The 260,815-nt window shown below is 36.3% G+C and overlaps 4 protein-coding genes across 7 annotated transcripts; 2 read left to right on the forward strand and 2 right to left on the reverse strand.

Moving 5' to 3' along the window:
* Positions 1 to 12,625: 12,625 nt before the first annotated feature.
* Positions 12,626 to 145,196, reverse strand: LOC149795296 (uncharacterized). 2 transcript variants are annotated; one of them, XM_089965021.1, is made up of 10 exons: positions 144,884 to 145,196; positions 79,354 to 81,074; positions 69,061 to 69,147; positions 61,212 to 61,376; positions 56,690 to 56,865; positions 54,461 to 54,613; positions 50,083 to 50,197; positions 45,596 to 45,773; positions 43,407 to 43,612; positions 12,626 to 21,572 (listed from the first exon to the last, which is right to left on the reverse strand). In XM_089965021.1, exons 2-10 carry the CDS (start codon positions 80,972 to 80,974, stop codon positions 21,400 to 21,402), a joined length of 2,874 nt encoding a protein of 957 aa, XP_089821147.1. In that variant the 5' UTR covers positions 80,975 to 81,074; positions 144,884 to 145,196; the 3' UTR covers positions 12,626 to 21,399. The 2 variants fall into 2 exon arrangements, with proteins under 2 accessions (XP_089821147.1, XP_089821148.1); XM_089965022.1 differs by lacking the exon at positions 144,884 to 145,196 and adding an exon at positions 113,662 to 113,777.
* A 1,147-nt stretch (positions 145,197 to 146,343) lies between these two features.
* On the forward strand, positions 146,344 to 232,740 carry LOC149795297 (snaclec jerdonibitin subunit beta-like). 3 transcript variants are annotated; one of them, XM_089965027.1, is made up of 7 exons: positions 146,396 to 146,485; positions 188,603 to 188,746; positions 206,960 to 207,011; positions 208,458 to 208,620; positions 217,001 to 217,215; positions 230,391 to 230,639; positions 232,633 to 232,740. In XM_089965027.1, exons 3-7 carry the CDS (start codon positions 206,960 to 206,962, stop codon positions 232,674 to 232,676), a joined length of 723 nt encoding a protein of 240 aa, XP_089821153.1. In that variant the 5' UTR covers positions 146,396 to 146,485; positions 188,603 to 188,746; the 3' UTR covers positions 232,677 to 232,740. The 3 variants fall into 3 exon arrangements, with proteins under 3 accessions (XP_089821154.1, XP_089821153.1, XP_089821152.1); XM_089965028.1 differs by lacking the exon at positions 188,603 to 188,746 and having other exon boundaries at positions 146,344 to 146,485; XM_089965026.1 differs by lacking the exons at positions 146,396 to 146,485; positions 188,603 to 188,746 and adding an exon at positions 188,287 to 188,572.
* LOC149795298 (uncharacterized) lies at positions 155,238 to 163,646 on the reverse strand. The gene is made up of 3 exons (XM_089965023.1): positions 163,493 to 163,646; positions 161,296 to 162,545; positions 155,238 to 155,737 (listed from the first exon to the last, which is right to left on the reverse strand). Exons 2-3 carry the CDS (start codon positions 162,538 to 162,540, stop codon positions 155,354 to 155,356), a joined length of 1,629 nt encoding a protein of 542 aa, XP_089821149.1. The 5' UTR covers positions 162,541 to 162,545; positions 163,493 to 163,646; the 3' UTR covers positions 155,238 to 155,353.
* A 207-nt stretch (positions 232,741 to 232,947) lies between the features above and the next one.
* On the forward strand, positions 232,948 to 236,693 carry LOC149795299 (uncharacterized). Its single transcript, XM_089965025.1, has 2 exons — positions 232,948 to 233,066; positions 233,813 to 236,693. Exons 1-2 carry the CDS (start codon positions 233,048 to 233,050, stop codon positions 234,820 to 234,822), a joined length of 1,029 nt encoding a protein of 342 aa, XP_089821151.1. The 5' UTR covers positions 232,948 to 233,047; the 3' UTR covers positions 234,823 to 236,693.
* Positions 236,694 to 260,815: the final 24,122 nt, after the last annotated feature.

A 260,815-nucleotide genomic window follows, 5' to 3' on the forward strand; every position in this document is an offset into this window, starting at 1 on the left:
GTCTCCGGCAGCCTCACGTTTGTCCACTTCTCCGTTGATGTCACCAGGAACTGAAGAGTACTTGGAGACGTTGATCACACCAAGAACTTCTCCGTTGATGACCCCCAAAAGAACTTCCCCAGTGGCAGGACCCTCCAATTTAGCAGCAGTGGCTGCTGCTCACAAAGTACCTTCTCCCAAAATCAAAGTCCATGAAAGATCGGGCATGTTACAAAGTTTACTGGATTTGTCCAAGCAAGAACTGGCTCGATTTAGTCCGTTACGTACCCCTGCACGACGTGTCATGCCTGTCCTCAAACTGATAAAACGTAAAGACAATCAGTGGCGACGCGTTCCAGTATAAAAAAGGCCTGTGACCGAGTAGGGTATCAGTGTTTTTAGGTGCTCCTAAAGACTCAAAGATGTCACCCTCCAGAAAACCCCAAGGAAAGAAAAGGAAAGGACTACCACCACGTTTAGCCAAACATGGGGACCTGTTATCTGTCCTGTCCAAAGCTTCTCCACCCCTACGAAAAAAACTCATTCAAACGGCCTCCAAAGAGGTCATCGATACCGTGTGCGAATGTTGTTTGAACGTTTTGAAAGGCACGATCCCTTTGTCCAAACACCAGAAACAATGCTTAGGCAAACATCGTCACGTTCTTCGGAAAATGGTTCAAAAGAAAATTCCCATTCGTCAAAAAAAGAAGATGTTGGTCCAACGTGGAGGCATTTTACCTCTCTTGTTAGGCCCCATACTGAAAGGAGTCTTGGGAACCATGTTGGGAGGACTGATGGGAGCAAGATAAAAAGGCCTTCGGAAGTCCCAAGATCTCAGAATTCACCCCTGACAACCCCATGGAAGGACGAAAACTAGCTTTAGTGCCTTACAAACGATGGATGGAATACCATCGGTGGCAAGAACAACGCACCCCGCATTTACCTCCCAATCCCAATTTGAGCGAGATGTCCCAGTTACAACACGAATTGCAATCCTTGATGGATCGCCAAGATTTGTCCGAAACAGAAAAATCGCAAAAGTACGGTCAACTCTTGCAACGACTGCAACTCTTTCACCAGAAAGCTTTAGACGAAACAGCTTTACCCACTCTGAAAGATTTTAAGACCTTGATGAAAAGTCCAGCACCATCACCAGTACCAGTACCAGTACCACCAGTACCCGTGACCAAGACAGAAAAAGGAAAAGAAGAAGAAGAAGAAGGGTTTCAAACTCCACCAGAAAAAGTACGCAAGTTAACAACACCACCTACCTCCAGAATTGGATGGATTAAAAAGATGATGGCCACCCCTTCTTCCTCACAAGAGAAAAAGAAAGTGAAGACAGAAGTGAAGACAGAAGTGAAACAAGAACCGATATCCCCCGCTCAGACATCCTCCTCCTCTTCAACACCTATTGCCGGTCGCACACGCAAAGCCTTGCAATCCAAGAAAATACCCCAAGAGAAAAAGAGTAGCCTCTTCCAAGAGTGGGTGCCTTATTAACACACCAATCCACACAAAAAAATGGAAAAAGTCTTCGCTAGCATTTACTACGATCCCTCGCATCCTGCAGGTTACGCAGGAGTTCAAAAATTGTATCGTGCTGCCAAAACGCGACTGAAAAGTCTCCGTTTACCTCAAGTGCAACGATGGTTACAAGAACAAGCTACCTACACTTTACACAAACCCATTCGACGCAAGTTTGCCAGAAGTCGCACCCGAGTGGAAGGTATCGATCATCAATGGCAAGCCGATTTAGCCGATGTCTCTCATTTGGCCAGCTACAATCGTGGTTACAAATATTTGTTTTGTGTCATCGACGTCTTTTCCAAATTTGCCTGGGTCGTGCCTTTGACTTCCAAATCCAGCAGCGAGTTAGTGCGAGCCCTGCAACGGGTGTTGAAACAAAGCGGTCGTCGCCCTCTTCGATGGCAAACGGACAAAGGCACCGAATTTCTGAACCAAGCTTTCCAAAAAGAATTAAAGAAACGTGACATTCATTTTTTTACCACCGAGAATCCCGAAACCAAAGCCAGCATCGTGGAACGTTTTCAACGCACTTTGAAAGAACGCATGTGGAAACATTTTACGCATCACCACACTCTGAAGTACATCGACATCTTACCGCACCTGGTGCAAGCGTACAACCAATCTTACCATCGAAGCATCGGACGTGCCCCGCAAGACGTGACTCCCGAGAACGAAGTGCTGGTGTTCGAGCGCCTGTTCGGTACGTCCCCGACGAGGGCTGTCCCCAAGAAAAGTGGAGAGTTGGCCGTAGGAGATTGGGTGCGCATTGGCAAAACCAAACGCACTTTCGACAAAGGTTACTTACCTAACTGGACGACCGAATTGTTTCGCGTCACTGGACGAGTGCATGGCCGTCATCCTGCCGTCTATAAATTGGAAGACATGAACGGAGAAGTACTCAAAGGAACGTTTTATTTGCCCGAGTTACAACGTGTCACCAAAAAAGAAGACGACGTGTACGACATCGAAAGCATTCTCGAACGCAGAACCCGTAAAGTGGGCAAACGACGTGTCAAAGAAGTCAAAGTACGTTGGAAAGGATATCCACCCAGTTTCGATTCTTGGATCGACGCTTCGCAAGTCATCGACTATAAAAAGAAGAAGTGACCATCATGCCCTTTCACACAGCAGCAGACGCAGCTACGTCGACCAGTCCTTCTTCCCCTAGTTCTTCTGTGCAAGATTTACAAAAACAACCCTTGTGGGTGTGGTGTGGAGAACGTGTGCCTAAAACGCAAATCGTCTTTTTCTGCCAAATCTTCGTGGTGTATTGTGTCATCGGGGCAGCCATCGCCAATTTGAGTTTGCAACAAGGAGACAAACAATTGTGGACCATTTTATTGAGCAGTTGCATCGGTTACCTGCTTCCCAATCCGTCCCTGAAATTCTCCTCGAACGGGAACGTTGTGTCCAGTGCCAGTGTCAGTCACCACTCCAACAACCACAACCAGAACCCCATTTTGGGCGGAGACACACCTCTGACATCCACTAACCCCTCGGACAGCCACAGAACTCTGGAATTATGAGTCACCAAAACCAATTTTACTTAACCTTACCCAGTGACAGTTCCATGGAGGTGTTTCCCAACAACACGTTGTGCTGTTACACAGCCAAATTACCTCAAGCCATCCCCTTAGATCACGAAGCCCATTGGGAAGTGGCTTTAGTAGAAATGATTCACCCGACCCAAGTCCTCAATGTCATTGCCCAGCAAAATACTTTTACGGTGGAAGTTCATGACGAGCAATTGCAAGAGTACTTGGATAAGAATGTCAAATATGACAATAAAACCTATGATGAGAAACTTAAAACGTGGACCTACAACTTTGTGATTCCCCCAGGCTATTATTTCAGTGGTCATCATTTGGTCAGCGCCATAGCCTCCAAGTTTAATGGTGTGTTTGGGGAAGTTTTTAAGAAGGATAATTTCAGGAACAAAAGTGTCACCATGGAGTACCACAAAGTAGCTCGTCGCTTCTTGATGAAATTTGAGCGAAGTAAAATCGTGTCCATTATATTTTGTCCCGAATTGTTTGACATGTTGGGCGGGGACATGGAGCTGAGGAAGAACTTAGAACGAAAAACATCACCCGAATTACCAGTCATTTTCGACAACGTGACTTTTGGCCAGTATTTTCGTACCCCGGTAGAACTGAACCAAGGACTGAATTTGATGTTCGTGTACTCCGATGTGGTGGAATACAACGTGGTGGGACACACCTCCGTACCGTTACTGCGTGTCATTCCTTTCAAAGTGGATTCTGCCACAAACGCTGACGAGGAAGGTGGAAACACTTATCACGTCCACCGCGAATTTGTCCATCCTCACTATTTGCCGGTCACTAAGTCGTATTTGGACACGGTCAACATTACTATAAAAGGAGATTTGGGACAAAATATTCCATTCACTAACAAAGGAAAAGTCACGGTGAAACTCCATTTTCGAAAACGGTTCTCTCACGATTCGTAAGTAAGTCATGTATCCAGTGTACCAAGGGGTGGCTCGACAGCGAGGACACGGTTTAGGAGACATGTTAAAATCGGCCTTTCGTTCGGTGGCCCCGGTGTTGAAACCGATGGTGACACGCGGATTGCACGCCTTGAAAGATGCGGCACTGACGCAAGGCAAAGAATTTCTCCAAAATGTCATCATCGACAAACAAAACCCTAAAGAAGCCTTCATGAGGGCAGGCAAAAATGTCTTGCTGCAAACGGGCAAAGACATTTTAGGCCGACGAGACACACCTATAAATGCCCTGCAGGCTACCGAGTCAAGCATTCAGCAAGGACAAGGCAGAAAGAGACGACGAAGAAGAAAACACCCTTTCACCAGACTTCAAGCGAGAAAGGCCAAGAAAAGAAGAACCGTTCGAGACTTAGACGTTTTCGATTATTGAAACACAGCAACAACAAAAAATGATGCACCGAGAGTCTTGCGCTTGTTCCAAGACGGAACTGGATCTGTTTGCCATGCCCCCCACCATGATGACCATGCAAGAATCCCAATGGGTGGAATTTCATCCCGTCTCCTCATTGACAGCCTCAGCTCCCATCGAGTTTGAAATCAAAGGACAGCCCGAAGATTACATCGATCTGAATAGCAGTTACTTGTACCTGAAAGTCCAAGTTCTAGATAAGGAGGATGGTGCAGTAGAAGACACTGAGAATATAGCTCCCGTCAACAATTTCATGCATTCCTTGTTCAGCTCAGTGGACTTGTACTTGAATAACAAACTAGTCAGCAGTAGCATGGATACTTACCCTTACCGTGCCTACCTGGAAAATCTCTTGACGTACGGAATAGATGCCAAGGATACTCATCTCAATGCTTGTGTGCTGTGGGAACCTGACGAAGCGAACGAGTTCAACACATTAAAAAAAGACAATGACGGCTTTGTGGAAAGACAAAAGAAAATCCTAGGTGGAAAGAGTTTAGAACTGATGGATCGTTTGCATTTGGACATGTGGTTGCAAGAGAAATATTTGCTGAACGGTGTCAATGTGCGCCTGAGACTGAATCGCAGCAGTGCCGCTTTCCATTTGTTGGCTGATAGTGATGCTACTAAAGGTGGCAATCCTAAAAGCACAATCCTACAAGCCAGACTCTACGTACGGCGCGTGGAAGTGTTACCCAAAGTGGCAAACGACATCAGTCAGACGTTGAGCAGAACGACAGCCAAGTATCCCATCCGACGTGTGGAAGTGAAAACGTTCACCATTTCTGCTGGACTACAATCCATAACCGAAGATCATCTGTTTCAAGGACAGTTACCCAAGCGTTTAATCCTTGGTATGGTCTCAAATGCAGCCTTCAACGGAACCTTCGGTCAAAATCCTTTTAACTTTCAACACTTCGACGTAAAGAAAATCGAAGTCAGTCGTGATGGCAAGACCTTGTGTACCCGACCTTTCGAACCTGACTTTGCCAAGAACAATTACTTGAGATCGTACTTGTCCCTGTACGAAGCCACCGGACAGTTAGGAACCAACACCACTCACGGCATTACGTACAACGATTATGACGGAGGCTATGCTTTGTGGGCTTTCGATTTCACTCCAGACCAAGGCAGCGACGAGGGACATTTCCACCCTATAAAATCTGGCCAGATTCGTGTGGAACTTCAGTTTGCAAATCCTCTGACAGAGACAGTGAACGTCATCCTGTATGCAGAATTCGATAATACGATAGAAATCAACAGTTTGAGAGAAGTCATTCTAGATTATTAGAAAGCCATGGAAGACTGTTATCCCTCTTTACAAAGTGGAGAAACTTTGGAGACGGAATGTGAGGAGATCGTGGAAGAAGGATCCCAAGACAAAGACGAAGAAGTTGTCATGATGAAGTCAAGATGGCCAGAACAAGAAGCCCATTTAGTCTCCTGTTTTGCCAAACACTTGGTCGACAAAATAACGGAATTGATCAAGAAAAATTGCTATGGATGTCAAAACGATCATCCCAGTCAAATTCAACACGATAAATGCCTGATGTTGAGTCAAGAAGAAAAATTGGACGAGTATCTGGACGAAGCTTGGAGCCTCATCTCGAACGAAGACGTGTTGCACCAGTGGTATAAAGACTTGCGTGAACATTCTTGTCCAGCATTAACCACTCAAGAGATCCATCGTATCGAAGCTCTCCTGAATCAGAGTGAGGAAACAGAACGAATAACCGTTTATTCGTCAGACATTTTCAAGCAAAAAGTCAGGATCGAATTGACGACGTATTATTACCTGTGAAGAAGAAGAAAAACACACACAAATCAATGGATACCTGGGAACTTTATTACCTTTTGAACCACAGTTCGTATACGGCTTCTTGGAATCCTGTCGTCTGTGCTAAAGATGAACTCCCTCATCGCAAACCTAAAGACCATCAAGCTTACGTGATCAACACGGACGATAGTCATCTCCCAGGAACCCACTGGGTAGCCGTCTACTTTCCTCAAGAAGGCTGTGTGGAATATTTCGATTCGTACGGATTGCCCCCTTTGGAAGACGATATCATCGACTTTATGAGAAGAAATGCTCAAACCACCCGATTCAATAACGTGAAATTACAAGGCACAGATTCCTTGGTGTGTGGACAATATTGTGTGTATTTTCTGCATCATCGCAGCCTGGGCTATTCCTTAGAACATTTAGTGACTCATTTCGATCCTCGTTCTTCTGCTAGAAACGATGTGAAAGTAGATCGATGGTTTTGTGATCATTATGCTTATCTTTTGTCTCAAGCTAGGAAACGTAGTGTCCATCAATGGCCTAATGATTTCCAACAGTGGAAATCACAATTTCATTCACAACGTTGTCAGCCTTGTTTAAAGTAGATTGTATTTGAAAAAAAATGTTTGTGATTTGAAAAAAAGTTTGATGTTATAGTGTTGGATTATTGTTAAAAATGTTGTTGTTGTTGTTTAGTGTTAAGTGATTTTTGAATAAAAATTGTTGTGTTTAGAAAAAATGCCTTTGTCTTTTGTTTAGGTAGAAGAATGTTGGATTGATGCTCTTTCATTTCTTACTATCCCTCTCATGAACGTTGCGGCTCGAAAACCGTGTGGGGGATGTTTTCCTTCACGTCCGCGCTTTCACTTTAAGAACCGGGTTGTTCCCAGTCTAGCCATCTATTGTCGACTCATCCTCCTAAGAAGATGTGCTCCAAACTAGCTAAGCTCAACGAAGCCTACGTGAATCTGCATAGGGTCAGACACAGTCTGATACCGAAACCAGAAGAAATAGAGAATGTGAGAATGTTAAAAATCACTGAAGACCTGATAGAAGAGCTCTTCAGAGAAGAAATGAACAGGGAGAAAGAAGAATGGACAGAGAAGTACAGACTTCAGAGACAGCAGCAACAGCAGCAACAACAGCAACAGCAGCAACAGCAGCAACCTGAAGCTGACAGAGGCTTTGTCGATTGTCGTATCGACACCAAAGAATTCTTCTTCTCTTTCCGAAGAAGCAGACCTATTGCCAGAAAGTCTATCCTCAGAGGACATCGCATTCTTAGAAACTAAAAGAATGCCATAGCAAAAAAAAAAAACAACAAAAAAAAACAGCCCTTCTCAGGGCTACCCAATACTCTAGAAAAGAAATAACGATCCATTTGCCAATGTGTGTGTGTGTGTGTGTGTGTGTGTGTGTGTGTGTGTGTAGGTAGAGTAGTGTGAAAATAAACACTAACTCTTTCTTAAAAATTGTGAGGGTATGTGTTTGTGTGTTTGTGTTTGTAAGTGATAAAGTAGGTTGGTGTGGATAGTAGATTAAAATGATGTTTGTTTTTTTTGGGCTGTTTGAGGTGTAGATTTGGGGTTAGATTGGATTGCTTTGGGTATGTGGATAGTCTATTGAAGTGATTTATAAAAATTTTACAATAGTGATGGGTAGCATAAAAAAGTGAGCGAGTGTTTCTTTTAGGTCCGCGCGTTATTGTTTTTTTTGGTCGTGATCTAGGTAAGATGAATTTTATGTTATTAGGGGGATGTTTTCCTTCACGTACGCGCTTTCACTATAAATTGAAACTCGTTCGGCAGTCCAGCTACCCTTGTTGATTGATCAACACCAAAAATGAACACGAGACTGGAGAAACTGTTGGAGCTTCATGTGCATCTGGAATATGCCAGGCGCATATTAAATGAACTGGCCGAGGAAGCCATTGTCGAGGAGGGAAGGATAAGAGAGGAGGAGAGAAGATATAAAGAAGAAGAAGAAAGAAGATATAAAGAGGAAAGAAGAAACAAAGAAGAGGAGGAGGAAAAGGAGAGAAGAAATTTCAAAATCCCAGAGAGCGAAAATTGGGATTCTGAAGCGACATATCCTGCCTCTGCTCTCTCCCCCCAAAAGGTAAAAAGTAACTGGGGGATAAGATGTGTATGTGGCGCCAGGCCTGGAAGGTGCCACCATTAACCAGGTGTCCATGAAGTTCCAAACAAAACAGCCCTTTTCAGGGCTACCCAATACTCTAGAAAAGAAATAACGATCAATTTGCCAATGTATGTAGGTAGAGTAGTGTGAATATAAACACTAACTCTTTTTAATGTGTGAGGGTATGTGTTGGTGTGTTTGTGTTTGTAAGAGTAAAGGTATGTTTGTGCGAATAGTAGATTATGGGTTTCTTAATTGTTTGTTAGCAAATGTGGAGAGTATAGTTTGGGTTATATTATATGAAATGAAAAAGTAGGGGATGTTTTCCTTCACGTCCGCGCGATGTTGGGTCATCATCTAGGTAAGATCCATTTTATGTTTTAGGGGGATGTTTTCCTTCACGTTCGCGCTTTTCGTATAAGAACCCACAGTATTCGTTGTTCAAACCATTCTGCAAAGAATACAAAGAAGATGGCGTCAAACCACCTTAACAAAATGGAAAAATTGCAAAACGTCATGGACAATTTAGGAATGTTTGAGCAAATGTTGGTTAACCTAAACGAGGATCACTACTCATATAGTCCCCATAGAGTGAAGATGGAGATAAACAATTTACGAAAAATGAAGGTAATCATTAGTGATCTGTTGAAAGAAATAAAGGAGGAAAAGGAGGATGAAGAGGAAAGGATAAGGATGAGAGAATGGAATGAAAAAATTGAAAAAGAAGAAGAAAATGAAAAGAGGAAGAAAGAAGAGGAGGAAGAGAAGAAGAAAGAAGAGGAGAAGAAAAAAAAGAAAGAGAAGAAGAGTGTAGGAGATAAAATAAGAACTTGGTGGAGGAAAAGAAGAAATTAGAAGAAGAAGAAAACCCAAAGGCCCTTTTCAGGGCCAGCCATATTTCTCGAAAAGAGATAGTCTTTGAATTGCCTACCCCTTTTTAAAAATTTTTTTAAATTTTTTTAAAAAAGAAATCCCATGTTCAATTCCCCTTGTCCGTAAAGTGACCCACGATTTATTGCCATGTTCAATTCCCCTTGTCCGTAAAGTGACCCACGATTTATTGCCATGTTAAATTCCCTTGTCCGTAAAGTGACCCACGATTTTTCTCCATGTTAAATTTCCATTGTCCGTAAAGTGACCCAAGGGTGTTTTTAATGCTAATTCCCATTGTCCGTAAAGCGCCCCCTTTCACTACTTACCACAGGTTGGTGAGACAAGCATGTATAATCTTAGAAATAGGCATAATTTTATTCAAAATCTTGCTAGACACGAATCAAGATGAAATTCATTGTTACACTCTTATATTTATGTCTGAATTTTACACCCAGATGCAGTAAATGGTGGAAGTAACCATTCTATCTTTAGAAGAAAAACACAAAGACTGCACAAGTTTGCCCATTTGTTAGCTGGTAAAAGGAAACTTATGTTCTTAATATTGAAATTAGGAATTGGCTTACATAATGAATTGTATTCTAGTCATTTGATAGGTAATACATAAGGTACACATGGCATATTTACTTCCATACACTATATTGAACAGCGTATCAAATTGGTTTAAAACCAGTTATCTTTGGTTTAAAATAAGTCATCCTTGGTTTAAAATCAACCATCTTTGGTTTAAAATCAGTCATCTTTGGTTTAAAATCATCAGCCATCTTTGGTTTAAAGTAAGTCATCTTCGATTTAAAATCAGCCAAATTTGGTTTATTATCAGCCAACTTTGGTTTAAAATAAGTCATCCTTGGTTTAAAATCAGTCATCTTTGGTTTAAAATCAGCTAACTTTGATTTAAAATCAGTCATCTTTGGTTTAAAATAAGCCAACTTTGGTTTAAAATAAGTCATCTTTGGTTTAAAGTAAGTCATCTTTTGTTTAAAATCAGCCAACTTTGGTTTAAAGTAAGTCATCTGTGGTTTAAAATCAGTCATCTTTGGTTAAAATCAGCCAACTTTGATTTAAAATCAGCTAACTTTGGTTTAAAATCAGCCATCATTGGTTTAAAATCAGCCATCTTTGGTTTAAAAGCAGTTATCTTTGGTTTAAAATCAGACATCTTTGGTTTAAAATAAGTCATCTTTGGTTTAAAGTAAGTCATCTTTTGTTTAAAATCAGCCAACTTTGGTTAAAATAAGTCATATTTGGTTTAAAATAACTCATCTTTGGTTTAAAATCAGCCAACTTTGGTTTAAAATCAGTCATTCTTGGTTTAAAATCTGTCATCTTTTGTTTAAAATCAGCCAACTTTGGTTTAATATCAGCCAACTTTGGTTTAAAATCAGTTGTTGTTGTTGTTGTATGGTTTAACGCCATTTTCAGCACATGATAGACTATACATGGTAGCCAGTATTAACGGTGGAGGAAGAACCCGGTAAAACACCAGAAAGAACCACCGACCTACGAGAAGCTACTGGCAAGCTTTCTCACATACCCACATTGGCAGAATTCGAGACTCGAACCTACGCAGACAGAGGTGAGATGGCAGTGATCCGTAACGGAGAGCGCTTTAGACCACTCGGCCACTCGGAGCCCCCTTAAAATCAGTCATCTTTGGTTTAAAATCAGCCAACTTTGGTTTAAAATCAGCTAACTTGGTTTAAAATCAGTCATCTTTGGTTTAAAATCAGCCAACTTTGGTTTAAAATCAGCCAACTTTGGTTTAATATTAGCCATTTTTGGTTTAAAATCAGCCAACTTTGGTTTAAAATCAGTCATCTTTGGTTTAAAATAAATCCTCTTTGGTTTAAAATCAGCCAACTTTGGTATAAAATCAGTCATCTTTGGTTTAAGATCAGTCATCTTTGGTTTAAAATCAGCCAACTTTGGTTTAATTGTCATCTGTTTTAAAATCATCTTTGGTTTAAAATCAGTTATCTTTGGTTTTAAAAAAGCCATCTTTGGTTTAAGATCAGTCATCTTTGGTTTAAAATCAGTCATCCTTGGTTTAAAATCAGTCATCTTTGCTTTAAAATCAGCCAACTTTGATTTAAAATCAGCCATCTTTGGTTTAAAATCAGTCATCTTTGATTTAAAATCAATCTTTGGTTTAAAATCAGTCATCTTTGGTTTAAAATCAGTCATCTTTGGTTTGAAATCAGCCAACTTTGATTTAAGGTCAGTCATATATATATACCGTCAATGCAAATATTTTGTTATATGGGATCATCTGAATTTATTGCAGATGTTGATATTTGCTTACTAAACTTTTTGGAAACTTAAAGACAAAAAACATATTATGTATTTGAGGAGTATTCAAAAGTTAATTTCTCTAATCAATTATTATTGTCACATTGATAAAGACAGACATGATGATCATTTTTAGCTGTTGATTTTCTTCTGTATTTATTTTGGTGTATGTAGTCTTGTCCAGTATCAGCTACAGATAATTTATTCATTGCATTCATTTTATGCGGCTATAATGTAATTTTCTTATCCATTGTAAATGGGGGAGGCTTACTCTAAGTTATAAGACTTGTAGAAATATCCTACTGTCATCATTTATGGCAATAAAATGTTTAAGTATAATTTTACTATTTCCTTTAAAACTTGTTAAGACTCATTTGCATAAAATAAATTTTTCATTATTGAAATAAAAGATTTTAAAATTTTAAATCTTTATTTTGTCTTAAAATGAAAGTCAGCTCAGATCTCAATAAAAGCCAAACCGGTCATACTCTGTGATTTTTTTTCTCAAACTCAACATATACAGTTTGTGGATGCATCAGATTCTGGCCCCAACAGCTCCCATGTGTTACATTACAATCACATTAGCATGCAATAGCTTTGACCCTGATATTGGTGATACCTACCAAGATGAAAGTGCCCACGATAGTCGTCTTTAAATTTGCCTTTTAGAAACGGGAAAGTAAAGATGTAGTGGGGACTAAAACTGCTTATGGGTTTATTTTTATATGCTGATTATTTCTGTTATTGAAATAATTTTCAAATGCTTTTGATATGCACGATATGAAAGCATTAAAAAAAATCAGCATAAGCTGCATATAAATTAAAGGGATAGACAGATAGTTGGATGGATAAGCTAGATAGAGATTGACAGACAAATTTGATATACATGAATAGAGACGAACAGGCAAGCACAGACAGATAGATATAGTTGATTGCTCTTAACAGTGAAATCTCAATCAAACAATCGATCAATAGATCGAAAAGTTTTTCAAAGTTACAGTAAGCCACGAAAAGGTTCTTAATTTTTTGGGCTATCAAAAGATATGGAAATAAGATGAATTAAAACCAACAAGAATTGTCTTGTACAATGTTTATTCACTACTGATACAAAATAATTCTGACGAGCAGAGATAACAATCTCACGGTAAAATCAAAGCATATGCAAGACAAACATCATCCGAACCATGCACACTTCTGCTTGACTTGTCAATGGATAATACCGTCCGATCAGTGTCTGACCACCCTTCCTGAGGATAACAGTAAAATGAAAAGTACAGACCCTGAAGCAACAGCACTTCTTAATATGAAGGGTAGAATCTATGTATCTGAGGCAGACATGTCCTTATATTACATATAATCAATATATCTGAGGCAGACATGTCCTTCTGTTATATATAATCAATGTATGAGGCAGACATGTCCTTCTATTACAAAGAATCTATGTATCTGAGGTAGACATATCCTTCTATTACATAGAATCTATGTATCCGAGGCAGACATGTCCTTCTATTATATATAATCAATGTATGAGGCAGACATGTCCTTCTTTTACATAGAATCAATGTATCTGAGGCAGACATGTCCTTCCATTATATATAATCTATGTATCTGAGGCAGACATGTCCTTCTATTATATATAATCAATGTATGAGGCAGACATGTCCTTCTTTTACATAGAATCTATGTATTTGAGGTGGCATGTTCTTCTATTATATAGAAATATGTATTTCTGAAGCAGGCATGTCCTTCCACTATGTGACAGTGAGAAAGGCAGAAGCATAAAATTTTACAATTGAGCAAAATGAAAAATGTCAGTGAACTAGTACAGCTTTGGCAGATATCCAAAATTTCATAATATTAGTTAACCAATCAGAAACAATTGTTTGAGTTGACAAGTGTTATTTGAAAAAAAGTCATTCTCTCATTAATTATTCTTATCGATCCTTACAATTTACCAATCAATTATTTTCTATAATGCTGACTTTTTTAAGATCATACCTTTACATCAAAAAGCATGTTAACATTTATTAGCAAAGTTGATGTAATTATGACAAAGTTCTCAATTATAATAATTTAAACATATGACAATAACACTGAAGAGATAATTTCCATGTAAAATGATGAAATGGATTAAAATAAAGACCAAGAGTTCCATGTGGGTCTGGTATCACTCAAATAGCTTAAATAAAAATACCTCAACAATGTTACCCATAGTCAAGCACATCCATGTTCGTGTAGATATTGGCTTATATAGTAAGTTTGACTAAAATCTGATATAAAAAAGACTTCCTAGATATAACAAGGTCAGCCTATCAGCTTTCAAAATACTAAAAGAACATAAATTATACTAATATCACTCATAACTGAAATATTCTCAGATCTTGATGACATAAGCCTATATACCAAATTAGATCAAAATCCAATCAGAAATACTGCCTCTAGAGTGAAAGTGAGGTCCGCCAATCAAATGCCAAGATGTCTAATTAAAATACACAATGCTCAGGTATTGCTCATGATCAAACTTACCCAAGATCTTGATAACAGAAGCTTATTTACCAAGTATACAGACATACAGACATTTACACAGATGCCAAAAATCATTACTATGTTGAGCTACTGCCAAGTCAGCCTTGACAATAAAAATTAACATATTTAAGAAGTGAATGATATAAACTCTACCAGTGAATAATGAAAATGTTCAACTTTATAGTGAGATTATTACAAGTGGATGTATGACAATTCAAAATGTATAGATATACTGATATGCATATAATGTTAATCTGAACAAAAGTGCTCAAGCTGGATTGAAAACTAAAGCTGTACACTTTGTCCTACATAGTAAATGTTAAAGTATCCATTGTCATACTTAGTAAAATATATCCATTGTCCTACATAGTAAATGTGAAAATATTCATTGTCCTACATATTAAATGTGAAAATATTCATCGTCCTACTTACTAAATGTGAAAGTATCCATTGTCCTACACAGGAAATGTGAAAGTATCCATTGTCCTAATATGAAATGTGAAAATATCCATTGTCCCACATAGTAAATGTGAAAGTACCCGCCACTGTCCTACATAGTAAATGTGAAAGTATATTTTGTCCTACATAGGAAATGTGAAAGAATCCATTGTCCTACATAGGAAATGTGAAAGTATCCATTGTCCTACATAGGAAATGTGAGAGTATATTTTGTCCTACATAGGAAATGTGAAAATACCCATTGTCCTATGTAGTAAATGTAAAAATATCCATTGTCCTACACAGAAAATGTAAAAATACCCACCACTGTTCTACATAGTAAATGTGAAAATATCCATTGTCCTACACAGTAAATGTGAAAGTACACATTGCTGTACATAGTAAATGTGAAAGTACACATTATCCTACATAGTAAATGTGAAAGTACACATTATCCTACATAGTAAATGTGAAAGTTTTCATTGTTCTACATAGTAATGTTAAAATATACATTGTTGTACATTGTAAATGTAAAAGTTTTGCTTACCTGCAGAATTATAAAGCTGCATATTTATTCACATAATATTCAGTAAAGTACAGGTAAAAGAATTTCTACCAACTATACAACAGACATCTTGGCATGTGGGTAAGCATGCATCCAGTATTCAAAGACAACATACAGTTTGAAAGCTTAGCCATATACCTTTAGAAACACTAGACACAAAAGTTACCACAAACTATATCCTTTCATTACAAAGAAAATAATGTATGGAAATACTAATTATGTGCCCATATTATTCACTAAAGCATACACTAAATAATCTGCATACTCATTACACTAATCCATCTGAGTGTACAGATTATCCTAAGCAGAACAGTGTACCACCAGATCTGTCATATAAGAATCTGTGATGTCTACTGGCAGTAATAAGCAGAACATTGTACATCCAGATCTGTCATTATATAAAAAGAATATGTGATGTCTACTGGCAGTAATAGGCAGAATATACAACCAGATCTGTCACCATATAGTTAGAATGTGTGCCATCTATTGGCAGTAATTAGGAGAACTGTATAGACCCACATCTTTTGTCACATAATCAGAACATATGTTGCTTTGCTGGCAATAATAAACTGAATAAAAACAGAGCAGAGCGAGATCTGTCATTCAAAATGCACCAACAGATCAGCTGGATATGTTTTACATGGGTAAACATTACAATCTTTTACATCATTCTGACATTCTCTTCACTAGTGTATATATAAAAAGCAATAAATAAATTAACTGTAATGAGGCTGAAATAAAATTAGAAGTATAAAATAAATAATATCACAGATTTGTTTGACTATTAACAGATCATGCAAACAATAAATACTTGTGAGTAATTATGAGTTTAAATTAATTTATATGCCCATGCTTAAGCCATAAAAAAGATTGAAATTTGAATTTACTACATGTGTATATACCATCATAACTTATCTAAATATCTGGACATTAAGAAAATAATTACCTTTCTCTGTTGAGATAAATACCTTTCTCTGTCCAGATAATTATGTCTGTCCAGATAATTACCTTTCTCTGTCCAAATTGTCTTTCTCTGTTCAATTACCATTCTCTGTTCATATATAATTATCTTTCTCTGTCCAGGTAATTGCCTTTCTGTTCAGATAATTACCTTTCTCTGCCCAAATAATTACCTTTATCGGTCCAGATAATTACACGTACCTTTCTCTTGTCAGATAATTACCTTTCTCTGTCAAAATAATCACCTTTCTAAGACAAGTTAATTTATCTTCTAATGAAATTTTCAATCTTCCAGAATATTTTTTCTGGAAATGTAAACCCCTAATTGTCAGGACTTCACATCAATGGGACACAGCAAAGACAATGCTTGTCAGAAGTGGTCTAGGTAAACAAGGTTTCACTGTATCCTTGATTGCAAAAAAGAACAATTTACTGATAATGTTTCTGTTTTACTTTTGCAAATAAAGAATTTTGATTATATTTCAGGTATTTCTTGGGGTTTTTTCCTTGTAAACCTAGAACAGGTTTTTCACTGTTTACATGTAATGCTGGTGCTAATTGTCACTAGGAATTTTTCTACGAATGAAACCTAGATCCAGTATCAATACTGTCTCATAATGCAAAGATTGTTTTGGACACAAAAAATGTATCATTGAAATGAGATACATTTATTCATATGACCTTACATCTGAAAATCTGAAAAATATTCTAGACTTTCTTTTTAAAAAAATGCCTGAAGCGACCTTTACACCAAAATTTCAAATATGACAATGATTGCCCTAAATATGTAAATGGGCCAAATCATTCAGACTGGTTCTGATATTTAATTGCAGAATATCATTATACTACTGCTAAAGTAGGTGTGAAGACCAAACTGACAATGTCCAAACTAAAGTTATCAATATGAAATATGCCACTGAATGAAACCAACACTACAAGAACATATAAAACTTAAGTGTCAGGCATACTGACCATTTTATCACAAATAAATGTAAACCCAAATTTAGTCTACTGTAAAAGAGAAACTGAAGACAATAATCAACTATATGAATTTCCATTTAAGAAGAGTTGCAATACCAAATATTCATAATGGCTGCCATGGTGGCCATATTGGATATCATAAAAGCACTACTTTCATTTAGGACCAACTATACATTATATGAAGTCTTCTAGTGAAATCCCAATTTCAATATGATGTTTTCCATCAAGGAGGAGCAGCAATACAAAGATCTGCAAGATGGCCACTGGCTGGCCATATTGGATGTCAGACCATGTGAAGTTTCACTGAAGACCAAGTAAATACAATAAGAAGTCTTTGGGCAAAAAGCCCATACTGACATGACTTTCTGCTCTGGAGGAGTAGGAATAACAAACTTTTCAAGATGGCTGCAGTGGTGACCATAATGGACATCTTCCGATAAAATTACATTTAGGATCAAATGGACATCATAACAACTCAAATCAGTATGAACTGCCATGTTGATTTGACCAGTCAATCAAGAGCAGTAGCAATATTAAGATTTACGAGATGGACACTGTGGTGGCCATATTGGTGGTCAAGCAGCACTATTACCATTTAGGAATAACCAGACCTTGGGATGACTGTGTTCATGGGAATCCTTAAAGTAGTTTAGAAGAAGCGATAACAAATTCACTCTAATGGATGGATAACCAATGACTCACACTAGACAGAGGATGAATCACATAAGCTTTTCTGGGATATGATCAGTCGAATTAAGAAAGACAATTACTCTCAAACAGATATGTCCTCAAAGATTACTGCTTTCTTCACAGCAACAATGAACAGTATATGGGTTGTTATGACTGCAAGAAACTTGAAACACAAATATTATTTTTTAAAATTGTAAAGTTCCTTATCAGTTCAATGTTGATCTTTTTACTTGAGCAAAATATATCAGTTATTTCATCTTAAAATTGTACACCAATAACCACGAACAGATTGAAACATATGCAACAATGTCAGTTGCATTTGATATTTACAGACATATTACTCTATTATAATGATGTACATTGAAGCTATAGAGCATAACATTTGATAGTGAGACTGCCTTATAATAAAGTGTGGTACAGTAGTACTTCCTGATGATAACACTGTCCATGGCAGTCATAGACTGTACCATCTTATAGTCAGACTGTATTATAATGAAGTATGATACAGTATTCCCTCACTGTAACATTGTCCATTGAGCCAAAGACTTAACCATTTTATAGCCAGACTGCCTTATAATGAATTAAGATGCATTTTAATTAACATTACCCATGGCAGCCATAGGCTGTACCCTGAATAATGATTTCTTCCACTGTCAGACTCTAACTACATTTATTACTGACAGTAAATATAAAGGTGTAATAACACCTGTATGATTTCTTCCATTGTCAGACTCTAGCTGCATTTATTACTGACAATAAATATAAAGGTGTAATAACAATTGTATGATTTCTTCCACTGTCAGACTCTAACTACATTTATTACTGACAGTAAATATAAAGGTGTAATTGTAACAACACTTGTATGATTTCTTCCATTGTCAGACTCAAGCTGCATTTATTACTGACAGTAAATATAAAGGTGTAATAACACCTGTATGATTTCTTCCATTGTCAGACTCTAGCTGCATTTATTACTGACAGTAAATATAAAGGTGTAATAACACCTGTATGATTTCTTCCATTGTCAGACTCTAACTACATTTATTACTGACAGTAAATATAAAGGTGTAATAAAACCTGTATGATTTCTTCCATTGTCAGACTCTAGCTGCATTTATTACTGACAATAAATATAAAGGTGTAATAACAATTGTATGATTTCTTCCACTGTCAGACTCTAGCTGCATTTATTACTGACAATAAATATAAAGGTGTAATAACAATTGTATGATTTCTTCCACTGTCAGACTCTAACTACATTTATTACTGACAGTAAATATAAAGGCGTAATTGTAACAACACTTGTATGATTTCTTCCATTGTCAGACTCTAGCTGCATTTATTACTGACAGTAAATATAAAGGTGTTAAAACACCTGTAAAGTGTAATACATCATGTAGTTTTGAAATTGTTCCAACCTTACAACAGTTGTATTCACATTATGCTAATATAACAATTAAACCATTTGTATCACAATCTGTAATGACCTGTACTGAATTTTCTTCCTCTGTACTTTCATGGTCAAAGAATTTAATCTAGAGTTAAAGAAATTTATCAAACATTGAAAAAGTATCTCAACTACTGGTGATATAGTTTTCAGAGTTTGCATGCACAACAAAACTGATATGTTCAGATCCTGAGAATGGCTAAGTGTAAAGCACTATTCTATTCTATTCTCTTGGTAAACAGGAAGACTCTAGATCTAATTCTCTAACGTACAAGAATTTTTCTTTTAGACTCAACTGCTTGTTTAAAAAAAGAATGTTCGTTCTATCTTTTTTTTGTCAGCGTCAACTCCAAAGCCATTTTGATGCAATGTCTTAATAAATATTTAATCTACATTATAATTATCTAATACTGAGAAGCATGCTTCCCTCCAAATAGTAAAATTTTGACAAGAAGAAATATTCAGTCTATGTAGAACATATAAAACTATTCAGTATCTGCACCTCTTATCTGCATATATGTGAAGGACTGCAGCCATGAAGAAAAGTATAATAGTGGGAGATGTGGATGTTAACTAATTAACTTTTATTTCTTTAACTTAATGGAAATAAACTTCTAATTTCATAAATGTTTTAATCTAGTGAAACATTTGACATAACATCAATAATCAACATATGCAATTACACGCCAAACTTTATCCAGGATTGTCACACAGATAGGGAATTCCCCTTTCAGGTATTTTCCTAAGGGGGTTATTTTGATATGTAAGATCATAATTTTTATATGCCAACAGTAACTGTGAGTAAACTCCTAGGGCCAAAAACAAGTGTGTTTCAGGTCTGCCAACCATCTCTGTTTTTCGTTGTTGACCTTAGCACTTCTTTCCTCCAGGGTAAAAAAAATCTAACTGAGCTGGTTTATCCCAGTACCTGAGCACATAGTGCATCATATACACTAATCGTTTAATATATATAATGGTTTTTTTTAAAAATTGAAAAAACTACCCACCCTAATTTTAAAACTAGTGCAATAGGAAACACGCATATTCTGGAGGGCCTAATAGTATGTTTCAACAAATGTGTATAAAAGATAAAACTTTTATATCTACATTATCAGTACAGTAGAAGTGATCATTATATGACAATGGTACTACATCACATTCATTAGAATGCAGGTAACTGGAGAGACCGTACCACCAAAATACCAATACAAAATGTCTGCCACTGTACAGTCTTGGCAAGTTCAGTTAGTAAAATGATTTTGATAACAAGATAATCAATGAAAGCATCTCAATGCTCGATTGCAAAATGGCAGTAAGTGCTTGATTGTGGCAGTTGATCCAGAAGTCAAGCACACGCATGAACTGATTGAGATCTGTAAATATTAATGAATATTACAGGTTTAATTGCAGTCAGAACAAAGTGATTGCAATTTTCATGATATCACTCAGTTTCGAAGGTTGGATTCATTGAATTGGGGGTCGGGGTGAACAATCATGTATCCCAGAGAAAATACCACATATATACTCATTTACATTGACAAAATGTGCTTCTTTCAAGGTATCCATTGTTCTATCCAGATTTTCTTAGGAGGTCACCAAGATAACCCTAAACAAGTGAAAGGCTACAAGGACTTTTTCTTCAGTAATCAAGGGGTAAAATGTTGAAGCTTATTTGTAAAAGTCAATGCTAGCTATTAGACAAAAATGCTGAACCATTAAAAGTTGCACCATCGTCATCTTTTTTTAGAAATTTAATTGATAAATCATACAGGATGTAACAAAAAAAATGTCACTCTACAATGACCAAAAAGCCAACAAGAATGCACTTGTGTATGCATGTTTAAAGTATGCAAAATGCAGATTTAAGTCCCTTTCAAATCATGTCCACCTCATTTGTGTGATAAAACATATTAAATCTTTTCCAGTGGACTTTCTTTGCTCCTTTGTGTCAAAAGCTAGATATTTTAGTCTCTCTCACAAGAATGCTGAATGTAAGCTAAACATGAAAATAAAACTGCTGTGTGATTGGCTGTTTTTGGTCCTGGCTGCCTAAAAATCAGACATTTAGGGCTATGTTGTGATTGTCTGTTTTGTCTCCAGATTGTCTAAAACTCCGATATTGATATCTATGCTGATGATTACTTCAGGACTGAATGATCACACCCCTCTTATCTATGGAAGATGTACCCCTCCTATTGTTAGGACTGATGGGAGATGCCTGACACCTGGTTGAGCCATATTTTCATCCTTCTCCTTCCTTTGGGTTGAAACAGAGAGGCAGTCGCCAGGATCGTCCGCCATGCACACGAAGATCGAGCCATTGTTGAATGTTGGAAACCAAATGGATATCATCCTCCAACTGGGAATCGTTGATGCTGATAGAATCTAATGGTTCCTTACTGCCCTTCTCACAAGCTAAATAATAATAATAACATTAATAATAATAATAATAATAATAATAAAAACAATAACAACAATAATAATAATAACAAAGGTGATAATAATGGTGTCTTGACAAAATATGCATTTCTATACTGCTATGAACAACCACAACACAAAAATGAGGATAAACTCCACCAACCTTTATTTACATTTAATCCCTGTAACAATGACCACTTATAACGTTCTAATAAAAGAAGAAGAAAAATAAAAGGCTGGTTACTGATATCTTAATTTTTGAAGGTACAGTAGTCCCCCTCTTGAACGGCCCCCCTGACCAGCGGCCACCCACTCTATACGGCCGGAATTCGTTGGCACCGACGAGTTTGTATTCAAAAGTACCCCTCACAAAAGACCACCTGGCTAACGCGACCAGCGGCCAGCATATTAGTTCAATAATATAAAATTTACCCCTCACAAGCGGCTGCATTTTATTTTAATAGGTATCCAGAACCAGTATTGTATTCATAACGTGTGTTAAGTTGTCCGATTTCTGTTTCCCGATGTCTGGTTTTCGTTTCTGTACCACTATGGTTAATGGTTAATATATCATTTACGCCTCACCAGAAGCCACATTTATTCCATAAAGCCGAGAAAGACTCAAATTTTAATCCATACAAAAGGGGAAGTATATGTCAACCAATTAGCCATAATGCTGTGTTATTATGAGATGTTCGGTTGAATCACTCTGATAATTGTTAAGATTACAATTATTGAACAGTACATGTAGTAACAGTTGACAAGTGGCAGTATCGCTGTACATACACAAGTAAGCAGGAAAATAGTTTGATAGCCTTTATGGCTTCCCTTAGTAAGATGTTGAGCTTGTTCACCTTTGATAATTAGTAATCAAGATCGCAACTCCTAACGGCCGCGAGGTCAAATCTGCGTGATGTTAATTAATGGTACGTATCGAAGCCATTTTGGCTTCTCTCCAGCAGCAGAGGGGGCGAACAGACCAAAAGCTTTTTGCACAATAAGCCCTCCCCACGGAAACTATTCGATAGAAGCGTTATTTCGACGAAATAAACCCTTCTATTCAGAAAACGAGACAAAAAAAAATGTCCCCGATCCCTCGAAGAGTTTTCGCGGGGAAATTAAATCGTGGACAAATAAATAATGGCAAATATTGGAGAAGCATTCACAACTAGATTGGCACGACAACGACTAGCCGCGATTAAAAAATTTATTCCTGTCCGTGATTCCGTCAGAGAAAAATTAAAAGCAAGACAAGAAGCGCAAGTTGAGTTTGCAACATCCGCGGAGGAATTATTTAAGCCTATTACAGCAGCTACTGGTGAAGTTAAAACTGCAATTGTAGGAAAACCTGATCCTGCTGACCCTACCAAATCAAAACGAGGGTTACTTCAAGCAATAGAAGAACTTAAACAGCAACAGGCAGATGAAGGTGCTGTAGTTGATCCAGGTGCCGCCGGAGTAGTGACAGTTGCCAAGGAAACATTTATTAATAAATTTACCGAAGATGGTATTACTGATATAAAAAATATTCCACTTACTAGCGTGGATGAGCTTAGGGAGTTTTCTACTTGGATTGTTTTAAATTATCCTAACCGGCAAAATTTTCTAAAACCAGGAGCTGCCTCAGGTATAACCCTGGCTGAGTGGGGGGATTATGTTTACAAAATAAACCGAAACCTTCCTCGAATATCTAACAAAGATGATACTTATAATTTTATAAAAACTGGCATAATTGGGATTAATAAGGAACTAAGAGACAAACAAATGAAGACAAAGGAAATGGAAAGGCAGGCAAAAATACAGGAAATGGAAATGAAAAAGCAGGAAAGGGAGGAAGAAAAGAAGAAAAAAATACAGGAAAAGGAAATGAAAAAACAGTTGAAACTACAGGAGAAGAAACCACCAGCTCTAAAAATAGACCCTGCAATGACACCGCCTGATCCAGTGCCTGAAATTTTATCGCGTGAACAAATGGGGGATCCCGATGATGATGATTTTACCACTTCTGTTTCGTCGCCCATCCCCCCCGATATATCAGAAGAGGAAATACTGAAAGAGCAAATAAAAGGATTAAAAAATGAATTAAGAGATTTAAGGGATGAAAGAGAAAAATTACAAAAAGGAATACCGAAAAAGAGTACCCACTCTAAGATAGAAAAGATAGAAAAAAGGGAAAGATCTGTATTTGATGAAATTGTTAAAATATCAGCAAAACTAAAGAAAACAGGAAAAGGTTACACTGGTCGCGGATATAACAACCACATCTGTCCTGACAATATCGTCAATGATGTGTCCAGACTAGAAGTTCTCATCGGAGGAAGACGTGCCGGAAACAACTCTCCGGAAATTATAAATGAAGCCGCAAATATCTGTCAGAGACTATTTCAGCGTGGCATTATGGATATCGGCGTTTACCGGGGACTCATTGATGAACTCGCAGACGGTTACCACAGCGACTAGTAAATTTAGTTAGAGAAACAATAATTAAATAAAATGATACTACACGATTCTTTTCGCAGACCAAGAAGTGTCAGAGTAGTAAACTCACGATTACCAGTATACGAGGTTGTTTACGGAGATGGAGTCGGTGATGTTGTTAGGGATTTAGTCACAAGAATCGCTCCGAAAGCTGGACCGTTAGTAAAACAATTCGCGATGAAAGCCGCTGATGTTGTCAAGGATAAAGCCATTGGCACTGTTGGTAGTCTTGCCGGAAAAGCATTTCAATCAATTAAGGATCGACTAGCACAGCTGATACAAAAAAAAACCCCAATTAAGAGGCCCGCGCCAGTAAAACTACCATCCACTGAAGTTATGCCGGCAAATGTTAGTAGCGTAGTAAATAAGGCCGTAAATCAGAAATTAGCTGAGATCGCAACAGCGGGAATTACCTCCAAAGCGTTGCAAGATAGTGTAACTGCTAATTTGATAGCTGGTAGTGGTTTCCGGTGACGATAACATTTTAATTAGATCATCACGAATAATAATAATGTTTGTGCGAAAATCCAATGATGCATTTGATATGTCTAAACCAATACTTAAAGATGATTCTGTACGTGATTTTCAATATTATTCTTATGAAGCACGTAATCCTAACCAACGGGGAAGAATTGAACTACAGGTCCAGGATACAAGCAGATACTTCTTGCCCGCTGAGGCCTTCATCGAAGTTGAAGGTAGGTTTTTAAAGAATGATAACACTAACTACGGAATCGGCGACCGAGTTGGATTTGTTAACAACGGGATTATGGCGTTATTTAAATCCGCTATTTATATGATAGATGGAAAAGAAATTGAAACAATTCATGATAACGTCGACGTTGCCACAACAATTCTCGGGTTGGCGAGATACTCGGATGATTACACCAGATCAGCCGGACCATCAATGATGTTTGCAAAGGATGTAACCGACAGCCCCGAGAACAGGAATGTTATCACGGGTGATGTAAGAGCTGCAGGAGGAGCAGCAGATGCACCCGCAGTGTTATCAATGAACGAAAATTTTAATTTGGGTTTTGCAACACGTAGATCGATGTTAAGTGGAGATGAAGAGTTCTCAGGTGTGATTCCATTGTCTCACATCTTTGGATTCTGCAGAGATGTTCAAAAGGTTATATTCGGTGCCAAACACACAGTTATACTTGTGCGAAAACCTGATGATAATGACGCTATCTGGCGAGATGCTGCTGTTGCCGCTGGTCAGGTAATACTAACTAAACTGTGGTTGTGGATGCCAGTGTTGTCTCCGTCAATCACCGAAGAACAACGACTGTTGTCTTTTATGGACACGGGTGGTAAATCACTGCTATCCTGGAAAACAACAACCACAGACGTTATTCAGGGTGATCACGGCGGGTTGTTTACATGGCATATATCATCGCAACAAGGAGTATCAGCACCACGACATATTTTCATTGCATTTCAATACCGTGCTAGAATAAGTGACCAGACAAGAACTCCAATGGTATTTGATACACTTGGAGTTTCTGAAGTTTCGTTGAGAATAAATGGGCATCAGGAGCCATCTGAGGATATATTAATAGATTTCGAACATCATCGTGTCGCACGCGCGTATCATCGTCTGATGTCATTTATGGGGCGCGACCTTAATGTAGACACTGGCCTGCAAATATCACAGCGAGACTTTATGAGTTTATATCCGATTTATTACTTTTCGCTGGAACATCTTGATCTGGTTAAACAATCTGTTGTCGACCTGCATTTCCGAGCTCGTGTAGGTGCTCCTGCTGGTGGTTATAGAGCGATTGCTGTCATACTCTCCGATAAAGCAATGCTGCTTGAAGGTGTTGGCGGACGAATGAGAGTTATTGACGCTCCAGTAGAAAATATGTAACAATTAGATTAGTTTCTGAAATATAATGTCATACAGTCATGTTAATGTCACCTTGACTTCCGGTCAAACGAAGAAATTGCAATCGAAGAACGCAAGCACATGCGGGACATCAATAACACTAAAACGAGATCAACTTGTTGGTGGTCCAAACAAGCTGTCGTTGACTAATACTCAGATTAAACATTTTAATAAGGCACTAACAGCAAAAACCGGTGTCCGACTTAATTTCTCTGCTGCAGCTATCAAGGACATGACCAAAACCGGTGGAATATTTCCTCTTCTCGCAGCAATACCGGCGTTGATTGCCGCGGCAGCACCAGCCGTAGCAAAGGCAGCAGCACTTGGTGCAGTTGGAACTGCAGCTGGAATGGCACTAAAAAAGGCAACGGGAAAAGGATACAAGAAAAAAAAGGGGAGATCCACTCGCGGATCAGGTCTAAGACTACCGGGAACTCCACCATCATGGTATCCAAAAAAATTCTAACGCCGTTGACGCTTCCAGCTTCTAATTTTGATTTACTCGATGCTGTTAAAAAATTGCGTGTAAAACATTTCAGAGGAGTATTTATGCGAGATCAATTACCGACGCGGCCGAATAATCCAGAAACTGGCATTATCAATCTCGACAACAAAGATGGTCCGGGAACTCACTGGGTTGCTTACGCGATCGATCCACGTGGAATTATCTATTTCGATTCGTACGGTTTAGCACCGCCAGTTGAGTTTCTCAAGTATGTCCGCGGAGTGCCTCGCACTCTCAACAGCAGATTTTATAATGTTCCAGTGTGGCAGTCGACGTTACCAACACAAACATTAATTGATCCGCCCATTTGTGGGAGGGAGGTTTTAAATGTTCTTGATGCAATCTCAAGAAATCCAGCAACTCCTCCGCATCGAGCAGTGTATGAATATACCGCATCGAGAAATGCTAGGCATTTTCATGCTCGCATTTGAAAAACAGCAATAAGAATAATGGTGGATATTTACGGAAGACCTTTCACACGAGGAGGTAAACCAAGCACAGATGTTGATCTCTCAAAATATGCGACCCGAGATGAAGTCGATAATCTTTTGAATATAGCTGGAGTTGACCCAGATGAAGTTGCTATTTTCCAAGACAAGCAAGGAAAACTAAGAACGAGCAACATTAAGTTCAATGACATAATTCGCAGAGTTCTTGGAGCTACCAAGGATAACTTCGTTGCATTTAGTGATGGCGGCCGGATCAAGGACTCGAATATATCAATCGCAAGCATCAAAGACAGTATTGATAAAGGTGTTGATAAATGTGTGAAAAAAGCCGGTGACACGATGACAGGCGAACTCAGCATGAATGGAAACAAAATAACCGTACTCAGAGATCCAGCCTCGAACGACGATGCAGCAAACAAACAATACGTCGACGCGCAGTACAAACTCGTTGTTGACCTAGTCAGCGACAAAGTAACAAAATCCGGCGACGTAATGACCGGCGGACTTGACATGAGCGGCAACAAAATAACCGCGTTAGCAAATCCCGAATCCGACCAGGATGCGTCAAACAAACAATACGTGGACATCGTCAACGGTAAACTAAATACGCTGCGTGCAGAGTATGATGTTCACGTGGGCGCGTTTACAAGACTTCGAAGAAACTTCTCAAAAACTGATGAGGCCGTGGATAAGTTCTTTGGGGATCCTCCAGTCGTCGACACGAAACTTTCTGAAATCATACCAAATCTTACTAATAACGCCAACGATATCAATAAGATTAATACCCGGTTAGGTGTAGTCAGAACGGAAAAAAGTTTTTCAGATCAAGTTCAGATAATAGAAAATAACATTAACACGATCAAACAAACACAGCAGAATATAGTATCGGGTATTCCTGAGATCGTTAACAAAACCAGTCTGATTAAAGTTCCCACTGGAGTTACTCCCGGGCATATCACCAACATCGTATTCACGGTATCATCGGGATTCGCAACATGGTCACGACAAAATAACAACACTATCAAATATACAGCAACAGCCACCGGTGTTTACAGGTTGTCTGTGTTTTCAGCCGCTAAATTTGAAATCTTCACAACATATCCTTGGAGACATTCCACCGATAAGTATTCCGGGGTTTGCACTGTAATACTAAACAGCGGAACCGAGGAAACATTTATGCTTGAAGCCGCCGACGATACTTTAACAGCAACATCTTACTGGTTTTGTTTGGAATTCGTCGCTGCAACGCCTCAATTGGTTACCGCGTAATTGAAAATCGCCGGCGATTTTAAATAATAATGTCAACGTTGAAATCCGAAGGATTTCCAGATGCTCAACAATATCGATATAATCAAGTCCGTGAGTGGCAATCTGAGTTAAAAACTGTCATCGAAGTAACCAGTCAAAAAGTAAAAAAATACCGCAGACGCATAACAGTGTTAGACGTTATGGTTTATTCAGTATCCGCCGTTGTTGCATCCGCGGGAGTAATACTATCAGCGGTCACTCCAGTGACTGCAGTAGTCGCTGCCACGATTTCTGTTTCCGCTGCTACAGCAACAGCAGGAGTTTTCGGCATCATAGCAAAAAAAATATCCTCGTGTGCTAACACAAAATTACACGATTACACGACAAAATTAAATACAGCCACGACCGCATACCAGAAATTATCATCGCTGATATCATCATCGTTAGACGCGCAATCCAGCGACGCCGCGTTGATATCAGATTCTGAATTCAAACTAATGTCAGATGTGTACAATGACTATTTGAAAACTAAACAAATAAATAATGTCACTGATGGCAACGCCACAAGAACTGCTTCAGCAAATAGTCACAAACACAACACCGGTAAGGACCACAATGATCTCAGTGTCCTCGACGACACCAGAATTCAGCATTAATTTTCCAACTCCAATTGCCGTGAACGAAATCGCATTAGCAAAGCTCAGTGCGTATCACAGCTGGCCCAATATCAGGTCGGAATCATTTTCCGGTCAGCAGCCGAATAATTCGTTTGTGTTTTCGTGGAAAACCAAAGCCGACTCTGACGAATTCGACTGGGATACAATTACGCTACCCACTGGGAGTTATCAGATCGAAGAAATCAATAATGAGATACAACACCAAATAAAACGAATCACCGGCAAGGAAGCCAAAATATCTGTGACCGCGCACGAACCAACGCTGTCTGCGGTCATTGAAATCTCAACACCGGGATACGCCGTGGATATTTATAGCAGCTCAATCCGAACAGTATTAGGATGGCCACGAGAACGACCCGAGGTCGGACCGGGTCCACCGCCACCATCGAAGTCGGATTTCGAGACCACGAAGGAAGAACTACACGACCTCGTGCGCGGCGAGTATTTATTATTTTCAGATCAATTACGATCAGGCCAAGCCCGGTTTTCAACATCAGATCAAGTTCCCTTGGATATAATAGGGGCAGCTTTTTTTGAGGGGTATGGAGGCCGGGATTACCGGCCAGAAGATATAGAAGCTCATTTTTTTAATCCGATCAAACAAGCACATAAACAACAGCTAGACCTGTTGCGGGGACATTTCCAAGATTATATCTCTGATATAACAAAACCTGGAACTGGAAACGCTAGCGTTTCTGCAAGCAGTTCTCGGAATGCTTTGCATTCTCGCACGAACATTATCACCACCATAGAAAAACTAAACAAACTCGTATCCACGATGGAATTTATGAATCAAAAAGTAATTCAACATCTACTGGATCTCAAGGGCGATTATGGAAACCGAAAAAGATCGAATTTTGCAACCCTATTTGGTATTCCCGTGAAGGATATTTCAGATTTTAAACTTCCTGGATATAACGTACACACACTGAGAAAATCAGTCCAGGATCTCATCGAGGAATCCTACAAAGATATTTCTGCCACGTACACGCGAACAAAACCACAGCCGGTTATTCTCAAGCACGACAACAGTACAGCATCCGATGGCAGACACATCTCACCCGGGATCGTAAATATCACAGATGTTATTGCGGTCAATCTTGTATGTGACGTCATCGACGGTAGCTACAGCGCATCAGATAATACTACGGCGACGCAGGGGTTTATCCTGTATACGTTCACACCAAAAGACCCCCCTGGTTTTCTGATTGTGCAAGAACCAATCAATGTGGTCTATCTGCGGTGTAATAATCCGTGGTTGTCAACGATAAATTTCAAACTCGTCGACCAACGGGGGGGGTTGTTGGACCTGCGTGGCGAGACTGTCTCCGTGAACTTACTGGTGAAATCCTGAAACTCTTCGAGTTTCCACGCTCACGCATTTAAAAAAAAACAGTTGTATATAATGTGTGAATACATTCACGCACGAGTTCATATTCATGATAAGCAAATTCTTCACGAGGCAATAAAAACCGCATTTGGAAACTCACACGAACAGTATTTCCCCGTTAAAATAATCGTTGACGTGTACGGCGACGAAGACTTCTTGTTAACGTCGTCACAATTAACACAGCTACAGCAAAATCATATGATCACAGCTTGGTGTCAACGAGAACAGATTATGAACTATTCTCATTGTTGTATTGATGTTGAAACGCTTAAGCAAATCCTGGAAGTCTAAGGACTTCTCATGTAAAACTCGAAGAGTTTCCACGCTCGGGCAAAAAAAATAATACACTTTTTTTTTACCGTGGAAATGTGCTTTACACTCGAGAAACTCTTTGAGTTTCCGGGGGGGGGGCTAGCGTTTCTCAGGTTCTACTTTCACTTTGTGCTGTGAGTCACACGCGGCGGTTTATACTTCCTTGTCGGCCTCGTAGTCACAAATACTAGTATTTTCGTCAGAAATGCAAGGCATTTCCGTGTCTAGATTCTTTATATAACCTTTTAACCGTCTCACTCTGGTGCTAATTAATTTTCGAGTCTCATACTCGCTTGACAATACAAGACGAATCTTCTCAACTGCACGGCACAGTGGAATAAATTCAGATACCTGATTTTCAGTTATCCCGGCAAGTGATCTGTAAATGCGATCTTGCAAACCCTTAATGAACCTATAACACGCGGGGAGATTGTTCTTCCCCGATTGTGATAGCTCATTCAAGGATTCAAAATCTGACATAATTGTTTCAGTGTCTAGTAAAATATTAAAACCTCGCTGTTGTAATTCTTTAATTTCAACAAGTATGGTATTTATATTTTCGTGATTCATATTATTATATATTTTTATATTTTTAAATGCATGAGCGATGCTAGCATCACCAAAAACAAAAATAAACAGATAGATGATGAGCGGTTATCACTTACTGGGTACTCTTCACCGGCCTACGGTTCTTTCATGAGTCCTTTGTTAGGATTTTTTTTTCTTGGTCTTATATTAGACCTTCGTGTTGTGATTTTTCCCTTAGGCACCTCATGTTACCGTTTATTTTTGGCCAACACTCTTTCTGAATGTTTCTATTGGTGGGCACCCAGGTGACGTAGAGCTTTATGCATCCATCTATCTGTTTATTTTTGGGGGTCACTCACCCCATGAGGAACTTCTAGATCGTCAAATAACGGTCTAGAAGCTCGGGAGGGACGATACAACACAGAACAACCTTTACCTCTGATTCGAGTATGACAGCAAGTAAAGGCACAATGAACATGTAATCTTATCCTAACTTATCCTAAGACCTTATCCTATGACGACACAAACATGCAGGTGGGTCATTTTCTACGGTCAGCAGCAGAGCAAAACCATCCATTGAATCGACCATTGGATGGTGCACAAAAGACACCCGCCATTGGCGGATTAAATTTATGGTTTTGCTTGCGCGTGCTGACTTTCGATCGACCCAAAGGTCTTAGGGAGCGATTTCGTATATAACCCAACTGTTACTTGCGAGTTGGAAATTCGCTCTAGCAGTGGGCGGGACTTGTTTAAAATATTTTAATTGTATGTTTTCTCGAGCGCGGTCATATAACAAGCACAGAAGAGCAAAACAGTCGGATATATTCAGTAAAACGAGGATATTGTTTGTAAAAAAATATATATTCTACGGTAAATAAATGATTACATGTTATGAACTCGATAAAATATTTTATCAAGGTGGCTTTCTCAGGGGAGCAAATCCTCTGACGACGACAACTCTGCAAAGCGTTACACACTCGTGGAGGAGTTATCGTCGTTTGTGTCAGCGATAAGAGTTATATAACAGAATGAAATCTTCTGTTTGAGCTTCTTTGAAAATGCTGTTTTGCAGATCCCGGTTGCGACATGCTGTACAACAGGTGAACAAATACCGAAATACCTACCGGCGGCGTTTATTGACTGGAATACAATTTCTTCACCTGCGTTTATAGATTTAATAGCTCTTCTTGCAACTGTTTTACAACGCCCTGTGTTACCCAGTAGGCAGTTCTTGCTCTGAGTGACCACGCGAAGATTGTTTATAGAGTTATCAAGTATGTTACCGTTAATGTGATCAATGACAAAACCCTTAGGGATCACTCCGTTAAAAACCTCATAGACGAAACGATGACATAAATACCTCTTTGAGCACGTGGCAGTAAATCTTAAATAACCAGCATTATCAACTGTACCAACTGGTCGTCTTCGCGTGCAGTGTCGCACCGTGCCATCTCGGTTTGCCTCATAATTTGGAATAGTTGGATGTGCAACAAATTCTTGTTCGGGAACAAATTCTTGTTCGGGAACGAATTCTTGATTCATTATACTATAAGCAAATCATTTGTCTAATTCATAATTTGTCTGAAAACTTATTTATGTAATCACGCTCCGAGAACGTGTTCGAGTCTGGATTTTTTTTATCATAATACCGTTTTAGTTCTCGATAGCGTTTCCCCCCACACGCTGAACATAATTGCGTTTTTCCTCGTACTCCAATGCCGCATCTGATACACGGTATCGGTCCTAGACTCCCACCGCGGACCTGTTGAGCATGTTGTCCACAGTATTCGTGTCTGCATGGTTTGCTACACGGCGCTGATGAATTTAGTTTAATCCACTTGCATTGGTGCATATAATATATTTGTCTATTTAAATACTTGTCTTAATTATAATAATGAGTTTTGAAAGACTATCCAGAATAAAACCTGGAAATCTCCAATTTCCCCGAGGTCGATTCGATCTTGACCGGTTAACTTTTGATCGACGACGACGAGAACTCACACTCGTAATTGGTGTTATCAAGAACGCCAAAGAAGAGTTTCGTCGTGATGGTGCCGCACATGTGTGGTCTTCGTATAAAATCATTTCTGAAAATGCCATCATTGATGGTACCATCAACGATACAATCGCGTCGAACATAATTGGGTATCTCGATGATAAAAAATATTTCATTCAGATAAAATTTATCGTTGGCGTCGACGACACGGAAACAGGTGAAACAACGTGGATTATCAGAGACAAACTAGACCCTATTCTTGATGCCCGGCGGGGGAAAACCGTCGTCGTAACCAAAGACTCAAACCCGGGAGTACTTGTTGGGATTGATATACCATATTATGCCAGAGCGTATCCTGTGACCGCAGTCATTTATGGAATTTATCCGATGAAGAAACCACGCGTTGATAAACTCAAACCGATGAAGATGTCAGAGTCATTGATAAAATCCACAGGGTTGAATTGTGTAGCCGAGCGAGTAATGGAACATTTTAAAAATGCAATGCGAGGAAACGGCCTAACACCGCTAAGACAGACTAAAATAGCAGCGTGGGCGGCAAAAGTAGTGGATGAAGGAGCGTCAATAAATGATGTTGCCGAGCTCGAACGATTACTAAAATTTCCTATAACGGTTTCATCGTTGACCGGTGAGGTATTGTACAAGAGTAAATATGATTCCCGTGGAGCACCAATAACTATTATCGATCATAACAGTCACGCCTGGACTGACTCGGTTAGGATATTTCCTCGAGATCGTGTTGTAAAGTATTATCCGGAATTGGAAAATGCTAGTGGTTCCACGAGCGGAAATGCCAGCATTTCTATGTTTGATTTTATTTATCAGATAAGTAAAACCGATCCAGTGTCGGTGTGGTTATTCCGAAGTGACCTCGAGGGAGAGTTTGATCAGTTTGTGAAACCCAACGGGGAGGTATACAGAACGGCGGCATTACATCACGAAATGAAAAAACTCGCAGAAAAATATCATGCGACGAACACTGATACGTTACTGACGCAGTGTTTTACTGTCCCGGGTGTTGTCACGCATATAGCCCGAGAACGAAATTCATGGAGACCAACCCCGAAGAGCTTTCTCGAGGATATTCAACAGAGCTGTATCGAATACGGGCACGGTGGTTTGTGGAATACCCAGTATGATCACCGCGATATGATATCCGTGGATATGACGGCGTGTTATCCAGGAAGTTTTCTTGGGCGGGGAGAATGTAGTGAGTATTTTAAACGGTTTGGTCATATTACAAGCTCGATGACAAGAGTTGCCATAAACGGACCATTGCCTGATTTTGACCTGACCGGGGTTGCTTGTGTGTCGTCGTTTAAACTCGCTACGGGTTTACATCCTGTGTGTTATGCTTGGTTTGGTAAACATTTCGTTGAGAAGCGATGGGCACCGATAGTGTTATTGCGATACATGCTTGACAGTCAAATACTACTGTCGCTGACGGTCAGTGAAGCGATTATATGCTATGATCGTCAAACTGAAGTTTGGTTGCCAACTCCGCAAGTCACCGTAGAAATTGAAAATTTCCGAGAATATCCAGAATCGTTTATCGACACTATCATCGAAAGAGCTCCCCGAACTGATGAAAGCACCGCAAAAGATCTAGGACGAAGAATAATAGGAAAATTTACTCAAGGTGGAGCGTATGATCATAAACTACATCATAGTCGATTAATCATGGACGAGGCCGAATTGGATCTTATTGTCGCTGATGCCGCCACGAATAATACGTTTTGTACCCGCGAAGATGTGTTTCTGTCAAACGGGGAAAAATTAGGAACTGTTTTTAGTTATATCGACGGAGAATCATCTCAGTACACACATTTGAGATCTTCGATGCTCGCTCATGTATCAATAAACCTATTGTCGATGATTAATAGGTTTCCCGTTGACGCAGTGAGAGTTGCAACGGATTCATTCTATATCGATAAAAAACACTTAGCGGCGTTGAATAAGGTTATACCGAATGATCCATCGTGGGGTTCATGGAGAATAAAAAATGAAATGTTGCATGGATATTGTGAATCAGCTGATGTTGAAATCGAGGATGAATATCGCGGCGCAGAAATATCTGGGAAATTTTCAATTTCTACGACAACTTCGCTGCCGCCGGTGCACGATCCTGTTGTGAGACATAGAACAGTTTATCTCAACGGGGCTGGTGGTTCCGGTAAGACAACTCGCGCGATAGAATTATTTAGAAACTCTGACATGATTGTGCTAACACCCACACATAGACTTGCCAGGGAGATGAGACAACGGGATGTTAACGCGTGCACGTATCACAGTTTTTTCAAATACAGCGGCGGCACGTGGACACCTACGCGAATGGGAACGAAGTATATCCCTGGAATAATAATCTGGGATGAGATAGACACTGTCCCGTTGGATATATTAAAACAGTTTCTGGATTGGTTGCTAAAGAAAAATACCGCAGTGGTGATGTGCGGCGATCATGGTCAACCACCGCCATTTACAGGTGAATCTCCACACACGTGGCTGAAAACTTTTGTAGATTATTATGAGGAAATAACTAACGATGTTAGAGCACTCGATGAAACGCTGAAAGAGTTTAAGGCGTTGATCAGGCTACAAACCAATAAAGTCCAGTGTGAGATAATGCGTGAAATAATTCCAGAGACTTCGCTGAGCGACTTTTGGGAAACGTGGAAACCAAGTGATCTCATAGTGGCAAGTAGAAAGATAGTCAGGGACACACTTCAGCAGCGGTTATTTCAGTTACATCAGAAGAAATTTCCAATGCTGGTAGTGCCATTGTGTTATAGACCAGCTGATACGCGATTGCAGAATACCGACGTTGATATACCTGGGAGATCGGAAAAACAGAATTTAGTATTAAATGATATTGTGTTAGTTGACATCGATGCTGTTGAACAGGCACTGAAAATGAGCAAATCCCCGTGGACGCTAGGATACGCTATGACCATCCACAGTTCGCAGGGACTAACTATTTCAGATACAACAGTTTGGATTGTTGATGATCGCATCGAGTGGTCAAATTTAGTTTATTTAGCCGTGTCAAGAGTAAGAAGGATAGGTCAGTTACGAAGAATTGTATTAGATGATGTTATCAACGACAGCATCAACAGATCAATCGCTGATGATACAATAAGAAAGAAATTAGCCGGTTACAAACAGAGCGACAAAAAAAATGGCAACGAGTTTGATCTCGACGAAACATTTATTATACAATTACAACAACAGCAGAATAATCACTGCGCGAGTTGTAATTGTTTATTGCTGTGGCAGTATTCGAAAAATAATCCAAGGCAATTTACCGTAGATAGAATAGATAGTAATCGCGGTCATACGCGTGAAAATGTGATGTTGACCTGTCTTGAGTGTAATCGACGCAGAGGTGCTGCTGCAGTTATTTAAGTGATCGAGGTGGTAATTGTGTATCCGCGGGAATCACCTGAAGTTGCTCGCGTTTAAATCCGCGTTGAGGAGCAGTCGAATCTAATCTGTAGATTGCGTTTCTCCCAGTTGATCTGGTTATGCTGGATATCTTATGTGTAGTAACACTCCATGTGGGATCGGTTGCTCTTTTTTTTCCTCCTTCTAGTTCGCCTGGTTCGTATAAATACCTAACGGTGACATTACCCAGTAGTGGGGACGCTAGCGTCGTTGGCTGCGTTGAAACACGTTCACTGACGCGGGGTATATATTTTTTTGTGATTGCATTTACAGGCCTCATGTTTGTTGTTCTGGTAATTTCATTATTCAGTGCGGCTATCACGTTTGGCAGTCTTGCAACCCATTCACGAGATCTCGTATCGTAAATGAATTCCCTCGCGTACTGGTATCCGAATAATCTCTCAGCGAGTGTTCTATTAAATCGCTCAACAATTGCCTGATCCCGATGAATTTCAGTATGTCCTCGTCGTATGGTAACGTTATGCTGCTTTGTCAGTGATGACACCGCGCCCTGAAATTCTTTACCAGGATCAACTTGTAATAATCGGGGCCAGCTTAGAGGTCCTCGCTGATAAATTCGTTTAAACGCAGAGGCGACTTCGGACGCTGTTTTAGTCGCTAACGGTTCTGCTTCTTTGTATCTACTAGCAACATCAACTACTGTTAGCGCGTATTTGTATATTTTTCTGCGGACAGTATCATGAGGCAGGAATAGTATGTCAGCCTGATGAACTTCATTGGGGGTACTAACATCAAAATGTGCAAAGTTGATTTGTCGAGGTGGTGGTAAGTAGATTTGCCATATTGCTTGTTTTGACAGCCATTTTTTGGCAACCTCGCGTGTTACTGATGCCGCGTTGGCGAGTTTATTAATTGCTGAGTTACCTCTCCAGTATCCGGCCGGGGAATAATAAATCGCTTCCATTGGAAATGCTTGCATTTCTATTAATTATCCAGCGCCTAATGCTAATTTAGATTTCATCGCTGATCTTATTAACCAATTAGCGAGTGACTCCTTAAATGATTTATTTTTTATGGCGCTTAGTGCATGAATTAATTTCACATCCGCGATATGCCTGTCTTGCAGATCTTTACTTCGATAAGCAACATCATGTATGTGACACGCTGCGTCGATAGCGTTTATCGGATACTCTCCCGGTTTTGGTTTAGACTGTTCATCAAGTCTGATATCTAGTCGTGTCCCTGGACCGCAGTAATTGTATCCTGGGAGATGCTTTTCTCCGGGATATTTAGCCCAAGGGGTACCTGGAAGTCGTCCGAGGGTTGCTGCGATGTCACCTCCGCTGACTTTGTCAGGCTTTTTTTTTGAAATCTAAATTTTTTTGTGCCACATTGCGCACACTTACCAGAAAGTGCTTGTCTGTTATTTTTTGTTGTAACCGTTGTTAGATCATTCGTAGGGGTTCGTGCCCGACACTTCACACAATATAGATCCATAATTATTATTCTTTGTATACAAATGGAAATTACAGACTTTTCTGCGACGCGGCGAAGGGAGCCAATCAAGCATAATTCGGTGTTGCCAAATTCTATCAGAATGATTATCATTGGACCGTCAGGATCGGGTAAAACGCAGTTGTTGCTGAACCTGATTATGAAGTGGATGAAGTGGGATAAGCTGTATTTGGTAGCACCATCTGTAGACGATCAGCGATGCTATAATGTTATAAAAGATTTTAATGAGAGTGCAAAAGCGCTGAGTGAAGACGGTGAGGAAGTAGTTGAATTTATCACTGATATCGAAGAAGCTCCCAGCGTTGAAGACCTCGACGGTGAAATAAATAACCTAGTAGTGTACGATGATGTGATGCTGGACAAGCAAAAAAATCCTGCAAGAATATTTTCCCGGGGTCGTCATAAAAACACTGATGTCATTTATGTTACTCAACGTTACACACAAATACCAAAAGTAATCAGGGATAACTGTAATCTTCTTGCGATATTCAATGGAGTTGATGTTCATACGCTGAGAAATATTCATCAAACCTGGTGTGGTGGCGATATGGATTTAAATAAATTTAAAAATTTCTTTAGTCGTGCTCAAAGAAAACCTCACGGATTTGTAACAATAAATTTACACGACCCGCGGACACGATACCGTATTGGACTTGATACACTATTTGCAACATAAAAATGTTTTTCCTTGGAAACTCATTTCGTAGAGCAGCAGAGGGGGGGCTGGACCCGACCCATGGATTTTTCAATAATGACCCCGCGTCGGAAACTGTTTCAGATTTATTTAAAGTAACCCAAGTTGGGCAGTGCAAACTCAACACGGGTTGTCCCTGGAAACTCTTCGAGGGATCGGGGACATTTTTTTTTGTCTCGTTTTCTGAATAAAAGTGTTATTTCGTCGAAATAACGCTTCTATCGAATAGTTTCCGTGGGGAGGGCTTATTGTGCAAAAAGCTTTTGGTCTGTTCGCCCCCTCTGCTGCTTCTCCCTTCGGTAAAGAAATGTATAAAAACAATAGGATACCAGACTGTGACTAACGAATCATGTGACACAATAACTTCTTTAAAAACACATGGCAATTTGTTCAAATGCAGAAAAAAATTTTATCAGTCTTGTGGTTGGCAACATTGGAATAATTTACTGCTAAAAAAAATTCAACATGTCATCGAGGAAAAGAAAAATTCTCAATTTAGAAGAGAAAGTAAAAGTAATTCAACTGACCGAAAAGGAGGAGAGTTCGAGAATCCTGGCAGAAAAATTTGATGTCGGAAAGACTCAGATAAACAATATTGTGAAAGACAGGGACACAATTCTGCAGAAATGGGAATGTGGAATGGATGGAGAAAGGAAAATTGTAAGAGCCAGGAGATGTTTGTATCCTGATTTGAATGACAAGGTTTTTGAATGGTTTTGCACTGCGCGTGCTAAGAAAATTCTGCTCACCGGTCGAATGATCCAAGAAAAGGCAACAATTTTATCAGTTGAAATGGGATATGACGACTTTATAGCAAGTAATGGTTGGTTGCACCGATTTCAAGTCCGACACAATATTAAGTGTTCTGCCCTTAGTGGAGAATCGGCTGATGTCAATATTGAAGTTGTCGAAGATTGGAACAAAAGACTGAACGATATCTGCAGGGGATATGACAGCAAGGATATTTTTAATTGTGATGAGACTGGTTTGTTTTTTAGACTTTTACCAACAAAGTCGCTTGTACAAAAAGGGGATTTATGTAAAGGTGGGAAAAAAGCAAAGGAGAAATTTACAGTTTTGCTCTGCACCAGTTGTTCTGGTGAGAAACTGAAGCCACTGGTGATTGGAAAAGCACAAAATCCAAGGTGCTTTAAGGGATATAGCCAAACACATTTGAGAGTTACATATGAGGCAAACAGAAAAGCATAGATGACAAGACAGATATTTGAGTCCTGGATAAAAAAACTGAATCAGCAGATGAAAGTGCAGAACTGGAAGATCCTGCTTTTCCTCGACAACTGTGCTGCACACCCAAAACTGGATTTGTCAAATGTCAAGGTTTCATACTTTCCTCCAAATACAACTTCAAAGCTTCAGCCCTTGGATGCAGGGATAATCCAGACGGTCAAACTGAATTACAGGAAAAAGCTGCTGAGACATGTTTTGTTCCTGATGGATAATATAACAGCTGCATCAGAGATAGTAGAAAAGGTGAATCTGCTAGAGGCAATCCAATGGCTGACATCAGCATGGGATGTCCTGACAGCTGAGACGATTCAAAAGTGCTTTCAGAAATGTGGGTTTTTCCAAGAGGTATTGGGTGTACCAGAGGCAGAGGAGAAACACTGGGATGAAGAAGACTATCTTCCCCTAATACCAACTGGAACAACCCTTAAGGATTATGTTCAGTGTGATGATGTATTAGCTACAGAGAACACAATTAGTGATGACTGGGAGTCATTAATGACAGAAGGTGCCAGAAATTCCAGTGAAACATGCCAGAATGAGGAAAGTGACTGTGACAGTGACTTGTGTGACAATCCAAACCCAGACAAACAGTGCATTACACTGCATACTGCATGGTTACATTCCACAGAATTAATGGATTATGGCCTCGCAACAAACAATGTTGAACTTGTGGACATAATTATGAAAACACAAGACATTCTTAAAAAAGATAAAAGAAAAGCTGTAGAAAGTATGGGACAAATGACACTGGATAAATTTTTCAAGCCTAAGAATTCTTAGGAACATATGTACATGTATTTAAGTGTCTACTGGAGACAGATGATGTGATCTGTAACATTATAAATGTAATTTTAAATCTATATCAATGATTTGTTTCACATTGATTTTTAAATGAAAATATTAAATGTTTTAGAATTAAATTAGTTGTGACTTTCTTCATATGTATTTACTATTCATGATTGTCATCCCCCTCGAGAAAGGCCACCCTCATTATAAGGCCACTTTCTTGCTGCACTAGGGGTGGCCTTATAAGAGGGGGACTACTGTATGCTTATAGTGTTTTTTAGTTTCTGTTGTAGACCAAACTAATGTACATGTAGATTATTCCTGCACTTAGCCTGGTTCCTGGCCTTATTGTAGCTGGCATCCATATTTATCAGTAAGACCCAGTATCCCTATGAACGACTGTATTGCGAAAACACAAACACCACTTACCTATATGTAATCATTTGTAACAATGACCGCTTGATTAGTAATGATTGTTAAACAAACATAAAAAGAACACACACACAAAAAAAAAAGGATACTGATGTGATAGATGCTATGGTCTGAAAACCAGGCTAATGCACATGTCGTGAATTGCCATTTTAGTGCCAAAATTGATGTAGTGGTTGTGTATATCATTTGTCTTTAGGGTTAATCAGTACTGCCTCGGGGTGAATAAGGTCCTTGTCTGTTAACCAGCAAGAGAGAATCGTTTGTGGGCTTCAAATGATATTGTTAAAGACTTGTGATGTTTGTTGTTTTTCTCCCCGATGTTACAGTGATTACATCCCAATCACCAAGATGTCATCTATTCAAGTTCGTATGACCGGGTTACACACTTTGTTTGTATAGTTAATCCCTGTATGTCTTCTTTGAATAAAGCCTTTCTGTTTCTGAATGAGATAAATGTTTCTTTTTATTTCATTAATTGTTAGATATGCAATGCACATGTATAGATTTTTCCTATTTTTCCCAAAGCCAAGTCAAAACCATCTTTACAGTTGATATTACAACTGACCACTAATAATGTTAACACCTAGAACCTTAATAAAAATGAACAACTAATAAGAGACAAATTTTAACACTGGAGAAAATAATTATTGTTAACTATAAGAAGTGAAAAAAAGCAGACCACTTGCAAAACAGCAGTTCAAAAGTCAGTAAAACATTTAATGTTATAAAGGAAAAGAATTAAATTAGACACAATTTCATATGCTAATACATGTATCTGTGATATTCAAATGTAAATGTGATTCATGTTTAATGACAGAAGTATATCTTTATTGCTATATAATTTTGCTTTCAGATGGTTCCAAACAATATTTTATCAAAAACTATTCATAAAGAGTAGAATATATGTACAGTGATTGTTGTTATTTTTCTTTAAATTGTTGTGAAACTGGAACTGGTCTTTTTGTACAGACCTGTTATGAGAGACCACCTGTCTTGGGAGACTGTTTTATTTCTTGGCAGAAGGGGCAGTAAATCATAACAGGTTTTACATTATTAATTAAATGTTTTTGGTCTTTAATAGAGCTGTACCATATTACTCACAGGATTTTATTATCTTATTCAATGCTTTATCATTTGAGATCAAGATCACATGGAAACCTTCATCCACTTAAACCAAGCTTAACTGATTAAGAAAAACTTCCAAAACTCTAGTACAACTGTCTTTAAGCAGCATGCATTAAATGGTAAATTGACAGAAAATATTACAGTATTAAATATGCCTTCAGAATGCATGTGTTACTAATAGATTCAAATTTATTAGTATTTTTAATACTGAATGACTAATTAAACTAAATAGTAATTACTATTATCTTTTGTATGATGTACATTAGGACAAGGCAAAATAATCCTTGACTAAATTAGTTATCCTTTAATAATATATTTATTATTATTATTATTATTATCATTATTATTATTATTATTATTATTATTAACCATTTCAATTAATCAATGAAATACTTCCTCCCTCCAAGCTAACTTCTACCACCTGTTACTTTATAATTAACTATGTTGCATAATTTATACTTATTCAAGGTTCCCTTTTTCATATGATGCCATCAATACAATGTTTAAATTCCTCTTTATGTTTTTTCCATATTAAACATACTGACGCATCAAGGCATTATTCCATGTATAACGTCAAAAGCAACCAAATTAAACTGAACAATTTTATCACTTTGTTGAAAAATAAATGGCACAAATTCCATCATGTAATAAGCATCATATTAAATGTGTGTTCGTTTCATATAAATGCCACTCTCTGTGAGCTCAGGGACACTGAATATGCCCTTGCACCTTCCAGCATGTAGTAAGACACAACTAAAGGTGGCACCAGCAGCTATTGTTTAGTGGTTAATTACTGGATGTGTAACCGAAAGTGAATGGGTTTGAATCCTACCATCAAATCAGCTTAGGGTGCCTACCATGTTGTGTCCATGGGCAAGACACTTTGCTCCAGTTACCTTGGCACTTCAATAACCTACTGGTGCTGCTGTGCTGTTTAACACCAAACTGAATCATTAATAACTTGATTTATTTGCTCATCAAGGTTCACCCCAATAGTAATCTTGCTCAGACTGTTTCATTAAAATTTCAAAGTGAAATAAGTCTAACAAACAGGAACGATACGTACAACAAAGTGACACGGAAATAAGAATAGTGACGTAATAATGCTCATAAAATAAGGTAATATCTTACTTAGGCTCTCAATAGAACAGGGCTTGCGGAAAAGACTGGAATCTCGTTTTAATGGCTGCCTCTTAAGAAGTGCCACAGCTCCGTTCAGGTATTTAAAAATAGCTAGGTCAAGGACACTCTGTCTCACTGTCTCATTAGTAATGGACTCCTTCAGCCACGTTTTCATGTAGTCGATGTCCAGTTCAAGCTGACAGGCCCCGAGGTAGCTGCAAACAAAGTATGTAAGTTTTAATGATGAATTTTGTTTTGTCATCTCTCAGATAGCATCCATATGGCATTATCTAGTCTTTGTTCTGCTATTTAAGAAAATCAATCTTGGAAAATGGACAAGAAATTTGAACAAGGTTCTTTTTAAGCAGGAAATTCTAACACTAAAGGCAAAAAGCAACTTGTGATATGGCAAGTGCCTCAGCATATCTACCTCTTCAAAGTTTGTTAAGAAAGGGAATACAACAACTAGGATTGATAACTTTAATGTCACATGAATTTAGCTGCATTCAGGAAGAAAAAATACAGTTGCAAAATGGTTTCTGATAGCCTGAAATAAAATTTCTAGCTGAAAAACGTTTGGTAATAAAAGTCATATTTTAATACATATTGATTGTCACTCAGTTTATAAAATATAAGTTGAAATAAAGGTAAACATGGTGCATGCAAACTAACAACTACATTCAAGGACTATATGGGATTAATACAGATATAATTAAGATTATATATTTTAATTAGGATAACTGCAGTAATAATTGATCCAAATAATGTATGTGCTATCGAAAGTCAAGTTCCAGTGATTAAAAAAGTAATGGACCAAGCCAAGTTCTAGTGATGTAAAAAGTAATGGACCAAGTCAAGTTCCAGTGATGTAAAAAGTAATGGACCAAGTCAAGTTCCAGTGATGTAAAAAGTAATGGACCAAGTCAAGTTCCAGTGATTAAAAAAGTAATGGACCAAGTCAAGTTCTAGTGATGTAAAAAGTAATGGACCAAGCCAAGTTCCAGTGATGTAAAAAGTAATGGACCAAGTCAAGTTCCAGTGATGTAAAAAGTAATGGACCAAGTCAAGTTCCAGTGATTAAAAAAGTAATGGACCAAGTCAAGTTCCAGTGATGTGAAAAGTAATGGACCAAGTCAAGTTCTAGTGATGCAAAAAGTAATGGACCAAGCCAAGTTCCAGTGATGTAAAAAGTAATGGACCAAGTCAAGTTCCAGTGACGTAAAAAGTAATGGACCAAGTCAAGTTCCAGTGATTAAAAAAGTAATGGACCAAGTCAAGTTCCAGTGATGTAAAAAGTAATGGACCAAGCCAAGTTCCAGTGATTAAAAAAGTAATGGACCAAGTCAAGTTCCAGTGATGTAAAAAGTAATGGACCAAGCCAAGTTCCAGTGATGTAAAAAGTAAAGGACCAAGTCAAGTTCCAGTGATGTAAAAAGTAATGGACCAAGTCAAGTTCCAGTGATTAAAAAAGTAATGGACCAAGTCAAGTTCCAGTGATTAAAAAAGTAATGGACCAAGCCAAGTTCCAGTGATTAAAAAAGTAATGGACCAAGTCAAGTTCCAGTGATGTAAAAAGTAATGGACCAAGCCAAGTTCCAGTGATTAAAAAAGTAATGGACCAAGTCAAGTTCCAGTGATTAAAAAAGTAATGGACCAAGCCAACTTCTAGTGATTAAAAAGTAATGGACCAAACCAAGTTCTAGTGATGTAAATGGTATTGGACCAAGGCAAGTTCTAGTGACATAAAAAGTAATGGACCAAGGCAAGTTCTAGTGACGTAAAAACTAATGGACCAAATCAAGTTCTAGTGACTTAAAAAGTAATGGACCAAGTCAAGTTCTAGTGACATAAAAAGTAATATGACCAAGTCAAGTTCTATGGATGTAAAAGGTAAACGGTAAGGGGCCAAGACAAGTTCTAGTCATGTGAACAGTAATGGACCAAAATAAGTGCTTATAGAATGGTATACATACTTCATTCTGAATATTCATTATGATACAGAGATTTTAGGTCCTTGCCATTTGCTGCTTTGAAACTTGTACTTGAGATAAATATCTACAAGATGGAATCTCTCATCATTGGCGGTCTATAAGTATTCATTGTTCTTTCTAAATTCTGAAATATGTAACAAGTTCTTCAACTACTCAAACCATGTAAATAAAGTGGTGTTCTTGACTACAGAATGCTGTATACACTACCTAAATTTGATTTTTTCCTTCAAAATGAAATTTGACAGTGCATCAGCAAAAGCCACTGTTGCCATGGTAGTGACACTAAGCTGGGACGTTTGTTTTAATTTACTCACTCCCTCCAGCACAGGTTCCAGAACGGTTTCCAATGCATGTTCCATGTACAGATTGTGCTCTTTAGGCACCTCTGTAACGAGCAAAAAGCATGATTACATGTCAAACAAGTAGACTCTTATGCAATAAGCATGATTACATGATGTCAAACAAGTAGACTCTTATGCAATAAGCATGATTATTATATGCTCATTTTTTTCCCCATTAACTTTACATTGTTGGAATCGTTCAGTATTCCCTGATACTGAACGCGCATGACAATACAAATATAGCATTCACGTGAATAAAGGAACTACTTTCTATTGTAAACAAACAATAACGCAGACACCAGCACTTTTGATTTGTAAACAAATCATATACACTCGCGTAAGAGTCTCTTGTAAGAGGCTCTTTACGTTGTGGTTATTTAAATTTGTTTCTGAATGAACTAAAATATGTTTCGTGGACTGCAAAAAAAAAAAAAAAAGCTGTTTTGGCACATTCTGCATTGATACAATGTTACGATTTAGGCTAGCTACATTATATAAAAGACGGATGATTATGTCCTTACAAATAACATACAAGTGACAAGGAATATACTGTATTCTTAATCTGGTGATAAAAATGGCAAAATAAAATATACTTACAGTTTTACATCCTGAATTTCCTCAAAATGTTTTTTTTTTAATTCTGCAAATCCAAATTACATGAGCCATGTCATAGGTTTTCAATCTGGATTACACATTTCAAAAGTGTGCTGTAACTTCGATGATAAGTGCAATTGCATCCTCCTTACTGCACTCAAAATGAAATACACATTAAATTCCATAGCGTCTTTTTGAAAATTGCAATTGAAAGACTTCATATTTTGCCACGTTATGATTTCAAACATTCAATGACAGAAACAGAAACACATTTGCAGACATAAACACGCTTCTCCCACGCCACTTCAATCCAATATATTTCATGTATAATTTGCACAGATGAATCCAGTCCAAAATCACAAACCTTCGTCGAAACGAAACAAAATACCAAAATAGTCGTTGCAATGCGCATTCATTCACAATATGACTGCAAATTTCAATTTTAACTAGACACACCATTTTCTTTCGAAAGTTATGTCGACTGCGCGACTAAGTTCAAATTTATCTGGGCGGAGCTATGTGTGCATTAATAATGATGTCATTTTGTAACGTAAAATCTGCGCTTGTGTATTTAGTTTGGAATATGGCATTCAGTCATTTACGTTGTTTCTTGTAGTGTATTTTGTTTATATAATTAAACCTTAGGTAGAACAAAAAAAATGAGCATATAATAAAAAGGTTACTGCATTTGTATGGGAAAATATGAACTCGTTTTGTTGGAAGGATATACTGCACTCACAAGTTCGTGCAGTATTCATTCCGAAAACTCGTTCATATTTTCCCATACAAATGCAGTAACCTATAATTACATGATGTCAAACAAGTAGACTCTTATGCAATAAGCATGATTACATGATGTCAAACAAGTAGACTCTTATGCAATAAGCATGATTACATGATGTCAAACAAGTAGACTCTTATGCAATAAGCATGATTACATGATGTCAAACAAGTAAAATCATATTTAAAAAGTATTATTACATAATTTCAAATAAGTCAACTATTATTCCAAAAGTATGATTATATGATGTCAAACAAGTTAACTCTTATTTAATAAACATGATTACACAAAGTCAAACAAGTAAACCTGTCACTGATCAGCAAATAAAGTTATCCATGCAAAATTCCATATTAATCTGAAACTGAAATATCATAAGATAATTAAAGGAAGAATTTTTCAGAAAGGAATATCAAGGAAATAAAATTTCCCACTGAGTAACAGAATGTATACAGCATATCTAGAGAAAAAAATACTGAACCTTGAGGATTGTTATATTAAGAATGACCTACTATATATATATATATATATATATATATATATATATATATATATATATATATATATATATATATTTTTTTTTATGTTGAAATTTGTTGTTGTTGTTGTTGTTGTTGTGGGGTTTAACGCCATTTTTCAGCACACGATAGGCTATACATGGCGGCCAGTATTAATGGTGGAGGAAGAACCCGGGAAAACCCCGGAAAGAACCACTGACCCACGAGAAGCTACTGGCAAGCTTTCTCACATACCCACATTGGCTGAATCTCAGACTCGAACCGCCGCAGACAGAGGTGAGATGGCAGTGATCCGTAACGAAGAGCGCTTTAGACCACTCGGCCACTCGGGGCCCCTGTTGAAATTTGTGTTTAAATTTCTAATTATAGCTCTTATTCAAATATGTTTAGCTGTGCTAAGTATAAAACTGAACTACTTTGTACATTTTACTAAACTGTTCCAGTAGTAGTACCTATTTTTTCCACTATATTATATTTATTCGTCACATAAATATTACAGATGATAAAGCCAGTTGGAACATTTTAAGTGAACACCTGTTGGAACATTTTGAAGTGAACACCTGCTGGAACAACTGAAATGAACACATGTTGGAACATCTGAAGCAAACATATGTTGGAACATCTAAAGTGAACACCAGCTGGAACATCTGAAGTGAACACATGTTGGAACATTTGACATGAAGACCTGATTGGAACATTTAAAATGAACACTTGTTGGAACATTTGAAGTGAACAGCTGCTGAAACTATGTACAGTGTGACCCCACTATAGCACACTCCATTATAACATGAATTCAGATATAACACAGTTGTGGTTTGGATCCTGAAATTTCATATACATGTATTTTTCTCATACACACACACACACAAAATCATTCTTAAAAGTATGAAAAAAATGTAAAAAGTTTATTATCATTTTGGGGAAGAGATCGCGTATGAATAATAACAATTATGGCATGGCTCCTGAAATTTTATATGTATTTGTCTTGTACACTAAAACAAAAAAAGTACGAAAAAACTTGTAAAAAGTTTATTCTGGGATTGCATAGGACTTTGCCAATGTCACAAACTTTGATATTTTTTCCTTACTGGTGGCAAATATACCATCTAGTGATTTTTTTATATTGATGACATTGCTGGCTGTTTAAATATGTATATACAACCATTGGTTTGGAGTGGAGAAATTCAGAGGCTCCATGAAAGGAAGCTGCAAACTTGATATAAAATGCACTGAAATTTGTCTATTTTACATAAACAAATTCTTTGTCCATATTGACAAACAATCTAAACTGTGCATTATTATATCATAATCCACTTATCTTGACATCTTGCATGAGTACTGTATGTTGTGAGATATCTGCTTTTTTTGCTGTTGACATTTCTGGTAATGGAGATCAATGGACAAGACATTACCTTGTAATCTGTCTTTTGTCGGATTTTCAACTGCTTGCTAGTAATTAATATATTTACATAGACTGACACTTGTATATGGATGGTAAGTAAAATTCCTCTTCTTTTCACTCAGAATTAACTTCTTCAGAACACATTTTCTGTAGTAATCCCTGTCATCAGAACACCTGCATCTCTATCTTCCATTAACCCTGTGTTAAATTTCTGACACATGCATGGAATGCAGCATCACTCTGCTACCACAAATGTAAAAACAACAACAACAACAACAACAAACATCTTACTTGTTGGTCTGTTCAATAGGCAGGAAGGAACAGTAACTAGAATAGACCAAATGACAACCAATTCCTTTTTAAAAATGTACCCAGATAAAATAGTTTGCTGAAATTTCAAAGGAAACAGATTACCTTTTAAGCACTGATCATTATGAAAATGTACTTAGCAATGGAAACAAAAATCAGCCTCAATCATGCATTACAATTTTCTGATGTTGCCCCCACAATAAGAAATGGGCATTTGTTTGGTTCTCCAAAGCTGTCCTTTAGCGTTGACTTCAATAATGCATGAACCCTTTTCATCAAAGATGTGATGAGATTCGTGGGTGAGTACATGGTGTTAATACTCTGTTCATGCTGTACATTAGACATGTATCTATAAACAGTATACATGTATATGTACCAATTTGTGGATCTCTAAATAAAGTAAAATATTATATATGCCTTCTCTGTTTTCACTACAGGTCTATTTGTCATTTAATATACATCGATTTAAGATGGGAACTGTGCCGATGAAGCATGTATTTTACCGCCTGCATTTATTACCTACCCATCCACCCCGCACATTTTTTGGGGTACATGCACCATTTTCTTCAGCTAACTGACCTGGTTGCTTATAACACGGTTCGGTATGTAACACAGTCAGGTTCTATGGCTCCAAACTACCATGCCATAGCAGGGTCACACTGCATTATGTTGGTAGACAGAGCTGTTAAAATTCCACAAACACTTATACTGGTAATTAATATTTTACTTTGAGACATAAATCCTGCAATTACCTGTTCCTGCCTTAATTCTCCACACCTTGCCAGTGGGCATGTGAGCCTGGAAATATTCATAAGTTGACTTCGTACAACTACTGCTGAACATCTCCATGGATTTGGCTGACACCGACTGTTGAGAAAAGACCTCGAATTATAAATACTTCAAAATAAAGATTTATCAGATATATTTTGTTTTCATTAACATCATAATATAATATAATATAATATAATATAATATAATATTACAAATCCATTCAAAGTTATTTGCTGGGAAGGAACATGCTAAAGTCCTACTCCAAAAACATGGCATGGATGATGGTTACAAGGTAAACTCATCAGCCTATAAACTCAGAAAATATATACTTTCAAGAAAGATTGGTACAGTAAATAACGGGATATTTATGAAAATTTTATTTGCTTTTATTGATCTCCTGGAATGATGGAAATCTATAACTGAATGTGAACCTGTTTCTAGGTGCATCCAACTAAAGAGTTGCTTCCCCTTATCTATGGAATATATTTCTGCACTTTCCAATCCAAATATCTGCAAGGTGTACAGCTTAGGTTACTAACTGAAGAGCAGAGGTAAAACAATTGTAACCCTTTATAAGTTGAGATTTAATTATTTTTTCATTAGAATAATTATAAGCCTAACTTCTTTCAATCTAACAACCACCAACACCCTTTCCATACAAATTAGTTTCTGCATTAAAATGTTATCCTACAAAATTTATATATTTTGTACCAGCCCTGTGTATCATCCAGAAATCTGAGGCATGATATATGTCACAATACATAGTAAATGATGCATTATATATCCCAATGTTTGGAGACTTTAATACAATACACGCTGTAATACTGAATTTCCAATGTGATATGCATGAGAATCCAGTCAATTTTTGTTTAGTTTGTAAGCAAGATAAATGCCTTGAGTACTGGAAATTTAGTCTGCATGCATTGGCAAATGCCTAGAATACTGGAAATTTAGTATGCATGCATAGGCCAATGCGTAGAATAATGGAAATTTAGTATGCATGCATTGGTGAATGCCTTAAGTACTGGAATTTAGATGTCATACATTGGCAAATGCCTCAAGTACTGGAAATTTGAGTACTTCAAATTTAGTATGCATGCATAGGCTAATGCCCTGAGTACTGGAAATTTAGTCTACATGCATTGGCAAATGCCTAGAATACTGAAAATTTAGTCTGCATGCATTGGCAAATGCCTAGAATACTGAAAATTTAGTATGCATGCATTGGCAAATGCCTAGAATACTGGAAATTTAGTATGCATGCATTGGCAAATGCCTAGAATACTGGAAATTTAGTATGCATGCATTGGCAAATGCCTAGAATACTGGATATTTAGTACACTTGCATAGGCCAATGCTTTGAGTACTGGAAATTTAGTCTGCATGCATTGGCAAATACCTCAAGAACTGGAAATTTGAGTACTGCAAATTAAGTATGCATGCATAGGCCAATGCCTTGAGTACTGCAAATTTAGTGTTAGTGTGCATGCATAGGCAAATGCCCATCTTTGCTAGCCAAGATCCTGATAAAGCTATCTACACCTTGGCAGAGTGAACAGCTGTATTGGTGCTTTGTCCTAGCGACATCTATTAGATTTCATGTATTGCCTCCCTTAGTATATAATGCCAACTAACCAACAGTGTGGTGCATTGTACATCTGTCAAACACGGTGGTTGCAATTGATCTAAACAGGATACTGTGTAAGTTTAACATTGAAAGTATGACTATGTACCAGAAGGAAGCCATTACAGGTGTATTTAAGTGAAACATATTTGTGCAAACAAGGACCAACACTGGAAAATTGCTTATTTATCAGTCCATTCAAGTTGTGTGCTCCCCTTGTTTCGATCACGTAGGAACAACTTAATTTTGATTGGATGCGATGGCCTGTTGGTGCATCCAATGAAATTCACAGATCTGAAGCTCAGAAATATCTGCTTGATATGCCAAGGTGTAGATAGGGTTATTGGAACCTTAGCTAGCAGAGATGGCAAATGCCTAGCGTACTAGAAATTTAGCCTGCATGCATTGGCAAATGCCTTGAGTACTGGAAATTTAGTCGGCATGCACTGGCAAATGACTTAAGTACTGGAAATTTAGTCTGCATGCATGGCAAATAACTCAGCTGTTGAAAATTTAATATGCATGCATGGTAAATCCCATGACTGTTGGAAATTACCAGATGCAAGGCTGATGAATATTAATATTAGGCAAGGTCCATATGACTGCACGATAGCACCAAATAGCATTAGGCAAGGTCCATATGAAGATTGATAGCACCAAATAGCATTAGGTGAGGTCCTTATGAAGATTGCTAGCACCAAATTTCCTTAGGCAAGGTCCATATGAAGATTGATAACACCAGATAGCATTATGCAAGGTCCATATGACTGCATGATAGTACCAAATAGCATTAGGCAAGGTCCATATGAAGATTGATAGCACCAAATAGCATTAGGTGAGGTCCTTATGAAGATTGCTAGCACCAAATGTCCTTAGGCAAGGTCCTTATGACTGCATGATAGCACCAAATAGCATTAGGCAAGGTCCATATGAAGATTGCTAGCACCAAATAGCATTAGGCAAGGTCCATATGACTGCATGATAGCAACAAATAGTATTAGACAAGGTCCATATGAAAATTGATAGCACCAAATAGCATTAGGCAAAGTCCATATGACTGCATGATAGCATCAAATAGCATTAGGCAAGGTCCATATGAAGATTGATAGCACCAAATAGCATTAGGCAAGGTCCATATGACCATTGGTAACACCAAATAGCATTAGGTAAGGTCCATATGAAGATTGATAGCACCAAATAACATTAGGCAAGATCCATATGAAAACTGGTAGCACCAAATAGCATTAGGCAAGGTCCATATGAAGACTGGTAGCACCAAATAGCATTAGGTAAGGTCCATATGAAGATTGATAGCACCAAACAGCATTAGGCAAGGTCCATATGAAGATTGCTAGCACCAAATATCATTAGGCAAGGTCCATATGACTGCATGCTAGCACCAAATAGCATTAGGCAAGGTCCATATGACTGCATGATAGCACCAAATAGCATTAGGCAAGGTCTATATGACTGCATGATAGCACCAAATAGCATTAGGCAAGGTCTATATGACTGCATGATAGCACCAAATAGCATTAGGCAAGGTCTATATGACTGCATGATAGCACCAAATAGCATTATGCAAGGTCTATATGACTGCATGATAGCACCAAATAGCATTAGGCAAGGTTCATATGACTGCATGCATCATGTCAGATTAAAATACACCAACTGCAATAGTTTACAGTGCAATCATCGAGATGTGTGCATTTTTATGCTTGTCAGAGGACAGAAGAAAAAAAGCTGCAAGTACAATTTTCCTCATTATTTTATCCATTTATTTTCCACCATCTCACCATCCAACAGTGAGTGAAAATCTGTACAATAATTTTCAATCCAGGGTAAAAATAAAATCATGACAGAAGAAAAGGCTTATCAAGTAAGACCCAATTATGCAAATAAAAAAAATAATAGAAAAGACAATCATGAATGGACTTTTTTCTTTAAAATTACTAACTGTGAGAAATGCCAAGCTGGTACTTATGCAGAGATAGTCTTAGCTGTACAGACACCAGTGACCTTGAACTTAACCTCAAACCAAAATGGCATAAAAGTCATTCTGCATTAAACTTGAATTCTGCAAGGCTTACCATAGGCAGACAAACATTTATGAGACCTTTGCTAATAATGATGGTGATACTATTGGATATCCATATCAGTTTTATTACAAATTTACCCCATTCCCAATCATATGTAATGTTTTAGTGACACCTATACTGTTTAAACATAGAATGTCACCAATTATCAAATTAATTTATTTGGATTTTCTTACCAGGGTACTGACAACTCACTGTTCACAGGAAACAATTTGCTTGTCTATTTGTTGTTCTTATTTTACTTTGTGGGGGGGGGGTGATTAGATGGGCAAGTAATCTATATTTCTTAATTACAGTGCATGTCTCCTGGGATATTAATGAATTGTATATCATAAGTACATGGCCTCAGTTCTGATGGATTTGATTACAATGAATCAGAAATACTAATTTCTACAGTTAAAACATTAATTGGCAAATTCAATATGATACTGACATTCATTGATGAATCTTTACACCATTTACTGTACAAATAAATATACATTCATTGATGAATCTTTACACCATTTACTGTACAAATAAATATACATTCACTGAAGATATCAAATCTGGAGAGCTGCACAAATATTTTCTGAGTTTCCTTTTCTTCCAGTGATAGAATGCATGTCAGTAGAAAACTGTTATATTCCTCTTTAAGCTTACCTGTAATTTATCTCCAACCTGGTCCAGGTGATCTTTTACCTGATCAAGATAACGTGAAACATGATTGAATGTCCTATTTTCTGGGTGTCCCTGTCTTGCCTTACAATACGTCTGAAGGTGCATAGCAATGTTCTGACTTTCATTTGTGAGTAGCTGAAAAAAAGATGCAACCACCGAATTCAATAAACTTAGATCAAACACTGAATTCAGTAAACTTAGATCAAACAAAATTCATTAAACTTAGCTCAACCACTGAATTCAATAAACTTAAATCAACACTGAATTCAATAAACTTAGATCAAATACTGAATTAAATAAACTTAAATCAACACTGAATTCAATAAACTTAGATCAAACACTGAATTCAATAAACTTAGATCAAACAATGAATTCAATAAACTTAGATCAAACACTGAATTCAATAAACTTAGATCAAACACTGAATTCAATAAACTTAGATCAAACACCAAATTCATTAAACTTTGATCAACCACTGAATTCATTAAACTTAGACCAACCACTGAATTCATTAAACTTTGATCAACCACTGAATTCATTAAACTTAGACCAACCAATGAATTCATTAAACTTTGATCAACCACTGAATTCATTAAACTTAGATCAACCACTGAATTCAATGAACTTAGATCAACCACTGAATTCATTAAACTTAGAGCATTTGAAAAAATAAAAGATGCTGAAATATCTGCTATATATCTAATGTCATCTGCAAATTCGTTTCTTTTTAATGCTCTCCTGGACTGACGGAAAGCTGCAACTGAATGTTTGTCTGTTTTCAGGCGCATTCAACTAAAGCATTGCTTCCCCTTACTTATGGATATTTAGTCACTTACCCAAATATCCATTACCAAAGCACGGCTGTCTTCTATATATTATTGTTGGACAAGCAATTAAAAATTATTGTGCAAATGATTTGTTATGTGTTTAGGCTCGAATAAACAGTAACACAGAAAGAGTGAAAACATCAAGCTTTTTAAAATTTAACAAATAATTTATTTCCCTGGAAATATTCTGTAAAAATGAAAAATGGAGAAGAATCAAATCCAAAAATAATCCAAGAATAATACACGAATTAAATTGCAAAAGTCCAAGCAATGAATGTTCTAATAATTTCAAGTTCGAATCCTGATGGAGAATCCAAAATGGATGACGATGACGTATGCTGTAGTCTGTACTGTGTTGTCTTTTACAGTTGGTTGTAAAAATACAAATAATTACACTCCAGTGTTGGAAACCCAAATTAAATTTGTAAGCAATGTCTATCCAAAACTTCTGTGAGCACTCCTCAAAATATTACCAGAGAAAAAAGAATTAATCCTTTTGAAATCCAAACTGATCTGAAGAAATTCAAAATCTGGCTACAACAAAATAACTTGACATCAGTGTAAAAAGCCCAAAACTGAGAAATCTCTCTCCACGCATCTCTATTAAAACTAACATTTGCGCAGTAATGGAAAAACCGGAATTGCGAAATCACGTGATCGTGTTTATGACACATACACCAAAAATGACCCTGACGAAAACCAATCATTTTAAAATAAAACAGAACTTGTTTCCGAAGGTTGCTACAAATTCTGAAACAAGGTCAGGATTTACATAAACACCTGGTGTTTACAAAAAGAATGATTCAGGTCAACCGATTTTCTGGAAAAATATCATCTCCAGTGAATAAATTTACATTATAATAGCATATCATAGAATAAAAAAATTTAAACTGACAATTAAAATAAATATGAATTAAATTAGATATATGTAACAGATTTATAGGCTCATCTTTGATGATCAAATAAATTAGGTAATTAAATTACAGATTATTAAACAATATTACTAGCTCCAATAACTGCCCAGTCAACAAATAACCTGTTCCACTTGAGTTTATACCTAATCTCTCTCTCTCTCTCCCTCCCTCCCTCTCTCTCTCTCTCTCTCTCTCTCAAATAAAAAAACAAAACAAAACAAACTTACATTCATTTACAAAACCACTTAGTTATTAGAGCCTCCATGGGGATGATCACAAACTGATTGTTTATATATAATATGACACCGCTGGTACCAGAGAGACCTACTTGAGTCAACAGGTGCATTATCTCTCTTTGCATATACAGCACATCCTGTGTATAAATGATACACAAAACCTATCCCTGACGAGTAGCTGTCCTTATACATCGCTTAAATATGATAACGCAATTAAGAAAATATTAGACTCACCTTGAGGTCAGTCTGTGAGACAAGCAGGAAGTTAGCTACAGACCAGCTTGTAAGGAACTGCTTTGCTTTAGAACTACACCAATGAAATGCCAGGGATTCTGTCTGAACAAGGCGACAGGTAAGGGAGACAACTAAGGACACATCTGGACTCTGCCTTGGCAGCAGTAAACCTGGACCTGTAATTAGGCAAAGTATAAATTTATGTTCGGCTTTTGACTGCTTTTGACTGCTTTGGACTGCTTTTGACTGCTTTTGACTGCTTCTGTTCTGCTTCTTATTTAACAAAGAAGGAAATGTTCACCTTTTTACCAAAGTATCATTATTTGCGAAGAAAATGAAAAATAAGCTTTTGTGTGCTAAAATGAATATGTTCAAATGTATTGAGAGTCTAAAACTGGATAACCTTCCAATCCAATAATAGCTTTAACATACAGCAACTAGAACTAGTTCTAACTGTAAACAATGACCATTACAAGTGACCATTACAATTAAACAATATGAAAAAATCAGGGAAATATAAGCTTAGGCAAATTATATAAACAAGAGTACCATGATAGCCACATTACATGTAGACTCTATGTTTAATAGTTCCCCACATAGGTAACTGAAATGTTTGTTTAGTCACAGTGACCATATCTTCTGACCTCAAAAGTAATACCGTTCTTCCTTAATCCATGTGCAAGGCATCCACAGGGTGTGGTTCAAGTATGTGATGCAGAACTAATGTTACTGTGTGAAAACATTCTCTGTCCTTTCATTTATCACACTGACCTTAGGGTTCTTCCTTATCCCACATGCAAGCCATTCAAAAAATGTGATAACTGTAGATGATGGACTATTCAAGTTACTGTGTGGAAATGAAATTGGTAATTGAAAGAGGGATGGAAGGACAAAATAACAACATTAACATATCACAGTAACATCAAAGCTGTCAAGACCATATCACAGTAACATCAAAGCTGTCAAGACCATATCACACTAACATCAAAGATGTCAAGACCATATCACACTAACATCAAAGCTGTCAAGACCATATCACACTAACATCAAAGATGTCAAGACCATATCACACTAACATCAAAGATGTCAAGACCATATCACACTAACATCAAAGCTGTCAAGACCATATCACACACTAACATCAAAGCTGTCAAGACTATACAACACTAACATCAAAGCTATCAAGACCATATCACACTAACATCAAAGCTGTCAAGACCATATCACACTAAGATCAAAGATGTCAATACGATATCACACTAACATCAAAAGATGTCAAGATGATATCACACTAACATCAAAGCTGTCAAGACTATATCATACTAATATCAAAGCTGTCAAGACGATATCACACACTAACATCAAAGATGTCAAGACCATACAACACTAACATCAAAGCTATCAAGACCATATCAGAATAACATCAAAGCCGTCAAGACCATATCATACTAACATCAAAGATGTCAAGACGATATCACACTAACATCAAAAGATGTCAAGATATCACACTAACATCAAAGCTGTCAAGACTATATCATACTAACATCAAAGCTGTCAAGACTATATCACTAATGTCTGACCTGTCAAGTCCATATCACACTAACATCTGAGCTGTCAAGTCCATATCACTAACATCTGAGCTGTCAAGTCCATATCACACTAACATCTGAGCTGTCAAGTCCATATCACACTAACATCTGAGCTAGCAAGTCCATATCACACTAACATCTGAGCTGTCAAGTCCATATCACACTAACATCTGAGACATCAAGTCCAAATCACACAAATAAATGAGTTGTCAAGACCATATCACACAAACATCTAAGCTGTTGAGTTTCATAAGATGACAGATCTTCTTGTAAATAAATACAGCTTAAACATTAACAGTAGTATAATGTAAAACTACATCTGTAGAAAACTGTTTAAATTCAACAGTAAAACCTGTCTATAATTGTAACCTCCATACAGAGAAATCTATAAGTGTCACTGAACATTACTATGCATATATACAGGGCTCGAATTTCACAAATTTCTCTGTAGCCAGAAGGACTAGTATATTGAGAAATTTACTAGTCCTGCCAAATCTTTACTAGTCCTGTTCACAAAACAATGTCACACAGCTTTCATGTACGTTTACCGATTCAATTTTAAAGTTCGAACAACCCGCAACAAAACTGGATGTTTTCTGTGTGTTTGTTTTTGTGAATTGCGTACACCAGTTACACCACATAACGTTCCTTTCCTCGTCATAATTCAGCCATTCCCTGTCTTTTGTCCATTTCTTCTGAAATTTTCCATTACACTTTTCCCTATCATAAGAATTATTCCTCATCATTCTCATTCAACTTTTGCTTTTTTTCCGGTGGCTGAACACCTTCTATCAAATGCCACATTTTGCCTGTCTTATAAGGAGGGAATTGTGCCTTGTTTTGAAATATGAAATGTTATAGTATAGCTGAGGCGAATTATTTAAAGCAAGAAAAGGAACGGCAAATTGTCCTTTATTTAAGAAAGTCAGAACAAGAAACACGTTTCAAAACACATGTCTTTGCCCCCCTCTCACAATTAAACGGCCTCTCCCTAACAAAGACTTAACTTCAGCGGATGTTCTGAACGATTAAAGCAGTGGCTATTGTAAAACGTGTTATACAATATTAGCATCAGAAGATAGTGTTAGTTTCAGCTTGGAAAAGGTATGTTCCCACCAAATGAAGCCATCTAACACTCGGCACATTGTATTTAACAGCTCCAATTACGGTATCATATAATACGGTAATTGTTTCTAATTAATGGAACATCAACGTATTGTTGAAATTAATAATAAGGTGGAAAATCTTCAAATCTTAGATGCCCATGCTCAGTGATTTTAATTCCCAACAAATGTACGGCATTCTGCTTGGATATATCCATGTGTATTCAATTATTTGTTCCTTCTTGTAAGGGAAAAATATAAAAACTATTCTTATCATCACAGAAAAAGTAGTTGTATGGAAATGATGTGTCAGTAATGTAATCATAATAAATTGATCTAATTCTTATAATTATTTCAATGGAAATGTAAAATATGTAGTTTCCTGTTTGTGACTGTTGGAGCGTTTGGGTAGCGAGCAAAAAAAACACAACCTTAAATATAAAAACGTGCAAACTAATTTCTTTGAATAGTTTTTGCCGTGTTCTTTTGTGTGATATACCGCTTTATAGTTTGTTACTGTGGTCGAGTGAATAAAGTGTGATACGTCATTTTTTTCATTTAATTCCTTATCAGATTAATTAGGATCAATTACCAAACTTCCATTGTTAAATACAGGACCATAATTTGCACTGTTAAGTGAAATGCACAAAATCGGATGGATTTTTGTTATAGAAACACACCTTTCTGAGGCAGAAATTGACTTCATCTTCTCATGCTGTGCTTACAATGGCCACTGCTTTGATTCTAAAGAACATCTGCTAAGTCAAGTCTTTATTAGGGAATGGCATAAACAAATGCTGACTATTGATAACTGAAACTTACCAGCCCATCGGACTATTAACATTATGAAAGTTACTAGTCCGACAGGAAATCTGCTAACCTCTGGCTAGCGGACTACCGCTAATTTCGAGCCCTGATATATATATATATATATATATATATGCAATAAACTGACAATGAACAGCGCAAAACTAGTATCTAACTAGCATGAGCGCTTTTGACTCTTTAATGAGTCTTTTTCAAAGGCAAATACAAAACACAGACAAGACAAACGAATAAAACTGAAAAACGTTTATGTTTGCGAAACTTTACATTGCTGTTTCTACATGAATTAAACCATTTAACTTTATTATGTTTTAACTAGTTTATTTCAGCTTCTCGCTAATACTGGAAAACATTTGTATTGACCTAGAAACTGATGAGCCATAGCAACATCTGTTATTTTATGTAAAGTTATGTAGGCACAGATTATATCCCGGATATTTCATTGTGATAGTAGTCATAGGCTATTAATTATATTTAAAGAATTATTTACAAGAAAATGTGTTGGCTGCAAAAGATAATTTTATTTGTGCATGGTTGTCTTTTTCTAGTCTTCTTCATTTAACCTGCTTGGTTTCAATGTTCTAAGGTGGTATATCCAGTAAGATTCCTTTTCTTTCCTGGTTTAGGAACTCCATTTGGGGTTGTGAGCAAATGCAATAAGTGTTATATCACTGAAAGTGTGGCCAGGGAAGGAGAAGTGTTCTGTGTCTGGGCTTCTGTACAGCTTCTTTGTCATCAAATCAGGTTGATCCTTTTGCTCCAACAATGAAATATTCCTAAAAAGATCTGAAGATGTCATTATGGCTCATCAATTTCTAGGTCAATACAAATATTTTCCAGTATCAGCAACAAGCTGAAATAAACTAATTGAAACATATAAAAGTTGAAAGGTTTAATTCCTGTAGAAACAGTCATGTAAAGCTTTGCAAACATAACCATTTTTCTGTTTTATTTGTTTGTCTTCTCTATATATGTGTATTTCAAAAGTCTAAAAGTGCATTGTACCTTTTGCTGACTCGGCAACATCATTTAGAGCTTCACCAAGCACAAAGAGAAGTGGTTGGTACATGTCACGTAATAGCATGCCTGTCCGCGTGCTGTACTCTCCGTTTATCAGTGGGCAAGGGTAGCACTTGTCTGACTGCTGGGAACCCAGGACCTGGCACATGTCTGGAAAGGTAATGATTAATTCAAGCAACTGCATTTCTAAACAAAAAAGTAGTATTAAAAAAAACATGAAAATAAACACACTGTAAATCCTGTTGTGAACCTACAATGTACACACCCATTACGAAATAAAAAACCTGTTGTGTACCTACCAAATAAAAAAACCTGTTGTGTACCTACCAAATAAATAAACCTATTGTGTACCTACCAAATAAAAAAACCTGTTGTCTACCTACCAAATAAAAAAAACCTGATTATATACCTACCAAATAAAAAAACCTGGTGTGTACTACCAAATAAAAAACCTGTTATGCACCTACCAAAGAAAACAACAACTATTGTGTACCAAAAATGTACATATCTATTACCAAACAAAAAATATATTATGTACCTAAAATGTATATATCTATTACTAAATTTTAAAAAAATATGTGTACCTACCTAAAATGTAGATATCTATTACCAAAAACAAAAACATATTGTGTACCTACCTAAAATGTACATATTACCAAATTAAAAAAAACTATTGTGTAGCTACACTCTGAACATTACCAAATAAAAAGAAAATGTTGTGTAGCCACATGTCTATTACCAAATAATATTCTGCTGTGTAGCTACACGTTGCAATTACCAAAAAAAAACATGCTGTGTAGCTACACTGTACACATTGCCAAATAAAAACATGCTGTGTAGCTACACAGTACACATTGCCAAATAAAAACATGCTGTACAGCTAGGCTGTATACATCTGTTACCAAATAAAATCTTGATTTGTAAGGTTGTAGTTATGATGTACACTTTACTAAATAAAATCGTGCTTTGTAGCAACACTGTACACATCTATTACCAAATGAAACAATGTACAGGAATTTACTACATGTACCTCCCTGTCAAAATGGGCAAAAGATACAAAGACCCTTCTGAAGTCTTTGCTTACTACAGATTGAGAAGAAGAAGAAAATAGCCCACTTGTGGAATTATGTAATACACTTGTGGAATTATGTAATACACTTGTGGAATTATGTAATACACTTGTTGCAAAGAGTATGAATTATGTAATACACTTGTGGAATTATGTAGTACACTTGTGGAATTATGTAATACACTTGTTGCAAAGAGTATGAATTATGTAATACAATTGTGGAATTATGTAATACACTTGTGGAATTATGTAATACACTTGTGGAATTATGTAATACACTTGTGGAATTATGTAATACACTTGTTGCAAAGAGTATGAATTATGTAATACACTTGTGGAATTATGTAATACACTTGTGGAATTATGTAATACACTTGTGGAATTATGTAATACACTTGTTGCAAAGAGTATGTATTATGTAATACACTTGTGGAATTATGTAATACACTTGTTGCAAAGAGCATGTATTTAAATATGAAAATTATTGGTGAAATAGCTGTTGTATTATTTTCATTCCTATATTTTCACGTGTGAAACATTTACCTTATATTTTTAAATGTGAAAATATATTTCCCATCATGCTGTGCAACACTTAATTGTGTGTTCCTATAGAAGCTATACCTGCCACAAGAGAAATGCACTTTGTGATCTTGAGCCGAAACTGCATTATCTAACTGGCATGAACCATTACCTAACTGGCATGGACATTATTTTCTGCCAAAGATATCTGACTCACTACCATTTGTGTCTTCACAAAGTTATGTAGCTTTAACAATCTTAACATCAATGTAAAAAAACTCTGGCATGCTGCACTGCTATAATGGACTTGCTTGTGCTGATAAATAGGATTGCAATAGTTTACAAAATGCATTTTTTTATATTTATTACAACAAAATAGGTCATCTCAAACCGAACTTTCTCTCAGATCACTGATTTTTTTGTTTGTTTTCAAGATCAGCCATTGCATATAACTGAAACTGACGTGAACATACAAAAACAGCAGTGGAAGTGATGTGCTAATGAGTGAAATGATTCTGACAAACATTTTAAGGTTTTCTTACAATTTTTATTTCATGCACATTTGATGGCATATCGGCATTATTTGTCCAATACCTAAAAACCTCTATTCAACGATGCTTTCTGCCAAATTTGATAAATTTAAGTTGTGCAGTTTTTGAGAAGTCAATTAAAAGATTTTATATTTTTTTATAAGTGGCCATATCTGATGGTAGATTGGTATCATTGTAGAAAGCCCTTGAACCCTAGATCCTTTTGGTTAAATTTAGTCTATACAATTAACAGGAAATTAAATCACTTTAACAACAGATCCTTTCTGTTAAATTTAGTAAATATGTAGAAAATTCAGTCCCTTTATGACTCACGGTACTAATTCAGTTGCCATAGTAAACCTATGCAAACACTATGATATTAAACATTTAATAACTTTCTGAGTACTCATGATCAAACCTAGATTTATCAGTATAGATGCATCCTGGGTGACAGCTTTTGTATAGAGAAAACCATATGAACAGCTGCATTTTCTGGATCTCTGTGTATTTGAAACATACTTTAAATTCGGCACAAAGAACTAAGGTGCTAATTTCAGTAATGAATGTTCCAAACTCAAATCTGTTAAAGAACTTAAATTCGATCAATTAAACAATGTTGCAATTTTTTTCAGTTACAACTAAAATAAGTTATCAAAGCTTTACTAAAATTTAACTTTCTTTATCAACCAATCCTGGGCAGCCAAACCCATACATATTCTAATTTATCTTCACCCATTTCTAGACTGGTTCCCATTTTTTCATGCCATTAGTACCATGTACCCTTAACCATAGATGATTTTTGCTAAATGCATTTAAGATGAAGAAAATTGAATCCTTTTAACTCTAGATCAATTCTTCTAAATTTAGTCAACATGTAGAAAATTGAAAACCTTTAATCCTAGATCCTTTTTGTTAAATTTACTCAATAAAATTAAGTAGATCCTTTTTGTTAAATTTAGTCAATATGTAGAAAATTAAAGCCCCTAAATCGTAGATCCTTTCTGTTAAATTTACTCCATAAAATTATGCGGAAACTTCAAGCCATTCAACCCTAGATCCTTTCTAAGTTTAGTCTATAAAATTATGAATACACTGAATCGCTTTAGACCCAAGACCCTTTCTGCTAAATATAGTCAGTATGTAGAAAATTACAAGCCCTTTAACTACAGATGCTTTCTGTTAAATTTACTCCATGAAATTATGTAGAAAAATGAATCCCTTTAAACCTTGATTGTTTCTGTTAGATTTATTTAATACGTAGACAATTAAAAGCCCTTTAACCCAAGATCCTTTTTGTTGAATTTAGTCAATATCAGTTAAGCAGCTTTTGAAGAAAATGTCAATTAAACGTTTTTCTAATTTTAGTAATATTTTATGGCAGATTTTTATTGTTAGTAACACCGTTGAAAGCCCCTTTATGCCAGGACATTTCATGCCAGGATGTTTTATGCCAGGATGTTTTATGTCAAGGATGTTTTATACCAGGACGTTTTATACAAGGATGTTTTATACCAGGATGTTTTATACAAGGATGTTTTATACCAGGACGTTTTATACAAGGATGTTTTAAACAAGGATGTTTTATATCAGGATGTTTTATACCAGGATCTTTTATACAAGGATTTTTATGTCAAGGATGTCTCATGCCAGAATGCTTTCTGTCAAATTTCATCAAATTCTGCAGACCAGCTTAAGAAAACAAGTAATTTTTAGTAATGGTAGTCATATTTGATTGCAAATCAGCATTATCTGTCCAAATTTGAAAGTATTTCATGCCAACATGCTCTGAGCTGAATTTAGGTCAAAACTCATCCAGTGATTCTTTCTGGATAAATTTCAGATAGCAAATTTTGCAGAATGCACAATAAACAACTGATGTCAGATACAATGTCATACCAGCTGACCTCATGTGCTAAGACTGTATTAAGTTACTACCACAAAATAGTTATGTCATCTAAATTTTACAGGTCCTCAAAACAAAAGCACTCCTCAATTTTCATGACAACAAAAACAAAAGTGTTTTAGAAGATATAATGCAGAAAGTTAACACAATCACTAAGTGTAAAAGCAGGTAATTGTGACCTACTTTCACAAGTGGTGAGCAGTTCTCATGAAGATAAATGCAACAACATGTTTTACTGTAGAAGTCATTGTGGAACACAGTTAAATGCAAAAACCTGATGTAATCATTGAATGTTGAAACGATGGTGTGAACTTTAGATAACAAATTGGAATTTTATTCATGGGTTTGAGATTAAATGGAATTTTACTCATGGGTTTGAGATTAAATGGAATTTTATTCATGGATTTGAGATTAATTGGAATTTTATTCCTGGTTTGAGATTAAATGGAATTTTATTCATGGGTTTGAGATTAAATGTGTGTTTTAGATTTGATAGGGTATTTTGAGAACAAAAACAGGATACCAGACTGAGTTTTTTAATCACCCACATGTTACTCATGACTTGATAAATACGACCATGACTAACTCAGGGTGTTTGATTATATGGTTCTTTTCAAATGAGTGTTATCAGTGATCAAGTGTATGTTCTATCATTTCAAATATCTGTAACCTATTGCAAAAGCAAATTTATCCAATGCACCATCACTAAATATAGAATGTGTCTAAAGCACAATTCAAATTCATCCAATGCACCATCACTAAATATAGAATGTGTCTAAAGCACAGTTCAAATTTATCCAATGCACCATCACTAAATATAGAATGTGTCTAAAGCACAGTTCAAATTTATCCAATGCACCATCACTAAATATAGAATGTGTCTAAAGCACAGTTCAAATTTATCCAATGCACCATCACTAAATATAGAATGTGTCTAAAGCACAGTTCAAATTTATCCAATGCACCATCACTAAATATAGAATGTGTCTAAAACACAGTTCAAATTTATCCAATGCACCATCACTAAATATAGAATGTGTCTAACACACAGTTCAAATTTATCCAATGCACCATCACTAAATATAGAATGTGTCTAAAACACAGTTCAAATTCATCCAATGCACCATCACTAAATATAGAATGTGTCTAAAGCACAGTTCAAATTTATCCAATGCACCATCACTAAATATAGAATGTGTCTAAAGCACAGTTCAAATTTATCCAATGCACCATCACTAAATATAGAATGTGTCTAAAACATAGTTCAAAATCATCCAATGCACCATCACTAAATATAGAATGTGTCTAAAACACAGTTCAAATTTATCCAATGCACCATCACTAAATATAGAATGTGTCTAAAACACAGTTCAAATTCATCCAATGCACCATCACTAAATATAGAATGTGTCTAAAGCACAGTTCAAATTTATCCAATGCACCATCACTAAATATAGAATGTGTCTAAAACACAGTTCAAATTTATCCAATGCACCATCACTAAATACAGAATGTGTCTCAAACACAGTTCAAATTTATCTAATGCACCATCACTAAATATAAAATGTGTCTAAAGTACAGTTCAAATTCATCCAATGTACCATCATTAAATATAGAATGTGTCTAAAAGCACAGTTCAAATTTATCCAATGCACCATCACTAAATATAGAATGTGTCTAAAAACACAGTTCAAATTTATCCAATGCACCATCACTAAATATAGAATGTGTCTAAAACACAGTTCAAATTTATCCAATGCACCATCACTAAATATAAAATGTGTCTAAAGTACAGCTCAAATTTATCCAATGCACCATCACTAAATATAAAATATGTCTAAAGTACAATTCAAATTCATCCAATGTACCATCACTAAATATAGAATGTGTCTAAAAGCACAGTTCAAATTTATCCAATGCACCATCACTAAATACAGAATGTGTCTAAAACCACAGTTCAAATTTATCCAATGCACCATCACTAAATATAGAATGTGTCTAAAACACAGTTCAAATCTATCCAATGCACCATCACTAAATATAGAATGTGTCTAAAAACACAGTTCAAATTTATCCAATGTACCATCACTAAATATAGAATGTGTCTAAAACACAGTTCAAATTTATCCAATACACCATCACTAAATATAGAATGTGTCTAAAACACAGTTCAAATTTATCCAATGCACCATCACCAAATATAAAATGTGTCTAAAGTACAGTTCAAATTCATCCAATGCACCTTCACTAAATATAGAATGTGTCTAAAACATAGTTCAAAATCATCCAATGCACCATCGCTAAATATAGAATGTGTCTAAAACACAGTTCAAATTTATCCAATGCACCATCACTAAATATAGAATGTGTCTAAAACACAGTTCAAATTTATCCAATGCACCATCACTAAATATAAAATATGTCTAAAGTACACTTCAAATTCATCCAATGTACCATCACTAAATATAGAATGTGTCTAAAAGCACAGTTCAGATTTATCCAATGCACCATCACTAAATATAGAATGTGTCTAAAACACAGTTCAAATTTATCCAATGCACCATCACTAAATATAGAATGTGTCTAAAACACAGTTCAAATTTATCCAATGCACCATCACTAAATATAAAATGTGTCTAAAGTACAGTTCAAATTCATCCAATGCACCATCACTAAATATAGAATGTGTCTAAAACACAGTTCAAATTCATCCAATGCACCATCGCTAAATACAGAATGTGTCTAAAACACAGTTCAAATTTATCCAATGCACCATCACGAAATATAGAATGTGTCTAACACACAGTTCAAATTCATCCAATATACCACCATTAAAAAGAGAATGTGATTATGGCAGGAGGAATACACTAACAACATCTGACAAAATGCTTGCAATTATACTGTTTTAGATAATGTTGCATTACATAATTTCTTTATGTATTTTTCATCAATTTGCACCAAATATGCAAGAATGTTTCTTATCTAGAGTTCTAAAGGTCACTGTGGCATAATTTTTCTGTAACGATTCATACTCCTTATAATGAATCAAGTTTCTTGAGACTAAGTCCATGAAAGAGAGAATAATGTAAACACTGAACACTAAAACCTATGCCAATATCAACAGCAACTGAACACTGACATCTATGCTAATCTCAACAGCAGCTGAACACTGACATCTATGTCGTGTCAACAGCAATTTAACACTGCAACCCATGCTAATGAAAATGGCAATGAACACTGACACCTATGCCAATGTCAACAGCAACTGAACACTGACATATATGCTAATGAAAACAGCAACTGAACACCGACACCTATGCTAATGTCAACAGCAACTGAACACTGACACCTATGCCATGTCAACAGCAATTTAACACTGCAACATATGCTAATAAAAATGGCAATGAACACTGACACATATGCCAATGTCAACAGCAACTGAACACTGACATCTATTGCTAATGAAAACAGCAATTGAACACTGACACCTTTGCCAATGTCAACAGCAATTTAACACTGCAACCTATGCCTCTGTCAAAAGCAACTGAACACTGACACCTATGCCGCTGTCAAAAGCAACTGATCAATGATACCTATGCCAATGTCAAAAGCAACTGACCACTGACACCTATGCCAATACCAACTGCATCTTAAAAAAGACATTATTGTTTTGCCTATTTTGCCCATGTGAGAAAAAAACCATAGGCAAAAGTTTTTTAAACAATTTTAGGTTCCTGGGTACATATCAGACATAGCTGTATTACAATCTTCACCACTATTTTTAAATTCCTGGGTATTCCACTGCATACTTACAGGTATCCCATGCTCTGAAAGCTGCAACAGTTTGACATCTTCTGGCCATCTTCAGTATTGGTTCTACTGATCCTTGGGGAAACATGTCTGAATAAAAAAACATCCAAGGGAAAGTTTTTACTCATTTATTACATTTTTTATTATTTTCAAAACATAGGTAGTGATATATATATATATATATATATATATATATATATATATATATATATATATATATATATATATATATATATATATATATATATATATATATATATATATATATTGCTCCAGCCTAAAAGAAACAAGTACTTCGCCCTTTGCTATCACCTCAACCCTCATAGCCCTTTTTAACAACTCCCTTGTGCCATCAGTGCCTTTCAAGCTCCTCCCCTCTGTCCTTCTAGTTCCATCTGTTTCTCTGCAGACCCTTAACAAACCTTCTCAAAACTGACTTATTTTCTGGCTATTCCACATTTTCTGCATTTATTAAAATGTATGATAGATATATGAATGTATGTTTCCCACTGAAAATTCTCAGCTGGACCATTGATTATGACCATGATACATGTATCATGGCTTCTGCAAATTCTTACAATTCATACAATTGGGACACGGTCAAGTTTAGATCTGTACACAATTGGGTCATAGTCAAGTATAGATCTGTGCACATTCAGGCCATAGAGAAGTTTAAATCTGTACACAATTGGGCCATAGTGAAGTTTGGATCTGTACAAAATTGGGCCATAGTCAAGTACAGATCTGTACACATTCAGGCCATAGTGAAGTTTAGATCTGTACATAATTGGGCCAAAGTCAAGATTAGATCCATACACATTCAGGTCATAGTGAAGTTTAGATCTGTACAAAACCGGGCCATAGTCAAGTATAGATCTGTAACTCTATTATTATATTACTGTAATTTTTTAATTTTGTCAAGGTCTACAACAGTTTCCACATATATCAGTTGAATACATGCATTAAAATATAGGATTCTGACATCAACTTGAAAGTAATTCTAAATTTTGGTGAGCAGTGATAGATGTATTTAGAAGAAAGCAATTTACATACATTAATATCCTGTACACCCCACCGAAGAAAACTGTCAGCATAAACAACAAGAATTTTTTTCTCATTTTAAACATTTCCAATGGTTGTATTCTTTAAAAAAGAATTTAAATCATGATGTTTCTGGTATAATTGAGAGCAATTTCTGAACTGTGGCTTAGTTTATAATTAACATGCACTTATTCTTTATGATTTAGAATCATTCCATTATTCCTATACAATTCTTCAATTTTCTTTTTACTTCAATTGGATGGTATTTAAGCATGTTATGTTGTGTCATCTACAACCAAATCTGTATTGGAGTTCTTAGCAGTAAATCAAAGATCATTAATAAAAATTAAAAATGACAATTGTCCCAATACAGACCCTTGTGGAACACCAACCAAACAACCACTGAAGATGAGTAAGTGCAACCACTACATACATGTTGTATTGAAGTTACCATATTAAGGAAATGTCATCTTCAATTTTGCAATACCTATAATGTCATCTACTCAATCAAATGCCTTTTTATAGTCAAGGTAAACAACTCCTGTCATATATCGGGCATTCAATTATCAAACTAAGTGTGGGTGAGATTTGTGAGAGCTGTTTGATAGGAATGGGGATTCATAAAACCTGACTGCTCACTGTGGAAAAGATTATCATATTTCAGGTACAAGTAAACAAAGGTTAGCAACATGTTTTTCAAGACTTCAGAATGTGTCAGCAAGACTGATATTGGCTATACAGTGCTGGTAAGATTGAAATTGGTCTTTAATTACTGTGATCATCCTTTACTCCATTCTTGTAAATAGCAGTTTAAATGTCACAGGTCTGGGTATTCATTTGTCCCAATACTTGGATAATTATGTACTACAGACTTGGAAATTACCAGTGCTGAAAGCTTCAACAACTCTGCTCCAATACGACTGTAGCTTTATTAACATTTATGCTCATCAATGTTTCATAAACTTCTTTTTCTGATATGAAACAAAGTGATCAATGCGGACGGCCAGATTTATGAATACTAACAGCCAAGTATTCATTTAAATTCTGAGGATTAAAATTGCCATTCTGCTCTAAATGTTTATCGGAAAACTAGCTAAAGTATTTACCAGTAATTAAAATCATCCGTAATTTATTTTACTGATTTTGCAGTATTACCTTGATATTGTATTTGCAAAGGAGGGTTTAATTTTTCTTTGCATTTAACTCATTGAGATGCTTCTGTATTTGACCATTAGTCTGATTCATCTATTTCTTCCACGTAATAGTTAATTTTTGCCCTTCTATATCGTATGTTTTACTTTGTTCCTACACTGTTTATAGTTTTCCCCAATCTTTCCACAAAAACTTGTCCATCAAATGTCTAGCATCATTCTCTAAGGGGTAAGCTGTTATACTGCATTGCCTTATAGTGAAGGCATATTATAAGACTTACACTGCATTGATTTACAGTGAGGCCTATTATAAAACTGTTAAACTGTATTGGCTTACAGTGAGGGCCTATTATAAGACTGTTATACTGCACTGCCTAACAATAAGGAACTATTTATAAGACTGTGTTATACTGCACTGCCTAATAAGACTGTTATACTGCATTGCCTAACAGTAAGGACATATTATAAGACTGTTGTACTGCACTGCTTTACAGTTAGAGCACAGTGAGGGCCTATTTTAAGGCTGTTATACTGCATTATAGTAAGGACTATTATATACTGAGGTACCTTGTAATAATGGCCTATTGTAAAATTGTTGATAGTTGGATTCATGCTGTATATATGGGCAAATAAAATGTGTGAGTATTAATTGTCTGAGAAAACATATTCAGAGGTGCCAACCCCTATAAACTTCAAATAGGAATGTAAGCACTAAGAAAAACAAAATCGGAACATAAAAATAGGAATACTTTGTCTTTATCCATCAGCTTATTTCAAGCATTAAAGTCAACTGATTTGAAGGATTTTTGCTTGAAACCTGCTTCTTATAACCTTCTTCCCCACAATGTGCCATGTTAAATTCCAGCAACAGCAAGTTGTTTTTATCAGCATTCATTCCTGGATTTTTTCAGATAAATAAGAGTGTTAAATTGGTTGAAATTGTACTGATCAATAATCAATTTGCTCTTGTGATTGATTGAATTATATTAAACAATATTCAATTTTGCTTGTGTGATTGACACTTTATTGACCAATATTCTGTTTGCTCTTGTAACTGATTGATATTTTATTGATAATTATTCAATTTGCTCTTGTGATTGATTGATATTTTATTGATCAATATTCAATTTGCTTTTGTGATTGATTTATATTTATTGATCAATATTCAATTTGTCTTTGAGATTGACTGAAATGTACTAATCAATATTCAACTACCTTATGATTGAAATATATATATATATATATATATATATATATATATATATATATATATATATATATATATATATATATATATATATATATATATATATATATATACATATGGAAGTCAACATGCTAGTAGGTGAATTGACATGACTCAGTCTCACATACATCACATGGCAGATGATATGTTAAATGAATTGACTTGACTAAGACTTGCATACAATAAAGTTTATCTGTACACATGGCAGATGGTACATTAGATGAACTGACATGACAGTCTCACATACACTGCATGGCAAATGATATGTTAAATGAACTGACTTGACTCAGACTCACATACCATAAAGCATACCTGTAAACATGGCAGATGATACATTAGACGAATTAACATGACTCCATTCCACATACATCTAATTGCTGATGATATGTCAGTTGATGAATTGACTTGACTCAGCCTCACATATCAGTACAAATGGTAGATGAAATGTTTGTAGATAAACTGACATGAAGATGTTTTTGGATAAACTATGTACCCTCAGACATGATGTATTATTAAAATGCTGAAGAGCTGAACAAGCGAGGCAACTGTTAATACCATTTAGACCTTGATATCACTCAGCCCTCTGCTGGAGTTCAAACCCACAACCCCCCTCATCCAAGACGGACTCTCTAAATACTAAACCACTGGAGAGGTTGTCAGAATGACCACATTTGTTAGGTATTCTTGCTAATTGTGTAGAGTGTAGCCAATGATAGGTCAGTTTTATAGTCCATCTTCAGAGTGAACATGAGGATAAAATCATTAAAAATGCTTACCAAGTAACTTCTCAGTTGTTAGGTACTATTTAGCAAGAGTATAGTCTTTAGGTCAATTATACAGTCCATCTTGAAAGTGTAATGGAAGGTGTAATCATCAAAAACTCTTAATATCCTGAGGTGAAACCATCCTGTTTATAAACAAATTAGATATTCTCTCTGATGTTCCAATGTGATTTATATAATTCCCACATAAATGCTTTATAAAGAATTACAATAATGTTGGACAGCAAATCACTTAAGTCAAATGTTTTCTGTAGACTTGAGGTCTCTACTGATTAATCAGCTGGATGGTTGCTGACAGCTTGCTGATTCCAACTGGACAAATGCCAAAGCCTGTAGAGTTTAGATAATTTGAAGAATATTATTCTTTGATCCCTAAATTAACTTGGAAAAAGTCTGTTCTTTGAATTAAATCTGACAGTGTGATATCACAGAATGGGAAAGAGCAAACATCTGCATGTTACCATTTACACTCATTTATATGTTGAGTCCAACTGCTCAGATCCAGATAAATCCATCACATAATGCACTTGCTGATCTGGGTCAATGGAGTTTGTTAGGAATATTCAGTATAACACACAACACAGACCCAAATCTTCTAAAGCAGACCACTGTCTATGTTGTCTGCACATGGTATTGATTTATAGACCACTCCAGTGGCCTAGCGGTTAGAGCATCTGCCTCAGATGCCAGAGGTTGCAGGTTGGAAACTCAGCTGAATCATATCAAAGACTTATAAAAATGGCACTAACGGCTACCTCGCTTCGCGCTCAGCATTAAGAGGTTAGTGTTAGGAATGGTTGGCCTGGTGTCAGTGTAATGTGACTGGGTGGGACAATATGCTACATTTCTGAGGCATATCATGCCCGAGTGCTAGAATCACTATATACTGCCACACTGCAGACGTTGTAGCAATATGACTGAAAAATTGTTAAAGCTATGTTAAAAATCCAAATCACACATACACACACATTGATTTACAAGTGTGAATATCTAGTATGTTTCATGTTTTAGAAGTACAAAGCCTATATGTAATTATGACCATCTTGCAGGTAACCAAGGCAGTCATGAATAACTTTATGGAGAAAAAAAATGTTTCTTCAGTTACTGCTTTAACTTTTAAGTACATGTTCCTTTTAACTATTAAATTATTGTTAACCATATGTTCTTGTGAGCTGTTAAACTGCCATTAATGTTTAACTATATATTCTTCTTAACTGTTAAACTGTTAATTTTTAACATATGTTCTTGACAAATGTTAAACTGGTGTTAACTTTTAACATATGTTCTTGTCAAATGTTAAAATGTTGTTAACTTTTAACTATAAGTTCTTGTTAGCTGTTATATTTCTGTTAACCTTTAATTATTATGTTCTTCTTAACTATTAAATTGTCAACTTTTAACATATGTTCTTATTAAATGTTAAACTGTTCTTAACCTTAAACCATGTTCTTGTTAACTGTTAAATTTGTGTTAACCTTTACCATATCATCATGTTAACTGTTAAATCTGAGTTAACTTTTAAACATATGTTCATGTAACTGTTAAACTATAGTGTTCACTTTTAACCATACATTCATGTTAACTGTTAAACTGGTGTTAACTTTTAACCATATCTTTTTGGCAACTGTTTAACTGGTGTTAACTTTTAACCATATATTTTTGTTAACTGTTTCACTTAATAATACTAGGTTGTTTACAAGAAGCAGGGATGACTCTGACAGGAGAGCCAGACATAAGGCCAAAGAAACAATGGTTTGAATCCTACCATTTGATCACACCAGGTCTGCAACAGTGTTGTATCCTTGAGCAAAATACTTTATTCCAATTGCATCAGCAATAAACAGCCTCATTTTATATAAAACACCAAACAATTAAGTTTAGTTTGGCATGGAAATTTCAACACGCCACACTGTTATGTACTTGAATATAGCAAAATTTTAAAAAGTGTTTCCGGTCGGCCAACCATCCCTAGTTTTAGTTACTAACCCTAGCACTTCCCCCCTCCACATCCCAGGGTTTTAAAAACATGCAAAAATTGCAAAAAATTGTTTTTAAAAAAAATGCAAAAATGTGTGCATCTGGTTTAACCCAGTACTTGATGTACTTGGTACATTATATACACTAAAAAAAATATAATAAAAAATCCCTACCTCCCCACGCTAATTTGACAACCAGTGCAATAGGAAACACGTATCTTTGCATGGCCTAAGTATAATAATACTGCACTAACATTTACCAAAGTGTCTGATAGATACTGAAGTCAGAACTGAGACACTCTTCTATGTTTGTGCAGTTCAAATATATCTTCATGTAAGTATCAGATAACTACTGTATATACTCTCTTATAAGTTGAGTCAAACTGCAAACAACAAAGATCATGATCTGCAGATCAGAATCAATGTAGTTTGCTCTACTAATTACTCCTAACAAACTGCACAGACCCAGACCTGCTGGCACAGTATGTGATTGCAGATCTGGGTCTGTGCAATTTGCAGTTGGACTCATCTTAGAAGCGAGTATATACAGTAATTATTCTTACAGCCACTGAACCAGTCAGTTGGTGGGGGAATAAAAAACAGAACTAAATAATCTGAGATGCACCCACAGGCTGGTAAATAGATTAATTTTCTGTCATTATTCATTTCATAAACTTCAATCTATATGTACCATTGTAGACAACAAAACATGTACTTTTATTCTGATATCCTATATTTAATTTTCTACCAACTAAATAGCCTATGGACTATTGGTGTGATACTATGTTACTGTCTTAAGCGTCAAGAAAATGCTATTTTTTTTAAGACTGAACACTATTTTTCTAAGTCTGATGAATGGAAACATGAGTGATTTGTATGCCAAACTAATGAAGTGATTATTTTTATTTTGTTAACATTAATTTATATGTGAAATTAATTTTAGTGGTCCAGTCCCATTAAACCTGCTGACTACTAACATAATATGTAACAGTGTGTGTGTGTGTTTGATTAGGATTTTTAACATACCTTTCAAAAACAAATTGTCATAATCTCATTGCTATGATGTCTTCAGTGTGGCAGTTTATAGTGATGTCTAGCACTGAGGCATTATGCCTCAGATATGTAACATGATGTCCCCCACCCAGTCATATTATCCTGACACCAGGTGGACTAGTCCTAAACACTAACCTCTAAATGCTGAGCACCTAGCATATCCATGTGTTCTTACAAGTACCTTAGTAATGCAGTATCAGTACTCTAGGTTCTACCAAAATCATGTACACTGCACAGTAATGCTATTACTGTTTGTCTTGATGCATGTCCAAACCAAATGTTTACCACATTCTCAAGTGAACCTCCTTAGTTACTAGATACTATACTTGTGGGGACTTACTGCACATGTATGTGTAGGGTTTAGAATAACACAACTTTTATAGGCCAGGATTGTAAGAATGTTCTGTTAAAACCCACTTCATTAAATTTCTATTATATATAAAGATCCCCATTTCCTCAAATTAGCCAGGAGGAATTTTCTATATACATTGCAAGTTTCTAAATAGGCCATGCCATTGGTAGTAAAAATGGAAAAGGTGAAAACTTCTATAATGTTTAAGTGCATAAAGTCTTCAGAATAAAAAAAAAACTTGTACTGGGAACTTCTATGAAGTAAAAAAGCAATACAAAATAAATATTTAAAATATTATTTAAAAAGTACAACAGAGCATCATGTTCATGCTTTTTTTTCCATAAACAGACGGTTCGTACGTGATATTCTGTGCATATCGGAATATGTCTTTGATTTTCCATAAATAGATGGTTTGTACATGATATCCTGTATACTCGAAATCATATCATCCTCCAAAACTTTGTTTCAAATTAATCACAGAAATATTTTATGAATTTTAATTTTTTTCCATTACTATAATAATAATAATAATAATAATAATAATAATAAGGACTTTCTTTAGCACCTAATCTTTAGAAGCTCTAAGCGCTATACAACATTAGAAAAACACCTACAACATAAAAAATAATATATAATGATATTATTACAAAAAACAAACACCATGAAATTAAAAAAAAACATAAACAACATGCTGAAAATATTTAAAGTAGGGAAGGGAACATAAGACTTGAGCTTAAAACTTTATTGTTAAAGTGATGATTATGTAAAGAAAATAACTTTTAACATGAGAATTATGGTAAATTTGTCACATGAAAACCTAGTTACATCATTTGTAAATCTGATGACATGAGAACCTTATTTTGCGTCATGGTAACTGCATATTTGACCAAATGAGAACCTTTCTTTACATCATGGTAAATCTGGTCACATGAAAACCTTGTTACATCATTATAAAGCTGATGACATGATAACCTTACGTTACGTCATGGTACTGTATATTTGACCAAATGAGAACCTTGCTTTACATCATGGTAAATCTGGCCACATGAGAACTTTATTTTATATTGTGTTACTGTATATTTTACCACATGAGAACCTTGCTTTACATCATGGTCAACTTTACCACCTATGAACCTTGCTTTACATCAAAGTAAATCTGACATTTTAAAAAAAAAAAGTTAAAATACAATACCAGTCATTTTGCCAATGTCACCCATCTCTAAAATCAGAGTTTTTTCTTCCCTTCTGCCATTATCTATTCCGTATCTTTTGCCACTCTCAATAACCAAACTTTATGATTCTTTCTTTACCTGGATGGTTTCATCAAAGACTAAAATGAATAGTGAATACAGTATGATTTTGTGTAATACTGTCAAGATTTCAGATCAGAAACCAAAATGCACCTGGGTTGTCCGATTTGATGTAAACTGTTATGACTCAAGGATCTTCAATTATGTAATGAGAAAGAGCAAAACCAACAAGTTTTGTATAATTGAAAATATTAATTTATTGCCCTAAAATACAAAGTGCAAGAATTAAAACAACTTAGAGTATAATGAATGAATTTCAAATATCCTGTAAGTTCTATCAAGTTTAATAGTTTCAAGTAATCCAAAGGTATTTTGAATGATGTCACTATTGTACTAATGTGTCAACAGTACAGGAGAAATCACTCATATAATCCCAAAATGTCTTTAAATGAATTCATGGTAATTCCAATAGTTATATATCCAATGTCTTTGAATGAATTTACAGTAATTACAGCTATTAATCCCAACAGTCTTTAACTCATTAACCCCTGGTGCATCATTTACGCATCAGAAGGTAGTAGCCTACTTCCAAGCTCTGTAGCATGAAGGTTATTTAAGATACACTAAAGTGGGTGGTATTATAGAAAGGTAGACAGATGTAGCTCCACAATGATACCAAATAATCTGGATGTTCTAGTTGCACTACAAAATAGAGAAGGAAAAACCTAATTTTTGGACCCAATTTTTTTCCACCAAAAATTTGCCTGTGGTCAGAATCCATTTTTGTGTGTCTGGATTTTAGACCTTTTGGCCTCAGATCTAAGAAAGACTGGTTTCAACTGCACACAAACAGGTGAACCTTTGCAAAAAATAGGATAAGATGGGCATTTGGAAAAAAGAGTCATCTGGATATGAAAATGATGGGTCCGTTAAGCAAAGAAATAAATAAAAGAACTCAAACTTTTACCCTTCTGCCCATGCGCGAGCGAAATAGCCAATTAAAACTGATGTTTCTAACACAACTAGACATTAGGTTAACCGGAAATCTCTTAGAAGTCGATGTATTAGGATGTATTCAGAAACATATGAATGAATGAATCTATGTATTTGATACATGACTCATATTATAGTACAAGCTACAATCATAGGATTTAGCATTAAAAATGTCACTAAGTAATGACCCTCATAAAAACTATTATTATGAAAATAATAAACATAATACAGATATACATAACAAAACAATAGTTTGCCTGGTACACCCAGGTCCTGAAGTAGCAATAAGGTCATAACCTGCATGGTCAGCCCATGCTCAAAAACTGTAATCAAAACTGAAACAAAACAGCTAATTCTGTAATAGCCAGAAAACAGGTGACTTCTCTGGCCTCTATCTCTCATTACTACTGATATTGGCTTCACAAAAAAGGTATGAAAAATGAATTCCTTACCTTTTAAGCAGGCATGTTCCACCATGGACCTAATCATGGCTACCACAGTTGCATCACAGAGAAGAAGGCTGCCCAGCTCTGAGAGGAACAGGGTCCTGCTAGGGCCCCAATATGGTTCCTGGAAAAGGTCCAACAGGTTGTCCCCAAAACAAGACCACATCATGTCCATGTACCGATTCACAAGGTGAGAACGTATTGAGCTATCAGCGCTGTCACCCCATGAGACACTTTTGCGTACCGAATCACTACGTGAAAGAACCAGCGTGTCAGAGTGACCTTTAGGAGGTTTGCCCAAATTTGGACTCTCAGCCTGAATTTTCATGGGCTTTTTAGGATTAGGTTTGGGAGCGTTTTGAAGAAGATTTGTAGAATTGCACACAATCAAAAGAAAACTTTCAGCAAATGAATGTTCCCTTTGTGCCATTTCCAGTAATGGTGACATAAAACTAGAGAGGTCTGGTGCTCGTAAGCTGCCAATTCTTAAGATGGATGCACTAAGACTTGCCGTACTTCCGGTGGCTGTGTGATAGTCTGATGTGTCGTTATTTTGATTTGATTTGTTGCATACTCTGTCCTCATTCCATGCATATGCAGGTAACTTGCTTGAATGTAGCACTCTCATAAAGTCATCATTTCTTGTAAAGAATCTATGTGTCGCTAAAGCTGCATGTTTCGACCTCTCATTTGCTAGGGTTTGAAGCATTTTTGTAAAAGGAAAAACTTTAACATTTTCTCCTATGTCTGCTAGAGAGTTTGTTATTATATGGTCAAACATCAGCCTATAGTTGGCTAACCTCCTGGAATCAAGGCTGAGTTTACTGGACGGAACTGACCCATTCATTTTCACTCCATTTACGATATTATTGAAATCTTCCAAACCACGTGTGATGTTCCAAATCACCTCATGAGTAACCCCTTTTAGGTCACCATGTGCAAATACTTGCAGACCAATCTGTATTAACCTCTCTAACCACCAGATCGCATTATTTCTCAACTGTAACAATCTTGTTCGGACATGGTCCAGCTCAAAAAAGAGTTCACCCAAAATTGGCTGCAGCCACTGATTTGTGTGGAGTTTCTGCTTGAGACAGTTCCAGTGCCCAATCTGAGTTCGCAAGTCCTCGCACAGAGCATTTAAGCACACTAATTTACTTATTGGCACCGACGTAATACAATCATGAGTTATTGCATACAATGTCCTGTTCTCCGCCATTACTAAATTCTCAAGATCGTGCACATAAGTTGCAGCTGCCTTGATTCGAACCATGCAATCCCTAAGAAGATCTATACGGGCATGCTCCATCATTAAGTGACGTAAATTCTGGTATTTCTTCCCGATAGGAACTGCATGATGGCAATGAATGAAACTAATGCTTCCATTTTCTGGATTGCGTTTCGCAACATGACCACCAGGATTAAGCACTTGAAATGTCTTCCTTAACAGTCTCACCACCTCTCCACCATCATTAACATCGAAGCAAGACTCCAAACTTTCAGCCTGCTGTATGAAATCACGTTCTGACAGCAATCCAAAATTAGTGACATCAAACTTGTAACTCGTTGTGTGGGAGCCACCACCATTTGTAGAGGATGAAACCCCATACAGAGGTGGCAGGTCCATTGCTGTATTTGTTCTTCTTCCTTTCACTTCCCTAGCTTGTGCAGATTCTGTCAACACTGGAAAAACAAATCCACTTATGGATTACAGGTATCCATCCATCCTAAAATAAAATGAAAATTCAAAATAATGAGAATAAAGCCATAGATGTGTTCTAAGTCTTCTCAAGGATTGAAATGACTGTTTGCCTTTTAATTCTAACACTTTTAATTTCACATTGTGAAATCAAATTATTAAAATACAGCTGCAATTTAATCTTCACCAAAACAATTCCAAAGTCCTAATTAAATAATATCTAAGTATGTATGGAAACGTTTATCAATTGTGACAAGATTTTTACAAATATGCATTTTTAGACCATACAAATGTGATTATCTGGACCAAACAAATGTGAATATTTGGATCACATAAATGTGAATATTTGGACCAAACAAATGTGAATATCATGATATCTGGACAAAAACAATGTGAATATTTAGAAAATATTCAAAAGATCTAGTTTCTAACTACAGTGCCGATCAACTAATTTCACCAACAGAAACTGCAACAGAATAATTATACATCAGCCGATTGGTGAAGTGCTTCTAAAATGATTTGCCACATACAAATTACTGACACAAAGCCAAACATTTACTTAATTAGATCCCATCCAGTAAATCAAAGCCTGATGAACAGACCTCCAGTACTTGTTTCCATCTGATTGGAAGCTGTGTTTTGCCATAGTGCATCAGGCATATACCATATATAACCTAAAATCAGTCCACAGCTATACTGACTGGATACCTCTATCATGGGTTCCTAATCATGAGCTGATTTAATTACCAAATATATTTGCTTATAGGAAACACCCACCAGCAAAATGGTTTTCCCTTTGTGTGTGTGTGTATATATGTATATATATATATATATATATATATATATATATATATATATATATATATATATATATATATATATATATATATATATATATATATATAACATAAGATAATTACAAATCTAGTAGTACTGTAATTAAGAAAAAGCTGCATATTCACCAGGAATTGGAGACCAGTCTGTACAGCACTGTTATATATGAGACCTGATATTGAATTGTGGAGAAAATAAATCATTTTAAGGACTTGTATGAAGAAGAGTGTTCAATCATATTGATGTTATTAAAGCAACTTGAACTTTTAGATCCTGGAAATTATAAAACTATAAAGCTTGAGATTTTTTTAGCCAATCAAAACATGATATTACTTCTGAAAGCTTTTTGTGACTTTAGCCATTCCAAAATGACATTACTTCTGAAAGCTTGTTTTTGACTTTAACCAATCCAAAATGACATATCTTCTGAACGCTTGTTTGTGATTTTCTTATAGTGAAACTCAGTCTCAAAAAAGTCTTAAGTATTTTGGACCTTATTAACTTTATCTAAAATAAACAACTTCATAATATTAACAAGGTCATCTAAGGTCTTCACACTACAGCATAGCCAGTGTTGTATGTAATAGCAGGCATCTCAAACCATGACAGCATAGCTAGTGTTGTATGTAATAGTAGTCATCTCATTACCCATGACAGCAAAGCCAGTGTTGTATGTAATATCAGTCATCTCAAACCATGACAGCATAGCTAGTGTTGTATGTAATAGTAGTCATCTCAAAACATGACAGCATAGCCAGTGTTGTATGTAATAGCAGGCATCTCAAACCATTACAGCATAGTCAGTGTTGTATGTAATTGCAGTCATCTCAAACCATGACAGCACAGCCAGTGTTGTATGTAAAAGCAGGCATCTCAAACCATTACAGAAAACATGTAGACAGTATTGTATGTGTTAGGTATCACAGACCATTACTGTAGTTGCCAGTGTTGTACTAAACAATCAATATCACAACTGTTACTGCATACCCAGTGGTGTAACAGTGGATATCTCAAACCATTACTGTAGTTGCCAGTATTGTATATGATAACAGGACTCGGACCTGAAAACATTACCACATAGAAAGTGTTTTACATAACAAAAGGCATCTTACACCATTACTGCATACACAGTGTTGTATGTAACAAGCATCTTACACCATTACTGCATACACAGTGTTGTATGCAACAAGCATCTTACACCATTATTGCACCGACAGTGTTGTATGTAACAAGCATCTTACACCATTACTGCATACACAGTGTTGTATGTAACAAGCATCTTACACCATTATTGCACCGACAGTGTTGTATGTAACAAGCACCTTACACCATTACTGCATACACAGTGTTGTATATAACAAGCATCTTACACCATTACTGCACAGACAGTGTTGTATGTAACAAGCATCTTACACCATTACTGCATACACAGTGTTGTATGTAACAAGCATCTTACACCATTACTGCATACACAGTGTTGTATGTAACAAGCATCTTACACCATTACTGCATACACAGTGTTGTATGTAACAAGCATCTTAAACCATTACTGCATAGACAGTGTTTTTATGTAACAACAGGCATTTTAAACCATTATTGCATAGAGTGGTGTATGTAACACAAAGCATCTTACACCATTACTACATAACCAGTTGATAATTTAAACCATTACTGCAAAGCCAGTGTTGTATGCAACAACAAGCATCTGAAACCTTTATTACACAGTGTTGTATGTAACATCAGATATTTTAAACCATTATTACATAGAAGTGTTATAACAGCTAATAATTTAAACCATTACTGCAAAGCCAGTGTTGTATGCAACAGCAAGTATCAGAAACCATTATTGCATAGACAGTGTTATATGCAACAGAAGGCATTTTAAACCATTACTGCATAACCAGTTATGAATGCAATATTAAGCATTTTAAAGTATTAATGCATGGCCAGTTTTGTATGCAACACCAGCAGGTGAGTGCTCAGAAACAGTCCATTAACATCTGAAATTAAGAGACTGACCAATGTCCAGCATAGGTAAACAAATTTTATGCACAGGGTATTTTGATTCAAACAATTATTATGACAACAATTTTGTATTAAAAAAAAACATAACTGTGACAAGCTGATATTTTTTGCCTGAAAATGCTGCACAAATTTGGTATTCATCAACCTGCACCAAATTCTCCAATTATGTGAAACATCTGCAGACAAGTTTGCAGCCTCATTAATGAAAGATGTTATCATTCTCATATTAAGCCATTATCAAAGCTGTAATCAGTAACCTTCGTCTATTTCTTTAATTTCTCACCTGATCTTATCCTTTTATTTTATATTTATCTTTACTGCTCTGGGCTATTTCTGGCTGATGTCATTTAAGCCTTGCAAATTGCACATCTCCTGAATTGCAACTGTTGAAATTTGGCATAATGTGCAAGAAGACTGGGATCAATTAGGCTCATTCTACTGATGACTCCCAACAAACTGCATAGACCCAGATCTGGTACATTATGAATGGCAGATCTTGGTCTATCATTCGACTGATCAGTCCCAACAAACTGCATAGACCCAGATCTGGCACATTATGAATGGCAGATCTTGGTCTATCATTCGACTGATCACTCCCAACAAACTGCATAGACCCAAATCTGGTACATTATGAATGGCAGATCTTGGTCTATCATTCGACTGATCACTCCCAACAAACTGCATAGACCCAAATCTGGTACATTATGAATGGCAGATCTTGGTCTATCATTCGACTGATCACTCCAACAAACTGCATAGACCCAGACCTGGTACATTATGAATGCAGATCTTGGTCTATCATTCTACTGATCACTCCCAACAAACTGCATATACCCAGATCTGGTACATTATGAATGGCAGATCTTGGTCTATCATTCGACTGATCAGTCACGACAAACTGCATAGACCCAGACCTGGTACATTATGAATGGCAGATCTTGGTCTATCATTCGACTGATCAGTCCCAACAAACTGCATAGACCCAGATCTGGTACATTATGAATGGCAGATCTTGGTCTATCATTCGACTGATCAGTCCCAACAAACTGCATAGACCCAGATCTGGTACATTATGAATGGCAGATCTTGGTCTATCATTCGACTGATCAGTCACGACAAACTGCATAGACCCAGATCTGGTACATTATGAATGGCAGATCTTGGTCTATCATTCGACTGATCAGTCCCAACAAACTGCATAGACCCAGATCTGGTACATTATGAATGGCAGATCTTGGTCTATCATTCGACTGATCAGTCACAACAAACTGCATAGACCCAGATCTGGTACATTATGAATGGCAGATCTTGGTCTATCATTCTACTTATCACTCCCAACAAACTGCACAGACCCAGATCTTGGTCTACACATTTTACAGTTGATCTGGATTTATTAGATATTATATGTGTACATGACTGTTAAAGTAATTATTTTTTGCTTATAGTTGATAAAACAGCTTCAATGAGCTAACATTTCTGATTAACATATACACTCATTTATAAGTCAAGTCCAACTACACATTACAAAGACCCTGGTAATGAAAAGAAAATGAAAGTTACTGTTGCTAAGTCATCACATATTTTGGTCTGAAGTAATATGTGCTGACATATCGACACAAATGAACTATGTCTGACACACCTCTACACAAATGAACTATGCCTGAACCAATTTTTAGGCTACAGGTCCTGGGGAAATCTTTCAGTAAGATAAGAGAAATTTCCCAACTCATTTGTTTTGTGTTCTGTTATATAGTCTTTTAATAACTGGCAAAATATATGACAAAGCACAACTCATTTGTGATACAGAACCAATGTAGCAACCATTTTAATCATATTTTGCAACATTTTTATTGACTGTTGTTAGGATTTGGATAAGAGAGGTTGAGTATGTTCGGATCTTAAAAATATGACAATTTTAGATTAATTTCTCATCCAAGGAATGGAATAGAAAGGAACTGTGTACTTACCAAGGTGTTCAGTGTCTGAGTCTGAAAAACTAACCTACATGCAAAATTGTGACAGTTGGATAGACAAGGCCCAGTAACACTATATTCTCTTTCTCATATGTTGTGGGGGTCATAAAAAATAACTACCGGAATATATATATATATATATATATATATATATATATATATATATATATATATATATATATATATATATATATATATATATATCTTAAAGAGTGGTAACTAAAACATTACTTTCATATATCATGCAGTGATTTTATGTTATATTTACTTTCAATATTAACTCTATGGACAGTGATCCCTCACTATAAGAAAACCATATAAGTGTACATTGTTACTGCTAATGTCACTTTATAATGAGGTATGTTGTAGCATAGTGATCCCTTGCTATAACACTGTTCAAGGGAGCCAAGAATGTCCTGTGTTATGTGAGTGCAATATACATAGTACAGTGATCTAACACTATAACACTTTTCAAGGGAGTCATCAAAGTGTACCATGTTGTAAATGAGTGTACCTTATCATGGGGTGCAATATACATAGTACAGTGATCCCTCATTATAACACTTAAAATGAGTCCTCAAAAAGTGTACCATGTTATATATGAGGTTACCTTATCCTGGGGTGGAATATATATAATATAGTGACCCCTCAAGATAAAACCTTTCAAGTGATTCATCAAAGTGTACCATATCATATGTGAGGATACCTTATCCTTGGGTGGAATATACATAATATAGTGACCCCTCAATATAAAAAAGTGATTCATCAAAGTGTACCATATCATATGTGATGTTGCATTATTCTGGAGTACAATATACATCACATAGTGATCCCTCACTGTAACACTTTTCAAGTGATTCATCTAAGTGTACCATATCATATGTGAGGTAACCTTATCCTGGGGTACAATATACATAAAATAGTGATCCCTTATTGTAACATCTTTAAATGAGATAACAAAGTGTACCATGTGATATATGAGGTTACCTAATACTCAGGTACATTATGTATAGTACTGTAATCCCTCACTATAACACTGTTCAATGGAATCATCAATGTCTACAGTGTTATTTGTGAAGTCACCTTAAAATGTACAAACATGGTATTATTTGAAAATACAATGTAATCTATGATCATACCAGCCTTATCAAAGTGATTACATTGTACTGAGGTACATTATAGTGAAGGACAGCTGTACTTTGACACACTCACAAGTATATATGTACTCACTTATAGGTTGGGTCCAATGACAAACTGCAAAAACCCAGATCTGTCAAAGAATAATACATTGAAGATCTGAGTCTTTGCAGTTTGTCAGGAGTAACCATTAGAACAAAAAATACAGACCCTGATCTGCAGGCACATTATGCAATGGCAGAGCATGATCTTAATTTTTTGCAGTTTGACTTGACTTAAAAGCAAGTATATATGGCATAAAATGTGAACCACACCACAGAGGCCACATTAAGAGTACATAATTTGATCTTATAATCATGGAGGACAGAATAATTTGAAGTATGCATGGGAGCCAAGGTATTTCAGCTGGTAGAGCACTAGAATCATAATCCATGGTTACAGGTTCAAGACACCTGTCCAGGCACTTAGCTCCCATTTCCACAGCATGAGATAGTCAATACTGTGTTTGAAGTGCTGTTAAAGCCAAGAAATCTAAAGTGTGTATTATGGATCGCTCTTAAAATCAAACAGCCACAAATTTGAATCACCATAACTGGTGAAATTTTAACACAGTATCATGAATAAATACTGTTCAAAGACTAAAGAGAACAATTAACAGACACAACCCTTACTTCTCATAGACCTGTGTTGCTATAGATATAAAAAAAATATATATGTACCACCCCAAACAAAGAAATGCATCATTTTGACAAATATATTTTATATACCAAAATAAATCTGTTGTAAATATATTAACCTTCTGTAAGTATAAAATATGAATTAAAAGTCTGGATTTTAAAAAATTCATTATTTCGTTTTTGGGTCGATATACATTCTCCCATAGGAGCCAACGTAGCTAAGTTGATTACCTACAGCAAACGTCCTTGGGGAAAGGCATTCCTGAGATTATCACAGCATGATATAGTCACTAATGTGTTAGAAGTAACATATAAACCAACCAACCGTATTTCCTTAGTTAAAATGTGAAAATGACTTACCTGCACCAAACTGAATAATTTGTAATACTGACTGCCTAAACTTTATATCTACTGGAAAAGTGGGCTTTAAATGTATATACATGTGTAAAGATATAAATAACCTCATCTTCAGGCCAGCTCCAATGAAAATGGAAGTCATATAGAAATTAGTCCTCTTCAGTAAATACAGGTATGAGTACCAATCCTAGGTCAAGTGAGATTCATATGTCAGGTATTTCAATATTGATTGGAATTATAAGCACATTGTACAGATTCAATACCCTGGAACACAATCTAAACACACAATCAACCAGAAATATTGAACACACTATACATAAACTCTATATCCTGACAATCTTGAATAAATCATAAGAAGCCTAGCATTACAGTTCATTAAAATTGCAATAATTGATACACTTCTAAAATGAATGCATTAGGATTGTAATGGATGCATCAATTAAACCTTAAAATGTGAATATTAATATATCCAACTATAAAACCACACAAAAATGATATGGGACATTAAGGCTTTAAAAGTTTTTTTTATACAAATACCAGATACACTTATTCAGTGATAATTACTACAGATATCAATACATAAGGGCTACATAAGTGTTCCATTTTTTTCATGTACCGTTACATTCAAATATGCATGATATCTCACAATGGGAAAACAAATTTCACAGCATTTTGGGCTATTTTAGTCCCACATCAAATGAGACTAAAATTAAGACCATTTCAGGTAATAACGGAATTAAAGAGAATTAATAGAACAAAAGTTAATTTAAATAATGTCAAATGTATAAATTCCCATGAAAGTAATCTACTGTATACACTCACTTACCAAGCCCAGTCAAACTGCAAACAACAAAGATCTAAGCGAGTATATACAGTAATAAAAGTTAATTTACAATAATGTCATGTACAATCTCAAACACTATACTCAAAGTGCCAATATTAAATTGGCCCAAGCATAATCCTGGTGGTTAAAAATTGGTACAATTTTATGGTCGACAATTCACGATCTTGCAAGTAGAATAATAAATCTTTTACATAAGCCTTTTAACTTCCCCCTCATTTCACCATTTTTAAACTAAATTATCACTGCAATACAAAACTTGTGACAGAAAAAATTGCAAATATCAACGTTCAGATCATTAACATCACTCAGCACCAGGACCGTGAGGATTTTGAAACCTCTGTCACTATCTTCTATTGCTATTGATCCATGTGAACCAATATACAAAATAAAATCATTCTCCCTAAAATCAATGAGAGTCCATTAACACATTAACCCCTGGTGACAAGTTTACGTGGCAGGAGGTAGTAGCCTAATGCCAAGCTCTGTAGCATCAAGGTCATGTAAGATACACTAAAGTGGGAGGTATTATAGAAAGGTAGACAGATGTAGCTCTACAATAATACCAAATAATCTGGAATTTCTAGTTGCACTACAAAACACAGAGGGAAAAAACTCATTTTTTGGACCCGATTTTTTTCTACCCAAAATTCACCCATGGTCAGAATCTGATTTTGCGTCTGGATTTTAGACTTTTTGGTCTCAGATCTAAGGCAGACCGATATGAACTGCAAACAAACCAATAAACCTTTGCAAAAAGTAGGATAAGATGGGCATTTGGAATAAAGAATGGTCTCGATACGAAAATAATGGGTCCGTTAAGTAAAAAAAAAGAGAACTCCAACTTTTTCCCTTCTGCTCATGCGCGAGCCAAATAGCCAATGAAAAACAATGTTTCTAACACAACTAGGCAGTATGTTATTGGAAGATCACCCGGTAGTTGGTGTTTTAGGATGTATTCAGAAATAGCTTTCAAAATGTGTTTCCTACTCGAATTTCAGACGAAAACGACAAAAAACCTCCAGGGGTTAACAAGTTAACAAGAAGAGGCCCAAGTGGGTCTCATATTATTTAAATACTTACACAACTTAACAGTTAACCATTTCATTAGGCAGGCTTATGTACCAGTGTAAGAACACAACTTAGGTAAAATGTATATCTTGATGATTTTACCTATTTTACTATATCCTGATAAAAAAATTAGTGTCTGGCTCATAATAGACTTGTTATCCATGATCTTGCTATAAATCCATTTAATAAATTATATGGAAATTGGATGAGAAACTGTTATGTATATTTAATCTGCACTGTTTGTTAATTTTATTTATTTTATTTCATTATATGCTATTGATTTGTAACAATGTATGTTGGATTTAACCTTTTCTAAGATCAAGTTTATTTTATACCTGACCTGAATTATTGATTTTTTTTATTAAAAATTTTTTCATTTTATTCTATAAACAACTAATACAGAGCTAAAATATTCTCTATGTGTATAGGTTTATTATCATGACCGTTATTAACAGAAATAAATATGATGATTTGGATTTGGGTCAAGGTTATTAGAATTCCCCTACAATTTACCTGGTGTACCTTACAATGTCCAGGTTATATATTATAATTTTAGCAACAGACTGCTAATTAAAGCTAACATTTTTTTGGTAATCATTAAGAACATTCTAGAAGGTTATTTTCCATTAGGTAATGTTATTTGTTAGAAAATGTTAATTGTGACCTGAAGTCAAGTAGAAGACTATATAAAATTGTTACTGAAAAAAATATTCATTTGTGCTTAAGATCCAACATAACCATTTTATATTATTGTTGTGTTCAGTATTCATTTGGACTGGATTTTATTTCTTAAAATTTTTCAGTTCAAGTGAATTCTCTCTAGAAATAGAGAGTGCTCATTAAAACACAATATTCTTAGACATTCACTGGGATTTATAGTGAATTCAAACCTGGAATTCTATTACTGTGTTTCAACAAAAGACTATTGGCAGTCATCAGCATTATAGAGTCATCACAGACACATCAACACTTCAGCACTGGGCTTAATTTGGATTTGTACTAAAGTTTATTCAGAACTTTAAATTATTAGGACTTATATCTGCAATTCTAGGATTATTTTAGGATTTATTCACAATACCATAAGATCTGTTTTTTCATTTTCACTTTGTATTCGAAGGAAAATAAATTATTTGTTGAATTTTACAAAGCTTGTTGCTTTAAATTCTGTTCTGTAACTTATTTTAAGAATATAACCTCTATATCTAGAGAGGTAACAAGATCAGCCAGTCAGATTGCGATCTGGTTTGTTGTAGAACCAGTCTATCACAATGGTAATATAAGCTCAAGGTCAAGCAACCCTCATTGGAATTTAGTCTCAAGTGGTAACAGGCTCGGCCAAGTAGAAATAAGATTATCTTATCAATATGTGTAGATCTTGCTCCTAGTCAAACTCATCCCTGATAGTATAAGACTACCCAACAAGCTAGATTTTTCATAAACTGAGTCAATTAGATGCAATATCATAGCAAAAAATATGCATGAATTTCACTCATGATCATAATCAAACAAGGCTTTTAATTGAGATATCTGACATAGTAATAAATTTTTTAAAAATGTGTGAATTCCAAAAATATTATTTTATGTCACAAAGTAAAAATATGTTGAACCAACACTTATACTGTATTATTTTCAGCCTTCAGCAAGTACTAATTTGTGTGATTAATGGGCTCCATGAGTTGCATGACTTATGGGCTCAATGAATCATATTATTAATGTACTGAGTCATACAACTAATGGACTTAGAGTCATATGGCTTATGGACTCAGTAAGTCCTGCAACTAATGGACTCAAAGAGTCAAAATGACTTCTGGACTCTGTGAGTTATATGACTTGTGGAATCAAAGAGATATGACTTATGGACTGTGATGCATATAACAAATGGACTTTGTTAGTAGAATGATTTATGGATTCAAATAGTCATGTGACTTATGGACTTGGTGAGTCATATGACTTGTGGACTTGATTAGTCATATGACCAATGGACCTAATGAGTTCTATAACAGACTCAAAAAGTAAAATGACTTATGGACTCAGCAAACCATATGACTTATGGACTCACAGAGACATGATTTATGGTCTCAATGAGTCATATGACTTACGGACTCAAATAGTCTAATGACTTATGGATCTGATGAGTCATACGACTTATGGATCCAAAAATCATGAGGCCTATGGAATCAGTGAGTCATATGACTTATGGTCTTGATGAGTCATATAACTTATGATGGACCTGATGAGTTATATTACTAATAGACTCAATGAGTCATATGACTTGTGGACTTGACGAGTCATATGACTGATGGACTCAAAGAGTCAGCATACTGAAATTATTATTATGTGCTCTGACAGTCACCTGTTTCATCTATTACAAGTATACTTCAGTGCTTAGCATATCTGACTTGTGGCAAAAGGCTGTGGGTTAGAATCCTACAATCAGACCAGCCTATATCAGCAACCCGGCTGTGTCCAAATGCAAGGCACTTAACTCCAGTTACACTGGTGCTATTTAACCGAATTATCTTGCCATAATGTTACCAAGTTATTGTTGTTGTTGTTGTTGTTGTTGTAGGGTTTAACGCCATTTTTCAGCACACGATAGGCTATACATGGCGGCGAGTATTAATGGTGGAGGAAGAACCCGGAAAGAACCACCGACCCACAAGAAGCTACTGGCAAGCTTTCGCACATACCCACATTGGCTGAATCCGAGACTCGAACCCACGCAGACAGAGGTGAGATGGCAGTGATCCGTAACAGAGAGCGCTTTAGACCACTCGGCCACTCGGGGCCCCTCTTACCAAGTAAAATCACTTATAAGTCAAGAAAAACTGCAAACAATAAAGACCCTGATCTGTCATAGCATAATAAGTAAACAGATCAAGGTCTATGTTGTTTTGTTCTACTGATTACTCCCAACAGATCAAGGTCTATGTTGTTTTGTTCTACTGATTACTCCTAACAAACTGCACAGATCCAAATTCACCACTGCTTTATGTGATGGCAAACATCGGTCTGTGAAATTTTGCAGTTAACTACACTTACAATCGTGTATATACTGTACTCTACAACTTACATTTATCATGATGGTATTCCTATGTACCTGTATATATCATATACAAGTATCATTCCATAGACTAGTTACAACCAAGCACAACACATTGTTTCACTTTGTGTTTTCCTAACTGTCAATCATTTGTATAACATACAGATAGGAATCTGGTGTACTGTATAATCCTAAGAATCTGTTTCTAATAAGGTGATCTCTGTAATACTACGATTATGAATTCATGATGCATACATATTACACTGTAATCATCTCCAAATACAACAATAATAGAAATTCCATGTATACAGCAAATCATACATATTGTAATGATACAAGTTTAAGAACATTTTCAATATAAAACAAGTCTTTTCATTTCTAAATTACTAACTACTTTTAATTCTCTATAGCTTTATCCTGCATGACAAACATACTGTAGATAAATACATTCATCCATACACACCCACCCCCCAAAAAGCTCTTAAATTGTCCTTTGATCCCTTGTGATCATCCAAATGGTTGATTTGTGATGAAAACGTAAGAACCAACAAATAATAACTGTTCAAGACAGATTCTGAAAGAGCAGATTAATGAATCAAAATTAACTTAAGCAAACAAAAAGGCCTCTTTCATCATCGTTGATAAGCAGAGGTTTATTTCTACAAAATAATTTGGTTAAGGGAGCCACTGAGGATGGGTGACTGATTAACATTATGGTACCTTTACTGCTTTTTCTACATGTTTTCTACACGTTTTACATGTGTATCTTTGTTCAATATGCTGCCATTAAAGAAACAGAACTTTTTCCACTTGATTTAAATTTTCCTGTGTAATGATTGGAGATGAACTGTGAAGTTAAAACACATTAAAGTTCTTGAAATTCCAATAAACACAGCACTCCCTCACTATAAAGCCCTTCATTATAACACTAGTCATGTAATAAGGTCATTCTTTATAACAGTTTCTGTTATAAGATCCTTCATTATAACACTAGTCATGTTATAAGATCCTTCATTATAACACTAGTCATGTTATAAGGTCCTTCATTATAACACTAGTCATGTTATAAGGCCCTTCATTATAACACTAGTCATGTTATAAGGCCCTTCATTATAACACTAGTCATGTTATAAGGTCCTTCATTATAACACTCCCATCATAAGATCCTTCGTTATAACACTAGTCATGTTACAAGGTCCTTCATTATAACACTAGTCATATTATAAGGCCCTTCATTGTAACACTAGTCATGTTATAAGAAGCTTCATAATAACATTAGTCATGTTATAAGGCCCTTCATTATAACAGTCCCTGTTATAAGATCCTTCATTATAACAGTCCCTGTTATAAGATCCTTCAGTATAATAACATTCCTAGTATAAGGCCCTTCACTATGAAACTGTTCCTGTTATAAGATCATTCATCATAACAGAATTCCTGTTATAAGGCCATTCATTACAAAACCATTCCTGTTATAAGGCCATTCATTGTAACACAGATTCTGTAATAAGACCATTTATCATAATACCAGTCCTGTTATAAAACCATTCATTATAACACAGTTCCTGTTCTAAAGCAGGTATGGTCATAGATCTCACAACATTAAAGTAGTGATATTATATGTATCATGTACTTTATTATAAGACAGTCTAACTATGAGGTAGTATACTCTTTGAGTCATACACTTTGTTATTTTTGTTCATGTATACAAGTATAGGGAAAATATTAATCATGACTTTCTCTGGTATTATAAAATTCCCAAAACTTTAAAAGAAAACAAGTTCTCGGTACAAAATATCAGAGGACCAAAATATTAAATAGTTTTCTGAAATAATGCGGTATCAAAACTTAGAAGGCATGAAAAATTAGATGATGAACTATCATAAGTAAATATTCTCCAACTATTATTACACATCAAGTCCTATTCACACAAACAAGAAGAAAAAAACAGACTATTATTACATATCTGTCTTCTTCAAACCATGTCTTTTTAAAGAAAGAAAAAAAAAAGACCATTATTACACATATAGTCTCATTCAAATCATATCTTTTTAAAGAAAGACAAAAGAAAAGAAAAGCATTGCATAATATCCTGGGTTTAATGCATCTGCATACAACTATATCATGAATCTGGTTTCCACAGTCATCAGACTGCTCTGGTGGCCTAGTGGTTGGAGCACGTGCCTCGGATGCAGGAGGTCATGGGTTCAATCTCCAGCCGAGTCATACCAAAGACTTACAAAAATGGTAATAACAGCTGCCTCGCTTGGCGTTCAGCATTAAGAGGTTAGTGTTAGGACTGGTCTGCCTGGTGTCAGGATAATGTGACTGGGTGGGACATCATGCTACATGTCTGTGGCATGATGCCCCAATGCTAGACATCACTATAAACTGCAATACTGCAGACATTGTAGCAATATGACTGAAAAATTGTTAAAGCTACGTTTAAAGTCCAAGTCACACACACACACACCCTCCACAGTTGTCAGATTTCTGAACCATGACAGTGGACAAGACAAATAAAAATAATTAATAACCTACTAAACTTTTGGTGTTTATTAATACTACTGTAATTAAAACATGAGTGAGTGATAGAACACTACAGTAAACATCAAAGTACACCTTCACCCTTTATTCAGGAAAAATGTTGGAATAAGATTTATATTTTTCTGTGGGAACTAAATTATGATTGGAGACTGTGAGATTCCCAAAACTGTCTGAGATTTGATCTCATTCTTGAGATATTAAGGTACAGTATAATGTTCAGACAGATTAAAGCTCATTTAAGCTGACCTTGCAAAACAGACTATTCTTTCATTTGCACTCTTCCATGTCCATGATGACTTAGAATCTCCTGTTCACAACAGAACATTAGGTATCAGATTTTCATTGCAATTACTGCTGCTTGGACCTCATAATATTTGGACATATTATCCATTGGCATGTTTGATTCAGGATCCTGGCACCTGTCTGAGATTTCCTGATAGCTGCATGCATAAAGAAATTAACTGAAAACTAAAACCTGTACAAACTGATCAATAACTTGAGAGCTGATTGTTCAAGTACATGTATTGGACTTTTAACTCATTAGCCCCTGGTGCCACATTTATGCATCAGGAGGTAGTAGCCTACTGCCGAGCTCTGTAGCATCAAGGTCATGTATGATACACTAAAGTGGGTGGTATTACAGAAAGGTTGACAGATGTAGCTCTACAATGATACCAATTAATCTAGTTGTGTTACAAAATACAGAGGGGATAAACCTAATTTTTCAGATCTGATTTTTTCCCACCCAAAATTTGCCCGTGGTTGGATTCCAATTTTGTGTCCGGATTTTAGACTTTTCGGTCTCAGATCTAAGTATGTATTCAGAAGCAGCCCCCAAAACGTGTTTCCTACTCACATTTCAGGTGAAAACGGCAAAAACCTCCAGGGGTTAATTAGTTAACCAGCATTTAAAAAAACACTTTTGTCCACATAAAATGTAACTACTGTCACAATTGTAACAGCTAATGGCTCATGGGCAGTACTGCTAATACAACTGAAAGCTGTATAAACTTCATAATGTCATGGCAAGCAGTGGGCAGACAAGCCACTATGAAGCTTCAATCATCTTCCTTAAATCACTTTGAACACATACAGTCAAACCTGGTCTAGTGATCGCCTGCATATAATGACCACCTGCTCATAAAAGCCATCATTATTTAGTCCCTTCAAAGCTTCCTATATAGTTTGCCTACATATAACGACCACCTGCCCATAAAAGCCACCAGTATTCAGTCCCCTCAAAAGTTCCTACATAGGCTACCTTCTCCACACAAACAGAAACCACAACTTTTTGGTCCACTATCCTTCATGTACTGCATAAAGCAGCCAGATATAATCAAAGATACATGTATCATCTTTCTCTGTCAAGTTGTCTAGTTCTCAGTCTACCAATAGCAACCTATTTTCTTTATTTTGATTTTCTTTTTTGCCTGTCAATCTACATGTATATGTGCCTCAGCCTTTCCTTCAAATCTGCTTATGAGATGCTTACTGGTACAAAAAGAACACCTATAAAGACTGCTTTTATCTGTGGCCCCCCACAATGTCATTAGATACAGTGGTCCCTTGCACAGTCATTATATGACAGTGGTTCCTTGATTATGTCATGATATACTATGGTTAATGACTCTGTCGTTATATATATATTGGTCCCTCACACTGTCATTATATACAATGGTCACTTGAACTGTCATTATATACAATGGTCTCTTGCACTGTCATCATATATGGTGTGCCCTTGCATTGTCATTATATACAGTGGTCATTTGTACTGTCATTATGTACAGTGGTCCCTTGCAGTGTCATTATATACAGTATGCCCTTGTACTGTCATTATATACAATGGTTTCTTGTACTGTTATTAAATACAGTGGTCCCTTGCACTGTCATTAGATTCAATGGTCCCTTGAACTGTCATTATATATAGTATGCCCTTGCACTGTCATTATTATATACAGTGGTCTTTTGCACTGTCATAATATATACAGTGGCCACTCACCATAAAATCCCTAAGTATGTGTCCCTTTAAAAACACAGGTATGGCTATGGGTCCTTTGTTAAAGTCTCACATTATACAGCTGCCCCTTTTTAACACAGGTATGGTCATGGATATCATTATATTGATCCCTTACTATAAAGTACCTTGTTAATATGATTATACCCCTTTTTAACACTGGTATGATCATGGATCCCATTATATTGATCCCTTACTATGAAGCCCCTCGTTAATATGATTATACCCCTTTATTACCAATGGTATGGTCATGGATCCCATTATACTAGTTCCTTATTAGAAAGTTCCTCAGCATACAGCTGCCCTCTTGTTTAATATTGGTATGGTCATGGATTGCATTATATTGGTCCCTTACTATAAAGTCCCTTGGTATACAGCTGCTCCTTTAATAACACTGATATCATCATGGATCCCAGTATATTGGTCCTTAACTATCAAGTCACTCCATATAAAGCTGCCCCTTTTTTAATACAGGTATGGTCATAGATCCCTTAATATTGGTCCCTCACTATCAAGTCCCTTGGTGTACAGCTTCCTCTTTAATAACACAGGTATGGTCAAGGATCTTGTCAAATTGTCTGAACTATGTTTTATCACTGCTACTTGAATTATTTCACAAAAGGGTTTCTTTCAATGTTTCTACATTACTATCATGGCTGTAGCCTTTCAAATATTCAAAGTGATCAAGTACAAAAAGGTTAATCATCATAACCTTGTTTATTTTCCCAAAAGTGGATAAGAATAACAGACCTCTCTGTATGCATATTTTCCATAACCACTAGGAAACTGAAGGCAAGTAACATCGGAGGTGGGAGTCAATTTTGTTACATAATGTATTACCTAGTTTTACCTAGTGTTAAAGCCAAACATATCTAATAATAACTTTCTCTTGCTATAATATCCATTACCAATCTTCAAAATTGTTGGCAAATTAGAAACATCTTACGTGTAAATACCGTATCAAACAATGATTGTTTGGTACTTAAATCATGTGAGAACTACAATACCTTCATTACTTCTGTAAACACCTGTATGAAGGAGTTAATGTTCATATTCATGCACTGTAAAATACCCATGTATATTTATGTATATATATGCTTAGTATTTCTCCATCCCATATTTGCCACTCGTTTTGTATTTCTTTCAAGTACATTGATATTGGTTTGCACTAACAGCTCTCTTGATTCTAATCTGACAGTAACTGTTGCTGACTCGTTAATGTACAGTACTGGAATGACCAATTTATTGTAATTAAACCCCCAACAACCCCCATGTACTACTGAATGCATTAGTGTACACAGATCCACATTTTTTAGAAACACACAAAGATAAGACAATCATTTAACACGGAGATAACAAGAAAGCTTTCTGATGTTACAGTTTGAAAATGACATAGTGGTGGTCCAAATTGAAACATTAAATTAAAAAAGAAAGGAAAAAATTGCTCAAATACAAGCTTCATTAAGATAAATGTTAACAATTCAACACAAACATTAAACCAAACAAACATGCAGTAGGCTAAAAACATGCATGATGATGATGATGATGACAATGATGATGATGATGACAACAATGATGATGATAATAATAACAATAATAGTAAAGACTTTATTTAGAGAAGGTAGCTCAAATTAAAGAACTGATCTACCCTGAGGCCTTCCAATACATAGAGTATATACAACACAATGTGATAAATTTGGCTTTTCACTTAAGAATTAAGTGATTGTAAAAATCAAAGTATCAAACCTGAAATATCTATACAAGCCTCTGTGAAAAACATAAAAATGTATAAAATATAAAATATCGTCCTGTATTGACATATTCAAAGGTGAAAATGATGCAAAAGTACAGACAAGCAGGTAGTATTTATATTTGAGATATCGATTATGAAAAGTCTCCCTTATTGGGCACAGCCTTGTTAGAACATCCCTCGATATAAAGCTCCCTTAATGGACAGTCTTGTTTTGAACATCCCTCTGTATAAATCTCCCATAATTGACATAGCCCTGTTCGAACATCCCTTTGTATAAAACTCCTTAATGGATAGTCATGTTTGACCATCCTTCTAGATGCTATATCAGGCTCCCATAATGGGCAGTCTTGTTAGAACATCCCTCTATATAAAAGCTCCCTTAATAGACAGTCTTGTTAAAACATCCCTCTATTTACATCTCCCATAATGGACAGTCTTGTTAGAACATCCCTCTATATAAAGCTCCTTTAATGGACAGTCATGTTAGAACATCCCTCTATTACATCTCCCATAATGGACAGAGCCTTGTTAGAACTAGGGCCTAACCGAGTAGATAATTTTCACCGAGTACCGAATCCAAGTATTTGGATGTACTATTTGCCAGATCCAGGCACGAACCGAGTAGTAGGTGCAACTCCGGAGAGTACCATTTCATTATCGTATGCGAAGTTTCAACTTTTCCTGTACCATATATATCGCCTACAAGACGAAAAATTTTAGTCTGAAACCATGTGGAAAGTCTGGGGGTCGCCATTTATATCAATATCTTCAACCAAACAAAACGGTTGCATATCAACTGCTATCATTTCTCCTATTGATTTAGTTATTGCATGCTTGCTTGGATCATTTTGTCCGAATGGTATAATTTTCTCTATAAAGTAATCGAGGTTACCTTGCTTTGAGTGTTTCCTCTTTAAATCTTCTTCATCATCTCTCTTTCTTTTGTGGCTCTCTGTGGATCTGGTGTATTCGTCATACTCAGAGTGATGGAAGGTTCGAAGGTGATTTATTAGAGCTGAATTTCCATATGAACGAGCATTTGAGCCGCCTCGTGTTAGCCTTTCATTGGAGATATCACAATTTGCCTTCGATTCGTCCACAGCATTTATAGCGAAAAAGTTCAAAATCTTGCTACTTAATTTCGGAGTAGACATTTTTCGATGAGTATTTTAATATATATATTTTGAATACGTAACAATTAAATTTTGTTAAGATTTTTTTTACAAATGGCGTCTCTACACTCAAATATTTACCGGAAGCAGAAAAGTTACGCCACCTGGGGAATGCTAGTGAAATTACTAAAGGAAATTGAGTTAAATAAATTATAATCAATCATGATTCATGAAGTCCAATGGAATGTTAACTGTTTGTGTAATTATAATTTATTTTTAACTAAATTATTATGTATTAAAAAAACTTTTTTTAAAAGTTCGATATTTATTGAATTATTTTACTTGTAACCATTTGTGTGCGTATTATTTGCCGAGGCGAATACTTCCGAATAGTACCGAAAAATGGGATATTTGGCCAAGGCGAATGTCTGAGGCGATTTCCGGTTAGGCCCTAGTTAGAACATGCCTCTATATAAAGCTCCTTAATGGACAGTCTTGTTAGAATATCCCTCTGTTTACATCTCCCATAATGGACAGTCTTGTTAGAACATCCCTCTATATAAAGCTCCCTTAACGGACAGTAATGTTAAAACATCCCTCTGTTTAAATATCCCATAATGGACACAGCCTTGTTAGAACATCCCTCTGTGCAAGACTCCCATTATGGACACAGCCTTGTTAGAACATACCTCTGCATAAAGTTCCCTTTAAGGACAATCTTGTTAGAACATTCCTCTGTGTAAGGATCCCTTTATGGACTCAGTCTGGTTAGAACACTGCACTGTTCAAGTCTACCTCAAAGGATACAGCCTTGTTAGAACATCCCCTTGTACAAGGCTCCCTCAATGGACACAGCCTTGTTAGAACATCCTTCTCTATATGGCTTTCATAATGGACACATCCTAATACTAGAACATCCATCTCTATAAGGCCTCCTTACTTGCTCATTTATAATGTGGGTTACATTTAGTGGATCCCATAACTAGCATTATATAGAGAGAACACTGTGCATACACACACACACATATGAAATCTATTCCACATCTTTTATAATCATCTCTAAATTTAAAGTTCACAAAGGCATAACAGACCTTGAGTGCAAGAAACTACAATCTATGTACTATTTTACATATAAAAAATGGGTGGCAGAAGTAGATTCCAAAATATCTCCCTATTGTGGAGATGACCAATGTAGGAGGTTCTATTATTGAACTTGCAGTTAACAGCCACTGTCTTAAGTGGACACCTCAGCCCTGCTACATTTGTGGCTGGTAGAACATTGGACTCGTATTTCAAGAGTCATATGTTTTATACCCACCCAAGACAGCCTTGGTTGGCCACTTAGGTGTGTAATTGGGAAAGGCACTTAGCTCCCATTTCCTTGGTAAAATACAGCTAATGTGTTAAAAGTGACATTGAAACCATGAAAATCAAAAATACATTTGTCGCTACTGAACTGTTATCGACTCAGAGTGTTCATGATAATGATGATTCTGCCATCTGTCAATTATTTTCCATCCATCCTTTCATGTACATTTAATTACATACACAACAGAACATCAATACATGTACCTTGTTACAGTCAAATGGATAATGCTGGCCATAGACTCTTACCTGATCAGTTTTCATTAAACCTGAATATGTGAATGCTAACACGAAGCTTACTTGTTATTAGTAATAGAAAATAAATTAACAGTAACAGAAAATAGCAAAGACCTTAGTATCTAAGAATTCTGGTGTCACAAAAGATCTATGTTAAATGCATAATTACTTCAAGATCAAATACTATGTACCTAACGTCCCACTACTATATTAAACCTCTGTATCTATTCATTGATCCTGGCATTGGAAAATCCCTTTGTTATTAGCCCCCATCAGCAAGCTAATTTCCTATGTCTATGTACAATTTCCTTGCCAGTAGCCCACCACAAGTGAATGTTCACATGGGCAATCTAATAGCCTATGTTAATGTTAAAACCCCATGCCAGTAGCCTACTACAAGTAAATTTTTCCATGGGCAATCTAATGTCCTATGTATGTCTATTTTACCATTCCCTTGCCAGTAGCCTACTGCAAGTTAATTCTTCACATGGGCAAGCTAATATCTATTGTACCATCTCCTTGCCAGTTGCCTACTGCAAGTGAATTTTCTCATGGGCAATATAATCATCATAAACAAATCTCAGAAAAAACTTTTGTAGTTTCTCAAGTTTAGGTGTATTGACTTTATTTAAAGAAGAAGCTCATTTGGTCAACTGACCAATCTTCCCCTAGGCCTTCTACAATGACACAATTTTTACGAGGTGTCTATAGACAACAAATGCTATTAAATGCCAGACTATTTGGGACAGAAATTGAAACTGGAGAGGATACATTTATATAAGACTGTCAGTTTGTTGAGTCAGTTAATTTCTGACCAATATGTTTCAGGACACTGGTACTAATTGTATGGAAAAATCTGAACCAGTATGGGAACCAGTCTGGAAATAGGTGAATATAAAATAGAGCATATATACAGGTTTGGCTTATTATATTATTAGTATATAATAAAAGAAAGATTTTAGCAAACAGAATCTTTTTTGAGAGACATTGTTTTAATGACAGAATTTAAGTCTTTTAACAGTGTTGAGTTTGGAACACTCATTACTGAAATTAGCACCTAGTTCTTCAGTGTGGAATTGAAAGAACATGTTTCAAACACTTGTAGGTCCAGAAAATGCCATGGTTCATATCCTTTCCTCTACAAAGAAGCTGACATCTAGGTTTCATCTATACTGATAAATATGGGTCTGATCATGAGCACTCACAAATTTTAAGTTACTGTATTTTTAATATCATGGTGTTTGCATAGGTTTACTATGGGAACTGAATTAGTACTGGGAGTCCTTCATGAAAGATAGTTACCCCAAGCTGTACTGCAAATGTCAATTAATAGAACACAGTGTTATCATCCTCACAGTTATGTAATGTAGCTTTCCGTGTGTGTGTGTGTGTGTGTGTGTGTGTGTGTGTGTGTGTGTTCTAATGCTACTTGTTAAATCACTTCTCAATTTAAACACAGCGTAAATAAAAGATCTGCATGACACAAGCAGTGACCATTATAATATTGGCTGTTATTAGACAAGGAAGTGTTGATAAAATAAATATTAAACTTGAGAGAACGGTTGTTTTGTCACTTAAGATGTGTACCCTGAGAAAGTAAAAAGCATAATAAGCACACCCTTGGAGACTTGCCCAATGTTTGCTTTTAAACACTGTGCCTGTGAATGACCCCATCAAGGTCAGCTCAGCAGGCCTCCACTATATTCCCAACAGGGGAGAGAACTATCAAAACTGATGATTAATAGGTGCCAACTGCAGGAGCCAAGGCTGGTAAAAGCAAGGTTTATTGTGACTTCTGAATGTTTCTGAACAGAAGATTAAATTATAAATGTCTGTGAAATGATCTATTATTGTAAGTGTATTGTTTTTGTATGTAATTATTATCATTATTAAAACACAAAAATGTAATGCCATCTGTGAGACGACTTTTATGTGCCCTTTTTTAAAGATGCTAGTATGATATAAGCCAGGCAGATAATGAAGATATGCGAGAAAAAGTATGTGAATTTCATTTTTTATCAACATTATTTTTGTTTGGTTCGTGACGTTTTGTAACTGGACAAATGGCATAATGATAGGAATTCTTTAATAATTTCTTTTTTAAGTAATGAACCTGACTTTAATTTACATAAATGTGCAATCGATAATAATTTCACCACAAAATGTTTGGTTCATGACATAAATTGTAACTGGACAAATGGCAAAAGGCCCATATAATTTCAAACATAAATGCAAAATTGTTTACGAAAAGTTTTACATATTGCAGGTGTTTCATATATTTATCCTAAATTTACCTCCATACTTAGCTCATTCTCTTCATATGGCATCTGTTACCAGCCTTAAGTTATTAGATTTGGGGATTTCAGAGAAACGTAAATGCTATCTATTTACATTAATCCGTGCCTTAGTTAATTTTACAATGTGTCAATGGAATTTGTACTCATCGTGGCAATTCTAATCGATTTTTCAGTAACCGGTATTACTGGCATGTTTTGAGGAAATGTTATCTGCATTGTAATGCCTTTCCATTCTGTCTCCAGTGGTGAAAACTAAAACACTTCCAAGCATTATTATAGATGGAAGTTTTAAAATATTTTAAAGCAACACTGACACATATAATGTACATTTTTGAAACTATACATTTATTTGACTTAATGTTGACTAAGTGGTTTCAATGTTCTAAGCCAAAATACACAAAATATAAGAGATAGTTTTCAGGCACTTCCATGAAAAGAAAAGAAACATTTTACCTTGAGAATGGAATATTTCAGTATGAGTAGATGTTTTCAGCAACATGTCAAACACATTTCATCAAAAAATGATTCCACAATCCATTCACTGACGACTGCTAAAAGTTTATGTTTATGTGTAGCAGATAACTACAGTATTACACTGTTTTCAAGGCTGGTAACTAATACAGAATATTTATACTTATACAGCAGTTGTTTAACACTGAATGACAATCTCTTCAAACTGAAAACTTTGTAAAAGGTACTGCCAATATCTTATGCATCACTGACCCTGAAGAATATGATATCAACAAATGACATGGTCTTTCAGCAATTTCAGATACAAGATAAAATATCACAGCATGATGCAAGGTCACCAAGGGTATTTGTTTTAAAGTAATTTACCAAAATTATCCCACTTTATGATTTGTTACATTGACTGATTATGGAACAAATGTGGATACTGATGATGCTAATATTTCTTTTTGTTTCTAATATTCAGCCTGGGTACAAACTATTAAGAAAGTGTAACTTAAAGGCAGAAATATAGAGAATAGTCAACAAAAGAACAATAAAAGGAACAATGAATAGGAATACCCTGAACTGTGTCTCAAACTATCCTTTGTTATGTTCTCTCTCTCTCTCTCTCTCTCTCTCTCTCTCTCTGAAGCACATTTAGTCAAGTAAAATGTTGCTTCCATAAATTAATCATATTTTCATTCATCACATAGTTGCTTGTGCCCACTATTTATCTTTACTCTGTGTGTGTGTGTGTGTGTGTGTCTGTGTGTGTGTTTAGTTGAATCTAAAGTACTGTATGAAACATAAATTTATCATATTTGAAATACATATACAGAAAATTCAAATGAAGTGAAGTAGACATGATGATATATGCTCCCCGAAATTACACATACTTTTGAATCATTGCAGTACTCAGAATTTAATGTTTGAATAGTTTGGTATTTTGGTAATGTAATTTATTTATTTTTCAACTAACTTCAATAGTAAATAACTTGTGTTGAAACTGAAGAACAATTACCACAGAAATTTTATTTCTGTTTTGGTTAGCAGGCATAAGCACATTTCACTGTAGTTGGGTAGTCGGTTTATTAATTTCCTTTGTTAATTATCTATTAAGTTTTATGTTGCAGAACATTAAGCAGCTCAAAACACTGAATAATTATTTTGATTTAAATTATTATTGGATTTTTCAAATAAAAAATAGGTAAAATCATTTTTTTAATTACAAAATAATCATCTTGTTAAAAACATGCCTCCAGTGAGGAAACTCTCAACAGAATGCATGCTGTAAAATGATAAATGTGAATATACTGTAAAATGATAAATGTGATGTAATTTTGATTTTTAATGTAGCTTTAACAATTTTTCAGTCATATCTCTACGATGTCTGCAATGTGGCAGATTATGGTGATGTCTAGCACCGGAACATCATGCTGCAGACATGTAGCATGATGCCCCACCCAGTCACATTATCCTGACACCAGGCCGAACAATCCTAACACTAACCTCTTAATGCTGAACGCCAAGCGAGCTGTTAGTACCATTTTTGCAAGTCTCTGGCATGACTTGGCTGGGGATCGAACCCACGACCTCCCACATTCGAGACAGATGCTCTAACCACTAGGGCACTTGAGCGATGTAAATAACAAATGTGTATATACTGAAAAATGATATATGTGCCTATACTGTAAAATAATAAATGTAAATATACTATAAAATAATAAATGTGTACAAACTGTAAAATGATAAATGTGTACAAACTGTAAAATGATAAATGTATACAAACAGTAAAATGATAAATGTGTACAAAGTGTAAAATGATAAATGTATACAAACAGTAAAATGATAAATGTGTACAAACTGTAAAATGATAAATATGTACAAACTGTAAAATGATAAATGTGTACAAACTGTAAAATAATAAATACATACAAACTGTAAAATGATAAATGTGTACAAACTGTAAAATGATAAATGTGTATATACTGTAAAATGATAAATACGTACAAACTGTAAAATGATAAATGTGTACAAACTGTAAAATGATAAATACATACAAACTGTAAAATGATAAATGTGCATATACTGTAAAATCAAAAATGCTCATTGGGATACAATTCTGAAGTTAGGGAGTAAACATACACTCTATGGGTAGTGATACAATTTTGTGGGGGTGACACTGTTTCCCTCAAAATATAATCAAACTAAATAATTTTTAGAGGTAGAAATAATCTTATGGATATTCTTTACCAACAAAAAAGGAAATGAAATCCTCCACATATAACGTTTCACACACACACACACACACACAAACAGAGCAAAACCCCTCAAAATGAGAAACTCTTGGGGACCAAACTTGGGGGTGTGTGAAAGGATTTTGGTTTGCTGAGTATCAATATAATGTAAAAAATAATATATATATATATATATATATATATATATATATATATATATATATATATATATATATATATATATATATATATATATATATGTATATGTAAGCAGATGTACAGGCACATAATCTTCCCTAGTTTAGGTTTGGCACATATTCATATTTTTTCATCAGACTTACTTCTTCCTGGATGGATAATTCAGTCCTATGATGTTTACCTGGATGTTCTGATATTCTGATATGTGAGTGATGACAGTCATGATTACTTAAATACAGTTAGTTAATGATATGTCTGCTTTGAGAATCAAATAAAGTAAATACAACATTCAAAACACTTTTCCACCATTAATACTGGCCGCCATGTATAGCCTATCGTGTGCTGAAAAATGGCGTTAAACCCTACAACAACAACAACAACAAAACTGTTTTATAAGTTTCCATCAGCAAAGAATCAAAAGTAAGCCCAGGTTTGCAATATTACAAAAATGAAACAAAGTTGCATTGATTATTTATACAAATGAGTAGCATCAATCACAATGAGATAATAGGCAGATAAACATAACCTTACTTAAATGACCTATATCCAGGTGTTTAGTTAATAACAGTTTACATTATAAGCAGGCCTTTCTGTTCCCTGTAAAGACTTCAGATTTACCAACTGTCAGCTCTATGAAATATTGTTTTCACCTCATGTGCCCTTGAGACATTCTGGCTCACTGACAGTATATGTGAATGGTAAATAGCCTGACCCAGTGTGTATCAAGTGTATCACCACCAACTGTCAAATTCTCTTTTACCAAGTATATCACAGTTCACTGATACCATCCATGTTACTGTATCATAATTCATTGCAACCTTTCATGTCTTTAATCTGTTGAGAATCCAAATAATGTCTTTACTCATCAAAATGACCTTGATGGAGTCTAGCCATTTTGTCATTGTTATCATTTTTTAGGTATCTTTTATAATGTTTTTTAAAATAAAAAATTACCACCCTTGTCTTATTACAGTCAAGATCTCACTCGCATACCACGATGTGTCTGTCTTCTGGGTTGAACAACAAACATGGACACAAAGTAGTAATGCCCTTTTCTTATGAAATACTTATATAATTGATGTGCAGACTTTAGATTATGTTCAAATATGTGTGTCTGAATGAAAGATTATAAACTGATTTGATGTTTGGTCCCCCATCATATGAATATATGTCAGGTTCATTTGTTGCTTAGCCCATAAAATATATGTTTCATGTTGTGTCATTTCACATGATTTTTCTCTCTATCGGTATTTTTTTAATGCCTTTATTTTGTTTGCCTTGAATTATGTTTCTTATGTTTTAAAATCAATGAATATTTTAAAGAAATACAAGCAATTCTCAAACTAAAATGTGTAAATAAGATAAATTAATAAAAAATAATTTTTTTACTATGGATTGGGCAAACAAGTTTAAAATTCTCATATATATTAGCAATCAATTAAAATACAATTTTTTACAGTCAAGCAAAATTCTCTGAACAACTGTCTTTATTAGAGCAGTATTACACTCCTCTGTGGATCTAATAGCAATACATGTCTGTACAGTATTACACTCATATCTGATAGCAATAAATGTCTGTGACTGTCTTTATAACAGCAGTATTATACTCTGATAGCAATAAATGTCTGCAGTATTACCCTCATATCTGATAGCAGTAAATGTCTGTGTCTTTATAAGAGCAGTATTACACTCATGTGGATCTGATAGCAATAAATATATGTGACTATCTTTATAGGAGCAGTATTACACTCATATGTGGATCTGATAGCAATAAATGCCTGTACAGTATTACACTCTTGTGGAGCTGATAGCAATAAATGCCTGTACAGTATTACACTCTTGTGGAGCTGACAGCAATAAATGCCTGTACAGTATTACACTCTTGTGGAGCTGATAGCAATAAATGCCTGTACAGTATTACACTCTTGTGGAGCTGATAGCAATAAATGCCTGTGCAGTATTACACTCTTGTGGAGCTGATAGCAATAAATGCCTGTACAGTATTACACTCTTGTGGAGCTGATAGCAATAAATGCCTGTGCAGTATTACACTCTTGTGGAGCTGATAGCAATAAATGCCTGTACAGTATTACACTCTTGTGGAGCTGATAGCAATAAATATATGTGACTATCTTTATAGGAGCAGTATTACACTCATATGTGGATCTGATAGCAATAAATGTCTGACTGAATTTCATATTTGAGCAGAAAGAACAATATTCATCTATGATTGAATTATGGTCTAACAGTTTTGTTCTCATTTGTCAACTGGAATCCGTGTGTTATATTTTAATTCAATCCTTTTGTAATGAAAGATGACAACAGTCAAGATTTTCAAGTAATAACATTAGTAATTTAAGACATTAAATATATGAAATGGCTGAAATGCTATCAAGGCATGTATATGTGTGCATTTGACCATTTAATTTCAGTCCAAAATATAGGTTGATTCTCCATTCAGATCAATTAAAATTCTTAATATCTGAGTTGTAAGTTGGACACTATATTGCTTACAAAAATTTTTACCCATGTAGTCATCCATGAAATCCTACTATGCAGTTTTGCCCATAAATATCCTAGGGTAACCTTTTGTCTCTTTCTGGTCCTATTAAATTCCTACTTAACCCTTTCCTAGTTGCCTATAAATATCCTAGGGTAACCTTTTGTCCCTTTCTGGTCCTATTAAATTCCTACTTAACCCTTTCCTAGCTGCCTCAGAAAATGGAAAATAAGAGGAATATCTTTTCCGAGAAATGTCTTTCTAAAGTTAAAAACATATCTAAAGAAGAACTAAATTCTTTGTGTACCTTACTACAAGACAAAAGTATTATTATTAGAAAAGCTGATAAGTCTAGCACAATAGTAATAATGAATAAGGAGGATTATATTAAAGAAGTAGAAAGACAATTAAATAATGAAGTATATTATACAAAACTTTCCTATAATCCTTCTAAAGAAATTAAAGAAAATGTAAGCAAATGCATTAATGAAATCTCTATACACAATTGCTCCATATATGAAGAACTACATATTTTTCCAAATAAAATAAGCACACCTCAGTTTTATACTTTACCCAAAATATATAAAACGGTTGGTAAGTCATTACCTATAGGATATCCAGGTAGACCCAGCATTATTTCCACATGTAGCTCAATTACAAGTAATATATCGCAATATATTGATCACATTTTACAACCCCTGATGAAATCACTACCTTCATATGTAAAAGATACTTTTGATTTAATTACCAAACTGAACTCTTACCAAAACTAACTGAAAATTCATTCCTAGTTGCACCTGATGTGGTTTCACTCTATACAAATATACCACACAATGTTGGTATCGAAGTGTGTAATATTATCTTGAAGAAAATGAATATATATGTAAACTATCAAAAGAACATGTCTGTGATTTGATAAAAATTGCGCTTAAAAAAACCTATCTCCAAAAGTTGGGAACAGCAATGGGTAGTCCTATGACACCTTCTTATGCATCTTTATTTATAGGGAAATTAGAAAATGACTTTCTAAATGAATGCCTCATAAAACCAGATGTTTGCAGATTTTTAGATGATATCTTTATGATTTCGAGTTATTCATTAGAAATCCTTTATTATTTTATAGACAGTTTAAACAAATTACATCCAACAATAAAATTTACACTCAATGTGTCTGAAACTAAAGTATCATTTTTGGACATAGAGGTTGTGAAAAATGAAAATAATGACATCACTACCATGGTTCATGTTAAAAACATGAATATTTATCAATATGTTGAATATTCTTCATGCCATCCTAAATCATGTAAAAATGGGATACCATATAGTCAAGCAAAAAGATACAGAAGAATTATTTCGGATGATGATGTTTTTAAATCATCTTTGACAGAGTTAGGTCAGCATTTTTTAAATATAAATTACTCTAATGACATTATTAATATTGCATTCCAAAAAAGTATCTTCTCCTACACAAGATGAATTTTTACAATATAAAATCAAAAACAGAAATGAAGATATCATTTCTTTTGTTACAGAATATAATCCAAGTTTGCCTAATATAGGTAAGATTATCAATAAATATTGGGATTTATTAAAATTATCATGTAAAGCAAGTGTTAAAATCGCTACCCAAAAGCAAACCCACACTTGCTTATAACAGGACTAAAAATCTTAATGGTTTCCTAATTAAGTCTAATCATATAAAAAGGGATCATCAACTAAATGTAATAGACCTAGATGTCTGCACTGTTCTTTTATTAATGAAAATACTCCAACACCCTGGGCTACTTTGCCCTTTTTCTACCCCAACATACTGGGTTACTTTGCCCCCCCCCCCAACCTGCCCAGCCCCAACACACTGTGCTACTTGCCCTACCTCAGCCCCAACACCATTGGCAAATTTGCCCTCCCCTGCCCCAATACCACAAGATACTCTGCCCTCCCCCAGCCCCAACACCCAGGCTACTTTCTGGATTCGGAACCTTCCTTGCTGCTTTTAAGTCTTCTGAAACGCCACACCAAAACATGAATACCCTCCATCCAACTGTTAAATTAGAATCATGGTACAGAAAACAGTATTTGTTATTAAAGAAAATATCATCTTTGAAACCACCCCTCATCCCAGGGGGAGGGGGAGCATCCAATATCTGAAACTTGAAACCTTCCTTGTTATCTATGCATCCTCCCAAAAGGTCATACCATATGAGTTTATTCCCCCTCAGTTAGTGCAGACACAGTTCAGATTACTATGGCAACAAAAGTGTCTGATGGCTGAACAGGTGGCTAGAAAGACAGCTGGACAGATGTACCCACAGGTACATGAATGGACAGTCATGATCTATTATAATACATTTACTACAGTGCAGATATAAACAGATAAGAAATTGCTGAAACTGTCTTTTCTATTTTCTCTACAACTTAATGTTTGCATGTAAGACTGTCAAACCTGCAAGTAGAACTATTTCAAAAACAAATACTGTAATAAGCTTTGATGTTTCCTTCATGACACAGGTCTTGGATCAATAACACTGTACTACAATCACTAACAGGCAAACTAAGGGTATAAATATAGGACTGTATAAATGTAGCTAACTTGGCAATTATTGACTGACCTATCATGGTATGGTACAGTGTATTTTTTAATGCATAAATGGCTGAAGATTAATTGATTTTTGTGTTCAAACAATCAAAGGAAATTTGACAATAATTCCTGTAATTATCATCTCTTTAAAAAGCTGCTAAAGGTAAACTGATGGATTGCAATGACTCCCTAGCAATCTGAACTATAATCTTAGCAGTGATCAACAATTCTGATTTGAACCTAAAAGTCTGGTAAGGATGATGCGGGGACATGTCCAACAATGATTATTTTGTTGCCCTGGCTAGTTTAGCTATGCATCTGTCATCCCCTGCATAAGCCTGTATAGTAACTGCCTAAAGGAAACTTGGGGTCCACTCTGGATAATTTTGGCATGGCTCTCCTGGATTTACACGTGGGCCCCATGTGAGCACAGCATTTGGAAATAAACTTTTAAACAAGTTTTATATGATACTGAACAAAAAAAATTCTTCCATTGCTTTAAAATTATTTTATCTCTTTAGATATATTTATAAAAATTACTAACACGCAGGGCCCCTGTGCCCACAGTGCCCAACTGGGTGAAATCAGTCAAATTGGCCAAAGCCCGGGCCCTGAGCCCACACTTGAAAATAGGTCCACTGTGACGTAACATGTAGATAGATTCCTATTTTTGTAAGTCATGTTCAATAAGTACCCAATCCCCCAATGTTTGAATAAATTTACATGATGGACTCCTATGTATTTCATAACAGTGAAATGAACAAACTGGATGTAAAGAATTAACCTGCCATAAAAAAACACAAGACAAAAATTTACGTCTGGTTCTTCACACCTTGCAGCTAAAATAACATATTTCTTGCATGAAAATTGTTAAAAACTAGCATTGTATTCCTAATTTAAATAAGCAGATCAAAAACAAAAAAAGGCACTGTGTCGATAAAGGATCTGCACATCTCTGGAATACCCAATGCACTTATTTTTAATAAGCTATCAGATCAAGCACTGCATATTATGTTGATGAGAGAGATATCTTATGAAATTATATTTTCTGAATGATTTTTTTTCCTTCACTTTCATAAATGCGCAAAATATAATTTGACTGGCAAGTAAAAAGATCAACAGAACATGATTTTGTATTTTGGTGTTCATCAGATCCCCATATCTCCATATAATCTTGGAAAACTCCGTTGAATCCAATCAGTGAATTCAATCAACTCAGTTTTTATGCATCATAAAAGTTCCAAGATTTACTCAATGGCAGTGAACATTTTCTGCAACAATATTTTTTTCAAAAAATCTGGTGAAATTTGTAGCAATCTGATATGGCTGTAAAATTGCTTTTATATTTGTCTATTTAATATTAACTTACCTTGTGTGACACTAATATCAACTTCACACTTATCTCCAAACACTCATTTACATGTATGTACTGGAATGACTACAGTCCTTGCTATCAGCAAAACACATCTATAAACACTCTCTGCATCTGGTCTCTCTATAATCTCTGTCTACATGTACACATAGGATGGTTCTTCATATATCCACCAAAACAGTTTGTTTATCTGGGACCTAACAGAGAACCAAACACTGACAGGGAACAGACCATAATGCCTATAAATTAACTGAAGTAACAGGGCATGTGCTAGACGCTAAGAGAATATGTCAACAAATAAGATTATGGAGTTATGTGCTTGCAGGGATCATACATTGATCAGCATAAGTCTGTCATGAAGAAACTGAACATCTCCAAAGAAATGGAGAATTCATTTCTCCAAGAATACTGATCCTTGGAAATTCTGTTCTCCAAGAATATACAACAACAAATCCTTGGATAATATCCAAGGGAAATATGCATATATTCCAAAACAAACAATATAATGACATACTTTTGAAAAATACTATTATTTTGTTGAAGTACACATCATTGATGTCATAAATAATGTCCCTATTACATGTATATATAATGTGTATTTATAAAGTAAGTTAGAAGAGTCTGCTTCCCTTGCCAATGCTTGAAGTTTTCTTTTTGAGGTAAATTCTAAGGGGAAGATTTAGAGGAAATTGAGGGAACATATGTCAAACTCTTTTTCTTCTAGTACAAGCCACTTACTTTTTCTGGTAAGCTTGGCCCCAAGTACAGCATAAAATTGAAGAAATTTAACCAATTCACTCAACCTACCATATATATTCACTTATAAGTCTAGTCAAATTGTAAACAACAAAGATCTTGACCTGCCATAGCAAAATGCACATGAAGAGCAGGGTGTATGTTGTTTGTTCTACTGATTAATCCTCACAAACTGCACAGACCTAGATCTGCCAGTGCTTTATGTACTGGCAAATCTGGGTCTGTGCAGTTTCCAGTTGGACTCATAAGACAGCATAAACTGCATTTAAAATGCAAGCTACATATATTTTTATTCAGCCCCTGTAACAATGACCTCTGACCTTTTGATATTTCAAAGTTTGCCCCAAATGCAGCTGGTTAAAGTTTGGCAACAGTACATACTATAGTGGAAAGCTCAAAGTTATTGTGCAGAAACAGAACAGAGAAGGGACAGATGGATATATGGATGGACAACATTCTAACAGGATAGAATAGTAAGTGTATAATAAAGTACAACATACAATCAAGTACAACATTCATTTATATAATATCAAAATAGAGGTACTAGAATGAGTTTAGAAAATCAGACATTATTTGAAAAAACAATCATTGTTCATAAAATCTACTGCAGAAACTATAATCTTTCATCTTCAGTGACAGCCCTGAGTATGACCACTTTAGTGAGCATAGTTCATGCATCAGTAATTTACTTTGATTAGCCACTATGGCTCATTAAGAAATGCACAGTCCACTCTTCTAACCCCTACTTCTATACATGTACAAGAAACTGTGACCAATAAAAATATGCAATGTAAAGTCAATATGATGGAAATAACAGAATTATTCCAACTTTGCAATGTACTGTTCAGTCATGGCTTTCTGCATCTTTGCTAGCCAAGGTTCCAAAGTGTTAGCTGTCTACACCTTGGCAGACTGATCAGATAATTCAGTGCTTCAGGTCTGCGAATTTCACTGTATGTGGTGTCAAGCAATGTTTGGCCAATGTACAAAGTAACAATGTACCACTGTTACATACTATTGGTTAGCTGGCATTACATACTATGTGAGACAACTCATGAAATCCAATAGATGTCGCTATGAAAAAGTACTCAAACATGTGATCAATCCACACAAATGTAGACAGGGTTAACAAATCAGAACCTTGGCAATTGAAGATGGGCCTTCAGAAAAGTTTAGGATGTACATATAGCATGAAAAAATAAATGGTTTGGGAACTAAATACAAATACCTAACCTGTATTAGTAAATCAAAAAAGAAGGTAGCAGTGACCTAACTTGGGTGTAAGGGTGTAGTTCTAAAAAAAAAAATTATTCTAAGATAAACAGCACCAACCTTAAACAAAAACTTCAATGTGGGCGTAGTACTCCTCAAGATGCATCAACTCACCAAGTTTCATCATTGTAGGTTGTTGTTGTTGTTGTTGGGTTTAACGCCATTTTTCAGCACACAATAGGCTATACATGGCGGCCACTATTAACAGTGGAGGAAGAACCTGGGAAAACCCCGGAAAGAACCATCGACCCATGAGAAGCTACTGGCAAGCTTTCTCACATACCCACATTGGCTGAATCTGAGACTCAAACCGGCGCAGACAGAGGTGACATGGCAGTGATCCGTAACGGAGAGCGCTTTAGACCACTCGGGGCCCCCATCATTGTTGGTAGGAGAGTATTCATACAGCATGCCAAAAACACTTGTGGTCATCATGATGGCAATGTAAAATCATAACGTGAAAGCAATTAAAATATGTATATACAAAATAATGAGCTGCTTCTGTTGCAAGGTTGAGGTACGACATTTATAAAAAATGTATCTCTTCATCAACTTCACAGTTCAAGCTAGAAATGTGACCAAGAAATTAAATTTATCAAGTGTGACAAATGGACCATACTGAACAGTTCTTGTTATCTAATTTTATGGTACTATATTATATTCATCTCAATGATCTGTTTAAATTTGGCAAGAGCATCTCTGAAGTACACCTATACATTTAAAAAATGTACCAATGAGCTAGAAATTACATCCTAATTTGAATATTTGGCTGCTGGATTGAAAATGATGTACATTTAATATTATCCACTGAGCAAATTCATCTGCTAGACATAATTTTTCACCATTTTCAACTCCTAAAAAGATTTATTTTTCCTCCAATCAACAAATTGCCCTATATAATTTCCCCTTATTAGTTTCCTATTGCACTGTCTGGTGCATGCTTTCCCCATCCCCCCAGCAATTCATCTCCACAATTTGTAGAAATATATTCAAATATCATTACATTGCATGTGCGGTAAGGTGTAGACAATATTACTTTTACTGGAATTGGGGTTTGAAAATATGTGAAACGAAATCAAATGTCCAAATATATATGCTTTATGGAACTGTGATGAGAAATAGTTACTGACCAGTACTGACAGAACGCCAGTAGATTTTAAATTCACCGTACTTATTCCATCCGATTCTGATGTTGTTTTTTCCAAGCACGAGATAGGAGATACATGGCATCAAGTATAACTGGTGGAGGAAGAACCTGGGAAAACCCCTATAAGAATCACTGACCCGTGGAAGCTACTGGCAAGCTTTTCCAGTGATCAGTATAGGTAAATGCTTTAGCTATCCTGGGCCTCTCACATTGTGTAAACTTAAAAGATTGTATGATCCTTTTCATTTCTGAATGGATGGAGAGGGAGACAGACATAAAGTTTGTGTGTGTGTGTGTGTGCAAAGAATAAGAACCATTTGGATGGCAAATTTACAATGATAAATGCAATTTGAAACTTACAACAAAAATATTATGATTTGCTATTAAACCCAAATACAAACCTACCATAGACACTCCAGAAGACCTAGTGTCCCAGTATGCAAAGCTTATGCTGAAACTCTCCAGCTAATGAATCTGGAGATGATCTGGCAATTAGATTTACCAAATATCACCATACAGAAGCTCATCTACTACAACAAAATCTATGGGGTAAATTATACACCCACCCCCAATCATGAATATGACATCAGTTGCAGACTATCAAAGTACAATCTCAAACTTTCAAGAAAGGGTCCGACAGTACTCTGTACTGCATATATTTGATAGTGGTTTAGCAGAAAATATCAATTACGACTACACTGTGGGGTGAATGAAATATATTCAAGTATTTCATTAAATGTGTGTGTGTGATTAGGATTTTTAACGTAGCTTTAACAATTTTTCAGTCATATCGTGATGTCTAGCACTGAGGCATCATGCCGCAGACATGTAGCATGATGTCCCACCCAGTCACATTATTCTGACACCAGGCCGACCAGTCCTAACACTAACCTCTTAATGCTGAGTGCCAAGCGAGGCGGCTGTTAGTACCATTTTTGTAAGTCTTTGGTATGACTCGGTCGGGGATCAAATCCACGACCTCCCACTTCTGAGGCGGACGCTATAACCACTAGGCCACCGGAGTGGTTATATTTCATTAAATAATAGGTGTTGTTCAAGGGCAAGTCCTACACTAGGCCCTCCAAGCCCACCTTAACCATACATATCCTATGATAAGCCCATGGGGAATTTTCAATAATTAATTTGAACTATTATCACATTTACATGATGTTAAGCCCATGCCTGATGTTAAGCCAAACCTAATTTTCACAGAATTGTGGTACTAAATATTCACTGTGGATATCTTGGTATGATAACAAGCTCAAACCATGCTCTCTACCAACTTATCAGGCAAGACAACCAGTCTTATTTATATTCAGAAAAATACTGTATTAAAATGTTGCTATAATTGTCTACCAGACTTGAACGGGCTTATCTTTGTAAGAATGGGTTTGTTATTGAAAAAATAGAGGATCTTTTTTTATTGTTTGAGATGGGTCTATCATTAAAGAAAGTTTTACAATAAATTTCCCCAAATTTTGTAGAAAACTTGGGATTATCATCTGGTATGGGCTTACCATGTCTACTAATATGTTTAGCAAAGCACCAATTTTGGCACCATAGATATATACAACAGTGTGCAGATTAATGCTGCCTATGTTAAACTCAGGCTTCATTCATACACTTATAATCAATATATTCATACAACACAGTGACCCCCACAAATAGGATGCAATTGAAATACAAGATTCTGATTTTAAAATAGGCATCTACAATATTTACTCATCTGTAGGTCAGGTCCAACTGCAAACAAAAGATACCCTGACCTGCTGTCACATAACGTGCTGGCACATCAAGATCTACTTAACTCCTTACAAACTAAACAGACCCAGGTCTGCCAGCACATTATGCAATAACAGATCTGGTTCTGTGCAGTTTACAGTTGAACCTGACTTTTAAGTGAGTATATAAGGTACTGCACACAATTCTATTGGAAATGGTTAAAACTGAACTTTTTCTCTATTTAAAGCCTCAGAGTGACAGAGAAGAGGCCCAAGGTGCTCAACTTCACTCACACATCACACCTCTGTGTTAGTTCCAGTTTCCAACCAACCAACAATGGTATTTTATATGAGAAAGCTTTTCAGTGTCTTCCCATGGATCTGTGAATCTTGGGCTCTTCCTCCACCAAACATATTGGCTGCCAAGTGTAGCCCATTTCATTTGCTGAAAAATGCTTTTAAACCCACACAGGGCACAAAAAACAACCAAAACCAAAGTTGCTTGGAATCCATTAATTCTATTCCAAAATTAACGAGCAATGACTAAACTTATATTCTAAAGCAGTGCTGCCAAACCCAGCTCGCGGCCCGCGGGCTGATTTTAAATGGCCCGCAAGAGCTCGAGCAGCTATATAGTCAATGCTTTTCAGTTTTCTGCTGCGGCCCTCGGCTTCAAGAAAAACATTTTTCAGTGGCCCATGGTGTCAAAATGGTTGGACAGCACTGTTCTAAAGGGCAGGTACAGGTAACAGTACATGTATATACACCCACCAATGACTTTGCAGGACAGGAAACATAAAGAGAAACATAAATTTTTCAATTAAATTCTCTTGACACAATGTGTACTCTGCATGAATAGACAGTTTCTCAATTAAATATACATTCAACATAGTAATGAATTTGGTATTAGAAACTACTGGTTCAACTTGATTAACATGACGCATAATGGCCTTGAAAGATCTAGCATTGTCATGTTTACCCCGACCCAGAGTAGCCCATTTGAAACATGTATAATCAAAGTAATTCTGACAAGCCATTGTTTGATGTTAAACATTGCCGCAGGCTAGCACTAATCCATTATGTAAGATTGCCGTAGCTAGAAGTGGAGAGCTGGACCTCGGAGTTGCGAAGTCACAGATAGCCAATTATCACCTAGGTGTGGAAATGTTTGTCCAAGATCAAAAGAAGTTGCCTGAAGAAGTGGGAGTGTCTTAACTTCTTTTCCCTGCAGACAGACAGACAGGTTGAACTGGCCGCTAAGACGATTGGACAGGGTCACAGCACCACACAATCAGAATCGAGATGGGGAGAGACCTTGATTTGGGTAGAATGATATCTCCGCGTCTTCCGACAAGAATTAGTTCGCTAAGAGAAATTACCCAGAGCAGAGGTTAGCGTAACTCCGAATAGCCATTCGTTATTGGCGGGAAAATCTTACAGCAGGAAATTCTAAGTACAGAGAGCTTCAAATAAGGTCAGTGGGCTATTTGTTCGGTCTTTGTGGAATGCGACTGCATTTTAATTGTAGGTCGTATGTATACTTTATTATTACTAGAATCGTAGTACGAAGAAATACTTTGTTTTGTTAATATGTTTGCATATTTTGAAGAAATGAGTTGATATTTGTAAAGAATTATATAGCTTGCTAGCCATCATAAGAGTTAATATTGTAATTCGCTATGTGGGTATTTTATAGTAGACTAACACGTGTTCATATGATTATAGATTTTGCCATTGTTGAATATTTGTAATGTACAGACATGCGTCTGATTGTTGTCAGATTGTAGTACCATGAGATTAAATATATATGTGTATATACTGATGTGACGCAATGTATTGATGTCTGTATGACAATTCGCTGATACCATGTTATTACGCTATTGTTTACCCTGCAAGAAGTGTGTGGGAATTTCGATGTGTACACATGCGTGACCAAAACTGTGATAGCTTACATGATGATTAATTGTCGATATAGTGTGAGGTGAGATTCGAAAAAACATATGTTAACGCCTTGTGGTTTTTCACAGGAAGCTTTGAGGGACAGACCAGTTACAGTTTAGCCCCGTAGTCTCAGATAGAGAGACGGAGGAAAGGAGAAGAAAGGAGAGAAGTCAGGAGAAGTTGGAGTCTGGGAGCGAAATTGGAGGAGGAGATAGTAGAGAGGGAAACGGAGTCGAAGGAGGAGTTAGAAGAACGGAAAGAAGGAAGGAATTAGCGGGAAAGAAAGAGATGAGTAGATGCAAGTACAGGGGGAAAATCGAACTCACACTGTAAATCACGGGATGAATTAGGCTGTCACTTGGTCGAGGGAAAGACGAGTGATTGGAAGTTATCGTTTTTAAATTATCAAATTTATTAAATTGTTATTGATTGAATCTCATCTTCGTGTTCTCTATAATTTAACCATCGGCATAGCTGACTGGGGGCTCAGAGCTGTAAATCTACCTCATCACTAATTTAACTTTCTAACCTCACGAGCCAGGGTGGAACTTTCATCATAATTTAATTAAATTATATTGGAAGAACCCCACTCCAATGCGTGCAAACGTCACAAGCATTCTTATATCACATGGCTAGGTGCAATATTTCACAACAATCAGTCCAAAGCTTTTATGAATGGAATTTCCATTAAGCTAAAGGACTGGGATGGGGCATATTCAATAAACTAGCACAAAAATGGTTTATTGCGGCCAATACATGTCACTCCCATCTTTCCATTTTTTAAATCTTGAAATAGTACATGATATTTTGTATAACTGATGGTACTAGTCAACACTATGCTCACACAGCAAAAGTAAAAAAATATGTTGGTAGTGACAATATAAAAAGGAAAAAGTAAATTTACATTTGAAACAATTATACAAATCATTACACCTTAACTACTAACTTGTCCGTTAAGTTAACACTAAATGGTAACAAAATACCATCCAACAGTAACCTGACACTATGTTGATAACATACTTGACAATGATTGGAATGGTTGTTATGAAAAGATCATTGATAGTTGTAAACACCTGAAAGGATCAAGAACAATTATGGTGACAACACCTGTATATTTTGTCTGCAATGTTCAACAAGGGAAATGATGATATTACCCTGCATGCAAATGAGAACATGCAATTATTTAATTGTCATTAATTCACTGGTTTCCTAAAAATGTCTGTTTTTTGGTGCTAAGATAATCCATTTTCAAATTATCTGTATTTATTATCAGTATTCATTATCTGTTATAATTATCAGTATTTATTACCTGTATTAATTATCAGTCTTATCAATATTCAGTATTTGTATTCAATACAGGTATTTATTATCTGCATTCATTATCAGTATTCATTATCTGTATTTATGATCTGTATTCATTATTAGTATTTATTATCTGTATTCATTATCTGTGTTTATTATTAGTATTTATTATCTGTATTTATTATTATTATTTATTATCTGTATTTATTATTATTATTTATTATCTGTATTCATTCTCTGCATTGATATGATTATATGTATTAATTATCAGTATTTACTATCTGCATTTAATCTCTATTCATTATCTGTATTTATTATCCATCTTCATTATCAGAATTCATTCTTTATGTTCATTATCAGCATTCTATATCAGTATTCATTATCTGTATTTATTATCTGCATTCATTATCTCCTACATATTGAACACTGCAATATGTATGTATCATCTGATTTCTTGGTATCAAATGATATGCATGTGAGATACTGTAGTTTCAGGAAAATGAAAAGGGTACAAGGTAGAGAAACTAATGGCACTAAACTGTCAGTTTTCTTGCCAACATCATTCGAATCCTCAACCGGACAATCTCACTGGTATTAAACAAGAGACCATTGTTAAACTGATTAAATGTGTGGCTGCAGCTTTTTTTAATTTTTATAGGATCAACTTTTTATATTCAACCATGCCACAAAGTTACCTTTATTCTCAACCTCAGCATCACAATTTTAATTATTTTTTTGAAACACTGCATAATTTACACGCATTAAAGTAAATATTGCCAAATATTTTTAACTGCTTACATGATTGTATTGTTGTCTTGCCACAAGTTGCTATTTGTACATGTACACTGAACAGTGCCATGGTGACAAACAAGATGATTTTATATTATTTTGTCACACATTCTGTGCAAAAAGAGAAGGTATGTTTACTTAAGATCTTATATTGTAAATATAAAATGCATACCATATTTATGGAATATTTGTGGACACATATTGTAAATATAAAATGCATACCATATTTATGGAATATCTGTGGACACTTATATTGTAAATATATAATGCATACCATATTTATGGAATATATGTGGACACATACTGTAAATACAAAATGCATACCATATTTATGGAATATTTGTGGACACTTATATTGTAAATATAAAATGCATACCATATTTATGGAATATTTGTGGACACATATTGTAAATATATAATGCATACCATATTTATGGAATATTTGTGGACACTTATATTGTAAATGTAATTTTTTTTGATAACTTTCCACAGCTGAATTAAAAATGTCAGTATTATTTCTGCTGAAATGATTTGGAAATACAAAACCTTCTAACATTCAATCCTAAATTTACCTGAACAGTGCTTTATTTTCTGGAACATATTCATATCGTGTTTGAATGAGTTTTGTGGATTTTATGCCTTTTCAATTGATATGTATATTTAATTTGCATTATTTGTAAGTATTTTATTTATTTTCTTTTATTTCATTATATGCTATAGAAGACTATGTTGAACTTGACCTTGTCCAAAATCAAGTTCACTTTCTACTTGATATGAATCATTGATTTTATTTATTCTGTAAACAACTAATACTGTACATAGCAAATAGGTTCCCATGAGTATGGGTTACTTATTAGGATTAGTATCTTGGCCTGAGTCAAGGGCATGGTGTTTACCACATGTTATATCCTAATTATAACTAAGATTTTATTCAGTAAACATCATAAACCTTCTGGAAGGTTATTTTCCATTAGGTAATAGTTTTTTTTAATATAGAAAATGCTAATTGTGATCTGAGGTCAAGTAGAGGACTATATAATTTTGTTTTTAAAAAAAAAATCATTTGTGCTTCAAGATCTTAGCTGAATCAATTGTATTATTGTTAAGTCCAGTAGTTCATTTAGGCTGGAATTTCATTTATTCAACTTAGTTTTTTCACTAGAAATACAAAGTGCTCATCAAAAATAACATTCTTGGAAATAGAGACTTGAATTTATAGATGAAATTTCCAATAAGGATTTATTCTTGGATTTTATTAATGTGATTCAACAAAAGAATGTTGGTACATCACCACTACATGAGCCACCACAGGCACATCAACATTTCCTGCATTGGATTTAATTTGGACCTCCACTAAAGTTTATTCAGAACATTAATCAGTGGCACTTGTGTCTGTAATTCAAGGATTATTTGGGATTTAATTCACAATTCTGTGCATTCCTTTTTTTACATTTTCCCTTTTTATTCTAGGGAAATACATTAATTGTTGACTTTTACAAAACTTGTTGCTTCTCGTCCTTTTCTTGATTATGAAAGTTATTAGAATTTTATTTTCCTTATGTTAGTCCATTTTTGTCTTTTCACAACAACATGTTTTCTTTCCTTCTTCATTTCAGGAGAGCACAATAAATACATTCAATTTTTAATGTCCACCATTTCACTGTATTTGACTTGCAAAATCTATTCTCTCTTCTTCTCTCTCTCACTGTAATCTTGATTTTTCCTTGCATTGATTCATTCTTTTTATACCTTTCGCAACATGTTTTCCTTGCTCATGTTCATACAGGATGGCATGACAAATATGAGTCTTTTATTTCACAAGGTGAATAGTTCAAATTTTTAAAGTTCTGTCTCATTGTGATACTGTACACTGTTACATCTGTTCTACTAGAGACAGACTCATTATTCAATATTCAACTTGGCAATGTCCATCTGTGGAATACAAGTTACTGGTACCCCACAACCTAGCTATGTGTTGCCAGAATTAAGAAAATGGAAAACATCTGACAAAAAAGCAGCCATCATACAATAATTCCCACTTCTTTGAGATTAAGTAATCAATGGTTTGGTTTGCTTTGGCATTTTATGGCAGAGATGTATTGTGCCAGGGCATGTAAAGTGCCTTGTGGGAATCCAGCATGCACCCTGCCGGTCATAATTCCAATACCTGAACCAACGAGCCACCATAGCTCCTTTGAACAAGTCAAAGGCCTTAACTGATAAGCCACCATGGCTCCTTTGAACTAGTCAAAGGCCTTAACTGATAAGCCACCATGGCTCCTTTAAATTACTCCAAGGCTTAACCATTTAGCCATCATGGCTCCTTTCATCTAGTTAAAAGACCTTAACCACTTAGCCATCATGGCTCCTTTGAACTAGTCAAAGGCTTAACCACTTAGCCATCATGGCTACTTTCAACTAGTCAAAGGCTTAACCACTAAGCCATCATGGCTACTTTCAACTAGTCAAAGGCTTAACCACTTAGCCATCATGGCTCCTTTCAACTAGTCAAAGGCCTTAACCAATGAACCACCATGGCTCCTTTGAACTAGTCAAAGGCCTTAACTGATAAACCACCATGGCTCCTTTAAATTACTCCAAGGCTTAACCATTTAGCCATCATGGCTCCTTTCATCTAGTTAAAAGACCTTAACCACTTAGCCATCATGGCTCCTTTGAACTAGTCAAAGGCTTAACCACTAAGCCATCATGGCTACTTTCAACTAGTCAAAGGCTTAACCACTAAGCCATCATGGCTACTTTCAACTAGTCAAAGGCTTAACCACTAAGCCATCATGGCTCCTTTCAACTAGTCAAAGGCCTTAACCAATGAACCACCATGGCTCCTTTGAACTAGTCAAAGGCCTTAACTGATAAACCACCATGGCTCCTTTAAATTACTCCAAGGCTTAACCATTTAGCCATCATGGCTCCTTTCATCTAGTTAAAAGACCTTAACCACTAAGCCATCATGGCTCCTTTGAACTAGTCAAAGGCTTAACCACTTAGCTACCATGGCTCCTTTCAACTAGTCAAAGGCCATAACCACTGAACAACCATGGCTCATTTCAACTAGTCCATGGCTGCATATTCTCATCATTAGTGGGCAGTGGTATTCATAAAGCATCCATTTACATGGAGTATCTGTTTGCAAAAGATGAATATAAACATGATACAGACCCAATGAAAAATGTAGGAAGATAATTTGGCCTTTCCCCATCAAATAATGCATATGAAATTACTAAAATCACCAAAAATGTCATTTTTTCCAACAACAAAAAATTACACACGAAACTGAGTGACTCCACATTAGATTTTAATCATAACTATATTCCACTGAATGTTATCTAATAATGTATTAACTGGTCTTTCTGTTTTATACAGTAAGCATCACTCACATATATACACATTGCTCACAGATGCATACATCACTTACAGACACATACATTACTCACAGACACATACATTACTCAAATCTATCACTCAGACACATCACTCAGATACATACATTGCTAATGTATACCACTCACATATATACACATCGCTTACAGACACAAACATCACACAGAGACACATAAATTACTCAAATATATCACTCACAGATACATACATCACTCACAGACACACACATTAGTAAACTGTACCACTCACATACACATACATAACTCACAGAGACATACATTACTCATATCACTCACAGACACATCACTCACTAATACAAACATCACTTAGATGCATAAATCACTCACAGATACATATATCACTCAGAGATACACACATCACTTGCAGATAGGAACATCACACACAGATACATACACAACTCACAGATACATACACCACTCACTGATATATACATCACTCACTGATACATCACTTGCAGATAGGTACATCACAGATGCATACATAACTCACAGATACATACATCACTCATAGATACATACATCACTCATAAATACATACATCACTCACTGATACATACATCACTCAGATGCATACATCACTCACAGATACAAACATGACTTACAGATACATACATCACTCACTGATACATCACTCACAGATACAAACATGACTTACAGATACAGACATCACTCACTGATACATCACTCACAGATACATACATCACTTGCAGATGCATACATCACTCACAGATGCATACATTACTCACAGATACATACATGACTTACAGATACATACATCACTCACAGATACATACATCAGTTCCTGACACATACATCAGTCAGATGTGTACATCACTTGCAGATGCACACATCACTCACAGATGTATACATCACTCACAGATGTATACATCACTTGCAGATACATACATCACTCACATATACATACATTACTCACAGATGCATACATCACTCACAGATGCATACATTACTCACAGATACATACATCACTTGCAGATACATACATCACTCACATATACATACATTACTCACAGATGCATACATTACTCACAGATGCATACATCACTCACAGATGCATAACTCACTCAGATGCATACATTACTCACAGATGCATACATGACTTACAGATGCATACATCACTCAGATACATACTGTAGCACAGAACCATTAGAACTTCAATATACATGTTCATAAACACTTTTATTTCTGTATTATTTCAATCATACATACATCAGATATAGATCTCTATGGGGCATGTCCCTTAAAGATGCACACAGTCCTATATACAAATCAGTAACAACAATATGCCCAGATAATAGTAAAGTCATTGTGTGCATTTATACATGTGAAATAAAATGATGATTCTGATGATCTCACAGATAAATGGGCAATACTAATTGAGATTGCTCATCTCAAGATAATTCTGAAAATAAATTATGTTACCATATTTGCCCAAGTGAGCACCCTGGGTGCTTAAAAAATTCATTTGTAAATCCTCACAAACATTAAACTTTAAGGAGTCATCAGAAACGTGTGTGTGTGTTTTAGATTTTTAACGTAGTTTTAACAGATTTTTAGTCATATCACTACGATGTCTGTGGTGTGGCAGTTTATAGTGACGTCTAGCACTGGGGTATCATGCCACAGACATGTAGAATCATGTCCCACCCAGTCACATTATCCTGACACCAGGCCAACCAGTCCTAACACTAACCTCTTCATGCTGAGCACCTAGCAAGGCAGCTGTTAGTACCATTTTACTCGTATTTGATATCACTTGGCTGGATGCTCTAACCACTAGGCCACCAGGGCGGTTCGAAGTTTCATAGAGAAGTGGATTTATTTCAGTTTATCAGACCCTATCCTACGTACTGTTAATATCACAAAATAGGAAATACAGGTTTCAAACTCTCTTTATTTGCACTAGATGAGGCATTACAATTAGTGCATATGAAGAAATCACAAAACTAATGACCTTATGGTTTTAAACTAAGAGTGAAAACCAACAAATTTTGTAAAATTCAACAAATAATTTATTTCTCATGAATAAACAAAGTGAAAATTTCAAAAAAGAACTTTGCTAATAAAATCCCGAATAGTGCAGTAAGTTCTATAACAATATGCCATATGTCTGTACAGCCCCAATGCTAAACATCACAATAAACTCTCACACTGCAGACATGGTAGCAGTATGACTGAATTTTTCTTTAACGCTACATTAAAAATCCAAATCAAACACACAAAAGTATTTTTAGAATCAGTTATTAACTAATATTATATTAGTGAAAATCTATGGCATACGGACAGCATTTGCAAAAACTTACAAGCGCTTTATGCCAGGATTCTTTTTGATAAATTTGGTAAATTTGATCAAATTCTATTTAAGGGTTTTGAGTAGTTATTTAAATGATTTTCAATTTTACTAATAGCTATATGATTTGATGGTGAAGTGACACCATTTGAACAAACTGAAAAGCCCTTATTGCCATACTATTTTATGTCAAATCTATATGAATTTTGCTAACATTTTCAAACAACTCATTTGTCATTTTTCTACTTTTTTTAGAAATCGTGCCAATCATTGATGTCAGATCAGCATAATTTGTAAAATTCTTAAAGGATTTTATGCCATCATGCTTTCTCTCAAATTTGAATAAATTCTTTTGTTTTTTTAAAGAAATTGTTTACAAATGCGTGTGTGTGTGTGTCAGGTCCAACTGCAAACAAAAGATACCCTGATCTGCTGTCACATAATGTGCTGGCAGATCAAGATCTACTTAACTCCCTACAAACTAAACAGACCCAGGTCTGCCAGCACATTATGCAATGAAAGATCTGGTTCTGTGAAGTTCACAGTTGATCCTGACATTTAAATGAGTATATACAGTACTACACACATTTCTACTGGAAAAGGTTACAACTGAACTTTTTCTCTATTTAAAGCCTCAGAGTGAAGGGCAAGAGGCTCAAGGCACACAATTTCACTCACATATCACACCTCTGTGTTAGTTCCAGTTTCCACCCAATGAACATTGGTATTTAATGTGAGAAAGCTTGTCAGTAGCTTCCCATGGACCTTTGAATCTTGGGCTCTTCCTCCACCAAACATACTGGCTGCCAAGTATAGCCCATTTCATTTGCTGAAAAATGCTTTTAAACCCACACAGGGCACAAAAAACAACCAAAACCAAAGTTGCTTGCAATCCATTAATTCTTTTCAAAAGTTATTGAGCAATAACTAAATTTATATTCTACAAGATGGGGTGGGCAGGTACAGGTAACAGCACATGTATATACACCCACCAATGACTTTGCAAGTCAGGGAACATAAAGAGAAACATACATTTTCAATTAAATTCTTTTGACACAATGTGTACTCTGCATGAATAGACAGTTTCTCAATTAAATATACACTCAACAGAGTAATGAATTCGGTATTAGAAACTATGGTTCAACTTGATTAACATGATGCATAATGGCCTTGAAAGATCTAGCATTCTTATATCACATGGCTAGGTGCAATATTTCACAACAATCAGTCCAAAACTTTTATGAATGGAATTTCCATTAAGCTAAAGGACTGGGATGGGGCATATTCAATAAACTAGCACACAAATGGTTTATTGAGGCCAGTATATGTCACTCCCATCTTTCCATTGTGAAAATCTTGAAATAGTACATGATATTTTGTATAATTGATGGTACTAGTCAACACTATGCTCACACAGCAAAAGTAAAAAAATATGTTGGTAGGACAATATAAAAAGGAAAAAGTAAATTTACATTTGAAACAATTATACAAATCATTACACCTTAACTAGTGACTTGTCCATTAAGTTAATAGTTGTAATGGTAACAAAATACCACCCAACAGTAACCTGACACTATGTTGATAACATACTTGACAATGATTGGAATGGTTGTTATGAAAAGATCATTGATAGTTGTAAACATCTGAAAGGATCAAGGACAAATATGGTTGAAAACACCTGTATATTTTGTCTGCAATGTTCAACATGAGAATGATGATATTACCCTGTATGCAAATGAGAAAATGCAAATCAGAACATGCAATTATTTAATTGCCATTAATTCACTGGTTTCCTAAAAATGTCTGTTTCTGGTGCTAAGATAATCCATTTTCAAATTATCTGTATTTATTATCTATATTCATTATCTGTTATCATTATCAGTAATTATTATCTGTATTATCAATATTCATTATCTGTATTCATTATCAGTGTTTATTATCTGTATTTATTATCAGTATTCATTCTCTGTATTCAATATCAGTATTATCTGTATTTATTATCTGTATTCATTATCAGTATTTATTATCTGTATTCATTATTAGTATTATCAGTATTCATTCTGTGTATTCATTATCAGCATTCATTATCTGTATTTATCTGTATTCATTATCTGTTTTTATTATCTGCATTCATTATCTGTCTTCACTATCAGAATTCATTCTTTATGTTCATTATCAGCATTCATTATTAGTATTCATTATCTGTATGCATTATCTGCTGCATACTGAACACTGCAATATTTATGGATCATCTGATTTCTAGGTATCAAATGATATGCACATGAGATATTGTAGTGTCAGGGAAATGAAAAGGGTATCAGGTAGAGAAACTAATGGCACTAAACTGTCAGTTTTCTTGCCAACATCATTTGAATCCTCGACCAGGCAATCTCACTGGTATTCAACAAGAGAATATTGTCAAACTGATTAATTGTATTGCTGCGGCTTTCTTTTGGATATTTATAGGATCAAATTTTATATTCAACTATGCCACAAGTTATCTTTATTCTCTTCCTCAGCATCACAATTTTAATTATTTTTTAAACATTGCATAATCTACATGCATTAAAGTAAATATTGCCAAATATTTTTAACTGCTTACATGATTGTACACATACAGTGAACAGTGCCATGGTGCTAAACAAGATGATTTTATATTATTTTGTCACACATTTTGTCCAGAACGAGACGATATGTTTACTTCAGAGCTTATATTGTAAATATAAAATGCATACCATATTTATGGAATATTTGTGGACACTTATATTGTAAATATAAAATGCATACCATATTTATGGAATATTTGTGGACACATATTGTAAATATAAAATGCATTTTTGATAACTTTCCACAGCTGAATTAAAAATGTCAGTATTATTTCTGCTGAAATGATTTGGAAATGCAAAACATTCTAACAGTCAATCCTAAATTTACCTGAACAGTGCTTTATTTTCTGGAACATATTCATATCGTGTTTGAATGAGTTTTGTGGATTTTATTCCTTTTCAATTGTTATGTATATTTAATTTGCATTGTTTGTATGCTTTTTTATTTGTTTTCTTTTATTTCATTATATGCTATAGAAGACTATGTTGAACTTGACCTTGTCCAAAATCAAGTTCACTTTCTACTTGATATGAATCATTGATTTTATTTATTCTGTAAACAACTAATACTGTACATAGCAAATAGGTTCCCATGAGTATGGGTTACTTATTAGGATTAGTATCTTGGCCTGAATCAAGGGCATGGTGTTTACCACATGTTATATTCTAATTATAACTAATATTTTATTCAGTATACATCATAAACCTTCTGGAAGGTTATTTTCCATTAGGTAATAGTTTTTTTTTCGAAAATGCTAATTGTGACCTGAGGTCAAGTAGAGGACTATATAAGTTTGTTTTAAAAAAAAAAATCATTTGTGCTTCAAGATCTTAGCTGAATCAATTGTATTACTGTTAAGTCCAGTAGTTCATTTTGGCTGGAATTTCATTTATTCAAATTATTTTTTCACTTGAAATACAAAGTGCTCATAAAAAAATAACATCCTTGTAAATAGAGACTTGAATTTATAGATGAAATTTCCAATAAGGATTTATTCTTGGATTGTATTATTGTTATTCAACAAAAGAATGTTGGTATATCACCACTACATGAGCCACCACAGGCACATCAACATTTCCAGCATTGGATTTAATTTGGACCTCCACTAAAGTTTATTCAGAACATTAATCAGTGGCACTTGTGTCTGTAATTCAAGGATTATTTGGGATTTGATTCACAATTCTGTGCATTCCTTTTTTTACATTTTCCCTTTTTATTCTAGGGAAATACATTAATTGTTGACTTTTACAAAACTTGTTGCTTCTCGTCCTTTTCTTGATTATGAAAGTCATTAGAAATTTTTTCCCTTATGTTGGTCTTATGTCTTTTCACAACAACAGGTTATCTTTCCTTCTTCATTTCAGGAGAGCACAATAAATATATTGAATTTTTAATGTCCACCATTTCACTGTATTTGACTTGCAAAAAAATATTCTCTCTTCTTCTCTCTTTCACTGTAATCTTGATTTTTCCTTACATAGATTTTTTTCTTCATTTTTTTCATAATGACCGCTCCAGTGGCCTTGTGGTTAAAGCATCTGCTTTGGATGCAGGGGGTCATGGGTTCAATCCCCGGCTGAGTCATACCAAGGACTTACAAAAAATGGTATTAGCAGCTGTCTCGCTTGGTGCTCAGCATTAAGAGGTTGGTGTTAGGACTGGTCGGCCTGGTGTCAGGATCATGTGACTGGGTGGGACATCATGCTACATGTCTGCAGCATGATGCCCCAGTGCTAGACATCACTATCAACTGTCACACTGCAGACATCGTAGCGATATGACTGAAAAACTGTTAAAGCTACGTTAAAGATCCAAATCACAAACAAGCACATATTTTTCTGATGATTCCTTATTAGGTAAATAATAGTATGACTGACAGATGGACATATATGCCAACTATAGTGTACCATAAACACTTGCCAATAAGTCGAGTCAAACTGCAAACAACAAAGATCCTGATCTGCAGTACATTAATGCACCTGCAGAGCAGGGTTTATGTTGTTTGTTCTGCTGATTACTCCTAACAAATTGCACAGACTGAACTTGTACATTATACAATGACAGATCTGGGTCTGTGCAGTTTGCAGTTGGACTTGACTTATGAGCAAATACATATGGTACCCCATCCCCAAACTTCATTGGTGGTGGTAGTGAAATTACAGGAAGTTATAAAACACCAACCGAGCAAACAGTCCTCAATACAACTGGTGGTCAAACAGCCAAACAAACAAAATAATAAACACAGCAATGTGTGACTTGGCAGTAGCCAATATAATGGTATGAATATTAAAGTACTGAGAAAACAGCACTTAACTATTTCTTCCTTCTTTAAGGTTCATTACATTATATGAATATTTCTTATACATTTACTATGCTGTGAAGAATAATGTATGTACACTTTCTATGTCCACAATGAAATGAAATCTATACCATCTATACTTGCTTATAAATCTAGTCAAACTACAAAGATCCTGATCTGACAATCATAATGCACAGGCTGACCAGGGTTTATGTTGTTTGTTCTGCTGATTACTCCTAACAAACTGCACAGACCAAGATCTGCAAGTGCATTATGTGATTGCAGATCTGAGTCTGTGCAGTTTGCAGTTGGGTTCCATTTATAAGTGAGTATATATGGTAACTGCCATATTTTTACAATCGTGTACAGTCAGTGTCTTAAGAGAACACTGTTATGAGAGACCACCTGTCTTAAGAGACCAGGTTCTCCATGTACAGGTTTACTGATTATATAGTGTTATGACCTGTTATGAGGGACCACATGTCATGAGAGAATTATGTTTTGGCAGAAGGGGTGATCTTTCAAGACAGGTTCCACTGTACTAGTATTTCCCGAACAATTAAATAAAACTAGAAACCTACTAATTATAATGTCTTCATCATGCATACAGCTTAACTGGTCTGATACAACTGCTTGAGTAAGAAAAATGGCCTTGTAAGATAAGTGATTGCCTAATAGAGGTAATTTTCAGCAAGGAAAAAGTTAGCTGTTTAAGATAGATGACTGCTTAGTAAAGGTGTCCATTAAGATGGGCTTGACTATTATGTACATGTCTGTGGTACTAATTTCTCATTATAAACATACGAAAATATACAAAATATGCAAACACTGCTATCTATCTTTTACAGGCTTAACTTGAACAAGGTTAAACATATAACTATAACCCTGATACGCATATTCTTTCAGATTCAAATTCTTATATTTTCTGAAAACAGGATTGTGTCAAAAAAAAAACATTAAACAAGCACCTCTCATAGTCATATTTTTAATGAAAACATAAATATTACAATACCTTATTATTTTTTTATTGATATAACTGTAAAACATATTTTTAAATTATAAAATAAATTCTGTGGAAAGGTGTTTGCCTGTCAAGTACTAATTTAATGTTTATCTTTTAGTTTTGTGTAACTGATTTCTTTATTTATAACCCTTTGTGATATCCACACTACTTTAAACTTATAACATGAATCAGCAGTTTTCACCACCCGCCCACCCCCATGTCCTTAAGGACACATGTCACTAATGGTATGGAAAAACGGTAACCAGCCTGGAAATGGGTAAACATAAAATTAAGTATATATGGGTTTGACTGACCAGAATTGGTTAATAATTAAGTTATGTTTTAGGAAAAATAATCTTTTGAGAGCTTATCCTAGCTGTAAGTGAAAACAAACTAGAGACATTTCAGTCCTATAACTGTCTTGGATTTGGAACAGTCATTACTAAAATAAGCACCTGACTCTTTAGTGTGGAATTGAAAGCACATGTTTCAAATACATGCAGGTCCAGAAAATGATGCGCCTCATATCATTTCCTCAACACAGAAGCTGACATCCAGGTTTCATCTATACTTATAAATATAGGTTTGATCATGTGCACTCAAAAATTTAAAGTTATTGAATTTGCAATATCATGGTATTTGCATAGGTTTACTATGGGAACTGAATTAGTATCATGAGTCCTATAGACAGCCAGAAGCAATACATAGTGTCATAAGGAGGACACAGTTTACTTCACTCTGGAATGTGTTTTGAAGATAATGAACAACAGTGAAAGACTTTGAAGGGCAAATTATCTTTACTGTGACCAGCTTGATAAACTTCTGAACTGTATGGTATAGAGTAGAAGGACAATGAAAGAGATTCAAAATCACTTTGTGACCCATTATACAACTGATCGGGGGGGGGGGGGGGGGGGGACAGTTACCTTACCTGTAAATAGATTACATAAAAATATAAAGACACTCCCTCAGTCAATTACAGTAAACATTAGATACCTTTACTTGGAGACTCTTCAATGAGGAATTTGGAATAATCAGCAAATTTCACTGGAGTTTTGCCAAGCCTTTCAATGTCATATTTTATTGTACAGGCACACATTTACGAAGGCTTTGCTACATTCTAAAGGTATCCACAAATAGCCAAGCCTGTATTTGTCCAGCCTTGTTTGTCAAATAACTAGGGCTGAATAAATAGGTTCTGGTGTCAAAATTTAGGTTAGGTTCAGGCATCAATACACATGTGAAAAGAATTCTTCTTATATGACCTGAAGCCTAATAAAATGACTGTCCCTCCATCCAGTAATACTTTCTTTCAAATTACAAAAGAAGAAATTAATTTCATTGTATGTATTTTAATATATTTATTGTTTAATATGTGTATGCACATGTGGAATAAAAACTCCTGGCATCTTTTAAAAAATTATATTTAGAGCTCATACTATCATTTTAATATTTAAAAATTTCTGAGACAGGAGGCATCGATGTTAACTGCATATTCCAACCACCCTCCATATCTCTCCAACAAACTCACCCTAACCCTATGACAGTGACATCAGAGGCTGAAGGCAATGATGTTAACCCCTTCCCAGGACCCCAGATGAAGGAAGCAAGGATGTCTTATGATTACTTCAAGGCAATATAACAACAAATTCCAAACTAATAATTAGTAAATGAATGAATGAATGAATGAATGAATGAATTAATGAATGGATAGAGGGACAGAACATTAAAACATGGGGATAATGCATGTATTCATTCTCATTCATTCAACCAATCTATTATCTAATTATGAAACATGAAATATTTAAAGAATTTAAACACTTAAAACCATCCACTTATAATCCATTAGTAAATCACAGCTACATGTAATTTTTAGATAAGATTAATACCATTTTCATACAGAACAAGCAACATGTATTTTTATTCTCGTGGGTCGGTGGTTCTTTCCCGGGTTTTCCTGGGTTCTTGTGGCCGCCATGTATAGCCGATCTTGTGCTGAAAAATGGCATTAACCCCACAACAACATGTATTTTAAGACCAGATGAATACCATTTTCATGCAGAACCAGCTACATGTACAAATGTATTTTAAGACAAGATTAATACCATTTTCATGCAGAACCAGCTACATGTATTTTAAGACAAGATTAATACCATTTTCATGCAGAACCAGCTACATGTATTTTAAGACCATATGAATACCATTTTCATGCAGAACCAGCTACATGTATTTTAAGACAAGATTAATACCATTTTCATGCAGAACCAGCTACATGTATTTTAAGACCATATGAATACCATTTTCATGCAGAACCAGCTACATGTATTTTAAGACAAGATTAATACCATTTTCATGCAGAACCAGCTACATGTATTTTAAGACACTATTAATACCATTTTCATGCAGAACCAGCTACATGTATTTTAAGACAAGATTAATACCATTTTCATGCAGAACCAGCTACATGTATTTTAAGACCATATGAATACCATTTTCATGCAGAACCAGTTACATGTAATTTAAGACACTATTAATACCATTTTCATGCAGAACCAGCTACATGTACAAATGTATTTTAAGACAAGATTAATACCATTTTCATGCAGAACCAGCTACATGTATTTTAAGACAAGATTAATACCATTTTCATGCAGAACCAGCTACATGTATTTTAAGACCATATGAATACCATTTTCATGCAGAACCAGCTACATGTATTTTAAGACAAGATTAATACCATTTTCATGCAGAACCAGCTACATGTATTTTAAGACACTATTAATACCATTTTCATGCAGAACCAGCTACATGTATTTTAAGACAAGATTAATACCATTTTCATACAGAACCAGCTACATGTATTTTAAGACAAGATTAATACCATTTTCATGCAGAACCAGCTACATGTATTTTAAGACCATATGAATACCATTTTCATGCAGAACCAGCTACATGTATTTTAAGACAAGATTAATACCATTTTCATGCAGAACCAGCTACATGTATTTTAAGACCATATGAATACCATTTTCATGCAGAACCAGTTACATGTAATTTAAGACACTATTAATACCATTTTCATGCAGAACCAGCTACATGTATTTTAAGACAAGATTAATACCATTTTCATGCAGAACAAGCTACATGTATTTTAAGACACTATTAATACCATTTTCATGCAGAACCAGCTACATGTATTTTAAGACATGATTCATACCATTTTCATGCAGAACAAGCTACATGTATTTTAAGACAAGATTAATACCATTTTCATGCAGAACCAGCTACATGTATTTTAAGACAAGATTAATACCATTTTCATGCAGAACCAGCTACATGTATTTTAAGACCATATGAATACCATTTTCATGCAGAACCAGCTACATGTATTTTAAGACAAGATTAATACCATTTTCATGCAGAACCAGCTACATGTATTTTAAGACCATATGAATACCATTTTCATGCAGAACCAGTTACATGTAATTTAAGACACTATTAATACCATTTTCATGCAGAACCAGCTACATGTATTTTAAGACAAGATTAATACCATTTTCATGCAGAACAAGCTACATGTATTTTAAGACAAGATTAATACCATTTTCATGCAGAACCAGCTACATGTATTTTAAGACACTATTAATACCATTTTCATGCAGAACCAGCTACATGTATTTTAAGACAAGATTAATACCATTTTCATGCAGAACAAGCTACATGTATTTTAAGACAAGATTAATACCATTTTCATGCAGAACAAGCTACATGTAATTTAAGACACTATTAATACCATTTTCATGCAGAACCAGCTACATGTATTTTAAGACAAGATTAATACCATTTTCATGCAGAACAAGCTACATGTATTTTAAGACACTATTAATACCATTTTCATGCAGAACCAGCTACATGTATTTTAAGACCATATGAATACCATTTTCATGCAGAACCAGCTACATGTATTTTAAGACATGATTAATACCATTTTCATGCAGAACCAGCTACATGTATTTTAAGACACTATTAATACCATTTTCATGCAGAACCAGCTACATGTATTTTAAGACAAGATTAATACCATTTTCATGCAGAACCAGCTACATGTATTTTAAGACAAGATTAATACCATTTTCATGCAGAACCAGCTACATGTATTTTAAGACCATATGAATACCATTTTCATGCAGAACCAGCTACATGTATTTTAAGACACTATTAATACCATTTTCATGCAGAACCAGCTACATGTATTTTAAGACCATATGAATACCATTTTCATGCAGAACCAGCTACATGTATTTTAAGACCATATGAATACCATTTTCATGCAGAACCAGTTACATGTAATTTAAGACACTATTAATACCATTTTCATGCAGAACCAGCTACATGTATTTTAAGACAAGATTAATACCATTTTCATGCAGAACAAGCTACATGTATTTTAAGACACTATTAATACCATTTTCATGCAGAACCAGCTACATGTATTTTAAGACATGATTAATACCATTTTCATGCAGAACCAGCTACATGTATTTTAAGACAAGATTAATACCATTTTCATGCAGAACCAGCTACATGTATTTTAAGACAAGATTAATACCATTTTCATGCAGAACCAGCTACATGTATTTTAAGACCATATGAATACCATTTTCATGCAGAACCAGCTACATGTACAAATGTATTTTAAGACAAGATTAATACCATTTTCATGCAGAACCAGCTACATGTATTTTAAGACACTATTAATACCATTTTCATGCAGAACCAGCTACATGTATTTTAAGACCATATGAATACCATTTTCATGCAGAACCAGCTACATGTATTTTAAGACAAGATTAATACCATTTTCATGCAGAACCAGCTACATGTATTTTAAGACCATATGAATACCATTTTCATGCAGAACCAGCTACATGTACAAATGTATTTTAAGACAAGATTAATACCATTTTCATGCAGAACAAGCTACATGTATTTTAAGACACTATTAATACCATTTTCATGCAGAACCAGCTACATGTATTTTAAGACAAGATTAATACCATTTTCATGCAGAACCAGCTACATGTATTTTAAGACAAGATTCATACCATTTTCATGCAGAACTAGCTACATGTATTTCAAGACCAGATTAATACCATTTTCAATTAGAACCAGATATGTGTACTTTAAGACCAGATGAATACCATTTTCAATTAGAACCAGCTACACATATTGTAAGGCCAGATAAATGTCATTTTACTATAGAACCAGCTACAAACTTCTATAGAGCTTTTCTGACGCTCATTTGAATGACCAGGAAGGCAGCTTTGAAATGACAACATCAGGATCACTTCAATATATATGCTGCAACAAAGACTTTTTTTTCTTTCAAAATGTTGGTTGATTTCCAGATGAAGCTGACAATATTTTTTGGCTCTACATGTGCATTATTTATTACGTACCTTTGAAACATATCTGTAAACACAACCTTCATCAGTAACACTTTAAAAACAAAGGCCACTATTTCAAAAAATTTCAGCAACTGCAATTTCAATATCACTGCTGATCCACAAAAGTATCCCATACATACATCCAGGCAATACAGCCTGGAGTAACAGTACACTGCATTAAGATTTTCAAGATGGCTACAGTGACAGCCATATTGAATAAATAACTAGCGCTATTTTCATTAAGACAAACTAGATCCAGGATGATGTAAAGAGCACTGGCAATACACCCATTTGTTTTGGAGGAGTAGTGATTTAAAAAATGTTTCCTTATGAACAAATGCAAGATTACGGGACATCACATATGCCTTTCTGGTAATAATTGCATGAAGTTAGGAAATCTTGAGAGTATGGAGAGGCGTAGTATAGACTGAAACTCCTGATTTTTTTCTATCCTTCTTCCAGTGCAAGGACATGACCAGAATGTGTGTGTGTGTGTGTGTGTGTGTGTGTGTGATTAGGTTTTTTAACGTAGCTTTAACAATTTTTCAGCCATATTGTTACGACGTCTGCAGTGTGGCAATTTATAGTGATGTCTAGCACTGGGGCATAATGCCGCAGGCATGTAGCATGATGTCCGACCCAGTAACATTATCCTGACACCAGACTGACCAGTCCTAACACTAACTTCTTAATGCTGAGCGCCAAGCGAGGAAGCTGCTAGTACCATTTTTATAAGTCTCTGGTATGACTCGGCCAGGGATCGAACCCACAACCTCCCGCTTCATAGGTGGACGATATAACCAATAGGCCATCGAAGTGGTGTCCTTACCAGAATGTTACATAAAATCAAATCTACTAGAGTCAGTTCACCCTGACAATATTTACCAAAATGTCTAAATGTGTACATGGTATACAATGAACAAAATGATGCCACTTAATCGAACCAATTAGTAACTCAAACATTTTTCTGATCCACAAATAGGCTTATAGCTTTATCCACATTACAATGTAAATACTGTAATTTGCTGAACTTGGGTCCAACAAAAATTTATATTTCTGGTCATCTGACCATCCCCATTTCTCACTAAAAACCCTAAAAGTTTTACCGCCCTTGTTAAAAAAAAAAAATCACAAGAATCACATTCATTATATAATGTTAAAAGAATTACCTGCCCACCCTACTTTTAAATCCAGTGCAATACAAAACACACAGTTTTCTTGTTATGCCTTGTCATAGCTTAATTTGATGCAACTCTTACAACATCTGTAATCTATAATATTCAGTTTTTGATAAATTAGGTACATCTTTAGGATTAATGCTGCTATATACAAGTACCAATGAAAATTTTTTTATTTGATAATGCAACTTGACATGCAGCCTGGGCTAATGCATATACTAACATCAGACATGCATGTCTTTTTTATCCTGAAATCAATAGGCTTCTTCATTACTCCACTTGCAAGTGGTAACTGTAGATGGTGGAGAACATGAGTTATTGTGCTCAAATGACATTGGTAACTGATGGATAAGAGGGCAACATGATAGCATAATATGCTGTTATTTGGTATTTGGTAGACATACAAAAATGGCTAAGGCAAAAAGAAATGTTTGTTTCCTGTTACACAGTTTTTTAAATTATGGTAGGTATGGTTTGTTTATATACATATATATATATATATATATATATATATATATATATATATATATATATATATATATATATATATATATATATATATATATATGATAATTATAAGGATTAATATATATTTAATGTGACTGCTCTGGTGGCCAAGTGGTTAGAGCATCCACCTTGGAAGCAGGAGGTCATGGGTTCAAACCTTGGCCGAGTCATACCAAAGACTTATAAAAATGGTACTAACAGCTGCCTATCTAGGAACTCAACATTAAGAGGTTAGTGTTAGGACTGGTTGGCCTGGTGTCAGGATAATGTGACTGGGTGGGACATCATGCTACATGTCTGTGGCATGAAGCCCCAGTGCTAGACATTGTAGCAATATGACTGAAAAATTGTTAAAAATCCTAATCACACACACACACACATATTTAATGTACTAAGCACTTCAAGTACTGGGCTAAACTAGTCCAATTAGAAGCACAAATCAATTTCAGGATTTTTTTTTAACTAGGAGGAAAAAAGTGCAAGGATCAGCAACAAAAGACAGTAATGGTCAGCCGACCAGAAACAAATTTTTGGGGGCCTCAAGTGAACAAGTATTCAAATATAAGTTGCAGTGTAAGTTTCAATCAGAGACAAAAGGTGCACAGTGATTTACAAAGAGATAAAGTGCCAATTGATGGGCAAAACTCAGAGTTTTCATTTTCACAATTTTTCATTAAAAAGGCACAAAAAGTTTTTAAAAAATAACATCAGCACATTTTCATATCATTTACAGACGTAAATACATATATACAATCTTTGCAAACAAACAAAAATACAAACCATCCCTGTAAGGTAATGTGTCAAGTATCTGGAATCACTTGGTGAGGTATAGGACACATTTTACATCCAGCTATCTTAAAGCAAACACTCATTCAGGTGAAAGGTGAAAACTTGGTCTTGATCGTTTATACAGTTCATGACCTTGACCCTATTTTTATTTAAATTATGTTACCATAGTATTAATGAAGGACCTTTATTCAAAAACGTTAACAAAATTGCAGTACTTGTACCAATAAAGATTAAATCATTTACTGCATTCTGTCCTCAGGAAGAAGATACCAACCAATTCATCAGTATTTCATTCAATTCTAGCCTCATCAAAATAAAACATTTGTTGAATGATGGTTGCTTATTATTTGCAGTTAGCAGAGTCTCTGCAGTAGCAAGTATTTTAAAGTTTACTGTTTTCTGCAGGCAACAAAAATACTGCACAAAAACAGCATAAATAACTATCATGTAGTAAATGGTGCAAACCCTACTAGTACGAAACAGATGTAACATATAAGGTGAAAAACATGGGGATACCAAATGAAGCACATTTCTTGTTTTCATAAGAGGCTTCGCAGGCAGTTGTGCATATAATTGAAATTTAAAAAGAACGTTAATAAATACATCAGCATGGATTGAAATTAATATTAATCTGCTATCCCATGGTTAGTGATCTTGACGGCAGATCAGAAAAATCCAGCAGTCACTTATCCAGTGCAAATTATGGTAATGCAGGTTACCTATCATAACAAGTTACAAACTTAATAAGTGGTTGTGAGTTCTAATTCCTGTTAATGGTTATTGTACTAAGTACCTTCCAACATCCTGCAGTTGCCAAGGTACAATAAATGCTCAAAGGACAAACAGTGTGTGTGTGATTTGGATTTTTAACATAGCTTTAACAATTTTTCAGTCATATCACTACGATGTCTGCAGTGTGGCAGTTTATAGTGATGTCTAGCACTGGGGCATCGTGCCGCAGACATACACCATGATCTCCCAAGCTAAAGTCATGTATAAGCTATAATCTACCTTCTTACGCAAGGTTACCATGACCAAACAGAGACCAGAAACTTGAATTGGCAAAGGCGACTGGTTGCATCACTTAACAAAGGCTTGCCATTATCACACATATATGTTAAAGGCTAGTTCAAGGATCAAAAGGAAAGTCCATGGGGTGAATGGGGCATGTTCTTATCCATCCCCACCTTGACAGACAGCCAGAAGGACATTGTCCGCTAAGTTTGATTGGATCGGTCCACAGTGATTTCCAATAAAAATTGAGATAAAGTGCATGATTACAAATATACCTGAGTGATACCTTTTGAAACTGTAAAATATAATTGAGTATTCACCTGAAGGATTGCAGATCATTACTCTGAGAAAGAAGCCACTCATAATCTGGTGGCAGAACTTAGAAGTAAAACCCTAAAGGCAAGCGGAGAATGGGCCTACCAAAAAACACCTGGCGACATGACCTTGAGGCAGATATCACTAAATGGGTCACACCTGGAGTCAGCTCGAGGGGATGGCACAGGACAGAAGTCTCTGGCAATCTTTTGTGGGTGGCCTATACCCCAGCAGGGGTGATGGGCAAAACTGAACTGAACTGATTACTGAATTGTTATTAAATCATTAGACATTGAATTTCAACCCTTTTTTGTATATTTAACCATCTGTCAGCATTGCTGACTAGGGGCTTGGAGCTTTATATCATCTATTTTTCACTAAATTTAACTACCAACAAAACAGAGCCTGGATGGGACTTCTATAATAGTTTAAATAAAATATTGGGAGCACCCCACCTCAACCATATACTTTGTCACACCCAGCCAGTCACATTATCCTGACACCAGACCAACCAGTCCTAACACTAACTTCTTAATGCTGAACTCCTAGCAAGGCAGCTGTTAGAACCAGTCTTTGGTATTTACTCAGCCATTGTTCAAACCTGTGACCTGCATCCGAGGTGGATTTTCTAACCACTAGGCCACTGGAGCAGTCCCAAAGCACAAACAGTGAGGTTTAAACCTTTTATCCATTCGTCAGGTAAATCTGTGTGATTACTGTCAAAACAGTCTTGGCACACATGGAACTAGCTTGATTGCTAGCTAACCCCCAAGCACTGACCCCAATACTAATGATAAAATGTATAGAATCTCAGGCTAGTATTGACCAATTGGAAATGGTCACGTTTGCCAACTCAAAGAATAATCCTGAATTATACCATGGTGACAATTGTAGACATGTGGAACTATTTGCACAGCGCACTGCCACCATCAAAACTGCCTCTAATCTACGCAGCAGAAATCTTGTATTTAACTGTGGTGATGTAATAAGCAAGAAAATAATAGTCATGAAAATGCATACAGCTCTAAAAAGGCACATTAGTCTGATGTTTTATCAATAAAGTATGATGAAATCTCTGACAACATGAAATCACCTGGTTTCTGCTAGAAAGGGTTTGTGACCATAATGGTGAAAATAAAGGTTAATTCGCCGGATTGGATTCATGCGATGGTTGTCCGGAGTTATGTTTGGTACGTTACTGTCTTTTGAATGGATATGTGTAGCTTTTCAGTCTTCTTGCGATTCTGAAGCGATAAAAGACGCGTGAAAAAAGTCGAATTGAGCGGAGGGTTGTGGTCACGCTATATTGATAAAACGTCTGACACCTGTGATAATGGTAACCATTATTAGAATGTTGATGAAAACACTGAAACTAAGTTTAAAACAACAAAAGTAGTCTCACCTCCATGATAAGATCGGATTTTCTGATCTTTCTATACTGTGCGTTTGCTCTCTTAATCTGTATGTCAAAACAATTGTAAAACTTGCAACATACACTCGGAAACGGGGTGCACTTTGCTGCGTGTGGAACGTTGAAAATACTGAAATCTGTGTTTAAAACAACAAAAGTAGCATCAACTTCAATATAATATCGATTTTTCAGATGTTCTTGCTATACCGTGCTTTTGTTATTAAAATCTGCATGTCAAAACATTCAAAAATACGGCATTCACTCGAAAGCTGGGTGCACTTCGCTGTGTGTTTCCATAATATAGAAAGTCACATGATCAAACAGTCCAGAATGGTCTTCGGGAACCTTTCATATTCTCGATTTCTAATAACATATGTTCTCACAACAGTCTGTTGAAATGTAAATGTTACTACCCAGATTTCTAGCAAAAACATAATTCCGGAATTAGACGAATATATCCCCCTCCCACCATCTCACAGACTAAACGCATTCATATTGGGTTTGTAATTTCAGAAAACAACTGGGTAAAGAAAAGTTATACACACACATATATGTGCGTGTGTGTGTGTGTGTGTGTGTGTGTATATATATATATATATATATATATATATATATATATATATATATATATATATATATATATATATATATATATATATATATATATTGATTTGTTTTAATATTTAATTTCTTCATGTAGTCATATTCTCGAATGTGGTAAGGTGTCAATGGCCTGAGTTGCGATGGTGTGCTAACAGTCTTTTCACAATAATATAATCCAAATATTTTCTTGTCTGGAATCACTATAATTCCAACTTAATGTTCCAGTCAAAGAATATTATTCATGAGCACAGTGTACAATTGTCTGAATAATTCCACCCAAAGAACACGACTCTGCTTCAGGATGTTAAGGCAAGAAAAAATCTTATTTAGATGAACAGGATAATATAGCCCTCAACTTGACCTAGGTCGCAATTAGTATTTTTGTCTTTTTTTTTCTTCTTATTTTCGTTTTTTTTCTTTAAAAATTCTTTATTCAATATGTATATGTTAAAATATGCAATTGACATAGATGCTCCTACCTACCTACCTACATACATACATACATACATACATACTTACATACATACATACATACATGCGTTTATAGCGCGCTTACACACAAGTAAAAATCTACATGATAAAAGGGCGCATCAGCATCAAGGCGAGCAATTATAAAAAATAATGTAGTACATGTCTAGCTTGTAGTTAAAATAAAATATGGCGCAAAGAAAATATGAAATTGTTTTACATTGAAAAGGAAATATATGAAATTATTAATCAGTGATTTAAATTTAAGGATATAGTACAAGCTGAAATACAAAATGTATTAACAGTTATGCAGGTAAACAAACGCCATGTAGAACAGATGGGTTAAGTGCGGAAAAGGCTCATGCAGAGGAGAAAATGCTGTTAGCACGTACGGCTTGGGGCGTTCTGTGACTCAAGTGTAGACCGGTGGTTTGAATTAAAACATGCTGGAAAAAGGGCTGTGTGTTTAGGAATAAATAAATTCGAAAAGGATATGCAGTTGGATATGTTTTCAAACGAAAGGTAAGTTGTGAGTGTTATTCTAAACTTTTATCGATAACTAACTCAAAGTTGAAAAGAGAGAGCAGAATAACCCAGCTATACACCATTTGTCAATAAAGTCAATTTGGTTAAGTCTGGAAAATTTCTTCACACGTGTACAAACTGTCACATTAATTCTTTTGCTTGAATTATCCAATTTTTGTTTTGTTTTGATTCTTTTTAGTTTGTTTTGCTGAAAACAGGTATTAACTAATTTGAAGCAGATATTTTCAAAATCGTTAATCGCTTTTCCCCCCCAATGAAGAACCGAACCCTATATAAGACTTTATCCGAAAGACTTTAGTCGAAATAGAATAGCTGGTGCATTTTTTAAAATAATTTTATACATCCTGCATTAAAAAAAACTCTTACTTTGTATAATGAATGGTACAAATATATTTACTTTTCAATGTACACCATATGCTTGGTAGGTTGGTTCAGATACTTTCGATCAGTTCTGTTAGAAGCTCAGATAAATCTGTGTCATCTGGAACACGTTTTTCTCGTGCAAGATGAGAGTCTTTAAAATAATCATGCAGATGTTTTCAGTGTCCAACTCTAGTTCAAAACTATTACCGATATAATCGATATTATGTATGTCTAATAAATTGCATTCTATCCATATAATTTGTTCTTCACTATCCCAATTAAGTTATTTACTGGCATGTATTGACACAATTCCCAGGCAGAAAGGTCGATTTCACCTAATTATACTATACATGATTTAGGTATTTATTGGTCATACTCACGATCAGCTCTAATTTTCCCAACAATATTGACAGAATTTGTTGTTGACTTCAGCATATGTGTTAAGGATTAGATTATGCTAATACCCCCACGAATTACACGTTCAGTCATTCGCAACATGATGTAAGTTCTAGTTAGGAAATCTACAAGGAGTCCCGGTGCATTGACTAGTAATCTTTAAACCATATATTCCTGAGCTCATGATAAAAATGTCACAAAATATTAAGACATCCTTGTGATGTAGTAAGTGTGAAGGTCACCTAACGTTTTAAAGCTGAAACGTATCACAACGTCGAGCACATTTATACTTATTTGAAATATTCAAACTGAACAGTGCAGACTGTCAAATTGTATGTGTGTAGTATATATATATATATATATATATATATATATATATATATATATATATATATATATATATATATCATGGTATATGGTGAACATAAATGATGATGCATATTTTCAAAAAGTTTATTTATATCTGTACATTTGTGTCATCTAAATTCTTACCTAGCTATTGAAAGGATCATTTCGTTAATCTGAATCTATCGATAATTCTAATCAGCCTTTTTAACAATGATCTCTTTACCTTTTGTGTTCAACATGACAGCTAGAAAATCCTAACTGGAGAGATATGTTCTCATTGGTGCTATATATCATCTTGGTCTCGATATAACGCGGTCTTGTCTAGCCTACTCCTTAGTTTGACCACATTATCACGTGTCAAACCAACTCCTTAATTAAAAGGTGGCCATAATACCCCTGCAGGTTGTGAATGAATGGAGGTTGAACTTTCATATTTTATCATTCAATTTGCACTTTTTATGAGCTGGACCTCGGTGCAGTCTGGTCAACTGGTCATGATCTCGCACCTTGTGGTGATAAATTTTCTCTCACAGATATTATAATAGTTTTTATCTTCCTCTATGCTTTTCATAGATTTTGTATTCTTTGAACTCAGTTCATTATGAATAATTTTGATATCCTGCACAGCAAACAAAGAAACAAAAGCCAACAATTATTCAATCTGTTCCTGTGCAGGTGATCGTTATGTGAGTCGTACATATTGCCTTCAGGTGCAGAACAAAATCTTTAGTTTGTAAAAATTTTAAAAAATTAGGTCGCAATCAGCCACAATTTGAAGCTGTCAATGATAATGTTCATTTAAGTAGAAGCCATCATCAGATATAATAGCAACTGCGTTGTCCTCGTTTTAGTATAATCTTTTGTCTTCAGATTATTTTTCTGGTATTGAGGAAAAAAAATGACATCTCTTCAACATGTGCTATTTCTCCATTTTAAATGTTACCTTGAACTGAGAACTGACTAGATTTTTGTTTTGCTCCTGTGTAAGCAAATGATATTATTGAGTCCATCTAAACTGATACATCAACGTGGTGATTTGTTTTCTTCTATATAACTCAGACCAGTCTAATGTATTAGTCGTGAGCTATTTCACAGACACAAATGGATAAATCAGTTTCGCCCACAAATGTAATGATATCTTCCATTTTCATAGAACGTGCATGATGAACCCAATGGAAAGGTTTGTTCAGGTTGCATTTTGTTTTCCTCTTAGGAGCTTTTGATGGGGTGTTTAGAATTTGAAACGATTACACAATACACATAATTTTGTTATTATTGATTTTACATATGAGCCCATCTTTTTGTTCATTCACCAAAGTCGACATGCAAGCTGCCGTTTAATGTCAGACTCATCAACATTCTTGTACTGGGTTATTATTAACCGGTGTTATGCGAGTCTTTGAAAGCAAGGGAGAAAAATCAAATGTGCACAACCCATACCTCGAGATAGTTGCATGATTTTTACCTCCTCTTTACTGTCAATCTGTCAAGTGACGTTTAGCGACAGCCACAAAACAATGCCAGACCACTTCACCATTCATTATTCATATTGAAGTTGTTGTTCTAGGGTTTAACGCCATTTTTCAGCACAAGATAGGCAATATATGGCGGCCAGTATAACTGGTGGAGGAAGAATCCTGGAAAACCCAGGGAAGAAACTCATATTTAAGTAATTTTATACGAACTTGAAATAGCGACATGTTGTGCGTGCGTGCGTGTGTGCGCGTGTGTGTGTGTGTGTGTGTGTGTAGACGTATTTCTGTCACAGTAATCCCTTACCTGATCGGCTTCATATCTAGAATATATCACTCCTTGGCGTCAACAGTTACAATGGTGACACATTATTTACAAGTCAAAATTTGTATCGTGGTCTCCTCATGTCACTTTATGATTGGAATTATTGCATAATCTCATATTCTCTCAATACGACTCCTGCCCTTGGGTTAAGTCTCCGAGTCGCGCCATAAAGTCAATAGCTATAATGTTGACACACTGTTCGAAAATCATAATCTGTAAGATCCTCTTACCATGTCACTTCATGCCTGGAATTATAACGTTATCATATACTCCCTTTCTGTCAGTACCACTCCTTCCCCAGGTTAGGACCATGTGGTCATACTCCCTTCTGTCAGTACCATTCCTGACCTAGGCGAAGAGTTATAATGGGGACATATTTTTGATTGAAGTTTTGCGTAAATGTTTGTTTGTTTTTTTAAATTCAATTATATTTTCATAACCAGTTCATTATTAGCGCGAAAAGAGGAGCCGTACAACATGCAGTTGAAAATTGACCCCCATGAAAACAATAATTTCTGCTTTGATTCATGGACTGCGCAGATAGAACGGCCACTTGATCATGCAAGCAGTCTCAACGGCATTGAATACATAAATAAGCGTCATTCTCAACGACATGGAAAAATACACGACATTCCGGCTGGGTCAACTGCATTTCATTGACTCTTTGCAGTTTCTCAAATCCAGCCTGTAAAATCTCGTCAATACGACAGCACGAAGTTGAGCTTCACCGCGCACACAGAGTATCCACTGGCCTCGGAAGCATTGTCGGTGTCCCGCAAGTTGTTTCTGTACCAGTGAGTTCTCGTTGATGATTCCGGGAGTATGTTTGCCGGACGCAGCAAACATGCGCGAAACTGCCTCAGAATCACAACTGTGTTGTCCACCTACAAAACATTTGTAGTTTTATCTGCGGATAGGGATGCGTATGTAAAAAAAAGTCATCGGATGCTGAGATTTCAACAGCACGCGTGGAGGACTAATCGCATTCAAATAAATACAGATCGAGAAAGACCTTTCCAAGATCACGAATGATGCCGTATTCGGCAATCCTTTGGAAAATGTGATGATGCGACAGCAAGCAAGACAGCACGTCATAGACACACTACGGACCCGGTGTTCAGAAAACGTAAAATATTTTATAGTAGACTCGTCATCCACAGTATTAAAATAAATTGCAGTTAACGAAATGCTTTGACGTTGATGCATCTGTGTTAGATCTTTCGTAGCTTCTTATATATGAATTTTATTATGACAAGATCAAACCGTAGTACGGTGACAACGTTAATATGCTGTATATGGACAAAGGCTCATCCGCTGTTGAGCAAGGAATAAAAGTCCCGAGAAAATTTAAAGAAATGTGAGCGGGCAAGCCGTTGAGAAATTCGTGGGACTGAGCTCCAAAATATTTTCTCAATAATCGACGGTCAACAAAAAGATTTTAAAAAAAGCCAAAGTAACCCCACACGTTGTTGTGCAAAAGGAACTAAGCCACATCATTCACGTGGAGTATCTTAGACAACGACGTGAATTCGTGCGCACCACAAATCTCGTACGGTCGCGAAACATCGTATGGGTGCGTGTCATTATATTTCAGTGGCGAACGCGCATAAGTAAATGTGTCTGTGACACTTGATGAATCCTTAGGTGTCAATGACTCTTCTTCATTGCATCTGCTGCCGCGTATTTGTATGAATGTCGGCGAACCCTATCATCTGGAAGAAATAAAAGATCAGCCAGTTGTCCATCGTTGTGTATCCTCTTATCAAACCATCCGCAAGAAATCTTTCTCGAGGCAGGTAAAATAATCTGTCAAAACGCCATGCTTGAACAACTCCGTAGTTTGCTTTATTCGCGCTTGGTAACCTTCCGAATGCTGCTCAACCTTCCTGTTCACCGCGCGGACTGTATTATACCGCTGACAGTTTCGACCAAAAGTTCAATTTTTTTGCCTTCATACTATTCTTTTTGATCCATCTGGCGATTCTTCCTCCGAGTGTATGATTTAATTGTGTTCAAAACATGGGTGAGATCCATGTCGGTGCGTTGACGTGCATCAATAGTGTGTGTGTGTGTGTGTGTGTGAACATGTGGCATCAGGGCGGTTTATATGTTTTTCTCCAGGTGCTCCGGTAGGTCATTGGAATCCAGTCGTAGGTATCCCGTTTTATCAGGATATTTACTTCATTGCATCAGATGGACGGGGGGTGGGGGTGGGGGGTGGAGCGATATCACCGCTGATGACATTTTTAAACCTGGAAGCGATACGTATGTGTCCACCGTTGGTTCTGGAAGGTCCGAAACTGGATGTTATGACGAGCGTAAACTTTTTGTTTCACGCCGGATGCACGTTTTCGCTATTGCGACTGGACATGAAATACGTGATTTTGTGCAGCATCGCACACAATATGAAGGCATGATAATAAATATAAAATAATCGACATTCAACATGACGTCATCGGGAATGGGATAACTCAAATAATTCACCGTAATTGACATTTCTGAGTCGACAAAGCCTCAACCGCCCAAACAGAATTCCGATGGGTTCCCGTGCGCCAGTTCCATGTTTCCGAACTCAGTTCGTGCGATAATCATTGTTCCTGGCCTATCCGACAAAAACTCAGCTGTTGTTGAATTTGAATATGCGATGTTTAAAAGTCGGATCGGCTGTACTTAATTGCACCATCTTCAGACGATCATTCTAGTTATGATATAGTCAAAGATTTCGCTGACTTCCTTGGGTCGTCCATTATCCAGTTCTTTTCCACGATCGGTGAAGTCCCCAATGTTGACGACCTTGACACAGACGTAAAGTAATCTTGTGATGCTTCATCACCAAGTCAACCAAGCAATAATATTTTTCGGGGTCGACACAAAAACGCAGACATTATTTATGTTACATAACATACGCAAACATTTATGGAACTGGTACACTGTCGACCATTAGTAGGACAAGTTTTGGAATATGTTGGTGCGGGTGACCCTTGTATCTTCCTCACGATCGACTTGACTGGCTCCACAGTGTTTTTTTTTACACGAACATGTCTCACGCGAATGCGACTCATACAGAGGAATAAGACAAAGCTATTTAGCAGCCACACGATGTATATGATGACGAAACCGGCCAGAGATGCCGACGCAGAGCAGGCGAACGTTGTCTTCGGTGTACCCGTGAACAACTGGAACTGCTCCGCGCAGACAGATGTCCAAGAACGTGTTAAAAATATGTTGTGGTTGCAACAAGCTTCACATAACCGCTGACAAAAATCGGAACAGGTGAAGAAAGTCACAAAATCAATTGCCAAGTTGACAAGAACGGTAAAGGAATCTGGTCTAATCAGACATGAACAGGCACGACAATCGTAAATTCAGAAAAGGTTAGAGGACATACAAGATTTTGGATAGCCATACGTTTGTCTTTGTCAGACAGTAGCGCCACCCCAGACGCTGATGAACTTAATCAATCAATGCCGAGTTTCAATGTTAACGAAACACGATTCTAAACTAGTCAGCAGCCGCGAACACAAATACATACTCCACGCTGTCATTTCGATGTAAAGTGGATGTGTAAATATTCAGCGCCCTCAAATGATATTGAGGGGTTAAAGTGTTACAATGCCTCATAACATTTACAGATGCGAGAGTGCAGAGACCCGACGCGGCGCCAATGTGGATTGGGCCAGGTTTGCCACCAAAGCCGACATGATGGAGTTTACGAGCCAATCTGTTGGCGTCGACCCAAACAAGCCTGTCATTTTCAAGATCGAACTGGAAAGTTGTAAACGTACAATGTGGAAATCATCGACGCTGTCTTAAAGCCGTGAGGTTCCTTCGTGATAAACCTATCTGAAATCAGAGAACCAGGCAATCAGAGACTCTGGTGTGTCGGTTGCTTTCATCAAACACTCTGTTGATGCAGATACGAAATAACTGAAAGTTAAAATGTCCAGCGATGGAATAAGCGGAAATATTATTTAGAACGGAATGCGAATCCAATCAATGCAAGAACCCACCGATGATACTGATACTACAACAAAACAAAACAATATGTAGATAGAAAACCCTTTCTATAACTACCTGACTTACCACAAACAGGCTGGAATAATGTCCTGCTAAATAGTTCAGATACTGTTTGACGCTGAGAGCCTTATATCGAAGTCGTGACTGCCAACGCTAAATTATGAGATATCCTGATGGTTTAATGGACCTTAGTCCGCCACGAGCATCAATAACCTCTGGAGTATATGATGTAGTGTCAGTAACGATTACAAGGTTGTTCATGTAGACTTGGGGCTTACGCCTTAATACTAACAGAACTGGATGTTATTTATTTGTGTACGCGTCCACCAATAACAGGGGTCAGTGAAAGAAACATATTGGTTAGAATTTTATGTGCGTGTTGCGCTAGGCCGCGATGCGTCTAGACCAGGACTGCCTGTCTAGCAATTGTACACGGTGACGTTAATAATAGAAGATGGACATTTAAGGCGGCCTTGATCCTCAAATCATTGCGGTATCGAAAGCTTTGACCCAGATCTGTATGTTATGTATATTTGATTTAATTATCTGATTGTTTGTCAGTTTTTAATTTTATTTATTTTTCATGCTATTGTAATGTAAACCTATTCACGGAGACACTTTTTTTCTCCAGAAAATAGTTTGACCTTGACTGTTCCTTTTAGTAAACACCAGGTTTGACCTAGATCCTGACCTTGATTCAAAATTAGTAACAACCACGTAAATAAGTTCTAATTTTATTTTAAAATGATTGGTTTTTGTCGAGGTCATGATGGGCTACTGATTTAAGATGTAAACAATTTTTTTAATATTTTCGAAGTGCTGGAACATGATCACGTGACCCTTTTGCGTTTTTGAATACGATATAACCTTTATTTTGGAGAAATATTCTCAGTTGGGCTCTTTCTTTACACTGGTAGGTGTATGTTGTGCTGTTTGAAGTTATTTCAAATTACTTGGATTCAGAAGGATTAAATCTTTTTTTCCTGGAAAATACGTGTGCTCATGTAAAATTCTTGAACAAAGACAGCTCGTATAAAAATTCATTCGGATTTCCAAAACCAGAGTGATATTTCTTGTTTCTACAAGGAACTGTAGACTTCAACACTACAGGTTACAGCATATGTCATCATCTTCCATCTTGGATTCTTCGTCAGGACCCGAACTTAAAATCAGTAGAACATTTTGTTTTTAGGACTTCTAAAATTTATTCGTGGATTTTTTTTGGATTTGATTCTATAAGTTCATATTTTTTAAAAATTTTTACAGACCTTTTCCAGGAAAATAAATTATTGTATTTTTTCAAAGCTTATTTCCACTCTTTCTTGTTACTGTTTATTCTAGTCTAAACACGTAACATAAGATGTAACAGAATCTAACATTACAAATTTACCACTACTACTACTACTGCCATCCAAGTATGTGCAAATATTGCAAATTTTGGAGGTTACATGGATCGTGGATGGATGGAAACACGGAATGAGGAACTGAAAGACGTACGAAAAAGATAAATGCGGATGCCTAATAATGGCCAAGGAAACCATATAATTGCATGTGGTGGTGACCCTGAGTTATTATCAAAAATTACAAGAACTGTTTCAACTATTACACTTTTAGGCAGTATGAGCAAACGCCTGTAATATTGTTTTAAAAAGTAAATGAATAACACTGAGTAAAAATTATTTTTAATGAGGACAAATCAGACCAAGATTTACCATCATCTTGCAAATTAAAAAAAAAAACTATCACAACATGGCGTCCTGAGGTTTCACTTGATCGCCAACATGTTAGACACCAAAACCAAAATCACTTTGCACAAACATTTGTTTAATGTCGAAATCGTCAATATTTACAATTGCAAATGTACAAATAGAATCATAAGATGGCAGTTTCTGATTATGACAGACCCTACATCAGCTTAATTGCTTACTCTGCCCCTTCTTCAGTCGTGCTACTCGATCTTGATATTGTCCCTCTTACCAGTGATCTCAAATGCTTGACAAGTCCTTCTGTTTGATAATATTCAGCTTCAATTAAGAGTTCTCTCCACACGTTTTCATCATTTGGCAACGTGCCTTCCTTGATGCATCCATCTCGAAGATAGTTTAGTATGTACCGGAAATGCACGCCATCTCTGTCGATGAAATAACTTCCGTCAGAGTCTGAGCGAAGCTCGTGACGCCCACTAAACATGGCGGCAAGCATGGAGTTAGGATCTTTCGTGAGTGTCAGTAACGAAGTGGTAAACTGGTGGCCCCCTATGTCTAGTTTGATCTTATTCTCCTGAATCTTGTACATTTCTGACATCCGCTGTCAAAACAAAAATAACAAACTACTGTAAATTCCATTAAAATATCAGGAAATTAATATACACTTGTGCGTGCCCCCCCCCCCATATATATATACACACACACACATACTGTTGTCTTCGAAGACAACAAACAATATTGATATTGGGCTGTCATATATATTTGATGTTAACCTTCCATGGAGGCTTTTTTAAGCCAGTTTGGTAAACATTAATCCAGTGTGAGATATAATACAAGCTTGGTTTTAAAATGCAAAAAGTACAAGTTAGGAAAAGGTTACAAGAATTATATATCAGGTTTCCTCTCGGAAGAATCAAATTTAGTTTAGACAAATTGAGACACATTTTACTGCAATACACCAAGAACCATACGTTTACATGACCTATTTTATACGAGTCAAAATCTCAAGTCTTCATGACATATATATGCTTCCTGATCCTGTACGTGCTTGTTCTTTGGGACAGTTGCATTCACTATCAATTTGTTTTTACAGGAAAGAACGGAGAAGTACCTTAGGAAATTAAAAATTAAAACAGTCGTTTACTTTAACTTCGCTAATGGTGACAGTAGGTGTGTGCGCGCGTGTGTATTTGATTTAGATTTTTAACGTAGCTTTAACAATTTTTCAGTCATATCACTACAATGTCTGCAGTGTTGCAGTTTATAGTGATGTTTAGCATTAGGGCATCATGTCGCAGATATGTAGCATGATGTCTCACTCAGTCACATTATCCTGACACCAGGCCGACCAGTCCTAATACAAACCACTTGATGCAAAGCAACAAGCGGGGCAGCTGCTAGTACCATTTTTATAGGTTTTTGGTATTACATAGCCAGGGGTCGAACCCGCAACTTCCTGCATCCAAGGCGGACGATCTAACCACTCAGGCCACCGGAGGACAGAAAAAAGATCGAATGAGTATTAGGTTGCTGATTCAAGCGAACCAAACAGAGTGTACCATTTAATTTCGATATAATTGGGCGTTTGAATATGTCTCTCTCTCTCTCTCTCTCTCTCTCGCTAAAGATGTATGTTGTAAAGACTTTTCTACAACGGCGGAACGGAGCTTTTGATTCGACGATCTGATTAAAATCAGATTTTCACTGTTCTACGTGAAGATATGATGGCGACCACTTAGGGATCATGTTCTGGTGATCTATGTTATTACACTAATTGTTAATTTTATCAACTAATCAACTGAAGTATTTTATATCCGTGTTTGGGAGGTGGGGCAGTATAGCTGAAGAGCATCAGTGTGATTTACTTTCAAATGTCTGAAAGCTGCATTTCCATTGGCTAACTCAAAGGTCACCAGAACATGACCCCTAAGCGGTCGCCGTCAGAACTTCACCCAGGACAGTAGAGATCTGATTATAATGTTGCTGTTATTAACGGAATTTGTCGAATGTATCACATCACTACTTTTGCAGCACTTTTGACAAAGAGCGGAATTACGAGTGGCTTCATACACTGAATTAAGGGGGCGCACCCAAAATCTTGATTATTTAAAAGAATGGTTTCTGTTAGATAGGTATTTTAACAAATCATTTCCTTCCTTCCAAACTTTAGTTCGATTGGAAGAATGGTGAATTTTATGATAAACGGCAGCATTGGGGATATAAATAGACTGTGTCCCGATAGTAGTGAAACATAAAACACAAGTAGAAGAAGGCATATTGTCATAGAAACATTCATGACTACAAAAGAACTGATGATTTATAAATCGTGCAATCAGCTTACAAAGATGTAAGACAACCTCTATATCCAAGTCGTTTATTTACTACAAATCGCACACTTTTCCTTAAAAAATCAATCTGATTAAAATCAGATCTCCACTGTTAGACATGAAGATCTGACAGTGACTGCTTAAGGGTCATGCTCTGGTAATCTGTTATTATCATAATCGCCAACTGCATCAACAAATCAGATGAAGTCGTATATCTTAGCGTTTGGTGAGTGTTGTTGTTGTTCTAGGGTTTAACGCCATTTTTCAGCACAAGATAGGCTATACATGGCGGCCAGTATAACTGGCGGAGAAGCTACCGGCAGGCTTTCCCACGTACCAACGTTAGCCGAGCCTTGGACTCGAACCCACGCAGACAGAGGTTAGATGGCAGTGATCCGTAACGGAGAGCGCTTTAGACCGCTCGGCCACTCGGGGCCCCGTTTGGTGAGTGAGCAGTGTGGATGAAAAGCATGAATGCGTCTTGAACGATTTGATTCACTTTAAGATTTTTGAAAGCTGCATTTCCATTGACTAACTCAAAGGTCACCAGAACATGACCCTTAAGCTGTCGTCGTCAGACCTTCACGTAGGACAACGGGGATCTGATTTTAATCAGATTGTTAAAAAATCAGCTCCATTACGGCAGATTTACTGCTTGCCTCTGATCCTACGCTTTGATACATGTTTTACTTGCACACACACACACCCTTAATTTCACCTCTAAACATGTTTTGGCCTACATCCGTAAAACGTAATAGCTGGCTTCTACATGCTTGCTATATGGGCGCCCCTGTTGATGTCTAAACTCTTGGGGTAAGGTCAATCTTAAACCCTTGGGGTAAGGTCAATCTTAAACTCTTGGGGTAAGGTCAATCTTAAACTCTTGGGGTAAGGTCAATCTTAAACCCTTGGGGTAAGGTCGATCTTAAACTCTTGGGGTAAGGTATATGCATGCTACATTACATACTCGGAACTACAATTACGCTTTGTTTACGATGTGAAAATGCTGAGACTTATATATTTCGTCTGTAAATCTGGCGATAGATAACGGAATTTCTTCATCCAAACAACATCTGCTACATTTCAAACATAGTTGGCAGACATGGCTACAAATTATATGTATCTAGTTTATTTATACTTTTTTTCGTGTTTTTTTTTTTTTTTATTCACTGGTCAACCCTTCACTACCACTGTTTACTGGATTACTGTAGAAAGGGTCAACCAACAGAATCCTTACCAGTCTGGCTCTGATCATGCATCATAGACTGTTTACAATCACGCGCACACTTGCACGTGACCGACCTTCCTCTCGTCAGAAGCAGAAGAAAGAAACTGAGATAACAAAAGAGCAATCATTTACCGCTTCTAATTGATGTATAATTGCACAGCCCAAAAAAAAAATATATATATATACAACAAAAAATAAGGCAGTACGCACACATAATATATTGTTTCTGCCAAGCATTTTACGTCAAACGTATATATTTGGTCATTACCTAGGAATGCTTGATTCAAGGAGTTTGAACCTTTGCGTTATTGTTCTGTATTGAAACAAAATAATGGTTCGAAAAGTTCAAGTTGTAGTAGTAGTTGTTGTTGCTGATGACAATGATGATGACAGACTATACATGGTGACCTGTATAACTGGTAGAAGAATAACCCGGGAAATTCCCGGTAAGAACCACCGACCCATGGAAAGCTACTAGGAAGTTCTCACATACATGCATTGGCCGAGCCCGAAACTCGAACCGAAGCAAACTAAACATGCAAAGTACTCGTGTGTTTTATGTAACTTGTTATATGTAAATATTAATGATTTACACAAACTGTATGTTTTTGTACTGTGAACGTCAATGCATGTTTTTAATCAAGCGTCATTCACAAACCCATTAATTACAAGGCACGTGCACATACATTTGCAATTCGTATGTGTGAAGAGAACAAAATTACGAAGATAACTATTACGCTTACGTTCATTTATATATATATATATATATATATATATATATATATATATATATATATATATATATATATATATATATATTCTCTGAAATCAAAGCTTTATGCTACATTTTCGTGTTTATTTTAACTGAAATAGTGAAGGTTCTAAGTGAAATATCTTTGACTTGAAAATACCTAACATTTTTGTACATTAGGTCGTATTTAAGTTACATTTTTATCTTTGGAAAGTGGGGAGGTATATCTTGAATTCGGAAGTTTGGTATTGTACGTGGTCACTCCAGAGCTGCTAAAGATATCTGCATGAAAATTTAAGATTTGTCTACTTTTCTCCCATAAATCATTACTGGAAATCATTTAATCTTTTATTTAGTCTTAAGAGTAGGGCTGATTTCCTGAGATTGAGAGTTGAGTAAAAACAATTTTTTGGGTTCAACGTTATTGACAGTTAAATAATTGGACGTATGTCAGAGGCAAGCATACAAGGTCGTACCAAATTGTCAGCAATAAATCGTTGTTTTTTATGATAGACAAACTCATACTTATGCACTGAAATGGGTCGTGCTGCATTTTCAGCAAATTTTGCTTAAAATAACTGCTTACAAAAACGATTATCACGCTACATAATAGACACGTTCCCATCATAACAGTGGTCTAATTACTTCACCTCGGACCTATCAACCTGTTTGATAAAACAATTAAGATGGTGTTAATTCGTCCAGCTGTAACCAGCAATTAAACGTTAATATAACTGCCATTTAACAGGGCTTATCTACCTGTGATAAAACAATTAACACTGTATTAATTCGTCCATCTGTAACAAGCGCTTGACTTGTGTGTGTAATAATCCAATCAATGACTTATTTCAATAACATTTGAATTGCTCGGCAATTGGGTGCGGTGTTTAAAAGTTGATTGAAATAACGGTTACATCCCATAAAGATTATATTTAATATGAACGTTTTGTACTGAAAATTGCCACTCAACAGACTTATAGATTTTTCAATGTCATAAAATAATGGGAGAAAAACTGATATCAGTAGCACACTGGTGAAACTTGAATATGTCGGCTACATTCGCAACTTCGAAGTCCATTCTGCGGGCCATGCCCCGAATGCATGCGGATCATGCCTTTACAAGCCAAGGTACAATGTTGTGTATTAAAATATTCGCACACCTTCCCGTTTGTGTGAGAACCCACCTCACCCCGATTTTAAAAACGGAAATCATTAAGGATATATAAAATGAACACAATTTTGTCACTTAATTCATCAATGTATAATTATTTCTAACCTTGTTTTCACCAAGATGTCCCCAAAATTGTCAACTTGTTGGCATTTCGAACCAATCAGAAGCTCTAGATGTAAACACGCTGACAGACTGCTCACTGTCCTTTTCTGGTTTCTAGAACAGCCAATTTCAGTAAAAGCTGTCGTCTTCGTCCAATATTTGCAATGTCTACTTTTAATTTTTCTAAAACAAATTGAACAAATATAAAAGAGGAACTCTTGTATACACGTTTTCAAAAGAGGTGTAACTGTAAAATTTACGGAATTATTGTGGTTATCAAAGACGGTGAAGTATGATATCATCTCTATTTCTTATTTGGATAGAGTCGCCCGTGTAAATATAGCGACCGTGTTAAAAACAAACTCCCGTTTGATTCGACATGCCAACAAATGTATAGTATTTGCCCCCTGCCGCGACAATCAGTTTAAAAATTATAAACTGATGAATGAAATTGGTATGTTTTGTGCATTTTTGATACCCATTTTGCCTTTTGTTTTTAGAAATGGTAGGGGGTACAAACAAGCAGGAGGGTGTGCGAATACGATAATATCCTCGTACATGGCTCCATAGAGAAACCCACCTTCAGCTCTCTCTCGAACCTGTCTCGCTCCTTCTCAAGTGCTTCGCGGTCATGGTCCATTTCAGTTTTCCTCTGCCTCGAAGTCTTCTCCAACTCTGCCCGCTTCTCCTCGTATTCCTTCTCTAACCTCTCTTCTCTCTCCTCGAACAACTTCCTTCGTGTCTCATAGGCCTCGATTTCTGCATCAAGCCGTTGTTCTTTCTCCTCGAGCTCTTCCTTCATACCATCAAAATAGCTCTCTCTGCAGCACAACTTCCGTTCTCGCTCTCGCAAAATGCTGTCCTTTTCTTCAAGATATTCTTTCGCTCTCTGAACAAAAGATCCAAAATTAATATGCAGTCTTTCCAAGAAATCTTTTCCAATATGATCAATCTGTTCATGTATATCGAATTCCCAAGTCCCTGTGACGTCCTCGAAAATGTCATGATCGTACAGAATTCCGATTGGGCAATCTTGTGTGGCTTGCGTGTTATCTGGGTTTTTTCTCCAAATACCGTCTGCACCTAGAACTTCCAGCGCCACGTACGGACGTATGAAATCTGAGTCTATGTCAAGGGCTTTGCCGATAGCTTTGTCACGGACCAGTACAGGTCGCCACTCGCCATCCTGATCTGGTTTCGCCCACATTCTTGTATGGTGAGCCAAGGGAATGTTGTACAGCTGCCGGATTTTCCATTCAATATGTCCAACTTTTTCCATTTTGCTGAATCTGACATTCTGAAAATCCTCGGGAGGGGCATTGGTTAGCATTACTTTGAATGAATTTAAGTGATGCTCAATTTCCGGCGCGCGTGCGTAGTTGTAGACAACCAATTTTATTGGCTTGTGTCCTTCAGCTAGTCCATACCACTGAAGAAGCAACTTCCACGCATCTTCGTGTATGACTTCTACGGTATGAGCATAATCTCTTCTTGTGATAATGGCGCCTGGATGAACACGCTGTTGGAAGTATTTCCTTGTGCTAGGTATTCCAAGATACTTCTTTAACTGTTCTAGCCATTCCGCTACCACCACAAACCAAAACTCTCCCTCCACTAGACGACGTTCGAAATGCTGTTCTATGATGGCCCTTTGTGCAAGAGGGTCGGGTATTGTTGGCCCTTGGGTAATGCTGGTCATTTTGGCTAATTTTTCTTGGCTGGAAAACTTATGCACCGCATTTTCCGACCCAGCAACATGAACGGTATACGGAGTGCTTCCGGGGCTACCGCGATTGCTGCAGCTGCGAGTATTATAGCTCGGCATTATACCTAAAAATAGACGCAAAGAACTATAGCATGTGCGAATGGTTGCAACTTGATATGACTGGAGTTAGGATAATTCACGAGGCGTAGTTTCGCCTGGCTAAGTGCCACGCGACTTTGTTTACATCGTGGAGTCAATACGGATTCTGCATTTCCGAAATAAACATTATCATACAAAAACATTATAATGAAGCATTTTTGTTTCTTTAAAGTAAAATTCAGGAAAACGTCTGCTAGATTGTATCAACACGTTAACGTCTCTGAATGTCATTCTGACTAGCGTTTCAAACAGTTTCTAAACGTACGATTACGCCTGTTTTATTCATGTGCATTGCTTATCAAATTATTAGATAGCAATGGAATTCGCATCAATCTAAACATCTGGAGCTTGACAAATGGAGAGATAAAAGAAAACATGTCATATTTTGAGTTTCGCTCTACAATAATTACGCACGTACAAAAAGCTCAATTTAGAAAGAGCAATTTGATTGAACGATTATTATTCGAAATGGACCAATGTTCTGGCATTTTTATTATTCCCCCGTCTGTCTCCTCGTCTTCTTTTTTTTAATTTAGCGAGCAAGAAAATAACGCAACGTTCTTGAAAACCTGTAGTAAATAGAGTTTTAAGAATTCGAAGAAAGTGTATGTTCCATATTCGTGTATTGTGCTTTTCTCTACCTCTATCATGTTATAGTCTACGTATCTTAAAGAATATCCCTTAAAATAACACTTACATCTTATTACGTTCTTGCTATTGAATAGATAGATAGATAGACAGAGATGGAATCGTAGAACTATGTTCCAAGTACAAAATCTTGAAAGTATAAACTTCTGTAGAACTGAATTTTAGGCAAAAACGTTTATTTGAACTCTGCTTATAACTTCTATACCATGCAAAACATTATAAGCTTACAACATAATACATCATATTCAAAGTATTATATACTTACGTAACTTCTACATGTAATTCTCTGCTCCTGTCTGTACGACTCTGACATATATTCTAAAATAAATCGAAGAAAGAACCGTTTTTAACTCTTTATATACCGCTACATTCCCGAATCCAAAAGCTGGCAAAGTTTCAGTTCGAGTAATAACCCAAATTCACGATGCGCGGAATATGCCATTTTTATTTTTACACATATACAGTACGTAAACATTTGCTGTGGGTGTCGGCTTGTTAGAGATGTTTACTTTAGTTGAAGGTGCAATATAACTTTCATATCCCCAGAGCCAAGATAACAACAGACTGTAATGATTCTGTAATTCCATAATCGAGATACCTTCACTGAGCAGGTGTGGGCACGATGATACAGAATATGTACGACATAAACACTTAAGTAGCTCTTGAGTTTTAGTTTACAAGATGAAATCTTTACATGTTATGTTATGCCAAGCTTTCACTTGAGAATACATTCATTGTGTAGACACATAATTCAAAAGGTAGGCAATACAGTTCAGTGGTAGACGCATACAATTCCATGGTAGACACACACAATTTTATGATAGACATACATTTCAAAGATGGATACAAACATTTCAACGATAGACACATACATTTCAATTATGGACACATTTTAATGGTAGATATATACAATTCAATGATAGACTCCTACAATTAAATTACAGACACATACAATTCAATGATAGATACATACAATTCAATGATAGACACATTTCAATGATGGACACATACATTTCAACGATAGCCACATACAACGTAATTATAGACACGTACATTTTAATGGTAGACACGTACATTTTAATGGCAGACACATACAGTTCAATGACAGGCACATACATTTTAATGGTAGACACACACGATTCAATGATAGACACATACAATGCAATGGTATCTTGATTATAGTTTCATTTTTTTTTAAAAACTAAGTTGTTTGACATGTATTATTGCCATCGTAAAAGACCACAAAAATACCAATTCGCTGATTGTTGGGTTTAAAAAAGGCATTATCAACATAGTACGTTAAGTTGTATACTTTTGAAAATGATTCCGTGTTTCTTTTGAACAAAGAATAGATCAATTCCTTCTTCCAAGCGTGTCCCCTCAGTGACAAGTATACCATTCATACTCGCTTATAATTCGAGTCAGATTGCAAACAACACAGATCCTGATCTGCTATTGCATAATGCGCCTGCACATCAGGGTCAATGATGTATGTTCCCTTGATTAATCTAAGAAAAAGTGCACAGATTAGATCTGCTTTTTTTGGGGGGGGGAGGGGGGCACCAGACAGATGCCCCCCCTCCCGTTCCAAAAAAAAAGGAAAAGTTATGTGGTCTGTATCCCCCGAAGGTGTGTATCTTTGTATTATTTATAATAGAATTTTGATCAAAAATTTGATTTTTTGACATTTTTGATGGGGTATTTATTCCCTAGTGTTATCTAAAGGGTTGTTCATCCGACACTGGGTTAGACCCCGGTGTCGAAATCCCTTCCCTTGTTTGTTTTGTGATCTATGCAAGAGATCTCTAAGTCCCATGTGTGCTATATGTGTATGCTATGTGTTTGTGTGCTATATGTTTCTATGTTGGGACGGCTTCTATAGTCAAATTTCCCCAGTTGTCTTCTCGTATACTATTGGGCTAATAATTTTTTATTTCATTAGTTATTTAGATTGAGTTTTTGAGATTTGATGGAGAAAACGGTGTGATAATTTGATTTTTATAAAGGAAACTTATTGCTTTAAATGAGTGATCATGTGTGTCGTTTTCTGTCTATTTTTTGTTTCCGAAGGAGAGGCTTTGACCGGTGAAGGCTCCACATTTTCTTTAATTTCTTAATGTTTCACCTTCAGCGGATTGTAGCTCTCTCCATTTTTATTTTTGTAGAAAGTGTAATACGAATGTTCCAGAAAGTTTTTATCTTGAGTATTTAGTATAGGTTATGTTAATATTGTTAGTTTTATTTCTTCTCTAAATGTTATTATCCCATGTTTCTGTCCTGTTTGTCCATCTCCTCTGCGTGGGTTTTTCTGTCACTATTTCGCAGGCCTGTCCACTTCGCGTAGCGCCTTGTGACTTAGCCCTGCGACGTCTATGCAACATACTTCTCCCATGCAGAGGTTCCCTGTATCCCTTTACTTATATGTTGAGAACGTTTGGAAAAAAAAAAGAAAAAAATATAATAATATTTCCTTTTCTCAAGGAATAGTTGGAATTAAATTCTTTTTTGAGATTTCAAGAGATATTTGGAGGGAGATGGGGGTTGTGCCCCGGCGCCCTGACCCTTCCCTGTCAATTCTCCCGAAGCCCCCCACCCTCCCTCTCTTCAAACCCAACAGAAACAATCCTAAGAAACTAAGATGAGTATGGTCAGGTTTATTTCATTTTTAGTATTAAGCTTGTTAAATTTATCTAAGCTTCAAGTAAGAATTGGGCGTGTGATGGGGGCAGGGTCGTGGCTCGCATATGCGTTACCGCTGATCGGTACTACCACAGACCCCGCCCCCCTATTCCCTCATAACCGCAGAATTAGTGTTAGAAGGCTGTAGGTTAGTATATTCAGACGTTGCTTTGTTTTGGTAGATCTTTATTGTTTTTCTTATTTGGAAATCGTAATTATTTGTCCACAAGACATCACTGTTGCTATTATATAATTTATTATTTTTAAAACAGTTTTATTATCGTAATCTACATATAAATATAAAATATTGTTTTTATGATAATTATATTTTTTGCTAATTTCCGTTATTAACATAGTCCTAATATTTTTACTTTTGTCGCATTGGGTTATCGTATGTAGTTTGGTGAAATAGGCTTTCTTACATAGAGGGCATTTTGGCATTATACTAATCATACGACGTTTAATTGCTTCTTCGCCTGTAAGCCAGGCGTCGTGTAGATACTTGAAAATTATGCTTTGTATTTTTACAGATCTTATTTTTCCCCAGTTTTTCCAAGTTTTTGCCCAGTTTATCCCCCAATTATTCTGCTCTACTCTACATATTATATATTTCATTTCTTCTTCTCTAATCCATGCATAACTTTGACTTAAATCTAAATTCCATAATTCCGTTTTGTCTCTATATTTTAAAAGTATTTCTTTGATGTATCTAAATTTTCTAGGTACTTCCAGTTTTTTAATCAGCTTATTGTTTTTATATATATCTGGTCTGTTTCTCATTGTGAAACCAAACCAGTATATATATATATATATATATATATATATATATATATATATATATATATATATATATATATATATATATATATATATATATATATATATATATATAGTGCTTCCCATGCTGTGACAGGGTCTGGTTGTATCTTTTTGAATCTGTTGATTATATTTGTTAGTTTTAGTAGTAGGGGGCTTGGCAAACCCAAGCCCCCTCTACTTCTGTCTCGATATAGTGTTTCTTTTTTTACGTAGTGCATTTTAAAATTCCAAACATAGTCAATTATTTTTTTATCTATCCTATTTAAAACTGTGTTATTTATATCTTTAGATTTAATTATGTAATTAATATTGGAGTATAGGTATGTCTTTGCCACTTGGGTCCGCTCCATGATGCATAGTGGCGCCATGGCCCAGATTTCCACATTTTCTCTTATTTTCTTGATTGTTTGTTTGTAGTTTTCTATGGTCTCTTTTTTCCCAAAATGTACCCCTAGAGCTTTTACCGTATCTCTTAGGAGGTGGGGGGTAGCCCGGGGTGGTTGCCCCTCCAGCTTCCTATTTTTAAAATTTCAGTCTTGTGGTTTATTTGTGAACCCGACGCTTTACCAAATTTTTCAAATTCTTCTTTTAAGTGTTTGTAACATTTTCCCTCCCTCATAAAGTTGGTGCAATCGTCTGCATGTTGGAGCATTTTTAGTTCTATTTTTAGGTTAGGTATTTGTATACCTTCAATTTCTGGGTTATTCCTTATCTTGTGGCTTAAGATTTCTATTGCCATTACGTATAATAGCATTGATAGTGGACATCCCTGTCTCACTGATCGTTGTATTTCAGATTCTTTTATGCATTTCCCATTTAACTGTACACGTGAAGTTATCCCTGTGTATAGGATTTCGGTCCATTTTCGGAAGTTCGGTCCGAAGCCAAATTGTTAAAATACACTCTGTATATAGTTTTGTTCTAATCGGTCAACGGCTTTTTCTTGGTCGACGAGTACCATAGCACCCTTCATACCTGTTTCGTTTATATAATCTATTACGGTTTTGATATTTAAAATGTTATTTTGTATATCCCTCCCTTTTCCCCCACAGGTTTGGTTTACATTTATTATTTTATTTATCCCTCCCTTTACTCTGTTTGTTAGTATTCTGCTTAAAATTTTGTAATCTGTATTTAGAAGTGATATTGATCTCCAATTCTTTATCGCGTCTTTATCTCCTTTCCCTTTATATATCAGTGTAATAATCCCCTCCCTCATTGATTTAGACATGTTTCTTACTTAAAAATATATTATTGAATAAGGCGTTTAGGATCGGCGTCAGTTCACCGTGGAATTTCTGATCGATTAGATCTGCCGGCACATTGTGCGATGGCAGATCTGGGTATGTGCAGTTTGCAGTTGGACTCGACTTATAAGTAAATATATAAGGGATGCAATGAGTTGCTTTTACCTACGAGTCCAGAATGTTCAAAGGGGAAATATCAAGACGTTTATCGCAGTCCCTTCCAGCTGGGATTGCTGCAGTCAGATAACTTTTGTTTTGTTTGTTGCATTGGGAGAATGAATGCAATATTCTTAAGTACGATCTATTTTGGACTAATTTAATATTCCTGATCAAACTTGCTCATGTGGGTATCTAGTCAAAAATGATTATCATTTCTTGTTTGGTTGCAGACTGTATGCGGGAAAGATATGTTTAATTTTAACTATCTTTTATCAACTTCCGGTTTTACTTGTCAATTCGTGGGTGGGTGGGAGTGTTTTGTTCAAAATGGCTCATACACTACTCAACAGAATATTCCAGGTGAGGACAAATATAGACATTTGTTATAAAATCAAAAGGGTCACTGAGAGGGGCACTACGTTTTACGGTCATTAATTCTTTTTTTTTTAAATTCCACTATTTTTTTTTCTTACATGTTTTTTATGTATTTTATTTTAGATACGATTACTCATTGTCTAATGGCATATCAATGGATAACAATAAGTATAAAACAAGACTGATTTGTCTCAGGTCCACCACCCCACCCCACCTCTCTCTCTCTCTCTCTCTCTCTCTCTCTCTCTGGCGTTTATGTAATGGAAATGAAGAAGTTGGACAACTGTTCTCCAATCCTTTGGAAATGTATGTTTACCTATCGCGGGAAATAACACATGTTGAAATTAAACATTCCGCAACCTGTCATCTTATAACCTAGAAAATCTTCTTTGCCAATAACTACGTCATTACATAAAGAATGACTCAGATCCATCATGTAAGTGACACCGACTACATGCGTATTGTTTATAATACACAACAATGGAATTTCTAGCGCCTACGTCATGTTAATAATGTTCGGTAGTGTCACTCGGAGATCCATGCATTTGCAAGCTTCTTCCTCGAGAACCACTGCAACGTATGGGCAACGTTTCAAGCATGCCGCATCAAAATAAGTGCTCCATTTAAATATATATGTAATTATTGTGTTGCCTGGCAATAAAATGAGAAACAGCTGAATTCATAAGACAAACATCTTCTACTCCGCAGTTTTGCTGTCATCAGATCATCAGGAAATATAAAAGTGTATTCATCAAATTCTTTTTATTTACCAGTTTCATATATTTTACTTACGTTTGCAAAAGGAGACAATCGATATTTGTTTCGCAAGGAGACACAAAAAGACTCATCTCTATATTTAATGATTGTCCAGAATAAATAGAGAAATTGTCAGATAAGTACTATGTTACGGTGTGTTATTTAGTGGTACTCAGTGATACTGGGTGTTATTTAGTGGTGCTCACCGGTATTGTTTGTGTTATTTAGTATTACTCATTGGTACTGGGTATGTTTTTTTAGTGGTACTCACTTCTACTTGGTATGCTATTTAGTCGTACTCTTTGGAACCGGGTGTGTTATTTAGTCGTACTCAGTGGTACTGGGAGTGTTGTGTAGTCGTACTCACTGGTACTAGGAGTGTTATGAAGTGGCACTCAGTGGTACTGTGTGTTATTTATTTAGCGGTATTTAGTGTATTTTAAACACCCGCGATTGCTCTGATTTACATTCCAAGATCAGTAACTTTTTTTGTATCTGAGTTGATACCAAATTCATTATTTGACCGGAAACAAAACAAAATAAATATCCGATGGATTTTGAGTAAATGAGACAATTGACTTTGAAAGAAAAATTATCGTACTTCAGAATCAAGTCACATCAGAATCATGTCACAAGCCTTTGTTCGCATTTTCTATGTGATACTAAAACCATTGGTACCCTTTGAACATTTTTATTTTGGGCATATATGCCATTCTTTTTTTAAAAGAATGTAAAAATCAATTTGAAGGCACTCGATTACAGACCGAGTTTACGAACCGACCAGTTTTGGATAGAAAGGATAGATAGAGTCAGTTTATCCAGAAGTGGACCTACGTTTTTTCCCAACTTTTTATAGTTATGTTGCCTCTGTGGTAATCATGTTCGAGAAAGGTGTGTTAGACTATATGCGCGAGGGGAATACCAGAGATATGGTAGTGTGGGACTATGAAAGGGTATTGGTAGAGAAATGGAAGACGATGTAGCGCCCGAGTTTTCTCTGCTAGTATCCTTTGAGTCGCCCTATAATACAATATCACTGGTTTCACGTGACTGGTTATTTTATGACAACAGCTTTCCCAATTTTGTAAAATTAACTTTCTTTTCTTCATTTGTCACACGTATCCTCCTATTGAGCCTCTAATATAGTATTTTTTTCTCTTTCCGCGGGAGATTGGTTCAGCCTCCAAATAATTACCCGAAAGTATCTAATTAATTTAAATTACTCACATGATTATACTGTATGGAATTCCTTACCAATGAGGATACGTAATTCAACTTCCCTTGCTACTTTTAAAATATCATTAAAGAAATTCCTTCTAGACCAGCTGGAATGACATATTAAAAGCTCTGAATAGAAAACTTTAAAATTATATCCATAATTGATATATATTTGTATGTTTCCCAGTATAGTCACACATAGTCATTCATGTCAAATATGTACGAATGAGTATGCGACGTTACATGGTTATGTGCATGAACTTCTATTTTTATTTTTTTATTACAAAAAGTGAGGACCACATGGCAGATGGGTCAGCCATGACCAAATGTGTTATCCTCGTTAACGATAGTTTATTATTATTATTATTATAATCGTTGGTAACGGAACTCATCAGCAATTTTCGTGTGCGTAAAACGACTAACGGAGACCTTTCCTCGGAAGGCGACCGACGACCAACTGGACATTGTCTCAAGTTTTGGAACTTTTCGAAGGAAAGGTCTAGAATGATAACGACATTATAATGTCTCAAGTTATCAATCTTGTTCGAGGGACTGGTTTAAGAAATCATTCATTGGGAGTTAATATGGAAATGTACCAAGATTACAAGGGTGGCTTTTCAAAATATAAAATTTGTGTTAAACTCTCACGTGGTCGGTATAAAAAGACTACGTCCTTTCAAGGAGATGTGTGTTCTAAAGAGGGACTACGACACTGTAGCTAAAACTGACCATAAAGAAAAGTTACCTAGTTCTTAATAACGCTAATATTGCTTTATATTGAACCAGAAACTGGGTTGAAATTAATTTTGTATAATTACAAGATAGCAAATACACGTAAACTGGCAAAGACCAATTTTGTAAAAGTGGAAACTTACAAGGCAAGAACAGTGCTGGATTAAGGCCTTTTATGGCCTAAGTACTGAAAATATTATATCCCCCCCCCCCCGAAAATGTGAAAATCAAATAAACAATACTGAAAGCTAAAAAGGTGGAAAAACACCAGTGATCCAAATCATTCTAAATCAAAATGCACGTAAACGCAGATCGAAATGGTCATATATAATTCATTCAGTTTTATCATCAACAATTAATTTGACTCTTTTCTTGTGCCCGTTGGGCTGTTGCCTTAAGCACGTGCTTAGTGTGCTTAATTTGTAATCCTGCACTGCGCAAGAACAATTTTTACTTCAAGACCCAATACCATCCCAGGTGAGAAATTGGGATATTGTCGAAGTAACGGTTACACTGATGATTCCATTACGGACAAAACGAGTTAATTAAGGAAATATAGTAAACATAGAAGTTTCAAAGCTAATACTTGTTGTTGTTGTGGGGTTTAACGCCATTTTTCAGCACACGATAGGTTATACATAGCGGCCAGTATTAATGGTGGAGGAAGAACCCGGGAAAACTCCGGAAAGAACCACCGACCCACGAGATGCTACCGGCAAGCTTTTTCACACACCCACACTGGCTGAATCCGAGACTCGAACCGGCACAGACAGAGGTGAGATGGCAGTGATCCGTAACGGAGAGCGCTTTAGACCACTCGGCTACTCGGGGCTCCGCTAATACTTGTAATGTGGAGATAATTTATTTCTAATTTATTCTTGTATCTTTATTATATTTGTATCTTAGATATGTTTATTATTAGAATAATGATAATCATTCGCTGGAAATGGGAAGGCTGGGAGCAGAGATCGTGAAAACAATCTTCAATTGAAAAGAAACAAAAAAAAAAACAATTAAGAATAATACAGCCTTACATAATTCTTCAATAATGTTACGGTTTAGAACTAATAAATGTTTTCACGAAAAAGATCAAATCTTGTGAGTCTTTATCAAGTTTGGGAAAAGGAGATTTTTGATCCTTCAGTTTTTACCATTATGTCTTTTACAAAAAAATAGTTTCTTAAAAACATACTTCTTCACTTCTGTGATTATACGGACAGCGAATACCAATGTTTTGCTATGAATAAGCTGAGGTCTAGATATCCACTTTTGTATTTGACTTGGTGTCATGTCTTGTCATTTAATGCATTGTCTCGTGTCTTGTCATTTAAGGCATAGTGTTACGTCTTGTCGTTTAAGGCACAGTGTCATGTTTTGTCATTTAAGGCATACATGTTCCTCAGGTTGTCAAACTTATAAAAATATTCGTTTGGATTTTATTATTTTTGAAGGTATTACGATCTAGCAACGAAAGAACCTAGAACCCATACAAAGGCTAAAAGTTGATCTGAAAATTATCTTTTAGGTCGAAAAGTGAACATGGCTTTAATACGAAGACTTTAACAAAGATGAATAGTTGCAATTACAATTTCTGTTTGGTTTAGGTAATCGTAACGGTATGTTGGTCTCAAAGACCCACATACTTTATGAAAATGTGTATGATATCTGTATATTTGTCTGTCCAATGCATCCTATCAATTTAATATTCTTATTGGCGATAACCACGGTTTAATTTTTACCTTTTGAGTTTGCTTGCTACATATAACATCCACACTTTCTTTAATGTCATTATTAGCAACCATTCCCTCTTTTAATTTATTCATATTCGTTGCGAGGTTGAACAAGCTACCTGAATTAATAATTCTTTTGTTGTTGTTGTTTATGGGAAAACATAATGCTTTCTGAGTCTGTCGGAAAATGTTTCAGTGCCCAACAAAATATATTTTCAGCAATGAATTATTAGTTTACCATTTCTATCATCAATTTATCAGATACATTTCTTTCTTTTCAAGTCCCTCTATTGCAGACAAACGTTAAAAATTTTCTGTTGTAAGCTTCGTCCAAGGAGTGTATCTAATAAATCCGGAAATAGGTCAAGTTGAAGTGCTGGTACTTGCGAGCTCTGTTACCTATAAAATATTTCGCCTCTTCCGAGTTTTGAACCACCGACTTTTCTTATCTTATTAATATAGTTTGCACCTACACAATATGGTTTTGCTTACAGACAGACACGAGTACACTATGCAATAATTATCTTCCTGTAGACTTACAGTAGATAATATTTTATTACCTTTACACTAGTATATCTGGTCTTTTCAATTTTAATTAATTGCAATAATAATGCATATCCAGAATTCTCATAGTGTATACTACTTGTGGTAGCGTTGGTCTTTGAAGGAGTAACCGGGCTTTGCTGTCGGCAATGAAAACGGTGCAAGATGGCGCGTGTCCCTGAACATAGGAACTATTCATGCCGCCAAAAAGAAATATAGTTAAAACTCCATGAATTTCATAAAGCATATTCTTTTCTTTTCGGGAGTGAAATTGAAAGAGTTTCAACGGGAAATAAAATTCTCAACAAAATTCCTTCTAGCTCGTTTTACCAAAGTTATTTTCGCGCATAGACTGGAACCTATTTTGGGCTATAAAACATCGATTTGACCAGGACTGTTGAATCAAACCACTAAAATACAGCGCAAGTGTTAAACTTCAGCTGACAGTCAGTGAACCATTGTCCCCAGTTGGCAGCTGAATTCAGACTGAGCCTTAAAAAAGAGACCAGTCTTGTTTGATAATGGGAGAATTGACTTTTACAGCTAAATTAGGAAGTTTACATTGTACATCCAGGTCTGCATTAAATTAATTTAAGCTTCAATAAGTTGTATGATCACATGCATTAAAAGTCGACATAGTGAGCCTATCAAATTAATTTCCGCATTCCTGTTTGTATGTAAAAGCCACACAATGCATCGATCTCATCAAATGTAGACATACTTAAAATCTACAATAAGCAATGAAAATAGTTTAAATATGTTTTGCTCTGGATGATTATTCATGCATTTCCAAGTAGGCGTTCGCTTATAAGTATGAACAATTCTAGCTGATGCACCAAACATCATGCATTGTTTCGTGTGCATGTTATTCACGTGCTTCTATAGAAGATATTTTGTACAAGTTTGACATGTAGAAAGACTGTCATAGACGCAAAACAAATTACACCTATTGCTAAATACGGAAAGCATATACTGACAGTTTCATAAGCCTAATAAGCAGTAAATAAATATTAATCAATTTTAAAGCTAAACAAAGCAAATTCTTTAATTAAATCGACCAGTGTATTCGAAATATTTGGGGGTGGGGTGGAGATACAATGATTATTGACGTTCAGGTATGTTTACAATTACTGATTGCTGCTTGTTTGCTATTACGACATTCCATTGCAATAACTCGTGTGTGCAAGTAATTACTTTTTTGTGCTTCTTGCAGCTATCAAAGTAATGAATATGAGCGTGACTGGCTTTTTAAGCATGGATCGTACTGGATCCATCGCCCCTGCACATTTTTGTTTTTTGTTATAATTTGGATTATTTTCTGCACTAACTATTGGCAATAATTTATCAAAAACCTATGATGGTCCAAAATAGAATATTGTCTGTCGCAGGTTTGAGGTTATGGGGACCAAAACTAAACGATCGCCTACTTCTCCATTTTTTATTTTGTTTACACGGACTGGAATATTACACAAATAATACAAGCTAATATTGTGTAGCAATGGATGTGCGTCCTTAGTAACACAAAATGGGTTTTTAGCACAAGATTTTATTTACATCCAGTTATTGGAGATGCGTCCACAGGAACACACAATGGGCAAATAGCACAGTATTTTATTTATACAGTTTCCTTAATTCTAAGTTCCAGTCAGAAACTAGGATACTGAATCTGCAAGTCAGTCTTAGAATTTACACACAAAGAAAACCTGATTGAACTCGGTCATCAGAATTCGAGAAGCTACTCAAAACGAAGAACAGAAAAATACTATTTTAGGAATACAATATACGATCCTAAAACACACATAAAAACACACACAAAAACGCACACACAAACACACATGCATACACGCACACATAAAAACACACACACGCACACATAAACACAAACACACATACACACACAAACATATGCACACACAAATGCCACTAATCATGAGATTTGTATAAACACTAAATATGCAGGTCTAAATTCGAGAGATGTTAATAGTTTGATTTATACCTCATAGTTCCGAATCGCTGTCGCCAATTAATAAGATTTTACCCCTAACATTCGTAGGTTCTGTACAGTTACATTTGCTTCCTGGAAATGTCATACAATGCTTTAATGATAACGGTGAAAATGAAACGACGACGATGATTATGTGATCACTTTTTTCTAAACCCACATTGATATGTTTAAATCGATATGGACTATTTTTTTTAATTGTATTTACTTGTAGTTCAGTCAATAATTCACTTGCGAGGGAACATCAAAAGCTAGATAAAGCGGAAAGTTGGATGAAATTTTCTCATAAAAAGCAAGATAACGAAAAGAAAAAAATAATTCAAAATATTAAACGGCATTAAACGACATTCTTTATAGCTTTTGGACGTCATTCAAGCTGGAGAAAAGTATTAATTTTATCCCTGTCTCAACAGTGTTCACATCCAGGTTTACGCATTTTTCTGATACCAGAAGAGATTCCAAATGAAGAAAAAAAAAATGGATAGCAATATACCGGTCATCCTAGTTCCTTGATGCTCGGCAATGGACGATCGAGTTCATCTTTTTTTTTATGCTGCGTACGCGTAGAACCGTCAAATTCGACGAAGTCGACTAAATGGTGGATGAAATTTTTCACTTTTGGAGAGATTAAGGTACTAAAATGAACTTTTATCGATTTGTAGGCCTCTTGCATTGTTTTTTCTACAATTGACAGAAAAGACTACTCATACTATAAATTATCAGCGAACTATTACTTTTATTACAAATATACCCATCATCTCCGTACTTTGCGAAAAGCTGAGATATGCGTCAGTCTGTGTCTGTCCGTCCATGGCTTAGCCTATAATCGTTTCTCCTCCATGTTGCTTCAATGATTTCGTTCACACTTTAAAGGCGTTTGAAATAAATGGTTGATGTAAATGCGTGACGGATTCTTACTTTTTTTCCTCGGCATTTTTACAATTTCTTTCCAAAGTCTTTGTTTTGTAAAGTCGAGTCTTAAAAAGAATTTAGTTAACCCTTCGTCTCCGACGCTGCTTGAAGAATTTTACGGAAACTTCCAGGTTCAAAACAATGGTTTATCTAGATGCAAAACAAGACTTTGCTTTTTGGTTCTTATTCTTCTTTCGTAAGTTTCTTTAACAACTTTAGAAAAGGGTTACTTTGGGAAGTCAAGTAATTTAAAGTAACATTTATTTACGTGTTTTTATTTGGTACGTTGATGAAAAATTAAGTGTCTTTTCGCTGTGAACGACCATATTGGATTTCTGGAGGAACATCTCGCCCAAGTTGTGCATTTATCTCAGGAAATTAAAGCAGCCTTCTTGTTTTGCACTGCATTATTGCAGTTGTTTGCAATGTCTATAAGGCTTGGACGGCACAGCCGATATTTATATGCACTACATTGAAGTCTCTACTACTAATGGCACGAAAAGTCATTTAGTCAGTTATTTATCAATTCTAACCAGTCCCAAAGAACAATTTTCATTTAATTTAAATATCCTTGAAAACAATTGTTTGGATTTGTGCACATTTAACCTAAATCATTTCCCATGACAGAGTTCCAAATCAAGGGATGTCAATCGCACACGTTACTAGGTTGAGTAAATCAACGATTAAACCGCGAAGTAGACACCAAATAAAACTTTTATATTTGTTGGTTTTGTCATTTCATACTTTAATTCTGACATTACTAAGGCAAAAAATTTCAGATATTTGTTTTTTTACTTCAAAAGCAGACGGAGTCACTATTTGTAGGAATTAATGTATGATAAATTATTAATGTCTTCAGGTATAATGGTCCAAAATGATTGACACTGTTGTATTTACTTTGACAACAGGTTCTTATACGCAAAGATTTCCTTTTTAAAATAATAAATCCGCAATAACATTCATCACTACTTCCTCTGAGGAGGCAATTTGGGTGTCATTTCGTTATAAAATGATACTTTCATTTAAAGCTAAGAAGGATTATTACGGAAATACCATAACAATGGGATCAACTGGAGTGATGCTTCTAACATACTTTGATCATTTCAGTGTTATACGTGCTATATTCATGAAATAACTTTGTAATACATTGTTGGAGGTATCAACAACGTATTCCGATGTTCAAAATTAAAACGACGTTCATGTCGGTTATTAAATATTCTGCAAACTTCTCCTGTGCCCTAGTAATTAGAGCGTCCGCCTCGGATGCGAGAGATCGCGGGTTCGAACCCCGGCCGAGTCATACCAAATACTTATACAAATAATACTAACAGTTGCCTCGCTAGGCGCTCAGCATTAAGTTAGTGTTAGGACTGGGCAGCCTGTTGTCAGGATAATGTGACTATATGCTACATGTCTGCAGCATGATTCCCCAGTGCTAGACATAACTATAAACTGCCACACGGCAGACATCAAAGCGATTTGACTGAAACTTTTTAAAAACTACGTTAAAAATCCAACACACCCCCACACACACATTCTTCAACCCCAAAACACTGTAAAATCATATTAGTCAAGACGCCAGTCATGTTACTTTAAGATATCGCAGGATTCATTTAAGAGATTACTTTTGATTGGTTTACACAAAGTCATGTGCTTTATAATAATTCATCATTGGGCACTATTGTCAATCATTCACTTTTAAGCGAGGTCACAATTTATTTACATAGCCTCATGCTGCTGAAATCTTGCATCAACGCATGGAATAAAAGAATTATAGACCTTTTCTGAGGTGGATAGGAATTTTGATGAACCAATGTAAAGTTTACAGGTTCGTGAAACTTTATATTGACCTCATTGAAGGTCAGTAATTATACAATAACAGGAAGCTAGTGAAATTTTATTCATCTATAGGTGTATTCTACAACAAAGGTGTAGTATTTGTGCAAGAAGTAGTTATAATTTTATTATAAGATTGTTTGAATAGTAACATTTGTTCGACACTGGAGTGATTTTGTGTATCATGGTATGTGGCTTCCGCTCCACCATTTCTGATCTTTATTGGATAAAGTGGTCCTCTCTGTCTAAACGTGTACTCCAGAATAGTATATTCTAGAGTCTGTGAATGGTCTGAGCATATCTATTAACAATGTTTAGTTTTTTACAATTGGACTGTATATGGTTGAATGTACGTTTGATACGAATCCTTTAAATGGTATACTGTGAATAATAAAATGGAGATGTTTAAATCTGAAGAGGAACACTCTCTTATTTAAGAGTCAAACTGGACATTGACCTTAGCCCATGCAACATTTACAGTTAGTGAAACTGGACATTGATCTTAGCCTATGCAACATTTACAGTTAGTGAAACTTGACACTGATCTTAGCCCATCCAGCATTTACGGTTAGTGAAACTGGACATTGACCTTAGCCCATCCAACATTTACAGTTAGTGAAACTGGACATTGACCTTAGCCCATCCAAAATTTACAGTTAATGAAACTGGACATTGACCTTAGCCCATCCAACATTTACAGTTAGTGAAACTGGACATTGATCTTAGCCCATCCAACATTTACAGTTAGTGAAACTGGACATTGACCTTAGCCCATCCAACATTTAGTTAGTGAAACTGGACATTGATCTTAGCCCATCCAACATTTACAGTTAATGAAACTGCATACTGATCTTAGCCCATCCAACATTTACAGTTAGTGAAACTGGACATTGATCTTAGCCCATCCAACATTTACAGTTAATGAAACTGGACATTGATCTTAGCCCATCCAACATTTACAGTTAGTGAAAATTGACATTGATCTTAGCCCATCCAACATTTACAGTTAGTGAAACCGGACACTGATCTTAGCCCATACAACATTTACAGATAGTGAAACTGTATATTGATCTCAGCCCATCCAACATTTACGATTAGTGAAACTCGACACTGATCTTAGCCCATCCAACATTTACAGCTAGTGAAACTGGAGACAGATCTTAGCCCATCCAACATTTACAGTTAGTGAAAATCTAACATTTACGGTTAGTGAAACTGGACATTGATCTTAGCCCATCCAACATTTGCAGTTAGTGAAACTGGACACTGATCTTAGCCCATCCAACATTTACAGCCAGTGAAACTGGACATTGATCTTAGTCCATGCAATATTTACAGTTAGTGAAACTGGACATTGATCTTAGCCCATCCAACATTTAAAGTTAGTGAAACTGGATACTGATCTTAGCCCATCCAACATTTACAGTTAGTGAAACTGGACATTGATCTTAGCCCATCCAACATTTACAGTTATTGAAACTGGACATTGATCTTAGCACATCCAACATTTACAGTTATTGAAACTGGATATTGATCTTAGCCCATCCAACATTTACAGTTAGTGAAACTTGACATTGATCTTAGCCCATACAACATTTACAGTTAGTGAAACTGGATACTGATCTTAGCCCATACAACATTTACAGTTAGTGAAACTGGATACTGATCTTAGCCCATCCAACATTTACAGTTAGTGAAACTGGATATTGATCTTAGCCCTTCCAACATTTACAGTTAGTGAAACTTGACATTGATCTTAGCCCATCCAACATTTACAGTTAGTGAAACTGGACATTGATCTTAGCCCATGCAACATTTACAGTTAGTGAAACTGGACATTGATCTTAGCCCATGCAACATTTACAGTTAGTGAAACTGGATACTGATCTTAGCCCATACAACATTTACAGTTAGTGAAACTGGATACTGATCTTAGCCCATCCAACATTTACAGTTAGTGAAACTGGACATTAGTCGTAGCCCATGCAACATTTACAGTTAGTGAAACTGGACATTGATCTTAGCCCATCCAACATTTACAGTTAGTGAAACTGGACATTGATCTTAGCCCATCCAACATTTACAGTTAGTGAAACTGGATACTGATCTTAGCCCATACAACATTTACAGCTGGTGAAACTGGTGACAGATCTTAGCCCATCCAACATTTACAGTTAGTGAAACTGGAGACAGATCTTAGCCCATCCAACATTTACAGTTAGTGAAACTGGACACTGATCTTAGCCCATCCAACATTTACAGTTAGTGAAACTGGAGACAGATCATAGCCCATCCAGCATTTACAGTTAGTGAAACTGGACATTGATCTTAGCCCATCCAACATTTACAGCTAGTGAAACTGGACATTGATCTTAGCCCATCCAACATTTACAGGTAGTGAAACTGGACATTGACCTTAGCCCAAACAACATTTACAGTTAATGAAACTGGACATTGATCTTAGCCCATCCAATATTTACAGTTAGTGAAACTGGACATTGATCTTAGCCCATCCAACATTTACAGTTAGTGAAACTGGAGACAGATCTTAGCCCATCCAGCATTTCCAGTTAGTGAAACTGGATATTGATCTTAGCCCATCCAACATTTACAGTCAGTGAAACTGGACATTGATCTTAGCCCATCCAACATTTACAGTTAGTGAAACTTGACATTGATCTTAGCCCATCCAACATTTACAGTTAGTGAAACCGGACACTGATCTTAGCCCATACAACATTTACAGATAGTGAAACTGTATATTGATCTCAGCCCATCCAACATTTACGATTAGTGAAACTCGACACTGATCTTAGCCCATCCAACATTTACAGCTAGTGAAACTGGAGACAGATCTTAGCCCATCCAACATTTACAGTTAGTGAAAATCTAACATTTACGGTTAGTGGAAACTGGACATTGATCTTAGCCCATCCAACATTTGCAGTTAGTGAAACTGGACACTGATCTTAGCCCATGCAATATTTACAGTTAGTGAAACTGGACATTGATCTTAGCCCATGCAACATTTAAAGTTAGTGAAACTGGATACCGATCTTAGCCCATCCAACATTTACAGTTAGTGAAACTGGACATTGATCTTAGCACATCCAACATTTACAGTTATTGAAACTGGATATTGATCTTAGCCCATCCAACATTTACAGTTAGTGAAACTTGACATTGATCTTAGCCCATACAACATTTACAGTTAGTGAAACTGGATACTGATCTTAGCCCATACAACATTTACAGTTAGTGAAACTGGATACTGATCTTAGCCCATCCAACATTTACAGTTAGTGAAACTGGATATTGATCTTAGCCCATCCAACATTTACAGTTAGTGAAACTTGACATTGATCTTAGCCCATCCAACATTTACAGTTAGTGAAACTGGACATTGATCTTAGCCCATCCAACATTTACAGTTAGTGAAACTGGACATTGATCTTTGCCCATACAACATTTACAGTTAGTGAAACTGGATACTGATCTTAGCCCATACAACATTTACAGTTAGTGAAACTGGATACTGATCTTAGCCCATCCAACATTTACAGTTAGTGAAACTGGACATTAGTCGTAGCCCATGCAACATTTACAGTTAGTGAAACTGGACATTGATCTTAGCCCATCCAACATTTACAGTTAGTGAAACTGGACATTGATCTTAGCCCATCCAACATTTACAGTTAGTGAAACTGGATACTGATCTTAGCCCATACAACATTTACAGCTGGTGAAACTGGTGACAGATCTTAGCCCATCCAACATTTACCGCTAGTGAAACTGGAGACAGATCTTAGCCCATCCAACATTTACAGTTAGTGAAACTGGACACTGATCTTAGCCCATCCAACATTTACAGTTAGTGAAACTGGAGACAGATCTTAGCCCATCCAGCATTTACAGTTATTGAAACTGGACATTGATCTTAGCCCATCCAACATTTACAGATAGTGAAACTGGACATTGATCTTAGCCCATCCAACATTTACAGTTAGTGAAACTGGACATTGACCTTAGCCCAAACAACATTTACAGTTAATGAAACTGGACATTGATCTTAGCCCATCCAATATTTACAGTTAGTGAAATTTGACATTGATCTTAGCCCATCCAACATTTACAGTTAGTGAAACTGGACATTGGTCGTAGCCCATCCAACATTTACGGTTAGTGAAACTGGACATTGATCTTAGCCCATGCAACATTTACAATTAGTGAAACTGGACATTGATCTTAGCCCATGCAACATTTACAGTTAGTGAAACTGGACATTGATCTTAACCCATGCAACATTTACAGTTAGTGAAACTGGACATTGATCTTAGCCCATCCAACATTTACAGTTAGTGAAACTGGACACTGATCTTAGCCCATCCAACATTTACAGTTAGTGAAACTGGAGACAGATCTTAGCCCATCCAACATTTACAGTTAGTGAAACTGGACATTGATCTTAGTCCATCCAACATTTACAGCTAGTGAAACTGGACACTGATCTTAGCCCATCCAACATTTACAGTTAGTGAAACTGGACATTGACCTTAGCCCATCCAACATTTACAGTTAATGAAACTGGACATTGATCTTAGCCCATCCAATATTTACAGTTAGTGAAATTTGACATTGATCTTAGCCCATCCAACATTTACAGTTAGTGAAACTGGACATTGGTCGTAGCCCATCCAACATTTACGGTTAGTGAAACTGGACATTGATCTTAGCCCATGCAACATTTACAATTAGTGAAACTGGACATTGATCTTAGCCCATGCAACATTTACAGTTAGTGAAACTGGACATTGATCTTAACCCATGCAACATTTACAGTTAGTGAAACTGGACATTGATCTTAGCCCATCCAACATTTACAGTTAGTGAAACTGGACACTGATCTTAGCCCATCCAACATTTACAGTTAGTGAAACTGGAGACAGATCTTAGCCCATCCAACATTTACAGTTAGTGAAACTGGACATTGATCTTAGCCCATCCAACATTTACAGCTAGTGAAACTGGACACTGATCTTAGCCCATCCAACATTTACAGTTAGTGAAACTGGACATTGACCTTAGCCCATCCAACATTTACAGTTAATGAAACTGGACATTGATCTTAGCCCATCCAATATTTACAGTTAGTGAAATTTGACATTGATCTTAGCCCATCCAACATTTACAGTTAGTGAAGCTGGACATTGGTCGTAGCCCATCCGACATTTACGGTTAGTGAAACTGGACATTGATCTTAGCCCATGCAAATTTAAGGTTAGTGAAACTGGACATTGATCTTAGCCCATCCAACATTTACAGTTAGTGAAACTGGACATTGATCTTAGCCCATGCAACATTTACAGTTAGTGAAACTGGAGATTGATCTTAGCCCATCCAACATTTACAGTTAGTGAAACTGGAGACAGATCTTAGCCCATCCAACATTTACAGTTAGTGAAACTGGACATTGATCTTAGCCCATCCAACATTTACAGTTAGTGAAACTGGACATTGATCTTAGCCCATCCAACATTTACAGTTAGTGAAACTGGACATTGATCTTAGCCCATGCAACATTTACAGTTAGTGAAACTGGACATTGATCTTAGCCCATGCAACATTTAAGGTTAGTGAAACTGACATTGATCTTAGCCCATCCAACATTTACAGTTAGTGAAACTGGACGTTGATCTTAGCCCATGCAAATTTAAGGTTAGTGAAACTGGACATTGATCTTAGCCCATCCAACATTTACAGTTAGTGAAACTGGATACTGATCTTAGCCCATCCAACATTTACAGTTAGTGAAACTGGACATTGATCTTAGCCCATCCAACATTTACAGTTAGTGAAACTGGACATTGATCTTAGCCCATGCAACATTTACAGTTAGTGAAACTGGACATTGATCTTAGCCCATGCAACATTTAAGGTTAGTGAAACTGACATTGATCTTAGCCCATCCAACATTTACAGTTAGTGAAACTGGACGTTGATCTTAGCCCATGCAAATTTAAGGTTAGTGAAACTGGACATTGATCTTAGCCCATCCAACATTTACAGTTAGTGAAACTGGATACTGATCTTAGCCCATCCAACATTTACAGTTAGTGAAACTGGACATTGATCTTAGCCCATCCAACATTTACAGTTAGTGAAACTGGATATTGATCTTAGCCCATACAACATTTACAGTTAGTGAAACTGGACATTGATCTTAGCCCATCCAACATTTACAGTTAGTGAAACTGGATACTGATCTTAGCCCATACAACATTTACAGCTATTGAAACTGGAGACAGATCTTAGCCCATCCAACATTTACCGCTAGTGAAACTGGAGACAGATCTTAGCCCATCCAACATTTACAGTTAGTGAAACTGGACACTGATCTTAGCCCATCCAACATTTACAGTTAGTGAAACTGGAGACAGATCTTAGCCCATCCAGCATTTACAGTTAGTGAAACTGGACATTGATCTTAGCCCATCCAACATTTACAGCTAGTGAAACTGGACACTGATCTTAGCCCATCCAACATTTACAGTTAGTGAAACTGGACATTGACGTTAGCCCATCCAACATTTACAGTTAGTGAAACTGGACATTGATCTTAGCCCATCCAATATTTACAGTTAGTGAAATTTGACATTGATCTTAGCCCATCCAACATTTACAGTTAGTGAAACTGGACATTGGTCGTATCCCATCCAACATTTACGGTTAGTGAAACTGGACATTGATCTTAGCCCATCCAACATTTACAATTAGTGAAACTGGACACTGATCTTAGCCCATGCAACATTTACAGTTAGTGAAACTGGACATTGATCTAAGCCCATGCAACATTTACAGTTAGTGAAACTGGAGATTGATCTTAGCACATCCAACATTTACAGTTAGTGAAACTGGACACTGATCTTAGCCCATCCAACATTTACAGCTAGTGAAACTGGATATTGATCTTAGCCCATCCAACATTTACAGTTAGTGAAACTGGACATTGATCTTAGCCCATGCAACATTTACAGTTAGTGAAACTGGACATTGATCTTAGCCCATACAACATTTACAGTTAGTGAAACTGGATACTGATCTTAGCCCATCCAACATTTACAGTTGGTGAAACTGGACATTGATCTTAGCCCATGCAACATTTACAGTTAGCGAAACTGGATATTGATCTTAGCCCATCCAACATTTACAGTTAGTGAAACTGGACACTGATCTTAGCCCATCCAGCATTTACGGTTAGTGAAACTGGACATTGATCTTAGCCCATCCAACATTTACGGTTAGTGTGGTGGCAGATCTGGGTATGTGCAGTTTGCAGTTGGACTCTACTTATAATCGAATATATATGGGATGCAATGAGTTGCTTTTACCTTAGAGTCCAGATATTTAACCGTTCAAAGAGGAAATATCAAGACGTTTATCGCAGTCCCTTCCAGCTGGGATTGCTGCAGTCGGGTATCTAATGAATCCGGAAATATGTCAAGTTTAAGTGCTGGTACTCGCGAGCTCTGTTACCTATAAAATATTTCGCCTTTGCCGAGTTTTGAACCACCGACTTTTCTTATCTTATTAATATAGTTTACACCTACACAATATGGTTTTCCTTACAGACAGACACGATTACACTATGCACTAATTATCTACCTGTAGACTTACAGTAGATAATATTTTATTACCTTTACACCAGTATATATGGTCTTTTCAATTTTAATTAATTGCAATAATAATGCATATCCAGAATTCTCACAGTGCATGCTACTTGTGGTAGTTTTGGTCCATAGAAGGAGTAACCGGGCTTTGCTGTCGGCAATGAAAACGGTGCAGTATGGCGCGTGTCCCTGAACATAGGAACTATTCATGCCGCCAGAAAGAAATATAATTAAAACTCCATGGATTTCATAAAACATATTCTTTTCTTTTCGGGAGTGAAATTGAAAGAATTTCAATTAGAAATAAAATTCTCGACAAAATTCCTTCTTGCTCGTTTTACCAAAGTTATTTTCGCGCATAAACAGGAACATATTTTGGGCTATAAAGTATCGATTTGACCAGGACTGTTGAATCAAACCGCTAAAATACAGCGCAAGTGTTAAGCTTCAGCTGACAGTCAGTGAACCATTGTCCCCAGTAGGCAGCTGAATTCAGACTGTGCCTTAAAAAGGAGACCAGTCTTTTTTTTGATAATGGGAGAATTGACTTTTACAGCTAAATTAGGAAGTTTACATTGTACATCCAGGTCTGCATTAAATTAATTTAAGCTTCAATAAGTTGTATGATCACATGCATTAAAAGTCGACATAGTGAGCCTATCAAATTAATTTCCGCATTCCTGTTCGTATGTAAAAGCCACACAATGCATCGATCTCATCAAATGTAGACATACTTAAAATCTACAATAAGCAATGAAAATAGTGTAAATATGTTTTGCTCTGGATGATTATACATGCATTTCTAAGTAGGCCGTCGCTTATAAGTATGAACAATTCTAGATGATGCACCAAACATCATGCATTGTTTCGTGTGCATGTTATTCACGTGCTTCTCCAGAAGATATTTTGTACAAGTCTGACATGTAGAAAGACTTTGTCATAGACGTAAAACAAATTACACCTATTGCTAAATACGGAAAGCACACACTGACAGTTTCATAAGCCTAATAAGCAGTAAATAAATATTAATCAATTTTAAAGCTAAACAAAGCAAATTCTTTAATTAATTAAATCCACCAATGTATTCGAAATATTTGGGGGTGGGGTGGAGATACATTGATTGTTGACGTTCAAGTATGTTTACAATTACTGATTGCTGCTTGTTTGCTATTACGACATTCCGTTGCAATAACTCTTGTGTACAAGTAATTACTTTTTTGTGCTTCTTGCAACTATCAAAGTAATGAATATGAGCGTGACTGGCTTTTTAGGCATAGATCGTACTGGATCCATCGCTCCTGCACATTTTTGTTTTTTGTTATAATTTGGGTTATTTTCTGCGCTAACTATTGGCAATAATTTATCAAAAACCTATGATGGTCCAAAATAGAATATTGTCTGTCGCAGGTTTGAGGTTATGGGGACCAAAACTAAACGATCGCCTACTTCTCCATATTTTTTTTTTTTGTTTACACGGACTGGAATATTACAGAAATAATACAAGCTAATATTGTGTAGCAATGGATGTGCGTCCTTAGTAACACAAAATGGGTTTTTAGCACAAGATTTTATTTACATCCAGTTATTGGAGATGTGTCCACAGGAACAAACAATGGGCAAATAGCACAGTATTTTATTTATACACAATTTCCTTAATTCTAAGTTCCAGTCAGAAACTAGGATACTGAATCTGCAAGTTAGCCTTAGAATTTACACGCAAAGAAAACCTGATTGAACTTAGAATGCTGAAATCGGTCATCAGAATTCGAGAAGCTACTCAAAACGAAGAACAGAAAAATACTATTTTAGGAATGCAATATACGATCCTAAAACACACATAAAAACACACAAAAACGCACAAACAAACTCACATACATACACGCACACCTAAACACACACACACACACATAAAAATAAACACACATACACACACAAACATATGCACGCACAAATGCCACTAATCATGAGATTTGTATAAACACTAAATATGCAGGTCTAAATTCGAGAGATGTTAATAGTTTGATTTATACCTCATAGTTCCGAATCACTGTCGCCAATAATGAGATTTTACCCCTAACATTCGTAGGTTCTGTACTGTTACATTTACTTCCTGGAAATGTCATACAATGCTTTAATGATAACGGTGAAAATGAAACGACGACGATGATTATGTGATCACTTTTTTCTAAACCCACATTGATATGTTTAAATCGATATGGACTATTTTTTTAAATTGTATTTATCTACTTGTAGTTCAGTCAATAATTCACTTGCGAGGGAACATCAAAAACTAGATAAAGCGGAAAGTTGGATGAGATTTTCTCATAAAAAGCAAGATAACGAAAAGAAAAAATTATTCAAAATATTAAACGGCATTAAACGACATTCTTTATAGCTTTTGGACGTCATTCAAGCTGGAGAAAAGTATTAATTTTATCCCTGTCTCAACAGTGTTCACATCCAGGTTTACGCATTTTTCTGATACCAGTAGAGATTCCAAATGAAGAAGAAAAAAAAATGGATAGCAATATACCGGTGATCCTGGTTCCTTGATGCGCGGCAATGGAAGAAATGAGTTCATCTTATTTATGCTGCGTACGCGTAGAACCGTCAAATTCGACGAAGTCGACTAAATGGTGGATGAAACCTTTCACTTTTGGAGAGATTAAGGTACTAAAATGAACTTTTATCGATTTGTAGGCACGTTCGATTGCTTTTCTTCTGCCTCACCTGGCCAGTCACACCTGAGCCAGGTCTGTCTGTGTAGCAGAATTTGGTGGAAGTGGTGAAAACGAGTCGTAGGTCGAAGAACGTAGCAGTAACTTGTACTCTTGCCACAGAAAGGTAAGCTTCTTGCATTGTTTTTTCTACAATTTACAGAAAATACTAATCAGACTACTTTAAATTATCAGCGAACTATTACTTTTATTACAAATATACCCATCATCTCCGTACTTAGCGAAAAGCTGAGATATTATGCGTCAGTCTGTGTCTGTCCGTCCATGGCTTAGCCTATAATCGTTTCTCCTCCATGCTGCTTCAATGATTTTCTTACTTTTTTCCTCGGCATTTTTAAAATTTCTTTCCAAAGTCTTTGTTTTGTAAAGTCGAGTTTTAAAAAGAATTTAGTTAACCATTCCTCTCCGACGCTGCTTGAAGAATTTTACGGAAACTTCCAGGCTGAAAACAATGGTTTATCTAGATGCAAAACAACACTTTGCTTTTTTTCTCATTCTTCTTTCGTAAGTTTCTTTAACAACTTTAGACAAGGGTTACTTTGAGAAGTCAAGTAATTTAAAGTAACATTTATTTACGTGTTTTCATTTGGTGCGTTGATGAAAAATTAAGTGTCTTTTCGCTGTGAACGACCATATCGGATTTCTGGAGGAACATCTCGCCCAAGTTGTGCATTTATCTCAGGAAATTAAAGCAGCCTTCTTGTTTTGCACTGCATTATTGCAGTTGTTTGCAATGTCTATAACGCTTGGACAGCACAGCCGATATTTATATGCACTACATTCAAGTCTCTACTACTAATGGCACGAAAAGTCATTTTAGTCCGTTATTTATCAATTCTAACCAGTCCCAATGAACAATTTTCATTTAATTTAAAGATCATTGAAAACAATTGTTTGGATTTGTGCACATTTAACCTAAATCATTTCCCATAACATGGTTCCAGATCAAGGGATGTCAGTCGCAACCGTTACTAGGTTGCACACGTTACTAGGGTGAGCAAATTAACGATTCAACCGCAAAGTAGACACCAAATAAAACTTTTATATTTATTTCTTTTGTCTTTTCCTACTTTAATTCTGACATTACTAAGGCAAAAATTTCAGATACTTTTTTTTTACTTCCGAAGCAGACGGAGTTACTATTTCTATGAATTAATGTATGATGAATTATTTTTTTCTTCAGGTATAATGGTCCAAAATGATTGACACTGTTGTATTTACTTTGACAACAGGTTCTTATAAAACAAAGAATTCCTTTTTAAAGTAATAAATCCGCAATAACATTCATCACTACTTCCTTTGAGGCGGCAATTTAGGTGTCATTTCGTTATAAAATGATACTTTCATTTAAAGCTAAGAAGGATTATTACGGAAATACCATAACAATGGGATCGACTGGAGCGACGCTTCTAACACACTCCTATCATTTCAGTGTTATACGTGCATTTTTTATATTGTTGTTGTTGTTGTAGGGTTTAACGCCATTTTTCAGCACACGATAGGCTATACATGGCGGCTAGTATTAATGGTGGAGGAAGAACCCGGGAAAACCCCCGGAAAGAACCACCGACCCACGAGATGGGGATCAAATGGAGTGATGCTTCTAAGATACACTTATCATTTCAGTGTTATACGTTTATTTTTCATGAAATAACTTTGTAATACATTGTTGGAGGTATCAACAACGTATTCCAATGTTCAAAATTAAAACAACGTTCATGTCGGCGATTATATATTCTTCAAACCTCTCCTGTGCCCTAGTAATTAGAGCGTCCGCCTCGGATGCGAGTGATCGAGGGTTCGAACACTGGCCGAGTCATACCAATACTTATAAAAAATAATACTAACAGTTGCCTCGCTAAGCGCTCAGCATTAAGTTAGTGTTAGGACTGGTCAGCCTGTCGTCAGGATAATGTGACTATATGCTACATGTCTGCAGCATGATTCCCCAGTGTTAGACATCACTATAAACTGCCACACGGCAGACATCTTAGCGATATGACTGAAACTTTTTAAAAGCTACGTTAAAAATCCAACACACACGCACATACGCACGCACGCACGCACACGCACACGCACACACACACACACACACATTCTTCAACCCCAAAACACTGTAAAATTATGTTACTTTAAGATATCGCAGGATTCATTTAAGAGATTACTTTTGATTGGTTTACACAAAGTCATGCGGCTTTATAATAATTCATCATTGGGCACTATTGTCAATCATTCACTTTTAAGCGAGGTCACAATTTATTTACATAGCCTCATGCTGCTGAAATCTTGCATCAACGCATGGAATAAAAGAATCATAGACCTTTTCTGAGGTGGATAGGAATTTTGATGAACCAATGTAAAGTTTACAGGTTCGTGAAACTTCATATTGACCTCACTGAAGGTCAGTAATTATACAATAACAGGAAGCTAGTGAAATTTTATATTGACCTCATTGAAGGTCAGTAATTATACAATAACAGGAAGCTAGTGAAATTTTATATTGACCTCACTGAAGGTCAGTAATTATACAATAGCAGGAAGCTAGTGAAATTTTATATTGACCTCACTGAAGGTCAGTAATTATACAATAACAGGAAGCTAGTGAAATTTTATATTGACCTCACTGAAGGTCAGTAATTATACAATAGCAGGAAGCTAGTGAAATTTTATATTGACCTCACTGAAGGTCAGTAATTATACAATAACAGGAAGCTAGTGAAATTTTATATTGACCTCATTGAAGGTCAGTAATTATACAATAGCAGGAAGCTAGTGAAATTTTATATTGACCTCACTGAAGGTCAGTAATTATACAATAACAGGAAGCTAGTGAAATTTTATATTGACCTCATTGAAGGTCAGTAATTATACAATAACAGGAAGCTGGTGAAATTTTATTCATGTATAATAAATGCTGCAATCTTGAGAATTTACTTTTGGTGAATATAGTATTTAGTGATGATATATAGATGAAAACTAAAAAGAATAAGAAAGATAATTAAAGACAAATTAAAACAACGTCATATGAATCCGAATAAATATTCTTAAGATAGTCCGAACCATAATGCCTGAAATTAAGACAGTCCGAACCATACTGTCTGACATTAAAACAGTCAGAACCATTATACTTGACATTAAGACAGTCCGAACCATGCTGCCTGACATTAAGACAGTCCGAAACCATACTGCCTGACATTAAGACAGTCCAAAACCATACTGCCTGACATTAAAACAGTCTGAACCATAATTCCTGAAATTAACACAGCCAAAACCATAATACCTGAAATTAACACAGTCTGAACCATAATGCCTGACAGTAAGACAGTCCGAACCGTAATGCATGATATGAAGACAGTCTGAGCCATAATGCCCGACATTAAGACAGTCTGAACCATAATGCCGCACAATTAAAACAGTCCGAACTATAATGCCTGACATGAAGACAGTGAGAACCATATTGTCTTACATTAAGACAGTCAGAACCATAATACCTGACATTAAAATTGTCCAAGTCACAATGACAAAATTAAGCTATAATCTACCTGTATTGGGAATATTACAGCGGTTTTGTGTTTGATCTGTAATGATTACCGCGAGGTTAGTGTTGAACTCTTACGCAAGGTTACCATAACCAGCCAGAGACCGGAAACTTGAGTCAGCAAAGGCGACCGGTCGCGTCACTTAACAAAGGTTTGCCATTATCACACCTATATGTTAAAGTTGAGTTCAGTGATCAAAAGGAATGTCTACGGGGTGAACGGGGCATGTTCTTATCCGTCCCCACGTTGAGAGACAGCGAGAGGGACATTGTCTGGTTGGATAGGTCCACAGTGATATCCAATCAAAATTGAGATAGAGGGTGCGACTACAATTCAGACCCGAATGATACCTTCCGAAATCGTACGAGTAATTTAGTATTCGCCTGGAAGGATTGCAGATCAATAGGGTTTACTCCGAGAAAGAAGCCACTCGTAATCTGGCTGTAGAACTTAGAGGTAGATTCTAAGGAAAGACAAAGCTTCAAAAAGGAAGCTTTTTAGGGGACATAACTTCCGGTTCCATTGGGTCTCAAGTCTTCAAGAGTTGTAGACGGAACTGAGGGATCACTGCCATCTCACCTCTGTCTGCGTGGGTTCGAGTCTCGGGCTCGGCAAATGTGGATATGTGAGAAAGCTTGCCGGTAGCTTCTCGTGGGTCGTTGGTTCTTTCCGGGGTTTTCCCGGTTTCTTCCTCCACCATTAATGCTGGCCGCCATGTATAGCCTATCTTGTGCTGAAAATGGCGTTAAACCCTATAACAACAACAACAACAACAACAACGGAGTTGAGACTGTAGCCGAGACAGTTGAAGTCGACAGAAGTGTAGTCATGGGAGAGAAAGTGTGGAGGAGGAGAAGGAGTCTACAGAAAGTCGAGGAGGAGTAGGAGAAGGACTTTGGAGAAAGGTCGGGGAGGAAGAGAAGGAATTGTGAGAAATAAGAGAGAGAAAGGATACAACAGATGAATAGAAATACAAGGACAGGTGGAAATCAATCCCACGCTGCTAATCAAGTGATGCAATAGGCTTATTAAAGGGTCGAGCGGAAGGAGTGTAATTGGAAATTTGAGTCATTTAATTACTGAATTGTTATTAAAGTGTTATTCATTGAATGTCAACATTTTTGTATATTTAACCATCTGACCGTCGGATTGCTGACTGGGGGTTCGGAGCTTTACATATATCGTTCACTAAATTAAACTTCCAACAAAGTATAGCCTGGGTGGGACTTCTATAATAGTTGAAATAAAATATTGATAGCACCCCACTCTAACCATAACTAAATTTCTGTCTTATTCCTGATATACGTAGCAGCTAAATTAGTGGTCATTTCGTGACACTGGTTTAAAATGAAGTGATCCGCTGCTGGTCTTTCTATGTGCTGAACCATACTCATTGGTTTAGTGCGAAGAAACAACAAGACATCAAAACACGTGTATTCCATGACGCATACTCGACAAGTTTTTACAATATTTTACCATGGAAAGTAAGCCATCATTAACATAAACTGCCTAATGTATTTATTTCATTCACATGGGATGGCGGTGATTTTCTTCCAATTAAAAGAAAACGATCGATATGGACAAAATGTTCATATTTTTTCAATATCATAACTACTGCTGAATGCATATACAAGGCATATAAGGTGATGTGTGTGTGTGTGTGTGTGTGTGTGTGATTGGATTTTTAACGTAGCGTTAACAATTTTTCAGTCACATCGTTACGATGTCTGCAGTGTGGCAGTTTATAGTGATATCTAGCACTGGGGCATCATGCCTCAGACATGTGGCATCATGTCCCACCCAGTCACATTATCCTGACACCAGGCCGACTAGTCCTAACACTAACCTCTTAATGCTGAACGCCCAGCGAGGCAGCTGTTAGTACCATTTTTGTAAGCCTTTGGTATGACTCGGCTGGGGATCGAACCCACGACCTCCCGCATCCGAAGCGGACGCTCTAACCATTACACCACATGAGCGGTGATCTCAAAGTGTGCATAATTACCCAATAAAAGTGCGAAAGAATAAAACGATGGTCAAATTTTAAGTGACAAACGACTGTACAGTTGTATGTATTTTTTTAGCTGGGGGTAGGGATGGAGTGGAGTCCGGAAACTCCCCTTTTCCAGCCCTGTACGATCTTTAATGAGTGCAACATCATACATTCTTCACAAACATCCCGCGTATTCTTGTCTTTGATACCGGTCCGTGATCGGATGTAATAAAAGCGGTATCAGATTATTGTACTTGCATTTCAAAGTACCTTTCCGCCACATTAATGAACTTTTCTGTTTACTTTTGAATATGCTCGAACAGGTAAAAGCATCCTCACGGACCGATCGACCGTATTACACACATCAGCGTGATTGATGATTGATGACTGCGGTACCAGCTTGACGTTATCTCTAGACTGATTCTATGATCCTTATTTCCAGACTGATTCCACGATCTTAATGTAACAGTCGTCTTTGTTTTGGTTGTTGTTGTTGTTGTGGGGTTTAACGCCATTTTTCAGCACACGATAGGCTATACATGGCGGCCAGTATTAATGGTGGAGGAAGAACCAGGGGAAACCCCCGGAAAGAACCATCGACCCACGAGAAGCTACTGGCAAGCTTTCTCACATACCCACATTGGCTGAATCTGAGACTCGAACCGGCGCAGACAGAGGTGAGATGGCAGTGATCCGTAACGGAGAGAGCTTTAGACCACTCGGCCACTCCGGGCCCCCTCTTTGTTTTGAATACTGGTCGAACCTTCAAATGGAATATTTACCTCGAGGAATAAAGCCATGCTGAAGCACACAAAAAATGATTTTTCTAAAGTATTGCATTAAGTAAGTTGTGTTTTGGTACCCAAGACTTCAGGAATTCGTAGGGAAAGCTAAATATGAATTTTTGTTGTTATCAGAAGGCTTTATACTTAAATCATATTAAATAAAATCTGTAAAATAAAAAGGGGGGGTTATTTAAAAAATGTAAAAAAAAAAGTGTAGCTTACAAAAAGAATCTATAACAATCTTTAACGTAATGACACTTGACAATGTAAGAATATTTCTGTTACTTTCCTTGTTCAATCTCCTTCTGTCAACTATTTAAACTGGTACTGAACAAAACTATTGTACTAATACAAACAATGGATTCCTGCAACTAACTTACGTAAGAAAAAGTGGGGCCCCGAGTGGCCGAGTGGTCTAATGCGCTCTCCGTTACGGATCACTGCCATCTCACGTCTGTCTGCATGGGTTCGAGTCTCGGATTCAGCCAATGTGGGTGTGTGAGAAGGCTTGCCAGTAGTTTCTCGTGGGTCGGTGGTTCTTTCCGGAGTTTTCCCGGGTTCTTTCTCCATCATTAATACTAGCCGCCATGTATAGCGTTAAACCCTACAACAACGACGTATGCTAAAATACTTCAAGCAAAACCTGGACCATTTTGACTCATCTGGACAACATAATACATAGTTTATCCCAAAGCTACACATCTTAACCTGTCAACAAACATGCTGGATGATTTTCTTTATGGCACATATGAAATTTTCATGGCCCTTCCAGATTGTAAACGAAAGGTTATTGAAGATAAAAGGAGTAACCTATAACCTGCCATTTCTATAGGACAAACATTCTCATTCTAAATAGATTTTTTTTTGGTGGTCTCGTAAATCACTTAGTATACCAACACGAGTTGTAAACATTTAAAATACAATGTGTCGTGTAATGATTTTCAAGTCATTCTACACTAGTTATTCTCATTTATATGCATGGTGTTGTCGACTGATGTTCATGTACTCCTATATGAGTTCTGTACACCACAAAACTGCGTATCATCTCTAAAACGAGAATGCTACTTCGCAGCTTGTCTTGTATCGAAGATGCAACGAGAATATGGTATAATCTGCCTGACAAACAAACGTCCTCTCCAGCTCACCTAGGTCCATAAACCACACACCTAGAATGATGTTGACTGTAATTTACGGGCTGATATCGCCTTTGCATTGAACCTGCAAATATCTGCAGACAATTTTGTATGTATACATCGGTCTACATGTTATACAGTTGCCAGTATTTCTCGCGGTTTTGAGCTACTGTCGGCTGAATGGTTCTTTTGGCGATATGTACATATTATTTCTGGATAAAATCCTGTGTTTTGGTGACTTTTCAACCCTCTGTCCTGTGGCCATTTTCGCGCTAGATGTGGTTGTCACCAAATACTGGTAAGTGTCTAAACTGTACGCAGGTGTGTTTCGGAAAGATTTGCTTGTAGCAAAATTGCACATTTGAAGAACCAGGTGACATCAAATCTACATATCAACTATCCGTATCAACACATATGTGATCTCACCCTAGAATCACTATCTCACCCTATGATCTGTCCAGATAACCCATTTTGAACGCTTTAGCGAGCCATAGTAAAAGTACATCAAAGTTGCCATTATACCGTGCAAGACAGAAAGGCTAGAACTACACAATTTTTTCAATAAGTTATCAGAGAGTTGCCATTAAAACTTGCACTGATTATTTTTTACAGTTCATGTCTTATATAGACCCATGTGTCATGGTCGTCTAAATCAAATTCACGCGACCAATAACATGCAAGCATATCTCTATCTCTGTCTCTGTCTGTCTGTCTCTCTCTTTCTCTTAAGGGTCATGTTCTGGTAACCTTTGAATTAGTCAATGGAAATGCAGATTTAAAAAATCTGAAAATGAATCAAGTCGTTCAATACACATTCATGCTCTTCGTCCACATTGTTCAGTCTCCAAACGCGAAGAAATAAGACTTGATCAGATTGGTTGATAAACTTAGTGATTATGGTAACAACATAGATTACCAGAACATGACCCCTAAGCGGTCGCTGTCTGAACTTCATTTATAACAGTGGGGATCTGATTTTAATAGACCGCTCCCTGTCTCTCTCTCTCTCTCTCTCTCTCTCTCTCTCACACACACACACACACACTGTATGTGTGTGTCAGTGCTGTCTTTTTGCGACATCGGCTTAGTACTGATGGTTGGCTGTCCTCTAGTTAAAGTGGTCTTGTTCACGTGGCTGGCTGTCCTTCAGTGACTCTGATCTGATACTAATGGATATCTGTTATTTATTTTGGCCTGGTACAACTTTCTGGCTGTCCTTTAGTTATGGTGGTCTTATGCTATGGCTGCCTGTCCTCTAGTTACCGCGGTCTTGTACTAATTGATGTCTGGCCTTTAAACTCATTAGGCTGGTACCAATAGCCATCTTTTCCCTAGTTACAGTGGTCTTGTACTAAAGGCTGTCTGTTCTTTAGTTACTTTGGGCTGGTACTAATGGCTGTCGGTCTTCTAGTGACAATGATCTGGTACTAAAAGATTTCTGTCCTCTACATAACAGTGGACTTGAACTAATTGCTGTATGTCCTTTAGTTACAGGGCTGGTACTAATAGCTGATTGTCTTCGAGTTATATGTCTCTGGTGCTAATGGATATCTATCCTCTAGTTACTGTGGTCTTGTACTAGTGGCTGACTGTCCTTTAGTTACAGTGGTCTTGTACTAGTGGCTGACTGTCCTTTAGTTACAATGGACTGGTACTAATGGCTGTCTCTCTTCTAGTTACATTGGTCTGGTACTAATTTCTGTGTGCCCTCTAGTTACATTGGTCTGGTACTAATGGCTGTCTGTCCTCTAGTTACATTGGTCCGGTACTAATGGCTGACTGTCTTCGAGTTACATTAATTTGGTACTAATTTATGTGTGCCCTCTAGATACATTGGTCTGGTATTAATGGCTGTATGTCCTCTAGCTATATTGATCTGGCACTCAGGGCCGGCCTAAAGCCGATTGTACCGATTTGGCCCAATCAGGACCCGCGCACAGGGGCCCCTCGCGTTAATAATATTTAAAAATATATTTAAAGAGAGAAAGTAATTTTAAAGCGATGGAAGAAAATTTTAAGTTCAATGTCATATAAAACTTTTATAAAAGTTTATTTCCAAAATGTAGTGCTCACGGGGGGGGGGGTAAATCAAGGGAGACCCCGCCAAAATGATCCGAATTGAGCCCCGCCTTTGCTAATGAATGTCTGTCTCTGTCTTCTAGTTACATTAACCTGGTACTAATCTCTGTGTGCCCTCTGGTTACATTGGCCTGGTACTAATGGCTCTCTGCCATTTAGTTACATTGTTATGGTACTAATGGATGTATGTCTTCTAGTTACATTGGCCTGGTACTAATGGCTCTCTGCCATTTAGTTACATTGTTATGCTACTAATGGATGTATGTCTTCTAGTTACATTGGCCTGGTACTAATGGCTCTCTGCCATTTAGTTACATTGTTATGGTACTAATGGATGTATGTCTTCTAGTTACATTGGCCTGGTACTAATGGCTCTCTGCCATTTAGTTACATTGTTATGGTACTAATGGATGTATGTCTTCTAGTTACATTGGCCTGGTACTAATGGCTCTCTGCCATTTAGTTACATTGTTATGGTACTAATGGATGTATGTCTTCTAGTTACATTGGCCTGGTACTAATGGCTCTCTGCCATTTAGTTACATTGGTCTGGTACTAATAGTTGTCTGCCGCTTGGTGCTTTGACGTGATGTAGTGATGGTTGTCTACCCATAGTTACATCGGCCTGGTACTAATGGTTGGCTGTCTCCTAGTTACTTTGGCGTGGTACTAATGGTTGGCTGTCTCCATTTTTATGATGCCTCTTTTCCAAGACATACACTCTACTCCAACGGTACTGATTCATCAAATAATTTCTTATTAAAAAACTAAATCAAATTGATAAGATTGGCGACTGTCAATTATTGAAAATGTTTGCGCTACAGCTGAAATAAAAGAAATCAATGCATTTTCTATTCATTAAGCTTTTTGTTTGTTTTTAATTATTCAGATGAATTCGAACGGTAATAACATACAATAGACTGGTCACGAAAATACTTTACAGGGGATGCTGAATATTCCATTCCACCGTTCTCTTTAATTGCATTTATATTGATTACGAACATGCTGAATTAATGGGAACATTTATGTCTTTACTTACTTTTCGCTAAGTAAATTGAGAACATCTCATGTAGCGGATTGAATGCGAAACTGCATGATGTCGCAGATACACTAATACTCTGATCGTAGATTAGTAATACTTTTTTTGGGGGGGTGTTACTTACATTTTTAACGTAGCTTTAACCATTTTTCAGTCATATGGCTACTTTGTCTGCATTGTGGCAGTTTACAGTGTTGTCTAGCACTGGGGCATCATGCCACAGACATAAAGCATCATATCCAACCCAGTCACATTATCCTGACACCAGGTCGACCAGACCTAACGCTGACCTCTTAATACTGAGCGCCAAGCGAGGCAGCTGTTAGTACCATTGGTATAAGTCTTTGGTATGACTCGGCCAGGGTTCCAACCCGCAACCTCCCGCATCAAAGATGGACACTAACCACTAGAACACCGGAGATTAGTAATAGTTTTGGTAAATATCTGGTGTACATGGATGTTTATGATCTGAAGCATGACTTTTATGTCAAGGTTGATTGAATGACCAGCAAACAAACTAGTTTCTTTCAGACCATATTAGTTCTTGACACTTTCACACAATATAATCAGCATGCAGAAAATCACTTATGAAAAATAAATGGTTTGCATTTTTAACAGTTATGACCCAACTTCAAAACAAAACTTGCAATTTTTGTAGTTAAAGAACACTTTTGTGTCTTAAAACATTTTAGAGGAATTAACAGCGATTTAGGTAACTCGCCTATAATTTAACCTGTTCGTAGGAAATAATGGGTGAATGGTACCATTATTGTTGTTACTGTTGTCGCCGTCATCGTCATCATCACCATCGTCATCGTTGTCATCACTGTATCGTGTGAGGGGTTGTTATCCTGCCACTGTGATAGGTGTGCTATTATGGTTGGGGTGGGGTACTCCCAATATTTTATTTAAATTATTATAGAAGTCCCACCCAGGCTCAGTTTTGGTTGAAAGGTAGATGTAAGCCCCCAGTCAGCAATGCCGACGGTTAAATACACGAAAGTGAAATTCAACGAGTAACAATTTAATCACAATGCAATATTCAAATGATTGAAATTTTCCAAGTACTCTCCTTCCGCTCGACCCTGTGATAGCCTGTTGCATCATTTGATTAGTAGTTTGAGATAGCTTTCTACCTGTCATGTATTCTACTCATCTGTGTATTCTTCTCTCTATTCCTTCAATTCTTTCTCCTCTTCCTCCCAACTTTCTCCTAATTCCTTCTCCTCATCGACATCTCTATACTCGTCCTCCTTCTCCACTTTCTTCTCCTCGACTCCTTTTCCTCCTCCTCCTCCTCAACTCTCTCCACCGACTAGACTTGTCGACTCCAACTGCTCTGCTAGTCTCACTTTCGTCTCCCCTCTTGGTGACTCGGGACTCAACTGAACCCGAAGTTATGTCCCCCCCCCCCAAAAAAAAATAAAGCGTCCTGTGAAAACCCAAGGACGGTACAATATTTTCCTTAGCCCTCTCATCTCACACTACACCATCCTATCATCAGATAACGGCTATTAAATTTCTTCGGTCACGCGTTCATTTACATCAAAATACTAGTACGTTATTGTATGGTAAAACAACGTTGTAATAAAAGCACAGTATCAATTACTTCTCATATACACGTCAATAAATTGCGTCACATTAGTACATATTCCTAATCCCATTATACTAAACAATATCATAGCAATCAGACGCATTTCTTTACATTAAAACTCATGCAAAGTACACAAATATTCAAATATCCATGCTCTGATATATCCATACAGCCATATTAACTAATCTTACACACTTCAACCATTTTCCCAAATTTACAATTCAAGCATGTGTAAATTCTAACATATCACATTAATAAGTGCACTAGTTTACTAAGAAGTAACATAATAGCAAATTACAAAATTAATTCTGACCACAGGCTAACAATCTACATAATTCTCTACATAATACTCAAGCTCATTTCCCAAATACGCATGTAAATTAAACACTACAAGGGTAATTATACGTACTAAACGAGCATATTAATGAAGTATACATACTACACATAATTACAATTGCAATGCCGTAATATTCTGCAAAAATCGAGCTAATAACTTACTGACCTTTACGAAGCTTTGTCTTTCCTTAGAAGCTCCTCTCTAAGTTTTACCGCCAAATTACGAGTGGCTTCCTCATAGTAACCCTACATTGCTCAGCAATCTTCCTAGGCGAGGCTAAATTTTCGCTTGTTTCTTAGAAGTTATAATTCGGATCGAAATTGTTATCACACCCTCCGTCTCCATTCCGATTGGATGTCGCTTTGACCCGATCTAATCAAATTTAGCAGACAATGTCCTTCTCGCTGTCTGTCCACGTGGGAGGCGGATTTGGAAAACGCCCCGTTACCTCGCAGTTCATCTGATCTTATTACAAAGCTGTAACGCGTAGGTAGGAAGTCGCTCGATCTAACGCCTGTGCCGATTCAAGATGTCGGGTCTTCTCTCGGGTCAAGGTAACCTTGTGTAAGAGGTTAACTATAGACTGCGGCAATGTTCAGACATCAAACCACGACTTACGAACTGGGGCTGAACGAACGTGACACATTGCTATCATCTTCATTGCTGTCATCACCATTGTTACCATCATCATTGTTATTGTCATTATTGTTATTATTATTATTATTATTATTATTATTATTATTATTATTATAGACTCCAAAATTCTGAAATGTTATGTTGATTTTTCTTCTTGGTAGGTAAGGAATTATGAATAAAAAGACCAGATGTACGTTGTGTTGGTGCAGGTATGACTTTTATTACGATTGACACGTGTCAAGACAATCCTCTCACTTTATGGACACAGGTTATTGTGGATAGTTGAACTGTTACTTACCAAATAATTTATCTGTTCGCTTTCATGTATATGTAACCAAAACGCTTTGATATAATTTTCTCCAACAGAGGACGATGATGACATACACGAAGAAACTGCAATGAACAAAAGCAAAATCTTTCTGTGTGTTTCTAACATATTTGTTTTGATATAGAAGTGGTCGACCAACAAGGACACTTTAGGATTTCATCGAGAGGAAGCAGAAATATTTCAGATATTTCAGACCATCAAGTGCGGTGCCATGTGAATCTATATGCATATCTGTGTGTGTGTGTGTGTGAGTTTGTGTGTGTGTATCTGACTGTGGTGACTGTTTTAATCAATCTTCGGAATTAAGGAATAGAAAACAAATCTGGTCCATAAACTTTCACATCTACAACCCTGGAATAGAGTGAATCAAAATATTATTGATGTGAATATGATCACTTGTTTCCTGATGTTTGAACACGGTACAAATGTATGTCAGTACGTAAATGTGCACCAGCTCTTTCAACTCCAAATTTCAGTCCTTTTTTAAAAATTTCCCATTAACGAAGTGATTTAGGGGTTGGTGGAGTATTGGTTCAAGAAGAAAAAAATGGTTTGGATCATCCAGTGCGTCATTTCTTCCATAATAAATTACACAAGCAACAGCGGAATTATTCCGCAATCGAGCATCAATGTTTGCCTTTGATATTGGCTTTACAACATTTTGAAGTGTATATTCAACTTCTTTTCCGATTATTATAATCAGTGAGTACAGCCGCCATTCTTTCGTTAACAAAATGAAAAATGAAAAACGAAGATAGAGTATGATGCTGTAGGAATACGACATTGACACCAGAAACATCAAGGGTAAAGATTGTTCCATTGCAGATGAACTATTGCCCTATATTGTTATATTTTGTATATAATTTGTGTGATTCATAAGACTCTTATAACATCTTCTTGTGTAATTTTATGAATGCATGCATGCATGTACTTGTGGACATGGTTTAGTTATCTAATCGTTTACGTCGTGACCGAGTGTTCTAAAAGTGCTCGCCTTTACCGATCACTGTCATTTCAATTCTGTGTGCCTGGGTTCGAGCCTCAGCCAGTATCTTTGTGTGAGAAAGCGTGCCAGTAAGGGTTCTTACCGGGGTTTTCCCGGTATCTTCCTCCAACAGTTGTACTCACCGCCATATATTTCCTTTCTTGCGCTAAGAAATGGCGTTAAACGCAAAACAACAAAACAACAAACGTCGCGGCAGGTTTTGTAAACTTTTAATAATGCGACACGACTTTATCTTCGTGCCATTAGGAATCGATATTTAAAATGAACAGTCAACATGGATTAGATTAGGGAAGTCTCCTTTGAAAATAAAGCAGGTTAATACGTGGGAAAGCCTGCCAGTAGCTTCTCGTGGGTCGGTGGTTCTTCCCTGGGTTTTCCAGGGTTCTTCCTCCACCAGTTATACTGGCCGCCATGTATAGCCTATCTTGTGCTGAAAAATGGCGTTAAACCCTAGAACAACAACAACAACGACAACAGTTTAGATCTTTCTATGAATATCCTAACAGCATTAGGTACACTACACGCAACCTAACAAGACCAATCGATTAGATCTAAAGCACAAGGTAAACGATTTTAAATTGCTACATGTCATCCTGCTTTGAACCAAGGCCTGGTTAGGAAATTATTTAGTAACAAGAGCTTTGTAAATTATAAATAATATCCTAAATTATTAATGTATTCATTATTGTTCTGTTGGATAAGAGTCTTCTCTGTGGTACTTTCTATCAATCTGAAATGCACATAAGCAAGTTATCCATATTCGGCCAACATAACAAAAATTGTTCCTGGTTGAAGGCTCTGATGCGGCCCTTGGTATATGCCCACGCGGGTTCCGAATGTAGAAAAGGCACTATGTTACCATATGCATATTGTTAAAAAATGTATAACTTTTCTATAAATTACTGCGTCTGCATACAGTTGAATACCAATCTGATTAAAATCAGATCTCCGCTGTCCTACGTGAAGATCTGACGACGACTGCTTAAGGGTCATGTTCTGGCGACCTTTGAATTAGCCAATGGAAATGCAGCTCTCAAAAATCTGAAAGTGAATAAAATCGTTCTTTACACATTGATGCTCTTCATCGACAGTGTAATTTCTCCAAAGGCGAAGACAGAAAAGTTCATCTGATTGGTTGATATAATTGGCGATTGTGGTAATAACATAGGTTAACAGAACATGACCCCTGAGCGGTCGTTGTCAGATCTTCATGTATAACAGCGGAGATATGACTTTAATCAGACTGGCATATTGTTAGGTAAATGTTTAGCGTGCCCGACTTGCGAACAAATGGACGCGAATCCAACCATCGGATCAGGCCGAGTCAAGTAGGATAACCTTCTGCAAGAAATTGTGTTATCAGGAGCAGGCCCGGCCCAAGGATGTGCGCGGCCCAAGGAAGCATACGGGGCCCAAGGCAGCAAGCGATGAACGCGGGGCCCCAAGCAACAAAATTGCATTGCGGAGTAGCGCGGGGTCCAAGGCGGTTGCCTCGTTTGCCTTGCCCTAGGGCCGGCCCTGGTCATGAGGTTATAGTGACTGAGGCAAACATTGTGTGACGTCACATAACGTCTGCGATTGGCAATTGGAACTCGAGCGTTTATCTTTAGGATTCGTCGTTGCATCCACACATCTGATTTGCTGCTTGATAATTTAAAGTTAATAATTGGTTTGGTGGTTTATTGCACAGCAACACAGATAGGTGATTTGGTGAGTTTGGAGAATATATCATTCTTGAGAAAACACTCCAGTTGCCTACCCGGGCTGATGGTAGGATTCCAACCCACCCCACCCTCCATCAATGTGAGAAACTTTGACTGGCCCGAACATGACAAATAGTCTATTAAAGACGGTTCGCTTCGATCGAAAACGATCAACACAACCTCAGCGTAAAAGAAAGGAAAACAGATATCGTTCCCTGTACGGGGAAATTTATCGGATTACATTATGCCCCACGTTAATCTACTGCCTGCCATTTGCCTTAATCATTACAATGATAATGCTATTTCTCCTAAGCGGTACAATGACAAAACATTATATTTCCCCTAAGCGGTGCAATTACATGCCATGCTATTTCCACTAAGCTGTGCAATTACATTCGATGCTATTTCTCCTAAGCGGTGCAATGACATAACGGGATATTTTCGACTAAGCAGTGCAATTACACGCCATGCTATTTCCACTAAGCGGTGCAATTACACACCATGCTATTACCACGAAGCTGTGCAGTTACCCATGATATTTACTCTAAGCGCTGCAATTACACAACATGTGCATTCCCCATATCGTTGCAGCTACACACCACATGCTATTTTCACTAAGCGCTACAATTACAAACCAAGCTATTTTCCTTTGAGCGCCGCAATCACACGCCATACTATCTCTCCGAAGAGCTGAATTTAAAAAAGAACACTATTTCCCTTTAGAGCTTCAATTAAACACTAGAATATCTTCCCTAAGCTCTGCAAATACATACCATTATATTTCTCATTGTCGGTGGAAGTGCACACTATACTATCTTCCCTAAGCACAGAAATTACACACCATATTTCTCATTATCGCCGCAATTACATACCATACTATCTCCCCCATTTCTCCATAGCGTTGCCATGATAACGAGCCAATTTGACATTTATATGTATTTTTTTCGGTATTTTGCTGTGTAAACATGCAGTTCGGGAACTGTCAGCAAGCGTGATTATACATATATGATTTAATAAAATCAATCAATAGTACATAATTGATGTCAGACGTTATTATGCTGTGCATTCTAAATAATGTCAAATGCTTCAGAACTGTGATTAGATGAGAATCGGCATGTTGCACTCAAAATGGAAAATGTCTGTTGAGCGCCCTTCTTCAAGACCATACAGATAATGCACAAGAAAATTGAAATCGCCATGATGCACATCTAACCCACATCAGCAGAAAGAAATCATATAAAAGTATACAATAATATTTCAATTTAAAAAAGATTAAAAAATGGGCATGGGCATGAAATTAAATGCAATCTACCGCTTCAAATCCATACTAAAGCGGAATGTCGACAGTCAAGATCACATTGTTTACTAATTCACAGACAATGTAACATTTAAATGATTTGTTTAATTTAGTATCCAATTCATTGGATATTAACAGAAAACAGTACTGTCCCAATATCTCCCAGTGACAGGTAATGTTAGGATGCATGTGCATTCCTGCAGAGAATTTAATGACTCAGTGCGGAATTCATTCAACATTGTTATAGACAGTGAATGATGCCCAGTGGGATACGAAATGACTAAAATGAGAATTATTATTTACAAATGGGTTAGTTACCTGAATTGACATTTAAAATATAAAGCTTCCATCCGATGCAGAAGCTTGGTGTCTCAGCAAAGCTGGTCCGGACGGATTGCTTAGAAAAATACAAAAGATTGGGCTTAAAAAAATTAGCAGCAGTGAGCTTTTGATGTTTATCATACAAAATCTGGGTATAACGAGTGCAAAAATCCAACAAAAGCAAGTTTTGTCAGCCGTTGTTACTGTGTAGGGTGACTGTGTTTTACATCGTTTGTAAAACGCTGATTAAATGACTAAAAATGTCTTTAAAACTGATGAAGAAGGATAAAAATTAAAGCAAGAAATGCATCACTAGCAGTGTTCATAACTAGCCAGTACGTATCCTTCTTCGATTCGGACATTAATTTTGCTGTGAAGTAATTTATATATTGTCATGTGGTGCTGAACTACAACTTAATGACATTTTTTTTAATTAGATAGGCTAATTTAATTTAAGAGGTTTTAAATATGGGTGAATGTGACCTACTCTGTATTCCCGATTCAATAAGAATGATATTCCTTATTTCAGATGAAGCGTTACAGTTTCGCCCTGTTTGCCTGCATACCGTGTCTTCTTGTAGGTAAGTGAACAGCATTATCTGAAGTTTGCTTACCTTATGCTTTTCTGTCTGTCTGTCTGTATGTATGGATATGTGTGTGTGTGTGTGCGTGTGTGTACGTGCGTATGTATGTATGTGTGTGCACGAGTGTGCGTGGGTGTGTATGTTTGTTTGTCTGTCTGTCTTCAGAAGAAATTTCATTCAGTTAATTTGTCATTATTACACAATAGAGGTGGGAACATAGGTTGACATTAATGACTTTACAGCACATTAAACATGTAATATATATATATATATATATATATATATATATATATATATATATATATATATATATATATATATATATATATATATATATATATATAAAATAAAGGAAACAATACATAAACACACGAGTGAGAGAACTCATTGCAAACGAGATATCTAAACAACGGGGGGAAAAAAGAAGTGGAATTATTTACATTCGACTGGAACGATTTAAATGGATTATCACACTGGCTCGCACTTGGAACACTTGTAAATAATTTATATGGTAGAAAAGAAATGGGTTCATTTCCCTAATATACTGAACAAGCATACTATCAGATTCATTTTCAAGTTCATTTGTTCTTCTGTCTGTCTGTCTGTCTGTCTGTCTTGTCTGTCTGTCTGTATGTATGTATGTATGTATGTATGTATGTATGTATGTATGTTTCATTTGGCCTGGAATTCAAAGAAACGATCAATTGTTATGAGCCAGGAGTGCTCATATGTAACGTAGAGAAAAATAAGCTCAAATTCAGTGGTAGCACTTCACACACTGACCATGCAAATATAAATAAATGCGAAAGGTACTTGCAATGTTTTATTAATAATGTTGAATATTTTGCTTTTATGTTGTTCATTCCGCAGTAAATGAGGTCCATTTTATTAAGTAATTCTCTGTAACAGTTTCCATTCATGTCCAGGTCATGGCATCTACAATTAATACGGATATAGCATTTTGTATCAATTATATATCTGTATTCCATAAATATTTCGCTATTATAATAATATAGACTCCTCTTTTTGCAAAATGCAAATTTTGAAATTTTTCAAAGACGCAGGAAGGTTTGCAGACATGTCTACACAAGTTCCATATAGAACAGATAGAACACAAAAGTAAAATTGAAATATAGCCTGCAAAAATGATGAAATTGGTTTTCTTTCCATTTTAGTCTTTGTTGTTGTCGTTGTTTACTTTTGTTTTTCGCGCACATCTGTTTCAAGCTATATGTAGATTCGCGATGTTTTGTTCTGCACTACAAAATTAAAATAAATTAATTTTCTTCAAAGCAATGTTGAGACTTCGTTCATTAGAGGTCTTAGTTTTCACTCATTATACCAGCAAATTATTTATATTTAATAACCGTATACAATTTAATAATTATTTATATTTAATAACCGTATACAATTTAATAATTATTTCTGTTGTATCTTCAACAGCGAGTGAGAATTATAGCAGTCCAAAAACATATTTCCTGTATAGAGATATGGTCACGTGGTCTAAAGCCGAAATCACGTGCATGTCGGCAGGATGGCATCTCGGAAGAATTCAAACATTGGCAACTATTCCGGATCTTGGATTTCAGGATTACTCCGGAAGCAAGTGAGCTCTAATTAGCAGAAACACTATATATAAAAAGGACCAGGTTCTCACCGTTTCATCTATAACAGTGGTTCCCAACCATTTTTGGGCCGCGACCTCTAAAAAAATAGTTTTTATGAGCCCCATGACCCCGTCTCCACACTTTGATACGCTTTGCCACCCTAAACCCCCCACAAAAAACATGACGACCCTCCAAAATTTGGGTCGCGACCTGGGGACTGGGTGAGTGTGTGATTTATATTTTTAAAGTAGTTTAAAGAATTTTAGTCGTATCGCACCGAAAGTGACAGTTTTTAGTGATGTCTACCACTGGGGCATCATGCCGCAGACATGTGGCATCATGTCCAACCCAGTGACATTATTATGACACCAGGCCGACTGGTCCTAACACTAACCTCTTAATGCTGAGCGCCTAACGAGAGTGCCGAATAACCAAATAGGCAGAGTAGGCACCGGCCTAGGTGCCCCGCGACAACGGAAGAAAATAATATTGATAAAACGTTTTAGGAGATAGTTTAAGAGGAGGCCCCAAGATTTCTATTTCCTAAGGGCATCCACAGGGTTTAATTCAGCACTGCTAACGAGACAGCTGCTAGTACAATGTCTATAAGGCTTTGATATGACCCTGCCAGGGACCGAACGCGCGACCTTTCGTATCGGAGGCGGACGCTCTTAACACGAAGGCCACTGGAGCGATTATTTGTCGGTTGGGAACCACTGATCTATACAGAGTAAACTGCTTAAAAGCATTCGCAACTTCGAGGTCAGCCCTACCGATCGTACATCTAGTGTTTGGCCGGTAGTTGTCGTTCGGACCACCTCTATGATTTATGAAACAAAAGACTGACTGAGACATTGAGAATGCGTCGAATTTGTGTTCATTCGCAACGTCTCGGTTAATGCTACGGCCAGTGTAATGATAGAAAAAAGAGGTAGTCCGAATAGATTCCCTTTCGGTGGTGGTTATGGTGGTGGTGTTGTCTTTTCTTTTTCGAAAACATTTATCGGCGAAACAAAATGTATAACTTTTCTATAAATTACTGCGACGACATACAATTGAATGCCAATCTGATTAAAATCAGATCTCCGCTGTACGTGAAGATCTGACGACGAACGCGTAAGGGTCATGTTCTGGTAACCTTTGAATTAGTCAATGGAAATGCAGATTTAAAAAATCTGAAAATGAATCAAATCGTTCGGTACACATTCATGCTCTTCATCTACATTGCTCGGTCTCCAAACGCGAAGAAATAAGACTTGATTAGATTGATTGATAAAATTAGTGATTATAGTAATAACATTGATTACCAGAACATGACCCCTAAACGGTCTCTGTCTGAACTTTATTTATAACAGTGGAGATCTGATTTTAATAGACCGCTCCGGTGGTCTAGTGGATAAAGCGTCCGCCTCGGATGCGGGAGGTCGTGGGTGCGATCCCCGGCCAAGTCATATCAAAGACTTATAAAAATGGTACTAACAGCTACCTCGCTTGGCGTTCAGCATTGAGAGGTTAGTGTTAGGACTGGTCGGCCTGGTGTCAGGATAATGTAACTGGGTGGGACATGATGCTACATGTCTGCGGCATGATGCCCCAGTGCTAGACATCACTATAAACTGACATACTGCAGACATCATAGTGATATGACTGAAATATTTTAAAACTACGTTAAAATCCAAATCACACACACACTGATTTTAATCAGATTAAACTGAATGCTGGCTGATGCGGACCATGGCTAATTCGAATAAAATTATGGACTGATTCGGACCAAAATACGGACTGATTCGGACCATGGAGAATTTTATTTAAAAATACAATGGAGCACATATCCCTAAAATTTAGTTTAGTAGGTATTTCTGTTTTCGCAAACATATTAAAAGAATGTAAAATATTGATTTTCAGCTTTTAAATTTACTAAAGATAGTTCTAAGTTAATAGATGTGATTTGAAAATCAAACCAGTATGGCCAACGTTTTCAACAATATATACAATTCATTTAATTTGCCCCATGTTTTTAATGATTTCACACGTAAATCATGTTTTCTTCGCATTATAGTTACCCCAAAAATATTGTGTAAAAAGAAGGTATTGACGAATAAAGCAATATTAAAACTTACTTTACCTCTATCATTTAGTTTTGTTTTGTTTTAAGGGGTTTTTTTTGCAAGTAAAACTTCCAACCTGTAAACCAACATATTTTATTTTCATTCTAACATTTAAAAATGTCGCAGACATTAATGAACTTGAATATTTCATTAAAGTATTTATTAAATCAGTGATAAGATTGATTTCTGAAGAGATTTTATAGTATTAGCACATATGTAATATAATAACACTTCTATTTAACCAAATATCACACATTTAAAAAAAATATAACTATTTTGTTCTTTGTTCAAGAGTGGTATTAAATTAAGCAAACTGCGAAATGACAACAAAATTGCCTTAATTATGGCAGGATTGATCATGCCGTTTTTGTAAATCGATTGTCAGGAAATGTAAGTGGTATTGTTTGCAGTCAGGTTTATTAAGGGCGTATTGACCAACCAAGATATTAAACAGACGGTGATAATATGATGAGACAATTACATAGCTATTGATCAAATATAGTCATTCCTTTAAACACGGGGAAGACACGCTTTCGTCATCATTCTCAAACTCTTTCAAGAGAGATAGCACTTTCTCACCCAATAATTTCCTTTAAAGTAAAAAAGAACTCACTTCTGCAATACAGTTCACGCGCCAATGTTTACATGCGGTGCATTAATACAAATAAGTTAATTAGGACTGTGGCGTGACCGTGTCATCCGAAGTAGACAGTTTTTATGCGTATGCCAAACAAAATAACAAGATAAAACATTGCATATTATTGAGGTATTATCACATTCATCAGTTCCAATTTAGAAAATTATATTGTAAGTAATGAAACGATACTGGGCCCACACCTATGTTGTAGTGTATAGGCTATTGTTATAATGAAGTTACATGTAACATGAGTGTCCGTGCTTGGGTTATTCACGGGTAATTAGTGATCTGTGTCACTATCGTATATAACTCCTTTTCTTTGGAGGTGGTGAAACTGTTTGTGACATACTTGTGTTGTTCTTAATATTGATTGTAATATTACTCCCGTGTATAAAAGACCCTCCAAACACGGACCCTGGCGGATAGCCATGTGCTAAACTTTCAAGTTCCCGGGTTCTTTGAAAATTTAATTTTCTGTCTTGGAAATATGGCAAGTGCTACCGTGAGATTTGCTTATGGATTAATGTGTTGACGGATAAATGATTCCTTCTGACTGGTAAGTGTGTTATTTGTCATTAAATATTGTAGGTATATTTTTATTCAACTGGGGCAAAATGGAGATGCTTAACAATATTAGATTAAAACATGTTGACAACATATTTTCTGGCTGTTACTAATTCTTCGGTAGTTGTTAAGAGAGTTGAGAGGCTATGAAATGTATAGGTATATAGTCTATGTACATGGATCAGTGTTTTCTGTCATATATCATTTCACATAGCGTTGAGAATTTTATCCTATCTGTAGCAGTCATTTTTCAGGTCAGCGTCATTATATGTAGCTTACAGTATATAATTTATTTCACAGGAAGTATTTAAAACTAGTTACGTAGCTTTAGCTACATTCAATGACGCTGACCTGAAAATGTATTGTGTTAGGCCTGCATATTTGATAAAATTGACCATGCAGTGTGGAACGAACTAGCGTAATACCAAAAAGCTCTACACTGTATACGTGTGTGTCTTTGTCTCTCTCGAAATGTTTTTGTATGGTGTATTCTCAAGGATGGATTTACCTTAAATTACTATGTTTTTGTTATATATTTGTTGCTGTTGTTGTTTAATTTTAGAACAACTACGTTAGCCACAGCAGAAGACAGCAAGGTTTTTTTTGTTTTTTTAAAGTAGTTCTGAGCGCGTGAATATCTTGACTGAGACGACTGGTCTGAGATGACTAGACTGAGATAAGAAAAGTAAGGTTAACAAAACAGCTATATTTCTCTGTCGCATGGGTGAGAAAAAGAATCTACGTTGGGGTTTGGACCGAGACAAAGAAATCTCAGTCGCGTGGTTACAATATATGTCCTCCCCTTGGCAAGCCTCGTGGGGAGACAAATAATGTAACCCCTTGACTGGGATTTCCTTGTCTCGGTCCAAACCCCAACATAGATTCTATATGCTATTTATCACATAGTGGGTATAGCTTTCCTATAGTATGTGCAGTTTCATATTTTTTATATTACCACACGTTAAAATATCACTTTATGTGATTCTGATTGGTCCAAATAAGCCCATGAAATTATTATGCAGTAACCTCGTTACGGATTGGCTGGGATCGTGGGCAAACGTTTTTAACTCCGCCTTCTGGAATGTTTGATTTTGAATAAACATTTTGGGCGGCCATTTTTGAACTGGACTCGCGAAAAGAAATTGAGGAATAATTATTTCGGCTGTCTGAATATGGATATGTTACTCCCAAAGGGGTTTGTTATGTCATGTATAACAATATCATAACGAGAAAATTGGCGTAAAACTACAAGACAAGAACAACAATAACAAGTAAAACTAAGGGTATTGGCTTATTTGATGGCGGGGTGGGGGAGGGAGAGGCACACGCCATGTCGGTCTATTCTGCGCGTCGGGTAATTCTGCGCAACGATACGTCATTTCTGTAAACATTTGATCACGTGCTATTTTGGGTCAAAAATCCATTTTGTATCCAGTAAGAACAATCGCACATTAAGAAAAGTGATATTCATTAAGTGTACAAAAATATCCCACATTTGGACTCGAAATGCGCATAAAAATGTGATTTCTAAATGGCAACGTGAAGACCCACTCCATGATCTTCTTGAACCTGTAACCCCGAAAATTCCATTTACTATGCATCTTTTAGAATCATACAAATAAATACATTATATAAAAGATGGAATTGTGTACCTTAAAACAAAACTGTATTTTAATCCAAGTTTCCAATTTTGCAAGAAGTTGTCCCACACGTATAAAATCGTCTGCTACCCAATGTGTCTACTTGCCGCTAGAACATAAATTCTCAACAAATTCCCGGCGTATAGTCTGTTTCTAAATTCTGTATTAATTTTACCCCATCAACAAAACGTTGTAAACACATTACATCATATTCATTGTTGTTTCTCTTCCACGTAATAGCTTATTTTTCATAAAATGTTGAACTTTACTTTTTTACAAGATCGATTTAGTTTGCTTAATATCGCTCGCCATTTATTGGCATTTTTACGTCGAATTTTGTAAAACTAGCTACAAACCTGACCTAATTACTCGACTGAACTGCTGACATAAACAGTCCAAAGTAATATATTTCATTTCCATAGCTCGGTGGATAAACATTACATCTTTTCAAAGCTATGCGCAGAATAGGCCGACATATCGCGAGTCAGGAAAACAGGGTGGTGGTATCCTCTGTGTCCAAAATTAATATTATTTTGAACAGAATATTCTGGTGACAATTGCATCTTTTCAAATGGTAAGCATGGTTGTATTTTATTTTTGGCAATCGCTTGAATTCGGTATGCGTTTTGCTTCAATATTGGAAACGAAAACCTTAGGTGCGCAGAAATGCCCGACAGCAGTGTATATCTGTAACATAGAATCCACCGTATATACAGGCGTGGTTTAAACGTGAACTTACAGAAGTAAATAAACTCACCTCTGTTCACAGAAGAATTTGGACATAAATGGGTCTCCTAACTGACAGAACTTTATCCAAGCACGACATCTTTACGCAGTATATATTGGATGCAAATCCGACTCAAAAAGAAATTTATTTACGTCTTCTATATTTTCTTTTTTTTTTTTTTTGGAGGGTGCTCTCACCTGTTTGATTTTCTCATACCAGTTAGGGAGGCCCTCCTGCCCTACTTGTAAATGTTTGCTATATTGTATATTAGGTTGTGTGGTATATTTTGTTATGTTTCTGTATTTGTTTCTCGTATTTTTTATTTATTTTCGTATTTTTTAAATAAAAAATTTTTTTAATTTTTTTCTTCTTCTTCAATCTAAACATTATTTTTTTTTCCTAGAAGAAGAAAAAATTCTTCTGCCATCCTTGCATTTTCTTCTTTCTGCCTTCTTCTTTTCTTTTTCCTCCTAATTCTGTCCTTTTCTCTTTTTTGGTCTTAAGAAGTTTCTGTAATTGCCGTTGTTGAAAATTCGGGTATCTGCTCTTTCCTATTTTGTTCGCCTAGTGCCATTCTCTTTGATAATTGTCTTTCCGCATCTTGATCTTGTACACTAGTATGTTGCTTTTGTTTTACTATATCTCTATTCTCTGTCATTTGTCCTGCTGATTTTGTTGATGCTGTTGGTTCAAAGTTCGATTTCCCTGCTGTTTCAGTCTCTGTTGTTGTTGTTTGTGGGGCTTGTGCTTTTGTTGTTTCTGTTGTTTCCATTGTTGGTTATTTTGTCTCGTTTGCTGTTGGTCCACTTGTTGTTGTTGTTGTGAGTGATGTATTTGATCTCTCTGCCTGGTTGGTGTTTCTTGCTCTGGTTGTAATCCAGGTTGCTGTTGGTGTAATGGATTTATTATTTGTAGTAATCCTCGATTTTCCTCTCGTGCTTGCTGTATTTGTTCTGAGATTATAATTGATGATTGGGCTTGTAAATTTTTTTCTTTTCTTTTTTGCTGGTGCTGTTGACATTGTTGTTTTGGATATTGGAAATTTTGCAGTTTTGCTGTTGCTTGTTGTTCTTGTCTCTCTTGATTTTCTTTGAATTGTTCCTGTTGCCGTTCTACTTGTTGTCGTGGTTTCCATTGTTGGGGGTTTGGTTCTTTTATTTGCTCTTCTTATTGTCTTTGTTGTTGCTGTTGTACGTTCAAATACTGCAGATATCCTGTCACAAATGCATTGCAGTAAATGTGGGAATTTCTGCATCCAGTAATTCTATTTCCACATAAAAATCGCAACAATGTAATGTTTAGTTCTAAAAGTGACATTTTAGGGTAAACTTGTACTCTAGGCCTACTGTTTACCGTATCAAACAATGTGGCATCACACCTCATTGATGATTCTGTTTTAAAAAATGATTTTGTCGTTATAAAATGTTCTGTTTATTCGGATGGAAGCTTTTTCTTCGATTTATAGTTGTAAAAAAGTACAACTTACTTTTACAAGTTTAACCGGTTTTTTTTGGACTATATTTTATGCACATTAAATGAAAGGTGCAGCGTCTGTCAGAATGAACGAAATTATTCGTTCTTCTTTCTATCTAAATAATTTCCACTGAAATAAAAACTGTAATAAGAAGAATCTCAAATGGGTAATGATTTAATATTAAATTTATAAAACTCGTTGAATAATGGACATTATTCAACTCGTTTCATAAATTCAATATTAAATCGTTACCCATTTGAGATCCTCTATTTACGTTGTTTTTTTAAATGATTAATACGACGTCCATAAGATTAGTAGTATGATATTGACGTATGATGTATGATATTGACGTATGACGTATGATATTGAGGTATGATGTATGATATTGTATTCGACTAAAACACGAATTTGACCCCCCAAAACGGTTCCTTTTTTTCGGTATACAAATTTTTATATGGAGCTAACAGTATATAATAAGGTGTACAAAATATAAAATACTTTACACATAAAACTAGGAGACCAAAATTTCCATTCTGCATCCTTTTTCTTATGCACTGATAATCGTACATCGGTATTTCTTATGAGAAAATTTGTTTTGGAAATTCTAGCTCCAACTGAGGAATACGGGTCCCTGCGTCAAATTTGAACCGTAATATCCTCCCAACTTGAAACGTTTGCATAAAATTAATGTGACACTTTTCTTTATTTGACTGTTTTTAATGACTGCCAAAAATAAGTGTACCACTGTTTGTTGAAGGAAATCAAACATCCCTTAATGGTTACTAAATACAACTCATAGCTTTTGTTATCTTTCTTAGATCTATATATGTTATCTACATCGCCACAAAAGCAGTACGAAGATAAAATGTTACTTTATAAATAAAATGTAGTGCAAACATACATACATACATACATACATACATACATACATACATACATACAAACAAGCCATTGATGGGCTCCAGGTGGCCAAGTGGTCAAAGGCGCTCGCTTGTACAGATCACTGACATCTCACCTCTGTCCGCGCTGGTTCTAGTCTCTGGCTCGGCAAACGTGGTTATGTGAGAAAGCTTGCCAGAATCTTGCCCATGGGTAGGTGGTTCTTCCTCTGCCAAATATACTGGCCGCCATGTTTAGACCATCATGTACCGAAAACTGGCGCGAAACCCACAATATTAACAAGATAAGCCATTGGTTCTCATTTATGTAGCTATACGCTCCTTTCGCAGGGAGGGGTACATCTGGATAGGCTTAAGGAAATCCGGAGATGGTATCTGGATTTGGTCCGACGGCAGTAACTTGTCCTACACAAATTGGCGCTATTCCTACGGTTTGAACGAGCCCGGTACCGACGACTGTGCAGTGGCAACTGTATTATACCCTTTCTGGTGGATCGAAGTTCCATGCAATGAGACTCATCCTTTTATATGTGAGGAGGACAAAGGTACGTTTTTACACGTTTACGGAATTTATAATATGTGATTGCATTTCCTTTTTTTATTAATAATCAACATATTTGGGCACAGTCAGGCGTGTGTAGTAGTAGTAGTAGTAGTAGTAGTAGTAATTGAGAATAGATATGGTCAAAAGAGGTAATATTCTAAAATCAATGTAATTTCAGATTTCAGTGAAAACTATATGTATTTGCGGGGCCAGCCATGTGACCTTTATTGTTTACTGCAGATATGGTTTGCCTTGTATGATTCAGGAGACTATTTGTGGTATTCTGGATTTTAATTTCTAATGTGATTTTAGTTAATTTCATTCCATGCTTTGTTGCCTCTGCTGACATCAACACACGAAACTTCCTTAATATGCTTCAGCTAGGAAGAATAACGTTCTGCAAATAAATTATTATTTCATTTGTCAAGATCAATTTACATTTTTCTATCTACGTGTTTGTAAAACTAAAAGTAAAAAAAATTACCCGAAATCTTCACCTATGTTGTTACTCTGGAAAAATAGATGCCCCTTACAGTTACAAATGGTACTCTTAATTTCCCTAAAAATGTTTCTTTAGATGTGTGTTACTTGTGTACACCTGAGATGAATGGAGAAGTGTGTTACTTGTGTACACCTAAGCTGAATGGAGTAGTGTGTTATTTGTGTACACCTGAGATGAAATGAGAAGTGTGCTCCTTTTGTACAGCTAAGATGAACGGAGAAGTCGTTACTTGCATACACTTGAGATGAATGGAGAAGTGTGACACTTGTGTACAACTAAGATAAATGGAGAAGTGTTCAAGTTGTATACTAAGATGAACGGGCAAGTGGTACTTGTATATACATGAGATGAATGGAGAAGTGTGTCAGTTGTGTACATTTAAGACAAATTGAGAAGTGTGTTAATTGAGTACACACAAGATGAATGGAAAAATGTGTTACTTATAAACATCTAAGATGAAGAAGAAGTGTCAGTTGTGTACACTTAAGATGAAGGAGAAGTGTGTTACTTGTGTACACCTAAGATGAATGGAGAAGTGTGTTACTTGTGTTGTGCACACCTAAGATGAATGGAGAAGTGTGTTACTCGTGTTGTGCACACCTAAGATGAATGGAGAAGTGTGTTACTTGTGTTGTGCACACCTAAGATGAATGGAGAAGTGTGTTACTTGTGTTGTGCACACCTAAGATGAATGGAGAAGTGTGTTACTTGTGGTGTGTACACCTAAGATGAAATGGAGAAGTGTGTCACTTGTGTTGTGTACACCTAAGATGAATGGAGAAGTGTTTCACAAGTCTTGCCTCTCACGGACCTGTACCATCCCGTTTTACCTCACCATTGCAAAGGAAAACTGATGTTTACCTTGTGCCGTACTTGTGCCGAAATGTGTAAACAAGACTGACCTTGTCAGCACACCCCGGAAGAACGCGCCTTGAAGGGAACGTGGGTCATCGTGATTTTTTTTAAAGCTCTGGTCTTGGGATACCAATTATTAGAAGTGTACGAAATTTACCACCTTCCCAAGACAGAACAGTACCACATGGGCGACGAGACCCAGAAAGGCATTTTCGCAGGCTACGTGGATGCCTTTCTGAAACTGAAACAAGAAGCCAGCGGCCGTCCTTCCTGATGTCACACCCCCGAAGACCATACGAAATTCACAGAGAAATACTGGAAGCAAGAAGGCATCACTTTAGATAAGGTGGAGAAAAACGAAGTAAGGCGATCGTTTGCCAGAGTGATGTTAAATTGCTTGTGGGGCAAAATGGCACAACGGCCGTGTTTACCCAAGACAGAATATTTGACAGAACCTTCCCGTTACTTTCAGATGATTCACGACAAAACCAGATACATGAACACGTGGACGTCGTTCGTGAGGACGTGATCTTAGTCAGTTACGAAGAAGAACTGGACTTTGTATACGCTGTGACCTTAGCGATTCAGTACCACATCATGGGAACTTTGCTATGACTAGTTCAGCAGGACATCATGGGAGCTTTGCTTTGACCACTACTACCACTACACCTACCATGGAAAGAGATGCTGTGCGAGTCGAACCTGACGGATACGAAAGCGAGTCCACTCGTTAGAGAACACCGTATCAATTTACTGGTTTTCATTGCCAGTGTAATCCTACACGCGACACCATGCAGCTACCACCCTACGTATGTCATGCAACCCTAAGAAAACTCCTGCGGATTTCACAGTATCCTCATCGAAATGAGTATGTGAAAGACGAATATTCGTTCCCTGTGAGTTTGCCTGGATACTGCAACTTTGAAAGTAGATTCCAAACCTAACAAGGAAAACGGGCCTAACTATCTGGGAGGACCTACCACCGAAGAAGTAGAGCCGGATTTATCTACTTGGGCGAACTGGATAAAGTCAAGTGCTTCAGTTGCGGTGTATCACTAAACAAATGGGAACAGAAAGATTCAGCTTACCTGGAACATACTCGATGGTCTCCAAACTGTCACTACCTACATATAAAGGGATCCTAGTTATTGAAGTGGCATACCATGTCGCTTAAGAAACCAGCTTGTCTTAGGAATCAAACGTTGGACAACACCTAGACAAGTATTTAAACCCCATTAAAAATCATATTCATCGATTGTCAAACAAATTGCAAGAGAAGATCTACAAGGAAGTTTGGCAAGGACTTGCCAGAACAAAATCTCAATTGGTGACTGAGGAACTTTTGTGTCGAGAAATTCACAAGAGGAAAGTGACAAGAGTCAACAAACTCGTCAGATTTCTCTTGATCAAGTCTGCAAACATTGGGACGTGTTGTCCGTCCTGTCCAAAGCCCATTCACTCATGCGAAAACAACTCATTCAAACAGGCTCCAAAGACGTCGTCGATGCCGTAAGTGAATGTTGCTTGAATGTCTTGAAAGGCACTATACCGTTGTCTCATCATCAGAAAAAGTGCTTAGCCAAGCATCAACACGTTCTTCGTCAAATGGTCTAGAAGCAAAATACTCATCGGTCAAAAGAAAAAGATGCTAGTACAACGTGAAGGAATTTTGCCCATGTTGTTAGGACCCTTGCTGAAAGCACTATTGGGAACAATGATGGGAGGTCTCATGGTAGCAAGATAAAAAAACAACCAAGAGATAAAAGGGACCTCTGGAGTTAAAAGATCTCAGACGTGACCATTGAAATTTGATGTAAGTCAGAAAACTGACTTTCAAACGATGGATGGAATTCGATTGTTGGCAAGAACAACGGACCCCTCATTTAGCTCCTAATCCTCATTTGACCGAGATGTCCCAGTTACAACACAAATTGCAGTCATTGATGGATCGCAACGATTTGACCGAAACGGAAAAATCGCTAAAGTATAGTCAGCTATTGCAACGACTGAAACTCTTTCTCCAGAAAGCTTTAGACGAAACAGCTCTGCCAACTCTGAAAGATGTTAAGACCCAGATGAAAAGTCCATAACCACGACCACCACCATCCCCACCCCAGCGGTCAAGAGAGACTCAGCGCCACGAATGCCAGAGGACGAAGAGGCACAAAAAGTCTTTCAAACACCGTCAGCAGCTCCCCCTCCTAGTAAGATTGCAGAGTCCTTGTTGACCCCTTCCCCCTCTCCCCAACGAGAAGAAATTAAAGCTTGGGTTAAAAGATGATGTCCACTCCTCCTTCGACAGAAGTGAAAACGAAAGAAGTGAAACTAGAAGTGAAAAAAGAAAAGAAGACTAAAACCATCCCATTACCACCACTACCACTACCACCGCCACCACTACCCTCGACTTGGACTCCCGTGGCACGTCGGACACGTAAAGCCATTTCCAAACTACTATCTCGCCCCATCCAAAGTAGCATCAGCGACGAGTAGGTGACTTGTTAAAAAATGGAGAAGGTGTTAGCCAGCATTTACTACGATCCATCCCATCCTGCATGTTACAAGGTTTAGAAATTGTATCGTGCTGCCAAAACCCGACTGAAAAGTCTCCGTTTATCGCAAGTGCAACGATGGTTACAAGAACAAGCCACGTAGACCTTACACAAACCCATTCGACGAAAATTTTCTATAAGTCGCACCTGTGTGGAAGGCATAGATCATCAAAGGGAGGCCGATTTAACCAAGTTCTCTCATTTGGCCACCTACAGTCGTGGCTATAAATATTTGTTTTGTGTCATCGACGTCTTTTCCAAATTTGCCTGTGTCGTACCATTGATTTTCAAATCGAGCAGTGAGTTAGTGCGTGCCTTAAAACTGGTGTTGAAACAAAAGTGGTCGTCAGCCTCTTCGATGGCATGCCGAAGAAGGCATCGAATTTCTGAACTAAGTTTTCTAGAAAGAATTAAAGAAACGTGACATTCATTTTTTTACCACCGAGAATCCCGAAACCAAAGCCAACATCATGGAACGTTTTCAACGCACCTTGAAAAAACACATGTGGGAATATTTTACGCATCAACATACTCTCAAGTACATCGACATCTTATCTCACCTGCTCCAAGTGTACAACCAATCTTACCATCGAATCATCGAATATGCTCCCCCCCCCCCCACACCCCCCAAGTGACTCCCGACAACGAAGTGACCGCTTTTTAGCATATGTTTGTTACGTCCCCGACGGTGGCTGTCCCCAAGAAAGGTAGAGTGTTTACAGCATGAAATTGGGCGCGCATTGGCAAAAGCAAACACACTTTCGACGAAGGTTACTTACCCAACTGGACCATCGAATTGTTTTGTGTCATTGGACGAGTGCGTGTTACTTGTCCGAGTTACAACACATGACCAAAAAAGAAGACGAAAGTGTACGACATCGAAAGCATTCTCGAAAGAAGAACCCGAAAAGAGGGAAAACGCCGTGTCAAAGAAGTCAAACTACGTTGGAAAGGATATCCTCGCAGTTTTTATTCTTGGATAGACGCTTCGCAAGTCATCGACTATAAACCGAAGTGACCATCATGCCCTTCCACACAACCTCACCTATCGCTACCACTACAGTGATCACTCCTTCACCCAGTTCTTCTCTGCAAGATCTACAAAAGCAACCCTTGTGGGTGTGGTGTGGAGAAAGTGTGCCTAAAACGAAAATCTTTTTCTGCCAAATCATTGTGGTGTATTGTGTTATCGGTGCGGCCATTGCCAATTTGAGTTTGCGATCAATTGTGGACCTTTTTACTAAGCAGTTACATCGGTTACCTTATCCCCAATCCTTCTCTGGAATACTCCTCAAACGAAAACAACGGGAACCTTGCGTCCAACGTCAGTCACGTTATAACAGTCACCACTCCAACCACAGCCATCCTCTAATAGACATTCCTCTCACTTCGAGTGACCCCTTGGACAGAAGAACTCTGGAAGTATGAACAACATCGACAACCAATTTTACTTGACGCTACCCAGTGATAGTTCTTGGAGTTGTTTCCCAATAACACTTTGTGCTGTTTCACGTCCAAATTACCTCAGGCCATGCAATTGGACCACGAAGCACATTGGGAAGTGGCTTTGGTGGAAATAATTCATCCTTCACAAATCCAAAACATCACTGAAAAGCAAAACACTTTTGATGTCGAAATCATGAACGAAGAATTGCAACAAGTCATGAATGAAATCGGTTTTTCAGGTATCAAAAATCTATCAAACAATCCATCATTCACCATCTACACGTTGAAAATTGCGTCAGGCTATTATTTTAGCGGTCAACATTTTTGACAAAATTGCTTCCATGTTCGAGGACGCGTTTGGCAAAGCCCTGTTCAGAGCCCCAAAAGTGTCACCCTCGAGTATTGATATTTCATTCACCAAAGGGAGAGGCACGGTGAAACATTTTCGAAAACAATTGTCTAACGAGTTGTAAGTCATGTATCCAGTGTACCGAGGAGTCTCTTAGGATATACGTTGAAATAAGCCTTTCGTTTGGTGTCCTCCGTGTTGAAACCGATGGTGACACGAGGATTGCACACCTTGAAAGATGCCGCGTTGACGCACGGAAAAGCATTTTTCAAAAATGTCATCATCGACAAACAAAACACCAAAGAAGCTTTCTTGATACCAGGCACACATGTCTTGCTGAAAACGGCTAAAGACATTTTGGGACGGCGAGAAACTCCTATAAATGCCCTGGACGCTGACGAGCCAGGCATTCCTGCTTCCTTGGCGCCACAGCAAGGACAAGGCAGATAGAGATGACGAAAACACCCCTTCACATAAGCAAAGACTAATAAAATAAGAACCGTCCGACACTTAGACGTTTTTGATTATTAAAAAGATATCACAGAAAGAAAATGATGCACCGAGAGTCTTGCACCTGTTCAAGTCGGAACTGGATCTGTTTGCCATGCCATCCACTATGATGACGATGCAAGAATCCCAATGGGTCGAATTTCATCCCGTTTCCTCTGTCAATGACTCAGGATCAGCTCCCATCAAATTTCAAATCGAGGACAGCCCGATGATTACATCGATCTGAATAGCAGTTACTTGTACTTGAAAGTGAAAGCTTTAGACCTTGACAATTCGGATCTAGACGGCGATGAAGTACTAGCTTCTGTCAACAATTTCATGCATTCCTTGTTCAGCTCAATGGATTTGTACTTGAAAAATAAACTCATCAGCAGTAGAATGGATACTTACCCTTATTGAGCGTACCTGGAGCATCTCTTGACGCACGGAACAGACACCAAGAACACTCATCTCGATGACTGCATGGTATGGAAAACAGACACACGGGGAAAGTTTAACATCCTAGATGATAGCAATGCAGGATTTAAAGACCATAAAGAGAAAATTACTTCCAGCCGTAGTTTACAACTGATGGATCGTTTGCATTTGGACATGTGGTTTCATGAGAAGTATTTGCTCAACGGTGTGGATGTCGGCATGAGACTGACTCGCTGCAGTAACGCTTTCCACTTTATGGCTAATGCTGCTGATTCTAATTGTAAAACCATTATTCAAGAAGCCATACTCTACGTACGACGCGTGGAAGTGTCACCTAAAGTGTGAAACGACATCAGTCATACTTTGACCAGTACGACCACCAAGTATCCTATACGACGCGTATAATTGAAAACCTTCATCATTCCAGCTGACCAGTGATCGATGATCGAAGATCATCTGTTCCAATGACAGTTACCCAGTTTAATCATTGGTATCGTCGATAATTCAGCCTTCAGCGGAGCCTACGAGGAAAATTCCTTTCGAATTTCAGCACTTCGACGTGTCAAAATCGAAGTCAGTCTCGATGGGAAGAGCCTGTGTACCAGACTCTTCGAACCTAACTTTGAGCAGAAAACTTACTTGAGATCGTACTTGTCCCCTGCACGAAGCAACCGGACAGTTAGGGACCAACACCAGTCACGGCACTTCGTACGACGACTATGCAGGAGGTTACGCGTTGTGGGATTTTGATTTCACTCCACCAGACCAAGGCAGTGACAAGGAACATTTCCACCCTATAAAATATGGCCAGATTCGTGTGGAATTAGTTTAAAGGAAAGCTGAAGGACATAGTGAACGTCATCCTGTTTGCTGAATTTGATAATACGATATAAATCAACAGTTTGAGAGAAGTCATTCTAGATTATTAGAAGCTATGGAAGACTGTAATACCTGTTTGAATAGTGGAGAATCTATGGAAATGGAATGGGAGGATACCCTGGAAGCAGAACCACAAGACAAAGACATAAAGGACATAGTGACGAGGTCCAGGTGGTCAGAACAATTACAACATTTAGTCTCCTGTTTTGCCAAACACCTGGCAAAGAAAATTACGGAATTGATCAAGAAAAATTGATATGGATGTCAAAATGGTCATCCCAGTCAAATTCAACACGATAAATGTATGATGCTGAGTCAAGCAGAAAACTTGGACAAGTATCTGGACGAAGCTTGGGGTCTCATCTCGGAAAAAGCCGTGCTGCATCAGTGGTATAAAGACTTGCGTGATCATTCCTCTCCTCCAGTGATGGCTCTAGAGATCGATCACATCGAAGCTCTCTTGGCTCAGAGTGCGGAGACGAAGCAAAGAAACGGTTACTTGTCAGAGATTTCGAATTGAAGTGATGACTCATCATTACCTGTGGGAAAAACAGAAAAACAAAACAACACAAAAATGGAGACCAGTGAACTTTACTACCTTTTGAACCACAGTTCGTACACTGCTTCTTGGAATCCTGTCGTGTGTGCTAAAGATGAACTGCCTCGTCGCAAACCTCAAGACCATCAAGCTAATGTCATCAATACGGACGACAGTCATCTCCTTGGAACCCACTGGATAGCCGTTTACTTTCCCAGTAATGGTTGTGTGGAGTATTTTGATTCGTATGGATTGCCACCTTTGGAAGACGATATCATCGACTTTATGAGAAGAAATGCCCAGACGACACGATTCAATAATGCGAAATTACAAGGGACAGATTCCATGGTGTGCGGACAATATTTTGTGTATTTCCTTCATCAACGCAGTCTTGGATATTCTTTAGAACATTATTGACTGGGCATTTCTTCTCATAAAGTCAGTGATGTCGTCTTCCAAAGGCGGTAATCCATACGAATCAAAAGACTCTTCAGAGAGGAAATCAAGAAAGAGAAAGATGAATGGATGGAGAAGTATGGACTTCAAAAGCAGAGAGAACAGCAGCTACGTGTAATGACGCAACAAAGATTCAAAAAACAAAATTGAAAGACAATGTACTTGCATACATACCGGACATGTATGTAAAGAATGATGGCTATTCTAGTAGTGTTTCATGAACTTCTGAAAACTATCGTTGATGACTGTTCAAAAGCTGCTGAAATGGAGGTGTGTGTAACAACAGCTGCAACAATGAATAACATGGAACTTTTCTAAGATCTTCTAAAATGTAGTGGTTGATTTACATGAAGATCTGAATAAGTGTCAGTTCCAAAGTTTTTGCTGAACCTTTCTCAGATATTATACGGAAGGCTCTATATCGATAATGAAACCTTCGAAAACGTAAACTGCTGCTTTGTCGATAATACAGTCCAATTATTACGATAGGACTGACAGTCAGCAATAGCAGTCTAGCAATGAGGGCTATCATTGTCTGTCGGTGAAGCTCTCCTGCCTTCCTCCACCACTTCTAGAGCTTCCTTTGATAGCACTGGCATATCTCTCATTCACCATCCTAATCGCAAAATTGATACAAGGCTACAAGTGGTACACTTATCAAGAGTGCCATTGTTAAATTCAAGTTCTTCCCCTACAAAGTCATAAAACAATTTTCAACTAACTGCAAACCCAAAGGCTGGAGTACCCATTCCAACGATAAAAACTCTCACACTTCCAACCGACTTAGAAAAATAGCGTTAAACCCCACAACAACAACAACAACAACCAACCGACTTAAGATGACACGCGATGCATTGAGGGATAAAACATGTGACATCCCAAACAGTTTCGTCACTTTAAATAGAGAACAAAACGTAAATAAAGAACAAAGCGTACCTAAGTCACGTTTTCCTTGTTTAATGAGTCTGTCCAGTGACATCACACCGTTCGCCTGATTTTAATATAATGAAGACAAACTTTTAAATTTGAATCAAGAGCAGCCAATTTTATATTAGTACTTGGAAAAGACTCTCACACACGTTCCTCCAGTTGAATAGTGGAACACTTAATAAGGCTGCTTCCTTCATTGTACGAAGAAGACAACGTGATTGATACAATGGTGAGCTGTACATTGAGATGGCCACGAGGAGTCTAATAAGTGGCTGATTGGTAGGTAGCGAATGGGTAGAACTCCTGACGAAGGCTTATGTTACCACCTACGATGGAGCTGAGTAATTTTTCATCGTTTCCCATTTTGAAATAAAGTACGCTATGCCCATTAAGAATCTGCAGTTTCGTTGTTCTTACCCCTTTTGACGGCTTGTAATGATTACTGGATACAGATGATGACAGTAATGACTACTGGATACTGATGATGACAGTTTTGCAACTTATTCAGAAGGGTTAAGATGCGTATAGATGCATTAGCTGTTGCACTGGTATCAAACACTTGTTATCCATACACTTGTGAAAAGTATCAGGGAAGGACATTTTGAACGTGTACGCTTTAACATATGTTTATCCATGGATTTGTGCACTTGATTACGTTCATTGTGGAGAGTGGTTGCCGGTGTTTGTTCAAACTTTAAGACAGTTGAAAGGAAGACAATATATTAAGGAATTCTGTATTTTTGGTGTTTGATTTGGGAAGATACCAGTATAAGTACATCATGTATCACTGGTTATATTTTAGGTTTGCAGAACGGCGCTGATGGTATTTGTTTATCCATTGGTAATATGACCGATTGCTTTATCTGTATTATGTTACACAGATTTATGCTACCGACATCACTAGAATTTGATATTAGTACATGGAAAAGACAGACTTAGGCCTTTAAAATAGTTTCCATGCAAACGTGTCACTTAATTGAGCACTATTTTTTGTTGCTAGTTATTAAATCTTAACTAAAAATCCATAAAAAATATTTTCAAGCAACCCCAGTTAATATACACGATGCATACAAGGCTTCAGTCTATATTGTTCATGCATTGAAACGAAAAACTTCAACTTTATAATTACTTATTTAAGAGATCAACTTTAAAATGAATATGAATGTTTTGGATAAACGTTTGCAACACCCCACCCGCCGTGTTTGTTCTGGTAGATGTTGATTAAATGTTTTTACCTATTTATATTGACAATAATGTAATATTGTCATTCCTGGCAGTTAAATTTATTTATAGACATAGGTTTTGCTATGTTCTTTGGAAGTCCTATGGCCAAACTACATGGATTAATGACCACGCAATAGGAAACAAATCTTCAAGTACAACGTAAAGTGCCAGGAGAATTCTACTTTTATATTTTGTCAAATTTACCATGATAGTGATCTAGCGCTTAAACTACGTAACGACAAAGAGCAAAACCAACAAGTGTTTTATAATTTAAATATAAATTTATTTTCCTAAAATTCGAAGTGAAAGAATTAAAAATAAATTACAGTATGGTGAGAATTCTTAAAATCCTAAATGTTCTATTAATTTTAATAGACCTTAATAATCCGAGTACTTTCCAAAGGTATTCCGAATGATAACTGTAATGTTCTGATGTACCATCAATACCCAAGAATTATATTGATGTATCCAACTTTTTCTTTACTATGAATTCACCGTAAATCCAATTTAGCTATATATATAAATGTCCTTTAATGTTTCACAGTAATTCAAATAAAATTATTAATTCGGATAATCTTTAAATGTTTCACAGTAAATCCGTACGACTATTGATATATCGAAATTTCGTTGAGTAATGTTTTGCACACCAATGCGAATTTCAACAACGATTATATTAGGTAAATGAATCATGTTTTCCAACACCTTTGAAACCAATAATAACTTTAAGAATAACTGACTCCGCGTTCCAGTCTTTTTATATATCAAGCTAACGACGCAATAGCTAAACAATTCAAAACGAGCTTTTGAAATGAATTATTTAATATTTCGAAATCACTCGTTTGCCGTAAACAACAACTGTTCCAAATCTAACCAATCAATAACTAGGTCAGGATTCTTTGTCGAAAAACCCATGACCTCCATTCGCGAGAACACATATCCTTTTCGGATCACATAGTATTTTCTTACACTTTTTAGTGTGACTAAACCTTGAAACTTTTTAATGAAACATTTTACTACGTATTGTCTATGACTCACAGTACAAACAACGTTCATGGGATTTTTAGTATTAAATATATGGCATTAAGTGAACGACTCTTACAAAATTAACACTATGAAAATCATATGCATAATATAGATATGCATAACACTATGGAAATATTATATACATAACACTATGAAAATAATATTCAAAAAATATACATAACACTGAAAATAATGTACATAATATAGATATACATAACACGATGAAAATGATGTACATAAAATAGATATATATAACACTATGAAAATGATGTACATAATATAGATGTACATAACAGCATATTTTGGTGCAATACGGCAATTGCACTGATGCTTTGTGTTTATTAAGAATAATCATCTAAGTAACCTGCTGATTGAAAGCTTTACAGCGATTTGTAAATATTGTATAATAACCCTCTTATCGTGCTGATAAATCACCTTTATACAACATACCTATTGATAGTGCTGATAGCTCACCTTTATAGAACATACCTATTGATAGTGCTGATAGATCACCTTTATAGAACATACCTATTGATAGATCACCTTTGTAGAACATACCTATTGATAGTGCTGATAGATCACCTTTGTAGAACATACCTATTGATGGTGCTGATAGATTATCTGTTAAGTAAATCTCATACTGATAGTGCTAATGGATCATCTTTAAATAACACCCGTAATGAAAGTGTTGATAGACCATCTTTATTTAAACACGACGATTCTCCCTAGGCTAATCAGTTTTATTAGAACAGATGTTTGAGAAGTTTCTTTCTTTGCAATGTATGCCCAATTATTGTTTCTTCACCCCTATAAGTTATCTTGGTGTGGTTATCCCAAACGTATTTGTGTGGTCTATCATGAACGTTTGTCTCCTTTGAATTTATAGATAGAAATCGTTCGTCTCCTTTGAATTTATATATATAAATCGTTTGTCTCCCATGAATTTATAGATAGAAATCGTTTGTCTCCTTTGAATTTATAGATAGAAATCGTTTTATCATAAGGAGTAATATAATCTTATTTTCTGTGTTTGGTTTTTTAACATTATTTTAACGGCATTTGAAGAACAATTTTGGCTTTATCTTGCCGTGGAAATCTGAACTAAACGCCTTTTTCAAGGATATTTTTTTCTGACATTTTTATAATTGTATGTATTAAGATATTTCATTTTGTCAATATGCTATCTGAGTTGGTACATGACCTTTATTTTTGTCACTTTGAATCTTTGTTGTGTTTCAAGATCTGTTATTATCCTGAATTATATTAACCCAGATGTAATCTCTGATGAAGAAGAAATAGTCATTTAGTCAGTCATCTACGCATAACACACACACACACACACACACACACACACACACACACACACACACACACATATATATATATATATATATATATATATATATATATATATATATATATATATATATATATATATATATATATATATATATATATATGGTTAAAAAAAATGCAAAAGCTATATTCCCACTTTTAGGTGAATGCCGCTTTGATGTGTACCCACACTCTAGCATCATTTCCAACAATGTGAAATACGAAATACGGAAATCCCTGAACGAATGTCTTGACATCTGTCTCAAAAGCACGGAATTTGTGTGCCATTCATTTGAGTACAACCCTACACAGAGATATTGCCAGTTTAACTCGGGGAACAGATGGGACCTATACAACTATTATTTCGCACAAGATCATGAATGGGTTTATTATCACAGAACGTGTTATACAGGTAGGTCAGAACTTTAGTGGTATATTGTTATACAACATATGCATTTGTAAGAGTAGAAGAAACGGTAGTAGTGGTGTCAGTAGCAGTGGAATTAAAAACAGTAGTAATAGTGATGGTGGTTGTAGTGGTATTATTCATAGTAGTAGTAGTTGTTGTTATTGTAGTAGTAATAGTAGTAGTAGTAGAAGTGGATGTTCTTATATTAGTTCACGTAAGTTGTTTTTGTTGTTGTTTGAATTTTAGGTGGCCTTTAAGTGAAAGTAGCCTGGTTCACGCTCGTTTCTTCTGTCAGATGGAATCATCTTACGCAGTCTTAAATCAAAAGACCCGTCTCAAGGAATCATGATTTTGGAATATGTCTGGTGTTTCAGTCTGTCTTCAAGTCTTGCATTCAGAGAAAACGACTAAGTACCATCTCGGTTTCTGTTCTCAAGATTTTGATTGTTTTTAATTTTGACTAATACCTGTAATATCAAAACAGCAAAGATTACCTGAACACATCTGTGAAATATAAATGGAATTTAAATGCATCCACTGAGCCTAGTATTTTCTCTGTAGTTGATATTTAATGTTTTTACATAATCTCGAGATTGCTCATAAAAGGCTTCTTATATTTTTTGAGCAATGCATTGTGTTCATTAATTACTATTCTATTCTAACAATGGAATATTGTCCGCAACCACCATCACCACCTTTAAATATATAATTGTATAGTTTGCTGGTATGATCTTCAAGTCGTTTTCGTTCGACCTGTCTGTAAGAATTTAATCATATTTATGAAGAAGAAGAAAATTCAAAATGAAAAATCAGTGGGAAATAAATTGTTTTGTTTATATTGAATTATTCCATATTCGATTCATTATTAGGGGAGATGGATTTTGTTCAAACCGTAAAGCTTATATTTGCACAGGACTGACCTAAATTGTGCTTAATTGGTGCCGGTGATGTGAAGTGAGAATACGTGTAAATTTGATTACATGACAGTATTGAACTCATCGTGTCGGACAATGAATGACTGTCAATAAATATTTGCTAAGGCATCGAAAGCGATTTGACTTACTCTGTAGAGACATCAAATACCAGCTTGCCGCAGACTGATATTTTACAAGTTGATTTCACCTCCAGCTCCATCTTTGCTAGCCGAGGTTCAGATGTGTTAACCCTATCTACGCCTTGGCAGATCGTTAAGATATTTCGGTGCTTCGGGTCTGCGAATTTCAATTGATGCGGCGGTAAATCATCGCATCCAATCAAAATCAAGTTGTTCAAATTTGAACACTGTTCCTATAAGATCGAGACAAGTGAAGCACAAAACTAGAATGGAATCTTAAATAAGCAATTTTCCACTTTTGTGCAAATATATCGTTTCCCTCAAATAAATAGGTAATTGTTTTCTCTGGCATATAGTCGTACTTTCGATGTTAAACTTACGAAGTGTCCTTTTGAAGTCAGTTGTCACCACCATTTTCAGCCAACGTACAACGCACACTGTTACACGCTATTGGTTAGTTGGCATTACATACTAAGGGAGACAACTCATGAAATCCAATAGATGTCACTTGAACAGAGTTCTGAAATATCTTATCGATCCGCGAAGGTGAGGATTGGGTGACACATCGAAATCTGGCAAGCGAAGATGTTTCAGCCCTTCGACTGGCATCATTGTCTCATGGGGATGCTGTTCAAAAGCCCTGATTTTGAAAGTGAAGGACAGAGCTGGCATTGGATTGACTGAATCGCCATATTCCACCTATCTTATCATCGTTTGTTGAAGATTCCAGTGACATACCCCACTACTCTTATCTCGGCTCTGATGATTTGTCAGCTACAGTCTGTCATATATATTTATGAATTTTTCATCCAATCAAAACTGATATTGCTCACCATGACTACTTGCTCTCAAATAAAATTGTAAGAAAATATCTATTGTGTATCCTTTGTTCATGGCCGTAAAATACGTGCTTATTGAGTAACATATTTCTTGTATTTGCAGGTATTGTTGTTGAAGAAGCGATATCTTCAATCTCTAGTAAGTAGTGTATTCCAAGTACAAGGAAATACCGGATTGAGTAACACCCACCCCAAACACACACACACACACGCGCGCGCGCGCGCGCACACGCACGCATAACTAACTTGTATTATTCATCAATGATTCTTTTTTACATTCTGGTAGAGGTCTGCTTACATTGAGGTCCAGTTATTTTCGGTTACAATATCGGTAAACCTTCTATGGAGAAAATACCATCTGAGTGTGATCACAATTGGTAATGCATATAACTAGAATTCATACGGATTTTCAGATTTAAACATGCTTCCGTCAACGTCACATCAGTGGTTATCGTAAAGTATATTTTTATTTTTATAATACATTTCTTGTATTTACAGGTACTGTTGTTGAGGAACCGATGACATCTTCAGTCTCTCGTAAGTACTGTATTCCAAGTACAAGGAAATATTCGCACGAGTAACACACTCCATCCCCCCCAAACAACAACCGACTTGTATTATTTATCAATGAGTATTGTTTACCTTCAGGTAGTAGTCTGCTTGATTAGTATCAAGGCAAGAGTATTGACAAGTATTGGCTATCTGCCCAAAGTGGTGGGTAACATTGACAATGACAAGTGTTGGTAATCTGGCCTTTGTGGTGGATAATATCCACACTGACAAGTGTTGGTGATCTGCCCCAAGTGGAGGTTGGCACTGACAACTTAAAGTGTTGGAAATGTGACTGTAGTGGAAGGTAACTTAGACACTGAAACTGCATCAGCAACTTTATGAATTTATGTGTGTAAAATAATTTCTAAATGGGGAATGAACATTTTAGGAAGACGATTGTATATACAATGTGTTCATGTACTTAAAACAGTCGAAAAATGATAATACAGTTAATCCTTACTCTGAATTTCGAAATACACATTCAACATGCTGATTTAATTTTGCCCCCATTTGTTTATCTCGATTTCTTTGGAAAGAGTATCCAACAAATCCCATTCTTCATATAATAATAACAATATACATGTGGCTGGATACAGTTATAGAAAAACACGAGAATATAACTAATATGTTTTTTTTCTCATTGGGGGTAGGGTGGGTGGTGTTTGAGTAATGAGAATGTGGTACACCTATAATGTCAATTACCAGATTCAGAATGCCATATTTTTTTTCAGCTACCCCCATTATGCTTTACTCGTCCATCAGTAGTTCCATATTTTTGAAAACAAGCTGCTACGAAGTTTGGGTGACAGAGACGCACATAATATCCAGTTCTGCCATGGAACCTATCCCATCATCCTCTTTACCGGAACAGGATCCAGTCGAGGAGTTACATTTGATGACAGAGGCGCTCAAAAAGCGAAAGAAGACCTTGACAAAAATAAGCGTTCCCGATAAACGACAGTCTGCCACTTGTGTGGGGTTAATTGCTATTGTTTTCATGTGCATAGCGCTTGGATCTATTATTGTGTTTGATTTATTAACGTTTTGCCAATCACTAACGTCGAAAACGAAACAATCTGCCAAGAAGAGCCCTTTTCGATGGTCTGGTCATTTGGAAGTTGCTTCAAAGATGCAGAATGTCGAACTAGTTCCTACAATAAATGATAATAAACAAGAAAACAAAATGAATATCGAAATTATTACAAAGACGGGTGGCCTTGATGATCCACGTACTCAATTTTATGGGAACGGCACCACATCAAGAATGTGGAGAAGAAAATACTGGGAGATGAGTGATCAAGTTAACCTTGGTGATGATTTACTTTTCTCTTTCTCTAGTGTTGCAATTTCTAAAGAAGAAAATTCGGACTCGACTAGCAGTTCATACTCGAATGTGTGTGACATCCTTAATATTTCGGGTGATCATCGGCAGAATCATATACTGACAGCAGAAGTAACCGATGTCGAGGTTCAAAGAAAAACTTCGACGTGCAATTCTTTACACCCAGAAAAATGTTTTGAAGAGCTAGGCACCGAGGAAGTTGTCATGTATAATTCATCAGATAATAGTGTATTCCAAGACAGTAATAATTTCATATCTACTGACTTATGTAATGAGGTTCAGGAACTGATACTTAATGGAGACCAAACACAACGACCAATCATCTCAGTTGAGACAGCATTAGTGTCACCATTCATAAGTGAAATTGCAAAGACCGATGACGAAAGGAACAGCCCGTGATTCATAAGAGCCATATTAGTTAATCTTTATTCACTCAGTCCAGATATCGCAGTTTGAAACTGAAACAGATTTCAGATAATATTGAATATATTTTACTATGGATTGATAAACTTGGCGTCGAAAATATTCGTGATGGAAATTTAATTTGCATATGTCTTGCTTTAGGAACAATTGTACATATTTTTTTTGTAATTTTAGACTAACTCATTTATCTGATCCAGTATTTGGAAAATTATACGTACTTATTTATGGCAATATTTTCACTCTTCTAGTCATAGACCAGAAGTGCTTACGGGATGCTCCTTCTTCCGTCCGTTAACACAAGTTTGTTCTTGCTACTTCTCTTAAACTACTTGTAGAATTGCCATGTTCACTTGGCCATAAATGAATGTGTTGCCACTCGGACATTCAATAACAATCATCTTGAAGATCTAGTTATCGCTATTCCTCCTATTTACCGCTATTCCACATCTCAATACGGGTTTTTCATTTTCTATGGTCCTAAATTAAAATGTTGTTTTTGACCTCCAATATGTCCCCTACAGCAAACATCTTTCATCGCTACTCGTCCTGAACGGATAATCATAGTGAATTGGGGTCCTCGCCGGAAGATATATTCTCAGGTCTGATTAGTCCTAAATAAAAATGATTATGCTTAAACATTCAATATGGCCGCCACTGTTGCCATCTTGAAAATATATTACTTATGAATGAACGGTCTTATCAACATGGAGGTTTAACTCAAAGATTTCTTATGGCGTCTAATTGATCCTAAATGAAATTGGTGCCCATCAGAGAGCACGTCTTGAAAATCATGTTATCTCTATTCTCGTGAATTAATGATCATATCAGCATTGGGTATTCATAAGACGAATTCTTATAATGCCTAGTTGGTCGTAAATGAAAACGGTGCCAATCTTGCTTCCAATATGGCCACCATAATGGCCATCTGGAGAATCTTCTTATCGATACTTCTCCAAGATCGATGGTCATATCAACATTGTGGTTTCACCAGAAGACTTCTTATGATGTCTAGTTGTGCCTCAATGGAATTGGTGTGGATCTGATATCCAGCATGTCTATTGTATAAGCCATCTTGAAATTCTTGATATTGTTACTATCAACATGGGGTGTTCACCGGGAAAAGATTTATAATGTCTTGTTGATAATACATTGAAATAGTGCTGATCTTACATCCAATATGGCCACCATGGTGGCCATAATGAAACTTTTATTATTGCTACTCCTCTTAAGCGGAAAGTCATTTAGACGTGGGGTTTTCATCAGAAGAGTTCTGATGGAGTCGCGTTGGTCAAATAAATGAAAATGATGCAGATTCAACAACTATATGGCTATCATGGTGGCCATTTTGAAAATATTATCTCAACTGTTCTCAAATGGATGTTATATCAGGATGAGATTTGACCAATAGGCTTCTTATGATACATAGCTGGTCCTGCATGAAAATGGTGCCATTTGTACATCCATTATGGCTGTCATGACGATTGTCTTGAATGGATCGTCATACTGACAAAGGGTTTTCACGAAAAGACTTCTTATGACGTCTACTTGGTCCTCAATAAAATTCGTGCCAATCTGACTTCCAGTATGCCCACCACAACAGCTCATTTTGAAAATCTTGTTATTGCTGAGAAATGTCAAAGATGTTTTCAACACTCAGCAGTTAAAAAAAAAATGGTCTTAAGAGTTCCTGAATTTTTTTCTCCCAGTATAGTGTCAACCCCTTCGAGGGAAAATTGTTTTTTTTTCTGTTTCAGCCTTTGTTTAGATTTATTCAGCTATAACTGCCAAGTACACAAATAATTTTGACCCAAGATGCATCTCTACAGTAAATAAAAAAGTGCAGTTGACACTTGATCTCGTGGTCAACGTGCCTGGTGTGTAAAACTCGGTACGTGAGCACATTTTAATCCAATGAATACCTCTGACACATAATTTCTCCCTTTATTGTGGTATTTGCTGGAATCCAAGCTAAATGGGTACTGGCCAGTAAAATCGGTCTCCTGATTAGTTAATCAGTGGTGTCATTCGCACAACATTGACATTATTCGTAGCTGGTTTTAAAAGCTTCCCATGAACTAAAGCGATTGTTTTGATGATTTACATCGTCTTGGTCGTGAAAGGAATACGGAGATTCCATACTTTCATTAGGATGGAAGAAGATAGTTAACTGCATGTTTCTCAAAGTGGTTACTTCCCTTCGGAAAGATAGTACCTGTGCGATAATGCTGTCAATTTTGGTGGTGGAATGCCAGCTGGAGAAAATACTACGCTATGAAAACTGCATCGCATTCAGCTTATAATACATTTCTGCCACTCGTTTCTCTACAATGGATTTGGTGCAGGATGTGAAGATTTAGCCATATAAGAAGGAAGAAAAAGCCGGATTTGTGTACTTGCTAAGGTGGGGCACATGGCTACTTAGGTTACAAAGTTGGACGCGGCAGACGTCACAATATACCGATAACGTCACAATGAAGCGCGTCTGAGCCGCCATACATTGGTGATTCATCTCTCGTTTCTAAATGGATTTCAATCTAAAATAACGGATTAAAGTTAAGTTTAGTTTGAACATACTTCATTTCATATATTTATTACAGGAGATTATACAATGTATAATACAGAATGTAAAAGATTAGAAAGAAAGCAAGCCATTGGTTTATATTGTTACTCTCCAATGACCCTAATTTAGGACAGGAAGAAGACAAACCAGATAATAATAGCATTGCTGCATATGGGGATACCCTGAACGAACAACAGAACGAATCAAGCACTGGAGACGACAGTATAACACATTTGAAACAGACATATAAAACTTCAAGCAGTGTCTCGACGAACCCGGACGAAATAAAAAACAGAAGCTGTGACTGATAATGAGTATAAGTGTAGTTTTGACTGTAAAGCAATAGACAAGTCAAAAACAAAATTTAAAAATATGACAAGGTGTAACATTTACATGTCTTGGTACCATGATACATGTGTCGGTATTAGCAGAACAGACCCAATATGATTCTGGCTCTGTACTCTGTAGAAAAATGCCTAAAGACCTTAGAACGATTCAGGCTTCGGTAAATGAAATGCATGCTTGTACAACGATCATTTTAAACCAAATAAAAATTCTGTCAAACAGAATGGAATCAAAATTTGCAAACATAAACAACCAAATATCCAGCACCACAAAACGCATGGCTGTGTACGACAAATCAACCTCACTACAACTTGAAGAAATCAAACAGCAAACACTAGATGCCAAACTTGAAACAAATAAGAAGACAGCTTTATTGTTGAAAAAAAAAAACACAAAATGTAATCGAATTGACAAAAACTAATACGAAATACCCAAAGTCAGGTAATGAAACGGCCAACAGCTAGACCTACAGGAGTCAACCAAGAACTGACAAACCAACACAAGCTAATGAAAGATACGAACACCCAGCAGCAGGGAAGTCGTACAGACCAGGTGGCTCAGATAAATTTAACCCTCCCACCAAACATTTCTCCGTAGAAACCTCAGAAAGCAGAAATAACGCCTCCTACGCAAATTAATCCGCAAAATTTCAACCCAAAGTGCATTTTCAGACATAAAAAAAAAGCAGCATTTTTTGGGGGGGGTGTTGTAAAATTTATTTGTGATTGCAAATTCCGACTGCGGATACTAATTTTATTTCACAATAAAACAATATAGTTGAAAATAAGATGAGTCGAAAAGTTAGCACAGTTGGAGAACCTCAATCTGCTAGATTAGCGCGAGATCAATTAGCGGCATTAAAGAAGTTTATTCCGACAAAACAATTATTTAAGAAAAATGTTCGTGGTTACGAAGATATGCAACATGGAATTTCCGAAACTTCGGCAAAATGGTTGAAGCCAGTGACCGGAACAATTGAACAGGTTGTATATGGCGACGAAAAAGATCCAGATACCAGGAAACGCGGAATCTTTCCTATGTTGAAAGGTATTGAGGAGCAATCACGAACATTACCCGAGCGATTAGCAATAGCAGCAGCGGCGCAACAACTTGCAATTGATGATGGAGGACAACCTGGAGAAAAAAAACCTGGAAAAGGAAAACCTTTAATGATAAAAGGAAAGTTTAATATTGAGAATTTAAGAGAAAATTTTACCGAGGAGGGATGGGAGATGATATCGCGACCTCTCTCGGCATTGTATACTATAGAACAAATTGGTGATTTTGCGGAAAATTATTTTAGCGATCGAAATGAATATTTGACTCCAATAGGAAAAAAAAGATATGGGACTCGTGATAATTGGTACAGCATGGTATATAAAGTTTATACGGGAAAAACACATGTGAGTGTAGTAACGGATCCACGTTACAGAAGATTTTTAGAAGCGGCAAGAGATACACAAAGATTTAATAAGCAAGTGGCGGAAGAAAGAAAACAACAGGAGAAGGAAGAAAAAAATCTAGAGAAAGAAAGAAAACAACAGGAGAAGAAGGAAAAAACTAAAACACGAGGAAGAAAAGTAATACCACAGGAAGATATTCAACCACAGGAGCCAATATTTCAACCAGAGGAATTAGGAGCTAGACCAAAGGAAGATATTCCACCACAGAAAAAAGAAAGAAAATCGAAAAAGAAAAAAGATCAAAGTGATGAACCGATAATTGTACCCGAATATAAATCATCACCGGCTATTAGTTCGTTTACAATTGATCCTAGTGTATCAGCGGATAATTATTTGAATCCAAGAAGATTTTATTTACTTAGCCACTATGATTCAGTAGTTCAAATAGCTGCGGATGATTCTACGGAAAATAAAAGATTCTTTTTGCGAAAAGAATTTGATGCTGATAAAGTTAAAACTGTTGATTGGTATGCGATAATGTATTTTGGTAGTTTAGGAAAACCAGTAAGATATTCCGATGAAGATTTTGGGAAATTTATATCGGATGTTGGTAATTACAGAATAGAGTTATCAGAGGGAAAAGCAATAGCAAGAGCAAGAGCAAGAGAATTTTTAGCAACACCTAAAAAGGATATTCCTGCATCAGCATACTCCTACCTCGATCCATTACCTACAGATGTTTCTACTTTATTACAACCTCTTCCTCCTCGTCCCACTCCTCTTTCATTACCTACAGGTAAGGAAAGTTCGCCACCTGAGAGAAGTGGTACTCCTGAAAAGGCTCAACTGAGTAATCTTCTTACTATAAGGGAAAAATATCCTAAACAAGATAGTCCTACAAGGGATTTGCCACCGAAGTCATCGTCATCAGGGACATCTTCAACGCCGTCAGACGATTTATTCTACGTAACGCCATTACAATCTCCAGAAACAAAAAAAACAGGAAGTGGATATTCAGTTTGTCCCGATAGTGTTGTCAACGATGTATCTCGCCTCGAAGTATTAATCGGAGGAAAGCGAGCCGGAAATAACTCCCGTGAGATAGTCAACGAAGCATCAGATATTTGTCAGCGATTATTCCGTGGTGGTATCATCGATTCTCACATTTATAAAGAGTTTGTCGATGAACTCATCGATTAAATCAACACAATTGAAATAATATGATTATTCATAAACATCAACGCAGACCTAATCAGGTCCGCATAGTAAACTCTCGATTGCCAGTATACAAATATATTCACGGTAATGGATTCGGCGATATCATTGGAAGTCTTGTCACGCGAGTAATACCTAAAATTGGACCCGTGATTAAGCAATTTGGGTTGAAAGCGATAGGAAAGATAGGTGAGACTGCTGTTTCTGGTATCGGTAATTTGGCCAGTAAAGGCTTCAACGTTATCAAAGATAAAATATTAAGTTTAGTACGTAAAAAGCAACCCGTCAAATTACCCATTACCAGCGAAATGCCACCCGAAGTCAGTAAGGCCATAAATGATGCGGCAAATAAAAAAATAAATGATCTAGCACAGGAAGCTGCTATAACAAATCTAGCACAGGAAGTTGCTAATACAAATCTAGCACAGGATGTTGCTAAGAAAAATCTTGTAAATACAAGTTTTGTTTCAGGTAGTGGTCTTCGTTTTAGACGATATTATTAGTAATAAATGTTCGCACAAGTGTCAAATGAAGTATTTGATATGGACGAGCCAGTAGGTAGGGACACATCAGTGCGAGATTTTCAGTATTTCTCGTACGATGTAGTTGAGCCAGATTCAAGAAATCGGAAGGAAATTCAAGTCCACGATACAACAAGATATTTTCTTCCATCTGAGGCGTATATCGAATTTGTTGGAAAAATTGTAAAGGCAGCTGATGGTACCAACTACGATGCAAATTTTGGTGTTGGTTTTGTCAATAATGGTATCATGGCATTATTCAAGAATGCCACTTACATGATTGATGGAAGAGAGATTGAATCAATTACGAACAACGTTGATATAGCAACGACTATCATAGGTCTAGCAAGATACTCGGATGATTTTACCAGATCAGCCGGTCCTAGTATGATGTTTGCCAAGGATAATTCCAACTACCCTGAACATTTACCATTTGATATCGGTAGACCGGTAGACCCCGCTGGCCAACCCGCTGATGTTCGTTCAGCGATGATTGCCCCCAATGGCAATTACAATCTTGGATTTGCCATAAGAAAAAATATGTTGAAGGGAGATGAACGAAAATTCTCCTGTGCAATTCCATTATCTCATATTTTTGGATTTTGCAGACATTTCAGAAAAGTTATTTACGGAGCGAAGCATACAATATCTTTCGTTCGAGATGCCAATGATGACAGAGCCATTTGGCGAGATCCTGGTGATCCTGGTAAAGTTGTCCTTGAAAAAATTACCTTGTGGATGCCAGCAATAGTTCCATCGATGATCATAGAAGAAAAATTATTATCATTTATGAATCAAGGAGGAAAATCCATCATGTCTTGGTTGACAACAATGACTGACTCCAACGAAAATGTTAATATGGACGGAATTTTTACCTGGCGAATTGCTTCACAGCAAGGCTCTTCCGCACCTAGACATATCTTTGTTGCTCTGCAAAGCATGATCAGAGACGATCAATTACATAGTAACATGATATTCGATCGATTAGAGGCAACAAACGTATCGTTGAGAATAAATGGCCAACAGGAGCCATCCGAGGAAATAGCCATCGATTTTGAGAACAATTCGACGGCACGCGCGTATCATCGATTACTAAGTTTTATGGGACGTGATCAAAATATTGATACCGGATTGCAAATATCACAGTTAGATTTTAATACTCTCTATCCCATCTATTACTTTTCCCTGGAACATCTCGATTTAGTAAAGCAGTCGGTTGTTGATATTCATTTCAAAGCCAGAATTAACACGGGAGGACCAGCAAGAGCCATCGCAGTAATTCTCAGTGATAGAACGATGATCCTGGAGGGTATCAGTGGTAGAATGAGAGTTATCGATGCACCCGTAGAGAACATGTAATAAATTCTAAATTTAGATTAAGTGATTATTAATATGCCATACGATCACGTCAGCGTAACTCTGACCCCCGGTCAGGTGAAAAAACTTCATGCAGCAACAACAGCACGACGAGGTTTAAGTTTAACCTTAAAAAGTAATCAACTTCACGGTGGACCTAACAAACTATCGTTAACTAAAAATCAACACGGACATTTCACCAGAGCCAGATCAGCAAATACTGGTATTCGCTTGAATCTCTCGATAGGTGCAATCAGAGATATGATCAAAACTGGCGGTATTTTTCCTTTATTCGCCGCTATTCCAGGATTAATAGCTGCAGCGGCCCCCATGATTGCAAAGGCAGTAGGATTGGGCGCACTTGGAGGGATAGGTTCCGCATTAGGAAGGAAGGTCGTCGGAGGAAGATATCGCAAAAAAAAGGGAGGGATATTCCCCCTTCTCCCCCTTCTCACAAAATTGATGCAACCGCAACAAGGATCAGGACTTTACCTAAGACGACCCCCGTACGGATCCGGTCTAAGTCGAGCCTACCAGCCTCAAATTTAGATTTAATCAGTGAAGCAAAAAAAAAAGAAAATAAAATTTTTCAGAGGCGTATTTATGCGAGATCAACTACCGGATAAACCAAATCCTACCGAGACAGGAATAATAAATCTTGATAAAAATTCCGGCCCTGGCACTCACTGGGTTGCTTACGCGATTAATCCTCGCGAAGTTATTTACTTCGACTCATACGGATTAGCACCACCAAATGAATTTATCAAATATGTGTCAAAACTAAAACTTCCGGTTTGGTATTCAACACTTCCAACACAAACATTAGCGGATCCACCAATATGCGGTCCAGAGTCAATTAACGTCCTTGATGCAATTTCAAAATCATCCAATCCTTATCGCAAAATTTTATTTGAATATACCGTAGATAAATATCATGGTTGACATTTACGGTAGATCTCTCTTCAGAAAAGAAAAAAAGGGAGCAGTCGACATCGATACATCAAAGTTTGCAACCAAGAGTGATATTAACAATCTTTTATCACTGTCAGAAGTTGATCCTGGTGAAGTTGCTGTATTTCAAAATACAGAAGGGCGATTACAAACTAGTAACGTTAAAATAACTGATATAATCAAGCGAGACGAATATCGCGATCACATTAGTCAATTTACTCGCCAATCGGAGATGGTATTAAAATCTGTTGCTGATATCGCCGATATTATAGCAAAGTTACCCCTGAAGGCCGATAAAGCATTACACGACGATCTTCAGGACAGAATGACAAAAAGACTTAACAGGCTAAATAACGACCTTAAAAAACTTGACGATGTTTTAGATAAATTTAGCAAAAAATTTGACGAGAATATAAAAACATCCAGTGATACTTCCTCCGCATCAGATAAGAAAGCCGATCAAGCATCACATGACGATCTTAGCGAGAAAATAAAAAAAATCAACGAGGAAATTACTAATATTCTTGCCGAAATTAACGAAGTAAATATCTCGATGAGTCAGAAAATCGATAAAACATCAATCGACGATCTCAACAAAAAAATAAAAAAAATCAACGAGGAAATTACTAATATTCTTGCCGAAATTAACGAAGTAAATATCTCGATGGGTCAGAAACCATCGATCGACGATCTCAACAAAAAAATCAACGAGGAAATTATTAAACTCGGTAATGTTGTTGTTCCTGAATTTACCAAGGGGATTAACGTGATGCAAGGACAAATAAAATCCATCAACGATGAAATTAACGTGGTACGTGAATTAGCGCGTCAAAAGTTAGATACATCAACGTACGACGAAAAAATTCGAGATTTAAACACGAAACTTCTTGCTGCAACAGCAAAGATTGACCAATCCGACGATAAAACTGGTCACGCCACTGACGTAAAGCAATTAGGTAGGGAAATTATCGAAACAACCACAAAAATTAACAATATCAACACAAAAATATCGTCAATGAACCTTGGAAGATTATCGCGAATTTCGATACCAGAGGAAGTAGAAACAAAAAATCTTACCTGCAGTGTGCCACTTGTGGTAGAGGAACGAAAAGAGGCATGGTGGACACCCGTGAATAACACATTTAAATTTAAACCGCCAATTAGTGGATATTATCGAATATTTATTCAATCTCCGGTAGGTTTTAAAATAAAAGCCGCAGGTGGTAAAATTTTTGGTGAAAATTTTAATTATGTTATGTACACAGGTTACGAGACTACATTTGTGCTGGAACCACCAGATAGAACCAATATGGGACCGTTTGGTTATAGTATAGTTTTCGAATTTTTGTCGGGATTGGAAACAGTTGGTGTTCCAGATGAAATTGATGAGACGGTAACTATCAAAGTAGGAAATTACCAGGAATTAATCAAATAAATAACTAATAATGACCGCATCTGATTACCGTTACAATCAGGCGAGATCATGGCAGGATTCGTTGCGAAAACAACTTGACGATTATCAGATAAAAATAAATAAATACCAGCGCAAATTAGTTATCATTGATGTTGCTGTTTACGCAGTATCAGCTGTGGTCGCTGGTGCAGGAATAATTCTATCCGCGGTAACAATGATAGCGCCAATCGTTGCAACAATAATAATCTCGTCAACAACAACAATTGCCGGTGTTTTAAATATTATCGCAAAAAAGATATCCTCGTGCACAAGTGAAAAATTATCATCATATAAAAATAAACTAACTAAGGTAAATGATGCGTACTCGAAGTTATCACTGTTACTTTCTGAAAGTCTCAACGATGGTATTATATCCGATCTAGAATTTTCTGCAATGATCAGTATTTACTCGGAGATTGAACAAATGAATATTAATAATGTCCGAGTTAGCCAAGATCGTGACAAACACGACACCGCCGACAACAACGTTAATATCGCTAAGTTCAACGAAACCCGAGTTTAGTATTAATTTTTCAACACCAATTAGCGTTAACGAGATTGCATTAACACAGTTGCGTGTCTACAACAGCTGGCCTAATGTTAGATCGACATCATTCGGTAATTTGATGTCAAATAATTCACTTGTTTTTGCAAATAAAAATAAACCCGATGGAACACCCGATTGGATCGTCGTTGGTATACCAACCGGTAGTTACGAAATTGATCAGCTGAATAATGAGTTTACCACTAGAATATCAAATTTAACCGGCGATGCTACTCCGGGAATAAAGATATCTTCACATGATCCAACACTATCGTCAATGATAGAAGTGAAATCACCGTACGTGGTAGATATTTACCAATCATCGATCAGGAATATATTAGGTTGGCCCGAGGTCGCACCTCTGATAAAACCAAAGAAATCGGATGTTATTATTCCAGGTTGGTATGATGAAACCCTTCCAGAACTACCGGAACCAAAAAAGGAAGATTTTACAACCGACGAAGGATGGTATGGAGATATCAAACACAAACCTTTGATCCACAGCGCCATCAATCTCATGAATAACCACAAATTTAACCTGATAATATTCGCTTTCACTTTTATTAACGAAAGAATTCTCTCATGGCTGCCTCTTCCTAAAATCCCCCCAGATGTGAAAATCTTCGACGCTACCCACATTAACAGGATAATAACCCCCATAGACGGTATCTTGGTAAGAAGAACCCTCGACGAGTTTATTCAAGAACACGAATTACAATTAAATTTATTGCGAGGATCATTTCATGAATGCATCCTAAATAAATCTGGTTCATGTAGCGAAATTATAAAACACGTGAAAATTTTAAATCAACTTGCGAATGATATTGAATATTATCATGATATGTTTATTCGGGCGATAGTCGACGATATATCAATTGCCGAATATGTTCTTCCTATCAGCAAATTCGAGTTGATCAAGAACTCAGGTGAGAAACAAAAATTCATGAGAGTATTTGAATTAACCGAGGAAACACTGCCAAATTTCAAATTTCCCAATTCTGATTTTGATGCGATGAGAAAATCCGTCACTGATACCATTGATGATTTATTTCCGAAATTACATGCCGCATGGACCAAAAAAATACATTCAGAATTGATTCTTAAACACAATAACGATCCTGACAAAGGTGGACGACATATATCGCCGGGTATCGTTAATATAACGGAAGTTATCGCGATTTATCTTCACGCGGATGTTGTCGAGGGTAGCTATAATGTTGATTCGTCAGTGTCGAATCAAGCGAATCAGGGTTTTATATTGTATTCATTTTCACCTAGCGCATCTCCCGGTTATTTGATAATCAAGGAGCCAATGAATCCGTTTTACCTGCGATGTCATAATCGATTATTGACAAGAATAAATTTCAAACTAACGGATCAGAAAGGAAATTTACTTGATATACGAGGAGAAACTGTAAGTATCAATCTTTTGGTGAAATCATAGATTTTTAAATCGCAAGTGAGATTTTCCAAATCTATCTCCGTGGGAAAAATGGGCGAAAAAAATAAATAAAATCCAGGGAAATTTTCAAAATTAATCTTTTTTTTTGTTTTGCGGAGATATTCAATTATTCTTCGTCACTCTCCGAATCAAATATTATTGGTACATAGGAGAATTTGATCCACGAATCAGCATCATAAGAAAATGTTGCGTTGTATTTTCCTTCTGCCACAAATTGTACTGATCGTGGTTCAATAAAGAAATGTTTTGCTGCTGCACTCATCGATGTAAACGCGATTTCCTCACCTGTTGCCTGATTCACTGATTTAACAGTCTTCGAATAATTAGGAAATCCACGGTTATTACCAAATCTTGAATTTTCACTCTGGGTTACCGCGCGCAGATTGGAAAGTTTATTGTTAAGTTTATTACCGTCAATGTGGTCGATAACAAGTCCGATCTCTATTGGTCCTTTGTAGCATTCGAACACAAATCTATGATTCGAATAACATTCTGTTCTTTCATTTCTTTTATGGACTGTAAATTTGAGATATCCCGAATTACAAATACTACCAACACGTTTCTTTGTTTTGATGTTTCTGACATTACCATCCTCAGATGCTTCGTAACCTTCGATGATGGGATGCGATTTATACTCGCATGTGATTTTCATTGTGGGAATCGCTGATTTCATTTCCATATATGATATTCTCTTTGTTTAAATCGTAATTTGCTTTGAAACGATTAATATAATCTTCTTCGCATTTTATTACCGAGGAGGATCTTTTCTCATAATATCTTCGTAATTCACGATATTTTTTCCCTCCACAAGAGAAACATAATCTTGTTTTTCCTCGAATACCAACTTGGCAAACTAAACATCGTTGTGGTCCTTTGTTGCCTCGTCGAATTTCGTATATGTGAGCACCACAGTATTCGCCTCTGCAGGATTTATCACATGATTTTGTTGATCCAACTGTTATCCACGCGCATTGCTTCATTATATTTAGATATTTGTCTAAAATATAATAATGGATTTATTTGATCTTGATGAGGCAGAATATATCATTCCTGAAGTTGATAGTGCGAAGAAGGAATTTTTTGATGATGGAGCGATTCATGTTTGGTCGACATGGAAAACTAACTTTGTTGATGCTACGATGAATTTCGAGCGAGCGAAAAAGATAATCGAACATATAAAAAACTCACACAAAGAAGAGAGATTTATTTTCGGAATAAAATTTATTGCACAAATGCCCGATGACATTTGGATTATTCGTGATAAACGAGATCCGGTACGCGGCGGTAAGAAAAATGTCATTCTTGATAAAAATTCGAAACCGGGATTGCTGCTGGGGATTGATGGTCCTTATTATGCTAGGGCGTATCCTTCTAGTGCTGTTGTCTATGGAATTTATCGGCTGAATAATAATCCTGATATGAAAAACCTACCTGCGATGAGGGAATCTCCGATAATAAATTGTGTAGCTGAACGAGTTATCGAACACATGAGGAATGCTCGTCGCGGATCTGGTCTGACTCAATTGAGATTGGATAAAATTAATTCATGGGCAAAGACAGTTACTGATGGCGCATCAATCGATGATGTTGCTGCGTTAAGTAAGAAACTTAAATTTCCTATTACGGTTAAAACACTATCGGGTGAAATATTATATTCATCGCCGTATAATTCTCGAGGAACACCAATCGAAATTGTTGATCATAATTCACATGCGTGGAGTCAGTCGGTAATGATATTCCCGCGAGATCGTGTTGTTAAGTTTTATCCCGTGGAATCTGGGAAAGATAGTTCCGATGCAATGTTTAGATATATCAAACTATTAGCCAAGTCCGATCCAATATCGATTTGGTTATTTTCTAGCGAAGAAAGATACGATCAATTTATCTTACCACGCGGAGATATTTACCGAGATGAAATATTACATGAATCGATGAAAAATATCGCGGAGAAGTATTCGTCAAATCCAGATCAGTTACTGACAAATTGCTTTACTGTTCCGTCTGTTGCTGCTCACGCTGCTAGAGAAAGAAATTCGTGGAAACCTACAAGAAATGAATTTCTCAATGATATTCAACTTAGCTGTATCGAATACGGCCATGGAGGATTATGGAATACCAAATACTATTTCGAAGATATGATTTCCGTTGATATGAGCGCATGCTATCCTGGAAGTTTCCTTGGGTATGGCGATTGTGCAGATTACTTTGCTAAATTTGGCCATCCTACCAACGAGATGACGAGAGTTGCAATTAACGGACCGTTACCCGATTTTGTAATGACAGGATTCGCTCATGTTACTTCATTCGAACTTGCTGAAAATTTGCATAAAATTTGTTATATTTGGTTTGGTCGGCATTTATCTCAGCGAAGATGGGTCCCTACGGTATTGTTGAGATATATGTTGGATTCGTCGATGTTAATATCATTGACGGTAAGTGAAGCAATTATATCGTATAGAAAGCAGACCGAGGTGTGGTTACCCACGGATTGTGAGAACGCGAAAGATATTGGAAGAAAAATAATTGGTAAATTTACTCAAGGAGGATCAGTTGATCATAAACATCGCCACGCTAGGTTATTTATCAATGATGCCGAGATGGATTTTATTATTGCCGATACAGTATCGCGTGGAATATTTTGCAACAGAGAAAATATTATTATTGATGGAACGAAGTTAGGTACAGTGATCACTTATCTTGATGGAGAATCAGCACAGTATACTCATTTAAGATCATCAATGCTCGCTTATGTGAGTATTAATTTGCTGTCGATGATAAATAAATTTTCTGATATCGCGGTAAGAGTTGCAACGGATTCATTTTATATCGATAAGAAATATCAGTGCAGGCTAGAAAATTTAATCACCGATGGTTCTTGGGGAACCTGGAGAATAAAAAACGAGGATATTCTAGATTATTGTGAGGACGCGGATGTAGAAGATTGCGATAAATTTCATAAAGATAAATGCGATGAAGTATCAACAGCAGTATCAGTGTTCGATCCGATTTCACGAAACAAATTCGTTTACCTAAATGGTCCTGGTGGTAGTGGTAAAACAACACGAGCAATAAATTTATTTTCAAATTCTGATATGATCGTGTTGACTCCAACTCACAGATTAGCGAGAGAAATAAAACAACGTGGCGTTAATTCTTGTACTTATCATAGTTATTTCAAGTACAGCGGTGGATTGTGGGATCCGGCTCGAATGGGAAATAAATATATCAACAAGATTATAATATTTGATGAAATTTGCACGGTAAATTTAGTTGTGTTAAAATCATTCCTGAGTTGGCTAGAAGAAAAAAATACTGCAGTAATAATGTGCGGCGATCATGGACAACCTGATCCTATTGATGGTGAATCTCCTCACAGGTGGCTTAGAAATTTTGTAGATTATTATGAAGAAATTGACGCTGATTATAGATCTAATGATATTTTACTGACCGAGTTTAAAAAAATGATTCGATTGCAACCTAATAAATTTCAATGTGATGTGATGAGAAAAATAATCGACGAAACTTCGATGGATAATTTTCTAACTTTGTGGCGTCCAGATCATCTGATTGTTGCTAGCAGAAAAATTGTTCGCGATGTTATTCAGGAAATATTATTCAAACTTCATTGTGATAAATTTCCAACATTGCAGGTGCCGTTGTGTTATAGGCCAACTGATACTAGGAAACAAAATATCAATGTTATTTTGCCATGTGGAGAAGAAAAAATATTAGTTTTGAATGATATTATTTTCGTTGATATTAATCTTGTCAATGATGCAATAAACGCAGAAAGATCGCCATGGAAACTCGGATACGCAGCAACGATACATTCATCACAGGGATTAACAGTAGATGGCCAGGTCTGGATCGTCGATGATAGAATTTCCTGGTCAAATTTAGTTTATCTAGCCGTGTCTCGAGTAAGAAAATTATCTCAGTTAGGTAGAATTAAATTTCACATTAACGACGATGGTGGTAATTGAGTATCCTTTGGTATTATTTGTAATTCTTCTTTGGTAAATCCGCGTTGTGGCGCTAGTGAATCTAGAAAATAAATCGCTGGCCTTCCTGATGATCTTGTTACAGCTGATATTTTATGTGTCGTAACACTCCAGTTTGGATCAGTTGCTCTTTTTCTGCCACCCTCGGCTTCTCCCTCCTTATATAAATATCTGACCGTGACGCTACCTAACACAGGTGGAATAGTAGAATCTCGCTTTAGTGGTATATTTGGTTTTGTAATTGCAGTTGCGGGTTTCATTGATATTGTTCGTGTTACTTCGTTATTTAGCGCATTAATCACGTGAGGTAATCTTGTTACCCAATCGTGAGATCGTTTATCTTGGATAAATTCTCTCGCGTACTGATATCCGAATAATCGTTCTGCAAGAGTTTTATTGAATCTCTCAACGATAGCTTGATTGTGATGAACACCTACAATACCGCGACGGATTTTAACATTATTCTTTTTCATCAGTGAAGTAACCGCGCCAAGAAATTCTCGACCTGGATCAACCTGGAGAAGCTTCGGCCATGTTAATGGAGATCGTGAATAAATTTCGCTAAACGCCTTAGCAATATCTGTTGCTGTTTTATTCGATAACGGTTCCGCTTCCTTGTATCTGCTAGCAATATCAACAACCGTCAGAACATATTTGTATATAACTCCGTCAACGGTATCGTAAGGAAGAAACATAAGATCAGCCTGATGGACTTCATTAGGGACGCTGACAGAGAAACTCGCATATGATATTTTCTTAGGCGGAGGAAGATAAATTTGCCAAACTGCTTGCCTCGATAGCCACGATTCAGCGATAGATTGCTTTACTTTTGCTGCCTTAGCAAGTTTGGCTATTGCTGATTTTCCTCGCCAAAATCCTCGCGGAGAATAATATATTTGCTCCATTATAAATTACCAGCACCTAGTACTAATTTACCTTTCATTGCTCCTTTTATTAACCAAGTTGCCAATTTCTCTTTGAAATTTTTATCAGGAATAGCATCTATTGCGTGAATTAATTTAATATCAGCAAGATGTCTTTGTTGTAAATCTCCGCTGCGATATGCAAGATCGTGATAGTAGCATGCGTTATCGATAGCGTTTACTGGATCCTCGCCAGGATTTGGTTGATTATTATCGTTAAGTCTTATATCTAGCCTTGTACCAGGTCCGCAGTAATTATATCCTGGTAAATGTTTCTCTCCGGGATATTTCGCCCAGGGAGCTCCAGGCAGATTTGTTAAGGAGGTTGCGATATCTCCTCCGGTTCTACTTTTTTTTTTACAAATCTAAACTTAATTGTCTTACAAACTTCACATTCTCCCTTGATTGCATTTCTGTTGTTGCGTGTAACGACTTCGATTGGATTTATCGTAGCAGTTCGAGTGCGACACTTAACACAATATGAATCCATAATATTCTAATAACATGAATGTAATTGATTTTTCAGCCACAAAGAAACGCGAGCAAGTAAAACATATCGAGGCATTACCAAATTCGATTAGAATGATAATCATTGGACCGTCGGGATCTGGAAAAACGCAATTGTTGTTGAATTTGATAATGCGATGGTTAAAATGGGACAAATTGTATTTGGTTGCGCCGTCTGTTGACGATCAGCGATGTTATAAAGTACTAAAGGAATTTAGCGATAATACTGAGGATGGCACAATAGAATTTATAACGGATATCAATGAAACTCCATCAGTGGAAAGTTTAGATGGTGATGCTAATAATCTTGTTGTTTTTGATGATGTAATGCTGGATAAACAAACTAACCCAGCTAGGATATTCTCGCGTGGCCGACATAAGAACACCGATGTGATTTACGTGACGCAGCGATATACGCAAATTCCGAAGGTTATTAGAGACAATTGTAATATTTTATCAGTTTTCAATGGCGTTGATACTCACACGCTGAGGAATATTCATCAAACTTGGTGTAACGGCGACATGGATATAAATAAATTTAAAAATTTCTTCAGTCACGCTCAAGCGACACCGCACGGTTTTGTCACGATTAATCTTCATGATCCGCGTAGTAGATATCGAGTCGGTCTTGATCAAATTTACTCATAAAATTGCAGTCCGAATTTGCAATCACAAACAAATTTTACAACACCCCCCCAAAAAAATGCTGCTTTTTTTTTATGTCTGAAAATGCACTTTGGGTTGAAATTTTGCGGATTAATTTGCGTAGGAGGCGTTATTTCTGCTTTCTGAGGTTTCTACGGAGAAATGTTTGGTGGGAGGGTTAAATTTATCTGAGCCACCTGGTCTGTACGACTTCCCTGCTGCTAACACCCTCAAACAGACCAAAATCGACTTAGTCGTTCTCTTCCAAAACCAACAAAGACACTGATTACAGGATCATTCTCCTGAAAGGTGTCAACACCAGAGGACTTTCACGTGAGGTACATGTGAAGTCATACCCTGGTGCCGCCATTGACAGTCTCAAAAAAGAACTGAACAAACTTGACCTAAATAATTACCATACGATTATTGTACAAGTAGGTGAAAATGACGCTGATAGAGATCTGGAAATAAACCAATTTGAAGTCAAAAACATGTCCCTCATCAACCAGTTGCTAGCCCAGGTAGACTATGTCGTTATGTCTGGCCTTATTCCAAGACGTGACGTGGATATGACGCAATATGATGACATGCTCATAAATATTAGCAGATCCTTCAACCTGCCATACGTATCAAACCATGACAGCTTTTTGCTAGCTTCGGGTCAGCTACCATCTACTTTCTTTCACTCTGACCTGATCCAAATGAAAGAAGCGGGCAGAGCAAACCTATTGAAAAATATACAATGTGTTACTCCTGTACTCAAAACAACACCTACCAACGTGAGTAAGCACTACCCAACTGCGCAATACCAACATAGGCAACAGAAAAGCCACAGACTTGCAATGTAAGCCCGTAATGGGTGGGAACAGAAACATCAACATAATACACAGAGTACATGGCATGGTTATCGAGGAAGACTCGAACGTTATACAAGGCCTTGGAAAAGTGACACTTCGATCATACAACAGTACGCACATGACAGACGTGGCGTACCTAACCATAATTATAACCATTAGGTATGTCCATCTAGGTACAATGATTATTATACATATACATCAATCAATAATAAGTATCATGTTTTTGGAGATATTTGTTCCGACTGTCTCTCTGTCCAAAGTACAAATTCTAATTGTACATGCCAAGGTTATGAGATCTCTCCCTCGGATTCGGGAATAACTAATAAATCTGTCTTCATTCCTATAACGACTGAGAAAAATGTAAACTGTACATCCTTTGGTCTGAAAAAGAAAGGTTTGCAACTTATCAATATCAATGTAAGACACATCTTACCAAAGATCGATGAACTAAGACTAACGATACAAAATGAACCCAACCTTGCGGTAATTGATAGATTACGGCTGTACCATATAGGGAAACACCTCAAATTATAATCTGTCCAGAATCGATAGACTCCAGAAAAGGGCAGCCCGAATAATACTGAAACTTCCTGTTATGACTCCCTCAAATGTTTTGTTTTCACGTCTGAAATGGCTACCTATACAAAAACGTATTATTTATTTTAAAGGAATCATGACATACAAGTCTTTAAACGGTCTTTCTCCACATTGTATCTCTAACATAATTGAACTAAGATCATCGAATACTGAGCGTAATCTCCGATCGACGACTAACAACGATCTCCAGATTCCTTGGTCGAAAACCAATCATTACAAAAGCTTATTTACTGTATCAGTACTTACTGTATGGAATTCCTTACCAATGAGGATGCGTAATTCAACTTCCCTTGCTTCTTTTAAAATGTCGTTGAAGAAATTCTTTATAGACCATGTGGAATATATATATATATATATATATATATATATATATATATATATATATATATATATATATATATATATATATATATATATATATATATATTGAGAGAGAGAGAGAGAGAGATATATATAGATAGATAGATAGATTAAGACTTATGCTGAAATGTATGTACCTGTGTATTGTATGTTTCCCAGTATAGTCACACATATTCGTTCATGTTAAATATGTACGAATGAGTGTGCGACGATACCTGGTTATGTGCATGGTCTTCTATTTTTATTTTGTGTATTATTTTTTTTCTTATTTTGTTTTAAATAAATTCTATTAACATACCCGATTACAATAACTGAGGACCACATGGCAGATCGGTCAGCCATGACCAAATGTGCTATCCTCGTTAAAGATTGTTTATTATTATTATTATTATTGATATTATTATTATAAAAAATTGTAAATATGTGAATGTAATAAAGATGATATTGAATTTTAATTGAAATGGTTCAATAGTCACTGTGAATAGTCTCCTTGTTAAACATTAGAATTTAGCTAAAGCACAAACATGAATAATGAAGGTGTTGATAAAAGATGTGACTAAAGAAAAGAAAGAAGATAAAAGGAGAAAAACGGTTATTTTACAGTTTGTAGGGCATTGTGTATCAATTTGAGACACTATGGAGGCACAAAATAGAACAGAACACAAGAAAAGAAAAAATGTCTAGATTAAAAGTGAAAATTACTACTTTCCACGGTCGTGTAGGAGGAAATGGCAAACATTTTGTACAATGGATTGAAACAGTTCAATGCTTTGTTTTTGATAATAAACACAAGAGAAAAACTGGTGTTTTTCAGCAAGTCCTGATTTATTGTGTTTTGAAGTTAATAGTCAGGCCAATTCGGCAATTTATGAGCGTCTACATAACTGAGGAAATGTTTTAATGAAAAACCCCTTACAAAACAACTTTTCTTTAAAAAGTTGTATCAAAACTTATGTTTGAAAAATGCTGCAAAATTTTGGGTCAGATTAAAAAAAATTTCAGTTTAGAACAAACTACATACTGTTAAAATTGTCTAAATAAAAATCTTTTGTTAATATGAATATATGTTGGGAGAAGTTATAAGATATTTCGATATGGCTGCTATAGTGGCATGCTGGAGGTCAGGGAAAGAGACCCAACTACATGAGTATCGTTCAAGTGAAAATCCCACGTAAGTACAGCCAGGACGGTTGAGATGACGTGTACGAGTAGTGGAAAGTTTTTTCAATGTAAGCATAACAAGGACTTTTCTGATGACCATTCAAGACAAGTAGTGGCAAGTTGTTCCAATTGGTCTATATGATGGCGATGCTGGCAACACAAACAAAAAAGACATCCTACAATCGTTTTTTTTTTTTTTTTTCTTCTCTCAGATAGGCTTTCATTTTAAAATATCAATCAACTTTTTAAAGAGTGTCCAGTGAGTGGCCCTATCAAATGCCTTGCTAGCATCTAAAAAGCATGCAAACACTGGGCTGCCATGTTCGACATAATATATTAGTTTCCTTAAAGGCATAGCGGCATAAATCTGTTGAAGGCTGCTTTTTGAAACCAAACTGATTATCGGAGATTGCGAATTCACATCTTTGCAGTATGATGCATTCAAATATTTAGATCTGTAGTTTTTTTTTGTTGTCCGCCAGGTTACCAAGTTTGCTTTTTAGTAGCGGTATAATTGTAACTTTTATGAAATCATCTGGTACGAAGTTATGCACAAACCTACAACTAAATAAAATCATCAATAGCACACGAAGTCTAGTATCTAAAAATTTAAAATGTTCCACATATAAAAAAAAAATCTGATCGTGGACATTTACCACCTTTTTGTCTTCTTGTTGCACTTTGGATCTCGGATAATGTGATTACCTCAATACGAGCAGAAGGGGTATTCAATGCTGAAAGCATGTGCTTCTTATTTGGTTAATTTTTCACACTATTGAGTAAATCTTCAAAATGATTTTTCTGCTTGTTGCATATATTATTCTGACCATGGTTCCCATCAATGCTGATTGGTAGTTTATTGGAAGTTGTCGTAGTATTTTGTTATCACGCCACGTAAGGTAAGCATTTCGTGCCAAGTCGTGTAGTTCTTTGACATAGTCATTCCGGTGACCAAGTTTGGATTTACTAGTCAAGCTGTTACCGGAGTTCGACAAAGCTTTTACTATATCAGTGTATAATCCGTTTATCTGTTTCATATGCACATTGTTAGTGCAGCCGTGGTCATTACAGATCGCAACACAGCGTGGGATCTCAATCTTGTTTAATAAGAATGCAGAATCTGAGTTATCAGAACTTTAGAAATATTTTTTTTGTTAAATTGTTCGTTATGACAGAGATACTGTTATGAAGTGGGTTCACTGATTTTTGACAAGAAATGATCTCAGAAATATTCTGAAAATTGATATGTGAACAGCAGAGCTGTTTCAATTTTATGTGAAATATAATTTAATAGTGTTACTCGAGCTAGTGTTTTAAATTCTTATCAGTTATACGCGGCGACAGCAACGTTATAGTAAGGTCGATACGGGTAGACCCTAGCCGAATAAGATAAGGACTCTTCAAACACAAATATTAATATCTGTCTGACAAGCAGCGACGTGGCAGAGATATTAAACATCAGGTGATTCATATTGAAAGAAGATTTTGACATTAAATCTTTTTGAGAAGGCGGATTTTGTAATAACATCAGCGACACGTCTTATTGGTGCTAAACAAATATCAAAATATCTTGCAGCTGCTGAAATAGAAGGAAATATTTTTTATTATTTTGTCTCCAAGTTAACTGATATCATTGACGAGCTGGTTTAGAATTAATCTTACCTCCTTTACCTCGTCGTACGTTTTCTTGATGTGTAACAAGGTCCAAGTTCTCCAGACGGTTATCGATCTTAATATTATTAAGATCAATCACAAATCCCTAGGAATCCGACCATTAAAAATTTCAAATACAAGCTGGTGTGAGGAATATCTAACATAACCACTGTTAGTTCCACGGATCATTACATTTAAGCAACCTTGATTTCCAAGATTCCAACAACAACAAAAATTTGTTTTAATATTTCTGATAATTTCTCTGTCGTTAGCCTGGTACAGATCATAAACAGGATGCGATTGAAATTCGTACTGTAATGACAAATTTGCTATGCTATTGTCTGTCACACTGCCATTGACATGATAAACTTACATCCCCATTGGAATCTCATCACAGAACAGCGTATAAATAAAATGGTGTAAAATATTTCCTTATATTCTGCATCATCTTCACATTTCCCTCTAATTGTATAACCAACCGGAGTTAAAACTCCGATCGATTTTTTTTTGTTCCAATGGTTATCATAACGCCAAGCTCGTTGCCAGCAAAGAAGTTATATCTAGGATGAACCCAGAATATTTCCTGATATCTCGCAAAATCGTTTGAGATAATAATAGGCATCTGATATAAACTTTCCATCGTATACTATTGTGTTTTTAAATCTCTAACATTTTCATATCGTACAATTAGATAAATATAAAACAGTAGATATATGTTGAAACTTGCTGATATTGCAAAGAAAAGCTTGTTCTCCATAGAAAGATCCCAATCTAAAACAATTGCAACTGCATTTGCTGGGTTCAAAAACAGCTGGAAATTGTATAATAAACTTTGGCAGCAAATTTCTCTGCCCAAAACTTTTGTCAACTGCTTCTGCCAACAATTAAATTTGAATTTGCCAAGCACGAGGGTCTAAAGATTATAGTACAATTTCATGTTCAGTTTTCTAAGCTAAATATCTATTCGGGGATTAAAAATCGCAGCAGCTTGATGCTCTGACGCAAGAATCTCGGCAACAACGTGAGGAATTTGCTCATCCTTGTATCACATCAAAATCTTGTCGAATTTTAACTGCACAGCATCAGGATCAGGATGGAGATTTGATAAAATTAGGAAATATTTCAGCGAATGAAATATAATCTATTGCGAGAGTAGCTTGTATGTCGAGCTGCCAACTAAAATATAAAAAAACTCAAGCTGTAGTATCAATGTCAGAAATAGTGACAACAAATGTTTTGATTGGCAATATTATTAGCGTTATTTCCAGCACGAGATCATCCTTATCAGTATCGAATTATAATAGTCATGTTAGTAATCTAAACTTTAGCGGAATTGACTTTCCTATGGCTGAGAATCCAATTCCAAAATTTGAAAAACAAAACAATCTCCTGTTAACAGGAGATATTAACGTCTTCGGAGACGATGATGACTTAACAAAAGATATATCCTAGATATATCAGCGATCAAGCATCACAAACAACAATAAACTTACTATTTTATAAAATCCATTACATATGGATCAAGAACTTTAAAATGCTAATCGGAGGCCAGTATTACAAACAAAAAGAAAATAAATATTTGTGTCAGATGCTTGCATTGCTGTAAATCGCAGCTGGTTCTAGATTGTCATCTCGAGTACTTCTCTGACATACAGCAGATATCTACGCCTGGCGAAGATGAAAAGATATAACAATTTACAAGTTACAGACACAAGATGAAAGTGCCTTTTATAATTTACACATTTTGAGTCTATTTTACTTCCAGTCAAAGGAGCAGAAAATAACCCTGATAAATCTTCGACAAGAAAAATTCAAGAACATATTCCTTGTGGAGTAGCGTAAAAAGTTTTCAGCGGTAATGATTTTATGTTGATGTTACTCGCTAAGACAACAGCAATGAAACCACTTATGATAAAACAAGAAGCTCAATTATTTGCAGCAGAATTATGTCATATTTGTGAATGGCGCTTGATCAAGTAAAATAGCATTTTCAAATTACTGGTAAGTATCGCGGCCCAGCACATGACAAATATAATTTAAAGTATACTCCACTGGATTTTATTCCTGTTGTCTTTCACAACTTCAGAGGATATGATTCTCAAGTTATAGCTGAAGCGTTCGGCAACAAGGATATAATAAACCGTCTGAAAATTAACGATAAAATAAAATGTATTCCCAATAACACTGAAAAGTACATGTGCGACAGTAAGTAAGATAAGATTTATTGATAGTCTGCAGTTTATGGCAGCACCACTGGACGAGCTAGTAAAAGGCTGCAGTATGTTTGATAATTTGACTTAACTTTTCAGTGAAAAGTCAAACTTGTTGACACATAAAGGAATTTTTCCTTATGAGTATATTGATGATTGGTATAAATTTAATTTAAACAATTGTTAATTTAATTTTTAATTTAAACAATTTTACCTGACAAGGTTAAGTTTTATTCTTGGTTAAATCTTTTGAGTGTTAGTGATGATGATTATGCTTATGCTAAATTGATCTTGCACTTGTTCAGCTGTAAAAACTTCTGTGATTATCATGACTTGTCTCTTATAACTGATGTGTTGTTGCTCGCACATTTATCTGAAAATTTTAAAGATGTCAGTGCTGATAACTACGGACTCAACCCAGCTTGGTACTATTCTGCACTGTAAGCTGGGATGCATTACTGAAACACAGCAATAAAAACTGGAGTTGTTAACAGATCCAGTCATGTTCTGTTTCATTGAGTGGGTAACCCGAGGCAGATTAAGTGTCATAACAAATAAATATGCAAAGGCCAATAATAAATATTGACATGACTATGATAATATGGCGCTATCAAGTTTTATAACCTACCTTGATGCCAACAACCTGTATAGTTATGGAATGTCCAAGTCTATGCTGGTTGTTGGTTTCAAATAGATAAGTGAAAACGTTTTTTTTTTTTTTTTATGAAACTGATAAAATCGTAACAGTGGGATGCAAACATCATGATACTAGTTATTTTGTTGAAGCTGATCTTGACTATCCTGTTGATAAGCATAATGACTATCCATTTTGTCCAGAATCAATGCTGATCGAATACAGTTTATTATTAAAAAAAACAGTGAAATTATTCAGTGTAAATCTATCGTAAACTAGTTTCTAATCTGCTTGACCAACGTAGATGTGTTCTGAGTTACAAAAATCTGAAACATGCACTTGATCATTGGTTAGTGTAAAGAAAAGTTTGAGTTCTAAAGTTTAATCAGTCATGTTGGATGAAAGATTATATCAATGTTAATACTAGCCAAAGATCAGTTTCAAAAACATAATTTAAAAAAAAATTAAAGTGCGTAACAGCGTCTTTGACAAGACTATGTAAAAATAGAAGAAAGTGAGTCAATACTGAGATCGTTAATAACGTGGAACATTGTAATAAACTTGTTGCATCTGATGATTAGTATGAAAATATTTAATGAAAATCTAGTAGT

Source organism: Sinohyriopsis cumingii, chromosome 7, assembly GCF_028554795.1.
Source record: "Sinohyriopsis cumingii isolate HCF-2022 chromosome 7, ASM2855479v2, whole genome shotgun sequence".
In the NCBI taxonomy this organism is placed as follows: Eukaryota; Metazoa; Mollusca; class Bivalvia; order Unionida; family Unionidae; genus Sinohyriopsis; species Sinohyriopsis cumingii.

What these genes read in the sequence shown, in the direction of transcription:
- LOC149795297 (XM_089965026.1), top strand. Translation starts at nt 188,465, where the DNA reads ATGGAAGAAATGAGTTCATCTTATTTATGCTGCGTACGCGTAGAACCG. An exon ending in CATACCGTGTCTTCTTGTAG is followed by an intron (nt 207,012 to 208,457) that starts GTAAGTGAACAG and finishes TATCTTCAACAG; the next exon opens with CGAGTGAGAATTATAGCAGT. An exon ending in CAGGATTACTCCGGAAGCAA is followed by an intron (nt 208,621 to 217,000) that starts GTGAGCTCTAAT and finishes CTCCTTTCGCAG; the next exon opens with GGAGGGGTACATCTGGATAG.
- LOC149795298 (XM_089965023.1), bottom strand. Translation starts at nt 162,540, where the DNA reads ATGCCGAGCTATAATACTCGCAGCTGCAGCAATCGCGGTAGCCCCGGA. An exon ending in GGTTCGAGAGAGAGCTGAAG is followed by an intron (nt 155,738 to 161,295) that starts GTGGGTTTCTCT and finishes TTGTTTTGACAG; the next exon opens with CGGATGTCAGAAATGTACAA.
- LOC149795296 (XM_089965021.1), bottom strand. Translation starts at nt 80,974, where the DNA reads ATGGACCTGCCACCTCTGTATGGGGTTTCATCCTCTACAAATGGTGGT. An exon ending in TCTCACAGACTGACCTCAAG is followed by an intron (nt 54,614 to 56,689) that starts GTGAGTCTAATA and finishes TCTTTTTTTCAG; the next exon opens with CTACTCACAAATGAAAGTCA. An exon ending in AAGGAAAAAATCAAATTTAG is followed by an intron (nt 43,613 to 45,595) that starts GTAGTGTATACA and finishes CTTTGTTTGCAG; the next exon opens with CTACCTCGGGGCCTGTCAGC.